Source organism: Microtus pennsylvanicus, chromosome 14, assembly GCF_037038515.1.
Source record: "Microtus pennsylvanicus isolate mMicPen1 chromosome 14, mMicPen1.hap1, whole genome shotgun sequence".
Classification (NCBI taxonomy): Eukaryota; Metazoa; Chordata; class Mammalia; order Rodentia; family Cricetidae; genus Microtus; species Microtus pennsylvanicus.
This window is the reverse complement of record NC_134592.1, coordinates 31,873,865-32,130,335: the sequence shown is the minus strand read 5'-3', so window position 1 is coordinate 32,130,335 and position 256,471 is coordinate 31,873,865. Positions and strand designations below refer to the sequence as shown.

The 256,471-nt window shown below is 43.7% G+C and overlaps 3 protein-coding genes across 26 annotated transcripts; 2 read left to right on the top strand and 1 right to left on the bottom strand.

Annotated features, from left to right (window-relative positions):
• The first annotated feature begins 4,302 nt into the window (after positions 1–4,302).
• On the top strand, positions 4,303–59,665 carry Psen1 (presenilin 1). 4 transcript variants are annotated; one of them, XM_075948817.1, is made up of 12 exons: positions 4,303–4,427; positions 13,562–13,633; positions 13,727–13,866; positions 31,165–31,415; positions 34,382–34,523; positions 41,527–41,594; positions 44,870–45,090; positions 48,958–49,056; positions 49,610–49,696; positions 52,609–52,782; positions 53,670–53,788; positions 55,311–59,665. In XM_075948817.1, the coding sequence occupies exons 3-12, from the start codon at positions 13,780–13,782 to the stop codon at positions 55,464–55,466; spliced, it is 1,404 nt and encodes a 467-aa protein (XP_075804932.1). In that variant the 5' UTR covers positions 4,303–4,427; positions 13,562–13,633; positions 13,727–13,779; the 3' UTR covers positions 55,467–59,665. The 4 variants fall into 4 exon arrangements, with proteins under 4 accessions (XP_075804932.1, XP_075804933.1, XP_075804934.1 ...); XM_075948818.1 differs by lacking the exon at positions 4,303–4,427 and adding an exon at positions 4,650–4,771 and having other exon boundaries at positions 55,311–55,889; XM_075948819.1 differs by lacking the exon at positions 4,303–4,427 and adding an exon at positions 4,686–4,815 and having other exon boundaries at positions 55,311–55,889.
• A 29,254-nt stretch (positions 59,666–88,919) lies between these two features.
• Positions 88,920–127,712, top strand: Papln (papilin, proteoglycan like sulfated glycoprotein). Of its 5 annotated transcripts, XM_075948567.1 has the most exons (29): positions 88,920–89,005; positions 91,334–91,393; positions 95,738–95,853; positions 97,226–97,286; positions 97,528–97,630; positions 100,287–100,417; positions 101,037–101,160; positions 101,541–101,621; positions 101,706–101,878; positions 101,973–102,096; positions 102,409–102,535; positions 102,880–102,945; positions 103,395–103,602; positions 104,273–104,455; positions 104,612–104,753; positions 106,888–106,968; positions 107,105–107,366; positions 108,269–108,389; positions 108,666–108,807; positions 109,884–110,355; positions 110,971–111,108; positions 111,335–111,459; positions 111,689–111,836; positions 112,309–112,446; positions 113,603–113,730; positions 113,831–113,939; positions 115,920–116,086; positions 116,973–117,079; positions 119,408–119,485. In XM_075948567.1, exons 2-28 carry the CDS (start codon positions 91,340–91,342, stop codon positions 117,044–117,046), a joined length of 3,798 nt encoding a protein of 1,265 aa, XP_075804682.1. In that variant the 5' UTR covers positions 88,920–89,005; positions 91,334–91,339; the 3' UTR covers positions 117,047–117,079; positions 119,408–119,485. The 5 variants fall into 5 exon arrangements, with proteins under 5 accessions (XP_075804682.1, XP_075804683.1, XP_075804680.1 ...); XM_075948568.1 differs by lacking the exons at positions 116,973–117,079; positions 119,408–119,485 and adding an exon at positions 127,466–127,712; XM_075948565.1 differs by lacking the exon at positions 116,973–117,079 and having other exon boundaries at positions 119,408–121,454.
• On the bottom strand, positions 121,481–244,581 carry Numb (NUMB endocytic adaptor protein). Of its 17 annotated transcripts, none has more exons than XM_075948579.1 (14): positions 244,484–244,564; positions 228,567–228,657; positions 218,216–218,352; positions 194,301–194,385; positions 172,612–172,752; positions 154,349–154,423; positions 147,550–147,585; positions 134,178–134,252; positions 131,492–131,632; positions 131,172–131,376; positions 128,689–128,979; positions 126,809–126,958; positions 124,282–124,428; positions 121,481–123,485 (listed from the first exon to the last, which is right to left on the bottom strand). In XM_075948579.1, exons 5-14 carry the CDS (start codon positions 172,735–172,737, stop codon positions 122,770–122,772), a joined length of 1,962 nt encoding a protein of 653 aa, XP_075804694.1. In that variant the 5' UTR covers positions 172,738–172,752; positions 194,301–194,385; positions 218,216–218,352; positions 228,567–228,657; positions 244,484–244,564; the 3' UTR covers positions 121,481–122,769. The 17 variants fall into 17 exon arrangements, with proteins under 17 accessions (XP_075804694.1, XP_075804696.1, XP_075804695.1 ...); XM_075948581.1 differs by lacking the exon at positions 228,567–228,657 and adding an exon at positions 225,666–225,702 and having other exon boundaries at positions 244,484–244,502; XM_075948580.1 differs by lacking the exon at positions 244,484–244,564 and adding an exon at positions 244,307–244,477.
• Between the last annotated feature and the right edge of the window lie 11,890 nt (positions 244,582–256,471).

Here is a 256,471-nt window from a genome sequence, read left to right as displayed (position 1 = left end):
AATCCTAGCAGATCTCTGTGAGTTCAAGGTCAGCCTTGTCTACAACAGCTAGTTCCATAGCTACAATGAAACCCTGTCCTGAAAAACCAAAATGAATAAATAAAATAAAGATAAGAAAAATAAGTCTTAAGCCAAAACAAGTATTGTGTGTGTGTCTCTACCATGAAGAAAATAAATTAGCAAATGCATATAAATAGGCCTCCAATGTTTGTGAGACTTGTTTTCACCAAACTTTTGGTATCAATATCTGTGATTTCAGAATGGCTATGGATTTTTCTGGTTATACTTCAGCTTTTTATTTACCACATACAATTTTAATATCTTTATATTTCAGAATGTGCCTTTTTTTCCCCAATTTTTTGTGCTTTTATCTTTGAGACAGGGTCTCACCTTGGCTAGCCTGGAGCTCACTGTGTAGATGTCTGGCCCTACTTGTTTTTAATTTGACTTTTGAGACAGTGTTTCTCTGGGTTGCCGTGGAACGCACTTTCTCTGTAGACCAGACTAGCCTTGAACCCTGGTGCTGTGATTGAAGGCACGCACCACCGCCTAGCTCCCTCTTTGTGTCTGTTCGGTTGGTTGGTTGGTTGGTTTTCGATCTTGAGTTTCTCTGTATAGTCTGACTGATAAGGCTTGCCCTAGCGATCTGCTTGCCTCTGCTCTGCCTTCCAAATGCTGGGATTAAAGTCATGCACCACTGCCTAAGTGTGTCTTGAAGCAACCAAATTAGGAATAGTTGTAAATATCCATAGAAAAAAATAATTATAAAAACGAGTGAAAAAAATGCTACATACTTAGTTGGATCGACGACCTTTATATTCTCATACAGAATGGGAGTTAAATTGTGTAGTAGCCAAACTTTTTTAGTAAAGCAGAGTTTATGTTGATCATGGTGACCTTAAACTCACAGATCCTCTTGCCTCTGCTGGGATTAAAGGCCTACCTCACCACACACAAACCCACTCCATTTTAAGTGTGTACTTTTTGTTTTCCGAGACAGGATTTCTCTGTGTAATAGCTGTCTTCAAACTCTAGACCAGGCTGACCTTGAACTTCTCTACTTGAGTGCTGGGATTAAACAGGCCCCACCACTGCCTAACTTAAGTGTGTACTTTTTAAATTGGGATTGATTTTATTGAAGTCCTTTCTTCTTCCACAACCCCTTCTCTCTGTCTCTCCCTGTCGTTATCTAGATTTGGTCTAGGCCCATTTGTGTAATCCATGTTGTCCTCAATTTACCAAGGAACCAAGTCAAACAATATTCCATTCCTGTTTGATAACAAAAGGAGAACTGGAGTCCAACAGCTGAGGGTTTCGTTTCCGCCTTTAGTGTTCTAGTGTTGATAGATCCGCATTCAGTTACAGAGATTGAAGTAATTAGTGAGAAAAAATACTAAACTTTCTTTCAGATGAGTTTATTTCTAGGCAAGAATCTAAGTATGGACAAACTTGATCGAAAGGCAATTCACTATTTCTATAGGAACTATGGTAGTGCTATTGTATGTGAGTAAAAGCAAATGATCATATGCAACTGTTAATTGTTTGTGTACCTTGGATTCATTGGTAATATTCCTAGCCTTCTCGTTGACGAGGCCCTGATTAAGAGGCACTTTCAGGTTCAGGCTTCTCTCTTCACTAGGTAGTCACTATTTGATTGTCTCACCGCATTTTGTTGTTCATACCACTGTTCTGTTGCCACGTTCTGAATTTCTGAATACTGGGGAAAAGAAATGCCCTATTGCAGAGAGACTCTGGGCACTTTTTTTTTTTCTTCGAGACAGCGTTTCTCTGTGGCTTTGGAGTCTGTCTTGGAACTAGCTCTGTAGACCAGGCTGGTCTCGAACTCACAGAGATCTGCTTGCCTCTGCCTCCTGAGTGCTGGGATTAAAGGCGTGCGCCACCATCTCCTGGCTCTTTTTTTTTTTAATTTATGTATTTATTATGTATACAATATTCTGTCTGTGTGTATGCCTAAAGACCAGAAGAGGGCACCAGACCTCATTACAGATGGTTGTGAGCCACCATGTGGTTGCTGGGAATTGAATTCAGGACCTTTGGAAGAGCAGGCAATGCTCTTAACCACTGAGCCATCTCTCCAGCCCTCTTGAGTACTCTTGGTGCTGATAATTCTTAGGTTAGCTTTCAGTGTTTCTAGACTCAATGTTATGGTTCAGTGAAAAATATTGAATGACTTCTTGCCTACTTACCCACAAGTCCACCACATGCAGCAAATAGCCCTCAACCCTATCAAAGACTTGTTAGAAAAAGTATTGGACATTGTTTCTTGAATTTCTAGTTATCTAGTTCATGAATGTAGCAAACTTAAGTCCTGCCTGTTGTAAGAACTCCATGTGAGTTACCTAGAAGACCTCTTTTCTGGCCATCCCTACAGTTTCTTGAGCCTTGTTCAAGTAATTTTCTTTCTTGGTAATAATTTTGTTAAGACAGGCTCACCTTGAAGTCTTCAATACTGCATCAGTTCCCAAGGCATGTTCCACCACAAACCAGCTCATTTCATTGTCTTCTCTTAGTTTCAAGAGCAAAACACAAAAGAATTAACTTAGGTTCCATCTCCTTTTCATTAGTAATTCTAAGAAATTATTTACTATGTACCTTCCAGATGTCCCATTCATCCTGTTTGAAGTGTGTGTAATTCTCAGTATTTCCACTGATGCTTTGTGGCAGCATGATTGGGATATGATAGCTTATCTTGACTCTCTAAACATTTGCAGTCCACCTGGTACTCACAGGTGTCAATGTTTAATCACCTTTGTGCTCCCCTAATGTCTGTCTTTGCACCATCTCTTGGGTAATGAATCATGGGTGTTCATATTCCTAGAAAAAGGAATATAGAAAACAGGAAAAGGATCTGTAGTCCAGTTTGTGTGTCTTCTCCACCTGCCCAACCCCCAGACAAGGTTTCTCTTTTCTCTGTAGACCTGGTCTCTCAAACTCACCTGCCTCTGCCCTCCTGGGATTGGCAGTGTGTACCACCACACTGGGCTTTGCACATAACTCATGCGAGTTTTATAACATGGGTGAACTATAATTTTTCTTTATTTTTATATACCCATTCTCCATGAACAAAATGATATGTTGAGGTTGGCTCTACCAAAGGTTGCAGTTAGGATAATGAACGCGTTTTAGCCTGTCTTTGTTTAGCGCTTGTATTGTGCTTGCTGTGTGGTCTCCACTATTTTCTGTATTCCTCCCATATAAATGTGCTTTATTGGGGGAAAGACTAAGGGTAAGAAATTTATAGTATGTCTCCTCCCAGCTGCCATTTTGCTGGTGTGAAAGATAAATATGAAAATTTTACGCATGAAAATATTACATGAAATCTGTATTGAAGCAGGGTTGGGAGTGTTGGGAGAAAATAGAGATGGTTGCTCTGGTATTAGAACGAGGCATCTGGGAAATAAAATAATTAGACCCTGTGTAGCCCAGTTTGCCCTGTGATTTGTTAAGAAGCCAGTTTGACATCAGCTTACTGACCTGCCCTCAACTCCTGAGTTGGATGACAGACATAACTTAACAATCGTCTTTACAATTACATAAAATCAAAGCAGGAAACATTTTCTGCTCTCCAGATGCTTGCATCTTGGAAGACCTTTTCAGAGTTGGAGCCTAGAATGTTAGGGTAGTTTCTCAGATTCTTTTTACCCACCAATCGCTTTAGTTTATTGAGAGCACGAACAATTATATCCATTTTGAGCAACTGTACAAATAATGTGAAGAAATGGGAAGTGTTCGGTTTTAAATGTTCTCACAAAACGGAGGATGATGTGCAAACGCGTACGGTGTATACAGAATAGGTTTTCTTTTTTTTTTTGTTGGGGGGGGTGATTTTCTAGACTGGGAATCTCTGTAGTTTTTAGTGCCTGTCCTGGAACTAGCTCTTGTAGCAGTTTGTCCTGGAACTCACGGAGATCCGTCTGCCTCTGCCTCCCGAGTGCTGGGATTAAAGGCCCGGGCTACCACTGCCCGGCACAGAATAGGTTTTCAAGGCCGTATTTGTGTACAGGGTGTGTTTGTTACCGGCAAGGAACACACGAATCTCAGAATCCAACCAAAAAACAAGGGGAAAATGCCTTCGCTTTTAGCATGGGAGAACACTAGATCAGTCTTAAGCCCTACAGCTGCCTCAGATCGCCCAGCATCTTAGACCCACAGCATCCTAGCTTCAAATGAGCCAAGACAGCTGCAGCCCCAGCCCTCACTATCTGCGCGCGCCACCGGAAGTCCCGTTCACTGTTGGTGCTCGTAGCCAACGTCGTGGGGGCCGGAAATGACGACACTGACGGCCTTTAGGGCGGGGCCTAGGACGACCTGCTCTGCGGGCCGAGAGTTCTCGTCGGAAACAAAACAGCAGTAGCGGAGACCGAAACCTCCGGTGCGAGCCGGCCGCCTGGGCGCGGAGAGAAAAGGTGAGTTTCCGGGTTGTGCCTGACGGACGGTGTCTGCCAGCTGCGATTGCTCGTTCTTTCTGAGGGCCCGGGCCTTAGCCTCTGCGGGCCGCGGAGCGGGCGTCCTCGAGGATGAGGGGCGGGGTCCAGCCGGGCGGAGACCGAGGAACCCCGCACTGGAAACGAGGTCGGCTAGTTTGTTGGGGCCCGGCCAGGCTAAGAGTGACCCCCTCCGAGCGTTGGTCCGGAAGTGCTGGCTTTCCCGGCGTCCCGGAGCAGGTGGCTGCCGTCGGGGGTGGCCGGCTGTACGGGAGTGGAGCAGGAGGTAGAGGAAGCGCCCTAGGCTGGGTCGACTTGAGCAACTGGTGAGACTCCCCGTCTCGTGTCTCCAGTGCGTCCTAGTCCAGAAGTGAGTGGCACCCAGGGCTAACTTCTCTGTGTCTCCATTGCCAGACAGAGAGTCGTATCGCCGGCGCTTGTTCCTTCATCGGAACTGCTAAGGTGCATGTGCATGCCCGACTCTTGTAGGCGTCTTTAGTGCTTCCTTTTCTTCCTTTTCACGTTTTCTGATGTGACACTGCGGTGGACAGAGATCTGTCTGGTAGTGAGACTGGAGTGCATAAGAGAATTTAGGTGACTTTTATGTAATTAGGAGAGATGAGAGTTACAGTAACGGGAATGTATACGGGAGAAACGTTAGCAGGACAAGCGATCGGCTCAGCCAAAGTATGAGATTGAGTTCAAGAATGAGAAATGAGGAAGTTAGGAAGTGGTTTGAAAATACCACTTTTGAAGTGTCAGCGGGTGAAGATGGCCTGAGGTTAGAACTGTAGGCATGGGACACTTAGGTAGATTTGCTGCTTGATGTTTGAGTAGCTAACTGGGTGCCAGGTGGAAGGAGGGTAAGGAGGCAGCTGAGGATGAGTGTAGAGCCACAATAGTGCAGTGTCACAGAAGCCAGAAGGCAGGGAGGCTTGAGGTTGAGAAAGCTTTGTCAGCGACTTGGAATGAAAGGGTGTTGTAGAAGTATCTGAAAATCGGAGTCGCTTTGTGCCGTTGAAAGAGGAAGGTGAACCATAGATAGTAGTTTCAAGTGTGCCAACAGACATGTTTGTAAGGGTTACAGGAAACAGGTGAAATTCGTTTTAATGATTTGATAACCAGTATAGCTAGCAGTTTTATTTTAGCATGTAATCATTGTAAAGATGAACTTGTCTTCTCTGCTAGATCTTAACTGAAAATAAAAAAAAAATATATCTGATTTCTAAAGTATCCCGGGCACATGTCACAATGTTTTGTTGTGTAAACCGAGTTCCTCTTTGATGCTGGAAGAATTCTTGTTTGGTTTTCATAATACCTTGCCCAGTTTCTGGTTTAAGTTGAGTAAAAGCAGAAGAATTCAGGCAATGATAAATATCAGAAGCTTACAAGCTAATTAGATGTAAATAATCATCTTTAATGAAAAATTAATTGTATTCTATCCATTTCCACAGAAGGTTGAGACAATGACTCACAATAATCATAACTTCATTACAGAGTTATTACAATTTAAAAGAATAGAAAATAAAAATATTAAAATAACATTGGGAGAAAGAGTCTTTCTTGTTGCCAGGTATGGTGGCATGCGTTTGGAGTCCCAGTTAGTTGGAAGGCTGAGCAAGAAAATCAAGGCCAGCCTTGATGAGAGAGAGACAGTGAGTGAATGAGATGAGATTAGTCCTATGTGATCTGAACCTATTAGAGTCTGTAGTCTATTTCTAGGCTGTGTAGGTAGATAGGACATATAGTACAGTGTGTGTGAGAAAACTGTGTAGACTCTCATTGTGTGGATGTGTGTATGTGTGCACACGTGTACGTTATATGCAAAGCTAGAGTCTTTGTCTATATATGTGGGTGCATGCATCCATGCTTGCAAGTGCAGAGGCCAGAGAAGGACATTGGATGTTTTCTCTATTAGCACCTTATTTTAAAAAAAAGTTATATTTTATTATGTTTTTGTATGCAGGGTTGGGGGATGGTGGTGATGGTGGTGGCATGGTGTATGTGCAGAAGTTTGAAATGAGTTCTCCTTCCATCTTTAAGTTGGTACTGGTACAAGTCTCTAGGCTTGTGGGGCAAGTACCTTTACTTCCTGAGCCATCTCCATAGCCCCTTATTTTTTTTTTTAACTTAATTGTTTTGTTTTGTTTTTTTGAACAAGGGTCATTCTATATAGCTCTCGGTGTCCTGGAACTCACTATCTAGACCAGGCTGGCCTCAAGCTCACAAGTTCTAGATCTGCTGGAACTAAAGTAATGCTTCCCCACGTCCAGCTTTAGTTTTTGAAAACTTAATTATGTGTGTGTATCCATAATGGGGACCCTAGTGCTGTGATACAAAGGAATCATTCTTGTTTACATTATGTGGGTTCTGAGCATGGAATTAAGGTTTTCAGATATATGCAGCAAGTGCTCATCAGCCCTGTACCTTATTTCTACGCCAGGGTTCCTTTACTGCACCTGAAGGTATTTCAGCTAGAGGGCTGGCCATCAATCTCCTGGGATCCTCGTCTCTACCCCCAGTGCTGGGATTACAGGCATAATAGCTTTGCCTGGCTTTTCTGTGGTACTAGCAATTTGAGCCCCAGTCCTCTTATTTTCACAGTAAGTGCTTTTACCCACTGAGCCATCTGCCCAGATTCTATATACTGTCTGATACACTTTGAGACTGTTGGTTTGTTTCACTGTAGACCTAGATTTGACTTCTGTGATTCCAAGGCTCTTGGAAGTACTATCAAGCATATATTTGTATCACATTGCCTTTACAAAATCCAGAAAACATCTATATTCTAATATGTTTAATCCTGAAGGTTTGACTAAGAAATCCTCAGCTGATTTTAGCTCGTCTTCATTGCATCTTCTGAGCCAGCCAACATTACCACTTTGAAAACAAGCGGCAGCAGGATGTGTCCATAGCAGCCCTCCTTCAGAGCTAACAGCCTAGAGCACATAGATCTCACTCAAGGCTCTGCTTCAAGGTAGAAGTGTGGGGCAGCTGTTTTGATTTGAGCATCATCTTATGGGGCCTAGGTGGGGAGGGCAAGGAGTACCAATCCATGCTAGTGTCTCAAGGCAATGTCGAATGTGTAAAAGGGCAGGGCCAACTGCACAGGCGTAGCTCACATATCTGCCAGTGTCAGTCAACTAAGATCATATTGACAAAGGCACATAGGATTTCACCTAAAGGCTTAGAAGGTAGGTAATGAACTTCACCCATCATGAGGCCAAAGAGACATTGGTTCCAGGACCACTAGATTCCAAAACTTAAGGATGCTCCAGTTCAGTCCTTATATAAAACGGTATAGTATTTGGGGCGAGAATATAGTCATGTACAGAGACCTACACTGGATCCCTAGCACTGAAGAAAAAAAATCTGAACAAAAATACATTTGTTACTTATAATCTATACACATAAATCCTCTTGTATACTTTAAATCATTTCCCCATAGAATATCTAATAACACATAATTGTTACACTGTGTTGGTTAAGGAAGAGCAAAGAAAACTACATGCCACATAGTTTCAGTCTTTAGTTGGTTGAATCCGAGAATCCTGAACCAGAAGACATGAAGGCTAACCATTCTTCTCTTGGGGATACTGGGGGAAGAGAGAATATTTACTGAATAATAATTTTATCTACCACAGATGGTTCACAGAGGTGGAGTGGGATGGGAAGAGGGAAAAACACACACTCAATAAGAGGCATCACCACCCTTGCTCTTTTTAGTTCTGTCACTTTCAGATCTCTTGGAGGGCGGGGGAAATGATTTGCTCTCTGTACCTTAAAAATTAAGAGTCTGTCTTGGCTAATCCTAAATTAAGGGATTTTTATTTCAGTTATAGGATACAGCTTAGAGTTTGGTTACATGTATTATTGAATGTGAGCCTTCAGAAACTCAAGTAGAACCAGGTTTGATAGTAAACATTTATAATCCTAGCACGTGGGAGTTGGAAGCAGGAGGACCTCAAGGTCAAGCATTTTGAGCAAGACCCTGTTTAAATAAATATGTAAATGACAGGGTATGCCTTAATCCCAGCACCCAGGAGTTTGAGGTCAGCCTGATCCACATAGCTGAGTACAGGCCAGGCGGCAGGCTACGTAGTGAAACCCTGTCCCAGACAACCAACCAAGGGGAGAGCCCAGGTGTGGCTCAGTGGTGGACACTTATTTGCTTCCCACCAGCCAAAATAAACAAATCAAAACTGGAGTCAGCGTTTGGGCTGCCTATCAAGGAGCAGCTGTCAAAATGACAAGTAGAAGATAGAGTGGGGAAAGTGTGTGTAGGGGGGGCGGGGGGAACAGCCAAAGTGCCCGTTTGTGCAGCCTGTTGGTCAGTTGTGAGACCCTGGCCCCCCTAACTTTTGTGAGAAAGCTTTAATTTTTTTTAACAGCCAGCCTTGGGCTCACGGGACATCCATCAGTCTCAAAAAGGAAGTAGATATGTGGTAATAACAACAAAAAGATTGCTCTTGATAATTCTTGTCCCCTTGGGGTCAGATATCACTTTATGAGGTTAAAAAGGCCACCTCATCTTGAATATGCCATCCACCTCAAATATTCATCATATGGGGCTGGAGAGATGGCTCAGTGGTTAAGAGCATTGCCTGCTCTTGCAAAAAAGGTCCTGAGTTCAATTCCCGGCAACCACATGGTGGCTCACAACCATCTGGAATGAGGTCTGGTGCCCTCTTCTGGCCTGTAGACATACACACAGACAGAATATTGTATACATAATAAATAAATAAATATTTTAAAAATAAATAAATAAATAAAGTCTTTAAAATCTATAGCTCAGAACCCACTCACGTTCTGCTCCTTGTGCATTTTCTTGTAGCCTACTTGGGTCTCTCTTTAGAGTATATATATACATTGCTAAATAAGCTTTTGCTTAGATTATGTATATGTATGTAGACTAAACCCTCCCTCCCCGTTAAGAAATAAGACCCTCACTTTAGGCCATGGCAAGATGTATGCAGATACTGCACCTTTGTTTCCCAGCCACCCAGACCTAAATAATCACACAGAAACTATATTAATTACAACACTCTTTGGCCTATGGCTCAGGTGTATTTTTTGCTAGCTCTTACATCTTAGATTAACCCATTTCTATTAATCTTTGTATCACCACGAGGCTGTGGCTGGAACAGTAATGTTCCAGCATTTTTCTCCTTGGGCAGCTATATGGCATTTCCCTGACTCCTGAACTTCTGATTCACCTGCCTGCATTCTTCTAAGTATTGGAATTAGAAATGTTCAAACCCATATCTGGCTTATGTGTATGGAGACTGAACCCAGGAATTGGTTTGTGCTAGGCAAGTACTCTAGGAACACACTACCTCTCTAGCCCTGTGGCTGCTTCCTTGAGTGGGATTTTCTCTTAGGAACCTATCCTGAAACTTGAAACATTGCTCCTGAGATGTGTTTGAAGTTTTAGTTTATAGAAGTTTCTAGTTGTATAGAAACTTTATTTTTTTCCTCATATGTGGTATGTGGATGTTTGCATATTTTGTTGTATGCCCGAGACTGATTTCTGGACCTTTTCTAGATCACTTTCCACCTTATTCTCTGAGACATAGTCTCGATCAAACCCAGAGCTCACTGATATAGCTAGTTTGGCTAGGGAGCTTGCTTTGGGAATGTCCAGTCTTTGCCTCCTGTGTGCTGGGAGTAGAGCTGAGCTGCCAGACTCACCCACCCAGTACTGAAGTGGGTCTTGCCATCCCACAGCGAGCACTCCCACCCTGAACCATCTCCCCAGACCCTGCATAGACGTTTCTGCGGAGCATGTCTGAGCTCCGAATTTATTTATAGTTCTGGGACTCTTTTCCCCTTTGTATATCTGCCTCGTTTTCCCTAGTACTAGGGATGGGCCCCAGGGTCTGCACATACTAGGAAGCAGATCTGCGTCCCACTTGTTAGTGTCTTTGTCTGATAGAAATTGTAGTTGCTCGTCAGAACAATGATCGCTTTTTCCTTTGTCTGACTGCCTGAGTTGTGCTAGGAACAAGCCCAAAGCAGAGGGTAAAGTATTTGCTAGATCAGAATTGATGTGAAGGTCTAGTAAAGAAAATATACTGTGGACAGAACTATGGGGGGACGGTCCATGAACGGGAACGGGATCCTTTTATAGTAGTCAAAAGACTGATTACCTGGTCTTACCTCCTGAGCCATTCATACTCCAAATTTACTCGAAAATGTACTAAAAAGCCCTTGCAGGCTGGCCATGTCAGGTAAGGCACTCTGATAATTAGGTCAGCAGCACAGGCTCCATAGGTAGGATCTGATTGGTAGTGAGGGGTTTTGCTCTTTTACTTTTGGCCCTTTGATCTCGGCGCTTTGATCCCACAGTGTCTGATAGAAAGGAAGTAGATGGCAGTGAAGAGCTTCAGTGTGTCTGTTCTCAGCAGTGTCCAGAGTGGAAAGCACCAAGATCTACATCCCTTCTCCTCCCTTGCAATGCAGGTCCCTTCCCTGCTACTGGCTTTTAGTGTTCACATCTCTCAGCTGAGAAGGTTATCAGATTTGCAAGTACCTTCTGCCATGCTGCCTGAACCGTGGGGTCATTGACCTTTTCCATCACTCTCTTCAGCTGTTCCTGATCAAAATCAACTCGGTTTTGGCCTACCCCTTTCTTTGTAGCAGCAGTGTGTGTCTATTCCCCTGCCGTGGCATGGCCTGCTTCTCTGCTTTTGGGCTCCTTCTGAAGACAGTTCTATCAGGGATGCTCTTCTTATGCCCTGTGATCTTCAGAGCTTCGGGGGAGGCCTGTGATTTCTCTAGGTGACCAGAAGAGCCCTGGGCTCTGGATTGGTGGTGTTACTCATTTGATCCTTAACCTTGCACAGGCAGATCCCTTTGCTGTAGACTGAGGTGCTTGTTGTGTGGGACATGTAAATGCAGAGTCTTGGGCCCAATTTTTGTCTTTTGTTTTTGTCTTTTTGGGAAGGGCAGGCAAGGAAGGTTTTTTGAAAGGGAGAGAAAGAGCTCCCTGGAATAGGAGTGGAGGGTGGAGGATTAAAGAGAGAACTGTCCCTTCATGAGAATTTTTATTATTTTCAGAAATTTTTGTAGATTCATGTGTATAAGTGTTTTGCCTGTGTATAAATATGTGCATATCTGTGTGCCTGGTGCCTGTGGAGGTCAATAGAAGACATCAGCTATCCGGAAACAGGAGTGATGAATGGTTTTGAGCCACTGTATGGGAGCAGGGAAAGAAACCTCGGTCCTCTGCAAGAGCAGCAGCATGTGCTCCTTAACCACCGCGCCAAATCTGTGCCCTCAGGGAACTTTTCTACCCCATTTATTTATTTTTATTTTATGCGCATTGGTGTTTTACCTGCATGTATGTCTGTGTGAAGGCGTCAGGCCCCTGGAACTAGAATTACAGACAGTTGTGAGCCACCATGTGGGTGCTGGGAATTGAACTTGGGTCCTCTGGAAGAACAGCCAGGGCTTTTAACCACTGAGCCGTCTCTCCAGACCCCCATGGGGACTTTTAAAGAATCAAATGGAATATGATTATGAAAAGAACTTTGAAAATAGCATTGGGAATATGCGGAAGTAGTGGCTATGTTATTATTGATGGTTCTTACAAGATATGTCTGCGAGAGCTCCAGTATGGCGTCTTCTAATGGTTAAACAGACTGTGTAAATATTAAAGAAACAAGTAAAAAGGGCAGTCCTTTATAAAAATAAATGCTAGGACTGTCTGTGGAAAATACTTTAAATATCTCAGGTTTCACTTTTTACTAAAAGCAGTTGCTGATGTTAGGGATCTTGTTTACTTGTGAGCAGTAGTATTATTGCCAGTGGTAAAAATGAGTTTCACAAGCCTTGAGGTGGTGGTGCATGCCTTTAATCCCATCACTCTGGGGCAGAGGCTGGCGGAGGGCAGCCTGGTCTGCAGATCGAATTTCAAGACAGCCAGAGCTATATAGTGAGACCTCATCTCAAAAAACCAAAAATAAAAATGAGTTTAATATAACCTAGTCTGAATTGCTGTAAAGCCTTAGGCAAGGACAGTGTACTATATGTGGGTTTGGATGACTTTGTTTATCAGATGAGATCTTGGTTGAAATAGTTGACTTCTTCATGGTACATTCCCCCCCCCTTTTTTTTTAGAGACAGGGTCTCATTATACAGGCTAGGCTGGCATCAAACTCTGAGAGATTTGCTTCCTGAGTGCTGGAATTAAAGCACTCAGTATTACCACACCCAGCTATTTGATTTGATCGTAAATGAGTGGATAAAGTGAATAACTAATTAGATGTTTTTACTTTTTGTTTAAATTTTGCATGGAAGAAAGGAGACAGATAAACATAAAAGAGATCCTGCAGTGACTAGAAATTTGCCATGAGAAGGCTGGGGTGTGGGTTGGTAGAAGGCTTGTCTAACATGAGTGAGACCTTGGGTTCCATTCCCAGGAGCCCCCCTCTCTTAGAAAAGCTATTTGTTGGGAATAGAGAGACGGGTCAGTGTTTAAAGGGTGCATTCTGCTCTTGGAGAGGACCCAGGTTTGTTTCCCAGCTCTTAACCCAGGGTCTCGAAGCACTGTGCCACTGAAGTCAGCGCCCATCCCCTCTTCTGCTTGTATAAATGGCTGCCATGTCGGGTGAAATGAGACGGCTAGAGAAGGGTTGTGAAGTGAGAGAGCTAGGCATCTGTGGTATGAAGATGGAAGAATTAGTTTAGAGTTGTCAGTACAGAAAAGGAAATTTGAACCCGTGGTGATGCACACCTTTAATCCCAGCACCCAAGAAGCCTCAGAGGTAGGCAGATCTCTGAGTTCAAGGCCAGCCTGGTCTACAGACCATGATCCAGGACAGCCAGTCAGTGTTAAACAGAGAAACCCTGCCCCCCCCACACCAAAAGACAAAACTAACAATAAGAAAAAAGAAATTCGAGACCATCTCTTAAAATCACGTGACTTCTTGGTTTGAAGTTAAAAAGTATCTCAGTGCTTGAGGTCTCATTGCCATACCTCTCCCTAACACAGTAAATCTGTCAGCCAAAAGTCACACATAGCAAGTTAACACATTTCTTCTGACTTGCAAATGTTTGAGTGGATTTGACTAATTATGAGTAACGTGGTAAAATCCTATTTCATACTAATCCAGGAGTCAACACGTGACAGAAGCCCTTCAAGGTCCTTAAGCAGCTCGGCCTGGAAGAGAACACATGAGAGAAAGGTTTGTTTTTACAGAATATAATTCATGAGCGTGTTTACAAACAAGTGAGTAATCTTAACAGCTTGAAGTTCTGCCTTGTTTTTCCCTTTTCAGAATCCCAAGAGGCTCTGTTTTCCTTGAAAGGGTATTTCTCTACAGTCGCTCCAATGACAGACATACCTGCACCCTTGTCCTACTTCCAGAATGCACAGATGTCTGAGGACAGCCACTCCAACAACACCGTCCGTAGCCAGGTACAGTGTGGGCTTCTGAAGCTTCCCACCACCCTCATCACGCGCCTCTGGAAGGTGCTGAGCCTGGGCAGCTTTGTTCTACTTTGGACATTTTTATTTACTGAATACTAAGCTGGGGCTAAAGTATCATAGCCTTGGTGAATGGGGCCCCAAAACTACTTTTGTTTTACTTTCTTGTGCTGGGAACTTATCCTAGTGTACTGAGCTGCTCCCCCAGCCCATAAGGCTGTTACCGCATGAGTGTTGATGCAGGTCCTACTGGCCTCATCACCTCAGCTGAGACTTTCTTCAGCTTCCTGAGGTATGAGGACCTCATGGTCCACATTATTTGTCATGATCTTACTCTTCTACAGGAAGAAGGGATACGTTTTATTAAGTTTTCTAGTTTCTGGGCCAGTTTCTGGAAGTGTTCAGTAAGTATTTAGTGACAGTGATTATACAAGGTAAGGCATCAAAGGTCTGAGTTCAGGATAGGACAGGGTACATGGTGCAGTACACACCCTCTTCACAGACTACGTGCACACACAGAAATCTGTCTGTTGTGACCCTGTTAGTAAGCCATTGCTGACCAAGTACAGACTCCATAGTAGGCCTGTGAAGTGACTAGGGAGTAGTGGAGCTTCCTGAGATATAACTAGGGTGGAGGAAACCTTGACAAGGGCAGTCTAAGTTCTGTAAGGCTGGCTTTGGGGGGTTGTGTATACTTGCTACTAAAATTTGTCATTAAAGGCAAGTCACAAATGAGTATGAGGCACCTGGAGAGGTGGCTTAGGGGTTCAGAGCAATTCCTGCTCTTTCAGAGGATCCTGCATCTACATGGGTGGCTCACAACTGCCTGTTAACTCCAGCTCCAGAGGATCTGATGCCCTCTTCTGGTCTCTGAGAGTACCTGTGTGTGTGCGCGTGCACGTCTATACATGCGCACACGCACATACACTAATAGGCTCAAGATTTTCTTTGTGTTCTTTGTAATCCTGTTAGCTAATCACTGCTGACCGAGTGCAGACTTCGCAATAGGCCTGAAGATTTAGGATTCCTGACTTTCTCATCAGTAAAGTTAGATGATTTGCTGACTAGTCTAAGTTATTGTATAACTTAAAATGTTTTGATAGCACAAGGAGTTTGGGTAGCCCAACACTAGAGAGTAGGACTTCAAGTTTTAAAACTCTTACTACAGTCCTGAACAAATAGGTTCAGGATTGAACTGGTTATTCTTCCCACAGTATACTGAATTGAAGTCATTTTGGAAAAGACAAATCTTTACAGTCTGCTAGCTGACGTTCTTGTCTAAGTTTAAGCACCATTATCTGTTGTTAGGTAACATAATTGGACATAACATGTAAAAAACATTCCTTGTTCCAGATGTCTTAGCATAACCTCTTTTATTTAATTGTTTTTATTTTATGTGCATTTGTGTTTTACCATGGATGTCGGCTCCCCTGGAACTGGAGTTACACAGTTGTGAACTGCCGTGTGGGTGTTGAAAGAGCAGTCAGTGCTCTTAGCCACTGAGCCTTCTCTCCAGCCCTAGCGTAACCTCTGTGACAGAGGCAATGATGGGCTGTAGGAGTCCCAAAATATGTTTTCATCTTGTGGACTGCTATGTATAATCTTATTTATAGTGAAGGGACTTTATGTTGGATAAGAGTCACTATTTTTTAAAGTCTAAATATTTATAAAAATTTTATTGTATAATGTTCTAAGCATCTAGAGTAGTGGTTTTCAACCTTCCTAATGCTGTAACCATTTAATATAGTGGGAACCCCCAACCATAAAATTATTGTTGTTGCTGCTTCATAACTGTAATTTTGCTACTGTTATGAATCATAATGTAAATATTTAATATATAGGATATCTGATGTACAACCCCAAAGGAGTTGTAACCCACAGGTTAAGAAGCACTAATCTAAAGCATAGCAAATAAGTAACCAACTGATCAAAAGCATAGCAAATAAGTAACCAACTATATTAAAGTTAGAGGCTGTATTATTTGGCATGTACTTCTTATTTGTAAAGGCGGTTGAGATTTTTCTGTTCTATGTCTGTTGACCGAGGTTTCTGTCCCTCCTGGTCCTGCAGCCGTTTAGTTCCAAAGAAACACACAGAAGTCTGCATTAGTCATAAACTGGTTGGCCTATTAGCTCAGGCTTCTTGTTAACTAATTCTTACATCTTAAATTAGCCCATAATTCTTGTCTGTGTTAGCCCTGTGGTTTGGTGCCTTTTATCAGTGAGGCATTCTCATCTTGCTTCCTCTGCAACTGGGTCACAACTGCAGACTGACTCTTTCCTCTTCCCAGAATTCTCCTGTTCTCGTTGCCCCACTTTGGCCAATCAGCGTTTTATTAAAATACAAGTGACAAATCTTTACAAAGTACAAGACCATTGTCCCACAGCATATGTCTCTTGAAAACAACAAAAATGCATTTCTATCATGTGGCAGTTCAAACCCAGATATTTGTACATGCTATGCAAGTACTCTACATACACCCCAGCCCCTGTTTCTATTTATTGATCCTAAATTCAATGAAACCATAACCAAATAAAATAGATCTCTACATTTAATTTGGAAAGAGACACTAGTTTTGTGGGAAAACAAACAATATAAAAAAAAATGAAGTACCTCTTCCCCATCCCACCCTCTTTTCTTAGGAGTTACTCTTCTAAATTTGGCTCTTTTAACATGTTTACTATAAATATGCAACAAAAAGACTTTTGCAATTGTACATGAATCAGCCCAATCTTCTTTGTTCTCTTTTGTGGATATATAAAAACTTGGTTTACAAATGTTTGGTAGTTCCCAGTTTCTCAGCATACCGAGCAGATCTGTTGCCTGTGGGGGAGGCGTGAGAGGTCTCAGAGATAGAGACCAGATTGAATCTCTGTCCAGTGTTGCTCAGCTATGAGACAGTGAGTGGAGACCTGAGAGTCAGTTCTGTTCTAGCGCAGTAGTGCACTCAGAGTGTACGGCTTTTCAGGAGAGTTCTGGGTGGTTTGTTTCACAGGTGAGCCTTAATGGAAGGGCTAAATGGGGGGGTGTCCAGATAGGAATCCAAGTAGGTTGGGGTTTCTTCCTCTGTAGGGTTTCTTACCCTTTTTTTGTCCTTACAAAGTTTTTGATGGGGGGCTGGAGAGATGGCTCAGAGGTTAAGAGCATTGCCTGCTCTTCCAAAGGTCCTGGGTTCAATTCCCGGCAACCACATGGTGGCTCACAACCATCTGGAATGAGGTCTGGTGCCCTCTTCTGGCCTGCAGACATACACACAGACAGAATATTGTATACATAATAAATAAATATTTATAAAAAAAGTTTTTCACCCACACACTGAGACAATGGGAATGTTCTATCGGGAATTCACCAAGGCCAGCTGGCCTGGGTCTGAAAAAGCATGGGATAAAACCGGACTTGCTGAACATAGCGGACAATGAGGAATACTGAGAACTCAAGAACAATGGCAGTGGGTTTTTGATCCTACTGCACTTACTGCCTTTGGGGGAGCCTAGGCAGTTTGGATGCTCACCTTACTAAACCTGGATGGAGGTGGGCAGTCCTTGGACTTCCCACAGGTCAAGGAACCCTGATTGCTCTTCGAGCTGATGAGGGAGAGGGACTTGATCGGAGGAGGGGGAGGGAAATGGGAGGCGGTGGTGGGGAGGAGGCAGAAATCCTTAATAAATAAATAAATTAAAAAAATAAAACATAAAAAAACAAACAAAAGCCATAAAAAAAAGTTTTTGATGTGTTATGGAAATAGATGCATGATGGGAACAGCCAATTTTGCGAGGCTAAATGAATGGAAATTCATTCTAAAAAAGCAAAGTCTGGGTTGGCTATGCTGGTCCCAACCAATTTGAACAGTGATATGGTAAGATAAAACACAACTCTGTGGTTGCATTAGTCTCTAAACCACCAGCAGTTTGTCTGTCCTTTTTTCCTATGCCTGTATAGCCTATCTCAGATCTGCCATTTTTAGTAGAATAACTAGCGTGACCTGTCTGTATAGTGGAACAACTAGCATGACCTGTCAGAGGAGTCCAGTGGAGATTTCATGGTTTCCCCATTACACACACATACACACACCCTACTTTACTGCCTTCTGTCAGCTTACCCATACTGCCCCAGTGTGGACATGACTTTCATGTTTGTTGATGCCATTGATTGGCTCTGTGTGTATGGACTGGAGACTAAAAGATGGTGTAATTAAATAATGGTTCATCTATTTCTGAAAAATGCAAGGTTTAAAAAGCAATAAATAACCATAGCACTTTGTGTTCTAAATTACTATTTAAATTAGGTATTCAAGAAGCTCTAACTAATAAGAGCCCTGGGTATTTGGCTGTAGTTGGAGAAACAGTAGTAATTACCTTGTTGTTCTCTGCAGTACAGTCCTGTGATGCAGTCAAGGCTGGCTTCAGCCTTCCCAGTTTTCCTAAATGCAGGGATAATAGATATTCATCACCACACCCGACTCTTCTTTTGTACTCTTTTTTGAAATATTTTAATATTAGTATTTTTTGTTTGTAATAAATGTACCACTCTTGTCAATGATGGCAGTAGTGGAAGAGGCTGGGAGAATGTGTGAAAACTCTACCCAATGTCCTCCATTCTTGTTTCTGTTTTGTTCAGAGACAGGGTTTCTCTGTGTAGTCCTCGCTGTCCTGGAATTCCCTTTGTAGACCTGGTTGGTCTCCAACTCATAGAAATCCACCTGTCTCTGCCTCCTGAGTGCTGAGATTAAAGACATGTGCCACCATTGCCTGGCTCTGCCCAATATTCTTTTTGTTTTGTTTTGTTTTGTTTTTCGAGACAGGGTTTCTCTGGCAATATTCTTATGAACTAAAACTGCTAAATGTATATTGAAAGGAAGACATGGACTATCACCACACATGAAGTAAGCCTTTGAAGTTTTTATTGTTTAGAAATACAGAAGTATTTGTGATAGAAATGAGATTTGTTTCCATAGTTAGGAAGAATCAAAGTAGGTAACGTGTGGGAGAAAAGATGAATCAAGATTATCTGTTTTTCACTTAGGGCTTTATTATTTTATATTTCTGACACTGTTTAACTTTTTCCAGTAGTGATACACACCTTTAATCCCAGCACCTGGGAGGCAGAGGTAGGCAGATCTCTGAGTTTGAGGCCAGTCTGGTCACAAAGCGAGTTTGAGTTCCAGGATGGCCAGAACTGTAACTCAGAGAAACCCTATCTCATACCTCCACCCCCAGCCACTGCTCCCCCCCCCCAAAAAAAATGCCCTTAAAGAAAAGTTTATTGCTTGCTCTTTTTTTGTTTGTTTTAAAGACAAGATCTCTAGTAACCACGGCTGTCCTGGAACCTGTCATGTAGCCCAGGCTAGCCTTTAATTTACCATCTTCTTGCCTTAGCCTCCCATGTGTTCAGATATAGGCATATGGCACCATGCCTAGTGAAAACCTTTCTTTTCTTTTCTTTTATTTAATTTCTCTTAAAATAGCGCTGTGTCTATGTCTAATCATTTTAGTAGGTACAAGATGTTTAATTTTGGAAACCCCTAAGTATTTTTAGTATTATTTCTTCATTTTAACAGCTTTGAAAGCTGCTTTTTGTTTTGTTTGTTTTTGTTTTCCTGATATAGGGTCTCTTTATGTAGCCTTAGCTATACTGGAACTCAAAGCATATTTTAAAATTCCTTTAAAAAGATGCTTATATTTTATTATATTTATTTTAAAAGAGAATCAGTCTCTCTTAATTTAGACTGGTTTCACAGTTCTGCCTTAGTTTCCCAAGTGTTGTGATTATAGGTGAGTGTTATTATGACCATTTTGATGGAGCCTGGCTGTTATCACCCAGACTAGCTTCAACCTGGAAGTATAAGCATCTACCACTGTACCCGACTGGCAGTCTTTAAGAATGGCTTTCTCATGATATAATTGGCATACGATAAACTATACATAGTATTCCATGTGCTGACTTTAACATGTATAAATACTCTTAAAATTCCACCATGGTCAAGATAATGAACAGATCTCATCAATCCCAAGTTGCCCCAAGCTCTTTTTGTGTTTCTCAAGCCCTTCTGTGCCCCAGCAACCACCAATCAGATTTTGTCACTGCACTCTAGTTTTGCTCTTCTAGAAGTTCATATAAATAGAATCATGCTGGCATGGAGAGATGGCTCAGCCTTTAAAGACTAGGCTCATAATCAGAAATAAATAGAATCATGCAGACCTTTTTGTCTGGCTTCTTCCATTAGCATAATTCAAAATTAATGGGTATTATGTCAGTAGTCTCCTTTCTATTCCTGAGTTGGATCTAATTGTATGCTTGTGCATAGTTCTTTGATCATTTGCTCATTTCAGTATTTGGGAGGTTTTCAGCCTGATGACATACTGCAAATAAGGTACTGAGATATTCAGTTAAAAAACTTTAAATGGACGTGTATTTATTAAATGTCTAAGGGCAGAGCATAACCCAGTATTTCGGGGTATATTTAGCTTCTTGAGAAGCTACAGTTTTCCAAATTGATTACCATCAGTGTATGAGAGTCTCATCCAGTTCATCCCATTCTTGTCAGCACTCACGGTCAGTCCCAAGCTTTGCAGCACTTTTAAAGGCATATTGTAGTACCCTTGTCTGGCGAGCAGTGGTGCTGGGTGTTCTCATGTTGTCACACTGGTACCACTTTCTCTGGTAAAGTCTCAGTTTGTTGCCTATTTTTAAATTGTTTGTTGGGGTGGTTGGTTTTTGATTTTTGAGTAAGTTGCTTTCTTGCTACTGAGTTGTGAAAGTTCTTTAAATTCTGGATAATGTAAGTTATAGTATATACATCTTGAAAGTATTTTTCCTAATCTTTGGCTTTTCTTTTTATTACTGGTGTTTTTTGAGCAGCAGTTTTGAATATTGATGAAGCACTTTTTGTCTTTTTTTTTGGTGTAGATATGGTTTGTGTGTATATGTGTGTGTTATTATCTAAGAATTCTTTCCCAAGTTTTTGAAAGTTTTTGTCCACATTATTTTCTTTATAGTTTTATGTTTTACATTTATCTGTTATTGGGCATTATGGCACACACTTGTAGCCCCAGCTACTTATTTGGGAAGCAGAGGCAGGAGCATCATTTGAGGCAAGCCTAGACAACCCAGCCTCAAAGACAAATCTCATTTTGATCTGTGATGTAGTTTAAGTTGGTTTTGTATATGGTCGCACAGTATGGGTCAGAGTTCATTTTTCTGCATGTGAGCATGTCAGCACTGTTATGAAGAAGACTGTTGTTTGCAGTAAAGTGTCTTTGTATCCTGGCACACGTCTGTTCTGTCCCATGGGTCACTTTGTCTTTGTACCAGTAGCACATTGCCACAATTACTGTAAGTGTATATTAAGTTCTGATATCACTACCTAATTGGTTGTTATTTTGATTTTGGGTTGTTTTTTTAAAATATCAGTTGAGTATGACATTGCACACCGTTAATCCCAGCATGAAGGAGACAGAGGCAAGCAGACCTCTGAGTTTGAGGCCAGCCGCTCTACTTAAGCCACTGTGTATATAAGTCCTTAGTGTTTTTTTTCTATCAGTTTTACAAAGTTTTCTTTTAAAAGACAAACTGGCAATTTGAATTGCATTGAATCCATTCATATGTTTTGTAGAGGATTTGTGGAATTGATATCTTTATAATACCAGTTTTCCATTGCCTGAGTAGTATATTTCTATATTTATTTAGGTCTTTTAATTAAAATTTTCAGTTGTGGTAGCACAAAGTTTAAAGTTTGCCCTCTTAACCAGTCTTTTAGCTCATGGTTTAATATAAACCACATTCACATTGTGCTCTAGAATGTTCTCATCTTGCAAAGCCAACATCTCCATTGAACTGTCTTCTCCACCTCCACAGTGATAGTTACAATTTCTGTTTCTCCATGTGACGACTTTAACGGTTATCTTCTTGTGGCTTGCTTACTTCACTTACATAGTTTCTCAAGACTCGTCTGTATTCTAGAATGTGACAGGACTTTCTTGTTTGTTGCGTATTTTTTCCTTCCTGTTCCTTCTTCTCTGTCCTTTCCACCATAGCCAGGACTACAGGTGTACCCCCACCTTGTCTGGTTAGGACTTCTTTAAGGCCAAGTAATACTCTGTTACATGCTGGCATGTTTAAAATTTTGGGGGAGGGGTGTCCTGTGAGACTTCTGTCTCCTGGTTGTAGAGGATAATGTGCTTCTTTGAATATGGGTGTATATGTCTTTGAGATCCTGTTTTCAGCTTAGTAATTGAGTATATGTTATATATGCCTGAAATGGAATAGCTAGGTCTTTTGCTATTTTTAATTAATTTGAGCAGGATCTTGCTATGCCTCAAACTTATTGTCCTCCTGCCCTAATGTCCTGAGTGCTGGGCATACGGGCTGTGCCACCGTGGCTAACCCCACCCCCTCAGGAATCCACCTGTTACTTTCCTTATTGGTTGTGCCTTTTATGTTCCAGATAATAGAGTACAAGGGTCAGTTTCTTCACATCACCACTGCTGTTACTTCCTGCTCGTTTTTCTGAAGCTGGTTTTTCTTGCCTAGCTTTGCTCTAACTAGGCAGGCACTCTAGATTGAGCTACACCCAGCTCCGTTTTGTGTTTTGTTTTGTTTTGTTTTGTTGATGATGGCTATCCTAATGGTGTGAGATAAGCTTTGATATGTTTTGCAAATGAAATTTACTGGTAGTTTCTTTTGTTTGTAGATTACCTGTTCACTCTACTACATGTTCCTTTGGTGCATTTTTTCTTTTGTAGTTATTTTATATTTTTTATTCACATTTTTTTTTAAAAAAGTCCATATTTCTTCCTGCACAGCTACATGTCAAAAAAAACCCACTATAACAGTTTGAAATACATGTAGGAAAACAGATATTTGGCATAAAGCTTATTTAAATTCTCCTTAAAAAAACATTATTCAGAGTTTCAAGAAATTTAATAAAATTTTTAGTGATTATTTCTGAAATATACAAAATTTAAATATTATAAAAAGGTTAAACCAAAATATGAAAACTTTTTGCTTTTTTTCCTCCTTTAGTAAAAATTCAGACTATGTCATATTGAGAAAGTTCAAAAGGTTATAGTGGCTGTCATCTGATTCGCCCTCGGAGTTGCTGTCCCTTCTCGTGGGGACAGGGCCTCTCTCAGTAACATGTCTTTGATAGGCTTCTTGGGATTCTCCTCGAGGTCCGTCTTGATTGTTCCCGACTCAGACAATTTCCAGTCCAGCTCCTTGCTTGTACAGGTGTAAGATCACCCAGAAGCCGTCTTCAGCTCTGGTAACTTCTTGAACATAATCCTTTCCTGAGATCTCTAAAACTTCTCCAAATTTGTTCCTCAGCTGATGTGCTTTCCACTCGGCCAGCTCAATAGCACGTTCGTCCTCCTCATTGAATTCATCCTTCTCCTCAGCTCCTCCAGAGTCATCTCTTCATATGCTTTCACCCTGACTGCTGGAGGAGTGCCTGCTCCTCTTTCTGCTTCTCCTTTTCCAGTTCCTTCAGGCTCTCCTTCGGGAGCAGGATGCCCTTTCTGCACAGGATGTCATTCCACTCGGTGTCTGCATTGGGGTCCTGCTTGCCTCCACTCACTCAGACCAATCCTTTGGTGCATTTTTTATGGTTGGTGTAGTTATTGGTTTTACTTCTATTCTTTAATTTCTCTTCGCAGCATTTTGTAATTTCAAGTGTGTACAAGATATTTGGAGCAGGAGTCCTACACTACCCTCGATTCTGTAGTTCACTGGAAGGTCTCATAGACCTCAGGAAAACTATTGTGTTCACTGTTACAGTTGATGAGTGTGAAAGAATACAGATTAGCATTGGCGATAGAAGAAGGCACATCAGGCAGGCCAGAAGACACTTGCATGAGATTCCAGTGGATTTGTGCAGACAGTGCTTCAGTTCTAGCTACAGCACATGGCAAAATACGTGGACTATTTTCAATTAGGGCAACACACTTGGGCCTCAGTGTCCAGGGTTTTTATTGGTTATGGTCCATACAAACACGGCTGCTTTGGTTCTCCTCCCCCTTTAGAGTCAGACTGACACTGTTCTTGATAGAGATCACAGTCTAGGTTGCTGGAAGGCCTCTCATAAACAGTCCTAATAGGATATTCCAAGGGCTTACAGATATCTTCTAGGATCTGGGTGAGCCAGAATATTCTTGGCAGGTGCAGAGTTTAGAAAATCCTGGTGCACTAAGTTGGTAGCCTTACTGTTCAACAGACGCTTAAATCTTTCCTTCCACCTGGCTTGGCTTTCTGGTGTCATACTGCCCCAAAGTAATCACATCCGAGGTTTCTTAACCCTCTGTGTAGTCTTTGCAGAATGGTCTCAGAGTTCAGGAGAACAGGGTCTGTCTGTCTGGTTTCCCTGCTTTTTTCCTGGCTCCCAGCATCCTGTTTGGACATGGCTGATAGTCACTCTTTCCCCTATTGTAACAAATGTAGCAATTAACACTTAGAAACTGAAACAGATTTATTTAACAGGAAAAATGGTGAAAGACACGAATACAGTTTTATTTCTTTAAACTTTCTTTGTTTTGTAGTTTGGGTTTTTTTGGTTTGTATGGTTGGTTGGGTTTTTTTCAGAGAGAGAGAGAGGGGGGGGGGGAGAGAGAGAGAGAGAGTGTGTGTGTGTGTGTGTGTGTGTGTGTGTGTGTGTGTGTGTGTGTGTGTGACCTTGGACTCAACTTCATAGTCGAGACTGATCTGGAACTCAGATCTGTAGTTGGACTTTCTTTGGACTGCCAGCCATCTTCCAAATAAAGACATGGAGACTTATTATTAATTATGAATGCTCAGCCTTAGTTTAGCTCTTTAACTTAGTTTAAACTGTTTCTATTCATCTACATTTTGTCTTTCTACCTTTTTTGTTTCATTCTGTATATTCTACTTTTCTGCTTCCTCTGCTGTGTCTGGCTAGCTGGCCCCGTCATCTCTTTTGCTTTCTCTCCAGAGCCTAAATTTTCCCCCTTCTTACTCTCCTTGTTTGGAAGTTTCACCTATGCCTTCTCCTTTGCTATTCACTGTTCAGTTTTTTATTTGTCCAATCAGGTGCCTTAGAAAGGTAAGGCAAAATGACCATACATCTTTACATATTTAAACAAATGCAACACATGTTTCCGTAATTAAACAAGTATTCTGCAACATTTTCCCTTTTTTGTCCAAATAAAAAGAATTTAATTTTAACATAGTAAGACTATATGCAATAAACAATTATCAAGTAAGAATTATATTTACAATATCCAGTCCATTTGTATTTGGCAAATTCAGAGAAAATACTCTGTTTTCTATCCTAGCTTGGTAAGTCCAAAGTTTTATACCTAAACCACTTTCTATCATAACTTGTATTACCAACCTAAAAATATCTTCTTAAACCTTAACACATTTTTTTAGATAAACGACTTAAGATTTTATGTCTATCAACCTTTGTAAATTTTGCATCTCTTTTTGTAAACTTTTTTTCTGAATTTGGTAATGAAGAAAATGGTATAACTATCTAGTCTTTAACCCTATCAGAGACACAAGAAGGATAAAATATTACCTGAGTAAACAGGAAGTGCAGAACAAACAACTTCCAAAACTGTAGGAATGATAGAGACATCTGGTTGCCTTTTACAGTCAACCAAGGTTCTTCTGCAATATTGGGACATCCATCTTTGGCCTACAGGCCTAGAATATCTGACAGACTTTTGTGTGAAGCAGGAGTTTTGTAGGACTGTCTCACTTGTCTTTGCAAAGTTTGGCAGCTACTTTATTTTATGTCCTGCTTGTCCAGTTTTTACAGTATACTGTCAGCAGTTGAAGAAGGGCAGTTTCTTGCTCAAATGGCTAGCTTTAACACAGTGAAAGCAAATTTCATATAGAGGTTCTTCAATGCCCATCATCCTTTTTTGAAGTAGATTGATGCTGCCAGCAGCAGATGTCTTGCTGTCATGAAAAGCATTAGATTATTAAATATCCTAAATGCCGTATTCTGTAGGTCTCTGAAGGTTTTGAAGATTACTCATCTATCTAAAATAAATCTGTTTTAACTCTGAAAACATATCTAATGTGACTATAAGTTTGATTGTTATAGGGGACTTTTAACTTGCATTTTTTAAAAAATAAACAGTTTGTTAATAATAGCTTTCAAGGACTAGAACTTTATGTTACATTTTTAAACGAGCTGCATGGGTACAATAGCTTAGACAAGAGTAGAAACATATAACAAAAATAACCTTAAATTTGTATCAATATACAAGAATCCATAAAAATATAAAATATTTGAGATGAATAATTGTCTTTTTGTCCTATATTTTATATCCCCACTAAATGATGGCAGACATCCATAAGCCATCAAAAGACTGAAAACCACCCACCCTACCTCTTGGGAATGTGGGTGTTGTGTTCTCTGGACTGCTTCCTATTTTTTTCTGGGGGTGATGGCATTTCCAGGCGACCCTGAGAAAATTGAGGTAATGGTCAAGTCCTAAGAAAATTAGCTGTAAAATTTGTTGTCCAGTGTTTATGTAGTGGGACAGTACAAGGCTTATCTGAAGCCCTGGCTAGGATAGTCTGTGAGGCTGGGCCATCTCAGGCAGCAGCCTGGAAGTTGTTGTGACTGCAGAACTCTGAGGAAACTGCAACAGAAGCACTCTGAAAGGCTGGATCACCTGGGCCACCCATTTTCAGTGGTGTCTGGTTTCCTTGCTCTGAAAACACAAACTTTCAAAGCTAGCATACATACCTGCACTAACATGAATATGGAATGTGTGTTGTATACAAGCCATCCAAAGATGATTTTGTATTTACATCTTTGAGCAAGTAAAAGTTATCTGTCAACTTTATAAGTTTATTTGGACTCTATATGAACCCTCTATCCATGCCATATGAAAGGATGGCATGTAGTAATAAGTCATGAGGACTCTAACTAACAAGATCTATCCTGTCTCATCCAGTCTCAGAGCTGTCCCCACGTCAAGGGATCAGCATATATGTCACCTGTCTTGTAGTCTTTCTAGGTTTATTTCTTTATGTCTGTAGTCAAGATTTTCAGGAGGTTTCCCCTAGTCAAATATGGTCTCTATTAATTTTGAAGGAATTCACAGCCTTTCATTTCCTATGTGAACAAAAGCATAACTTATTCCCCAACACAATACATTTTCTGAATTCCACTTAAGAGTTAAGGCATCCCTAAAGTATCTCGGCTGGTTTAATTCAGCAGTCCTTTTACAATCTCACATCCCTCAGCAGCTGTTGTTTGCTCACCAGCATTATAGAAACTCAAAGCCAGCAAAGCACTGTACAGGATCTAGACTCCTGTGCATTTCCCATCTTTTCATGGCTTATTCTTTTTATATTACTTTACCATTTTAAAAGACTTATTTATTTTTTTTAAACTACTTACTTTTTTTTCCTATTTCTACCCCCATTTTATTTCTTAGGCACCTGTGCATATTGTGTAATATGTTTAAAAACTTTTTCGGTCTGGACCTGTTTTACTGTGCACTTGTAGCATTCTCTGACCTCATGAGCCAGACCTTAAGCTGCTGGGAAGCAGCTAGACCCTCCACTGTGTGGCTCTGCTTCTCCTCAGGTCCATAAGAGCCGAGCCATAAACCTGCAGACCTGGCCTGGCCGAGAGCTGTCTGTAACTGGGAGCTATGTTTAACTGAGAGCTGTATTCAACCACCCAGCTCTAGGAAGTTGGTGTCCTCTCTGTGACAGGTGTTTTTTACTTAGCTTGCCATTTTACATAGTGTGGTGACTGTTCAAGTGCTGTGCTGCATAGCAGCTCCTCTTAAAGGAGCCATGTTCTTTTTTTTTTTTTTTTTTTTTTGTTCTTTCTCAGGCCCTATGTGTAAATTCAGGCCCCAGCTTGGGGGTGCCTGTGATCCGCCTGCCTCTCCCTCCCAAGTGCTGGGATTAAAGACATATACCACCACTGACTGGCAAGAGACCTTAATCTTAAAAAAAGAAAATGAGTAACTGGTTGTACACTTTTTCATATTTCTTACTTTAACACCATCTTACCTTCACAATATGTTTTACCTTTCTAAGAGTTGATAATACAAAGACTAGGGTGTTAAGCAAAAGAGTGAATGTGTGTGTGTGTGTGTGTGTGAGAGAGAGAGAGACAGAGAGACAGAGAGACAGAGAGAACAAATATTCACTGCTAAGTTAAACCACACTCTCTAGACCGTTTTCAGCTCAAAACAGGGCAGGGTTGGGTCATGCTCCTCATCAACCAGAATATCGAGTGTAGGAGTGAGTGCTTGATCTCCTCTGTCATAGCAACTTTAATTAAACTGTTCATACAGACTGGTAATATAATTGTGCTGCCAAGAAAGTCACACCTGTTTCAGTTCATGTTATTAGAATTGTATTGCTAAACACAGACGTCACAGTTTTGGCTGATGACTTGATCACTTCCTTCTCTGGGAAAATAAAGCCTAGTTTATCTCTGTTGCTATTTTCTAAATTTATTATTCTGTGTGTGTGTGTGTGCATGTGCTTTAGTCTTTATCACTTTGTATTGCTCACAGGATAAAGTCTCAAGTCTCTGATAGGGCAAATAAAGTTTCCTTTAGAACCTGTCCTAAAAGTCAACAGAAACTTTTCAAAGAGCGGAGTCTCTGGAACCAGGACCCTTTTAGGGATACTGGGTTTGGAACCAAGGTCTTGCTCATGATGAGTAAATATAAATGAGCTACATTCCCTTTTCAAAATTTTATTTTGAGACTGGGACTTAACCACACTGCCTTCAGACTTTTATTTCTCCTGCCTCAGCTTCCTGAGTAATTAGATTGTAGGTGTGCCCCATCACACCCAGCTCAGAGTCTAGAGCAAACTGATTTCAGTGTTGCCACAGCAGAGGACCTGGGATGCAATAGGATTCTCCTGACTATTGTGAAATGGTATCTTAGTTACTTTTCTGTTTCTTTGGCAAAACACCATGTCCATGACAGATTATAGAAGGAAGGGTTTATTTGGGTCTGTGCTTCCAGAGGCCTAGAGTCCATCAGCGTCATGGCAGGGAAGCATGGCAGCAGACAAGCTTGGTAGCTGAACTGGAAGCAGAGAGAGCGTGCACTAGGAATGGTGAGACTTTTAAACCTACCCCTAATGACTTATTTCTAGTAAGGCCACACCTCCTAAGCACTACACACCTTAGCACTATCAGTTGGGGACCAAGTATTCAAACATCTGAGCCTGTGGGGGACATTTTCATTCAAACCACCACAAATGGGTATGCTCAAGTGAAATCAAAGAGAACCTTAGCCTAAGAGGTATTCCAGGATCCCATGTTATCTCTATTGGCAGATTAGGAGAACTTTTTTTTCTGGAGGCTGGAGGCTCTGGATTGAGGCCCTTCTACACTTGCTAGCTGTGCCTGTTTCCTTGTCTATGGAGTGATGGCAATAAAGTGACTGAAAATTAAAGGATATGTAATGTCATAGTCCTTCCTTCAATGGAATAATTTTTTTAAAGATTTATTTATTTATTATATATACAACATTCCTTTCATGTATGCTTGCATGCCAGAAGAGGGCACCAGATCTCATTATAGATGGCTGTGAGCCACCATGTGGTTGTTGGGAATTGAACTCAGGACCTCTGGAAGAGCAATCAGTGATCTTAATGTCTGAGCCATCTCTCCAGCCCCTCAATGGAATAATTTTATGCTGTTACTAAATGTGGGCTGTATTATTACTCTATTGTGTGTGTAAGTGTGCATGGCATGCATGTGGATGTCAGAGGATACTGATGTAGAGGCAGGCAGTTCTCTCCTTCCACCTTTCCGTGAGTTCCAGGGATGAAACAGGTTGTTTCATTGGGTGGCAGGTCCCTTTACTTGCTGAGCCATCTTGACCATGGGATGTGTTTTTTAATGAATGATTGTAATCCTCCACAGTAATGTTTATGCTCTGTAGTCAGAACTGATGTTTGAGGGTAGCTTGTTTTCAAATCATCATCCTGAGAGAATTTATCTTAATCAATCTTCATTTACCAGCAGTGACTATATCAACAGTGGAAGTTGGCTCTTTCCTTCCACCATGTGGTTTCAGGGAATTGAATTTAGATTGTCAGGTTTGATCACAAGTGCCTTTGCACACTAAACCATCTCACCCACTCTGGTACTGCTCTTTTTATTCGTTTCACCACTGACAAAATTTAAGTTTTAACAAATGAACAGTAAATACCAGAATAAAAATAAAACTTGGGAAAAATAGGAAAATAGCTGGGCGGTGGTGGCTCACGCCTTTAATTCCAGCACTTGGGAGGAAAAGGCAGGTGGATCTCTGTGATTTCGAGGCCAGCCTGGTCTACAGAGCTAGTGCCAGGACAGGCTCCAAAGCTGTCTCAAAAAAAAAAAAAAGAAAAGAAAAGAAAGAAAAAAATAAAGCCAAGGGTCATGGATAAGGGCACAAGCCCCCAAGCCTGATGACCCAAGTTTGTACCTGTACACACACACACACACACACACACACACACACAGAGTAAAGAGGACACTTGCTGAGCATGTATGAGGTATGAGACCTTGGGTTCAGTCCTCGGCATCACAGCCAAAAGAAAGAGGGCTTGATAACCCTAAGCATAGAATAGATATGAACCTAACAAGACAACCCCTGGTTTAATTAAGCAAAGTGAGGTCTTACAACGATTGTAAACTCAGCGTCCATCATCTAGTGTTCATGTTCACTCCCTACTGTATTAGGCACAACGAAGGTTGGGAAGGTGAGGACATGGAATATCAGGATTATGTAAGGCCATTTGCTGTCCAGGAGATTGCTTGCTTGTTTGTTTTGTTTTTGAGTCAGGGTTCCTCTGTGTAATGCTGGATTACCAGAACTCACCATGTAGAATAGGCTGGCATGAGTTGTTACGTGTAAGGATTAAAGGCATGTGCCACCATGCCTGGCTGGGAGAATTTATTTCAACTAAGTATTTTTAAATGATTGTAGTTTTACATGGCATTATGAGAAAGGATACAGAGAGATATCTTGAACATTACTACATATATTAGTAGTCTTACTAATAATGAATTCCAGCACTCAGGAGGTGTAGGCAGGCAGATCTCTGAGTTTGAGGCTAGCCTGGTCTATAGAGGGAGTTCCAGGACAGCCAGGGCCATACAGAGAAACCTTCGAAAGGACAGTATATACGGTAGTCTATAAGTTGGCTCTTTCTTGCTTTGTATTTTTCCAAACTTAAGTATTGATTGGCTCATTACTATTAATCCCAGGTATCATTCTTATAGAATGCCTTGGTTGTGCTGAGCTCAGTCTGATTTACTGAATGGTTTTCTTGTGCTTTTAGAGTGACGGTCAAGAACGGCAGCAGCACCATGACAGGCGGAGACTTGACAACCCTGAGCCGGTATCTAACGGTCGACCCCAGAGTACCTCACGGCAGGTGGTGGAACAAGATGAGGAAGAAGATGAAGAGCTGACATTGAAATATGGAGCCAAGCATGTCATCATGCTCTTTGTTCCCGTGACCCTCTGCATGGTGGTAGTCGTGGCTACCATCAAATCCGTCAGCTTCTATACTCGGAAAGATGGGCAGCTGTATGTATTAGTGTTTCATTCTCAAGGCCAGTGGGACTTTTTCCATGTCAGAGCCTGTTGTTATCCCCTTGAGACCTCTGTACTCACAGAGCATGGTAGAGCCATCTTTTCTGATTGCCAGAGCCAGTAGGGATGACGGTGGTTGATTACTTGATACTTTCAGTGACAGAAAGAATGATGGAGAATTATTCCCAGGATGCAGTCATGGGTGGAGCTGAGTTTATGTGACACTGAACAGGGTGGCCGTCGTCTTTCCTGTCTCAGGACCATTGGGCCATCATTCTTACTCTCGGACTGCTGGAGCTTCTTTGTTGTTGCTGTTCTATTTTGAACCGAATTCTTACTTTTCAGCCAGGCAGGTGGCATGGTTGGAATGGGCCTGCGACCCTAGTACTTGGGAAATGGCTCATGGGAGTTTAGAGGTTTAGGAACCCTGGGTGTGGAGGTTCAGCACGTGGCGGTTGAGATACAGCATGGTGGCTAGCATATGCCTGTAATCTTAGCACTGGGGGTGGAGAAGGGGTAATCAGGAACTCACAGCCAGTTTCTGCTTTGTGCATATTCCAGGCCAACTATTGTCCTCTTGGCTTGCCTGTTAAATCTTTAACTAAAACTGCCTTCATCTTCTGCTAGAACTAGATCCTTTACTAGTGTTTCTCACTGTGTCTCAGGCTGGTCTGGAATTCATTGTGTAGTCTAGGCTAGCCTCAAGTATTTGATCCTCCTGCTTCAGCCTCCTGAGTGCCAGGATTACAAGTGTGTACTACCATACCCAGCTTTATGACCCTGTTACAGAAACTCAAGTTTCTCTCAGAGTAGTGCAGGGTAGGCAGCCCAGCACTGGTCTGTTGGTCTTTTATTCATGAAGCACCTGGGCTCCTTTCTTCCACTTCTGTCCTCTAGGTTCCTCCAGGGTCCAGACTTAGAACCTCAGCCTTCATTCAGACAGCAGGAGGAAGTTGGGAAGGAGATGTAGTCATCACTTAGCAAGGGCACTCCTTCCTTAGAACACATATTCAAAGTTCTTTGGCCATCATTTAGTCTCATGATCACATCTGCTATAAGGGACAGAAGAAAAGTCATTGGGCCAAGAGCCTTGGCACCAGAAATAAAGGAATTTTTATGTAAGTGAAAAACAAGAAGACAGCTTCTATTGTAATCACTCTATAGATAAAAGACAGTGGTTCAAACCTTGTTTCCCCCCTCTAATAATTGTCATTTTGCCTAGGTAGTTTATATGGGAGATCCTGGCTATTTAACAGATTCTTTTTTTTATTTATTTATGTATTTATTCATTTATGTACATTATCTTCACAGAGCACTTATTTATATGATTAAAGTTCTGAAGAGTTTTGGAGTCCAAGTAATAGAGACCCTCATATTTACTATACAGAGAGCACTTAATTATTTTACTTGCTTTTTTACCAAAAATTAACATATAGTTGATATTTTGATACATTATATCTCAACATGTGAATTCTTACAAGAATTCACATGTTGAGATATAATGTATTTAACAGATTCTAATGACCCATGGAGAAAACATTGGGTGAGATTATTATTCCAGTACACAGCGTCCACTAGATGGAGCCAGTGCCTGGCTCGTGTGCGAGTGAGATTATTATTCCAGTACACAGCATCCACCAGATGGAGCCAGTGCCTGGCTCGTGTGTGAGTGCATCTCTACAGAGGCTAGCTGTTTCCTTCTACCTGAAGCAGTTCTTTTAGAGGATAGCTATTTTTTTTTTTTACTTTTATCTGCATTTATTTCATGTTGAATTTATTCACGTGCCATAAGTTTTTGTTTCTTCAGTTTCTTCTGGGATATCTTTTTCTTCTGTGCAACCTCCTCTTCTGGCTTTGGAACAATCTGTTCCTTTTCAGTGAGGATCATCTCGATGTGGCAAGGGGAGCTCATGTATGGGTTAATCCGGCCATGAGCTCTGTAAGTTCGTAGGCGCATTTTAGGTGCTTTGTTCACCTGGATGTGCTCAATGACCAGAGAGTCCACATCTAAACCCTTCAGTTCAGCATTGGTCTCTGCATTTTTCAGCATGTGCAGCAAAAATTCTGCACTCTTTTTTGGCCACCGACCCTGTGTCCAGCCCCACTGTTTGGCCTGGGCGCACCTACCGACTCCACCATTGTACCGTCGGAATGGCACACACTGCTTCTTCAAAGTGACATCTTTCAGATACTTGGTGGCTTTTCGGATATGCATACCCTTGATGGCCTGGGCCGTTTCACGGGTGTTCTTAAAGTGAACCCGAAGGTTTGATCCTCTCGATTTGCATGATTTTGTGGGGTTTTCTGGGTCAAGAGAGTAGCGAACCATCTTCACGGGTAACCTCTGGCCGCTTACAGGAAGAGCGAGGATAGCTATTTTCTTAGGTTAAAAATTCTTAGCTAGAGGTTTAGAGAGATGACTCATCAATTAAGAGGTTGTACTACTCTTGTGGGCATCTTGAGTTTGATTCATAACACCCCTACCAGGGACCTTATAACTGCCTTTAATTGCATCTCCAAGTGATTGGATGCCTCTGCCCTTCATGAACATCTGCACACACATGCGTGCGTGCACATACTCACACAAAACTTAAAATAATAGTGTATATGTGTGTGTGTGTGTGTGTATTCTTAAAAAACTGTTGGTTAGCACCAGAGTGATACAGACCTATAATCCCCACAGTTGAAAAGCGGAGGCAGGAAGATCACATATTCAAGTACAGCCTGGGCTACATGGTGAATTTCAGGCTAGCATGGAGTTATTTACTAGATTCTGTCTCAAAAAACTAACCAAACCAAAAAAATTTTTTAATTGTCTGATTAACTGTGAAAGGTACATTCTACAGCACTCAGTTAATCAAAGGCCTCACAATTAAATACAGTTTTAAAGGGAGTATATGGTTTGAGATATCCATTAACGCTTTCGTATTGTTTTTTTTTCTCTCCTTCCCTCCCTCTAGAATCTATACCCCATTCACAGAAGACACTGAAACTGTAGGCCAAAGAGCCCTGCACTCGATTCTAAATGCTGCCATCATGATTAGTGTCATCGTCGTTATGACCATCCTCCTGGTGGTTCTTTATAAATACCGGTGCTACAAGGTGAGGATGACACAGCTTGGCTTTCTGTCTTGATCTTTCCAAACTTTGTTAGTATGTAGGAAGGAGAGAGGGTGCGTGTGCGTGTGTGTGTGTGTGTGTGTGTGCGCGTGTACGTGTGTGTGTGTGTGTGTGTGTGTGTGTGTGTGTGTGTGTGTGTGTGATAGAGGCCGGGAGGGAGGGTATGTGTGTGTGGTGAAGCTATGCTTGCCAGTGTACATGCACAATGGAGAGGACAACTTGGTGAAATAGGTTTTCTCCATCTTTCCGTGGGTTCTAGTTATCCAATACTCAAGTGGTAAACACTTGCATTCACCTCTTGAGCCGCTTCACGACCTTCTCGTCTTATTATATACTTGACTAGTAAAGAAAAACGTGCCTTATATCTGGATCTAAGTTTTAGCTATTTTTCTTTCCTTTCATTCTGGAGCATGTTTAAAGTACCAAGACATGACTGGGAAACAGATGTTTCCATGTAAGATCACGTAGCACAACAGTGGTGGCGCACGCCTTAAATCCCAGCATGCTGGAGGCAGAGGCTGGCGGATCTCTGTGAGTTCGAGGCCAACCTGGTCTACAATAGTGAGTTCCAGGACAGCCAGGGCTACACAGAGAAACTCTGTCTTGAAAAAACAAAAACAAACAAAACAACACAAAACAAAAAAAAATAAGTAAAACAAAACAAAGATCATGTCGCTTCATTATTTTAATTTATATTGTGCCTGTGGCATTCCAAAGGGATGTGCCCTAAGACTTTTGTGTATATCCTTATTGACAAATAGCACTATAGGATTTAAGTGTCTCATAAAGCCACCTTCAGATGCTGCTGTTAAACTCAGCAGTGACTGGCTAGCTCACTTGAGAACTCTCAGCACCATTTGTGTGCTCTCTTGCCCTGGCTACAGGGAGAAGGTGCAGTAATGATGAGGCCGGCCTCAAACCGCTCCTCCTCCTTCTCTCTCACTAAGTGACAGCTTCCTGAATTTCAGTCATCTAGAGCATACTTCAGACTCATATCCCAGAGAAATAACAAGTCACTGCAAGTCGTAGACGCTTAAGATCATTCTCAAATAATAGGAATACTATTAACTCTCTAGATATTACAGTCTAATTTCCTCTGTGTATTTTTTCTGTGTATTCTTAAACATAGTTAAAATGTATGGTCAGTGTGTGTCATAAAGACTTAGAAAATATTTTTATAGCTATATAATATTTAGCTTGGTAAGTATAATTTTTATCTTCCGAGCTCTCTGATTTCGGACATTGTTTCTGTTCACTACTGTAAAGGTAATGTCTTTATGAATAGACTTTTTCTAGTTACTTCCTTAGGGTAAAATCCTAAACTTAAAATTTTAATCATCTAGATTTTTGGTTTTTTTGTTATTGTTGTTTATATTTTTTCTGAGACAGGGTTTCTCTGTGTAGCCCTGGCTGTCCTTGAACTTCCTCTGTAGACCAGGCTGGCCTCAAACTCAGAGATCCTCCTGCCTCTGCCTCCTGAGTGCTGGGATTAAAGGTGTGTGCCACAACTGGCTTTCTACAAGTTTTTAACTCTTAGTGTGCCAAATTTGTTTTTAGACTTATTTATTTTGTTTTATGTGTATGAGTACTTTTTATGTACGTACATATATATGCCTGGTGTCTTCCGAGGTCAGAAGAGGGTGTTGAATCCCCAAGAACTAGTTAGATGTTTTTGAGCCACCATGTGGGTACTGGGAGTTGAACTCTGATCCTCTGGAAAAGCAGGCGCTTTAACCTGTTGAGCCGTAGCTCCAGAACCATTGTTGTTTTGTTTGTAAGATTGATTTTGCATTTATGTGTGTGTGCATGTTTGTCCTCCACATATGTGCAGGCCAGAAGAGAGCCTGGGGTCTCCCGGAGTTAGAGGACTGATGAGCTGCCTGACATGAGCGTGGAAACCAGATCACGTCCTCTGGAAGAACACTGAGAACTCATAGCCACTCAGCTAGCACGCTAGCCCATGACATTATTTTTCAAAAAGATTTACAATTTGTATTGATCACCAATAGCAAGTGGAATATCTGTATTTTAACCTTCACAAGCGAAAATTTCGCCCCTTTTGGTAAAATACCCTTAGTTAAGCCAAATGTGGTGACACATACATTCATCAGAGACAGATAGGTATTTGTGAGTTTGAGGCCAGCCTGTTCTATTACTAGTTAGGGCTACATGGTACAGCCCTGTACCATGTACAAAATAAAACGCGTGCACACACACACATTTTTATAGGGTGAAACTCAGTTGACTGCTAGTCAAAATCAAATTATTTTCTATACCCATGGCTCTAAGCTCATAATCTAACCTTGCTAGATGAACCTTCTAGCGCGTGGTGGTCTGACATTTTGTGGAGGCCACTGAAGAGGAAACGTGCGTGATGGTGAGAGGTCGTCAAACATTCAGAAACAGAAGCAAATGCCTAAGCCCTCCCTTCCTTGAATGTTGTGTTCTTCAGGGTTCTCTGTGCCCATCCCACTGCGGCTGTGTATGTGTGTCTGCATGCAGTGTTTACCTGCCAGCCCCTTTCTTGGCTTAGTGGGCACATTCTGAAGCTTTCTGATTATAGGCTACCCTTTTTCTTTGATTCCTTTTCAGACTTAATTAGGGGTGGGATTCTGCCTTCTCCCAAGTTTATTCCCTCCCACTCCTAGATTTCTTGCTTTTCTTTTTCAAAATCACCTGTGTGCCTGGATAGAGAGGTGTGGATTCAGCATTGTATTTCCTGAAGTCCCCCCCCCCAGTAATTTTGGAATGTTATTTCATTTCTGTGAATTTTAACATTTTCATATATAGAAAAGAAACCACCATCTGTAAGCTACCTCTACTTCCCTCTAATTTTTTTCTATGCAGTGATGACAATATAGCAAACTCTGTTCACATCTGCCTTGTTGCATATGGAGGCCCCGCTGTTCTCTCAGCTTTACAGTTGAGGTATGGAGGCAGGGTCGCAGTTGCTGTGAGTCAGAAGGGGGTGACTCGGTTTGGGAATTTTAGTCCAGAATTTGGCCTTGATTGACTCATAGCCATTATGTAAAAATCCTCTCAAATCGTGTCCTCAATTCCTACAAACTGCTTTCTCTTTCTGTGCCTCATGGAAACTGTTTACACATGCTTGACAGTATTTCCCTGCTTGGGAAGTTATGTTCCCACGTATGTTCTCTGCATTAAAGGCTAAAAATTATAATAAACATGTAAAACTTTCAGTGGGGTTGGAAAGATGGCTCAGTGATTAAGAGCTATTCCAGACGGCCCAGATTTAATTCCTACTACCCACATGGTGGCTCACAACCATCCATAACTTAGTTCCAGGGGATCAGATGTCCTCTTCTGGCTTCTTCAGGGACCAGGTGTACACATGGTGCATAGTCATACATACAGGCAAAACACTAAGACACATAAAATAAAAGTAAGTAATAAAATCTTAAAAAAAAAACTTGAGTGCCATGTGTGGTGGTGTATGTCTAGTCCCAGCTCTCAGGAGGCAGAGGCAGGCGTGTCTCTGTGAGTTCGAGGCCAGCCTGGGCTACAAGAGCTAGTTCCAGGATAGGCTCCAAAGTTACAGAGAAACCCTGTCTTGAAAAAACAAACAAAAAAATTCAGGTATTTTGTCTGTTTGTGTGCGTGAGTGCTTGCGTGCGTGTGTGCGTGTGCGTGCGTGTGCATGCATGCATAGTATGGGCTAGTCTAATCTATATAATTTAGGCCAGACTGTTTCTTACTGAAACCCTGTCTCAAAAAACAGCAAAAACCGGAGGCTGGAGAGAGATGACTCAGCGGTTAAGGGCACTAACCACTCTTCCAGAGGACCTAAGTTCAAATCCTAGCACCTCACAACTGCTTGTAACTCCGGTTGAAGGGAATTTAACATCCTCTTCTGACCTCTACCACTACCAGACTCACAGGATGCACAGATATACATGTAGGCAAAACACCCATAAACATAAATGAGAGTTGTGTTCACATACGCTTCCTGGGAGATAGTCCCATGACCTCATGAATGGCTTCCCAGAGGTGACTTTTCGTTTCTCTAGACTTTTCTTTTTGGTTCCTCTAACCAGACACTGAGACTCTTTCCCTGGTGTCAGGATGGAAAGATGGGAAGTCAGAGAGAAGTAGAGCAGCTATCTCATTCCCTGGTGACCAGTGAAGATTCCCCAGGGCCCCAACTGCCTCTTTCTCCCACTCAGGGCTGGTGGGTGGCTGGACTTAAATAGAACTGAAAACGGGCAAGGGACTTCCAGAGTGCCGTTGTCTTTCTAGTGCCAGCTCTGGTGGACTCTGTGTGGGAGTGGGTGGAACCCAAGTGGCACTACTTGGATGTCCCCAGCTGCCCGCCCCTTCTCTCAGTGTCCAGCTAGCTGAGACACATGGAATGTGCTTATTCTGCCATGACTAGACCTGATCTTAACATATTTGGGTCAGTTCTTTACATCTGTTAATTATGCTAAATTTGAAAATTTATTTCCATTTCCACTTGTTCATTTGTGTTGTTTCATTGTTAATATTGCAGTCTTAAGAAGCATAGCCAGTTCTTTAGAAGAATGTTGTTTACTTTGACTTCTTGTGTGAAGTAGAAGGAGCTTGAGCCAGGCATTCAGAAGCTTGCTGGGACCTGTTTAAAAATAAACCCTGAGGAGTTCTCCTGTCAGTAGTTTGGTTCTACGGTGTCTCCAAGAAGCCAAACAAGCAAAAACAAAACAATAACAGCAGAAAACAACCTTACAGGGGTAGACACAGAAAGGCAGTTGACTATGACACATGACTTGTGGCAGATGACCTGTAGCTTTAAAGCCATGAGATTGCTAGCCTGCATAGCTCAGGTTTAGAGAAAGTGTTCACAGCTGGGAACAGAGCAGAGCTCCCAACTTTCAGAGCTTTTACCAGTGGCGCTAAGCTTGGAGACTTAAAGAGAATAGAAAGCTGTCTTGCCCCTTGATTGTCTCAAGTGGAGGGTGCTCTTTAGTAATCAGAAAGTCATGAGAGAGGTGAGGGACATAGAAAAGGAACAGATAGCCTGTCAGAAGTTAGGAGGGAACATTGGTAGCTAGCTGATAAACAGGTAGGGGTGTGTCGATGTGTTTCCTCATTAGTGGAAACATAAATGCATGCTAAAAAAAAAAATCAGATTAACGTATTTGGCACATTGATGTGATTAGTCCTTTTTGTAACTATTAGCCAGTGTTTATTAATGATCAGGTAATTAGGAAAACTTAGTAGACTTTTAATTAAATTTAAGTAACTTTTGGGGGGGGTGGAGGAATTTTGAGACAGGGTTTCTCTGTAGCTTTGGAGCCTGTCATGGAACACCATCTGTAGACCAGGCTGACCTTGAACTCACAGAGATCCACCTGCCTCTGCCTCCCAAGTGCTGGGATTAAAGGCATGGGCCACCACCATGTGGCAAATTTAAGTAATTTTTAAAATTAGTTTCTGTGAAAGAACTGAAAATCCAGAAAGAAAAAGATGTATGCTAGGACATTCATGATAATAAAAATAATAATTGGATGGGGAGATTATTAAATATATATAAGTATTTATAAAACAGATTCCATATGTAGGGAAAGTCTAGATTGTAAATTCATACATGCGAGTGGAATATTTAAAAATCATGTTTCAAAAAATAATTTGCTGTGCTATATGAATATGTTTCTAATAAAGATGAAGTATAGCTGGCAGTTGTGGCAGACCCTGTAATGCCCGGATTGAGGCAGAAGGATTATGAGTTTGTGGCTAATCTACCCACCCCTCAAACCAGATTGTTTTCTAAGGCATAAATAAAAGCTGTGTAGAGCTTACATTGTGTTAGAAGACCTGCATACATGCTGACATACATGCAGTGAAAACCATGTGAGGAGAAAATGTTAGGGTTTTTTTCCAGTATTTTTATGTTTTCTAAATTTTGTGAGTACTTGTTGCTTTTGTTGTTGTTGTTGCTTTATTTTTAATTCCTGCAACACTAGAAATTGAACCCAGGACTCTTCTGCACATTATGAAAGCGCTCTACCATGAGATGTAACCCAGCATACCTTGCTATGTTATGTCAAACAAAATTTAAAGGCTTTTAAGAATGTATATAAACAGGAATTTATGAATTGGTTTATTGGTGTTTTACATGTTTTGCATGTCTGTGTAAGTATCTGCACGTGAGTGTAGCTGTCCATGGAAGCCAGAAGTTTCAGATCTAAAAAGCTGTCCAGTTTGGGGCACGGTCCTGGAAACCTAGCTCAGGGTCTCAGGAAGAGCACTGTATGTTCTTAAACCAATGAGCCATCTTTCTAGCCACTTTATTCTTTTTTTTTTAAGATTTATTTATTTTTTTTATTACATTGGGGTTTTGCCTGCTGCTATATCTGTGTGAGGATGCCAGATCCCCTGGAGCTGGAGTCACAGACAGTTGTAAACTGTATGTGGGTACTGGAATTGAACCTGGGCCCTTTGGAAGAGCAGTCAGTACTCTTAACCACTGAGCCATCTCTCCAGCAAAAAAAAACAAACAAACACTTTTTTGCTCGTCTTTTTTTTTCTTTCCAATTATGGGCCAGAATAAATAATAGAAATTATTATTTATGTGTTTTGGCAAGTAAATGCCAAGTGATGTCTTTTGTTTCTTTTATAAAAGAACTAAAAAAAGAAAATATGTTAACTGTTTGTGTGCATGTGTGTATATATGTATCTTTATGACATTTCTGTTTTACACTCTGATTAGCACCCACGATTTCTGAATAACTAACTATTCACTGATCCCAAAGCCACATTTATTCTGCCATTTAAAAGTAAACATGGGCATGGATTAGAACTTGGTAATATAACAGTTGCCAGCATGTGCCAGGTCGCAGGTTTTATCCCAAGCAGCACAAGGAAAAACAACAACAACAACAAACCAAAAACAAAACAAGAACAACAAACAAAACAGAGTGGTAGCATGTACCAGTTCCTTGCTTAGGAGTTATGGAGTCTGTTGGTTATATTTGCGCTCTCTCTCTTCTAGGTCATCCACGCCTGGCTTATTGTTTCATCTCTGTTGCTGCTGTTCTTTTTTTCATTCATTTACTTGGGGTAAGTAATACAGTTTCCTGGCCTCTTTATTTACTGTGGCATCCATCACTACCCTTAGAAGTCCATTTTCTCCTTCCACTTTGGGTTCTGTGGATCAAGCTCAGGGAGTCAGGCTTGCCTTTACTCACTGATCTGGTGTAGGAGGTCCTTCTATTTATGTGTTGCTTTCATTGGTTGAATAAAGGAACTGCCTTGGTCTTTTGATTGGGCAGCACTTAGGTGGAGTAGACAGAACTGAATGCTGGGAAGAAGGTAGAGAGAGCCGCCATGGAGCTGCCAGGTCAGACATGCTGAATCTTTCCTGGTAAGCTATGACCTCGTGGTGACATACAGATTCTTAGAAATGGGTTGAATCAAGATGTGAGAATTAGCCAGTAAGAGGCTAGAGCTAAGGGGCCAGGCAGTGTTTAAATGAATACAGTTTCTGTGTGATTATTTCTGGTGTAAACTAGCCGGTGGGACAAGACCAAAAGCAGGCCCTCTCTCCTCACTACACTGAGCCATCTTGCTGGCCAAATAGAGAGGTGGGGACCTCGTGCCACAGTATACATGTGGGCAACTTGGAGGTGTCAGTTGTCCCCCATCCTCTTCCAACTTCTTCAGGCACCAACCAGGTCCACATACCAGTACACATACATATATTCAGACAAAACACTCATACACATAAAAATTAAAAAAAGTTAAAGAACAAAACGCTGTCAGAACTGAGTGTAACAGACTGTCATTTGTATCTAATAAGAATATGTGTAATCCCAGCACTCAGGAGGCAGAGGCAGGTGGATCTCTGTGAGTTCAAGGCCAGCCTGGTCTACAAGAGCTAGTTCCAGGACAGGAACCAAAAAGCTACGGAGAAACCCTGTCTCGAAAGTCAAAAAAAAAAAAAAAAAGAATATGTGTATTTGGGGGGCTGGGGAAGTAGCTCAGTTGGTAGAAAGCCATGGATTCCTTTTTACACCACCACATAAGCCTGGTGTGCAAGCAGCAGGATCAGTAGTTCTAGGTCATCCTCTGTTACCGATTGAGGGCAAGCCCATCTTCAGCCCTGCGTGAAAATAAAGTGTGCATTAGGTAGACTCTGGAAGGATAACATAAAACTAATACAGCAGTGTTTCTCCTAGAGAACAGAACTATGGGACAGGGGAGGGAGTTCTCTTGTCCATCCTGTATTAACTTACGCATATCTCCCTAAGAGTTGAGATTAGTTTGATTTTCCTATTTTTGAAATGATTAGTATAATACACATTGCGACCTCATTCAGAAATATCAACATTTTACTTTATTTTAGAATTTCAAAATAGGAGAAAAATCATCTTCTGCATCATCCCCTTGGCCCACAGTTTGTGCTTAAATATATTTTTTCTCTCTAGCTACTTAGGACATCTCCTGTAGTTGCAGTCTCTTTAGATGATAGATTTTATTCTCCAGAAGTTAAAATGGTAATTTTCTTCATCTGAAAAAGTTAAGCAGGGTCTGGGGAGTTGGTTCATGTGGCACTGTGTGCTGGTCAAGTATCAGAACCTGGGTTTGGATACCCAGAACCCACATAGAAGCCGGGTAGAGTGGCAAGCTCCTATAACCCCAGCAGTAGGAGACAGAAATGGACAGATCCCAGGGACTTGCAGGCCAGTCAAGCTAGCCAAACAGCAGCAGCAAATTGAGTGAGAGATGGTGTCTCAAAAAATAAGGTGGATGTCAAGTTCATGCCTCTGCATATGCCCTTGTAGGCGAGTTTACCCACATACACCACACAGAGTGCTAAGCATTCTTTTCCTTAAAGGGCTAGGAGGATAAATCAGTGGTGGGGCCCATGCTTAGTATGCATGAGGCCTTACATTTTTTCCTAGCACTGCACAGATACTCTATTATATTTTTTTATTAATTTTTCTTTATTTACATACCAGTTTCCCCTCCCTCCTCTTCTTCTGTTCCCTCCCCCCACCTCCCTTCTACCATCTACCCATCCACTCCTTCTCTGACCCCATTCAGAAAGGGACAGGCCTCTCAAGGGAGTCAACAAAGCATGATACATCAAGTTGAGGCAGGACCACGCTCCTTCCCCTGCATCAAATTGGGTGAGGCAACCCAGCATAAGGAATGGCTTCCCAAAAGTCAGTTCAAAAAGTGGGACAGGTCCAGACCCCACTGTTGGGAGCCCCACAAACAGATCAAGTCACACAACTGTCACACGCATGCAGAGGGCCTAGGTTGCTCCCGTGTTGGCAAGCTCCCGCGAGCTCACACCACCTCACACAGACACTCTAAATAAAAGGCATTGTATAAGAATAAAGGTAACCTAAGTGGTGACACACGCCTTTAATCCTAGCCCTTGAGAGGCAGAGACAGTCTGGGAGTTTGAGGCCACCCTGGTCTACAAAGTGAGTTCCAGGACAGCCAGAGCTACACAGTGCAATCCTGTCTCAAAAAACCAGGATGAATGAATGAGTGAGTGAGTAAAGGGAAGTCCAGTCATCCTTCTAGAGATTAATAGATGAATCTCCAGCTCTGTTCTCTTTTCCTTTGCTGGGATTAAAGGCATGTGCCACCCCCACCTGGTTTCAGGCTGTGTTATTGGACACTTTTCTCATTAGTGGGATTGGGGTTTGTTTCTTTGTTTCTGTAGCAACAGTGTGTCAAACTATATTCTTTGCATATGTATTTGTATAAAATTTATGTTTTGTAATGGATACCATAAGTTTCATTATGAAAATATTTATGTTTCTGCTATAAATCTGATTGGTCCTTTTTTCTAGTTTAAGATACTTTAGGATTTCATAAAATACGGTATTATAGGCAATATGATTTAATTCTTTTAGTTTTTGCTCTTATTTTTACAGGTGTGACCTGTATTAATGAAATTCATTCATTAATGTGAATAATGTAATACCTGTTAAAATAAGTTCTGCTTGAGGAAAGTGTGATTTTAAAAATATGTTACATAAATAACAGTACAGGGGCTGGAGAGATGACTCAGAGGTTAAGAGCACTAACTGCTCTTCCAGAGATCCTGAGTTCAATTCCCAGCAACCACATGGTGGCTCACAACCATCTGTAATGAGATCTGGTGCCCTCTTCTGGCCTGCAGGCATACATGCAACCAGAATACTGTATATATAATAAATAAATAAATAAATCTTTAAAAAAATAACAGTACAGCATGGGCCATAGTAAAAGCATAAAAATGGAATCTGAGAGTTAATGTTTCAGAATCTTACTTCTAAACTATGTAACATGAGAATTACACAGAAGTCACCTTAAATCCTTGTTTATTTTTCCAGGGAAGTCTTTAAGACCTACAATGTTGCTGTGGACTACATTACAGTTGCTCTGCTCATCTGGAATTTCGGTGTGGTGGGAATGATTGCCATTCACTGGAAAGGCCCACTTCGACTGCAGCAAGCGTATCTCATTATGATCAGTGCCCTGATGGCCCTGGTATTTATCAAGTACCTCCCTGAGTGGACCGCATGGCTCATCTTGGCTGTGATTTCAGTATATGGTAAAACTCAAGACTGACACTTTGTTCATCACAGAAATCCTTGCTGGTGTGTTTTCCTTCCTCTTCTAGTTCTCTTGATTTAAGGAAAATCTTAATGGCTATTTCCCGTAGCTCTTTAGTGTTCTTTCCTTTTAAAGTGCTGAGGATTTTATCTGGAACTAGTTGGTGCTAGGCACGTGCTGTGCCATGAGCCCCATCTCCAGCCCTGAGAGTAAGGACTTGCAGTTTTAAGTCTGTGTGTGGCGAATTGATGGGAGGAACCATAGTTCTCTGGTCAGAAGATTTAGAGTCAGTTCTTTCTCTTAGCATATGTTAGGTCCTGGCTTTAGTCCCCCAGACAACAGTAAGCAAAAAAGCAAAATATGATCAGTAGTTTTATTGAGCTTTGATTTCCTTGTAAGTTGGGAACAAGTGTGCAGGAATGTAAGAGTTCAGTGAATTGAATATATACTGAGAAGAGCTAGCAGCCGCCCGACACATGTAGAATGTTGAGTTTATTCTTTAAGAATTAGTTGATAATTTCTTATATAAAGGCCTGTGTTGTGGCGTGAGTATAGAGGTCAGAGAACAACCTCTGGAGTCAGTGTTCCCCTTCTTCAGGCAGGTCCAGGTACCTCAGCTGACCCATCTCTCTGCCCCCAACTCATTTTTTTTTTTTGACACTTTTTTTTAATGTCTGCGAGTGTTTGCCTGTGTATCTATGCTTGACACACAGGCCTTGTGCCTGCAGAGGCTAGAAGAGGACGTCGTATACTCTAGAACTGAATTTACATCCGGTTGTGAGCTGCCTTGTGGGTCCTGAGAATTGAACCCAGGTCTTCTAGAAGAGCAGCCAGTGCTCTTAACCTCTTAGCCACCTTTATCCCTTCCTCAATTAAGTTTTTTTGAAAATAACTTCTTTATTTTTATTTCATATGCATTGGTATTTTGCCTGCATATATGTCTGAGTTGAGGGTGTTGGGTCTCCTAGAACTATGTTACAAACAGTTGTGAGCTGCCATATGGGTGCTGGGAATTGAACTTAGGTCCCCTGGAGGAGCAGTTAGTGCTCTTAACCACTCAGCCATCTCTCCAGCCCTCTTCAGTTCATTTGTAAGGTCAAAATCATACAGCAACTTCAGTGGAATCACCTTTTTAAAGATGACATTTTTACTGATGTGTGCACAGCTGTGATCTCGGCACTTGATCGGTAGAGGTAGGAGGACCAGCGGTTTCAAGGTTATCCATAGCTAATACAATAAGTTTCAGACCAACCTGGGCCCTTTAAAACCTTTCTAAAAAAAAAAAAAAATTCTGGGAATGAGGTTTACATTTGTAAAACAAGCTCAGTGCCTGCTTGTTTATTGTATTTGAAGTTAAATCTACAGAAAGACCTGTGGGTACAGCACATAACTTGAGGGGTCCCAACCTGGCGCAGATTGACTACATCAACCTGGATCTGGTTTAGGGAGTCTAATGCCAGGCAGTTCATCGTTGACTTTATTTAAAACACAGTACAATTTGGGGAAAGGTTTCCAGGCAACAATCAGTTCAATTCCAGGTGCACAATAAAGCTTAAGGTGTACCAACAAAGACCATGTGACCGTGAGGGTGGGTTCTATAGCTAAAAGGCCTAGACTCTAGTGTGATCTTTGACCATAGCATAGAGGTCAGCAGGCCATAAAGTTCTTGCAACATCTCCCCTCAGAATGGGTAATGGTTTAGGAAGGGAAAAGTCTGGAATAATCATTCTGGGGAATTAGGGTGAGGTCTGTCTCCAGATAAAGGTCACCAGGTCATTAACAGAATCCATTCACAGCTTTCTGGATGGAATCTAGATATTTGATTTGTATCTCCTCCAGTAAGGAGACACCCCTGTGTGATTAACATTCCTGCTTCTCTGTGAGCACAAGGACCTCTGCCTCCAGTAATAACTGGCATAAAAGTTGTCAATAAGAACCTAGTATTTTACATCCAGGCATGGTGGCATGGGAGGCAGAGGCAGGCAGATCTCTGAATTTGAGACCAGCCTGGTCTACAGAGGGAGTTCCAGCACAGCCAGGACTGTTACACAGAGAAGCCCTGTCATGAAAAATAAACTAAAACAAACAAAAACCTCTATCAATTCAATAATAAAAGCAAACCTTGGGACTGGGGAAATAGGTCAGGAGTTAAGGGTGCATACCACTCCTGTAGAGGACCAGAACTCAGTTCACGGCACCACATACATACACATAATTTAAATTTAAAAAATTGTAAACATGCTTTTGGACAATTAAAGATTCTAATTCTTTAACAACTGCTGTGACATGGGTCCTGAAAAAGTCACAATAATACTCTAGTCATGAGTAACAGGGGGACTAGCTTTATTCTGCAGCTCTTGCCCCACATGAAAGCCAAAAAGAGATCCCTTCTCAGAGACTTCTCAGTGCTCACCATTCTAAAAAGCATGGAAGTATGTGGTGACCTGTAGCCGGAATCTGCCGTTCCCTCTTGAACTGATGGAGAAAAGCCTTTGGGAATAGAGCAGCTAGTCGGGGTTAGAGAATTCCTTTACTCTGTGCCCACTCTCATGGAAACTCATCTTAGTGATGCTTTGTAAATCTACCATCTGTCTAGTTACAGTGGTAAAATATTTGCCTAATCTCATGTGACTTGACCTAAAATCTGAATTCTAAGCCTGTCTTATTCTCTCCACGACCCTCAGCCCCCTGCTCATAGCACAGGTGAGACCTTCTCAGAGCTTTGGGTCTTTGTGCCCAGTGTTAGATAGTGACTCTCAACTCCATTTCTTACAAAGCATCAAGATGTTTTGTCAGAAGTGTTCTGAAAACTTTTAAGTAAATTAATTTACATTCATTTCAGTTGCCCTAAAAATAACTGAATCTATTCATTTCAAAATTCTATAAGGGAAACATGTCATAAAACCAGAATAGTTGCAGGATGTGGCCCCTTTAACCCAGCTGAAGATCCACTTTCCTCACCTGGACTGATTGGAGTGGAGGTGCCGAGAGGAGAGCGCTGTGCTGTGTTCTTGCTCTGCAGACACATGGCCACTGCAGGCCTCTCAGTGGCCTAACGTCACCTGTCAGGCCTTCCTTTGCAATTTTAGTGTGCCTGTTTGGTATTTTTAAATGTTTGAGGTTATTTTCTGAATTTCTAGAACAGAAAATACAAGAAAAATTATAGTCTATGGAAGAAAATGGTGTCACATCAGACACAGTTTAGGCATATTGCCTCCTCTCTGAGTCAGTTTTTAGCTCCACATATGTTCTGAGACCTAAATATTTGTGAAGTACTTTATTTGACTGGAAACTGAAAAAATATTAAACTTTGTCATACAAAGAAGCTATTATTTTATTTAAATGTGTTGCCCTCTTGTTGCAAGTTCCTTAGTTAAGTGTGCTTGTTCTGAGATGCTGGGGACCAAGTTCAGGCTCACGTGCTGGACAAGTGCGCCCCCACAGCACACCCCCATTCCGCACTGTCTTTAAAGAAAGGATGCTCTCCTCCAAACATCGGTCTGTAATTTGTAGGTGGAATTATTTGAAAATGACTCCCTTCCACTCTGCTGTCACAGATTGAGAACTACTCTAGAACAGTTCTCTCTTGCTCCTTCCAGCCAAGAGTCGTGTCTAGACCCCACTAATCATACACTGGAGACTGGGCACACGGCAGGAAGGCCCAAGTGTAATTTGCACAGCTCTTCTGTTTCATTTTGCTTAGGTTGCTCTTTTTCTTACGTAACTTCAAGCATTTCCATGTTCTCCCCGCACTCCTTTGTCAAATGCATTAAGCCTGCCCCTCAGTTAAGTCCTCCCCAGCATGTGCTCATTTACACAGTTCAATATGTTTTATTGGGTGTCTTTTTTATTTTTCTCTTTCTAGATTTGGTGGCTGTTTTATGCCCCAAAGGTCCACTTCGTATGCTGGTTGAAACAGCTCAGGAAAGAAATGAAACTCTCTTTCCAGCTCTTATCTATTCCTGTAAGTATGCCGGAGTGATACTGTGTTAGTGCATTCAGTTTTAAGGTGCCCTCTGAGGTCAGAAGACAGAAGAGAGCATTGGATTCCTGGAACTGGATTTACGGATGGCTCTGAGCCATTGTGTGGGTACTGGGAATCAAACATGGGTCCTCTGCAAGAGCAGCCAGTGCATTCATGGCTCTAACCAGTTCTCAGTCTGTCCGTCCTTCCTTCCTTCCTTCCTTCCTTCCTTCCTTCCTTCCTTCCTTCCTTCCTTCCTTCCTCCCTTTCTCCTTTTCTGTTTTTGTTTTTTTGTTTTGTTTCTGTGTTTGTTTGTTTTTTCAAGACAGGGTTTCTGTGTAGCCTTGGAGCCTATTCTGGATCTCGCTCTGTAGACTAGGTTATATTTGTTCCTTCACCTGCAGTCTGTACCGTGTTTTAACCCTCAGTTCCTTCTGTGTTTAACATTTGAGTGACATCACAGACCAGTGGCTGCAGAAGCAACAGCCTTTTGCTTGCTAGCGCAGTGTCCTGGGCTGTAAGAACTCACCAGAAACTTTGTCTTTCTCGACAGCAACAATGGTGTGGCTGGTGAACATGGCCGAAGGAGACCCAGAAGCCCAAAGAAGGGTACCCAAAAACCCCAAGTATAACACACAAAGTAGGTGACACTCATTGCTAACTGTCCTGGTTTTACAGGCTCATTGTCATTTGTAGATAAATAGTTGTGGTTATGAAGCAGTGATTTAAACCTTCCCTTTGGTCATACTCTCCTTGCTGGAGCTCAGGACAGAGCACTGGCGTGCCATTTGAGAAGCCCTGGGCGTAGAGGATGTGTGACAATGACAGACGTCACAGAATCTCCTAGGAAAACTGGCCACCCCGGTAAATGCACATGGAACTATTTTTATTTATTTATTTATTTATTTATTAAGCATACAATGTAATGTTGGCATGGAAGGCACCAGGTCTCATTACAGACAATTGTGAGCCACCATATGGTTGCAGGGAGTTGAGCTCAGGACCTCTAGAAGAGCAGCCAGTGCTCTTAACCTCTGAGCCATCTCTCCAGCCCCTACATAGAACTATTTAAGGAGCTGAGATACTTGCCAAGCCACCAGTCCACACTGGACTGAGATGCTGCCATTAATGTGTATATTTTAAAAACAAAGCTCTCTCTTTCTCGCCCACCCTCCAAATAGATAAAAATGAGAACCTTAATCAAGTCAGAACATCTGTAATCTCAGCCTGGAGGTAGAGACAAGAGGATTGTCAGTTCAGCCTTTGACTATAGTGTGAGCCTGTCAGCAAAAGGGGGATGGGGTCAGGGACACTTCTCCAGCATGCCCAGGGTAACGGAATGTCTGTTGAGAGGTGTGGTGATGCTCACATTAAGACGGTTAAGTACCTCAGTGGATGGATAATGGTGATGACCAAGGACTGGATTCTACAGAAGACAGTAAGGAAAATCAATTAGAAGCTGTGTCAGAAAGAATTGAAGAACAGGGACTGGAGAGATGGCTCAGCAGTTAAGAGCACTGACTGCTCTTCCAGAGGACACAGGTTCAATTCCCAGCACCCAAATGGCAACTCACAACTGTCTGTAACTCCAAAATCTGACACCCTCACACAGACATACAGGCAGGTAAAACACCAATGCAAATAAAATAAAAATAAATAAATATTTTTTAAAAGAATTGAATAGTGTGGTGTAAAAGTAAAGCAGAAAGAAAATTTCTTAAAAAGACAAAGGAAAGGCTATCCTTTGGAAGTTGAGGAAAAAAGGAAAAATAGTTAAAAGAAAAACAGTGGGCCTTGGTAGCATTGCTGTTTGGTTACAGACGCAAAAGAGTGCATTTTGGTGGCTGTGAGAGGAGACGGTGCTGGGAGCTCAGCTGAGGCTCGAAGCTGTTGGACCTCATTTTCTCTGGGACACAGCAGCACAAGGTGACGTTTGAGTAGTAATAAATCAAAGGCAGGAGAGGAAGTATTGGAAATGGTTGTTAGAAGCCTAATTTTAAAATACATATGTAGATATATTTAATTTTATGTGTTTGACTATTTTGCCTGCATGTATGTATGTACACATGCATGGTTGGGACCTGCAGAGGTCAGCAGAGGGCGCCAGACCCCATGGACTTACGGACGGTTGTGAGCCACCATGTGAGTGCCGAGAGCCAAACCCATCTCTCCAGCCCCAAGTCTGGGTGCCATACTGAGCTAAAGAAAAAAAGACTGTATGTTTTAGGGTTTCTATTACTGTGAAGAAACCCCATGACCAAAGAAACTTGGGAGGAAAGGGTTTATCCAGCTTCCATTTCCACAGCACTGTTTATCACTGAAGGAAGTCAGGGCAGGAACCTGGAGCCAGGAGCTGATGCAGAGGCCGTGGAGGGGAGCTGCACGGCTGGCTGAGCCTGCTTCATTTCAGAACCCAGGACCACCTGCCCAGAGACGGCACCACACAATGGGCCAGGCCCTCCTGAATCAATCACTAATTAAGAAGATGCCCAACAGGCTTGCCCACAGCCCGATCTTATGGAGGCATTTCTTCAGTTGAGTTTCCCTCCTCTCTGATGACTCTGGCTGTGGCAGGTTGACATGGACCCATCCAGCATACTGTATATTATGAGTATGACTGTATTTTTGGTATATTGAGATTTTATTCTTTCAGCAAATGCTGCCTTAATACTGGGTGTATGCCCAGTGCTGTCTTAAGTTCTGAGGGTAGAATCCTGGACAGTACCTTCCCTGGTGGTGTTCACTGTGGTGATATTTTGTTCATATTTTAATAAATGAAGCTTGCCTGAAAATCAGAGTGCAGAAGTTAGTTACTAGAAGCCAGGGAGTGGTGGCACACACCTTTAATCCCAGGATTTGGGAGACAGAGGCAGAGGGATCCTGTGAGTTCAAGGCCACCCTGGGTTATACAAGATTGAGTCTGTCTAAAATGAAACAGAGATCACACAAAGATCATCCCAGCATTTGGGATCACGTGCCTTTAATCCCAGCACTAGGGAGGTGGAGACAGGAGTGATATGGCTGGACAGAGAGAGGAATTTCAGGTGGGAGGAAACAGGAGCTCAGTACTCCCCTGCAGTCTGAGGAGACAGTTGGAGGACAGGATCACCCCTTTGGTCTGAGCATCGGTAGAGGTAAAAGAGCTCTCTAGTGGCTGCCTCTCTGCTTCTCTGATCTTAAACATTAACCCCTATATCTGACTCACGGCTTTTATTCTTAAGACCAACTAGAGTTTGTGCTACAGTTCACAGGAGTGCAGGTTCTTTACCATTTCCTGCTCCACGACCTTTGACCTCTCCTTGTGGTCATGACAGTTGCAGTGCTGGGCCTTATATCCAGACTACATGCAGGGAAGATGGAAACCATTCCTTCCTTCCTTAAAAAGAGGAAAGAAAGGGGAAATGCCAACACTCATAGACAGTGCCAAGTCACAGTTCCTCATCTGTAGAGTTTTAATTGGCTGCGCTTTCCTGAACCAGGATTCTGCACTCTAGAGTATGAAAGAAATGGCTCTAAGTATTAGAACTCTAATTGCTGCCTTCTCTCTTAAAGGAGCAGAAAGGGAGACACAGGACACTAGTCCTGGGACCGATGATGGTGGCTTCAGTGAGGAATGGGAAGCCCAAAGGGACAGTCACCTGGGGCCTCACCGCTCCACTCCTGAGTCAAGAGCTGCTGTCCAGGAACTTTCCAGCAGTGTCCTGACTAGTGAAGACCCGGAGGAAAGTACGTGTGCCACCTCTGTCTGCAGCCTTGGGTTACTTTGAGTGACTGTATTATCCGTCTCTTGAGTGCATTGAATTGTTCAGGGGAAAGAGCTTATTCTATATTTGCCACGCAAGCATGAGGACCTGAGTTCGATCTCCAACACCACATTTTAAGAAAAAAGAAAAAAAAAAAAGATCAGCACAGCTTTAGTGATCCCAGCATTGGGGAGGGAGAGACGGGAGGATCTGCAGTCTCAGGGCCAGCGGCAGACCCTGTCTCCAAACTACGATGCAGAACAACTGAAGAAGACACCAGGTGTCAGCCTTTGGCCTCTAAACCTGTCAGGTGCATACGAGGTCCTGTCGGGATTCCACGGTGCAAGTTCTGGCTGTGAGCTAGGCTTTATGTAAAAGTCAGGAGTTATTAATTCAGTTTCTGTGGTTGTTAAGATGGGACAGCAGATCGGTTGGGACTCCTAAAATTCCTGATGTAAAAAAAAGGAAGATAAAAAAATCTTTCTGAAGCCTGAACTGTGAATATTGTTTACTGATACTGAGGTACTATGTGTTTTGATTGATTCGTTTGGCTTTGGTTTTTGAGATGAAGTCTCACCGTGTGAGGCAGACCTCAAACTCCTGGTCTTAAGCTGTCCTCCTATTCAGCCTCCTAAGTGGCTCAGAGTGTAGATGCATGTCACCACGCCTGGCTTGGGGTCATAAATTTGAATTATGAAATCATAGCAGTTAGGTGTGGTGGCACGCACTTGTAGTCCTAGGGCTCGAGCGGCAGAGGCAATAGGTTCACAAGTTCAAGGCCAACCGGGGCTATATAACAACACCATCTGGGGAAAAAAGCATAGGAAAGAATGACAAACTTTCTTACATCTTTAACCTTTCTTTTTTTAGGGGGAGTAAAGCTTGGATTGGGAGATTTCATTTTCTACAGTGTTCTGGTTGGTAAAGCCTCAGCCACGGCCAGCGGAGACTGGAACACAACCATAGCCTGCTTTGTGGCCATACTAATCGTAAGTATGCCCTGGCAAAGATAGGTCAGACGCTGAGTTCCCTGTAACTTTAGGATAAATTTCTTTTAAGTGTGTTCATGCACATGTACTGTGGAAAATGTTTAACAGAACAGCTTTTGGGGAGCTGGATCTTTCCTTCCCCTGGGGCAGGGCCACTGCAGTTTTTGCCCCCCCTCCCCCCGTCTGCCCTCCTGTCTCCACTTCCCATCCCCCGTAGGAGTGCTGGGACCACAGGGAGTGCCCACTACATCCTGCTCTTCACGTGTGCTCTGGGGTCCACCTCGGCTTGTCCGGCTTACGTGGCAGTGCTTTTACCTGCTGAGCCATCGCCCTGGCCCTAACAATTTTCTTTGGATTCCAGATAGGCTGAGAATTCCAATCCCTTGAGAAGCTTTTAAAAATGGATAATTAGACCCTACCTGAGTAGTTCTTCACTCTGGACACACATTAAAACCGCCTGCTGTTTCCAGCCTAGCTGTGTCTTGTCTGCGGAGAAGTGTATTGCTGAGTCTCGTGAGCTGCAGCATCGTGCACTTGCTTTTGGTATCCGTCCTGTGCTCATCTTTGTCCCATCCAGAGATAGAATAACTACCTTGTTTTGAGTAGTTCTTAAAAATTCTCCAGGAAATTATACCTCTTAGACGCTTTGTTGAAGCCTGGCAGAGTAGGTGGGAGTCAGCTGGGACTCCCAGTCCGTGCGCTAAGCCAGTGCTCAGTGCTCTTACACTGACGCTCATCCGCCAGGACTGCTTTGGGACAGCAGGTGTGGAGCGAGAGAGGCTGGCCCAGTACAGGATCCCATCTTGTTTATAGTGCCTGTGGCTTTCAGAATTTAGAAAGCTAGGTGTGTTGGTGTACACCTTTAACCCTGGTATTCTGGAAGCAAAGTCAGGTAGCTCTCTGCCTGGTTAAATTCTAGGCCATATAATAAGAGTTTATCTTCTTGATTTTGTTTTTTTCGAGACAAGATTTTTCTGTAGCTTTGGAGCCTGTCCTGGAGCTTGATTTGAGGCCAGCCTAGGTTGTATGTGATGGTCTTTTTTTTTAAAAAAAATCTATTTAATTCAGGCATTGTGCACACTTAGGTCCTGGAATTTAGGAGGCTGAGGCTTGAAAATTAAGAATTTGAGTCCAATCTGGGCTGTGTATATAAGTAAACAAAAAAGCAGCAACTGTATTTTCAGGGAGGGTCACTCTCAGCATGCACAAGGCCCTGGGCATCACCAGTACAGATTTTCTCCCCTCTCATCCCCTCCCATGTCCTCTTTCCTCCCTTTCTCTTGAACCAGCTTTCACTGTGGTGCCCAGGCTGGGCTCAGGTAATCCAGCCTCGGCCTCCGGCGTAGCTGGTGTGTACCATAAGGTTCTGTTCCAGAAGCTATGTTTTTCTTTGCTGTCTCCAGATTTCATGAGAGTTTTGTTGTAGAAGTTAGGACTGGAGAGAGTATTCACTGCGTGTGGTACTGAACAGTTGTGTGTGGCATGCTGTCAGTCCTGAGTGTGCATCCGTCCATCCCCACAGGGCCTGTGCCTTACCTTACTACTGCTCGCCATCTTCAAGAAGGCGCTGCCAGCTCTCCCCATCTCCATCACCTTTGGGCTGGTTTTCTACTTTGCCACGGATTATCTCGTGCAGCCCTTTATGGACCAGCTTGCATTCCATCAATTTTATATCTAGCATATCTACAGTTAGAATCCATGGATGTTTCTTCTTTGATTATTAAATACCTGAGGAGGACATACGTGACTCTCCCTTGTCCTCATTAACGAAGTCAAGACTCTAGCTGGACTTGTGCAGCTTCCTTCCAAGTTCCCTGGCCACCTACATTGTTGGACTCTGGAAGGAGGTGTCTACAGAAAACGGCTTCCAGCATTCATCATTGCAGTGGGCAGATATCCCTCAGTGCAAATACTACCAGATTTGAGGGACAAGGACAAGCAAATGTGCTGGACCAAGAAGTTGTGTTCTGCCTGTGTATGACCCTTGAGCACGGAGATTTTTTTGCCAGCACTGGGAACCCTCAAGAGGCTGAAGTGGTGTGAACCAAGCAGAACTTCCATCTTCTCCACCATGTTGGAAATAAAACCTGTATTAGCTGAATCCTGCACTGTCCAGAGGTTCTGTGAGGAGGGAACACTGGGCCTGGGCCTCACTTGTAGGCTCTTTGGCTGCCCACTTGTAAGTTTAAATAAGGGCCGCCCCCCCCCCCAAACTCCCTTTCCTGTCACATCTGTGGTGTTGACCGTTTTGGTTCTCAAGCACTGACTCATTATCACCTGTGGTTGCCGCTTCTCCCCAAGGCCAGTCTGGACGAATTTGGGGTTGCTTTATTCTGAGTCATAATCTCAGGTTCCAAAGTTTATAATTTCTGGAAGTTATGGAATTATTGCTCGATAGTACCCTGTCTTCCTCAAGTAAGTTCTGGATTTTCCACAGCCTCCTCATTGTTAGACATACTTGCGAGCTTACTTCACCCCTGATGCTTCTGTCTCTGTCCCTCCCTTGTCCCCACAGCAGTTCTGTTTGACAGGGCAGCTCTGGGAGGCAGCAAATGACCCTGATAACCCCGGGTCCTGACCTCACGTGATGCAGCCAGTGCTGCAGCCTGGCCGTCATCTGACCCCTCGGAGGCAGACAGGATCAAAGCGCAGGCTGGCTGGTGAAGCGCTCCGGCCTAGTGTTTCTTCTGTCACGGCAACCCTCTGCCAGGGTCAGAGTTCAAACTAGGACTGGGGTAGAACTCAGTGGTAGAATATTTGTCTAGCAAGACCCGGTTCAGTCCCCAGCATTGGAAAAGAAAATAAAACTACAGAATTTGAATTAATGTCCAATGCCGGTAGTTTCTCAGTTCATGAACCAATTGTGTCTAACAAGGCAAGAGTTTGGCAAAAAGCTGGTTCTTGATTAGCTGTGGAAAACCTGGAGTCGCCAAGGGCAGGGGCCTCCCACAGCCGTGGGGCAGTGTGCTCACTACACAGGCAGGTGTGAAGGCCAAGGCTGTGCTACGGAGGTCACAGGTGAGCTCAGGTGCTGTGGGTCAGTTTGGCAGCATGCACAGACTGAGCAGGATCCCCATGGGTGTGTGGCAGCGGCCTCAGCCAGGAGATCGGCTGGGCAATGTGAAAAACTTGGAAACGGGTCAAGAAGTGCTTGCTAGCTCTCTCCCAGACTAGCCTGTGAGCCAGTTTGGGCTTCTCTTTATTCTTTTGGGTCACAGTAGTGTGTGAGTGTGTGTGTGTGTGTGTGTGTGTACACGTGCGTGTGGGAGGGGGCACAATTGATCATACCTGGCGTTTGGGGCATGCTAGCAAGTGCTCCACTAATGGGCTTACTCAGCCTGGGGTAATTCTAGTAAGAATTCAACTTTAGGAGTCAGGCCTAATCCCTCACTGGTAAGGCCAGCGAGCCTAGCCTCATCGAGGTCCAGGCCAGTGAAAGGCCCTGTGTCAAAAAGCAAGGTGATGGCTCCGGAGGACAGAACCCCACAAACGTGCACACATAAGAGCTGAGGGTGTAGCTTTTTGGTAGAGCACAGGGCACTCAGCACCCTCGGGGCCCTGGGTTCAGGCTCATCTTAGCCAATGAGAAGAAAACTAGGAGCCACACAAGAGAAGAGAGGGACTTGGGTAGAAGGTACTGTTTTATTAATGTGCGCACATGCCCCAGCCCATACATGGAGGTCAGAGATCAGCCCTGTGCTATCTCAGCTCTCTCTACATTCACATGGGTGCTGAGGCTCAGACTCGGGCCATCTCACTGCCCCCTTTGCCCGGACAGCAGAATGGAAGTTACAGCCTTTTGATTCAAGGTGCTTTTGTGGCTCTAGTGTTTCGTTGTCTTTCATGGACAAGAGGGTCCGTCCAGGCTGTGTTTGTGTGTGGGTATTTAAGCCTAGGAGAGGAGTGGCTGCAAGCCGCACCTGGGATAAAGTCACTGAATCCAACCTACTTAGTGGAAAACTGGTGGGGAGAAAAGCAGTAGCTTTGGGGCTCAGGTCTGATGCCTACAGGATACAGCATTTTGGGGCAGAATGCCAGCTGCAGTTGGCCGGAAAAGAAGGACTCTTTCCTGTTTTTGAATCTGCTGTGCTAGAGGGGTTCTGGGACCACAGCTTTTATTCTCAATGACTACATTTCTCCAAGAGGAAAAAAAGAGAAAAAAATGGGGCAAAGGACAAAGCCAAAAGCAATCTGTGAACTTCACCACAGAGGAGTAGTTTCGTTTTTAAACACTGGAGAGTTTAGTGTCCTTTTGCGATAGGCGCCCAAGTGTTTGCTGCTTGTCCTGTCTGTGGTTTTAAGCCAATGTGTGTGTGCGTGATGGGGTCTGTGTGAGCACAGGTTGGACTCAAATTTATGATCCTTCTGCTTTCACCTTACAAGTACTGGGATCACACAGACATGAGCTGTCATGCTGAGTCATGTATGTATATAATAGATACATTACATTTATTTACTGTGTGTGTAGGCATGGAGCAGGTGCTCATGAAGTCAAAGGATAAACAACGGCAGTTGCTTCTCTGCTCCCATCACGCGGGTTCCAGGACTTGAACTCGGATCCTCAGGTTGGGAGGCCTATGCTTTTTACCCACTGAGCCATCTTGCTGGCCCTGTGTGTGCTCTTGATCCTGTTTGTTAAACTGCCAAACAAGGTCTTCCATGGTCAGACCTGTAAGGGAAGTAAGTCTCCGTCTCCAACCCCAGAGCGAGGCTTTGCATTGCTGACCACTTGTGACCTCACCCTGGAAGAAAAGCTGAGATGCAGGCGTTGTTCAGTATCCTGTGTGCTTGGCGTGGTACAGGAGTCGAAGGCTGCAGAGATGAGCCAGAGCCTTGTTTGTCCTCTTCCCTCCCTGCCTTCGTCCCTCCACTTCCCCTGTCCCTTCTGAAAGACAAACCCCGGCTATCCTCAGAGTCATTGCGTAGCTGAGGGTGTTCCTAAACTTCAGCCCTTCTGCTTCTTGCTCTGAAGAGCTGGGTTACCCACACGCACCACTGTGCCCAGTTTACTCTGTGCGGGGGATTAAACTGGGCCGTGTGCGTGATAGGCAGGCACTCTATAGGAGTTACATCCCCAGATCCCACACACGTCTTGACGTCTCTTAACTACTTTTGACCACTGAGGCTTACAAAAGGGATGCTATCAATAAGGTGATGTCGTTCTTTGAGCGAGCCCCCTTGGATCCTTGATGCTCAGTTTGAGGATAGCTCAGGAGCTGGATATCTGCTTCCACCCTCAGGATGGAAATAGGTGTCATATCTTGCTAAGTTAGAGTTCAGAAGCAATCCTGGCGTCTTCTCGTGTCTTTAGATTATCCAAGCACAGGCAGTTTTAAAAAAGGAAAAAGGCACCGGTTTTTGTTCTTCCCAGCCCTCGTGGATAGTGCCCGCTAGATACCCGCAGGCTGCCACATCTCAGGGTCCTCTGCACCTCATCAGTCTACACATCTGATAAGAAACCATAATTTGCATATTGCAAAGCCCATCTTGGTGCTGAAATGAACCCTTTCTTGAATGTCAAAGCCATTTCCAGGAGTGTGGGGTAGCAATGTGCCTCTCGGGATGCAGGGCCCCTCTGACCCTGCCAGGTAGTGCTAACCCTTGCCTGCACAGCAGGAAGGGCTTCCCTGAATGCACTTCTATTCAAATGCATACTTGTGGAAGGCAAGTGCCAGGGTGAGCTTTTCCAGAGTGTTCTTTACTCTCACATGGTCACTGCCTGGCTTCCCCTACTATGGGTAATAATTTGTACATAACAGACTGTGAATATAACTTTTTAAATAAATACTTTCAAACTCTTGGAAAGATATAATTTTGACAATGATTGCAGATTTTCTTCCTGTATTTGTCAAATGAATAAAGAACGCATGAGCCAGTGGTGCTGGTTTTCTTCAAGGAACACTGGGATGCGGAAGCCTGTGCGCTGGTTCATAGATGCCAAGGCACCTTGGAGCTTACTGTTCTTTATGTGTATCAAGGCACTATGGGTTGTAGCAGAGCCAAACCCTTAAAGGTGCAACATCCATCTGTTTCTAACTGATGTTCATGGTTCTGTATTACGGATCTATAGTTCAGCAGCCACAGATAGTAATTTGAAAAGCAAAACATTGCATTTGTATCAAACGCACAGAGTACTCAACATCTCCTAAATGAAACCACAAATAACTCAAAGCTGGGCATGATGCATGCCTGTACACTCAGCACTTAGAAAGCTGAGCCAAGAGGATTGCTGTGGGTTCAAGGCCAGCCTGGGCTAACACAAGACAGCGTCTCAAAACAAAACAAACAAAAACACCTGGCAGTGGTGGCGCACACCTTTAATCCCAGCACTTGGGAGGCAGAAACAGGCAGATCTCTGTGAGTTCGAGACCGTCTTGATCTTCAGAGTGAGTTCCAGGACAGCCAGAGCTGCACAAAGAAACCTTGTCTCAAAAAGCCAAAATAAAAAAAAAAAAAAACCTAGAGATGATCCAGAGTTGTACAGGTGGATCTCTGAGTTCCAGGCCAGCCTGGTCTACATGGTGAGTTCCAGGCCAGCCAAGGCTATGTGGCGAGACTGTTGAGCAGGGGGAGGGATTGCTGCATAGCCTCACTAGTGGAGAAATGCACTCTTGCTTTCATTAGGTGCCCCCTCTCTCTCTGTCCTGAAGTCAGAGACATCTCCATTTCTGAGCTGTGAAGAAAGACATGACAGGGTTTGTGCAGTGGCTCAGCAGGTGGAGGTGCAAGCCTGAGGACTCGAATGTGATTGCTGGAACCCACTTCACAGAGAGAATGGACTCCCGCAGCCACACAAAGAATCATACACCATTAGCTCGGGTAGGGGAGGCCACAGCGTGCCATTGTCCTCAGAAGGAGCAGCTCAGAGGTAGAGCCAGGTGTGGGAGTGCACACTGTAATCCCAACACTTAGGAGACAGAGGCAGAAGAGCCAATATAAATCCAAGGCCAGTCAGACTGGTAGGTAGCTAGAACCTGCCTCAAAAAACAAAGGGGGAATGGCTAGTCATGCCCCAGCCCAAACATCCGGAATCCAAATGCTCACACCTTAGTTAGGGTTTCTGCTGCTGTGAAGAGACACCATGACAGGCAAATCTTAGGAAACATTTAACAGGTGACTTACAGCTTGAGGTTTAGTCCATTGCCATCCTGGCGGGACATGGCAGCATGCAGGCAGACATGGTGCTGGAGGAACCCAGAGTTTCACATCTTGATATACAGGCAACGGGAAGTGTGGCTTGAGCATAGGAGACCTCAATACCCACCCCCACAGAGACACTCTTCCTCCAGCAAAGCCACACCTCACACCTGCTAGTGCCACTACCTTTGGGGACCATTTCAAGACATGGAGGCATCATTTGTTTTCGTGAATGCTAAAGGCTCATGGCTTGTCTGCCTCAGCTGGGAGCAGTTTCTGGATGTTAGGAGCCCTGCATGGGTGCTGGGAGCATGTGAACCGTGCATGGGGAGCAAAGCGGAGAGCAAGCCTGCATTCCTCTCTTCGACAGGTAAGGACCACTGTTGTGTCAGCCGCATCTTAGGGGCCGGGGACAACTCAGGGTCTAGCTAAAAAGGCCATCGCAATGGTTCAACAGCTTAAAGCAGTGACCTGAGTGTCACTGCCAGATCACACAGCAGAGGGAGAAAACCGTCTTTAAAGATTTCCTCTGACCTCTGCACACGCACTGTGGTGCACAGCAACCGTACTCAACAATAGTACAAATTTAGATATGAAAGAAGCAACGACTGGGGCTGGAGAGAAGGCTCTGCCTAAGAGCACTGCTGCTCTTGCAGAGGGCCTGGGTTTAGTACCCTGGACGCTCACAATCATCTATAACTCGAATTTCCGGGAATCTGACTCCTGAGCTTGGACATCAGGTATGTACATGATACACAGACATACATGCAGGCAAAACATATATATATATCTTAGTATTTTTAAGTGCACACATACATATATGGAGAGTGAGCAAAAGAGCTATTGTTTTTGTTGTTGTTTTAGAAAGGGTCTTAGTATGTAGCCCTGGCTGATTTGAAACTCACTATGTAGACCAGACTCATCTGCCTTCATCTGCCTCTTGGGTGCTGGGATTAAAAGCATGTGCCACCAGGCCCAACACGTATGTGTGTGTGTGTGTGTGTACACATTATTTACTTATTTAGGGAACTGGCAAGGAACAGCATAATGTTGGCTTACGTAAATTAAGCAGAAATCCAGGAGGGAAGGATCCATAAAAGATGAGATTTAAAATTTGTTTTACCAGGTATTGCAGGCTTTTAATCCCAGGAGAGGCAAAGACAGGCAGGTTTCTGTGAGTTTTGAGCCAACTTGATCTACATAGTTCCAGGCAGTTACATAGTGAGACCCTGTCAAAAACAAATAATTTTATATTTATACACACATGTGTGCGTTTGTGGTGTGTGTGTACTTGTACAGGTGAGTGCTGGTGCCCTCAAAAGCCAAAGACATCAGATGCCCTGGAGCTGGAACTATAGGCTGTGAACCATCCAACCTGGGTGCTGGGACGCGAACTCACACCCTCTGGAAGAACAGTATGTGCTCTCGGTCACTGTGCCGTCTCATCTCTCCCGCTCTGGTCTTTGGCTTTTGAGACATGGCCTCACCATGTAGCCCAGGCTGTCCTCAAACTCACAGGCAGTGGGATAACAGACACGGACACCCTTGCCTGGCATTTTTTGGAGTTTAGGGTTAGTGAGATGGTAAAGGAACCTGTCACTAAACTGAGTTTGATGGCCAGGACCTACATGGTAGAGGAGAGAGCAGATTGTCCTCTGACCTCCACATGCGTGCAGTGAGCTCCTTCATCCTCTACTCCCCACAGGATAATTTGACACTGCACTAAAGAGCTCGCTCAGTGATTACGAGCACTCACGAGTTTGATTCCCAGCACCCACATGGCAGCTCACAACCATCTGTGGCTCCAGTCCTAGGGAATCCGATGCCCTCCTTTGGCCTCTGTGGGCACCAGGCATGCAGTGGTACACAGACATGTGTGCAGGCAGAATACTCATGCGCATAAAAAGTAAAAAAAAAAAAGCAGCAGAAAATTCTTTAGGAACAGACTACAGGCCAGGCATGGGGGTGCACACCTTTAATCCCAGCATTTATGGGACAGAGGCAGAAATATCTCCGAGTTTAAAGCTAACCTGGTCCACAGAGAGTCCCAGGCCATCTAGGGCTACACAGAGACAGGCTACCCTGTCTTTTAAAAAGTAAAAATCTAAGCCGGGTGGTGGTGGTGCACGCCTTTAATCCCAGCACTCGGGAGGCAGAGGCAGACGGGTATCTGTGAGTTCGAGGCCAGCCTGGTCTACAAGAGCTAGTTCCAGGACAGGAACCAAAAGCTACAGAGAAACCCTGTCTCGAAAAAAATAAAAAAAAAAAAAGGTAAAAATCTAAAGGGTTTACTATGAGCAGAGATTCAATGAAAATGGCTATGTCTGTGGCATAGAATACCTTAACATAATATGAACTATTGCAGACAACAGAATTCTAAAGAATCTGCTGTGGGACAATGGTTTTACCCTGTAAAGATTTGTTTTTTGTACTTGTTTAATAAAATGCTGATTGGCCTGTAGCCAGGCAGGAAGTAGAGGTGGGGCAATGAGAACAGGAGAATTCTGGGAAGAGGAAAGAGTCAGTTGGCAGTCGTCACCCAGACACAGAGGAAGCAAGATGAGAAGAATGGTACCAAGCCACATGGCTGACATAAACAAGAATAATGGGTTAATGGAAGATGTAAGAATTAGTTAATAGGGGCTGGAGAGATGGCTCAGAGGTTAAGAGCACTGGCTGCTCTCCCAGAGTTCCTGAGTTCAATTCCCAGCAACCACATGGTGGCTCACAGCCATCTATAATGAGATCTGGTGTCCTCATCTGGTGCGTGGGCATACATGCAGATAGAACACTGTAAACAAAATAAATAAATCTTTAAAAAATTAGTAAAAATAATAATAATATAATGCATGACTTTGACAAAAACCAAACTATTAAAATGATTTACAATTAAAAAAAATAGTAAGAAGTCTGAACTAATAGGCCAATCAGTTTATAATTAATGTAGACCTCTGTGTGTTTCTTTGGGACTGAACGGCTGCAGGACCTGGTGGGACAGAAGCCAGTATCCCTGCCTGTCACATGGGAGCCCAGAGTTCAATTCCCCAAGAGGGAGCCAGGGACCTGGTGGGACAGAAAGCTCTGTCAACAAGAATCTACACAGCTTTGGGACATTCATCTCATCATGCTCTGTTAACATAAGGGAAAGATCTAAGGGCTGGGGAGATGGCTTTGCAGTTAACACTTGCTGTTCAAGCATAAAGACATGAGTTCAAATCCCAGAACCCACATAAAACTCCAGGTATGGCCACATGCTCCTGGAACTCCAGCAACAAGGAGAGGTGCAAAGAGACAGACAAGTGTGCTGGTCACCAGCCTAGGCCCTGTTCAGTGAAAGATCCTACTTCAAAGGAACACGGTCGAGCATGGTAGAGCAGAGCACCTGACTCCCCCCCCCCACATGCCTAGTACTGGCCAGCGAGCTCCGGGTCCTCTCTCACGCATGCCCAGTACACTAAGATGGCTGGCCAGCGAGCTCCTGGGTCCTCTCTCACGCATGCCCAGTACACTAAGATGGCTGGCCAGTGTGCTCCTGGGTTCTCTATCACACATGCCCAGTATACTAGGACAGCTAGCCAGTGAGCTCCTGAGTCCCCAGTCTTAAGCCTCCAGCATTGGGACTACCTGCCCCACCGGGCTCTTTATATGGGTGTTGGAATCAAAACTCCTGTCCTAAATCTTGTGCCAAAACACTTTTCCCACCAAGCCATCCCCAGCTTTAGAGAACACGGGGAGGGGAAGTTGTATAACAATCCCAAGGTTATCTCAAGGTCAAAAAGACTGAATTTAGACCGTCAATTTTGTAAAAGTCTGCCCAGTAGTGTCGAAAGGGTTCAGCACTTGGAAGACAGAGGTACCAGATAGGTTTTCCAGGCCAGCCTGGTCTCCATAGTGAATTTTAGTCTAACCAGGGTGACACAGTAAGACCTTATATCAAAAAGGGCAAAATAAATTTAAAAATGCATAGATATGAAAATAAAATAAAATCTCTGTCACAACTCAGTTTTCCAAAGTAGTCAAAAACCTAAAGAAAGCTGGGCAATGGTGGTGCACGCCTTTAATCCCAACATTTGGGAAGCAGAGATCTCTCTGAGTTTAAGGCAGACTGGTCTACAGAGTGAGTTCCAGGACAACCAAGACTACACAGAAAAACCCTGTCTTGAAAACAAAAACAAACAGAAAAGCGAAACAAAAAAAAAGGAAAAAAAGAAGAAAAAAACAGAAAGAAAAAGTACAAACACAAGAAATTATGTCGCTAGAACAGAATCAACCCCAGGAAAACTACAGTCAAGAACATTTTTTATTTATTTATTTGTTATGTATACAATGTTCTGTCTGTGTGTATGTCTGCAGGCCAGAAGACGGCCCCAGACCTCATTCCAGATGGTTGTGAGCCACCATATGGTTGCTGGGAATTGAACTCAGGACCTTTGGAAGAGCAGGCAATGCTCTTAACCACTGAGCCATCTCTCCAGCCCCCAGCCAAGAACATTTATTCCACTTTCAGGATAAATAGAAATCAGAAATTGGATGTTTGTGCCCTTGCTGTCGAAGTACCAACTGAGGATGGACTGGAGACAGGAGGCAGATGCTACTCCCTGTGCAAGGAGTTCCTGGAGCGCCACTGGGGCAATACCACTGGACTTTGCCTGTGCTATGGGTATCCCAGGAACTGGTGTGGAGCCAAGGAGGCAGGATGCTGATGGTGCCCTGCTGGCCCTGGCTGCGGCTGCTGTGTGAAACTGATCCAATCTTTGCTCCTTGCATCAGATGCCATCATGGAGTCTTCTGTCACTTGTTGGGGGCAGAGCTGCTGGTGTCAGAAGCCAGGCATAGGTCTAGAGGCCATCTGTGATGTTCTGCTTCTGGAGGCCTGGCCTGTATCGACTGCTTGCTGTGAAGCCACACTGCGGGAGCTCCCTGCCCCATGCACCTGATGGAACGCTTCCTGCTGAGTTCCCAGCCAACTGAGATCCGCAGACTCTGGATGGACTCATCACTATGCTCCCTGGTCACGTGGGTCTGGGAAGACACACCGCAGAGGTGCACAGCTGTTGTCAAGTACAAGACAGCTCCAGACTCCTTCCGGCTGCCATGCTCATGGCAGGCATGGGTGGGGACAGGGAGCAGCCACTGCCAGGAGGGTCCTGCTGGAGATGGGCTCTGGATGATTGCTCTGATCTTCTTGGGGACCCAGTGTTGGTACTGACATCTGGGGACAGTGTAGATGGTGTTTCAGTGTCTGCAGTGAGCACCAAATCTTAAAGGAGAATCAAGGACAGAAGGACCCAGAGGAGGTGGAGCGGGTAAAAGCGCTTTAAGGAGCCAGATCTGCCCTGTGTTCCTCATGTATGAGGAGGACAGTCACAACCCTGGCAAAAGTCTCATGGAGCAATAGGCCACCCCCCAGTTCCTGCCCTCAAGCATCTTCCTGGAGCCAGCAAAAAAGAGCCACAGAGAGTGATCTCAGTACAGCCCACTGGTAGAGCCCTTCTCTGGCATGGGTGAGGTCCTAGGTTGGGCCTGGTGGCACACACCTGTAGTCCCAGTACTTGGGAGGCTGAGGCAGCAGGATTGCCATGTGAGACCAGCCAGGCTGCATAGCAATACCCCCGTCTCAAGAAACCAAAAGGGCAACGAGGGGAAGACATAACAGTCATGGTAGGAGCCATTTTCTGTTACACTGGCTGGCAGACACAATTGCCCCCAGTGCAGATCCATTTACACGCTTCCATAGACCTTGGAGACAGCATTTCAAGATGGGGAGGTTGTTGAGTGGCTAATGCTGTCCTGCAAGTGTGAGAATTGGAGCTTGGAGCCCCCAGGACCTGGGTAAAGCCAGATGTGACGGGGTCATCCGTGGCGAGATGAGAGGTGAAGGCAGGACAATTCTGGGGAGCTCAAGGGCCCAGTCTGTAGAGTAGTGAGCAAGAGACCCTGCCTCAGAGAACAAGGTTATAGGCAAGCACTAACACCTGATGTTTCCCTCTGACCTCCACATGAGCACAATGGCACATACATGCACTTACACATATGAATACATGTACATACATACAAACCATACACACAAACAGCACACACATGGCCTACACACACATATCTTATACACGCTATATACCTTAAACACACACCATACACACACACACCACACGCACATATGATATAGACATCATGAATAGATACCATACACACACAGCACACACACAAACATACCATATATATATACACATCACATACAGATACCCTATATACACACATTACACACATACATAAAACAAGTTAACCGTGTCTGCATGAGACTGCAACAGCAGAATGGCCCTAAGGAGGGAGCAGGAACGAGGGAGGCAGCGAATCGCACACGATCTGCTGACCTCGGTCATGAGACACAGCAACACTCAAACTTCTGGGAGATGAATTCGCAAAAGGAGAAACGTAATTGCTACTTTAAATAGAGGCCATAGCGTCCAAAACCCAGAATTAGAGAAATTAAATGGAGCCTGTAGGACGGGGAAAGCTGCAGCCCCAATGGTGGTTGAAAAAGTAAAAAGTGGCATCAGAACTAAAAATCAAAGCTTCTCAAAATGTTTACAAAGAACAGCTCCAGAGAGCCGTGTGGCCGTGGTGCAGCCGTAGCGGACAGTTCTGCTCCCCCGAGAGCCGTGTGGTCCTGCAGCAGCAGCGGACAGGTCTGAGTTTGGATAATGTGGTAAAGCTCAATGAACTTAGGAATAATTCCCTTTCAATCGCAGCCAACTTGACCACACACAAAATTCCTTTTATAAAATTATTTTTCATCTGGGTGTGGTGACACATGCCTGCGATCCCAGCTTTAGGAGGCTGAGGTAGGTAGCCAAGGCCAACTTTGGCTATGAAAGTCAACAAGACCCTGTCTCAAAAACCTAACACCAATAAAAGATTCGTCCTTCACAAGTTTTTACACCTACTGCTGCTCTTGAGGGTGTGGGTCACCCCTATATCCATGAACTCCTTTATCCATGAAGACCCTGGACCGTAGCTGGGAGCTAAGGCAGGAAGATGAGTTGAACTCAGAAATTCAGGACCAGCCATTCTGGGGGAAAAAGACATAAGACAAAATGAATTTTCTTTTTTTTTTAAATAAGCCTAGGTTTATTCTTTTTTATTTATTTATTTATTATGTATACAACATTCTCCTCGATGTATGCCCGCACGCCAGAGGAGGGTGCCAGATCTCATTACAGATGGTTGTGAGCCACCATGTGGTTGCTGGGAATTGAACTCAGAACCTCTGGAAGAGCAGCCAGTGCTCTTAACCTCTGAGCCATCTCTCCAGCCCCCGACAAAATGAATTTTCAACTGCAATAAAATACACATTTTAGGACAACTTTTGAGTTTTTTAGAAGCATGAATTCAGCTGGAGTTGTGGTGGTTCACGCCTTTAATTCCAGCACTCAGGAAGCAGAGGCAGAAGGATCTCTGCGAGTTTGAGGTCAGCCTGCTCTACACAGTGAGTTCGGAGAGCTACACAATGAAACCCTGTCTCAAAAAACAAACAGAAACGTTAATTTGTAATCTTTCAGGTGTTCACACTTCAGCTAGCACAGGCTGAACCGTGAGGAAAACAATCTCTCCTTGCGCCCTGCTCCTTAACAGCAGATTCGTCCCTCTTAACGCGCCCTGCACCTTAGCAGCAGATTCGTCCCTTTCTTACTAGCCAAGTTAGTTGGGCCAAACAGCAAACGCTTTAAGGATGACGTCTAAGGAATTCTCTGCAGTGTTCAGCCTTTCCTGGCCTGCGTGGCAGACGGAGCAGGTTTGATCTTGATGCCTAGTGTTATTTCAGCGTTGCTCTGAGTTCAGGGTTCTGACCTGTGTGCTCAGGGAGCTTGGCTTTCATAACCACCTGTCCCGCTCTTCACTGTGGAGACCGGCAGTCTTTTAATTAACTGTTCCTCACCCTAACCAATCGTTAGCCAGACAGACCTAAGCTTACCGTCCCAAAAGGGATGACTCTGCTTGCTGTTGGCTGCCATGAAGCTGCTGTGATTGGCAAAGCCACTAATTAGAAGATTAGAAGGCCTGCTTTTTTCTTATCTTGATTGGAATAGTCTAGGGGAAAAACTCCGAAGCAGGCTTTGAAATTAGCAATAGTTCATTCCGCACACGCGTGTGTGCGTACGTGCGTGCGTGTGTGTGTGTGTGTGTGTGTGTGTGTGTGTAAAATCTGGAATGCTGGTATTAAAGACATGTGCCATCCCCTGAAGTCTCTCCCCCTTGCCTACAGTTCGGCACCTGAGAGGCAGAGGCCGGAGGATCACCACAAGCTCCAGCCCAGCCAAGGCTACGTACGGAACGGCCTGGCCAGCCAGGGGTTACACAGAGAGACGCTGACTCAAAAACAAAAACATAACAAACAAACAAAAAACCCACAAAATTTAGAACCCCCAGCTTGGTATGGTGGCATACCTCTGTAGCCCTAGCTATGGGAAGCTGAGGCAGGAGGATTACACTGACCTATGTGGTGGTTTCCATACCACCTCAGAAGAGCGGCCTGCATTCGTAACTGCTCTGCAGCCCCACAAGAAAATAAATTTCAAGTGGAAATGGTGGAGCTCTATTCATTCCACTTTTAAATTCCTGAGGGTGTGTGTGAGTACGTGCATGCACATGTGTGTGTGCACGTGAGTGTGCGCTGTGTGTGAGTGTGTGCACGCGTGCGCATGTGTGCTGTGTGTGTGTGGTGTTATGTATGTGGTGTGAGTGTGTGTGGTGTGTATGTATATGAGCATGTATGGTGTGTGTGAGTGCGTGCACGTGTGTGGTGTGTATGAGTATGTGGTATGTGTATATGTGTGTGTGGTGTGTGTGTCTGTGTGTGTGGTGTGTGTATGTGTGAGTGTGGTGTGTGTGAGTGTGTGTGCATGTGTATGTGTGGTGTGTGTGTGCGCGTGTGTGTTTGTGTGTGAGTGTGTGTGCATGTGTATGTGTGAGTGTGTGTGTGTGTGTGCGCGTGTGTGTGGTGGAAACAAGACTCATCCCTTGGGCCTTGTGCATGCTAAGCCCCTGCCCTGAGTTATGACCTCAACCCCAGATCTACCTAAACTAGTTAATCTTTTAAAAGTTCTTTTTAAGGAGCAAGGGAGGTGGTAACTCAGTCGTCAAGGGCACTGGCTCCTCTTCCAGAGGACCTGAGTTCCATTTCCAGCACCCACATCTACTTCGGGGGATACAATGCCCCCTTCTGGCTTGCATGGGCACCAGGCCCACAGATGGCCCATAGACATACTTGCAGACAAAACACCATACACAATTTTACAGTTCTTTAAAATACTTTGTTGTTGGTGGTGATGGTGGTGGTGGTGGTGGTGGTGTGTGTGTGTGTGTGTGTGTGTGTGTGAGAGAGAGAGAGAGAGAGAGAGAGAGAGAGAGAGAGAGATAGGGAGAACCTGGCACAGCAGAAGTGGGTCTTCCCCTTCCCAAAATGATCCCAGGGATCAATCTCCGGTCATTGATCTTGGTCACATGCTCTTACCCATTGCTGCCCCGACTGTCCTCTAAGCCAAACTGCCACTGATTGAGGAATTCAGCTGTGCCAGCTTGCACATGGTCATGCCAGCTGGACTTGTTGCCTGTCTATACCCCTTACAGAGCAGAGGAGGGTCACGGACCCTCACCTGGGCATCCAGCCACTTCCTACTACTATTGTGAGCAATTCTGCCCTAACTGTGCCGAGCTCTGGGAGGGGCTTGAGTATACAGACCAGAGATGGTTAGGGGAGGGGCTCCATCTCTGTGGTTGTGGGAGAATCATCATACAAGCTGGGTAAAGACTTTCCAGTTTGGCCTGTGGGGGTGGGAGGGGCATGCACACTCTGGTGACCTCCCCTGTGCTCTGTAAGTAAACTCGCTGGTCATTCAGTGAACTTAGGTGGACTCATACCTCCGTCTGTCTGAGGATGAGTCATAGGAAGAGGGGTAGATGTTGCCTATGCCCCCTCCCTCCGGGGAAGGAATTTTAGCAATGCCCCCCTGAGACGCATTGCTGTGCCCTCTCTTTGCGACACAGGCATAGGCTGACCTTGAACTCTCTGGGTAGGCAGGGAAGTGTTTGAACTCCTGACCCTCCTGTTTCACCTCCCAAGTGTTGGCATTGCGCAGACGTGCCATTACGCTTGGCTTGTACTAGATTTGATCACCATACCTGACAGCCATAGCTGTCCTGGAACTAGCTCTGTAGACCATGCTGGCTTCCAATTCACAGAGATTCGCCTGCCTCTGCTCCTGAGTGCTGGGATTAAAGGCATGCGCCACCGCGTAGCCTAGGAAGAAAGCCTTTGTTTGACTCCTAGTTCAGTTTATCACAGTGGGAGAAAGGTGGAACAATCATGGCAGCAGGAGTGTGTGACATCGTCCCACTTCTCCGCGGACCTGAAAGCAAAATGAAGTTTAGAACCAGAGTCTATAACCTTCAAGGGCCGGCCCTGTGCAGTGACCTGTTTTTTTCAGCTGGGCTTCCGCAGCCTCTCAAAACAGCACCGGCAAAAGGCACAAGGTTTCAAACCCCGAGCCTGTGGGGACTGCATTAGTCCACGGTCTTGTTGCTGTGACAAATACTTGACACTGCCCCAGCTCTCAAGCATCAGGGAGCAGAGACCGCGTCCAGCCGGCCCATGGGAGGGAGAGGCTGCATAGTGAGACTCTGTCTCAAAACAAAATATCGGAGAGCAAGGAAAGCCTCTACTCAGCGTCTTTCTTCTTCCTTTTGCGACCCCAGGGAATGGTGCCGCCCACACATGGATCCTCTCACTTCGGTTAGTTTACTCTGAAAATTCCTCACATCCACACCCAGAGATTTGTTTCCCCGGTGACACTAAATCCCATCGAGTTGATAGTCAAATTAACCATCACAGACACATCGCAAACCATCACAAACCCAGCTGGGCTCCCAAAAGGCTCTCTGCCCTCTCATAATGCGTTTATTCTGTCTCTGAGAGTCCTCATAGTCTTAACAGTGTAAAACTTGTTCCTCCTTAGGTCTAAAGCCCCTACAGAGACACAATACATGTTCTTAGCTATGAACCTCTATGAAGTAGAAGTGAAAGTTGCAGCCTTCCAGGCTGGAGAGATGGCTCAGCGGTTAAGAGCACTGACTCACTGTTCTTTCAGAGGTCCTGAGTTCAATTCCTGGCAACCACATGGTGGCTCACAACCATCTGTAATGAGATCTGGTGCCCTCTTCTGGCCAGCAGGCATACGTGCAGACAGAATACTTCCAATATAATGGAAACACCCCACTCCAAAGTCAAGGAGCAGGGGGACAGCACGGAAAAGGCACACCAAACCCAGTGTGGCCAACACCAAGCGCTGTAGCTCCATGTCCAGCCTTTAGGACACACAGTAACATCATCTGGACCCTAATGGCTTAGGTGGTCCCCTTCCCCTACCGCACACATTTCTCTTGGGCTCCAAGGACACTGGAGAGGAAATGAAGAAAAGACAGACTCGCGATTGTGATGGAAAAGCCACACAGCTAAAGTGGGGTCATCACAAACAGCTGAACAGGGAGGCAGAGAGGCAGGGCCATTGCAGGGTTTCTGGTACACTGCAGAATCCAGGAGGAACAGTCAGTCTCTGCAGAGGGCAATCTTCAGGCCATAAACATCCAAGAATAGAAAGCTGTGGTGGACAGTTTGTGTATGCACTGTGACTATTCGTACTCTGAGAAAGACTTTGCCATCTGTGTCAAGAGCACACACTTCCTCTCAGCACCCGCTCCACTCCCCGCAGATAGCTCTCCTCAGTGCTTACAGATCACCTCAGCAAACTTCTGGTATTTTCAGCAGCCTAGATTCCATTGTTACTTATACTATATGGCATTTTGACTAAGAGCCCATTATTTGAATGCTTAGTCACGAGGGAGTGGAACTATTTGAGAAGGATTAGGGGTGTGACATGGAAGTTGTGTTTGAGGTTTCAGAAACCCATGTCAGGCTCAGAGAGCTCTGCTTACAGATCAGAGTGAAGCTCTCTGCACCTGCTTGCTCTGTCTCTCCCTGGCAAGTTCATTCCATCATTGGCAGGAGAGCCTACTTCTTCAGATCCTGGTGCATAGTGAAGACCAGCTGAGACATCCAGCCTCATGGATTGAACACCACTGGATTTTTGGACCTCCCGTTGGTAGACAGCATTGCTGGGCGAGCTGGACCACAGTCTGGAAGCCAATCCACGTCACAGCTCATGAATTGCCCTGTCAGGCTCTCTTGGGGGAATCCAATCCAGCTACACACTATCTGCCCTCCCAGGTCTTCCTCGAAATTCTGGGTGCAGGCATCCATGACTCCATATTGCTTCCATTTTGTATGCCTACAAAGCCACACCGCTGGGACCAATGAGATGGCTCAGTTTGTAAAGATCCCTGATGCCAAGTCTGATGACCTGATGTAACGAGTCTTTCTCTGTCCAGCTCCCAAATAACTGCTCGGAGACTTACTAATTATGAAAACAATCTTAGGCTTGCCCCACTAGCTCTTATAACGTAAACTAACTCATTTATATTCATCGACATTTTGCCTCATGACTTTTTACCTTCCTTTTTAAAAAAAATATGTATTTATTATGGATACAATATTCTGTTTACATATATGCCTGCAGGCCAGAAGAGGGCACCAGACCTCATTACAGATGGTTGTGAGCCACCATGTGGTTGCTGGGGATTGAACTCGGGTCCTTTAGAAGAGCAGGCAGTGCTCTTAACCGCTGAGCCATCTCTCCAGCCCCTGCTTTTTACCTTTCTTTCATTCTGTATGTCTGAGCCCATGTTTCGTTGGTGTCTCTCTGTGCCTCAGTTATCTCCTCCTACTTCTCTCTGTGTCCGGAAGTTCCGCCTATACCCCCTGCCCAGCTATTGGCCAGTCAGCTTTTTATCACCCCAGCCACAGCAATACATCTTCCCACAGTGTTCAAATATCCCACCTTTCCTCTATAACTACAGAAAAACAAACACTGACATCTGTGGGAGAAAAAAAATTGTCTAGACTCGTGACTTCAGTCCCCCATGGCAGGGAAGACGAGGACTGGCAGAGTCATTTATGGCAGTAGGAGCGTGTGGTGGGATTCTGCTCTTCCAGAGGACCCTGGTTCAATTCCCGGCACTCACATGGCAGCTCACAACTGTCTGTGACTCCAATTCCAGGGGATCAGACATACATGCAGATGAGACACCAATTCTCATAAAATAAAAAATATAATCTTAAAAAATGGTTTCTAGGGCTGGAGAGATGGCTCAGCAGTTAAGAGCATTGCCTGCTCTTCCAAAGGTCCTGAGTTCAATTCCCAGCAACCACATGGTGGCTCACAACCATCTGTAATGAGGTCTGGTGCCCTCTTCTGGCCTGCAGGCATACACACAGACAGAATACTGTATACATAATAAATAAAAACATGTTAAAATAAATAAATTTTTAAAATGGGTTCTAATGACCTACATGACACTCGCAAATAGTGCCACTACATGATCCTGGCTGGACATAGTGGCTCACACCTGTAATTTTGTCACTTGGGAAGCTGAGACAGGAGAATTGCTATAAGCTAAAGTCCTCCCTTAGCTGCACAGAGAGTCCCGGGTTAGCACAGGATATAAAGCAAGACTGTTTCCAAATAAAAACAATATAGCATATAAACTTAAGCCCCGCCCCCACCGGTGAGGCTGTCATAACTGTACCACAGTGACAGCTATGTGGTAATGTCTCAGATCCCTGAGGAGAGATTCTTGGAACTTCATCCTGCTCCCTGGTTTTCAAATATATCGTTAGGAACTGTAACTTACTAGGTTACGCTTGGTTTTTCTGTTTACTGAGCAGAACTGCCCGCATGTGTTGCTAAACAGCTTTAACTCCTGTGAGCTGGATAGAGGCCAGTGTGGGATTGCTCGCGCTTTCTGAAGCCCCCTTCCCCCTCCTAGTCTGAGGGAATCAGGAATGCAGGGTATTTGCTTTCAGTTTTTCTTTCATATCTGCTCTGGGGTACGTCTGGGCCGCAACTTCGTATTTTGCAAGTGTGGGGTCTCTTTCTCCGAGGTTACTTCTGATGGCATCCAGAAGCAAATTCCTCTTTTGCGTCTCAACTTCCTGGCAGGGCTCCAGCATCCTGGAGCGAGGAGGGCCCCTTGCCCTGGCCCCTGGGACGGCAGACAAGCCTGGCCAAATCTCCCCACTGGGAGCTTGGCCAAGGCAGATGTTTCCGCAGCCCCTCCCCTGGCTTGCCCTACCCCACAGGCCTGCATCTCCAATGCGTTTTTCTCACTGTCCAGGCCCCTTCCTCCAATGATTGCTTTGCCGAGGCTTTTGCCTCTGGCTGGCGAGGGACCTGATTCTCGCCTTTATTTCTCTGAGGTTTGACGTTTCTGGGTCTTTCCCACCCCCGCCTGGTTATTCTCAAATCAAACCCACGGATGAAGATGTTCCCCTCACTCTGAGGCCTAGGAGCCCTGTAGGGAACCACGAGAGGGCAAATTCACACAGAATGAGCGGGTGGGGTGGGGTGGGGTGATGGCATCCAGCCATCCAGCCACCTATTCCTGGGAGTCTCCGTCCCAAGGCGTGGGACACCCAGCCTAGGCTCCTATGAGTTGTTGAGTAACTGAATCAGTGAAGCAATGGGTAGAAGGAATCTGCCAAAGGGGAGTTCCACTCCAAGTGATGTAAAGATGAGTTTTGAGTAAGAACAAACATTCCCCCCTTGTTTACAAGGCTGTGCTATGGAGTGGCAGGCCTTCGTGTTTACGTGTGACCCTTTGTTTACAAACTAGTCAGAACATTTCTCCCCCAGGAGACCGCCCTGACATTTTTTTTTTTTTTTTTTTTGGTTTTTTCGAGACAGGGTTTCTCTGTGGTTTTGGAGCCTGTCCTGGAACTAGCTCTTGTAGACCAGGCTGGCCTCAAACTCACAGAGATCCGCCTGCCTCTGCCTCCCGAGTGCTTCAGAGAGTCCCTGGGTCACCTGCTGGTTGGCTCTGTGGTTCTCCTCAGAGTATTGTGGAGTCCTGTGTCTCTGTTCTCTCGTGAAAACTGCCCTGGCGAGAATTCCTGAAGTTCTAGGAAACAGTCCAAAGTGGCTTCTTGGGAATGTCGCTGGACTTTTTATTTCATAACGTATGCTTTGTGTTGTTATTTGTGAAATACACACACCACAAGCCTTACCATCTTAACCAGTGTGCGTGGTCATGTATGTGTGCATGTGGGTGTGTGTAGTGTTGTGTATGTGTGCGTTGTGTGCTATGTTTGTGTGTGGTATCATGTAGGTGTGGTATGTGTGTATGTGTGTGTGCTGTGTGGTGATGTGTGTGTAGTATATGTATGTGTGGTGTGTAAGTAGTATGTGTGTGTGTGTGATATGATGTGTGTGTTTGCTGTGTGTGTGTAGTATTGTGTATGCTGTGTGGTATGGTGGTATGTATAGTGTATTTGCGTGTGATATGATGTGTGTGCAGTCCGTGTGTGTAGTATGTGTGTCTGTGCTGTGTATGTGTGCTGTGTGTGTTACTGGGGACTGAACTCAGCACCTCAAGCAGGAGAGACAAGCGCCTGCTTTGTGCTTTTTATTTGAAGCAGGGTTTCCCTAAGGTATTCAGTGTCTCAGGGTTGCTAGCTCTGTGCTAAAATATCATGACCAAAGGGAACTTGGGGAGGAAAGGGTTTATTTTGTCGTATACCGTGTAGTCCACCATCCAGGGAGGTTAGGGCAGGAATCTGGAGGTAGGAACTCAGATCACCAAGCTTGGAGACTTGTCAGTGGCCTTGAAATTTTGTTTGTGTTTTGAGACAGAGTTTCACTATGTAGCCACAGCTGGCCTGGAACTTGTTGTGTAAACCAGATTGGCCTCAAACTCACAGAGATTCACTTGCCTCTGCTGCTGAATGCTGGGATTAAAAGTGTGTGCCACCATGCCGGTTGCCTTGAACTTTGTATCCTATGCCTCAGACTCTGAGCAGCTGAAATTCCAAGCCTGCATCTCTCTGTGTATGTATGTATGTGTGTGTGTGTGTGTGTGTGCATATGTATGTGTGCATCTGTATGTGTGTGTATGTATATATGCGTATGTGTGTGCATATGTATGTGTGTGTGCATCTGTATGTGTGTGTATGTGTGTGTGTCTGCATGTGTGTATATGTGTGTATTATGTATGTATGTATGTATGTATGTATGTATGTATGTATCTATTGTGTGTGTGCCTGTGATGTAGAGGCTTCAGGCCGAGCTTGGGGGTCTTCCTCCATCTAACCCACTCGACTTTACTAACTGAGCAGTCTCCCAACCAACTGCAAAGGCCGTCAGCTATGGCTAAGAAGTCAGCCAGCTTATTCCAGATCTCCCCCACACCCAGCACAGAAGCCCTGTCTGGTTCGAGTCCCTGCCCAGCATCTCCATGGGTGCTGGTGACCTGAACTGCCCCTCCTTGACCATTTCTAAGTTTGGGATTCGGAGGTGTTCTGGAGACTTCTCCTCCTGATCAAACAGCCCTGACCCCTTCCCCTGCCTTTCCCAGCCCCCGTGCTGCTTTCTGACTACTCAAAGTAGAGGAGACCTTTTACAAGGACAAGTCTCTTTGTCGCGGTGACTGGTTTGTTCCACTTAGCTATGTCCTCAAGGTTCATCTACACACCACATACACAGCACAAAACACACCACACACACCATATACACCACACACACCATATACACCACACACACAGTACATCAAACACACGCGCGCACACACACACCACACACACACAGTACATCACACACCACACACACACCACACACCACACACACACACAGCACACACACAGCACATTACACACCACACACACACACACAGCACATTGCACACCACACACACACACACACACCACAAACTCACAACCCCCGTCACCCCCTCCTCCCGCGGCATCGTTATATGTCAGTCACCATCTGGAAGCAGATATTTCGAGAAGCCGGACTTCATGTGTTTAGTGTCTTTCTGTGTCCCTAAGGCCACACACCCCAGCATAAGAAGCCCCCACCAGCTATCCCTCAGCTTCGAGTTCTAGTCCATTCCAAGGACAGACACGGGTGAATGATCAAGGCTTGTGCACTTTGGAGGCTGGTGCTGGGGGGGATCCTCATGGCCTGGGCCCCTCCCTCCCTGAGATGAGGCTATTATTGTTTCCATTCTTTGGGGCTGCGATTCTTAAGAATTTTCTAGTTCACTATGATTGATTTTAACATTGATTCCTTTTTTGAATGAGGCAAACGCCGTTTGGGAAAGTTACCTTGCCTCACATGTCACAGCAGCCAGTGGTGACCTCAGACTGTGGCTAGACAGGCTTGACTGCAGGGTCTTGCCCCCGCCTCTGGCCCATGCTGGGGCCAATGCAGCACCAGCCAAGATGACTGTAACTCTCGAATGTGGCTCATCTGAATCCTGTTAGATTTGCAGCTGTGCAGTATTGAATTTGTGCAAATAATTAGAAAATTCAAAACACTTCCAGAACAGAAAACTTGGATTTAAAATTTTTTCTTTTCTGTTTTCTTTCACACTCCCTCCTTTAAAAAAAAAACAAAACGGGCTGGAGAGATGGCTCAGAGGGTAAGGGCACTGGCTGCTCTTCCAGAGGTCCTGAGTTTGACTCCCAGCAACCACATGGTGGTTCACAACCATCTGTAATGTAATGAGACCTCGTGCCTTCCTTGCCAGCAGTACATTGTATGCTTAATAAATAAATCTTAAAAACAAAACAAAAATCAAATCAATCAAGCAAACATAAAAACCCAGGTTCCTTTGTTGCTCAGCTGGCCTTGAACTTCTTTATTCTCGAGAATGGCTTTGAACTTCTGATTCTCCTGCCTCTCTCTCCTGAGTTCTGGAATGACTGGCATATGCTGACCATGCACACTTACTGTGGTTGGAACTCAGGGCTTCATGTATGCTGGGCAAGCACTTCACTAACTGAGCTACACCCTCAGTTCAGAAAATAGAAAAGGGGGCTGGAGAGATGGCTCAGTGGTTAAGAGAACTGCCTGCTCTTCCAAAGGTCCTGAGTTCAATTCCCAGCAACCACATGGTGGCTCCAAACCAACTGTAATGAGATCTGGCGCCCTCTTCTGGCGTGTGGGTGTAAAAAAAAAAGAAAATAGAAAAGGCTTTAGAAAATTTACCAGTAAAACCAGACCTGACTTACTGGAGGCTCATGGATGAATGTGTTTTGCTGCTGGTGTGTGTGTGTGCTGTATCTGTATGGTGTGTGTGTATGTATGTATGTGTGTGTGTGTGGTATATCTATATGGTGTATGTGTATATGTATGTGTATGTGTGTGTGGTGTGTATTTGGTGTGTGTGTATGGTGTGTCTGTCTGTATGGTGTGTGTATGTGTGTATGTATGTATGTGTGTGTGGTGTGTGTGTATGGTGTGTGTATATGTATGTATACAGGTGTGGGGGTGTTTGTGTGTGGGGGTGTTTGTCATGTGTGTGTGTGTGTGTATTATGGTCTTTTGTTTGCTTGAGATTGAGGAGGGCTTCCATTCTGCTAGGGATGTTACATAGTATGTAGTTTAATGACATCTGAAATCTGAAAACTTCTCAACCCTGGAATGCTTTTTGGCCCCAAGAGTTTCAGTTAAGAGATTGGGACAAAGACACAGTAGTGACCCTTTCTCAAGGGGACACCTTCCAAGGTCCCCAACAGCTGTCTGAAATTAGAGCTAGTACCAAATGCTGTGTACTGTGATTGTCCTTATGAATTCATACCCATGACGAAGTTTAGCTGATAAGTTAGGAATAGAAAAAAAACTAACAGGGCCAGAGATATGTTTCAGAGGTTAAAGGGGTTTGCTGCCAAGAGCAGTCACCTTGAATCAGATCCCTGGGACTCGCACTGTGGAAGAGAACTGATCCCATAAGCTGCCTGCCATCCGACCGTCTTGGAGTGTGCACAATGACCCACCTACTCCCATGATAAATAAGTAAATGTAATCTTGAAAGATTAACTATGATAATAAAATAGAATAATTGTATCCATCTCACTAAAAGGGCGATTGTAGTTAAAGATCAATATTTAGACTTACAAACTTTTTCTAGAATTTTCTGTGTGAAAGTTTCAGATATTCATATGACAGTTGGCTGCCGGGATCTGAAACCATGGAGAGAAAGTGTGGGTGAGGGCGCCTAGGGCGCACGTGAGCTCCCCCAGGGACAGAGAAGCTGTGCAAATGGAGACCTGAGACCCAGTGTTTCTCGCTAAGGGTAAGCCACGCTGCGCCACGCAGGAGCAGCCCATTACCCATCTGTGTGTCTTTATTAGGCACTTGGCACATTTTTATTAATTTTAATAGTTTTCAGCTTTGCATGTTTTGCAAGTCATTGTTTTAAGAAACGCTTGAGCTACGAGAATAATATACTTGCTTACTAAGTCCTTTAATCCAAAGACTGAACGTTTAAAGATGGAAACCAGGGCTGTGATACGGTCCATTTGGTAGAATGCTTATGTGCCATTCACAATGCCCTGTTTGGGTTCCAGGATGGCATAGCACTGGCCATGGTAGAATACGAGTCACCCAGCACGCAGGAAGTGGAGTCAGGAGGATCAAGAAGCCTAAAGTTGCACTGAAGAGCTGACTAAGAGGTTAAGAGTGTATACTGCTCTTCCAGAGGACCTGAGTTCAGACTCCAGCTCCCATGTTGGGCAGCTCACAACTGTCTGTAACTCCAGTTTCAAAGGATCAAACACCTTTTTCTGGCCTCTGTAGGCGCCTGCACTTACATACTTGGTTGTATTCATTCACCACCTACACACACACACACACACACACACACACACACGTTCTTTTCTTTTTTAAAATGTTTTTGATTATTTATTTATTGTATTGGTGGTTTGCTTGCATGTATGCCTGTGTGAGTGTTGGATTCCCTGGAACTGGAGTCATAGACAGCTGTGAGCTGTCATATGGATGCTGGGAACTGAACCCAGGACCTCTGGAAGAGCAGCCAGTGCTCTTAACCTGAGCCATCTCCACAGCCCATAAATAATTTCAAAAATAATAAAAACAAAGCTTTTTTTTTAAAAAGGAAGTTTAGCTGTTACACAGAGAAACCCTGTCTTGATAAAGCAAAACAAACAAATAAATGAATGAAGTTAAAAGTCTTCCCTGGTTAACAGCAGTTCAAGGCCACCCTGGAATACAGGAGACCCTGTCAAACAGCCAGGCGGTGGTGGTGCACTCCTTTAGTCTCTGCATTCTGAAGGCAGAGGCAGAGGCAGAGGCAGGTGGATCTCTGAGTTCGAGGCCAGCCTGTTCTACAGAGTGAGTTCCAGGACAGCCAGGCTACACAGAGAAACCCTGTCTTGAAGGGAAAAAAAAAGAAGAAGAAGAAGAAACAGGAGCGAGAGCAATGACTCCATGTTAGGAGCACTTGCGGCTTTTGGAAAGAGAACTTGGGTTTGGTTCCTGGCACCCACATTCACAACTGTTGGTACTGCCAGTTCCAGCGGTTTCTGAGCCTTCTGGCTCTGTGGGCCAGGCAGGAACATGGCACATACACATATGTGCAAGTGCAACATGTATAACAATGGAAAAACAACAAATCTTCAGACAAACAGGAAGACAGTCGGGGGAAGTCAGCGGTAGAGTGGTTATCTAGAGAGCTCAGATCCTAACGTTTGACCCCCAGCGCTGCAGATAAATACATACAGTAGGGGCCAGAATAACAGGTCCCAATGATTCTAAAGTGTAAAAAAACAATTTAGAAAGAAGAGCAAAGTTGGGCTGTAACTGTGACTCAGTGTAGGTGACCTGTCTAGAATCTGGGCTCCATCCCCAGAACTGAGACAGGAAGGAAAGAAGGAAGGAAGGAGAGAGGGAGGAAGAGAGGGAGAAAGGGAGGGAGGGAGGAAGGAAGAAGGGAGGGAGAGAGAGAGGAAAGGAAGGAAGGAGGGAGGGAGGGAGAGAGAAAAGAGTGAGAAAGCACAGAGACACTCAAGTTACATTTGGGACTCTAGCACAACTAGGAGGCTGTGAAACTCTGAGGTCCTAAATACACACACACACACACACACACATTGATTTTGTTTGGTTTTTTGAGACAGGGTTTCTCTGTAGCTTTAGAACCTCTCCTGGAACTAGCTCTTATAGACCAGGCTGGCCTCTAACTCACAGAGATCCGCCTGCCTCTGCCTCCCAAGTGCTGGGATTAAAGACGTGTGCCATCACCTCCCGGCTTCTATAAATATTTTAAATGGAAGTCATGTTTCCCATCTGAACCTCCTGAACACGATGGCTTAGTCTCAGTGCCGGGCTTCTGCTTCCTCTATCGTGACCCTGTGCCCGGAGGGAGCTGATCTTGGCCAGTCCTGCCCAGCATGGGGAGAGCACAACGTATCTACAGTCTGCAGAAATGATCACGATATGAAGAATTAAAATTACATTTATTTGTGTATTTATGTTGTGTGTATGCATGCAGGTGTGTGCGCGTGTATGTTTGCACACGTGTGGCAATCTGAGGATGGCTTGAGGAGTTGGGTCTCTCCTTCGTTCACCACCTGAGTTTCAGGGATTGAACTCAGGTAAGCGCCTTTTACCACGGAGCCATCTCAGCAGTCTGAGCGAGCTGTCTGGAAGCCAGTTCTCCCTTCCTCTTCCTTCTCCATGTGAGGGTAAAGGGAGCAGTTGTTGGTGAAGCCTTAGCTCTGGACATCCCACCAGGCTGTTTGTTACCTGTCTGAAAAAAGCTCAAGAGGGGAGTGAGGAGAAAGGAGATTGAATCAACTCACACACTGGGAAAAGACCCCATAACAGAGGGTTCAGGTTTAAACAGAAGAGGAACTGGGTTGGGGCAGCAGTGTGCATACTGAGCCTCAGTCACGGAGGGGTCTGCTGACCATGATCTCAGCTCAGCAAGGTTCTTCTCATGGAGTGTCCTAAGAAATTCCAGCATACAGCTTGCTGTCATTGTCAGCTGGCCCACTCTGAGGCTCCACTGTTCCCGTCTAAGGTAACTGTAGGCTTAGGACAAGGGCTGGAGACCCTTGGGCACTTTTGGGGGTGGGCAGTCTAGAACAAATCTGACGGGAAGGGACCAGTGATGGCTCTGGCTGCCAGGTACTCGCTGCCTGGCCTGATAGCCTGAGTTCGACCCTGGCACCTGTCGGAACACGTTCAAGAGCGGAGCCGCGCGAGCGGAATTCTGAGTGCTCGTGAGAAAACCCCAAGAAACCAAGACAAGAATCTTGTGATCTCAGTTTCTTCAAAATATGAAATTGAGCCAGGTGGTGGTGGTGCGCACCTTTATTCCCAGTACCTGGCGGGGGGGGGGGGGGGGGGGCAGAGGCAGTTTGAAAAATACCAAACAACAAAAACCCACGGAATTCTTCTTGGAATGCGCCTTCGAGCCCCTCCCAGGTGTAGCGGACAGGAGGGCGGTTGGGTCAGGTTACTCATTACAGCTGGCTACTGCTCCCCTTTACGGGCCTCGGTGGAGAAACAGGTTTTTGCCACGTGCAGCGTGTCCTTGTTATGATATACAGCTTGAATTCACGAGTGCTTGCCCAGGTGACGGCCCTTAACGCTCAGGGTATTAACTGTCCTACGCACTCAGTAAAGGTGGCTTTTTCACGAGACTTCAGCTCCTCTCGTTTCTGGCTTCGTTCTCCCAGGTCTAACCTCCTCCAGAGCGGTAATGAGGGATCCGAATCCTGAAGGTTGTCCTCTGACCTCCACAGACATGCCCTAACACCCGGGTGAGTGTGTGCACACATACAATGAATGGATTTTTTTTTTAAAGAGTTGGTAGTGAAAATGTCTCGCTTACACTCATCTGTGGGCTTTGGCCTTAACGGAATGGAAAGAGCTACCCTGGGCATCACTGGTGTTGAGACAAACACTCTGTAAATGATTTACACATTCACTGCTTAAGTAAGCAAGAAATTGACAGAAAGGAGACAGACACAAAGCAAAGGCAGAGGGGCCAGGCTTTTGTCCTGCCTGTGGATGCAGCTAGGTCAGTGTTTAGCATTTTCTAAGTGTCACTGAAGGAGACTTGTCTTGCCCACATCAACACACAGGGCATCTCGCCCTGCCTACCTGCCTCTCCTGGCTGAGCTCCTGCTGCCACTCCAGGCTACCTTGCCCAGACACAGGGGTCCTGGTATCGCCAGGGAGAGGCCCGATGTTGGTGCGTAGCGATTTAAACCGGTGAGGTGGGCTTTATACTTTCTCCTGAACTCGTTTCTTCTTTGGTATGCATAGACACGCGTGTCTAAGTGACTCTTTGTGCAAATGTGTGTGGAAGTTGGAAGTTGACACCAGGACCTCCTCCTCAGCTGCTCACCACCTCCTCTCTTGAGATGGGCTCTCTCACCGAACTGGAGCTCTATGTTTTGGCTAGACCGGCTGTCCAGTGAGCCCCTGGAATCCTCCAGTCTCTGTCCTCCGGGGCTGGACTTTCAGGCCCAGGTTTTGAGTGTGGGTCCTGGGAATTTGAAATCAGATTCTCATGCGTAAGCACTTAACCCCCTGGAGCCCTCTCCCCAGTCCCTTCTGCAATCTTTCTAAACAGCTGTATATGTGCGCGCGCAATTAACCGCGGGGTTAAGCACTCTGAGCTCCGTGTGTCTTAGCGAGCCAGCAGATCAGTTCTTGTCTACAGCAGGGATTGATTAGAAAGGCCGGGCCTGCGCCTTGATTCTGCTCTGAACTGGTTCTGCCTTCTTAATCCCAGAGGACTCTACGCAGCAGAGGTGAGAACCAAGAATCCAGATCCTGGTGTGGAGTGGCTGTTAGGACTCAGGCCTTATGCTGGCCTGCCCTGTCACCTGATAGGATGTACCCAGGCTGTACCCAGGCCAGCTCAGGGTCCTGGTTTGTGCGCAAGTGCAAAAGTCCCTTTAAGAGACAAGTTCCGCCCACTCCTGGTCTCTGGCTCTCTCTCTCCCTCAATTAACTCCACACCCAAACTATGTCTGCACGGTGTAGTCACCCGCTGCGGTTTCGGGCCAACCTCTATGGGACACTGCAAAGGTCCCTCTCCTGCAAAGCATTTGGCGCCATGTCTCACATCATTTTGTTGGTACAGCCTACCAAGAACTAGAAGGCAGGACTCGCGATGAATCTGTGAGTGAATGCAAGAAAGGTGACTGTAAAACGTATGAAGAACGTCTGAAGATATCCCAGCAGCCCCTCCGCCACACACGGTTTCACTCCGTCGCTAGGTTTTTTTTTTTTTTTTTTTTTTTTTTTGACGACCTGGAGGGTCTCGGCTGTCTTTGTTTAGTTAGTCGACACACAGACTGGATCAAAGAGATCTTGAATGCTCCTTCTCCACAGGCCCAACAAGCTGGGAAGTAATTGAGTCTGAAGCATTAGGGGCTGGGGGTGGGCTTGGAACAGGTGCATACAGCGTGCTGTAGTGAAGATTTTGTATGATAGTAATCCTGTTTCCATTTTGTTACGCTAGAGCCAAGATTGAATGTATGACATGGAACATGAATGATACTTTCATTTGGAAACCACCATTATTGCCCCTTTACTCTTTTTCTTTTTTTTTTTTTTTTTTTTTTGGTTTTTCGAGACAGGGTTTCTCTGTGGTTTTGGAGCCTGTCCTGGAATTAGCTCTTGTAGACCAGGCTGGTCTTGAACTCACAGAGATCCGCCTACCTCTGCCTCCCAAGTGCTGGGATTAAAGGCATGCGCCACCACCGCCCGCCCGGTTTACTTAAACATTTTTATGATAATTCAGAGAGTGCTCTTTGCCATTTAAGGTTGGTTCCGGTCCTTGAAACTGTTGATGTCTGCTTTACAGCAGGGAGTGCCCTAACCCCTTGTGGGGGGTGGGGGGAATGACAAGCTTAGTTATGTCCTCTGGGAAAGTCTTAGTGAAAAACACTAAGGAATGGTCTGTAGGGGTGTGCTGATTGGTTTTATGTTAACTTGACACAAGCTAGAGTCATCAGGAGGGAGCCTGGATTGAGAAAATATCTCCATAAGATTAGGCTCTGGGGAAGCCTATAGTTCGTTCTCTCTCTCTCTCTCTCTCTCTCTCTCTCTTTCTCTCTCTTTCTCTCTCTTTTTCTTCTTCCTCCTCTGCTGCTTTCTCCTCCTCCTCCTCCTCTTCCTCCTCTTCTGTATTTTTGAGACAGGGTTTCTCTGTGTAACCCTAGCTGTCCTGGAATTCCCTCTGTAGACCAGACTGGCCTCAAACTCGCAGAGATCTGCCTGCCTTGCCTCCCAAGTGCTGGGATTAAAGGCATGCGCCACCACTGCCCAGCCATTTTCTTTTTATTTCTTTTGTTTTCTGAGACAGTGTTACTCCATGTAGCTCTGACTGTTCTGGAACTCTCTCTGTAGACCAGGCTGGCCTAGAACTCAGAGATCCACCTGCCTCTGCCTCCTGAGTGTTGGGATTAAAGGCGTGTGCCACTATGATTAATGGGGGAGGCAGCTCATTCTGTGTGGTGCCATCCTTGGACTGGTGGTGGTCCCGGGTTCTATAGAAAGAAGGCTGATAGTTCTTGTGTATTTAAAAATGTTGCTCAATAAAACAATTCTTGCAACTGAAAAAAAAAAAGAAAGAAAGCAGGCTGAGCAAGCCAGTAAGCAGCACCCCTCCATGGCCTCTGCACAAGTGCCTGCCTCTAGGCTCCTGCCCTTTTTGAGTTCCTGTCCTAACTTCCTTGTTTGAAGAGTGATGTGGAATCGTAAGTCAAATAAACTCTAAAAATAAATCCAGATGTCACCTGGAGTGTAGTCAGTTGGTAGAATGCTGGCTGGTCCAACCTACGGGCTCTGTAACCCTGGCACTCGGCATCACCGTCAGCTGAGAATGCTGGCTGGTCCAACCTACGGGGTCTGTAACCCTGGCACTCGGCATCACCGTCAGCTGAGAATGCTGGCTGGTCCAACCTACGGGGTCTGTAACCCTGGCACTCGGCATCACCGTCAGCTGAGAATGCTGGCTGGTCCAACCTACGGGGTCTGTAACCCTGGCACTCGGCATCACCGTCAGCTGAGAATGCTGGCTGGTCCAACCTACGGGGTCTGTAACCCTGGCACTCGGCATCACCGTCAGCTGAGAATGCTGGCTGGTCCAACCTACGGGGTCTGTAACCCTGGCACTCGGCATCACCGTCAGCTGAGAATGCTGGCTGGTCCAACCTACGGGGTCTGTAACCCTGGCACTCGGCATCACCGTCAGCTGAGAATGCTGGCTGGTCCAACCTAAGGGGTCTGTAACCCTGGCACTCGGCATCACCGTCAGCTGCACGTTGGGGCCAGCCTGGACCCCAATGAGATCCTGCCTTAAAACAAAGCCAAAGAATCCAAGTTCAGTCATCTGAAAAGTGGCTAGAAAAACAAACCGCAGGCAGGTTGCTCCTCGGCTGCCCAGTTCTCAGTAGCAGGGGAAAGCATTCCCTCCCATGTCCACAAGGACTTTTGACCAAGTTCAGAAAGGTCCCTGGTGGAGTGGGGGTAGTTGGAAAGAAGAAACAGGTCTCTTTCCTCGGGAGGTCTGAGGTCACTGCCTTGGATGCCATGCTTTGTTTTTGCCTAGGAATCTGGGTAGCTCCTGGGACCCTGGAATCAGGCCCCTGCCCTCCTGCTGCCCTCGGGCAGGCGGGAAGAGCTTCAGGCTTTATTCAGTCTAGTCTGAACACAGGCCCAGCCCTGAGGAAGGTGGAGGTCCCTGTTGCAAACTGTCCTATCTGAGCCCAGTGGAGAAGTGGCCATGTCAGGGTCGGCAAGGGGAGGTCCAGGGCCAGGACATTTTTCTAGGGATGCGTAAACTCTTTTCAACTTTCAGAATGGGAAAGGTACGTCTTGATTTGGGGGGGGGGGGGGAGTAGGAAACACAGGAAGGAAATTAAGTTCATCACAGGCAGATGTGGTAAGAGCCTCTATGTAGATGCCCTAGTATCCAGGGTAGTGGCCACCATGGACATGCAGGTCTTCCCCAGCCTCAACTCGCAGCTAATTCCCGGTTACAGAATTTTACTCTGAGTCTTTATTACAACTGCAGCAGCAGCCGGGCGGTGGCGCACGCCTTTGATCCCAGCACTCAGGAGGCAGAGGCAGGCGGATCTCTGAATTGAAGGCCAGCCTAGTCTACAAAGTGAGTTCCAGGACAGCCAGGGCTACACAGAGAAACCCTGTCTCAAAAAAACCAAACCAAATAAATGATAGATAGATAGATAGATAGATAGATAGATAAATTGTAGCAGCTGGGATCAACGATGGAGCAGGCAGGGAAGCCTCAAAAGATGCTGGGTAAAGAGGTGTTTTGTTTCATTTTTATTTTTCATGACACGGAACTCACTCTGTAGACCAGGCTCGAACTCACAGAGATCCACCTGCCTCTGCCTCCCGAGTGCTGAGATTAAAGGCCACCACACATGGCATAGAGAGATTTAAGAGAGGAGTAGAAGCTGGATAAGTTTGGGGTGTGGGGGTGGGTATAAATTCAAAGTGATAGGGAAGTTCTCTCTCTCTCTCTCTCTCTCTCTCTCTCTCTCTCTCTCTCTCTCTCTCTCTCTCTCTCTGTGAGTGTGTGTGTGTGTGTGTATAAATTGATTGCAGCCAAACAATAGAATTCAGAAGGTGGCTGGATGGAAGTCAGTATGGGGTAGCGTAGTGAGGAGGAGTGTGTGTATGTGTATGTAAACTGGTCATAACCAAAGTATAGAATTCAGAAGGTGGCTGGACACCGAGGTCTGTCAGCGTAAGGTAGTAGTAGCAAGGAGGTGTTTTGGCAAAGATCTGGAGGGCTTGGGCATGGGGAAGTGGGACTGAAAAGGTGGCTGGCACAGACCCAAGACCCATAGCCCACAGAGTTGAGAATAAGTAAAGCCTTGGCAGGAGCCCAAGAGAGGAAACGCGGGGCAATCTTGGGCATCCGGGGCCTCTCCGTGGGGGCACTGTGCTCCTTCAGGGATTGGAGGTGGGTGTCAGCAGACTGGGTGGGGGAAGATGGGGCGGGGAGGAAACCAGCCAGCAGAGGGGAGAGAAAGTCCAACCTTCCCTGGCTTTCGTTGGTTGTGGAGAGGTTGACCTAGGCTGGGCGCTGACGGGGCGGCTCCCGGGCTTTGCAAGTCAGGTAGGAACGCAAGCGGGCTTTTTGGGCAGGGCACGCTCGGGGCATCTGTAGGCATCTGCCCCTCCTGGCTTGGGAAGGTCGCCGGTGACATGGAAGTGAGAGGCCCAAGGGAGACCCCGTCTCCAGCCGTGCGATGGCCGAGGTGGCCACGGGGTAGGGTCTCAGCTCCGCATCGGGCTGGGTGGTCAGGTCCTCCCCGCCCCCTGCTCATCTCCAGGGACAGCATTACCTTCCCCGCCACCCCACTCCCCCTCCAGGGCACAGTCCAGGTGCAGCCTACAGACCAGAGCACCCCCTGGGGACATGCGGTGGAGAGCCGGGCCACAGCCAGCACCTGCCAGGCCCCCAGGGTCCCCAAGGGAACCGCCCCCTCAGCTTCTCTGGGGGCACACCCCGGGGCGGAGACACAAGGTTTGGGGAGTCGAACTGCCAGACTCAGGGATGGCTTTGGTTTGAGAGAAGGAAAATGGTTAAGCTTCTGGACTTTGGAATCAGGGTCAGGGTCGCAGGCCTGGGCAGCGCCTGTAGTGAGTGGAACCCCTTAATCCTTTCTTCAGTCTCTGTTCAAGTTCACCCACCTCCTGGCCCACTAGCCCTCTGTGCCCACATGCCCTCCTGGGTGCTCTTGATCCCCCAGAAGGTGGAGCCAAACCCAGGAATTTCTGCTGATAAGAATGACCGAGTGACTTGCTGTCTGTGCCAAATTAAATGGGGTTTTTCTTCCATCCATGCACTAGGGTAAGCTTTCCTGAATGTGGCTTTTGTATGCTCTACTTCATCCCTATAAAATGACCGCAAGTCATTTTATTCTAAAAGAATTCAGAACATCAGTAGAACTACAGATTTTAATATTAAACACACCTGCCAGCACTTGTTTAATGTTCTGTACTGAACTGCATGCTGCTTACGTATCTCTGATAGAGACATGTGCGCACACGTAAGCACGCCCCGCACTGCACACACACCTAGTGCACACACGCTCATACCACTACAGCGAATGCATAGTGCACACCCTGCACACAACTCTGGGTTTGCCGGTGCACACAGTTGTTTTGCAGACTGTGAAGAAAGATTTCTTGTGAAGACAAGAGTTGGCTCAGATTTAAACCAGGAAACTCTGAAACTCTGTGTGTGTGTGTGTGTGTGTGGGGAGAGAGAGAGAGAGAGAGAGAGAGAGAGAGAGAGAGAGAGAGAAAGGGAGGGAGGGAGGGAGAGCAAGAAAGAGAACATTGATGCTGGGCATCCAAATCGGGGTCTCAGCGTAGCTAAGCATGAACTGTACCCCAAGACCTATACTTAAATTTTAAAAGCAGTTGAATTTGGAGCAGGCCTTTTTGCCTAGACTGACCTTGAACTCCTGGACTTTGGTGGTATTCTTGCCTCAGCCTCCCAGTAGCTGTGACCAAAAGGTACCCCCCCCCACACACACGGCACCCACCCTTCACCACACCCGGATAAGCAATTGAATTTTTTTTTTTTTTTGGTTGGTTGGTTCTGTTGGAGATAAGATTTCTCTGTGTGGCCCTAGCTATCCTGAAACTAGGCTCTGCAGAGTACCCAGTGCTGCAATTGAATTTTTAAACTATCCTCACACTGAGGATTTTCCTATATATTTCAATATATCTTCTGGCGAGGCTGGGAAGATGACCCTGTCAGTGAAAAGCTTGCTGTGCAAGCATGTGGCCCCGAATCCAGATCGCTACAACTCAGGTAAAGTTGCTGTTGCAGCACGCTCTGGAACCCCAGCCCCGTGGGGAGGGTTGGGGAGGCGGATCCCTCCACCTCATTGGCCAGTCGGCTTAGCTGAAAAAGCTGAGCAGCAAGTTCAAAGAGAGACACTGTCTCAAAAAAATACCGGGGCGAGCAGCTGAGGAAGATATCCACGATCAACCTCCAACCTCCCCGGTCCCATGCCTGCACACGCTCACACATACACATTCACACCCTTATTTTGGGTGATGAAAATTGACAGCAAATCGATTATTGTTAGCTGTCTTTAAGTGGGATGAAATGGCCTCTTAATTTCTTACTGAGTTTAACAGCCTGATTACTTTGATTCCCAACTCGCTCAGTTCAACAACACAGCTGTATTTTTAACCATTCTTTCCCCTCTGAAATCCCCAAACAAGTTGCTCCTGTGCTTCTGCCTGCTGCCGACCAAGCCGTCTCTCCCTTGTGCGTGAGTTGCGTGACGTGTTGTCTAGTGAGCTCCAAGGTCCCGGCAGACCGGGTCTCCGTGAGGAGGAACATCCCACCCACATAGCAGAAGCCACTACTTTCGGCAGCTGTTGCGGCCCGTCTGGCTCTAACCCGTGGCTTCTCCTGCAGGCGGAGATGTTGCTGTTGATTCTCACGTTCCTGCTGCTGGCCTCCGCTCCAGGGTCTTGGGTGAGTGTAACCCCGTAGGGCTCTGGGAGCCTGCTTTGGGAGCGGTGGGGGAGGGGCAGGAGATGGGCAGTGCCGGAAGATGTGGAAGAGCTGAGCCTGCAGCGCTCCAGAGCCTTCGCAAACCAGGGCACCTCGGCGGTCTGCCTGGGACGTTTAGCTTTCTAACGGGGCAGTCCGCCTGAAGGAGGCGGCTGGGAAGTTCCGTCTCTCTCTCTCTCTGGGGTTCAGTCTGCAGCTACTAGGTTCATGTGTCTATTGCACATTTGAAATGTGGCTAGCATAACTCAGGAGCTTCTGATGTTGACCTGAGCGTAATTTAAACTACAGGTAAATGTGGCTATTAGGTTAGTGCAAACCTGGAGGGTGGATTCTGGAAGCTGTTTCATGAGGGAGCTTAGGGGATGGGACTCCCTGGAGTCCTAAGGTGAGGCAGGGAGGAGGTCAGAGGGCTTGCAGAGCTGGGTGCTGAGCAGAACAGAGAGGGCAGAGGCAGCCAGGTCCCATTCTCTGAAAAGCCGTGCATAAGGGAGACCATAGCCCTGCTCATCCCTAAGAAGGCCCAGATGAGAGATGAGAGATGAAAGACTGAAAGGATTGGCTGACTGTCTGGGAAGGAAGGGGGTCGTGCGCTCCCCCCCCCCCCGCGGCCCCGTCCCGTGCTAATATGAGTGGAAAGTAAGGAAGGTAGGCAGGGGTTGGTGTCAGTGGTAGGCACTGGGCACCCCCCCCCCCCAAAGCTCATACTCCGACACATAGGCATGCCAGGCAGTTGCCGCCAACTGAAGCCCCCTTCCTTATTTCCGTTTTCATGTGCCACCTGTGCCTACAGCCCTTGCTCCCTGGAGTCTGCTCTCTGAGGTTCTTCATGGCACGCTGGTGACTTAGCTGCCTGCAGGTGAAGGCCCAGAGGGAGGGGTCTCCATGACTGCATCGGCACCCCAGGGTGAAATCCCAGAGCCCCAGAACCACTCCCTAATAGCTTGCTTGACTCCGGCTCATCCTCCAAGTCACAGACAGACCACCCAAACCCCATGTCCACACCACACACAGGCTGTCGCACAGATGAGCCCATGGTTACAAAGTACCCTGGATCCTATAAGGTCCCTTCTTCCATGGAGGAACCCTGAGTGGCCTCTGCCTCTTCCTCCTCCTCCAGCAGGAAAGGCCCAGAAGGAGCTGGGGTCTTTCCCTGTCCTCTGTGTGGCAGAGAGGTATGTAAGGCTCAGCTCCCCGCATGGTGGCGGGATCCACCAGGAGGTCCTGATCACCCCGGGGTCCCTGTCAGGCCTGCCTAGTCAGTCTGCTTACCCACCGATCAGATGGATAGTTAAAGGCGTGGCTGGGAGTCCCCTCACCCCTGGCCTGTTGTCTCTGGTGCACAGCAGGCCCCAGAGTCTTCTGGGACAGGTAGGAAAGGGGGCTCCTGAGCCGGGAGCTGGAGGACGAAGGGTGGGGTGCTGAGAGCAGCCGCCTGAGACAGGCGGGAACAGGCCCAGAGCAGGGTTGGGCCACACTGGCTCCTGGCTTCATACCTCCGCACAGCTGGGGGTTTAGATAATTATGGAGAACAAAACGTGCTCACGGCTCAAGGCCTGATGGGTGTGGAAATTGTGCAGGGAGCACGGTTCAGTATCGCACAGACTAGGCTTCACCCACGCACCGGCGGGAGGCTTCTACCTGCAGGTGCTGGTCACAGGAAGCAAGGAATGTCTGTAAAAGGCACTGGCAGGACTGTGGCATCTCTAGGGCCCCAAGTTCAGACCATTCCCCTCCCTGTCAGACATTCTAGGATGACTTCGTGGCCAGAGCATCCCCTATGGCTGTGGACACATGAGTTGTCCCTACCTTGCCTTCCAGAACAGCCGGATTTCTGGGGGCTGCTGCTCCAAGGGGCCTAGACAAGCATCCAGACAGACGCTGAGCAAGATCAACACTAGCCAGGCAAATGAGGGCAGCCAGTCTACAAGGGCCACATCCTGGTACTTAGCACACGGTAGAGCTGGGCAGTGGTGGTGCACACCTTTAATCTCAGCCCTCGGGAGGCAGAGGCAGGTGATCTCTATGAATTTGAGGCCAGCCTGGTCTACAAGAGCTAGTTCCAGGACAGGTACCAAAGCTACAGAGAAACCCTGTCTTGAAAACAAAAAACAAACAAAACAAACAAGCACATGGCAACACAGCATTGAGGCTCACAGGGGCCACAGCATGGAATGTTACCCCAACACCGACCACACAATAAGGAGCTCTCCCCTTCAAAACAGAAACTCAAGCCGAATAAAACCAGTTTACATGTTGTTGCCAGAATACCTGAGCATTTTGGTTCACTGGTTTGGAAAGCCTGGAGGTTCTGTTCTGGCTGGAACTGGAGGAGTGGATGATTTACAATGAGAAGCAAGACCTTTGGTCTGGCTGGCCTGCGCTTCGCTCTGTGTGTGGTTAGCGAGTTCAGTGCGGTTTGCTCTGCTTTTGAATTGTGGGCTATAAAAATAAGAGTAATGAGATATTTGATGTTAGGCTTGAGCAAACATCCCTGCTCACCTCAGACTGGCTAACCAGAAGGCCCCACGTTGGGAAAGGGCTTGTGTTTCTATGTTCACACTTGGCCTCTTTCTGAACAATGGGAGTTCTATTTTCTAAGACGACATATAGTGAAACCTCAAAATAAACCCGCGTTTCAGCACACGGGACATGCTTACGGCGCCTCTCTGCACCCTTGTCTAGCTCCTTAGGACCCAGTATCTCAGGTAGGGACACAGTCCTAGGATGAAGCACGGAGTGTTTCGGCTTGGTCCTCAGCGTGGCTTTCCTTGGGAGGATTAGATGAGAGAATGTGTGTATCACCTGTCCATGGCATGCTGGCTGCAGGTGTCACATCCATAATGAATTTCCATTGTGTAATCTCATCAAGGCAGATTAGGTCTAACTCTCTCCCTCTCGCATAAACACTCAGGGGTCAGAAGTTCAGGGCTGTTTCATTTCACGAAATCCTCACTTTGTTTGAAACCTTCATTCCGAAGAAATTGGCCAGTCTAAAGGGCTGTTCTTACCCTAGCCATTACAGCAGCTTTTCCAGCAGAAAGGCTTGCTAGAGGACCAGGAAGACATGCCCATTTGCCCTGTCTCTTCTCGGAGTACTAGAGACTGCTGCCCAGCACTTGTGTTTGTGGGCCGTAGATGAGACCTTAGGATCTTAGGGCTGGGGTTGGTAAGCTACGGGAAACAAGAGTATTGAGCATGAGGTTTTTTTTTTTTGTTGTTGTTGTTTTTTGGAGACAGGGTTTCTCTGTGGTTTTGGAGCCTGTCCTGGAACTAGCTCTTGTAGACCAGGTTGGTCTCTAACTCACAGAGATCCGCCTGCCTCTGCCTCCCAATTGCTGGGATTAAAGGCATGCGCCACCACTGCCCGGCTGAGTATTGAGCATTGTGCAAGAAGGCAAGTTTTCAGGTTCTCTTATAAGGGCTGGGGGAAATAATAATGGGGTACCCTTGGGAGTCTCTGCCACAGATTACCCCAAATACTGTAATTCCCCCCTACCTAGCCCACACTAGGTTCTAGAACTATAGAAGTTTCTGGAAGTGAGCTCACATTCAGAGCAGAAGTGGTACAACAGACTTGGGGTGGCTCTTCTCCAGGGGAGTCGACTGACGATCCATCCTGTCTTGGTTACACTCTCTGAACAGACAGAGAGGCCCACCTGCCTGAGGACCTGCTGTGATCTTTCCCGTCCCATATGGGTCTCTCTTGAAAAGGATGGGTCTGCTGATCCACAGGCTCCATTTAAGGGACACCAACCCAAGCTCTGCCCTTGCCAAGCATAGCATTGTCAGGGGAGACAGCCTCTGCCCGGCCACGCCCCCAGGCCACGCTCTCCCGGCCGTGCCTGGTAGACACCAAGAATGCCTGGTTGTCTTGCTAGATGAGTAGACCACAGCTGAGTAGCGAGCGCCCAAAACAAGACATCGAGGTACCCTCGTCCTAGGTTCCTTCCCTCTTTTCTTCAGGGTCCTTTCTTCCACATTAGAAATGACCCACAAATGCTTGCACTGGCTGCAGGGCCCCTCCCCCAGGGCCCCTCCCCCAGGGCCCCCGGAACTGCAGGCTCTTCCCAGCTGACTGAGCCCAGTCACACCTAGGCTGGCTCTTCCATTCCTTCAGACAGCATCTTAAGTTTGCAATGAACATTTTGGAGTACCCGGTGGCGCTTCTGTGTCCTGAACAGGCAGTACTGGAGGCCCCCAGGTGCTTTGAACCGGTCGGGGAGCATCTATCTCTGCAGGGTTCTGGGTCCCAAGTGTGTGTGCCTGCGGGGGGTGATGGTGAGGCACAGCCCGTGTTTTTCACAGGCTCGGAATGTGAGGCAGCAGAGTGATACCTGGGGCGTCTGGGGCGAGTGGAGCCCCTGCAGCCGGACCTGTGGAGGAGGCATCAGCTTCCGGGAGCGCCCCTGTTACTCCCAGAGGTAGGGAGGGGACGTGTACAACCTGCCTGCCCCTTAAAGGAGGGCAAGTGAGGAATGGCAGGCTGCTGGGTGGGGAGCCTGACGTCAGGGCCGTGGTGTGACAGATTCATTGTGGAAGAGTGATGATGTGTATAGGAAAACCGATATTTCCTGTGTAGTCACCTCGGATTCCAACACTCAGCCTAGACTGAGAGGAGCTGGGCCGCGTCTCCTTCCTCCCTGTGGCGCCTGGCTCATAGGGGTGGGGCTGGGTGGGGCTTCATTTGTAGAGTTGACTGCTGTGGCTTTCGAATCCTCTGGGAGTAACCAGAGACTTAGACTCAGCTAGAATTTAGATTAGATGAATTAATTCATTCTTACCGATGGCCGATACAGCTTGCCATGTGGAAGGGGGGTTACCGTGAGAGGTTTTAAGGCGGACATCAGAAAGGTGCGCGTTCCAGCTGTCCATGGAACCCACAGCTGGGCAGGAACAGCGTTTTTTTACTCCCCTCAGCTGTTCCCCGCTATAGAGTAACAAAAAGCCCATTTCATCCCCTTTTCATAGCCGCAAGCAGGTTTTACAGAACCAAAGGCAGCTGGCAATATCTCACAGCCCATTATCCTATTCTTAGCTCACCTGCAGGCCACGGATGCCTGGATCCATATTAAGTCTCTTTAGCCTTTAAGGGACCTGTGTAAATGATTAGTCCGGTCTGCGCACTCTACTGACTGGGTTAGAGCTGCTCCGTTCTAGGCAGGCAAAAACTCAGGTTAGGGCTGGCTGTCCACGTCCCCATCAGTGACCATCAGCCCACAGTTCCTAGTTGCGGTGATTTCTTTGCCCTTGGCTGCTTTGTCAAGTGCAGAGGACCCTCCCCGGGCAAGTGATTTTAGAATTTACTAGGAGAATTTAAATGGGCTTTGCAGGAAGGTGGTCGGGTTCGAAGGAAAGATAGTGAGGCGCCTCCTACTGGTGGTTTTGTGAACTGTTTCCTGAGAATCTGTCAAGTGTAGTGGGTAACAGTAATCTTAGCTCTAGGAAGGTGGAGGCAGGATGAACAAGGTCATCCTTTGCAACAGAGTCAACCTGGCACTTTGTCTCAGAAAATAAACAAAAATAACCAAAACTCCAAATATCCTGGAATATTATTATTAAGTCGCAGACTGAACCCGCAAGTAGTGGTGTAGTATGTGCGGGTCAAGGGCCTTGTGGCCAGGAGTCAGATCAAGGGTAGGAACAGTCAGTTTAAGAACAGTACAAACATCGTTCCACCCCACCCCTCCTCAGCTTGCCTCGGGTTTTGATCCAGCCTTGCCCATCTGGGGACCCCGCAGAGGGCCCAGGGATGGGTGGGGACATTGGGGTCTTCCTGGTGCTCTTGCCCTATAGGAGAGATGGAGGCTCCAGCTGCGTGGGCCCGGCGCGCAGCCACCGCACCTGCCACACCGAGGTAAAGCCTGCGTGGGCCCTGCTCCCCACGGCCCCGCCCAACTCCCCATGGTCCTGCCTCCAAGCCTCATCCTATCCTGTTCTGGGAACCCGCCAGGCACCGAGGGGGAGAGCTGGTAGCTCCTCCTGGGACGGTGAATGGGATAGAGGCGCAGGACCCCAGGGCTCCAGGACATGGAGGGTGGATAGGGCAGGATGGCAGCTTCCCTGGTGCCCACGTTGGCACCCACGTTCTCATGCAGAGCTGCCCAGACGGCATGCGGGACTTCCGGGCTGAGCAATGCGCAGAGTTCGACGGCACGGACTTCGAGGGCCGGCGCTACCGGTGGCTGCCCTACTATGCTGGTAAGTGTGCTACCCTGCTCTTCTGGCTCCACCCCTGCCTCCCGAGCAGCACACCGAAAGTTATAGCCTCTCAAAGACTCCTTGCCACTTGGACAGTGACCTGTCCCGCGTTAACCCAGTAATGAGCGTGGTGTGAGTTCTTTCGGGCCTTTTCTCTCCTCCATATGCGTTTTCAGAATTGAAGCTTTGGTGTGTCTGTCTCCGGCCTAGCTTTGTTCAGTTATGAAGCTTCCCCCCTGTTCCCACAGAGGTGTGGAGTGAGGGGCCGCATGGAGGCATGGCGCTGCTTGGGGCCATGACTGCCAAAGTCAGGAAAGAACTTGGTACCCATCTACCCAGACCCCATGTAGTCTGGGGAAATGCTGGGTGGGGTTCAGGAAAATAACACCGCTGTGTATGAATCTGAATCATTTTAGAATAGCCAAAAGATGTCTTAGTGTACCTGCACAAAATAAAGGCAATGCAGATATCAAAGAATATTTACCACTTTAATGTTAAACTTACAGAACCAAAGTTCCAGCGTAGTACAGGTAGGGAGGAAAAAAGGGGCGAGCCGCCTCTCCGCGCACCATTTATTGGCAGGCATTCGCCTGAGGCAAACCCCGCCCTCTAAAGGGGGCTGACTTAACCCTTCATCTTAGGAGCTAGGGTTTCACTCCATGGCAGAATGGGTTTCTAGTGTGTGCAAGGGCCTAGCACAACCAAATTTCAAGTGTGGTGGCACACACCTGCGTCAGGAGTTTAAGGCTAGCTTGGGCTACCTGTTGAATTCCAGGAGTTTGAAGCCAACTTGGTCTACTTGGTGATGCCTTGCCTAAAAATAAACTAAACATAAAAAAAAAAAATCAAGCCTCAGGAAAAGTCATTGTTTTTTCTGCAAATGATCCCTAGAGACTCTGCACACTGATGTCCAGTTTGATTCCCATCACCCATGTCAGGCAGCATATAACCATCTATAATTCCAGTTCCAGGGAATCTGATACCTTCTCCTAGCCTCCTACCCCCACCTGCGACACCCACACTCACACTCACACACACTCACACTCACACTCACACTCACACACACTCACACACACTCACACACACTCACACACACTCTCACACACACACACTCACACACACACACACTCACACACACACACACACTCACACACACTCGTGCACAGTGATGATGATGATATGAGGGGTGGAAAGATGGGTCAGTTGTTCAGAGTACTTGTTCTTGACCTACCAAGGACCCGAGTTTGGTTCCCAGCACAGATGTCAGGTTACAATCACCTGTAACTCCAGTCCTGAGGGATCCCATGCCCACTTCTGGCCTCCGTGGCACCTGCATTCATATGTACATGAATGCACACATGTAAACAAATAGTTCATCTTTATTTTTTTTAAGATTTATTTACTTATGTATACAGTATTCTGCCTACATCTATCCCTATACGCCAGTAGAGGGCACCAGATCTCATTACAGATGGTTGTGAACCACCATGTGGTTTCTGGGAATTGAACTCAGGACCTCTAGAAGAGCAGTCAGTGATCTTAACCTCTGAGCCACCTCTCCAGCCCCTAATCTTTATTTTTTAATCTTAAAAGATTATAGGGTTGGCTGTCTTGTAGACAGGATGATGATCTTGTTAGCACTTTGGGGCTCTCTGAGGTCATTGAGACATACAGGGAGTTTAAGGCCATATTGGTTTGGGATTTATTTTGGAAGGGGAAGCAGAGTCTCCCTATGTAGTTCTGTCTGTCCTGGAACTCACTATACAGATCAAGCTGGCTTCCAACTCAGAGATCGCTTGCTGGGACTAAAGGTGTGCACCACTGTGCACATTCCTTAAGGCTATCCTTGTGTAGAGACTTCACCTCAAAGCAACAAAATTGCCAGGTGGTGGTGCATGCCTTTAATCCCAGAACTCAGGAGGCAGAGGTAGGCGGATCTCTGAGTTAGAGGCCAGCCTGGTCTACAGAGTGAGTTCTTGGACAGCCAGGGATGTTCCACAGAGAAACTCTGTCTCGAAAAAAGCAAAACAAAATAAAGCAATAATATAAAGAATGGAGCTTTGTAGAGGTTGCTGCTCGACTTGATTGATCTCCAAGATGCAAATAGGTTTGCGAGAATATTCCTTCTCCCTGGGAGAGGGGTGGGATTCTCTGCTGTTTGGGGGGTTGCTGTAAACCCCTCTCCTGGCAAGAGTGTACTTTTGGCTGCTGCCCACACCTCCCTAGGGGATTCTTACAAGGCCATGTGCTAGGAGCTCGGCTTCCCCTCTTGTCCACCCAGCCCTCAACAGATATTTGGGTGTTACTTACTTTGTGGTTGCTGTGCTAAACACCCTGAGGGGTAGCTCGCAGAAGGAGTTCATTTGGGCTTATGACTCCAGACTGAGGGGTAGCTCGCAGAAGGAGTTCATTTGGGCTTATGACTCCAGACAGCAAGTCCATAATAACTGGGGCTGGAGTGGGAATCTGGCTGAGAACTCAAACCGGAAGTGGGCAAGGCTCTGAGCTTTTGAAGCCTACCCCCAACAACGCTCTTCCTGGAAGGCTCCCCTAAACAACGCTACTAGCTAGGGACCAGGTGTTCAACTATGTGAGCCAATGGGAAGCCACACTTCTGGGTCAGGATGATGTCAGCCTTCTCCTCTCGCCTACCTAGCCCCAAACAAGTGTGAACTGAACTGCATTCCCAAGGGGGAGAACTTCTACTACAAGCACAGGGAGGCCGTGGTGGACGGGACACCCTGCGAGCCCGGCAAGCGGGACGTCTGTGTGGACGGCATCTGCCGAGTGAGTTATGCCCCTGCCCGGCCTCCAAACTGGCTGGGGATTGTTATGCCCGGTGTCTTCCAGCCCCAGCAGGACCAAGTGGCTGTCAGAAGCTTTGGTGGCTTCTTGAGCCACTAGCTCCCAGAATGCAATGCGGTCATTACAGCTGTCCCCTGACCACCTCAACTTTGCCCCAGAGAACACTAACCTCATGAGAGAAACTCTAGATGGCTAAAGGCTGTCCTCAACCAAACCCAACCGAATGTGAAGGGACAGCTGCAGGCCATTTCTCTCTCCGTCTCTTGCTTTCTCCTCTGAGTCAGCTTCAGGCTCATGCTCTTCCCATGAACCTGCCACAAGATGGCAGCTCCAAGCCTCTCACATAGCAGCCTGTCAGCTACCAGGGCCCCAGCTCCCTGGCCTGCTAGCCTGCGCTCACCTGAGCCGTTCTCTGAGGAAGGAGGGAAACAACCCTCTGGGCGTGCCCAAACCCACATTTATGGAGTTTCATCCAAACCGGGAGAGACGTGACCTCCAGAGGAAGATTGGGAGTGATTAGCAGGAGTCGGGATAGGCCTGAGCTGTCCGTCCATGTCTCTCCTCTCTCATCTTGCCCTCATTCCCCTTTCCCTCCCTGAAGGTTGTTGGCTGCGATCACAAATTAGACTCGACCAAGCAGGAGGACAAGTGTCTGCAGTGTGGAGGTGATGGCTCCACCTGCTACCCGGTCACAGGAACCTTTGACGCCGATGACCTCAGCAGAGGTGGGATCACACAGGGGGCTCTGAAGGGGTCTGTGGCCTGCCTTGGCTCGCCTGTCACCTTCTCTGACCAAGGCTTGAGGCCAAGGGATCTCAGGGCGCTCAGCGGGTCTGACTCAGGTCATGTGACTGCAAGGCAGCGCCTGTGCCCCTCCCTCACCTTGGCTGTACCTCTCTAATCTCACACTGCTGATACTGGATGCCCACTCTCAGCCCTCCCCACCTTGTCCTTGCCCCCATGCTGCCTCTGTTTCCCCTTAATGACGTCAGGTGTCTAGAGTCTCACCCACCCCCACCCCGCCACAACCTGTGTAAAGCGCTGTCCCCAAGAAGTCCCACCAGGAACAAACCAGCACCCCTCACCTGACTCTTGTCCCGATCAGGCTACAACCAAATCTTCATCATTCCTGCTGGGGCCACCAGTATTCGCATCGAGGAAGCTGCGGCCAGCAGAAATTTCCTGGGTGAGAGATGGTTTGGAACGGGGCAGTCTGGGGCTCAGAGGTGACTGGCTGTCCCATGTCCCCTGACAAGCGGGGTCTCCACAGCCGTGAAGAGCGTCCATGGAGAGTACTACCTCAACGGGCACTGGACCATTGAGGCAGCCCAGGCTCTGCCAGTGGCCAGCACAGTCCTGGAGTACGAAAGGGGCGTGGAGGGGGACCTGGCCCCTGAGCGGCTCCGGGCAAGGGGCCCCACCTCAGAGCCCCTGATCATCGAGGTGAGTGAGGTGCAGAGGGAGGTGACCCTGCCCAGGGGAGCTGCCCTGGCTACCGAGGGCCCGGCCCGGGGACTTGAGCGAAGTCTCTCTGCAGCTCCTCAGCCAGGAACCCAACCCCGGCGTGCACTATGAGTACTACCTGCCTTTGAGTGACCTCAGCCAAGGCTTCAGCTGGAGCCACGGTTCCTGGAGCGATTGCAGCGCTGAGTGCGGAGGAGGTAAATACGAGGGCCTGGGGGAGGGGACAGTTAGGTTAGCCGTCCCCATGAAGGGCTGCAACCTTTGCCAGGATAAAGGAACTCCCCTAGGAGGGAACTGCCCGCTGCCGACCAAGGTCTCTCACTTGCCCCTAAGGCGCTCTGAACCTCCTTGTACTCCTCTGTAAGTTGGTTATGATGGTGGTACCTGCCACAGAAGGACGCGTGGGACTTACCCAGGGCTAGCTATGGGTCTAGTCCCGAAGGGTGCCTGACTGGAGACTACTGGTCTACCTGCACCTCTGTGTGGCTCTGCCCCCCCCCCCCCCACAGGTCACCAGTCTCGCCTGGTGTTCTGTACCGTTGACAACGAGGCCTACCCGGACCACATGTGCCAACACCAGCCACGGCCAGCCCACCGACGTTCCTGTAATCCTCATCCTTGTCCAAAGACCAAGCGGTGAGGCCTTGTCAGCCCCTTCCACCTATGGTGGAGCCCAAGAACCTGGGTGGGAGGGAGGGGCGCTCCTAAACTGTTTTAGGCATAGGGTCGAAGAGTGGGTAGGGGGCGCTCTTCACACCAGGCGACAGCTGTCCCTGAGCATGAGGCCCAAGAGCGTTCTCTCCATTCCTGGGTCTCCTCACAGAAGCAGAATGCGTAGGCTGGGAGCAGCAGGACTGGGGACAGTGCCAGAGGGTCCCTGTCTGAGGCAGCAGGGGCCTCACACAGATGGCTAGGGGTGAGGCAGAAATTTGGCCAAAGGGCCAGTAGACTTTGGCAAACGCCTTTGTTCGTGCACGAAGGATCTCTTTCCTGCACCGGCCGGGAGCATGGCGCCATTCTGGGGCCCAGCATGTGTGTAGGAACAGGTAATCCGTGGGTCAGGGGGTTCCTGGAGGGCTGGTGTTGGTACCCTCACTCTCCTGGCCTGGTGAGACGGTGGTGGGCTTGGCTTTGCATGGTGTGTTTGGGGCTTCCCTTTCCTTTGGCCCTTGTACCCCCAGCCAGGCAGGGCTTCTCCACATACAAGGAGCAGAGCCGTTCTGGAGATGCCCCCACACAGGACGGCAAGGGATGGAATCTGACTGGGATGCCAGGACCCAGTGAGGAGGAGAAAAGGAAGAGTTGGGGCACAGATACGAAAGCCGAGGGGCAGCAGCCAGGCTGTCTGTTAGACCCTTTAGGGGATGCCTAGGAGGGCCTGGCTGGTGGTTTCTCCACAGAGTTCTTGGGAGGGGTGTGGTGGGCCCCCAGTGCGCTTCATGCTGGGGAGCTGCACGCTCCTGCCCCAGGCTTACCTGTTTCCATTTCCTGTCAGCTGGAAGGTAGGACCGTGGACACCCTGCTCAGTCTCCTGTGGGGGTGGATTCCAGTCTCGCCCTGTCTACTGCATCTCCTCAGATGGGGCTGGAGGCCAGGAAGCTGCGGAGGAGATCCAGTGTGCTGGTCTACCTGGGAAGCCTCCTGCCACACAGGCTTGTAACCTGCAGCGCTGTGCAACCTGGAGCGTGGAGCCCTGGGGAGAGGTGAGGCCTTGCCGAGGACTAGGAGCTGTGTCTTGGGCCTGGGTAGCAGCAGGCCTGGGCTGAAAGGCTTGTTGTCCATGTGGGAGGAAGCTTACATAGGTCCTCAGAGGCGAAGGGACCTTGCTGGTCATCTTGGAAGATGTAGCCAAAGCTGGGATGAGACGCAACTTGGAGACTCTGGTCCAGGGTTCTCCTCTCTTTAGCATCCCAGGGCTGGGTGGGAAAGGGTTTGTCTTGACTGGAAGACAGAGCTGGATGTGTTTGGGGGCGAGGGAAGCATTGCCTCATGTACCCAAATATGGGGCATGGAGGCTGTGGAGACAGCTCAGCTGTTAACACTTTCTGCTCTTCTAGAAGGACCTGACTTTGATCCCAGCACCCTGTGTTAGGTTTTTCACAACTGCTTCTAACTCCAGCTCCAGGGGATCCGACTCCCTCTCTGGTCTCACAGGCACCCACACACAAGGGGCACACACACAGGGAGACACACGTATATACACATAAATAAAAATAAAATGATACTCCCAGCCTGTGTGACTTCAGAGCAGTGACTCAGCCTCTCTGGGCTTTTGAATGAGAGAAAGACAGCAGAGCTCCATCTGCCTTCTAAGCCAGGCTGGTAGGGCTCCAGCTGCCCGGGAACCTTCCTGCTGATAGCCTGTCCCTACAGTGTTCTGTTACCTGTGGAACTGGCATCAGGAAGAGGAGTGTCACCTGCCGGGACGCCAAGGAGTCTCTGGTCCACGCCTCAGCATGCTCCTTGAAGGACCAGCCACCCCCCACCGAGCCCTGTGTGCAAGAGGCCTGTCCTGTCCTCCGTGGCCAGGCCTGGCACGTGGGCGTGTGGAGTCTAGTAAGTGTGTGCCTCTCCTGATGCCTGCTGTCCGGCCCTGATTCCTGGGGCCCTGGAAGGTTCCACACAGATGCCTGTGCAGAGCACGGCCCCCCACTTCTTCAAGAGTGTTCATGGGCTTCAGGGTCTCTCTCTGCTCTCACCCTGGGTCCTCAGTGCTCGAAAAGCTGTGGTTTGGGAACTCGGAGGCGACGCGTCACCTGCGCCATTGGGCCGCCCGGTCACTGTAGGGACCTGCAGTCGTCCAAGCCTGCAGAGGTGGAGCCCTGCAACAGACAGCCCTGCCATCTTCCTCCGGGTGAGGGCAAGGCAGGGAGGGTGCATCCCCTTCCCCGCTGGCTGCCTGTTTAGTGCGCACCTCCTCTCTGGGGCTTTTCCCTGGCTGTTTTCCCACATCTCTGGCCACTTCTGCCTTTGCAGCTGCCAAATCCATCTACAGAACCCCATGAGCCTCAGTTTACCCGGCATGTGGTTATATGTGCCACCTTAGCATTAGTTTTATTGTCCTGCATGGTCCAATATGGCTTCTCATACTTGCTAGCTCTTAGCTTCCCACGGGCCTTCTCTATACTCTGCCCTGGTGTACCCCATTGCTGCATGGCTGAATGAAAAGAGAAGGCATGCTCTCTCCTCCACCCCTTCACTCCGTTTCCTCTGGGGAAGATAGCTTCTCAGGCATGGAGACTGAGAGGGGAGGGCTTGGTGTGGGGGGGGGGGGGAGAGGAGTAGGGGGGATCATGGCTGAGGGAGGGAGGGAGGGAGGGCGGGAGGGCAGGCAGCCTCTACTGAGAAAAGTAGGTTTGTCTCTGAAGTGGGGACTCTTGAGATAAGGGCACAGGACTCTGATGTAGCTGTGTGGCAGGGTCTCGAGGGAGCAGCAGGCTTGGCTCAGAGCGCCAGCCAGCGTGGTGATTCCAGTGTGGCCCTGGGAACGTGTGGCTCCCCTCTCCTGGACAAGGGCAGAAAGGGTGACTGTCCAGTCTGTGGCTGTCATGGGGCGCCGTGTCTGAGCATAAGGGAGCCCTTGAGGAGGAGGGCTGGGGGTGGCACTGGGCTTTTCATGATTCTGAAGGTAGGGAGAGGCAAATTTGGCCAACACTGGGGGGGTGGGCAGTGTGAAGTACAGAAGAGATTCAAGAACCCCAGGAGGCAGAAGGCATGAGTTAAAAAGGGCAGTGTATGCCTTTAATCCCAGCACTCGGGAGGCAGAGGCAGGCGGATCTCTGTGAGTTCGAGACCAGCCTGGGCTACCGAGCTAGTTCCAGGACAGGCTCCAAAGTCACAGAGAAACCCTGTCTCGAAAATAAAAAACAAAACAAAACAAAAAAAAAGGGCAGTGTATGATGCCCTGGGCACTGGAAAAAAGGGACAGAGTGATGTTTTATTATCATTATTGGTTATTGAGACAGGGTGTAATGCAGCCTAGGCTGGCCTCAAATTCATTGTGTAGCTAAGGATGACTTTGAACTCCTGATCAGTCTGTCTCCATCTCCCAAGTGTTGGGGTACAGGTGTGCACCACCGCACTAGACCTAGACATAGCTTTTAAAAATTAATTTAAAAAAATTCTATTTAAATTTTAATTTTATGCATATGGTAATGTTGCTTCCATGTTCAGCCATGCGCCTTGTGCACACATGGAACCTACAGAGGCCAGCAGGCACTGGATCCTCTGGAACTGGAGTTACATGTGGTTATGAACCACCATTTGGGTGCTGGGACTCGAACCCACGTCCTCTGGAAGAGCAGCTAATGCTCTTAACTGCTCAGCGATCTTTTTAGCCTCCCCACAGTTATATCTTAATCTAAGGCCGACTCTCACTATGTCGCCTTGTTGTTCTGGAACTCCCAGAGATCCCGTTTTGTGGGTGCTGGGACTCTGCCCTCACCCCTACATTCTCAGTCACCTGTGTTAGTTATCCCAGCAAACTGCCTATTGCGGAAGAGCAGGAAAGCCCCACCCCACCAAGAAGCGCTGTTTTGGGGGTACCCTGCCAGTTTGTTTTCCTCTTCATAAAAACCCCAATTTCTCTGACATTTTACGATTAGAAAAGACTATCAACTACTAAAAATCATGAAAATCCATTTTTTTTCTCTTTTGGGGGGCGCTGGGGCTCAAACCCTGGGCCTGGCTTATGCTGGGCAAGTGTCCTACCAGCTCACCTGCCGTGGCCCCCAAGTCATCTGGTCTAACAGGACAGCAAAGCTGGACAAGATGAAAAAAATTCAGACACGCAGAAAAGCTGAAAGAAGTCTTTGAGCCAGACGTGTTGCTACCTGCCTGGAATCCCTGCACCTGAGAGGCTGAGGCAGGGGGATTTTTGTGACTTCTCAGGCCGATACAGTTACAAAGTCTCTGGGGTTGGGACTTTTATCTCTGGTGTTGCTTTTCTCTGGTTCTGCCCTTCACACCCATTACTTGGTCCGCTACAGAGGTCCCTAGCATACAGGACTCACAGACCCGCCCCTCAGACCCCAGGATGCCTTTAGGCCCTCAAGTGTCCCCAGTCTCAGGTGAGAAGCTGGGTCCTGCCCCCGGGTGGCCTGGCAGTGGTCTAGAGGGAGTGGGGACCTAGGAAGGTGGTGGACTTGGGATGAGGGCAGGAGCAATGTGGGTGACCCACAGTGCTCTTTTCCCCCTTCTGATTAGATGCGAGAGACCAGCGATGGACTGCCCAGGAGCGACCCAGGGCCCAGAGTAACCCCAGGGAAGGCTCAGACCCCCACCAGTCAGCTGCAGGCCGTGTCCCCTCTCTGCAGCACCCTCCACACCGCTCACCCCTGAGGCCAAGCTCAGGTCCCCGTGACTGCAGACACAGCCCCCATGGATGCTGTCCTGATGGCCACACACCATCTCTTGGGCCGCAGTGGCAAGGCTGTCCCCTGGCTGGGGCCTTGTGTCTTCAGAGCAGGTGGGTTAGGGCAGTTATTCTTCCTCAGCAGACGAGAGAATCGCGGGGGGGGGGGGGACTGGGCAACGCTAGGCAGGGCCAACATGCCTGCTCAGGGCAGGTTTGCCCGGCTAGAAATTCCTGAAGTACCCTGACTGTGCCATTCTGGGTGGATGTGTGGGTTCTCTTCCTCTTGATGGGCTTCTAATGTGGCCAGCGTGTGGAGAAATAGCCCGAGGCCTGGAGTAGACCTGGAAGGTGAGTCCAGCTCTCGGGTCCATGCCAAGCTCAGTATGAAGCTGGCCACATCTCAAGTCTTCTACCAACACACTCCTTCAGTCCTGGAGGGAGGGGCTGAGTCACCCCATCCTGCCAAATGCCTGCTCCATTCTTCCGAGACCTCCCCTGTGCAGGCCCCCTGAGGGACTGCGCTGCACAGGTCTGGGATTTGAGGCCGGTGTCTTCCAGCTGTTTGCTGGGTGACTTGAGGCCAGTGACTTCATGGCTCTTGGCTTCCTCTTCTGAGAGTCAGGAGCAATGGCTGCTGCTGGAGGAGGTTGTGAGGGAGACTTCTCCCCCCTCCTCTTGCTTCAGAAACTCTAATTGACGGAAGATCAATTTTTTTTTTAATCTTTTCGGGAACTTCTGGGAACCCGACATTTGTACGAGCTTAGATGCATTCCGCTTTCTGGTTTTGGGATAGGAGGTGCACCATGCACCCTGGCAGCTGTTGGGTGGCAGTGGGACTGAGCAGAGCTTGGGGCACGGAGAACGGTATCGCTCTGCATAGGAACAGGCTCTCCCCAGACAGCTTCCTAAGTAAGTGGCCTCAGAGTCCCTTCCGCCCTGGGAGTTTAGGCCCCAGGATCCACGGAAGAGCTGGGCTGGGCTGGGCAGTGAGCGGGCTGTGTACTACTCTCTAGGTATGGATGCTGCCCGGATGGGGTGTCTGCAGCTGAGGGGCCCCAGCAGGCCGGCTGCACCAGGTCTCACGGCAGTGACAATACTGGGAACAGGCCAGGGTCCAGGGCAGTGGCTTCCAAGGTAAGTGGTTCCGGGGGCAGGAACACAGCTCAGGGCTACTGGGATCTTTGCAGCTTCAGCCTTGGGAAAGGGAGAACCCTACAGACCTGGTAACCTAGCTGTCCTTTCAAAGAGTGGGGCTTCAGGGGTGGCCTCTAATCTCCCCTGGGTGGGGCTCTCTACCTCTGACTCAGCTGTGTCTCTTTCCTTTTCCTGCCATACTTCCTCTGGACAGCCTAAGCCCCTGCTGAAAACAAGATTTATTCCTAATTTCCCTACCTCTGGCTTCCTCTTCAGGTCCCTGAGATCCACCACCAACCCCAGGCCCACGAGGGTGAACCCAGTGATTGTCGTGGCTCCCAGTTTGGCTGTTGCTATGACAATGTGGCTTCTGCAGCTGGTCCCCTGGGGGAAGGCTGTGTGGGTCAACCCAACTATGGTGAGAGGGTACCCCCTTCTCATCCTTACTGATGGGTAGACTCTGGAGTCTCACTGGGTCCTCATCCCCCACCCACAGCCAAAGACTTCATTGACTCATAGTTTCCCAATACCCGAGCATGCACAAGATAACCAGGGCAGAGGATTTTGGTGGGTCGTTCCTCTATCTATGATGTTTGTACTGGCCGGGGAGGGTTATATGTGGAGCGCCCAGTTGGTGGAGTGTTTGCCTAACATGAGCAAAACCCTGGGTACAATCTCCAGTGCCGCATAAGCCAGAGATGGTGGCGGAGGTCTGTAGTCCCAGTACTTGAGAGGTAGAGGCAGGACAGTTCACACCTTGTTCAAGGTTAGCCTGTGATAAATAAGATTCTGTCTCAAAAAAAAATGGAGATCACAAATAAAAACAAGTCCATCCTATGTCAGGGGCCAGGAAGGGCAAGGTGGGCAGTGCTGTGAGGCTTGCCCACGCCTGAGTTGGGGTGTGCCAGGAGTAGAAGCTGAGTTGTAGAGAGAAGGTGGGGGCTGGAGTAGGGGATTGATGGGTGGAGCTTCCAGGGTCTGTCATGGGAATACACACCTACAGTCTATAACAGGCTTGGAGGCCCAGGGCTCAGCAGAAGGCAGAAGGGTGGGTATCGGGACAGGCAGCCACAGCCACTTGGAACAACGAGAGACGGAGCAGGCTATCCACACTGGCCAGCAGGGCTGAGAGGGCAAGCAGGCTAGGGCTGGTACGTGGTCCTGGGGATGAGGGAGGGCGGATCTCCTGCTGGGCATACTCACAGTCCCTCAGGGAAGGTCACGGTGAAGTCCCAACTCTAGCCGGCCTGTGTGTGCATACCCAGAGGCCCAGGCTGGAAGGGAGGCGAGAGAGCTTGCTCAAGGTTGTTTCTTCCTGGGGACTCTAGTTGGGTACAGGTGAAGGTGTAAGCAAGTCCTGGGCTCCTAGGGGCGGCCAGAGGTCCTGGCAGGAGTGGAGCTGTACGCCATGAACCAGGACAGCTATAAGACTGAGGGGAGAGGGCGGTGTGACCACTGGCCACCTGGGTGACGTGTACCATCCTCAACCCACAGCCTACCCAGTGAGGTGTCTGCTGCCCAGTGCTCTTGGATCGTGTGGAGACTGGGCTGTCCGCTGGTACTTCGTGCCATCAGTGGGCCGGTGTAACCGCTTTTGGTATGGCGGCTGCCATGGCAATGCCAATAACTTTGCTTCGGAGCAGGAGTGCATGAATAGCTGCCGGGAGCACCCTGGGCCCCGCCATCCTGAAGCAGGCGCCTCTGGGCATCGTGTCCACATGAACGGTGGCCAGCGTGGTCCTGGAGGCCAGCAGGAACCTGATTGGCACAGGACAAGAGCCACAGTCCCGAGACTGCCCTCACCTTCTGGAAGCCCTTGGCGGAGAGAAGAGGAGCCAGGGCCTGGGGAGGCGCACCACCCCCCAGCCTATGGAAACCGACCTGGAGATCAGGACCTCCGGCTCAGAGTTCCTGGACTGGGTCGAGATGCTGGACCACCAGTGCCGCCCACACGCAGCTCCTACAGGTGAGGCCTGCTTCCCAGGTAAGGGCAATGGGTACCCAGGCCGGGGTTGAGCCCTAGACAGACAGCCCAGCCAGGTGGGTTTTGTTACCATCCCGCTACAGACAGGGATGCTGAGGTATCCGCTTGCAGATTCTCTCTATGCTTTAGCTACTGTACCCTGAGGTCTCTGTCTAGGTAGAAAAGCTGGCTAGAGCCTCAGTTTCTTGACCTGTGAAATGGCGGTAATATTTCATTCCTGGAATATATCATATTTTTTGATATGGGCTCTGGTATTTATCCCTCTTGTTCCATCATATTAACACAGGGTTTGGGGAATAAAGACTTAAGAAACCAAAGCACGTGCTGCTGGGCCCGAGTCTCTTGGTTGGCTCCCCACATGAGCTGACACGTGTGACCCTCCTCAGCCTCCCCCTACCCCCTCCTCAGCCTCCCCCTACCCCTTTGGGCTGCCTGCCTTGTTCTGCTGCACAGCTGCCCAAGGGGCAATGCCTGGGGGTGTGGCGGGGTTGGGAAGACAGAGTTGCCCATGGGACTCTAGCCCTGCAAATACCTACAGAAGACAGTTCCCTGGTGACCTGCTTCCAGGAGGCAGATCCATACCTCTCACCTCTCCAGGATCAGCTTGGCAGGCTCGGAGCCCTCCCTGGTCCAGGCATCTGTCGGGCAGGCGGTACAGCTCTTTTGCCCTGGCCACACCTCCCCGGAGTTGCAGACAGGGTGGCAGAAAGATGGCCAGACCCTCTTCTCTGATAGGTGGGTGTAACACCACAGTCCCCTCTTTGTGGAAGAAGGTGGGGAGCAGCAGCTACCTTCCATCTCCTGTGTGTGTGGTGTCCTCTCTTGGGGAGGCCCCTCTGGCATTCCCTGGGAGGCTCGGGGCTCCAAGGGCTGTGGGGCTGTTTGGTCTTCTTTGGTACCATGGGTGGCAGAGGACACAGAGCCCTCAGGAGCCCAGATATGTCTCTTCTCCCTCCATCAGGTACCAGTTCCAGCCAGATGGCTCCCTCATCATCAGCCCCTTGAGGCCAGAGGATGCTGGCACCTATAGCTGTGGCAGCCACAGACCAGGCCATGACCCCCAGAAAATCCAGCTTCGAGTAACAGGTCTCTGTCCTACCCCCTCTCCACCTCCCAGGGTCTCACAAGTCAGAGTGGGGCTGAGGGAGGGAGGCCTGACCCACCAGAGAAAGGCCCGGGTTCTTCCTTGGTCGCATCCTCCTGGGGCAGGGACAACACCCTCTTTTCTCCACTGGGCTTTGCTGGTCTCAGGGTCCTCTTTCATCCCCACCTCCCCAAAGCTCATACTTGCTTCTTTTGGCCTCACACATGACAGGGGGCGACACGCCAGTGTTGTCCGAGGCCCAGCCAAGGCAGTTCCCTCAGACCAGGCACCCAGACCCTGGCCATGGTCCTCGGGACTCTGGAGCAGAAGCTGGAGGCCCAGGGGTTTTCTCTTCCCCACACCTCAGGCCTGCCAGCAGGTAACAGCCAGCATGACCTAATGCTCTCTGAATAGGTCACAACACGTTCAGAGCCATCAGGGTCCATGGTCTCTATAGGCGATAAAGGAAAGTGTCTGCTGGGTGTGTTTTCACCAGCCAGTGCCCAGGGCTCAGAGAGGTGATAACTGGAAAAGCCTGGTGCCTTGAGCTGGCTTGGAGGGGTGGCTCCATCTCTGGGGATCTGGGGGCAGAGGGAGCATCTCCGGCAGATATGCAGGGCAGGAGAAGGTAGGCAGAGGGACACTGGGTGCGTTTAGTCAGCCACGGTAGCTGCCAGCCAAGCCTTTACTCTCCAGTCCTTAATAACAGAGTTGGTGTCCTAAACAGGACTAACGGATAATTTTAGGGATCCAACCCTGACCAGAAAGGGAGAAAGGGGCTCATGCAGAGGACTCTTATGGGGAGAAGTAGCAGCCAGGGCCCCTTAAGCTGAGTACAATTTATTTTCTAGGCTGCGTCTGGATCGGACTCAGCCTGGGGTGGTGGATGCCAGTCCTGGCCAGCGGATTCGGCTGACCTGCCGTGCTGAAGGCTTCCCAGCCCCCACCATCGAGTGGCAAAGAGATGGGCAGTTGGTCTCTTCTCCCAGGTTCATTCAGCCCCTCCCCTGCCCCCACCGTCCTGTCTCCAGCAACACATCTTATGGGGGCCAGAGCGGGACTCCAGGCTCTGGAGAAAGGGGGTTTGGAGCACAAGGCCTCTAGGCATTTCCAAAGTATGGCTGGCAGAACTGAGAGACCAGCCAAGGGGGGAGATGGATTCTGAACGCCCCAGATGGTCCCCATTGCTGGCATTTACTGACTTTGCATTGAGGCCTGTTCACTGTTGTGTAGCTGCAGGGGCCACGCTGAAGCGTGTGCTTCTTGTCAGCAGTTCACACACATGAGCTCAATGCCACGCAGCTCACCGTAGGGTCAGGGTTTGAGTCCACTTTGCATATGGCAAAAACTAGAAATCTAAGCCTTTAACTCCAGCACCTGGAGTGGGGGAGGTAGGTGGACTTCTATGAGTTAAGGGGGGGTCTGGTCTACAGAATTCTAGGACAGCCAGGGCCACACAGTGAGACTCTGTCTCAAAGTACAAACTAGAAATCTAATCTGAACTTATGTTGCACATCCATGTGCGCTTCTGTATATAGGCCAGAAGTCAACCTAAGATATCATTCTTAGGAACCGTCCACCTTGTTTCTTTGAGACAGGGTCTTCATTGGCCTGGAGCTTGACAAGCTGGTTGGCCAGCAAGCCCAGGAGTCCTCTCTGTTTCCCCAGTGCTGGGATTACAAGCATGCCCCACCACGCCTGCCTGTCTCCCCACCCCCTAAATGTGGATTCTGGGGGTTGAATTCGGTCTTCGTGTCTGCAAAGGCAGGCACTATACAAACTGCGACCTCCCTAGTCCCCTTCTTGTTTTTAACATTGGCATCACACGGTAGCTCAGGCGGCCTAATAGTCTCTATGTATACCAGGTTGGCATCAAACTCACGGCAATCCTTCTGCTTCCAGCTCCTGAGTGCTGGGATTACAGGCATGAGCCACCACACCTGGCCTCAAATACTTTTTAAGTCAGAAAACATAAAAAGCTTTGTTAGACTGAGTTTAAAAGCCAAGTCTTGTCAAGTGAGAGTGTTGGCCGCGGGCTGTGTGAGGGGCTGAGGCCTGCAGCTCTTTGGCCCACATTTTTGAACAGCAGGGGCCCTGCTCAGCCCCTCCGTGGGTCAAAGCCAACGGGCTCTGTTTGGTCCCCAGGCACCAGCTGCAGCCTGATGGCTCTCTTGTCATCAGCCGGGTGACTGTGGACGATGGTGGCTTCTACACTTGTGTTGCCTTTAATGGGCAGGACCGTGACCAGCGCTGGGTTCAGCTTCGAGTTCTGGGTAAAAAAAAAATAGTGCTGAGTGGGGGTGGACAATGGGCGGTCCAGTGGAGTGGGGGAGGGGTCTGTGTTAGCCACTGACAATGTCTTCTTGTGTGTAGGGGAGCTGACCATCACAGGCCTGCCTCCTTCGGTGACAGTGCCAGAGGGTGACACAGCCAGGCTTCTGTGTGTGGTGGCTGGAGAGAGTGTGAACATCAGGTGGTCCAGGTAAAGTGCTATTTTAGCCATACATGTTCCCATTGTCTCGTTCTGTCAGAAATGTCATTGTCACTACTATACCATCGTCCTCTGAGGCTGAAGCACCCTCATCCCACATCACGAAGCCCTAGAGGGCAGTTTCTACCAGCTGGGTGACACAATTTCCTTTTTTTGGGGGGGGGGTTTGAGACAGGGTTTCTCTCTGTAGCTCTGGCTGTCCTGGAACTTGCTCTGAAGACCACACTGGCCTTGAACTCACAGAGATCCGCCTGCTTCTGCCTCTAGAGGGCTGGGATTAAGGGTATATGCCACCATACCCAGCAACTACAGTTTCTTAATTTTAGCATCACTGAAATATTGGGCCAGTCAAGCTTGCTGTTTTAGGCCTGTTCATGGTAGATATTTAGCAGCATTTAGAACATCCACCTGCTAGGGCCAGTCACATCCTCCCTGCCCAGGTTAAAGTATTTCTAGACATGGCTCTGTCTCCTCCATGTTGAGAACCACAGGGATGCATGCAGCTTTGGAGACTTTTGGTGTCTTTCTTTTTTTCAAAGTTTACTTATGAGTGTTTTGCTTTCATGTATGTTTTATAAAACATGCGTTCCTGGTGCTGTGGAGGTCAGAAAGATGGATAGCTGTGAGTCACCATGTGGCTGCTGGAAACCGAACCGTGGTCCTCTGCAAGAGCATGTTCTTAGCTGCTGAGCCATCTCTCCACTGCAACTTCAGAGCCCGATTCCAGATCAGCTAGTGTATTTGAGTTCAGCAACTATCTTTTGTCTCTACGTCTTTAGAACATGTCAGAACCTATGTTAGTGTCTGGAGATCTGGGGGTCAGTGGAGATTTGGGGACCTCAGGGCACTATGAGCTGAGAGGTGGCCTTGGCCAGGTTTTCCCCCAAGTGCTGGTTATACACTGAAGAAAGTGAGGCTTTGGATCTGGGAGAGTCAAGGACAAGGCCAGGGAGGGTAAGAAGAGGGAAGGATGCTCTTGGGAGAAGCAACAAGAGGTCAAAGGCAAGTATTTCCTGAGGGGTGCCCTGCTGGCGAGGGATGGCAACAATGGAGTCCAGCTGCCACTTAGGTGTGGCTCTGATGCCAGGGGCTTCAGTGTTCAGTGTCTTCCTTCATAGCATGGTTGTACGGCTTGCTGTCTGTCCTGATAACTGCTCCAGAGAGGCCACCCAATCACCTCCCACCCCTCCTGGTCACATGATCTTCTTAAAACACTCCCTTCCCATGGCTTCCCTACTGTCCTCAGAGCTCTTACCTGGGACGCCTTTAGAGACACGCTCTTCCAGAAGAGAGGCCATTCTGTGCTGATACACTCTGGGTCTGGACTTTCCGGCTTCAGGTCTCACAGGCACCCCAGATCCAAATCGTCTCACTGGTCATTCTTTCCATCTGGGAAGGCACCAGTGAGCTAGAGAAGGCTGGCCCTAGAGCCACCGTCTCCGCCGCCCACATCTGCCCTCACCTGCATCTACTTCGGTGCTGTTATCTTCTCCACGTACACGAAGCACCAACTACCCCTGCTTTCTCTTCCAGGCCCCCGAGACCGTCCCTGCTCCTCTCGAGGCCTTCTAGCCACTCCCCCTGCCTCCTCTTAATCTGGCTGTGGCTTGTCTTCAAGGTCCCAAATCCCTAGTTTCCCCTTCTGTTGGCGGGCTCAACTGGCCCCTTTTTTGTGGAAAGCTCCCTTGAAGGTACATGTACCTCCTGACCACAGGGCCTGGCATTTGTCAGTGACAAACTGGAATGGATTCCTCTGTGGATCCAAGGCAAACTGGTAACTCCGTGCTCAGCTGTGTCACTTGGCTTTGGTAATGTCCTCCTACTAATTTAGTGTGCCTGTCCTCACTTCCCTGAGGGGAGAGAAGGCTGGCTCTGGAATAGCCTTGGCTACTATCTCCCTTATCTCCCAGGCCTCCCAGGGCCTGTCTCTGGAAGCCCTGGACGGCTCTCCCAGTGTCCTCTTCCCTCCAGGAATGGAATCCCAGTGCAGGCAGATGGCCACCGTGTACACCAGTCTCCAGATGGCACGCTGTTGATCCACAACCTGCGGCCCAGGGACGAGGGCTCTTACACATGCAGTGCCTACCGTGGGAGCCAGGCTGTGAGCCGCAGCACCGAGGTGAAGGTGGCCCTGCCAGGTAAGAGAGGCTTGTCCCTGGGTTTTGCTGTCCTGAAGGCCAGCTGAGCACTGCGGGTCACAGGCTCAGCGATCTCGTTCTCACCTGCGCTCATTTTCTAGCTTCTGGTATTGTAACTGGGGGCAGGTATTCGGTGTCACCGCAGAGTCCCACTTTGCTGGGGCTACTTCACTACCTAAGGCTGAGGTACAGATGTGGAGAAGGGTTCAGGATGGCACTGCAAATGCCTCAGAACCCTGCCATTCAGACGTGCCAGTCTAATGCTTTAAGACGGATGGACCCCTAAAATCTGTCCATTCTAATCAGGGTGGCAGACGGCACTGTGGGACTGGGGCTCAGTGCAGTTCTTGCCTAACATGCAAGGCCTTCGGCTCCATCCCTAGCAGTAAATACACACGTAAATAAAAGGCCTTATTCTTAAAAGGCACAGATGATTCTTTGACCAATGTTTGGTATAGTTTCCTTTCCAAATCACTATAGTCAAAATTTTTATATAAAAAATGGCTCTAGGATGGAAGAGTGCCTTTGATCATCTAGGCGTGTAACAAGAGGGCAGGGTCACCCTCATCCTTTATTCATGAGACAGGTACCCAGTGAGTTTCAGGGATGTTCCCACCATCCACACAGTAGATGTGTGGACAGCTGAGAACCAAACCCAGGGTTTTTTTTTTTGTTTTTTGTTTTTTTGACTCCTGGTTTTATTTCTTTCTTTCCTTTTGTAGTCCAGGCTGGCCTTGAATTTGCTAGGTAGCCAAGACTACTTTACTCTCCCAGGTGCATCTTAGAACTGGCATCTTAAAACTGTCTAAAGCTCCCACTCATGGGAGCTCTGTGTTGAAATGACAGGGCTGGAGCGGGAAGGGGCCACTCACTCTGCTCTCTGTAGGTCTTAGTGTGTCAGGGAGGGTCAGAGCAGCAGGTCAGAACCTCTCATCCAGCAGCCAACTCTCACAGACCTGAGGCAGATCCCGGAGAATGGTGCCTGGCACGGAGGTAACGGGGCACTGACTGCCTGGTCTGCATGAACACTCACGACAAGCAGAGTTCCAGTGCCAATATGGGAGGGCTGGGGTCAGTGCTGGCTGTCATTCTGGCTGTGAGGCTGAGCATGGGAACTGGCCAGAGCTTGAAGGTGTATGTTGAAATGTTGCTTTGCAAGACTGACTCTCACTCTGGGACCCCAGGACCCAGCCCAGTTCTCTGCAACCTGGGGAACTCAGATAGCTGGTGTGCCTATGTGAACAACAGCACCGTGGTGAGAACATCATATTCCACCTCTGATGGTCCTAGAGAATCCATCCCATCTATACACTAGCCAAACGAGCAACACCGAGAATGTAGACTCCTATGGTGGGCGATCGTTATGAGGACTGAGGAATCCTAGCACGCGGCTTACATAGCAGGATTACCAGTTTGAGTGCAGTGTGAGCAACATCCCTGTGTTAAAACAAAAGCCCAACAAAACCCACCTCAAAAGCAGCCCAAGGGGATCCGGACATTCACATTTGTGACCAGCTGTAGATGTGTCTACTGTGAGGGAGGCCAGATGATAATGGAAGTTTGACAATGGAGGCTAGTGGGGTTTTAGTGACGTGAAGCCACTACGCTGAACTTCCTGACCCCACTCATGGCTACAGCGAGGCCTCCTTTCTCTTGTCCTCTGCTGGATATTGCAGCCTTTACTTATTTTAGAAGCATCTCTCCAGAATTCCTACCTGTCTGGATGCCTTCCATTGACCAGCCTGCATATAGATGCTCTCGTTAGCTGGTTTTCTGATAGTCACAGAGTGACTATCTCATGCTGCCCAAGTCACGGCTTGGCGGCACTGGAGTTAGTGTTAGCATGGGGTGGGCTTAGGCTTCTAGCACATTAGAGTAAAACCAGAATTGTTTTGCCTATGAGGGCTGAATGAAGAGCAGGAAATACTGTGAATTGGAAGGCAGTCTGGCACCCGTTCTGTCCCTGCCTCATTTTTTGAGGAAGGCTCTGCTGTGGGGTCAAGACAGCAGTAAGCACTCAATTTCTGCCATGGTTATCGCATGTTCTGGGTGCTGTCGTGAGTGGCTTCTGTATGTTATAGACAAGCACTTTACACTCTACTACCAAACTATACTGCTAGGCCTCTTTTTGGTATTTTTAGTTTGAGATAGGGTCTCCCTGAGTTGCCTCGGCTGGCCTTGAAGCCGTGGTCTGCCTCAACCTCCCAAGTAGAGACTGCAGGCCTGTGCCACCAGGCCCAGCTGTTTTAAGTCCTTAGAACACCCCTCTGAGGCAGACACTATTTCCTCTCCACTTCACAGAAAAGGAAGCAGAGGCCCCTAGAGCTCAAGAAATGTGCCCAAGAGAACTCGGTAGGGAAGGGACAGTCTGCTGTGATAGGTCAGAGCTGCAATGGCTGGGAGTTGTGATGAAAGCAAACTCGGTAGGGAAGGGACAGTCTGCTGTGATAGGTCAGAGCTGCAACTGCTGGGAGTTGGAATCAAAGTTCCAGATTTTGAAAAATAAGTGTGCACACGCGGGTTTGCTACCATGCTCCGGTTATGTTGGTAAGAAGGCCAAACCTTTCTAAGGCCACTCAGCTTGTCTGGTTTTTCATGGGGTCTTCTGAAGGAGCAGGGAAATGAAGACACTCAGCCCTGTATGGCTGGCTGTGGGGACAGCGGGGACAGCGCAGCACAGATCCTGCGGAGAGCATAACTAGGACACAGCAGTAGAATAGATCTGAGTGACAAACTCCGAGGAAGGGTGAGGTGGCACACGGGCTGTGCTATCGGCCACGGCTAACAGGGCTTTGAAGAGTCATTGCGTTCTCTGGTGGAAAGCAGGAAAGATGGAGCTAGGAGATGGGTGAGCTGGGGAGGCTGGAGGACTCAGCAGCACCAGGGAAAACGAAAGCTCTCGCTGACTTCCAGCTTTCCTAGGTCTGACCCTATCTATCTATCTATCTATCTATCTATCTATCTATCTATCTATCTATCTTTCCTTCCTTCCTTCCTTCCTTCCTTCCTTCCTTCCTTCCTTCCTTCCTTCCTTCCTTCCTTCCTTCCTTCCTTCCTTCCAATCCGGGCCAACAGAGCTGTCACGTGGCTCTTTGGCTTTGGACAGTGAGGGCAGATCTGTCTGATGATCCAGGCAGTAAGGGGGAGTCTGGGAAAGGCTGTGCACTGGGCTGAGACCGCAGACAGGCAACACAGGAGGACCACTAGTGAGGCCAGCAAGGAGCCGAAGCCATAATCCCTTCTTGCTGATCAAGTATGTGTGGAGCAGGTGAGAAGCTGTGGCAGGGGAGCTGCCTCAGCCCTTTCTCTCTTGTTCCGCAGCACCAGTCGCTCAGTCCAGGGACCTGGGCAGGGAGTGCATCGACCAGCCGGAGCTGGCCAACTGTGCCTTGATCCTGCAGGCCCAGCTCTGTGGCAATGAATATTACTCCAGCTTCTGCTGTGCCAGCTGTTCTCGCTTCCAGCCAAATGCTCAGCCTGACTGGCAGCAGGGATGAAGGCTAGGCTGTGGCGCCAGTTCCGGATAGTTTGCTGGGGAGAAGGGATGGTAAGACATGGCTTGCAAAGGAGTCACCCCTCAGATACTGGCCCTCTCAGGAAGCCAGGGGTAAGCCCCAGCAGCTGCCAGTGGCAGCCTCCCCCTGTAGTGCTCAGCAGAGTCTGTGTATGACGTCAGGCTGCTGAGAAGAAGACTCCACCTGTACAGAACTCCTTTACACCTTCTCTTTAGAGTTCCTGCTGCGGTAAGGATCCTTTATCGGAAATGCTCGGGACCAAAGTGTTGTAAACTTTTAAATATTTGCAGACTTTACTAGTTGAGCATCCCTAATCTAAAAATCTGAACTGCTCGGAAGTCGGAAACACCCAAATGCCATGTCAGCCTGCGGAAACGTCTAGAAGTATGCTTGATTTTGAGTGAGGGATGCTCAATTTGTACAGAGGATCCACTCACCACACTACAGAACAAGCTAGGTAGGAAGCACGTGACAGTAGCAGTAGTGGTAACTGCTCAGTATTCTATGCTAGAACCCAAATTCCCTGGGTCAGACGGTGAGCTGTCTTCCTGGGTAGTGGCACAGCTGGCTTCAATACTATCACTGTATGGAGTTCACAGTGATATTTGGGAAAGTTCTCAGCAAGGTGGAATACAATCATACGGCCTCACTTTAGGGATGTGGGGTGAAAAAGCCAGATAGATTGTAATCTGAGTGTGAAGATGTTGGGAAAGAACTAGGCTGCAGAGCGTGCCCTGAGGGGGCACACAGTTCACTGGCCTGCTCTGGGCAGCAAAGAGCAGCCATGCTTCCTTCAGTGGGAATCTGTGGAGCAGAGTGTTGCTAGAGCAGTGAGAACTATGCTGCAAACAGCAGCCGGGGGCTGGTGAGATGGCTCAGTGTTAAAACATTCACTGCCAGGCCTGATGACCTGAGTATGACCTGGAACCCACACTGGGAATGGTGGTGCATACCTATAATCCCAATGCCTGGGAGGCTGAAGCAGGAATGCCCCAGTGTGAGCCAGCCTGGGCCACAGAGTGAAACCCTGTCTCTAAAAAACCCCAAACCCACAAAACCCAGCATTAACAGGATCGAGGGTGCAATGTCACGACCGGGGAAGTGGTTTTTATCTGGGATGCAGGAAGGGATCCTTTATCTTTTAGAACCTCTGATTTCTTAACGCTCAAGGAAGAGGTCTGCACTTAGTGAGCTTCCAAGGCTTTCCCACTTTAACTCCTAGACTCTCCTAGAAGACTATTTAGTATCAAAGCTCTGACATCTGCTGGAAAACAAGGCTGCATGTAGAAGCGGTATCTCAGGTCATCTTGCTTAGAAAGGAGAGAGCTGTCTGCAGGTACAAGCAGGAAGCTTGAGCAGCAACAGTAAGTGCTCTAGGTCCTTACCCTGCTAACCAGAGTGTAACAAACCAGCACAAACACTCCTCAAGATTTGAAGCACAGCTTGGTCCCTCCCACTAAAATTTTGATTTAATTGGGCTGGTGAGTAGTCTGGTAGTATAGGTATTTGTGTGCATGCGCATTCACGGTGGGAGATCTCAGACATGCTGAGTTCACATTCCACTAAGCAGTACCTCAGGGAATTCCAATGTACAGCCAAAGCTGAGAAGCAGTGCTGTCAGGCAGTGGTGGTGCACTGAGAGGCAGAGGTAGGTGGATCTGTGAGTTCGAAGCCAGCCAGGACTATGTAGTGAGACCCTTGCACCCCATGACTAAAAGTCCCAGTTTCTGTTGCAGACCTACTCTGAGCATCACAGCCGCTGATGCGCCCACGACAGCTAAGGACTATACTAGTCCCAAACTAGAAACTGGCAGTAGAGAGGAATAAAAACAACTAGAGGTTCACTTGCAAATAAGAACAGCCCTTCATGGGCAAAAGCTTCTACCACGAACATTTATTTTGTTAAAGCAGATTATAAATTCTCATCAGTACAAATATATATATGTATATATAACTTACATTTGATTGTAAGGCCAACGTTCAAAAGTAAAAATGAGATGGGGTCTCACGTTGTTACCCGAGGTCAAGTAGCTGCAACTGGCATGGGATGTTCTGTTCATGGCGGGGAGGACGGGGAAACGGACACACAGAGCAGATAAATCCAGAATCCTCATCCCTATAAAACTTATGGGAACAAAACTTTAAGTACAAAACCCATTAAGACCCATACTACAAACCAACACAATAGCCTGCATTCCCTTTCTGGATATGATTATGTCACTGTCACCTTAATGATAAAGGATTAACATAAGGAAACTGCAATAATACATAAAAGATAATACATTCTCTAGAGTATAGATTGATTCCATTAAAATAATGACAGAGTTTCACCATAGGTTTAAAACAAGAACAACACTGCTTTCGTTTTATTTAAAACTACAACCTAGTGGCTGTACTGGTCATAAGTATGATTGTTGTTGCATGTGCTAGTTACAATGAGTGATCACAGACAAGCCAGGGCTCCTGCCCACAGTTCCCGACCCTCCCTCTTTACTTCAATAGGCATCAACGATAAATCAATCTTATGTACAATTTCTTACAACTAACCCGTTCACTTTTGGCAAGATTACTTACAACTCATACAACTTTTTAATATTGAGAACTATTTAAAATATTCTAGGTGCATAAAAATAAAGATTTTGGCTTTTTTGATATATATATATTTATAATATTTATTCTGTTATTCAAAATGGAAGCTCAGCTTTATCCCCAGGACACAGCTGCCGCTGAGCCCTCCTGTGAACAGGGCAGCATGAGCTGCCTCGCTTCCCAGCTTGTACAAGCCACACTGTTCTCCATCAAGCTCTCTAAGTCAGGCCAGTACTGGGAGGAATGGGCAACTGGCCTGAAAAATAAAGGGAGATTGTTTTGCTCACTGTTATGTTTTATATTCCAGTAAGTGTGCTTTGAATACAGATTCCTCTTCAGATACTTCTGCCTCTCTGTTGCCAGAGATTTGTAAGGGTTTGAGAGCGGTCAAAAGGCAACGTCTCCTTGACTTCTCTAGCCTAGCTGCAGAGTGGTCCTCTCCGGACACCACCCCTCACTGTACTCTGAGCTTCGACTCGCTCCTTGGGACCTTTGGGATTAGCAAAAAGTGTACTGATCAGGAAAGCAAAGTCCTCTTTGCTCCTCTAAGTACAGAAAAAGACACGTCGCAGAAACTGTCTAAAGTTCGATTTCAAACGTCTTCTGTAAGTCGCTGGAGAAAGGGTTGGTAGGGGAGGGATTAGTGCGCTGCTTGGACTTGCTTTCTAATGCAGCCCACTGGGCTTCAAAAGGATCCACTGGGCAGGTGCCTGCAGGGACCTCTGCATGCCTGCTTCCTGAGGCCAGCCTGCCATCGTCTACACCATTGAAAGCTGCAGAACCATTGAGGTGCTGAGCAGAAGGCTTAAAGAAGGGGCTGGCGGCAGCACTACTTGTCTCATACTGAGGGAATGTCTGCTGTCTGGCCAGGCTTGGTGACTGATGGGGATGACTGGCCTGAGGATGACCTGCAGTGCCAAACACATTGGCTACCATCTGGGAAGGGGTGATGCCCACTACAGGCACATTAGAGGCTGCATAGGGCATCCCATTGGCCACAGGGTAGGACTGGGCAGGGACAAAGGCTGGCTGCAGGGGTGGGACCACACCCACTGGGACAGGCTGAGAGCTGAGGAATGTATTTCCTTGGAAAGGTGGTGCTGGCGGGGCAATGGCAGTAGGTGGAGGAGGCTGAAGAACTGGCTGCAGAGGGGCAGTTGGGGCCTGTGGCTGCTGGACCCGGACGCTCTTTGATACTTCTTCTAACCAACGGTCAGCCTCAGAGGGAGTACGTCTATGACCAGCCTGGAAGAGACCTGGAGAGGCAGCACCAGAAGACTGACCCCACTCAGTCCCTAGAACCAACAAGAGAGGGAGGAAGAATTAGAGGCCATTCTTGATAACCTCGGTTATGTAAAATGATCCTAAAGTGTGGACCATGCCCCCATGATGGGACATAGGCTCTTCAGCTATGGCTCAAACCCCTGACCCAAGGCAGCTGACAGGTGTGAAAAGTCTATCAAGTTGCCATGGTGCAGCCACAGTAGAGAAACTGGCTTATTCTCTGGGGGAGGAGGGCGTGTGTGTCAAAGAACTGGACCCATGGTGCCCACCTGCATCCCCAGAACAAGAGTTTGAGGCTGTGGACCAAGAGGTTAGGGCTACATAGCAAGACTGTCTCAAAACCCCCAAAACATGGATAATTAAAAAGAAACACTAAAAGTCAGGACTGGTAGTGCACACCTTTAATCCCTGCACTCAGGAGGGAGAAGCAGGTAGGTCTTGAGTTGGAGGCCAGTCTGGTCTACAGAGTGAGTTCCAGCCGGAGTTATATAGTGAGATCCTGCCTCAAAACACTCCAGAAAAGTTAGTGTAAAAAAAAGTGTTCTTCATGGCACTTTTGGTAGCGACCTTTAACTATAGGCAGCTGTGTGTCTGCAGGGAACGGTGGCTCACTAACGCTCTGTAGTAGCCGGGTTCTACAGTCCTGAGAGCCTCCCAGCTTATCCTCTTGCCCCAGCTTTCGAGCCTGTTCTCACAGCCACTTCTGTCTGGGAGGGAATATATATTTTTTTTAAGTCCTCACTCGGGTAACTGGCTGATTTTAGAACCTGCTCCCAGAATCCACTTCAATATCTGTGGCCACCTTACCCGGACGTATGGCTGCAATTTCCTTGTTAGCAGCATCAGGGGCATGGGCCCAAGGGTTCGTTTCACGCACAGGCATTGCTACGGGTGCTAGAGCAGTATTGGCTGGCTTAGCAGCAAGCACATGGAAGGCTGAGTCAGTACCATTAGCTATAATGGGAGCAGACAACATTGATGGAGTTAATTCATGCAGGGTGTCCAAGCTACTCCAATACTGGGGGGACAGACAAGGCAGCGCAGCTGGTGTTGTGATGATCATGCTTTCCTATGGTGGATACACATACCTTCTGACACAGAGACTGTATCAAATGACTGTGCTATGAAAATATGTATATGAGAAAGGAAATGAAGCCTAACTAATACAAATTAAGTTGAACATGATTGTTCAAGAACTAGCCTTTGAATTAAGTAGATAAAGCACATTTCGTTCTTCTACACTTTTCCAAGAGATCAAATCAGGCCATCAACAATAGCAAGTTGAGTTTAGTAATTTCTTGGTATATTCTGGGAATCAAGCTAACAATATTTTATATACATTACCAAATTTAATTCTTTCAAAAACCCATAACTCTGGGATTGGGAAATAAGTTCCCAGATGTTCTACAGATGCCTAAAACCAGATGGTAGCAAACCCTATATAATACTGGGTTTTTACCCATACCTTTACACCCAGGATAAAGTTTCATCTATAAGCTAGACACACTGAGGGGTTAATAACAATTATTGTAAGAACATATTGTAAAAACTTAAAATATATGAATTCTTTCTTTTTGGAATTTTCTATTTAATACTTTGAGATACAGTTAACCACAGGCAATTGAAACTTCAGAAACAGAGACCATGCATACATACTCTAGTATGTCTACAAGTGAGAAATCAAATGGTATGTGTTTTCATTTACTTTTTAATACAGTTGTCATTTACTACAAAATTAATTTTATACCTTTAAGACTCCCCACTCATGTAATATTTATAACATCCCAAAGTGCTGATTTTCTGCCTTCATTTCCTTTTACCCAAAGCTCTTAACCCTTGTTCTTTGATTCCTTTATCAGGATCTAGTCTGTGTTCCAGTTCTCCATCATCTTTAGCATGGAGCAGACAAATGCCTTCCCCTGCCCTATGATAAACTCTGTCTTCCCCTTCTTTAGGAGTGGACAACCACACTGAGGGTCACAGTATTGCTTACCTGGGGCTGAAAACAACAAACCACCTTAGCCACAAACTGGACGCCCTCTAAAGACAAAGGGCTGTGTTCTGTCCAGGTTTTATGCCCAGTGCCCTGAAAGCAGTCAGGGCAAGTGGGACGTAACTAGTCCAGGAAGATTTGACATAATCCTAACTGTATAGTCTGGACATGTCTCTTAGCCTCTTGGCCTCATTTTTCTTTTCTTGTTTTTTTGAGACAAGGTTTCTTTGTGCCCTGGCTGTCCTAGAACTCACTTTGTAGACCAGGCTGGCCTTGAACACACACCTGCCTCTGCCTCCCTAGTGCTGGGATTAAAGGTGTGCGCCACCACCACCCAGTCATTTTTCTTATTTGTAATGCCTTCCTCAAAGAGCTATTTGAGGCTCTTTGATAACGAGTGAGGGTTTTCCACTGTGGCAGGCACTGTGTAGTGCTCAATAGATCAAGTTTGTTTTTTCTAATACTACAAATGTCTGTCAGCTGGATAGAAAGCACATATGGCATTTGCTTCGAAGGAGACAGAGCTCCAGACTTAGACCAAAGCCGAGGGGGTATGGCGGCTTCTTCCAGGGGTAACAGCACTGTCTTGCAGGGCAGCCCTTTCTCTGCACTCTCCAGAGGTGGACTAAGCCATCGCTGGCGTTTACTTAGAAGTCACTGACTTAAGTGACATAAATTCTCTGTTGACCCATGAGTGAGGACTTTATTTAGCATCTGGGAGTGTGGGGCTCCAATCCTGGAGTATAACTCTGCTGTCAAAAGGGCAATTTTAGGATACTCGTTACAGACCATAAAATGAACCAGTGAGGTGCAGAAAGGCTTCGTCTACTTTATGAGCCTCTCAGTAGAGAAGAGGTGAGTCCAGGTCTCCTCAACTTTGACACCACTGACATTTTGGAATGAGTAATTCTTTGCTGTGGGTCCCGTCCTGCACACTGAAGGATGTTTGGCAAGATTTCTGAGGCTGTAATTAACATCCCCTTCCAAAATGTCTCCATACAAGGAAGCGGAATTTTCTGAGAGGGCAGAACTGTCCCTGGTGGGGAATCACTATGCTAGAAGGCAGAGTCTGACCAATCCTGAGAGTGGATGATAGCTGGCTGGCTGCTCTGACCCTAAGTCAAGAGGAAAATAAAGCGGTGGACTGAGGTTTCAGAAACTCTTACTAGCAGACAAAAGACAGACATATATGTGCCAAATGATGAAAGCGGACATTAGGAGACAGAAGGGGTGGGCAGGGAGATAAGGATAACGGCAAGCTCAGGATGCTAACTTTCAGTTCACAAGCAGCATGCTAACAGGATTGTTTAAAGAGAACAACTGAGGTCAGAGGTTACCAACCTTGTAAGACAGGAGACTGTGGTGCCACCAGTGTCACTGGCTTGGTCATTGGGGCGGAGGAAAAGGGGTCTTCAGAGGGTGTGCTGAAGGCACTGGTGATCTGTGAGCACAGGGAACTGATGCTCTCTGCCTCTCCTTCTACCTCTGGCACTGCAAGGCAAGCAGAATGTTCTAGACAGGAAATGGAATCTGACACTGTGGTGTAGGCAGCCATTTTTCACTTTATCTCCTTCGCTTGCAGAAGGACAAGTGTCAACTGTCAGGCTACACCATCAGCTTCAGTAAATTAATTGATGAATACTTCAATTTTAAGATAGCAAAGCAGAAAATGTCAGTAACTTATGCACTAAGATAGAGTGTCTTTCTCTGCAAATCCCTAAATTTATTTCTTATGACATTGTGGGGAATTTGATGGGGTTATTTATTTATTTTTTTACTTTAATGTGAGGGTGCATGTAATAGGTGGATCTTTCTGGAATATTTCTGCAATCTATTTTTCTTTCAGCAAGTTCCTAGAAGCTATGACCCAATCAGGTTCTAGAGCCATTAAGCAATTTATCCAAAAAAAAAAAAAAAAAAAGACAGGTTAAGGCGGGATACAAAAGCTTTGCCCTGAATCAATTAGAACATGTCACCACTCTCATTTTCTTTATAAAGTTTCTAGTACATGAACTGTGATATCAAAGACAAGTGAGCTGAGGACGCTAAAGACTCTCCTTAATACTAAGTCTGGACAGCCAAGCAGGAAGATTGCTTTCGCCTAGAGTTTGGGTCCAAGAAAGTTTGAGATCCTGTGTGTGTGGGGAAAAAGACTCTGAGAACACTTACTTCCTCGTCCCTGAGCAAATAAACCATGTGTACTGAACCTTTGTGTATCTGTGAAAAGACAAAGCCCTTTGCGCCTCATCTGCCCCAGAGGGAGACTGACCAGGTACTTGAAGCCTCTGGAGCTTGTGTCAGGGGGTGCTGGGAGCCCAAACTACTTCCTGTGGTCACCCACCTCCAACTGTCCTTTGAGCCTAGTTTCATCTGCACCCAGATCTTACCTCGGTACTCTCTAGTTTGTCAGTAGAAGGGCCAACTGAGCCACAGCTTCCTCATGTTCAGTCATAGAGATAGCATGACATGTTTCAGAGGGAAGCAGAATAGGGCCAAAATCTAACGTTTTAGCTCTAGATCATATGATAAGGACAGAGCTTATGGGCTGGCTCAGCTGAACAGAACACACAGAGGTGATGAACAATGTGAACAACCTCCTGCTTCTGTTCAACAGTGGGCCTTAGATTTGTATAAGAGAAAGTCAACATCCCAGAAACACAAGGAACACTGACCCATTTCTTCTGTTGCTTTGACAGTGGTACTATTAACTTGCAAATGTTTTAAAAGCCTCTTTAATTCTCCTGGGTCCTGGGCAGCACAGTAAGAATGGGAATTTGGAACCCTTGATGTTTGGAAATAGGCTGGCAGAGAGGGAGTACATCTACACCAGGACAAACCATGAATCTGTGGCTCAAGCTAGAAATTCCATTGTGCTTCTGTCAACTACTTACGGAAGAGAAGATATTATTCATGGGCCCTAGTTTGTTTTTTTTTTTAAGATTTATTTATTATGTATACAGTGTTCTGGCACCAGATCTCATTACATATGGGTATGAGCCACCATGTGGTTGCTGGGAATTGAACTCAGGACCTCCGGAAGAGCAGTCAGTGGTTAGTGCTCTTAACCTCTGAGCTATCTCTCCAGCCCCCATGGGCCCTAGTTTGGTACCATAGGAAATGACACACAACACAACTAACAGCTTCAGAGAGACAGGAGCCTAACTCGGAGGGATCTGTGCTGTCACTGAAGGTGGCGGTGCTTCAGAGCTGGAGCATATTACCTGCATTTTTGATTGGGAAATCAGTCTTCCTCTGCATAGTGGAAGGCAACTCATTGATGCGGAGGGACAGTTGGCGTTTAAAGGGTGACATCTTCTGGCTAAGAGCGGGAAATCCCCGGAAGGAGCCTTGGCGAGCAAGCTGTTCAATTGGTGCATGCCGGCGTGGAATGGCATGAGGATTGTTCATCTCCAGAGAAGCAGTGGTATCCGAAGTGGGAGAGGTGGGAGAGGATGGGGATGGTGCAGTGTTGCCAGAGGCCACTGATGGACCAACAACTGCCTTATCTGTCTCTGCTCAATAAAACCAAAGAACAAGACCATAGGCCTCAGTAGTGACTTTTTTTAAAAAATATTTATTTATTTAATATTCTGTCTGTGTGTATGTCTGCAGGCCAGAAGAGGGCACCAGACCTCATTACAGATGGTTGTGAGCCACCACGTGGTTGCGGGAATTGAACTCAGGACCTTTGGAAGAGCAGGCAATGCTCTTAACCACTGAGCCATCTCTCCAGCCCCCTCAGTAGGGACTTTCAAATATTCTGAGTTCACAGAGCTAGGGGCACAGAAGCCCTCTTGTTCTTTAACTCGCCCACCTCCCTGTCTTACAGAGACAGGCTAGAAAACGGTTCAGACCTCCTATATTCCAACAAATGAAGGTTTAGTAATACCTGCATGTCTTACCCTCTATTAAGACAACCAGACAGGGGCTGGAGAGATGGCTCGATGGTTAAGAGCATTGCCTGTTCTTCCAAAGGTCCTGAATTCAATTCCCAGCAACCACATGGTGGCTCACAACCATCTGTAAAGAGGTCTGGCGCCCTCTTCTGGCCTTCAGGCATACACACAGAGAATATTGTATACATAAAAAAAAAAAAAAAAAAAAAAAAAAAAAAAAAAAGGACAACCAGACCGGGCTGGAGAGATGGCTCGATGGTTAAGAGCACTGGCTGGCTGTTCTTCCAGAGGGCCCAGGTTCAATTCCCAGCACTCACATGGCAGCTCACAGGGGTTCCGGACACTCTCTTCTGAACTACCATATATCTTTCACGTACAAATGTTAAAAACAAAAGAATGATGGGTCATCTAGATGATAAAGCCCTATAGCTAAAATCACATGCTCTGGCATAGGACAAAGAAGTCAAGTTAGACTTGTGCTGGAGGAAACTGTAACACAGTGTTACTCAGCAGTGGACCCTGCAAGCTGCAACTGTGGTTGGCTAGGCAGGATGTGCCCACTGGTGCAATAGATGAGGTCTATTGTACGAGTAACCAACTACTTTCTAATTGGATTTGGGGCCCACTTTGAAGGAAGGGGTTCATGTTTGGTACTGTAAATCTAGTAAAACAACCAATGGATGAGAGGCTAAGGAGATGACTCAGCAAGACAAGTGCTTTTTGTACAAATCTGACAACTGGAGCTTGGATTTCCCAGGATCCAATGCTGCCTGGGCATTTACACTCAGTGTAAGAGTCCAGCACTCAAGAGGAGACAAAGACAGTGAACTCTGGGCTGAACTGAGACCTGTTCTTAATGAATAAGGTAGATGGGAATGGAAAGATGGCTCAGCAGGTAAGAGCACTGGCTATTCTTCTAGAGGTCCTGAGTTCAATTCCTAGCACCCACAGGGTGGCTCACAACCATCTATGATGAGATCGTGTGCCCTCTTCTGTTAAGCAGGGACACATGCAGGCAGAACACTGTGCACATAATAAATACATCTTAAAAAAAAAATAAAGTAGTGCTACTGAAGAAGACTCAGTGCTAGCTCTGGGGTTCTACACACTCTCCAACACATTAGAGAAGTAAAGCATCAGGTAAGACCAGCACTCTCGCTGCCAGCATCGTAGCCAGTGCTCCCTCCTCCAAGTTGGTCTTTGATGGCATTTGTGTCTCATAGAGATAGACACATTGGAATTAAATCTGTTTCAGGATAGGCAAGGGGTATTTTTCGGCAGCTTCTTTAACTGCTCTTCACCTTCCCCAGAGGAGCTTACTATAATGGAAAGAATATGGTTTTTAAGCCACTCTAAATAAAGCACTTGTAAAAGACTTTTAGTTTTGTCCTTAAGGTCTTCACATGTTGGTAAGAGATCTTTCTGAGTGTATGGTGCGGGTGGAGGATAAAGAATGATAAAAATAGAACCCACATTAGAAATGATCTATCACTGGGCTATATCTGTAATCCCAAGGGTTCTTTTTGTCTGTAGGAAACTTGTCTCTGATAGCTTCAAATATAAATCTGTTGGGGAAAAAAATTGCATTAAATAAACATATCCCCCCCCCCCAAAAAAAAAGCCAGGTGGTTGTGGCGCACACCTTTAATCCCAGCATTCGGGAGGCAGAGGCAGATGGATCTCTGTGAGTTCGAGGTCAGGCTGGTCTACAAGAGCTACTTCCAGGACAGGCTCCAAATCTACAGAGAAATCCTGTCTCGAAAAACCAAAACAAACAAACAAACACACCACAGTAGAACACACTGTACCTTTCTTGGCATCTTGCAGCTGTTTCATGATCTCCTCTCTTTCGGCTTGTTCAGTGGCAGTTGTGACTCGGAATGATCCTTCTCTTGTAAAAGTGGTTCTACTGGCATCAAAGGTGGCAGTGACTCCACATTCCTTCTCCCGTTTCTGTTTTCGCTCTAAACAGGCTGCAAAAGCACAGCCTACGGCATGGCTCAGTCTCTCCCCCTGAAGAGAGCAGGTTTTGAAAGCTCATCACCAACAACTACATACACTTACAGCTGTTGCAAATTCCAGTTTAAAATTAACCCTCATGAGGGCAGATACCATATGTTGGACTTACCGTGTCCTTGACAGCCATGAAGCAGTGACAGATCCAGCGCCGAGTGGTGCCATCTCGGCATATATAAGAAAAGGCTCTGTCGAAGTTCCTATCTGGGGCACAGAAAGAAACTTTCTCTATCGTCTGGTCAACTATGAGGTCCTAGAAAATGGAAGCACAGAGCAAGAGAAGGCTTGTGAGCGATTTGGTCTTCTTAAAAGTATCACAGGATGTTCAATTCTGCAATGCAGAATCCCTACACAGGTTGCAACTGGGCTATGGAATAGCTGTATCTAGTAGTTGGAGCAGTGAGTTTGACTATGAAACATCACTTGCTCAGATGATTCCCTTACTTCATCTCCATATTCTAAAGTACGCATGTGTCAGTTGGTCCTAGCTTGGAGCTCTTTCACAGTAACTGCCAAGCCCAATTTGACAGTATGCACACTAAATCAATGTCTTAAAATCCTCTTGGTTTATCTGAAAACACAGCAAAAACACGATAGTGAGGTCACACTACCTTTGTTATGCAAATTAGACTGATAACATACAGTGTTCTATATTCTCCCTTTTTTCCAACCAACTTTAGCTCCATCCAACAGATGTTTTTCACTTCAAGTACTGTATTTTTTAGATGTATAATTTTCTCTTCCATCCCTAGGATTTTTGCTTCTTTTTAATAATTTCTGAGATTTTCTGGTTGTTTATTCAATAGTAACATCTTTTCTTTCACACCCCTCACTGCAGCTGTAATGCCTGCTTTTCAAGTTTTGTCTGTTGCTTCTAACTCCCAGGTTATTTTGGGTGCTCTCTCTGCATGAATGAATCATATTTGCTGTTTCTTTGTATGCTAGAAATTCATGTGTCACCACAACATAGTATCTTGCTTAAAGAAAGGTTAGGGACCTGAAGTTCAAACTTCTGTATTTGCATTCATTTGTGCAGATCATGGCATGTCCTTGTCACAAGCACTAATTCCGACAACTGGTGAAATATAAAGGTGGGAAAATGGATCCAAAGGTGATAAGCCACCAATTACAGTATGCATGGTGGCTCAGGCCTACAATCCCAGTACTTAGGAGGCTAGGCCAAGAGACCTGATGCAAATTCAAGGCCAAACTAGGCTGGTGCATAGTAAATTCCAGAGGAGACTGGGCTAGGGTTCTCTATGGGATACACAGAGACCCTGTCTCTACAGACCACCCAACCTATCCACTAGCTACTATCATCAGTCAATGTGGAAAGATCAAAACTCATAAGTACACGTGCTACGAGTAGCCACTAAGGGGCAGTATCAATTTCCAATAATAGTGAAAAAAAACCACACACACAAGTTTGATAGATTTGGAAGGCCAAGGCAAAGGGACTGCTAGATCAAAGGCAGCCAAGTCAGAACATGTCATCCAAAACATGAATTAAAATGATTCAAATTTTAAAGGATACTTATAACATTGTTTTTAAAAATGTGTTAAAATTTAAGCCTATTAGTATTTTGAACTTAAAAAGAAGGGCAAAGGTCTGAAATGCAGCTGTATTAAGTCACATAAAAATGATCAGACATTGCTGGTGGTGGGGCACGCCTTTAATTCCAGGACTCAGGAGGCAAAGGCAGGTGGATCTCTGTGAATTTGAGGCCAATCTAGTATAGAGAGAGAGTTCCAGGACAGTCAGGGCTCTTACACAGAGAAACTTTGTCTTGAAAAACATAACAAAAAAATAGGATAAATTGTTTATCAAACCTGTTCTTTGTTTGCCCAACTTTATTCACTTCTAAATTAAGTTCTGGTTAAAAATGTTTCCTGACATTAGGTCTCAAGAAAATTCAGTAATGATTAAGTGTCCTTACATAACTTAAGTATTTAGAGTCACTTTCTATTAAATACAAAATGATACCTAGGATATTGTTTGAATCCTAAATAAATTCTCACCTCTAATGGTTAAAATTGCACTTCAGTTGAGCCCTGAGTCGGCTGATTCACTTATCACTCTCTATAATATGTTTTCTTAAAGGAAAAGGGCAAATTTAAGATGTGGCCTAAAAAATTACAGTAAAAACACATCACCTATATATTATTGATCTAAAAAAAGTAAACACAGAACAAAGATAGAACTCATATCTGATTGATTGAAAGTGTCACCCCAGCCCCTGGCATTCATCCTTGGGGTGCCAGTGGAGCAGGAAGCTCCATCTCAAGCCCCTCCCCCTGGGAGTTGCCTTGGTCTGAACTCCATCTCCAGAAAAGTCTGCCAAGTGCTGACCCCTCCCCAGGGAGGGTCAGGATCACTCCCATAGGTCTCTGGGTTTCGCACGGTCCCTCCCCCTTCTTCCCCTTGCCATGCTCCCTGCCACCCAGGGTGCTGCATTAAACATGGGCATCGATTTCGTCTAATTTGGTCTGATTGGAATTATTTGTGTGAGAGGCTCATCTTAAGATTATTTTAACAATCTCTTAGCATTAAACTTTAATGCTTGGTATGTGAAATATGCTATATCATGTAAAACAAAATGTTGTGAGTTTTTTTTTCATAAAGTAAATGAGTTACTAAGTTAGTTTCCTGGACATGGAAGCAGTCTCTCAAAAGACTGTACTCTGGACACGTGGTAGGATATTACAGAGCTACTACAACAACTTAATGCCATTTTATCACTAGAGATTAAAAAAAAAACCCACAAGAGCAGTAACATTTGAACTCACAAAACCTTTACCTTGGTTTTTTCATCCACAACCCTGAGTCCGTCCGCCGATACCCATAGAACGGCCTTCACTGCTTTCTTTCCCGTCTTTGAAAAGATAAGGGGGGGGGGACACATACATACATAATGTTAAAGGAAAAACAAAATACTGATTTCTGTCTTCCAAGAGTCACAAGGGGAGAGTAAGTCCAAGTGCAGGAAGGATGCCCAAAGCCAGATACTCAACCAAACTGCAGAAACATTCAGGAAAAAACAAGCCAAAGCTACTACTTCAGAAACATAACACAAAGGCATAAGATAAACGAAGTAAGGGAAAAGGGCAGATAGAATTAAAACGAAGATAAAGGGCAAAGGATTTACAACTAGATTCCTCACCCACTTAAAATAAACAATTGAGAAACTAAGACTCAGATAAATATTAAATACATAAGGAGTTACACCACAAGAACGTCTACAGGTATAGTGTGGGGGGCCACAGATAAATCAGAATCATTATGTTGACCATTTACTATTTTCTCTGATAATCTGTGTGACCCTTGGTCACCTGAAATTTTCATGTTAAAAATGACAAGAAACCTTCATTACTCTATGAACAATCTTTAAAAACCATTATTTATTCCCTTAAGAGTAATACCCCTTCAGTTTGGGTTTTTAAAATATTTATTTATGTATATGTATGTTTTGATTGCATGTATATCTATCTGTACAGCAGAAGAGGGCATCAGACCCATGGGACTACAGTTATAGGTGGTTGTGAACAGCCATGTGGGTGCTGAGAATTGAACTCAGGACCTCTGGAAGAGCAGTCAGTTCTCTTAACTGCTGAGCCATCACTCCAGCCCTGATTTAATTTAGTTTTTAATTTGACATTAAATGCATGAAAATATTCTTTATTTTAATTTTTTTTTTTTTTTTTTGGTTTTTCGAGATAGGATTTCTCTGTGGCTTTGGAGCCTGTCCTGGAACTAGCTCTGTAGACCAGGCTGGTCTCGAACTCACAGAGATCCGCCTGCCTCTGCCTCCCGAGTGCTGGGATTAAAGGCGTGCGCCACCATCGCCCGGCCTACATGAAAATATTCTGAAGGCAAAGGAAGTTTTAAAAATTACAGAGAAGATAAGGGTTATTTGGTGCTGTTGTCTGGTTGGTTGGTTTTTTGAGACAGGGTTTCTCTGTGTATCCCTGGCTGTCCTAAAACTCTCTCTGTAGACCAGGCTGGCCTCAAACTCAGAGATTTGCCTGCTTCTGCCTTTGCCTTCTAAGTGCTGGGATTAAAGGCAAGTGCCACTCCCCCCAACCCCCTGTTTTGTTTTTTGTTTTGTTCTTTCTTTTAGCTGGCTGGAAAAGATATTTCTGTTGGGTTGTCACCCAAATAAGAATCACTGAGACCAAGTTAGTAATTTATTCCTCTGTGAGACAATGAAATAGTACTTAAGGTCCTTTCTTAACTTGTCTACAGATATAAGCAAATTAAAACAAAAGCTGAGGGTGGGTATCAGACTGAAACAGAAGTAAAGACCAAAGGGTATCTGGTGCCAAATTTGGAGCAGCAGCTTCTAGAAGGGACAAGGAATAAGAGAACTGCCATTCTCCTTCCCATGTCCCCAAGCCCAGGAATCCTGGCTGTGGAAAGCACACTCTTAGTTAACAAGCTGCTAGGACCCGCTCCAGGCTCATCATCTCCACTGCCACCACCGCAAGCCAGATGAATGTCTGAAGCGTTTTAGCTACCTTACATACAGGAAGACCTCACAGACCTCTGAAAAGTGATACTCCAAGAAAACATAATAAAATAGTAAGTGCTAGAGATGAGTGGAAAACAAGGTACAATGATCAGAAAAAGACAGTCAAATCTATTTGTGGGACTCGGGAAGGCTATGCCAAGAAGACAGAACTGAGTCCTGAGAAAATTTTTCTCGATGCCCTAAAATAAGGCTAGGGAAGCAGAGAAATGCTACGACAAGCCAGGCAGAAGACAGTAGTCCAAGCCGGGAGGTGGTGGCGCACGCCTTTAATCCCAGCACTTGGGAGGCAGAGGCAGGAGAATCTCTGTGAGTTCGAGGCCAACTTAGTCTACAAGTTCCAGGATAGACAACAAAGTGGCACAGAGAAACCCTGTCTTGAAAAACAAACAAAAAACCAAACCAAACAAACAAGACAGTAGTCCAAGACATCATGGTAAATGGTACAAAAGTCTGGCACTCTGAAAATATTTTAGTATAGGTTGAAAGTAGGCTAGGCAAGAAGCAATGGTAGACAATCAGGAGGGAAGGCCGTATCATGCAAGACCTGTGTGCCTTCTAGGGAACTGGATCTTAATTCTGTGGGCAATGAAAGCTACTAAAAAAAATAAACACAATGAAGTCGATTTCCATTTCTATTCTTTTTTTTTTTTTTAAAAAAAACCTTTATTTAACTTCTTTTATGTTCATTAGCATCAAATCCCCTGGAACTGGAGTTATAGACAGTTGTAAGCTGCCATGTGGATGTTGGGAATTGAACCCAGGTCCTCTGGAAGAGCAGTTAACACTCTTAGCCACTGAGCCATCTCTCCAGTCCCTCCATTTCTATTCTTATGTATCTGTTGCGGGAGGTCCTCCCGCTCTTCCAACCTATAGCTGCTGAGATACCAGCCCATTGGGGCGTGGTCTCTCTCCCTTTAAAAAAGCGGCCACTTCCCTCTTCTCTCTCTCTTCACTTCCTGCTGGCGACTAGACTCCTTTCCTGGTTGCGTAGAGGGCTGTTGCCTGGGACAGTGATCTGTAAGTTTTTTCCCCTTTAAATAAATACCACCCTATTAATCATAATCCCAAATTGGTGTGGCATTGTTTGTGACTTACGCCTTCATGTATCAACCTGACTGTGTGTGTGCATGTGTGCACAGTCAAGAGAACAACCTGCAGTTCTTCCCTTTTATGATGTGGCCCTGGAGAGGGAACTCAGGTCACCAGGCTTGGCAGCAAGGGCCTTTACACACCGAGCCATCTCACTGGTGTTAGGTTTGCATTTTCTAAAAATGAATTCTTATGTTTAATTATGCCTGTGTCTGTGCCTGTGAGTGCAATATCTGTGGATGTCAGAAGGTGGTGTTGTATCCTGGAGTTGCAGTTATAGGTAGGTATGAGCTGCCTTTTGTGGCTACTGAGCAGTAAACTTGGTTCCTCTGGAAGAATAGCAAAAGCTCTTAACTGCTGAGTCATCTCTCCAGTCCCTAGATTTGCATTTTGAAACAAGCCTTTGCAGCAGTATACATGAGCTCAGAAAGAGATCAACAAACAAGATTCCAGGTGGGGGGAAATCAGGGTTGATCTATCTTGGCTAAGAGAGAAAGGGGGCTTTACAGAGTATAGGGAGAGGATGGGTTCCTGTCTTGTGTCGGAGTGAAAGATAACTCTGGCTAAGATAGATAAAAGATGCGAAATTCATTTTAGAGGAGATTTTAGGAAGTCCGGGGTGTCTGTCAAGCATCTAACTAGGTGGGGATCAGCAGACAACTGAATAAACAGAAACGAGGCTAAAAAGAGATTTTTTTGGGGGGGGGGGGAAGGTTTCTCTACACAGTCCTAGCTGTCCTCTGACAGAGATCCTCCTGTCTTTGCCTCCCAAGTGCTTGGATTTAAGGAGTATGCTACCACACTTGGCAAAACTGGGCAGTGGTTGTTGTAATGAGAGGAGCGGACCGCGTCCTACCACCCAAGAGGAGCGCAGGCCCTTTGTTCCGTCCAGCCCAGCTAGCTTAGCCCCTGAAATAATTACACGGAAACTGTATTCATTTAAACACTGCCTGGCCCATTATATCTAGCTTCTTCTTGGCTAATTCTTACATATTCGTTTAACCCATCTCCATTAATGTGTATTACCACGTGACGGTGGCTTACCGGAATGAGTCTAACCAGCATCTGTCTCGCAAAGGAGAGCCATGGCGTCTGCCACACTGCCTTCTTCCTCCCAGCATTCTGTTCTGTCTACTCCGCCCACCTAATTTTCTGTCCTATCAAAAGGCAGTCTCTTTATTTAACCAATGAAAGTAACACATAGACAGAAGACCCTTCCTACACCAGGTGTTAATGCATGCCTTTAATTAAAGTGTGACTTCCAGGCCAGCCTGGTCTATAAGAACTGGTTCCAGGACAAGCCCCAAAGTTGTAGAGAATCCCTGCCTCGAAAAACCAAACCAAACAAACAAAAACAAAAAAACAAACAAAACAAAACAAAAAAAACCCAAAAAGAGTTTGCTGTGGGATAATGCTCAACGCTGATGGGCCAGCAGCTAGGCAGGGGGTGACGAGACCAGTAGAATTCTGGGAAGAGGAAAGGCAGAGAGAGTCAGTCACCAACCAGACACAGAGGAAGCAAGATGAAAATGCTGCACTGAGAAAAGACACCAAGCCACATGGCTAAACGTAGACAAGAATCATGGGTTAATTTAAATTGTAAGAGCTAGTTAATAATAAGCCTGAGCTAATAGGCCAAACAATTTATAATTAATACATGCCTCTGTGTATTCTTTGGGACTGATTGGCTGTGGGACCAGGTGGGCCAGAAACTTCTGTCTACAAAAGTCATTTTATTTTATGTACATGGGTATTTTATCTGTGTGCATCTGTACACCAGGAGAGGGCACTGGATCCCATGGGACAACAGTTACAGATGGAAGTGAGCTGTGATGTGGGTGTTGGAAATTGAACTCAGGATGTCTGGAAACACAGCCAGTGCTCTTAACTGCTGAGCTCTCTCTCCATCACCAAGAGATAATTAAAAGATTTATTTACTGTGAATAGAGTATTCTGCCTGCAGGCCAGAAGAGGGTACCACATCTTATCATAGATGGTTGTGAGCCACCATGTGGTTGCTGGGAATTGAACTCAGGACCTCTGGAAGAGCAGCCAGTCCTCTTAACCACTGAGTCATCTCTCCAGCCCCAAGAGATAATCCTCTTTTTTTTTTTTTGTTTTGTTTTTTGAGATAGAGTTTCTCTGTATTACAGCTCTAGCTGTCCTAGAACTAGCTCTTGTACACCAGTTGGTCTTGAACTCACAGAGATCCACCAGCCTCTGCCTCCTGAGTGCTGGGATTAAAGGCATGTGCCACCACTGCCTGGGTGAGGTAATTCTTAAAATAGAATTCTAAACTGGGAGACAATAGAAAACAATTAAAGGAATATAGCCAGTGGGACAGAACAATGCACGAGGACTATCATTAGACCTGAAGGAGCAGGGCTCAAAAGTAATGGACAGCTGTGTCAGAAGAGATAAAACGATCAAGTAGATAGATCTACTGAGAGCCAGGCAGTGGTGGCGCACACCTTTAATCCCAGCACTCGGGAGGCAGAGGCAGGCGGATCTCTGTGAGTTTGAGAGTTTGAGGCCAGCCTGGTCTATAAGAGCTAGCTCTAGGACAGGTTCCAAAGCTACAAAGAAACCCTGTCTCAAAAAAAAAAAAAGGAAGAAGAAGAAGAAGAGGAGGAGGAGGAGGAGGAGGAGGAGGAGGAGGAGGAGGAGGAGGAGGAGGAGGAGGAGCCCACCGGATTGTGCATAAAGACACAGCAGAGTAACAGAGTCATGACAGCACATTTATGTGTTACTATGGCTAGGCTGTAGCCATCTGGTTGCTTGATCAAACACTAATCTAAAAGTTAGTGTGGCTAGGCATGCCTGCAATCCCAGTACTCAGGAGGCTAAGGAGAGATCATCATGCGCTTGAGCCAGATGGATACCACAATGAATTCCAGGTCAGCTGGTGTACAAGAAATGCCTATCTTTTTTTTTTTCTTTTTAATCTTTCTTGAGACAGGATTTATGCAACAGCCCCTGGAACTCACTAGAAGACCGGGCTGGCCTCAAATTCAGAGATCTGCCTGATTGTGCCTCTGAGTGCTGGTATTAAAAGCATGCACCGACAGGCCTGGCCGAAGACTTTATCTTAAAAGAACAAACAAGGACAAGAGAGATGGCTTAGTGTTTAAGAGCACTTGACTTTTCAGAACTGAAATTCAGATCCCGCCCCTCAGGTCAAGTGGCTCACAGCCACCTGTAACTCCAGTTTCAGCAAACCCAGGACACAACACCCTTTTCTGGCCTCAGAGGGCACACAACAAACAAGCAGTGACTGACTTTAGGTAAGGGAGATTATCTTTTAACATTTGGGTAAGTTCTGTTCAACCAGATGAGAAAGAAAATGTCTACCTTGAGTCTGTAACACAGGAATGTTGTTTGAGTTTCCAGCCTGCTATCCTCAAACTTCAGACATGCCACATGCATAAACTCATGAGCCAGCTCCTCAAATAATCTATCACATGTCCATGCATGTGTCCAAAAGTACATATGCACCCACGTTCACCTTATCAAAGTAGGCTTCCCTGGAGGACCCGACTGATAGTGAAGTGGAAGTTAGATGAGCTGAGAAATACATAAACAGTAAGAAGAGTCTATGAATACTAAACATACTCTTTAATTAAAAACGCTTAATTAGCTGAGCATGGTGGCACACTCTTTGATCCCAGCACTTGAGAGGCAGAGGCAGGCAAATCTCCATCCCAGCCTGGTCAGTATCTCTGTCTCAAACCAACAACAGGTTTTACTCTAATGTTGGCTGGTGCTGCATGCTTGTAATCTCAGCACTAAGAAGTTAAGGCTGGAGGCATATACAGCAAGACTAGGTTTAAAAAAAGCATTTCCAGGGCTGGAGACCATGGCCCAGAGGTTAAGAACGCTGACTGCTCTTCCAGAGGTCCTGAGTTCAATTCCCAGCAACCACATGGTGGCTCACAACCATCTACAATGAGATCTGGCACCCTTTTCTAGCCTGCAGGCATACATGGAGGCAGAACACTGTGTATATAATAAATAAGATCTTTAAAAAAAAGCATTTCCATAAAAAGGAGAGTTACATATATGGCAAAGAGGCAGGCAGAGGACCAAAGAACATCTAGAAGACTGTGAAAAACTTGCATGCATTTGCAAGTTACTCTAGAAACATAAAACAAGCCTGAATTCAGTGCTATTATTCACAAGCTAAGCAGGAGACAGAACTTCTGTTTCTTCATATGTAACATGTGTGTGTTAAAAGGATCAGAGATTATACACGGTAACTAGAATTTTATAAAGGTAAAAAGGGAATATAGTAGCCATTTAACATTATATTACTGCATCCTAGAGAGGACTGTAAGATGGGAGGAGACAAGTCTCACTCTCAGTCTCAATCTGAGGATTCCTGGAGGCAGGATCACCCATTTTTGGTCTGAGGCAGAGGCAAGAATCAGTGGCTGGCTGCTTTGCTTTTCTGACCTTTAGGTCTCTGGGGTTTTATTATTCATGCTACATGATACTGCTAGTTTTTTTTTTTAAAGTTGTGCTTTCAGATTTGCTAAGTGAAGGACATTAATTCTTCCCTTTTTATATTCAAAGAATTTGCTAAAGATTTGCTGTGGGGAATAGAGAAGGCAGCCAACCAATGACATAAAAGACTGCTAAATGGTACAGAAAGTCCTTAGTATGTTCATTTGCAGATTTATCACTTATCATGTTATACTGCTATATAAACTGCAGTCTTCAGCATTTGCAGCAACAGGTAGGTTAAGGCTAGCCAACTGAATGATTGGGAAAAATAAGCCATTTTAGAATTGGTTTCTTTGTTAGATTCTTTACAATATTCGGAAATGTTCTGAAATTTACTCTTGGCTCAATTTTATGGTTATAGAAACATTTATTTTTCATTTATGCCTTCATAAAAAAATTTATATTATAATAATGGATTGTATTGCATATAATCTAATAGACTCTGGGAGAGGCACAGTATGCAACTGTGTGCCTAGTAGTGAACCCATCAGGATCCAATGGATAGTGCCAAACCCGTGGTCACAGAAACGGCCCTTATGGGACACAAAACAAGACAGAGTTGTGATTATGGGAAAGAGGTCTGTAAAGGAAGAAGTGGGGAGGGAGGTTGGCAGCAATGGGAAGAAAGTGAGGGAGGCTGAGGAAAGAGTAACCAGAATGCATTATACACATGTATGAAGTTGCCAAAGAACAAAATGTATTGATTAAAAAAAACCCAGCTAATTCAGAAGAAACATGAAATGTAGGACTTACTTGTGGTGGAAATACCCTCTCTAAAAGGTGCATACCTTAGACACTAATAAAACCGAGGTGGTGATGAGGTGTGTGAGAAATTACGGATGAGGTTGTTACTGTTGTTACAACACTCTGGCTTGGTCATCACTTCAAGGTTACAGGTGGAATTCCTACTGGCTAATCCTGATGTCAAGAAGAGTTTCACACTAAAGATTACTGTTTTTCAAAGAAAGAAAATGGACCTAACATAGACAGAATTTCAGTAACTTAGAATTTAGTGACATCTGGACAGAGGATCAAGCCGACCTATGACTAGTGGAAAGCTTTAAGTTGCCACTTTCTAAGTATCCACCCTGGGATTAAGAAATTAGTATCTACTTTAAATTTCTTTTATTATGAGTAAATCTTTTAAATTTTAATTTCTTTCTCTCTCTCTTTAATTTTGAGACAAGGTTTTTCTATATAGTCTAGGCCAGCCTCAAACTCTGTTACTCTAAACCCACACGTCTAGTAACCAGGCTCCGGCAGTGAGTCAATGACAGAGACTAAAGCTACTACAATAAGAGAACCACACAGTTTTAGTTTTTGTCAGTCTACTTTGGAGACAGGGTCTTGCTACCCTTGAACTCTGTATGTAGCAACTGGCCTTGAACTTGTGATTCTCCTGTCCTAACCTCCTGCCACAGGAGTGCCACCATGTATGCCTGGTGAATGGTATGCTGGGACTGACCTTCTGCATGCTAGTCAAGCACTGTGTCAGCTGAGCTACATTCCTATCCCTTCAGAGTGATTAAGCAGAAATAACTTTTTAAAATAAATTGAAAACCAATGAACTAACAGGCTGGTGACAGTCTTTGTAGATTAGAGGAGCCTTACATTGTTTCCTTTTTACATATAGATGCTAAGCGAAGCTGGAAGAAACGAGATACATTTATAGGAATGAGTGTTTAAGTCAGAGATTGGCACTTTCTCTGGGAAGGGTCAACTAGCAAATACTTTGGGCACTACCAGTCATATAATCTGCCTGGCAACCTCTCAACTGTCATTGTAGCACAGAAGAAGTCACAGACAACATGTGAACAAATGGGCACGGTCTTCTTCCAATAAAACTTGCTTTCCAAAGACAAATAGAGTGGGCTATGTTCTGAAGATATTTCTAGAATGTAGTCATTTTTTTGAAAGATTCATTATTCTGCACCTCCCATATTCATATCTTATCCAATATTTTAGACTGATTCACATCTTAGGTTCTGTCTATGACTCCCAGGATCACTAATGAGGTAAGAACACACACTACCATAAGAAGAACTGAGCAGAGACAAGATGGTTTGGGTAGCATATGACAGCTAAGAATGAAGAGAATAAACAGTCATTCTCCCAGAAGTCACAGTAAGGAAATGTCATGCAGGCCAGCACAGCTATGACAGTCCTGGAAGCACCACTCACACTCACAGATAACTCAGTCACCAGTTACAATGACACACTAGCCAGGTAATCATGAAGTGGTATGCCTTGAAAAACAAAAAAGAGCAGGGCGGTGGTGGCACACACCTTTGATCCCAGCACCCAGGAGGCAGAGGCAGGGGGATCTCTGTGAGTTTGAGGCCAGCCTGATCTACAAAGTGAGTTCCAGGACAGGCTCCAAAGCTACACAAAGAAACCATGTCTACAAAACTAAACTAAATAAAAATAAATAAATAAATAAGGAAGGAAGGGAGGGAGGGAGGGAGGGAGGGAGGGAGGGAGGGAGGGAGGGAGGGAGGAGGGAGGGAGGGAACTTTTCTCCCACAGGATCGTGGATTCAGGTGTTGTTTAAAATTTTATTTAAAATTCGAGGAAAAAGAACTGTGTCCATAACTCAGTATTTGAATTTTGGAGAAGAATGACATGCTGAACAAATATGCATATTCTTCAAAGCAATAAAGGGATGGAAACACAACTTCCCCTCAGATTTGAGGTTAGCTCTATGTGTAATGGTTGCTTCATTAAATTTTCCCATTCTTTTCCAACTTAATTAGTCCAAACTCTCAGCCGAGGTGTTATCGTCAGAAAACCTTCATTATACTTTCTTACACTTAAATTTCCATTCTGTTCTAGCAGCATTTGTTACTGTTGAACAATTTGGTGGTATTTCATTAACACTGAGTGATTATTGTATTACAGAATGAGCTTGAGAATATGGATTTCACTTATCCATCCACTAAACTCAAATACTGTAGAGTAGAAACTAAAGAGCACACAGTCCTCTAGGTACCAAAAATCCGTGTCCTCGGAGAGCTTATGTTACAGTGACAGGGACACATACAAGTCAGAAGGTGTATGCAACGACAAGTGGGACAAACAGGGAATGTGTATAGACAGTGGGGTGGGGTTTTAAGACAGGTGGGAATAAATGCCTCATTCAGATGATGTGTGTCTGGATGACATGTGTTCCATATTATAATAAGCTATAGTAAATACAAAGGCCCTGACACAGGAGCATTCCTGGTATCTTTTAAGGAATTAATAAAGAGGGTAGGATGTGATGAGAGGAACAAGAACAGGAGTATCTCTACAATAACCTACAAGGTCCTCATGATTCTTTGGTAAAGACACTCTTCTGAGGTAGGCATTAACCACAAAGCTTCTAAATGCCAGGGCAGAATTAAACAGCAATGGCTCCAGAATCTGTCTTTGATACTATGCTACACAATTTATATGAAAGAAATATCAGTATAAAGTTCACAATGCCTGGCATAACACAGCATTGGGTGACATCATCTAGGTAGAGTTGCATGTACAGAGATATCCACAACTAAGAAGTATTTAGATAGAGGTATAAGGAAAGCTAGGAATATATTGTTCTTTATATTCTAGATGAAAAATGTTTCAAGGAGAGCCAGACTGTCAAATGCTGGTAACAGTCTAGGATCAGGGTGACAGCCTTGCTGCAATGACATCAAAGACTTGAAAGGAGCAGCTTTAGTGGAAGCCAGAGGCCAAGGCAGTGGTGGTTATTAAACAGGATCAACAAAAGATAGGATGGCAGAAATGAAGACACCAAGAAGCTTTTCTAAAAATGTGTTTTATTTTTAGGACAATCCACTGAAGAAAGAAAACTATTGAGGGAAGAGGGGATTGGAGTAAGAGCTGAAATAATAAGAACCTAATGGAAGTTGGGCATGAAGGGGCATGCCTGTCAATCCCAGCACCCAGGAAGGAGGCAGAAGCAAGATGATTATGAGAGGCCAGCTTTCCCTACCTAGAGAAGTCCTATTTCAAAACCAAAACCAAGCAAAAGGGAAGGAATGAGCACACATGGGCACAGATGACAGGCGGGCAAGTGGACCTCACACTAAGCTGGAAGCCAGAGCTTCACTTGTGCCAGGCAAGTGCTCTACTAATCAGTATAAGCTTCAGTCCTTCTGGTTCAAGTTTATCTGCCCAGTAGGAAGCAAGTAGAAAAAAAGAATAGGGTAAGACATTCTGAGGGCTGGAGAGATGGCGCATTAGTGAAGAGCACTCGCTGCTCTCCCAGAGGACCTGGGTTCAGTTCCCAGCTCCAAGTGATTCACACTCTAACACAGACACACATGGAGACAAGCGATTCACACTCTAACACAGACACACATGGAGACAAGCGATTCACACTCTAACACAGACACATATGGAGACAAGCGATTCACACTCTAACACAGACACACATGGAGACAAGCGATTCACACTCTAACACAGACACACATGGAGACAAGCGATTCACACTCTAACACAGACACACATGGAGACAAGTGATTCACACTCTAACACAGACACACATGGAGATAAGCGATTCACACTCTAACACAGACACACATGGAGACAAGCGATTCACACTCTAACACAGACACACATGGAGACAAGCGATTCACACTCTAACACAGACACACATGGAGACAAGCGATTCACACTCTAACACAGACACACATGGAGACAAGCGATTCACACTCTAACACAGACACACATGGAGACAAGCGATTCACACTCTAACACAGACACACATGGAGACAAGTGATTCACACTCTAACACAGACACACATGGAGACAAAACAGTAATGCACACAAAATTAAATAAAAAATTCTGAAAGGGTTTTGTTGTTCTTTGTTTTTTTGAGACAGGGTCTTACTACATAGCTCTAGCTGTCTTAGAATTCAGTGGCCTCAAACTCACAGAGATCCACCTGCCTCTGCCTCCCAAGCACTGGGAAATTCTGAAAGTTAAAGGAGAAAAAAAGAAGTATAAAAGTTATCTAAAACAAGAGAGTAATTGTGCTATGAAAATCAAGACATCTTACTCATCACTGACTAGGGAAAGATTGCACATTCCATAACACGTTTTATATACTGACTTGAGCAACACTAAGATGCTATGAATACGCAGTATGCATGTGAGGATTCGCTTCTGAAAATTAATAATTTACCACCTTAAATCTAGAAAAAGTCAGTAGTCAGTGACCAAGACTTAGGTTTTTTTAAACCTCTCTTAGTTTTTTTAAACTGGTTGTGAGCTACCCAAAGTGGGTACTGGGAACTGGACTCGGGTCCTCTATAAGAGCAGCAATTGCTTTTAACGGCCATCCCTCTAGCCTCTTTTATTTCATTCTAGTATTGGAGACAGACACCTGGGCCTTACGCATGCTCATTCTGGGCAAGCACTCCCGCTGAGGTACATTCCTCGCCCTGGTCCTTCTGAAGATCTGAGCAGTGAACAAGGATCACTAGAGAAGTCTGAGAGCATAGCACCCATGCAGCAGATCTTGGCAGACTATTAATTATGACAGCTTTTCCTAGATCAGCAATACAGGTCAAAGATCACAGTAGGATCTTCAAAGTAAGTTTATGTACTTTCATGTATTCCCCTGAAATTTAACTTAGATTTTTAAAAAAGTAATAGTATTGCATGTAAAATTCGGGGTACTTCCAGTTTTTACCTGATTCTAATATTTCTTTCTATTTCTGTCAGTCTTGGGCCCTAAATAAAAGCTACCTGTTAAAAATATAGCTAATACACTAACAAAACAGTTTTGAAAGATCAAATAGAGTTTATCTAATAGGTGCTGAAGAGATCATTAAAAAAAGAAACTTACTTGATTCATTTATTGGGTTTCCCTAAAAATGAGATTTAGTATTACAAGAAAAACAGGTAAAACCATAGACAGCAACTAATTCTTTAATTTTTAGATACAGTCAAATCTATTTCTGTTTGTGGAGAAATCAAGGTTTTATTTTGTTGGCATGTCAGTGCTATACTGGGGTGTAACTCCTTATAGAATAAGCATAATCATGGCATCAAACTTACTTTTCCAAAGAAGCCTTTGAAGAACTTCCTTTCCTGGAGGAACAGGGGGACAAGTCGAGTGCTATTATTGTATAGGCTAATAAATGTCCCGGGGTTTCACATCAATTAAGCACATACAGAAATAGATGGGAAAGTGGGAGAAGGGGAGGGATGAGGGCTTTAAAGAGTTATCAATACCAGGAGGGAGGGTGACAGGGAAAAGGAAAGGTGCATGAAGTGCAGGGCAACACACGGTCCGACCTAAGAATCCCTGGAGAGGGAGGATTCAGAGCCTGTATCCATGCAGGACCACTACTTCATTTAGGATCTCTATTTTCCAACAGAGAGTATCCAAATTTGGCAGCAGATAAAAAGATTAGGACATACCAGGTGGGCATGATTTTGTACTTAAAATTCATAATAGTAACAAATAGAAGCTTAGTTCTACATACATTTTTCTACTTAAAATCAATGCTAGTCAAATGTGGTGGCATGTGCCTATCTAACATCTAAGCTCTTTAGGAGGCAGAGGCAAGGCTGCCCAAGCCCAGGAATTCAGTGTCAGCCTTGACATCATCAGCCTGCCTCTTAAAGAAATAAAAAGTAAAGCTGGGCAGTGGTGGCGCACGCCTTTAATCCCAGCACTTGGGAGGCAGAGGCACGGGCGGATCTCTGTGAGCTTGAGACCAGCCTGGTCTACAAGAGCTAGTTCCATGACAGGCTCCAAAGCTACAGAGAAATCCTGTCTCAAAAACCAAAGGGGACAGGGGTGGGGGTGGGGGGAGAAAAAAAAAGGAAAAATAAAACAGGAGCCTGTGAAGACGCTCCAGGTTAGCCTGGCCTTTGTAGTGAGATTCCAGATTAAAAGCAAACCACTACCTTGTTGGAATAGCATGTTTCCCATGCTGTTAGGCTCTGGAACTGCAAACCTTAACAAAACACAAAAATGGCAATCCATAAAGCTAAATCATGAGCATACCTCAGCAGCTCTTGCTATACCCTTTCTAACTCAGGGAGTTTAGTTCTGAGTGGTCCACATCCATTAGTGTAAGTGTATATATGTGTATGCTCATCGATTCTACAACATACTGAAACAGCAGGATCTATTCCAGTTCAGAATAAATCATTATGAGTGATTGAAGCTAATGCTTATACTGGGGCATAGAAAAAATATTGGAAAATCAAATTATGCTCATGGGCCACAAACAGAATTTAAGAAACAGGGTTTTATTTAACTGTTCTTTTTGAAGCAAAGAATCTTGCATTGATATAATCATACAATACTAACTATCAGGATAAGGAAATCATAACAATCTATGATCCCATCATCAATTTGTTGTTTTGGATTGTTGAAACAGGGTCTTACTATATAGTCTGGTACTCACAGTCTAGGCTGGCCTGAAACTCACAAAGATAGATCTGCCTCTGCCTTCTGAGTGCTGGGAGTAAAGGGATTCACCACCACACCTAGCCCTACCATCAGTTTTTAAGCTCCATTTACATAGTTGATTATTAAGGAAATCTGAAGAATATATGCAAAGTAGATAGCTTCAAACTCCCCAGCCCAGCTCTCTACTCCCTTCCTAGGGCTGAGCTGTACTTTTGTCCTCTATTTTTGTAGCTGCAAAAATGTCTAGTCAAAGATAACATGTGATGCTGAAATCTGAGTCTCCTAGCTTTTAAACTCATTTAGTGTTTTTAAACACTAAAATGATTTCCCCTGAAATTTGAAAGTCACAACAAATATCTCCACAAGATCTAAACAAAGCTGGAAAAATAACCAGCATGTTCCAGGTAGCTGTCACAGCAAGACTAAAATGATTTCTGCTGCCAATTTTGGTGGACCTCGTTTTGTTAGACGATGAGTAACACTCAGCTTTAAAGGACGCAGCCAAAGTTAAAGATTCAACATTCTCGCGCAGGGCAGGGAGGGGACAGGGCATGACAGTTAATATTTAATTCAGCTCCTAGAAAAGCTCTTGTTAAAGATGAGATTTTTTTCTTTTTCTTATAAAAGATCCCAGATGTTAATGAAAAAAAGGTGACATGCAAAATGCATAAAAGACAGATAATAGATTGGAGAATATTAACATTCTTTAAAAAAAAGATATGATTCTTTTACCTGCTAAAATAAGAACATATATTAAAACAAAGATATCAAATAGTGAATAAAAACCCAACATACTAGGAACTAGTTATATAATGAAACAAATCTAAAATCAAACGCAGAGATAGAGAGACATTTAGAAGCAATGGAATGAAATAGCATTCTACAATGAAAGGCATTTTGGATCCCAGTGAAGCAAGGCAAAGTCTAATACAATAATTACAGAGCTCACTGCTAACTGCATTATTTACTACCCTGTAACATAACTAAGCAATAGCCATTTCTGAAATTTATTCTATGCAATCTAAGCCTTGTAGTAGTTAATTAGTGAATTATGTCACAAAATAAAAGAGTTAAAATAATTGTTATTTCATGTATATGAGGGTAAGAGATGGTCTGAGGTACATATTTTAAAAACTATCTTGATACTATTTTCTTCACCGGAGAATGTCAACTTTGCTGATGACCTCCAACACAATTTAAAGTAATTCTAAATTACAAGGGACCACTTGGGGAAGGTCCCCATACAACTATACTTTAAATCATTTTCAATTCCCCACAAGATTAAAGCCACTAGAAATAGAACTTTTTGGTTTATAGGCTGTTCACACGACAGGCTTAATGCCTGTTTGCTGTTTAACTGGCGGTATGTGAGCTACATAACTCCTCACATTTTCAAGTTCTGACATTCAGTTTGAACAGACTGCAAAGGTATTTCATTTCTTTAACCCTCTGCACCTTTATACACCCCTACAACTTGTTTCCACTTATCTAAAAGTCTTTCAGGAAGCTTTATGATCTTTACACTAACAAACACACACTAGCAACACAGCATTTGGTACAATGTAAGAATTGGGCACAGCAGGCTGTAGATCCTAGATGGATATCCGTTAAAAGAATGCTGCCAAGAAAGAAAGGTACCTAATATCTCTACTTAGTGAAAATACGAGAAGACAAATAAGCAAAACAAAACAAACCACCACGGAGCTATGTGGACTCACTCACAAGACAATACCCTGAAGACTTCCTATTTACTGTAGGTTCTCAGTATAGCACTAGACAGTTTATCTACAGAACAGTGATGTTTTATTTTATTTTATTTTTTTTTAATTTATTTATTTATTATGTATACAATATTCTGTCTGTGTGTATGCCTGCAGGCCAGAAGAGGGCACCAGACCTCATTACAGATGGTTGTGAGCCACCATGTGGTTGCTGGGAATTGAACTCAGGACCTTTGGAAGAGCAGGCAATGCTCTTAACCTCTGAGCCATCTCTCCAGCCCCAGTGATGTTTTATTGAGCATAATAAATAGAAGTTTACCCATTACCCAAAAATCCAGTTTGATTTTTTTAACACATTTGCCAATGTAAGTTTATATAACTGTCCTAAGTTTCCTAGATAAGCCAGAGGATGATGCAGGTGTATTTCTTCATTGTTTCATTATTACTTTGTTGAGACACTAATTCACCTAGACCCATTGGTGAGTGAGCTTCAGAGACCTTTGTCTTCACACTCCCAGCTCAGGGATTACAACCTTGTGAGTTGTAATCGCTGTCTGGCTCTGTATAACTACAATTTTTAAAATGCAAATTTAGGTTCTATTTATGATAAATATAAAACACATTAAATGTTTTTCAAACAGTCGTGGACCTCGAACAATAATCTTGTTTTAAAAGTAAAAGGTGAAATAAAAAAAAATCTACTCAACAAATTAGCTTTAAACTAGGTGGTGAGCAGAGTGGAGAGGCTGTACCCATCCATCCTTCCAGTTTGTGGGAAGTAGAGGCCAGAGGAGGAAGAGTTGGAGGCCCTACCTCAAAAATGCCAAAAATTCCCAAAAGCAACAGCAATAAAAACTACTCATTTAAATACCGGCTACATCTAGATTTGGGAGAGATCTTGTTTTATTTAATAGACACTTTTAAAAAATTAATCTTAAGTGTGTGGGTGTTCTGCCTGTGTACCACATATATGCCTGGGTCTCCTGGAGATGTAAGATTTCCCTGGAATTACAGATGGTCGTGAACTACAATGTGGGTACTCAAAATCGAACCTAGGTCTTCTGGAAGATCAGACAGTGCTCTTAACCACTGAGGAATCTTTCTAGCCCCTATTTGTAAATCTTGGAGTTCATTTGTACTTTATACAATACACATGTTTCTAAAAAATTTTTTAAGTTAAGATTCAGATGAGTGACATACCCAGGAGGCAGAGGATGGTAATGTGCTGGAGCTGAAACTGTCTCAAAACCCAAAGATTAAAAACAAAATTAGATAGCAATGCTAAAGATGTGGCTCGGCAGCCTGTGATGCTCTGGGTTTGATATTCAAAAGGACTGAATTAAAAATTTTCTTTTAAAATATTTATTTATTTTATGTGCATTAGTGATTTGCCTGCATGTATGTATGTCTGTATAAGAATGCCAGATCCCTCTACGCGCTCAAGCGCCAGGGCCGTACTCTTTATGGCTTCGGCAGCTAAGTGCTACCACCGGCTTCAGACCTTCGGTCTCTTGCACCAACACCTCAACCCAAAGGCCCTTTTAAGCCCCCCCCCCCCAAAAAAGAATGCCAGATCCCCAGAAACTGGAGTTACAGACAGCTGTGAGCTGCTATGTGGGTGCTGGGAATTGAATATATATCTGTGTAAGGATATCAGATTCACTGGAACTGGAGTTGTAGACAGTTGTGAACTGCTGTGTGGGTGCTGGGAATTGAACCCAGGTCCTTTGGAAGAGCAGTCAGTGCTCTTAACTGCTGAGCCACCTCTCCAGCCCCAAATTAAAAGATTTTTCTAAAAATTAAAATATCTTCTAATTCCACAGTGGTTTTGTAACCCTAAGTAATATACATTTTAAGACATTAATAACTATAGTTTGTTTCAGGATAATCTAATTGGCATCCTAGGATTTTAAATTAAGATTTATTTTTATTTTTAATTATGTGTGTTTCTGAGTGTGGGTTTGTGCACATGTGTGTGGTAATCACAGAAACCAGAAGATGGCATTAGATCCCCAGGAGTTGGAGTTATAGCCACCTCAAGAGGGTACTGAGAACTGAATCTGAATCCTCTACAAGAGCAGCAAGCCCCTTTAACTGCTAAATCACCTCTCTTGTCTCCGCCCCTCCCCATTTCCTGGTGTGTCTGTTGTTTCCCATCATTATTATACACTGATATAAAATATTCTTTAGGCTGGGAATAGGGGCTCATGCCTGTAGTTCTAGCATAGAGAGGCAAGCCAGGATCAGAAGCTAGAGGCTAGCTTGAGGTACATACTGAGCTATACAAAGAAACTATCTCAGGAAAGAAACAAACAAAAACAGTCTTTAAGAAGTTAAATAATTATTTTTAAAACATCCTTACCTAAACTCATCTAATTTATCATTCTAGAGGAATGGAGAGTATTTTGTAAGAAAAAAAAACCTGTTATTTCTCTGTTAAGCTAGTTTTGATAAAAATGGAAAGCTAAATTATCTGAGTCTGTATTTAATCAGGGAATAGTTATATAAGAGAGCAAGTCTGTCAAACTAGTTTCATGGACCACAGAGCATACGAGTAAGCCCTCTTAACATTGATGAAATCGAGGAAACCTGATGGGTTTCTATCACTTTCACTTAAGAATTTAACTGTCCAAAATCTGAGATAAAAGGGTTTTTTCTACATATGGAAGAATGTATGTGTACCATTTGTACACAGAGTTTATGTTTTGTCTTCTACAATTAGTTAATTTTTTACTTTTCTTTTTACAACAGATTCAGGCATTTACTCCAAAGTAAAATCTACCCCTCTTTGATATATTTTTAAATTTTATAAATACGATACTGAGGGAATACACAAGCGGTAACATAAACTGTACCAATAAAGCAGAAAAGTTTTGGTTATTAAGCAAACTGAGAAAAAAAAAGCACTTATTAGTAGCCAAACTTATACTAGCAAACCCAAAGTAACATAAACTGAATGCTGTTTGGGGATAGGCCATGCAGAGGTGATGCTTAGAGCTTTCATAGCAAAGTGGGGAATGGCTACATACTGGAGAGAAGGAAGGCTGTGAAGGGGGCTTAAAGAGTTATGGGACGGTACTTAGACATTGAAAATAGAAAATTAACACTTCAATATGATCCTGTATCAACTGTAAATACTTTCTCTCCCTTCTTAAATACACAAGTATGAATGCAGGATGTATTCTATGGTGTAACAGGCAAAGACAACGCTGTCTCTTGAAAAGGAGTTATACATTTCAAGTTTATGCAAAAGGAAGAGAAAGCAGGTTGTTTCTGTCAGAGGAACACAGGAAGAAGATGTAGGAGTCAAGATAATGAGAAGTCCCGCATCAGGCATTGCTCAGGCATCTTCTACTTTTGTCCCTGGAAAGTTCTTTCTTATAGATTTAAAATTAACAGTGTTATCGTTCAGGTATCACAATTAAGTGTTAACTGTAGCATTTCTGGGCTGGCTTTAGAATATTATTTTCTATCAGATTTCATACTGCTTGTTTTTTATGGGTCATAACAAGTGAAAAGCATAATTTGGATAATGTAGGAGTTGGTCTTTATAATCTGTACTTTTGAACACAGAACATGAGATGTTCTCTTTTTCAGTAAGCCCACATCTTTTGCCTTGAGAGAACACACTGTTCTGACTGCTTGCTGGGTGGTAAAATTCAATGAGCACAATCTCATAAGAAAATATTGATAACATATAGATACATACAGCTTTCAATCTTTTTACAGCATCTTCACAGATGTGCATTCCTCTTGACTCATCAACTTCTACGTGGCCAAGGTACTGCGGAGAGAAAGGAAAAAAGTTAGTTCTATTGATGTTTATTGAGAAACTATTTAGTAGACAGCGGATGATAGAAAATTGAACTCCTGCATCACGAAACTCATAGCTATTGAAGAAAAGTAAAGGCAATCTTATTTTATAGGAATTATCAGGGGAATAAATGAAAAAGTATATGATAGTCACTAAGTATATTCAGTCATCTGAATCTACGGGGTTAAGAGCATAATAACCTAAGTGAGATACAGCTCCTCTATCTCCACACATAAAATCAATCTTAAGACAAAATATGTACACCTAGCATGAAAAAGTACAAACATGACCAGCAAGACGGTTAGTAAGCAATAAGGTGCTTACTAACAAACTTGACAACCTGAGTTCAGTTCCTAGAACCCATACAGAGGAAGGAGAGAACCAATTCTCACCAATTGTTCTGATCTCTACACATGCATCATGGCATACATGCACACACACATACACGTGCATACACAGATGTGTGAAGTTTGAGGAGGCTTAAATTATAAACTGATTGGCCTAGTAGCTCAGGCTTCTTATTAACTCTTATAACTTATATTATAAACTTGTCTGTGTTAGCCACCTGGCTTGCTACCTTTTTCCATGAGGCAGTCACATCTTGCTTGCTCTGTGTCTGGCTTCCTCTGTGTCTGGGTGATGACTACAGACTGACCCTTTCTCTTCCCAGAATTCTCCTGTTCTCACTGTCCTGCCTCTACTTCCGACCTGGTTGCCTCACCTATACCTCCTATCTGGTTACTGGCCAATCATTATTTATTTAAAATGTCTGCAGTTGTCACCCAGATGCAGAGGACGCAGGATGTGACTGCTTTGCCGAAAAACGTACCAAGCCACGTGACTAACACAGACAAGAATTATGGGCTAATGTAAGTTATAAGGGTTAATAAGAAGCCTGAGCTAATAGGTCAACCAGTTTATGATTAATGTAGACCTCTGTGTGTTTATTTGGGACTAAATGGCTGTGGGACCTGGTGGGACAGAACACTTAGTATACACACCCTAAGCCTCCCACTAGATGAAACCATAAAATCTGGATACAGTGCATTGGAGCAGCTACTGAGGTTCTGAAAAGAAAGTACTGTTCACTAGAGGCATACTAATTTCCAAGTTTACCTTTCCCATTTCCTTCATTGGAACCTCCAGTTTAGAAAAATACAGTTAGAGCAGTAAGAACAGGCACGAAGGAACTCTGGTAAAATGACTCTAGCTCTGACATGAGGACCAGGAAGGGAAACTCCTAAATTCAGAGAAAGCCAAGGAGCTGCAGGAAACCTACTGGTAATGTGGAGCAGAGGTAGCAAAGCTGAAAACACCTTAAATTCAGAGTATCCTCTCCACTTAGTCAGAGAAAGAGGGCGCTATAGGAGAGATCCAAGCAAAAACTACTAAGGAGGACAAATGCTTGGGAAACTGAACTTCTGGGCTAAACCTGAACTACACAGGTAAGGATCTCTCCTGTAACTGGTATATCAGGACGTTCAGAGCTGAACCAACAGAAACACCATGTCCCAGTTCTCATACTCACCACCAATGGGTGGTGTACACACCACAGATTTATACAGGCTTTGAAAACTAGACAGATACAATTCTCATATCTAACTAAAAAAAATCCAAATTCCTCCAACATGAAATTTTCTGAGTACAGACATGAGATATAGATATGATATAGATAGTAGCAAAGTCCACACATGGCCTCAGGTTAGGTAAGACACAGTCAAAATCAGGTAATGCTAAAAATACTACATATAATTACGTTTAGGATATATGTGTATATCCTAAAGACAAATAAGAAACAAATATTTACATTTAGACTTGAGCCCTGTCTCTAGGATATCTTACTATGGATATATGCAAACAGTCCAAAGTTTTAAAAAAAAGATCTGAAAAACACTTCTACTCCTATGCAGTTTTAGATATAGGACACAAAACAAACACAGTTACTTATAAACAAGTCACCTATATAGCATAGGCTGGCCTCAAACTTGTTATGTAGTCAAGGCTGATTTTTAATTTATAATCCTGGGATTACAGGTATGTGCTATTATACCCATTTTATACAGTGTTGAGAGTGAACCTGGGGCTTCATACATGCTGGAGAAGTGATCTACCAACTAAGCTACAGTCCTTAGGTTCCCTTCCTCAAAAAGACTCAAACAAATCCCAGGGTCTTACAATGCAATATTTAGCTGGTATACAGCAAAATCCTGAGTTTAATTCATTTCTGTGGAAAACTAATCCATGTTACAAACACACATATTTTAAAAAGTTTTATAAAAACATTCAAAGAGGCACTAGTGCACTCAGAGACTATTTGCAATTACACCAGACAGTAATCTTGGAACTTACTTTTTATAAAAAAAAATATTTATTTATTTATTATGTATACAATATTCTGTCTGTGTGTATGTCTGCAGGCCGGAAGAGGGCACCAGACCCCATTACAGATGATTGTGAGCCACCATGTGGTTGCTGGGAATTGAACTCAGGACCTTTGGAAGAGCAGTCAGTGCTCTTAACCGCTGAGCCATCTCTCCAGCCCCGGAACTTACTTTTATAGAATCATTTATTTTCATAGGATCCCATAAAAAGAATGTCGCCTCCATGACAGCTGAAAGTGATTCTAGAAGACGACGTCCCTTCTCCCAGAAAAGTTTGAGCTCAGGGTTAGGGACATCATTTAGGGGTTGATTATGATTGTTTCAGGGTTGGGGGTTGGGAGGGAATTATGTAGGCTCAGGGATCTCTTTGAAAAAAAAAAAGAAGGAAATTGGATGGGATAATAGATTAGTGTGAGCTTACTCACACTAATAATAATAGTGAATAATAAGAGTGAATACTTATGAGCTATTATTTATAAGCAACTTACGTTGGTATAGATTCTTGGATATTGATACATGCTTAAATTATATTGAGTATGTTCCTATTTTGGTTTATAATATTTTTATACCTAGGCAAAGTTATTTTATCATATTTTATGCATGCATGATTTTACCTCTGCTTAAGACATTTTGTATATTGATACAATTTTAGAATATATTTATCATATTGCAATATATATTTCTACCTCTGATCAAGATACTTATACACTGTTTATGTTTTGAGGTTACTGTCCTCACTTGTTGTACACTAAATATGAAGTCTTAGTCTTTAAGTTATATAGATATTAAAAATTATAGGTCAAGAGTCATCCATATTTGTCATACTTATAGTTAGATTAATCAGGTTCTTTAGATATACAGAGATTGTATTCTGCATAGATAAGTAATCTTCAACTACTTCAGAGAGCTGAAGAATATGGCATTTAAATAACTTAGGGTTCTGTTGACGTGAGACATGATTGCTCCTGGAGCACTGATCTATTCCCGAGAAAATGTTGAGCACCAAAGACACTCCACTTGGAGCTAGTTTTCTTCTTGGCAAAACTGGCCTTTGGGCAAGGAACTATCCATGCATTGACCACTGAAAAATGCACAATGTCCAGACAGGACGAGCAGAGTACAAGAAAAAAGACTGTCAAATCTTGCCAAGACGGGGGAAAAAAGTTTGAAAATTTTCCTACCTCTGAAAATGGTCTGTCAGTCACTCTAGGCCTTAGCCAAAGGTGGTTGCTTCTACATTGCAAATGAGACTTTGGGTGATTGCCCAGGTAGCCAGTTGTCTCTGTCAATTGTTGCACATTTTGAAAGCTGCTTGATTGTACTTCCTGCTTACTCAAGTAATATTATTTCCCTTCTTGGGTCTTTGATGGGGTTGAAGACTAGATAGTTGTAGTTACTTTCCTCTCATGACTTGGCCAAGTTATTTATAATATGAGATTTAAACTCTTTAGGAGAGGATAATTATTGAAGCATCATATGTTTCTTGCTTTTTATTGTTTATGCTGGTGTAATTCTAATTTTTATATCTGATGTTTGTTCTTATTGTATATAATTTTGTATTAGGCTTAGAACTCTTATTTAAACAAAAGGGGGAGGTGCTGTAGAAAATCCTACAGCCAGTAGCTTTAAGTTACCTGCCCACTTGGGCATGGCTTCTTATACTATAAATGCCAATGTAAAGTGTGTTCCCTCGCTCTTCCAGCTGCTAGAATCAGTTCCTGTTCTCTGTTCGTGCAGGACCGTGATCTGTGTGTCTACCCCTAAATAAATAACCCTTTATTATACTCAATGCTGAGCTAGTGTAGAATTACTTTTTAGCATCCATCTTCAAATTGTCTTGAAATAACTGCAAAATGGAAGGTCTCAACAACAACAAAAAAAATAGAATATATATATATCAAATTTAAACTTTGAACTTAGAAAACCACATTGTATTAACTCAGTAGGAGAATGGAGAGGATAGCCAGCATTATTCTTAGTGATGAGAAACCAAAAGCCCTGACCCTGATAAAAAAATGTAGTTAAGTCTTTTGTCTTCATCTGAATTAGAGGAGCACACTGCTAAGTCAGGTGGTAGTCACAGGTCTGGCTTTATTAGAAAACTGTTATCTTCTTTCCTAAAATGTCTATACCATGCCAGATCCTCATCTGCAATGAGTCTTTCAAGACTTCTACATTTTGGCCAGCAACTCATAGTGTCTGTTTCTCTAGAAGGCCATTCTAGCAAACATATAGTGAACTATTTTGCAGTATTTTATTTGTTTTGCGGACAGGGCAGCCTTGGGTTGCCTTGAACTTGCCAAGATGTCCTCAAACTCAAGACACTCACCTGCCCAATTCCTGAGTGTTGGCATTAAAAGCACGTGCCACCACCCCAGGCTCTTTTGCAGCCTGAGTTACCATACCCTGAGTGACTAACAGTATTAAGCATGCTATGTTTATGCTTCGCTACACTGCATCTGATCAATACTGTCTGTATTTTCTAGCCTTCTTTTTCTTTTCTCTTTCTTTCTTTCTTTCTTTCTTTCTTTCTTTCTTTCTTTCTTTCTTTCTTTCTTTCTTTCTTTCTTTCTTTCTTTTGAGACAGGATTTTACTTTAGAGTCCCGCTTGGTTTTGACTCCCAGATCCTACTGCCTGTGCCTCTCAAGTGCTAGAAACGATAGGCATGGACCACCATGCTTAGCTTTCCTATCAGGTTTAGAGAATTCTTTTGAATTTCAAGTTCAAGTCTCTTGTAGACATGATATCCAAATATGTAAAGATTTTACAATTGGGGCTTGTTTTTTCTTTTTTCTTTTTTTTTTTGAGACAGGGTTTCTCCGTAGCTTTTGGTTCCTGTCCTGGAACTAGCTCTTGTAGACCAGGCTGGCCTCGAACTCACAGAGATCCGCCTGCCTCTGCCTCCCGATTGCTGGGATTAAAGGCGTGCGCCACCACCGCCCGGCAACCACTGCAACTCTTATAAAGGAATATTTATTTTTTCCAAGACAGGGTTTCTCTGTGTAGCTTTGGAGCCTGTCCTGAAACTCATTCCATAGATTAGGCTGGCCAAGAACTCACAGAGATCCACCTGCCTCTGCCTCCAGAATGCTGGGATTAAAGGCGTGTGCCACCACCACCCCGCCGGTATTTTTTTTAAAAGGAATATTAAGGAAGTGACAACAGCTTTCTACAGTCACATCACTGAGCATTCCCAAAATTGTCTTTTTCTTCTTTTTGCTTTAAAATTGTGGCAACCTTAATAGGTATGATGATGTATCTCATAGTTAGAATTTTTTTGTTTGTTTTTGGGCAGGGTTTTGCTATATAGTCCAGGCTAGCTTTGGCCTCACTATGCAGCTCTGGCTGTCCAAATTGTGGTAATAATCCCATCTCGGTCTCTTGTGTGCTTGGATTCAAAGTGCATGACCATGCTTAGTTCACTGGTTTTGATTTGCATAATAGCCTTAATGTCTAATAAATGTTAATTATTCTCATTTCTTTATATAAATAATTCACTTGTGTACCTTCTTTGGAGAAGTTTCAGTATTTCCCTCTTGTGTACTTTAGTTGGGTTTCATATCTGTAAAGAATTCCTTACATATATCTTAGACATCAAATGTTCATAAGATGAATGATTTCACAATGTTTTCTTCTATTCTGGAATTCACTCTTTTAAAATCCTTTGACGCTCAGAAATTTATTTATTTTTATTATAGATAGACATGACTCTCTAGCTTACGCTGATCAGGTGGGTCCAGTTTCTGATCCTCTTGCCTCTGCTCCCAAGTACTAAATGTGCAGGCATACACCACCAGACCTGGATCCTCTTTGTGATTTTTTGTTTTGTTTTGAGACAGGGTTTCTCTATATTACAGCTCTGGCTTCTGGCTGTCCTGGAACTAGCTCTTGTAGACCAGGCTGGCCTTGAACTTAGAAAGATTGGCCTGCCTCTGCCTCCTGAGTGCTGGTATTAAAAGTGTGCGCCACCACCGCCTGGCTTGTGAATTCAGTTAAACTGTACTTTGGACGTCCACATACTTTTAGATTCCATTTTACAATTTTCATGCTTAGTTTTCATGTTTGTTTACCAAGTGGTAAAACAGGTTTTTAATCCCAGTACTTGGGAGGCAGAGGCAGGTGATCTCTGTGAGTTCAAGGCCACCCTGGTCTACAAAGCGGGCTCCAAGACAACCAAGACTGTTGCACAGAGAAACCCTGTCTCAAAAAAACCAAACCCAAGAAATAAAAAACCCCCCAAAAATACCAAAGTCTAATTAAGTCTATAGTTTTTTTTTGCTTCTGTGATATCTGTGATACTAGGCTGTATAAGTATTTTATTAATTCCATCAATCTATAAGACTGTCCTTGTTTTCTATTTACGCCAATATGTTTATATACAATAGAAATAATTCTTGTAGGGTTTGGGAACACTGGTCCATAAGACCATCTCTACCCAGTCCTTTACAGAAGTTATCACTTTTAAAATCAGCTTTCTTGTTGGGCAGCGATGGAGCACGCCTTTAATCCCAGCTCTTGGGAGGCAGAGGCAGGTGGGTCTCTGTGAGTTCAAGGCCAGCCTGGTCTACAGAGTGAGTTCCTGGACAGCTGAGGCTAAACAGAGAAACCCTGTCTTGAGATCTCCCCTCCAAACCCTCAGAAATCAAAGCAAAAATCCAAAACAAAGAAACAGTGTTTTCATTTTACTCATGGTAAAAAGGCCTATTCAACCTTTATTTTCTACTTTAGCCAAATTTAATAATGTGTATATACATATAAATATATAAAACATTCATAGTTCACTAAATTTTCAAAATCATAGGCATAAGTTATAAAATGCTTACATAATTTCATTGGGCCTGTCTCTCCACATTCTTACCTCTAATATAAATGTATCTAATATATATATCATACTTGTGCTGGTGTATGTATACATATGTATGTACATACACATTTTTATCTTTATTAAGGCTAACATCTATTACTGCCTGTAAGTTATTCAACATGTTTCCATTTTACAGACCAAAATGGGAGCTTTTATGAGAGTTACAGATTCTATAAATATAGATTTTCTAATTATTTTCATTCTAACATGTAACTCATGTAACTCAATCAATTCAAATGGCCACATGTCAACAATAACAAAGAAAGAAAACTTGATAGAAAGCAAAAACCGTATCATATTTCTGTTGACTATTAGTGATGTTATCTGTTTAGAAATGTGAAAATGGAAATCAGTACTGAGTCTCAGGAGACTGTGAGAAGAACGTGTCCATTGAAGTAAACGTCATTTCAAAGGCCTCTTTTCTTCTCTGAGACACTATCTCCCTGAAAAACTGCAGCTGACTTATGTTTTAATGGCTAAAATATTTGACACTGGAACTTCTTTTGTTGATGTCTTTTCCAGACTCTCTGAGTAAGGGACACATAAAAATGTGCACTAGAAAATTACTATGTGGAATTACATTCTTCACGAATTAAATCATTTTTCCCCTTTTTGAAAAAAATTAAAAATTAGAACCCATGCCCCCACTCTGGTAATGTTCTCCATGAGAAATATGGAGGCTGATGTGAGAGACCACACAGAGTACTTCCCAACAGTAGAAAAAGAAAAATAGGGATGGAGAGGTGGCTCAGCGTTTCAGAGCCCTGGCTGCTCTTCTAGAGGTCCTGAGTTCAATTCCCGGCACCCACATGGTGGCTCACAATCGTCTACAACGGGATCTTATGCCCTCTTCTGATGGTGGAAGGTCATTGGCTAATAAAGGAACTGCCTTGGCCCATTTTATTGGTTAGGACATAGGAAGGTGGAGTAAACAGAACAGAATGCCAGGAGGAAGAGGAAGTGAGCTCAGACTCCACAGCTCTCCTCTCGGGAGCAGACGCTTCAGAGAGACGCCATGCTCCCTGCTCCCAGGAAGACACACGCAATGAAGCAAGCCGCCAGGTCAGACATGCTGAATCTTTCCCGGTAAGACTGGTGCTACAGTTTATTAGAGATGGGTTGATTGGGATATCAGAATTAGCCAGTAAGGGCTAGAGCTAATGGGCCAAGCAGTGATTAAAAGAATACAGTGTCCGTGTAATTATTTCGGAGCATAAGCTAGCCGAGCAGGCGGCTGGGGTGCTGGGCACGCAGCCCCGCCGCCCCTTATTACTACACTCTTCCAGCATGCAGGTGTACATGCAGAAAGGATTCATACATAAAATTAAATAAAGTTAAAAAAAAAGTAAAATAATGATCACTCATTTGCAACAAACTATGAAGAATTTCATCATGCATATATAGATTATATTACTTATACAGCACATATAGTATGCAAATATATAAGAAACAGAATCAACATTTCATGTGTCTTTAACCCAAGTATAGTAATAAATGAAATTAAAATATTCCCACCTTTAAAATTTGGAGTTTAGCCGGGCGATGGTGGCGCACGCCTTTAATCCCAGCACTCGGGAGGCAGAGGCAGGCGGATCTCTGTGAGTTCGAGACCAGCCTGGTCTACAAGAGCTAGTTCCAGGACAGGCTCCAAAACCACAGAGAAACCCTGTCTTGAAAAACCAAAAAAAAAAATAATAATAATAATAAAATTTGGAGTTTAATTCCATCTGAGTAAGTCATGACACATAACTGTGGCCGGTTCAATACCGGAAAGAATTTACAATATCCAAATGTTTCCATTTACAAAGTGTCAATAAAGTTAAAGGAGTAGAGTCAACGTTGTATTAACTAGTAAACTGATAGCGCCAAGAACAGAACTCAGGTCTTTGGCTTCCTAGGTCTTTTCCAACTACCTAACACTCTCTGTTAAATAAAATAATGTGTAACTCCTGTTGAAAAAACGCCTCATAGTTTACTGCTCTTACATGCACTTACTTAATGCTATTCTTCAAAGCAAAGTAGCCAACCAGACAGAGCAGTCACCCATTTTGGTAACCCGACTTATGGCTCAGGGAGGATTTAAGCTCAGCATTTCCCTTCACTATCGGCTTGCCTTACTGCTCCTAATTAAACTATAGGACTATTGCTAATGAAGATAAGATACAGAGAAGTTAATAGACAATACATAGACTGTAAATGAATAAGGGAGAGGAGAATTGAAAGAGTAACATTTTGCAGCTCTTTTTTTGTTGATGTCATTTTTTGAGACGGGTTTCTCTTCTTAAAGAAACAACTTATTGCCCTGGAACTGTCTATAGACTAGGTTGGCCTCACCTAGAACTCCTAACTCTGGCTTCAAATTCAGAGATCCACCTGCCTATGCCTCCTGAGTGCTGGGATTAAAGGTGTGCACCACCTCTACCCAGCCCCCCCTTTTTTAGTTATTTAATTAAAAAAATTTAGTTTTCATGCCAACCCCAGTTCTCCCATCCTTCCCTTCTCCCTCTTCCTACCTACCTCCTCCTATCCTTCATCCACTCCTCAGACAGGGAAAGGCCTTCCTTGGGGAGTCAACAAAGTCTGGCATACCAAATTGAGGCAAGACCAAGCCCCTCCCCCGTATCAAGGCTGAGCAAAGTGTCCCACCATAGGGAATGGGCTCCAAAAACCCAGTTTATGCACCTGGAATAAGTCCTGGTGCCACTGCCGGGGCCTCCCCCCAACAGATAAGGCCACATAACTTTCACCCGTGCAGATTCCCCAAGTGTCAATCCACAGTTGGTGAGCTCACACTAGCTTGGGTCAGCTGTTTCTGTGGTTTTCCCCATCATGTTCTTGACACCCCCTCTTGTACATATGATCCCTCCTCTCTCTCTTCAGCTAAATTCCAGGAGCTCAGCCCACTGCTTGGCTGTGGGTCACTGCATCTGCTTCCATCAGTTACTGGATGCAGGTGCTATGGTGACAATTAGGGTGGTCACTGATTTGATTAACCTGGCAACAACCTAGAAGTCTATCAACCAAAGAATGGATAAAGAAAATGTGGTACATTTACACAATGAAATATTATTTAGTAGTAAAAAACAATAACATCTTGAAATTTGCAGGCAAATGGATGGAACTAGAAAAAAACATCCTGAGTGAGGTAACACAGATCTAGAAAGACAAACACAGTATGCACTCACTCATAAATGGATATTAGATATAAAGCAAAGAATAACCAGGCTACAACCCACAAACTCCAGAGAAGCTAGGTAAAAGGAGAGACCCTAAGAGGTACACACATAGAGGGACTGCCTCAGGAAGGGAAAATAGTTAAGATCTCCTGGGTAAACTGGGAAGGGGGTAAAAGGGAGGGGATGGAGGATGGGAACATGAAGGATCAAGAAGACTGAGTTGGGGGAGGGACAGAGGGGAGAGCAAGGAAAGAGATATCTTGCCAGAAGGAGCCATTATGGGCTAGAGAAATTATCAGGAACCCACAAGGATAACCCCAGTTGAGACTCCTAGCAATAGTAGAGAGGGCATCTAAACGGGCCTTCTCCTGTAATCAGTTTAGTGACTATCCTCAAATTTTCTTTTTAAAAGTACACTTGTGTGTGTGTGTGTGTGTGTGGTGTTGTGTATGTACATGGTGCAAGAACATATATATTCAAGTATATATGACTTCTATAGTCAGAGGACGACCTGAAGAGTCAGTTCTTTCCTTATACCATGTAGATCCTGGAGATCAAACTCAGGCTTGGTGGCAAGTGCCTTAAGTCACTAGTCAGTCAGTTGCCTTTTTTGTACCTCTTAATGAATTAATAAACCCAGGCAATGATCATCAATGCTGATATATCCCCAAAGGATAATAAACTATTCAATAGTCCACACTACCAGTGAAGTATTGTGTGTGTTTGTGGGAGGCAAGGGATAGATAAAAGCTAAATTTGATAAATCAGCAATTCAAAAGAGCTTGTTAAAAAAAATGAGTTTTTGGCATTTTCCCTTCCTAAGGAAATGGAGACTGGAATTCAGAAACTGCAAGAGACATGGGCTCTGCCGAACACCCACCTGGAGAGTACACCCTGAGAATGGAAGAGGATCAGAGGTAGACAGAGCCCTGCCAGAGGGATGCCTCACTTTTGTTTGCTTATCTGTTTGGTTTTTATTGATTTTATGAGGCAGGATCTCAGTCCAGGCTATCACTAAGGATGACCTTCAATTTCTAACCCTCTTGCCTCTCTCTAACTTGAATGTGCTGGAATCATAAGTTTGGGCCAAACGTGCCTGGCCAGGCTTACTTTATTAAAATCTGGCAAAAACATTATAAGAGACATTTTTTAAAATTATTTTTTATTGAAAACTGCACTGAACGCTAAATGTCCACCTTTACAATAAAAAAATACAGTACCAGTAACTCACACTAAAACAAAACATACTCCTGATAGACATTATTTTTCTGTTTGGAACAACTTTAAAGTTTTTCTTTTGTCACAAAACCAGAAATGTACCTATATAAAGGCTCAAAATAGGCCATCTTTAAAAACAAAAAGGTAACGATTCACAAGAGACTATGAATAGAATATGTAACTAGCAGGTACAAATCTAATAGGATTTGTTAAAATCAGTCACATCGATAGCATATCTGAAGTGTTTTCATATAAAATATCATGTGAAGGCCGGGCGGTGGTGGCGCACGCCTTTAATCCCAGTACTCGGGAGGCAGAGGCAGACGGATCTCTGGGAGTTCGAGGCCAGCCTGGTCTACAAGAGCTAGTTCCGGGACGGTCACCAGAGCTACAGAGAAACCCTGTCTCGAAAAACAAAAACAAAAAAAAAAATATATATATCATGTGAAGAAAAGAAAGTGGGTCTGTTCAGACAATCTGACAAGTTATCTGACAAGTTACCATAGAAAGTGTTTCCTGAGACATAAGAAAATGCAACATTATTCTTCTTGAACCCTTCTTGCTCAAGACTTTCCACTCAAAAACAAAACAAAACAAAACAAAAACCGAGGATCTGAAACTGAGAAAAATATTTGACTACAAATAGTTTGTGAAACTTAATACTTTTTTTTGTTCTTCTTGTTTTGTTTTTGTATTATTGAAAGGTTTCACTGAACTTACAAATGAACTTACAAACAGCCTTGCCTGCTCAGAGTTGAGAGAACTTCTGGACAGAAGCTTTTACTTCTTCAATCCTGTGCGTGTAGATGTCTACATAGGCACACAATGTCCTCCCCTTCTTGTCTTAACTAATCTTCCTACCAGCAAAGGAGGCAACCAGTCCCTGCAAACCAAAGAAACTAGTCTTGATGAGGATTTCTGCTCAGTTTTTTTTTTTTTATTAATATTAGGGGCTCTTGATGCAACATTCTAGAGCAAGTTGCTCAGGACCTGCTCTACACAAGGGACTGAAGAAGGAAAGTTCTATTTATTCTTTGATGCATTGCCAATTCACACAATCACTCTCAGAGCCTTGAACTTCTTCAGGTTTTCCCTGGTGAGGGTAGTGTGGTACATCATGACACCCACAGCCTCATTCAACACCTTCTTGTGAATTTCCTGAGTGGACTGTGTATCGCAGAAGGCCACAGTGGCCAGGTCCTTCAGGATGGGCATTTTCACAGTACAGTCTCTGCCATCCAGTGGTGCCACTAAAGGGGGTGGGTGCAGGGAGCCGTTCATGACCTGGGGGTAGATACCTTCACAAGTTCTCTCTAATTGCTATCACTTGACTCTGTGCTTATCCACACCCCTTTCTTTCTTTGTTTTTGTTTTTCGAGACAGGGTTTCTCTGTAGCTTTGGAGCCTGTCCTACTCACTCTGTAGACCAGGCTAGCCTCGAACTCACAGAGATCCACCTGCCTCTGCCTCCCAAGTGCTGGGATTAAAGGTGTGCACCACCACCGCGTGGCTAGCTCTAAGTTTTTGTACAGTCAGCCAGGGCTGTAGTGTGAAAAACTGTCTTTAAAAAACAAAAAACACAAAGCAGGAGGAGCCATCTGTACTTCCGAAAAATAAAAAAAACAAAATGAAAATTTAAAGAGATCCCATTTGCAACACCCCAACTGAGTTTATATTCTCCCATTCACAAATGCAATCCTTTTAGCAATCTCCTCCAAAAGAATATATGCTAAATCTAACCCTTTTTTTGGTTTTTATTTATTTATTTTTTTATTTTACCTTTTTTAAAAATTTATTTATTTATTAAAGATTTCTGCCTCCTCCCCGCCACCGCCTCCCATTTCCCTCCCCCTCCCCCGATCAAGTCCCCCTCTCTCATCAGCTTGAAGAGCAATCAGGGTTCCCTGACCTGTGGGAAGTCCAAGGACCACCCACCTCCATCCCGGTCTAGTAAGGTGAGCATCCAAACTGCCTAGGCTCCCCCAAAGCCAGTACGTGCAGCAGGATCAAAAACCCATTGCCATTGTTCTTGAATTCTCAGTAGTCCTCATTGTCCGCTACGTTCAGCAAGTCCGGTTTTATCCCATGCTTTTTCAGACCCAGGCCAGGTGGCCTTAGTGGGTTCCCGATAGAACATCCCCATTGTCTCCATGTGTGGGTGCACCCCTCGCGGTCCTGAGTTCTTTGCTCGTGCTCTCTCTCCTTCTGCTCCTGATTTGGACCTTGAGATTTCAGTCCGGTGCTCCAATGTGGGTCTCTGTCTCTGTCTCCTTTCATCGCCTGATGAAGGTTAATATTCAGGAGGATGTCTATATGTTTGTCTTTGGATTCACCTTCTTATTTAGCTTCTCTAGGATCTCGAATTATAGGCTCAATGTCCTTTATTTATGGCTAGAAACCAAATATGAGTGAGTACATCTCATGTTCCTCTTTTTGGGTCTGGCTTACCTCACTCAGGATAGTGTTTTCTATTTCCATCCAAAAATCTAATCTTTTAACTACTCAGATTAGCAATCTTAATTGTGTGGGAAGCACACTTGTAACCACAGCACTTCTGAGACAGAGACAGGAAGATTAGGAGTTGGAGGTCACCCTCAGCTACACAGTAGATCCAAGGCCAGCATGGACTGGCTGAGACACTGTCTCAAAATAAAAATCTTCAACCATCCTTTCTTTTTTTGGTTTTTCGAGACAGGGTTTCTCTGTAGCTTTGGTGCCTGTCCCCATCCTTTCTTTCTATAATTTTTTATGGTTTATTTAGCTTTTATTTTATGTGCATTGGTATGAAGGTGTCAAATCCCCTGGAACTGGATTTTCAGACAGTTGTGAGCTGCCATGTGGATGCTGGGAATTGAACCTGGGTCCTCGGGAAGAGCAGTCAGTGCTCTTAACCACTGAGCCATCTCTCCAGCCCCAAATGTGTAGCCCAGGCTGGCCTCGAACTCTTGATCCTCCTGCCTCTGCCTCCTTCAGCAAATCCTACCGGCGTGTGCCACCACAACCGGCCAACCATCCTTTCTTTTTCCTCTTTGTGATACATCACAAATCTAACCCATCAATAAATGCTATCAGCTTTTCCTATAAAATATACACACGTCTTAGTAATAGCTGAGTGGTTAAGGTGAATGTCTTTAAAATATTTCCAAAAACTGACCCCTTTCTTCAATCCCGGACATATCCTAGTTATCTATCACCCTGACATAACTAAGTTGTCTATTTTCACATGAACTTCTGCAGTGGCCTCGTAACTGCTCTCTGCTTTTAATATTGTAATTCTAGAGTCAACTGTCAGCACAGGAGCCAAAGTGAGCCTTCAAGAGTGGAAGTCCCATGATGCAACTTCTCTGCTCAACAATTTTTAATAGTTTCTTATTTTGTCTAAATAAAAGTCAAAATCCTTAAAATCGCGTTAGGTGTGCTGGTAATAACACACTCAGGAGAGTGGGACAGGATTATGGATTTGAGGCTATCCTGAGCTGTGCTGCAAGACTGACTCTGTATCCCAACTCCCACTCCCTAAAAGCTCTAGGCAAACAGCTTTTCAGTGTAGTGGTTAGAGGCTGTAATGAGGGCACCGGCAGGAACAAGAACTGGGAAAAATTACTTCTAGATTGTAGACAAGGGCCCAAGAATGAACAGCTAACACACCTAATATCAGACACTTTATAATACAGAAAAAGTTTACTCAGGGTTATCTTTTATTAGATTATTTTTGTTTGTGTGTTGTTGTTTATTTTTTGTTTCATTTTGTTTTTTTCGAGACAGGATTTCTTTGTGTAACAGCCTTTACCATCCTGGAACTTGCTCTGTAGACCAGACTGGCTTCAAACTCACAGAGTTCCTCCTGCCTCTGCCTCCCAAGTGCTGGGATTAAAGGTGTGTGCAACCACCACCGGACCTTTAATTAGATTCTAATTCCATTTTAAGTAAACATACATGTAGTAACTGTTGACAAATGTAACTGCCATGTCAATCAAGGGAAGACTATACATGCTAGATAAAATTTTACCAACATTTATTTCTTCTTTATACACATAATTAAGTACAAGTATGGAACTTTATAAACTAATTCAGAATTTATAAAGAGTATTGTATTTGTATCAAGGAATGTGGCCAGTAGGAATGATATTATTTGCAAGCACTAAACTCACAATCTACTTTTTACTTACCCACCTTCATGGCTACCGTCTCCTCTGGTTCACACAATGACTTTCTCTGTGCCTCTTACTATGCCAGGCATCTCCTGCTGAAGAGCCACTCTACTTACTGCTCCCTCTGTTTAACTTTGTTTCCTTAGATACCTGCAATACTTATTTTCTCAATTTCTTTGGGAGTTTTCTCAAGTGGCATCCTCCCTGCCCCTGCAAATGAGGACTTCCTAACCATATTTTAAACTGTATCTACCCTCATTCATTCCCTTCAATACACAATTCCTTTCCAGTATATCATATATTTTAAGTTTGTTCACTCTCCAATATACACTACCATGAAAACAATGTGCAGGAATTTTGTCTGTGCTGTTTGTTCATTGAATACCCAGTATCTAGAACACTACTTGTTCTAGGTGGCAGGCAGCAGACATTCAACAATTACCTGTCAAACATACCAATGAACCAATGGTTCCAAAGAGAAGAAACTGTGGTAAATTCCTTAAATTTACAGGCTCACTGTTAGGACTCAGGCATTATGCTGGCTTGCCCTGTCATCTGACAGGACGTACCCAGGCAGTACCTTGGCCAGCCCAGGGCCCTAGAGTGTGTGAGCAGGTGCAAAGGTCCCTTTAAGAGACAAGGTAACCCACTCTTGCTCCCTCTCTCCTGATGTTCCTCTGAAGGGGCAGGCAGGACTTGTCCCGCCTCTTTTCTCTCTTTTTGTCCCTCTCTCTTTTTCTCTCCTCCTCCCCTCTGTCCCTTTCTTCTCCCAGTAAAATTCCTCACTTAAGCTCTGCCTGCATGGCGTATTCCATCAACTCCACGGTTTGGTCCTCACCACCAGGCACCATTTTATAACACTCAAAATAACTTTAGAATAAATGCAAGCCATAGATTTAATTAATATCTATAGGAGAGTAAACATTAGTGACCTATTAATATGTAAAGAAAATGAAATTAAAACAGCTGATATAAATTTGAAAGTAAAAGAAAGTGGTTTCATTTTTTATGATGAAATAGAAAGATAAATCCTCTAGCAGTAATGGAACAAGAAAGTATAATGGAAAAAGAAATTCTAAGTACAGGAAATCAAGAGTAGAACTAAAAGTAATCTAATGGCAAATGCTGGGTGAAAAAGTTCACATATGAAGACAGAGGAATGCAAGGCTAAATCATGGAAAAAGTGAATAAATTGAAACTGGATAGAAAAATTACATTAGCTAAAGAAATCACAACATTATTACTGGAAGAAAGAAGCAAAAACATTGAGCCCTCAATGGGAGTGGGAAGGAGCCCTTACCGGGAGTGGGGAAAAAATGAAGCTTTTGCTTCTTTTGATTTTCTTTTCTTTTTTAAGTAGTGTTTTAACTACTTCCCTTGTCTCTTTAGCTGTTAAATATATCTCACTGAAAATAATTTAATTCTTGCTAACTGAAAACTGATGTTTCAGGACTTCTATTTTCATTAGAAGTGATCTTATCTGGCCACAAATGATAGTGCAGGCTTCTAGGTAATCTCATTTACTTGGGAGGCTGAGGCAGGAGAACCACAAATTCAAGCCCTACCAGAGCTACAGGGTAAACTCAGCTGCAGCCTGGACAACTTAGTGAGACTATCCAAATAAGAGGGCTAGGGATGTAGCTCAGTATTAGAGTACTTGCCTAGCATATGCAGCACCCTACGTTCAGTTCCCGGCACTCCCCAACCTACACATTAGTGTCCTTATTTTTATTTATTTATTTATTTATTTATTTATTTATTTATTTATTTATTTATTTATTTATTTAATGTTCTGTCTATGTGTATGTCTGCAGGCCGGAAGAGGGCACCAGACCTCATTACAGATGGTTGTGAGCCACCATGTGGTTGCCGGGAATTGAACTCAGGACCTTTGGAAGAGCAGGCAATGCTCTTAACCACTGAGCCATTTCTCCAGCCCCTAGTGTCCTTATTTGTACTAATTCTAGATTTATATAGCAAAAATTATTATTATTAATTAATTTTTTTTTTTTTTGCTTTTTCAAAACAGGGTTTTTCCATGTAGTCCTAGCTGTCTTGGAACTTACTCTGCAGACCAGGCTGATCTCAAACTCAGAGATCTGCCTGCCTCTGCCTTGTGAGTACTGCAATTAAAAGTATGCACTACTGCTACCCAGCCAGAAACACTTATTTAAATAATTTAAATTTAAAAAGAAAAATCACTAACTGCAATATATTTTCTCATATAATTCTATCACTGTAGCAGAATCTGGGGAATTTAATTTTTGGAAGACTCTTTCAATTGCCCTGATTCATAGGAGTTCACATCCTATGGGCTGTCACAGAGACGCTTTCCCCCCACAAAGAATCACAGACATTTGTTTTTACCTTAACTGGGAAGCTACACTTTCCAGTTCGGACTCCTTCTTCATCTGTCTGCCACTGATGTGGACGACTGGCCTCTGGGACATAAACATCTTTCTTTCTCCTAAAACTCTGCCGTAGTTTGTTCATGTTAGCTTTTACAACCTGCAGACACAGTAAAGAAGTGCCAAACAGTTATCGTCATCTTCTTACATACACTTCGGATCACCATCTGAGTACAAACTCACCCCAAACCCTAAAGTCCCACGTGAAAGTATGGCTTAAAGGAAAAGAAACCATCAGTACACTTCCTTCTAGAGAGACGGTGAGTTTAAACAGAATGATCATTTTAAAGACCCCTCCAATCACAACTGCCCCCCAACAAAGGTGACCTAGAGCGTCTGATGCCTTCCACCTTTCAAATGCTGGGACTACCAGCGTGTGAGTTATGTGGTGCTAAGGACTGAAGCTAAGATTCTGCTCATGCGAGGCACACATTTTGCCAGCTGAGTTACAGACCCAAGTTCCCACTCTCTTTCTGTGGCCTAATTTACTGAGTTTGTCCTAACATTCATTCTCATATTCTATCCTAACTACTTCAATTGTAGCTATATTACTGGGAGACAAGAGAAAGACACTCATATTCCTGATTTGAAGAATATTAGACAATAGCCAGGATAGCTCACACTGCTTGAATGAACAGAAAATGTCTCTTCATCTTGTGTGCAGGTCAAGGGATTGAAAATACAGCCCTGTACACAGCAGGCAAGCACTCTGTCTCTGAACCCTTTCTTAGCCACTTTCACCTTTTCCTGTTTTATTCTGTGTACTTCTCATATCCCCTTATGGGGATGGAACCCACAGGCAAAAGCTACCTCTTCAAGCCCTGCCTTTTCTTTGTGATAGCTTTTGTTTACATTATTATTTCCACTGGAATATAAGCTCTGCAAGGGCAGGATTCTATCATGTTCCCTGTTTACTCCCTGGCTTCCTGGAGCTGGTGGGGAGAGTAGTTGTTCACATATACCTAGTGAATGAATGAATGCTGTTCAACAAATACTCATGATTAATAGATGATGTATATCTGAGTTTCTGGTCAATGCCTAGCTTATGTAACGGGCATTCTGGCACAAGAGAAAGAACCTTGTGCCAGGCAGTGGTGGCGCACGCCTTTAATCCCAGCACTCGGGAGGCAGAGCCAGGCAGATCTTTGGGAGTTCGAGGCCAACTCTGGTCTACTAGAGCTAGTTCTGGGGCAGGCACCAAAAGCTACAGAGAAACCAACCCTGTCTCGAAAAACAAACAAACAAAAAAAAAAAAAGAGAAAGAACCTTGTAAGCTTTACAATGAGACAGACCTGAGTTTGAATGCTATGCTACCATAGATGGTGATGGGACTGGGGCAAGAAAATTAAACTTCCTAATCTTTATACTGCTCTATATCTTTATGGTAATAACTGTTACCCTGCAGGGTCACTGTGAAGTCCAGAAATAATGTTAAGTAAAATGGCTAAATGTTTTAGGAGGGGACTTGTTATGTTTCTGGGGCTGGATTTGAACTCTTGATTCTCTCCTAAGCCTCTTGGGTAGCTAAGGCTATATAGGTCTAAATGTGGCCAGCATCCAACTTTACTATTCTGAGAGAGTTTTGTTTAACTTATTGCACAAGGCCATCACCGAGACTCTGCTTCAAATCCAGGCCCATTTCACTCTAATCTGTTCTATTACCGTCAGCTTTCTAACACATCAATCTGCCATGAACGACTCTACTTTAAAATCCACCAACTGCCTCACATCGCCTTCAAGACAAAGTCCAAATGCTCAGCATGGCAAACACAGTCTTCGTCTTATGTCTTCTCTTACCAGCCCCATTTGCATGCTAAGTTCCAGTTACACTAAGCTAGTTAAGGGCCCTCTACAGTCAGACCTTTTTCGGTGCCTCTGTCTGCATGGAAAGAAAAAACTTCAGTTTGAGTGTTAGCTCAAGAGAAGCTAGCATTTAACAAAAATTCATTATTTTTCTGACAAGCCCTTACCCTGGCCTTAGCTAGCTCCTTCTACTTTCATATGACTGTATTAAAGCTTTTTGCTGACTTTTGTTACTGTACCCATTAGACTCTGGAGCAACTTCTATTTCCCTAACAGCAGGCTGTGTCTTACTTGTTTAAAGTAGCCGTGCATTCTAATGTGATGCCTGTCATGTGTGGCATACTATAAATCTGAAAGAGAGAGGGGGGGGGAGGGGAAGGGGGGGAGGGAGAGAGAGAGAGAGGGAGGGAGAGGGAGAGAGAGAGAGAGGGAGGGAGAGGGGGACAGGGAGAGGGGGAGGGAGAGGGGGACAGGGAGAGGGGGAGGGGGAGAGGGGATGGGAGAGGGGATGGGGAGGGGGAGGGGAGAGGGAGGGGGCGCTCTCACAGCAGGGACTACTGAGTAGGTAGGATGACAATACACAATGAGCAGAGAATAATCAGTGTTGGGAAAGACTACAGATGTCAGAGTCCAGCTTCCCACGACAAAGGAGGATGACTATCACTCTCTAAACTGGGGCACTAGCATGGTTTACTTTCCAGGCAGAGCCATCCTGTTGTAGTGTTCTGGTGGCTGAAGAACAGAATGAAAATGTCCAAAAAAAAAAAAAGGGGGTATAAATACCACTTTCAGTATGGATGGTAGACCATCACCATTTCTGCCATGATTCTTGAGTTATGTTTTATGTAAGCCTAGAATTTGCAGTAGAAAAGTCCAGGAGTCACTGCTTGCTTAGAAGCGATCATTAAGAAGTCTGAATATTGGACACAACACTTAGGAAAGGCTTCAAGTGCCCATCACGACTTCAGAGAAGATCCGTCTTATCTGATTTCATGTAAAAATTTAAGAATAAAGTTTCATAGCTAGGGCTATTTGGAAAGGTAGTAACAAAACAGGTCTTTTGTTTGTTTTTCGAGACAGGGCTTCTCTGTAGCTTTGGAGCCTGTCCTGGAACTTACTCTGTAGACCTGCCTGCCTCTACCTGGGAGTAAAGGCATACACCACCATCACCCAGCAATAAAACAGTTCTAATATAAATTTACAAAGCAGAAAATATGTAATTATGATATCTTGCTTGCTATTTTTTTCTTGGTTTAGTTTTTGTAAGACAGGGTTTTTCTGTGCAGCCTTGGCTGTCCTGGAACTTGCTCAGTAGACCAGACTGGCTTCGAACTCACAAAGATCCTGCCTCTGCCTCTTGTGTGCTGAGGTTAAAGTGTGGACCACCACTGCTCAACTGCTAGCTCAATTGCTCACTCAGTCGCTCATTAATTATAGTGTTACCCCTACAGGTCAGAAAAGGGCACCAGGTCTCATTATAGATGGTCGCGAGCCACCATATGGTTGTTGGGAATTGAACTCAGGAACTCTGAAAAATGAGTCAAGGCTTTTAACCTCTGAGCCATCTCTCCAACCTGCTTGCTATTTCTTAGTGAACAAATACCATTGTCCTGAGGCCATCTAACCTAGCTGAACATAGGTGACAGACACATTTTTAAGTATAAGAATTGAGAATTATTTTTGACTATAGGCTAATTTTATTTATTTATTTGTTTGTTTATTTATTTTGGTTTTTCGAGACAGGGTTTCTCCGTAGCTTTTGGTTCCTGTCCTGGAACTAGCTCTTGTAGACCAGGCTGGCCTCGAACTCACAGAGATCCGCCTGCCTCTGCCTCCCGAGTGCTGGGATTAAAGGCGTGCACCACCACCGCCTGGCTAGGCTAATTCTGAGTGTTTATTATTATAAGGAGCCACCTAAAGGCATGAAAGTAATCTTGTTAGTTTCTGTAACCACCAGCGTTAACAGTTGGGCTAGATCATCACACAATAAACTTTTGGGGTTTTTTTGGATGTTTGTTTGTTGTTTTTAATTTTATTCATTCATTCATTCATTTATTTTATATGCAGCATTCTGCCTCCATGTATGCCCACACGCCAGGAAAGGGCATCAGATCTCATTACAGATGGTTGTGAGCCACCATGGGGTTGCTGGGAATTGAACTCAGGACCTCTGGAAGATCAGCCAGTGCTCTTAACCACTGAGCCATCTCTCTGGCCCCTGTTTGTTTGTTTTTTAGAGACAGGGTTTCTCTGTGTAGCCCCAGCTATCCTAAACCTCGCTCTGTAGATCAGGTTGGCCTCAGACTCATAGAGATCCGCCTGCCTCTCCCTCTTGAGTACTAGGATTAAAGGTGTGCACCATCACTGCATGGCATACTTTCAGTTTTTATTGACTCGCATCATTGAGATGAAAAAGGTCTTTAGGAATGAGAGGTAAGAAGGGATGATTTTTTTTTTTTTGGTTTTTCGAGACAGGGTTTCTCTGTGGTTTTGGAGCCTGTCCTGGAACTAGCTCTGAAATCTATTATTTCCTATAAGCAGTCTTGGTCTGAGTTAAGTTTTAAGGAACCAAATTAGTGACAGATGTTGGGGTAGAGGAATAAAAAGTATTTCAAGTAGAAACAACTACACCAAGAAAAGTACAGATGTGGAAAATCTAATGTTAGGTGGCAGCACAAAGTAAGAGGAGTGGCAGAGATTAGGCCAGAGAATCTTAAAGGAACAAGGGTTTATGGGAAACCAGAAGCTATTTAAAGGGTTTAAGCCATGACTGGCATGGCCAGACTTACAATTTGGTTTAATTACTCTAATAATAATATGGAAAAACAAATCCAAAAGGGAAAAACCTACAGACAAGTTATGATGAGAACTTAAATTAGGGAACTGGTGGTGCCCTTGGTGGAGACAAGGGAACTGAAAGAAGTATAAAAATGCAGCAGTGAGAATTGAGTCAGGCTGATGCGACTGAGCTCTGGAATATGTGGGGGGGGGGGGGGGCAAAATGATAAACCTGTTAAACCAGTGGTTCTCAAAACTGCGCCACCCTCTTGAGGATTGAATATTAGGTATCTTGCATATCAGATATTTACATTATGATTCATAACAGTAAAAAAATTAGAGCTGGCAATGAAAATAATTTTAAGGTATGTGGGGATGGGTCACTATAACATGAGAAACTGTATTAAAGGGTCACAGCATTAGGCATTAGGGAGGCTGAGAACCACTATGTTAAACCCTTAATTAGCTTTACTGTTTGATTCCAGAAATCCTTGTGAACTAAGTTATCTAGACAAAGAGATCCTACATCAGGTCAGACAGCTTTCACAACAGGATAATAGAGAAGAGACCTCTTTCTTTTTGTGTCCAACATTCTAAACATGTGTCACATACTCTGTTTAACCCCAACCAGTTCAGGACCTTGAAGGACTTGTATAAACCAAAGCAAGGTACAGTGGCTTGCCTGTAATTCCAGGGCTTGGACCGAAAGTGAAACAAACAAGATATATGTCTAGATCCCATTCCTGGGGGTATTTTAAAAAATGATCATTTAATCTTTTTCTTTCAACGCAGTGGAGGTGGGAGGTAAAGCCATGATACACATGTAGAGGTCAGAAGACAATTTGCAGGAGTTGGCTCATTCTTCTTCCATGAAGTAAACTCAGGGAGTGAACTCAGATCAACAGGGTAGTGGTAAGCACCTTACACGATGGGCAATCTCACCACCCCTACAATATAATTTCTGAATCTGGTAGGAGGATTACAACAAGGCCAATGTGGACCACATAGTAAAACCTTGTCTCAGAAGATCTCTGGGGTGTACTGGCTGGGCAAACTCAGTGAGCTCCAGGATCTGTGAGAAACTTTAACTCAAAAACATGACTCTTCTCTCACATGTCTATACACATGGTCACACAGCCGCACAAACAAGTACACACACAAACATCACACACATACAAACAGAACAAAACCGAAAAGAACTCAACGAATCAATAGCTTAAAAAAAAGCAAAACAAAAACTATACTCTTTTTGGACAGGGTTTCTCTGTTGTAGCCTTGGCTGTCAAGGAACTGCTCTGTAGATCAGGGTGGCCTTGAACTCACAGAGATTCACCTGCCTCTGTCTCCTGAATACTGGGACTAAAGGTGTGTGCCACTACTGCCTGGCTAAATATTCTTTCTTAACTTCCCCTAACAATTAATAATGTGTCAAAGTGGTGCTCTCTCTTGATGCAATACATTAAATTCATTTTTTGACCAACAGGAGTCTCTTGGTAAGGAAAGTTGTCCACAGGAACTGTTTTAGGTCTCAGGAAACTACATAGAAAAAGACAGGCAGAATAGTTGGGCATGGTTTCGCACACCTTTAATCCCAGTGCTCAGGAGGCAGAGGCTGGCAGATCTCTGAGTCTGAGGCCAGCCTGGTCTACAGAGTTCCTGGTAAGACAGGGTTACACACAGAAATCTTGTCTTGAAAAAAACAAAAAACGTAAGAAGAACAAAGAGGGGATTAGACATACCTAGGGTCATATAAAGTTTCAAATTATAAAACATAAATTTGGGCTAGGGGTGTAGCGTGGCGGTAAAGTACTTATCTAGCACTACAAAGCCATGGGTTTGACCCCAGCACAAGTAAACAAATGACATTTCAGCAAAGATTTGAGAGAGGCAAAACGTTAGGCATGGCAGTGGGCAAAAAAGTAAATAAAGTAGTGTTCTAAGTTAGCAAGCTTGCGTAGGGTGTCTGTGGGCTTGTCCTCCTGAGACACACATCCACTGGCGCACTGTTGTCAGAAATAAACCATGGCTTTGTTCTCATTTGAAAACTTCACGGTAAGAATCCCAACACTTCTGCACAAAGTCCTTTGAAAAATAAGGTAGATTGTGAATCTTATTTCCATACTGCTGTTTACGCTAGGAGGTCCATCCTCAGCTTTATACTTCCTAAAGTTGAGATAACGCCTTTGTACAGCTTGAGGGTGAGTTGAAATTACTACAGAAGCTCAACAGCTAACACAAAAACCAAACTTTGGGATAATAATATTGAACACAGCCAAGAATGAAATCTGAACGCGCTCTTCTGTTGTTCCATTTTTACCTTATTCAGTCACACAACTGTTCCAAACAGGAAATCACATAAACATCAGCTAGAAGGCAACTGCATTTTTATATTTTTCATGGTGGATAGTTGTACACTTGACAACAATTTCTGAACATTCCTAAGTTGATGCCTATGCGGCAAATGCACCATGCATGATATAAGTACACATATTCACATCCAAAGACAGGAATAAAGTAAAAAAGAGAAATAATAAACACTACTAGCCATTGTATAAACAATATTACAAAAGACATTTCATGTTCAAGTTTATAGACTGGCAAGATGAAAATGTCTCAAAACATCAGACATCCATGTTTAGGAAGAGATGAACTGAAAAGCAGTCCCAAAGAACTCTCTATAAAACATAAGCAGTGACAACACTCCAAGGAAAAGAAAATTTTAAAAATGAATATTCTACTGTAAAAAAGACTCAACAAGTAAATAAAGCTTTACTGACTTGCTATGCTCACCAACTAAGCTAAAACATTCTACAGTCAGTTTGTCATAGCACACCACTAGCCATGGCCTCAGAAAAACAAAACTTCTCTAACAGAAACATATGTCTCATATACACAAGCAACAAATCAGAAACAGAGTTGGGAAAACAAAACTAAACTAAAGAGGTGAGGAGTTAATGCACTAAAGGTAGAACCTAACTATGGAAACTACCCAAGACAGTGAGATAGATAGGAGTCTAACTAACTATGGAACACTACCCAGGACGGTGAGATAGATAGGAGTCTAACTAACTATGGAACACTACCCAGGACGGTGAGATAGATAGATAGGAGTCTAACTAACTATGGAACACTACCCAGGACGGTGAGAAAGATAGATAGGAGTCTAACTAACTATGGAACACTACCCAGGACGGTGAGATAGATAGATAGGAGTCTAACTAACTATGGAACACTACCCAGGACGGTGAGATAGATAGGAGTCTAACTAACTATGGAACACTACCCAGGACGGTGAGATAGATAGATAGGAGTCTAACTAACTATGGAACACTACCCAGGACGGTGAGAAAGATAGATAGGAGTCTAACTAACTATGGAATACTACCCAGGACGGTGAGATAGATAGGAGTCTAACTAACTATGGAACACTACCCAGGACGGTGAGATAGATAGATAGGAGTCTAACTAACTATGGAACACTACCCAGGACGGTGAGATAGATAGATAGGAGTCTAACTAACTATGGAACACTACCCAGGACGGTGAGATAGATAGATAGGAGTCTAACTAACTATGGAACACTACCCAGGACGGTGAGATAGATAGGAGTCTAACCTAACTATGGAATACTACCCAGGACGGTGAGATAGATAGGAGTCTAACTAACTATGGAATACTACCCAGGACGGTGAGATAGGAGTCCCCCGGGGTTAAAGTGTCCTACACATTGAGACCCTGACTCAAAACAGAAACAAAATATTCCAGCAATGGCAGAACTTCAATGTACAGATTATGAAATTGGCTGTGAATCTATAGTTATTCTGGTATTTTTTTTTTAAAAAGGCGCTCACGAGGCCCCATGCCTGAGGAGCTATATATAGGAAGTTAATGGTTGCTGAGAGAGGGTGTCATATTCCTCAGTCATGTGGATACTAGTAAGTTTCCCTTACTCAAATAAATAGTGCTACCATCCAGTCTTATCCAGGCAACCCTAATTAAATGAAGAGGGCCACAAAAAACAAACGAAGACATAAAGTAGGAGGATGCCTTATTTGGAACAACAACAGGGTTGGTGGCAGGGAGGAGGGAAAAAGAGGATGATGGATAGAGCGGAGGGAGCTATGATCAAAGAACATCACATATGTATGGGATAATGAAATGTAATGAAAGCTATTACAGGAACCCTGGTATTATATAAGACTACTTTTCCAGGGCTGGAGAGATGGCTCAGTGGTTAAGAGCATTGCCTGCTCTTCCAAAGGTCCTGAGTTCAATTCCCAGCAAACACATGGTGGCTCACAACCATCTGTAAAGAGGTCTGACGCCCTCCTCTGGCATGTGGGCATACGTGGAGGCAGAATGTTGTATACATAATAAATAAATATTTTAAAAAAGACTACTTTTCTACCTTGAAAATTCACACTGGAGTGGATTACTGAGGGATACTATAAAAGCCTCAAGTTTCAAAAGTAGTACTTAAGTGTTCAAGACCTAAATGTTACAGATGCCAAACAAAGCACTAGTTCTAACAGGAAAAAAAAAAAAGCCCTCACCTGAAAAAAGGAATGAGGAGCCATCTACCTAATATGAACTGAGAGCCACTACATGTTGCACAGATAGCGTTAGTACTGTCATGTTTGGATGTGAGTGCTTTCCCCCAATAGTGACACTACCAAGGGGTGATTTAATTATGAGGGCACTAACTTTATCGATGGATTAATTTAATGATGAGCTCACAACTGAATGACCCATTAGGAGGTAAGGCATAGTGGGAGGAAAGAGGACACTGGGACATGCTTTTGCAAAGTACCCTTGTCCCTGGACTATTCATCTCTCTGGTCTGCCATCACAGGTCATCAACTTTGCCCTCCTTGCCACAGGCTCACAACAATGAGGCCAGGGCCAGGACCATGGGAAGAAACCTCTGAAACCATGAGCCAAAATGAATTCTTCATCCTTTGAGAATTCTGTCACAATAATAAAGTAACATAGTATCCTCATTTGGTGGAATTTCTATGTTAAAAAGATCAGCAAGTCAAATATACATTTTAAAAACAGCATTAACAGAGGTATGTGTTTTATTAATTAAAAATGGATAACAAGTACAGAAAAGATAAATGCTATTAATAACCAGAAAAATACAAACTAAAGTATTGTATATCACTTTACACAGCTAATGAGTTTGATAAATATTAACTATCTAGAAAATAACACATGGAGCAGAGGAAAAGGCATTCTCATTTGCTCATAAGAGCATCAGTTAGTTCAACTATTTTGGAAATTAATAGGGAGACATCTAGGAAAGTCTAAGATGTATATAGCCTTATAACCAGAAACCCCACTTCTAAGAATATACCGTAGATGCTGGACAATGGCACACACCTTTAATTCTAGCACTCGGGAGGCAGACACCGGTGGATCTCTTTGTTTCTCGAGGCCAGCCTGGTCTACAAGAGCTAGTTCCAGGACAGCCAGGGCTGCTACAAAGAGAAATCCTATATCGAAGTCCCACCCCTCCCAAGAAAAAAAAGAATATAACCTAGAGAAATTCTTACACATGTGCACAAGGAATGTTAATAGTGTCTGCTTAAGATTATACATTGTTTCTAATAGCAAACTAACAACATATTATGACAAACACACCTAACAGCAGATCTCACTATGAGATACAGAGGACCACACAGCTCAAGGTCATGAGTGCAACTGCAGAATGAATCATCTAATCTACTTAATACTCCTACTCTTTTTCTGTTATTCTTATTCCAACAACCATGGATGAATACACCTATTCCAAAGAATTCTAAGATAAAGTATAAGAAAACATATGTGCTGACTATTCAACTGTCCCAGAAGAAAACATTACTTAAACCTAAGATAAAATGCCAAATTCAACCAACAAATACTATTTTACATCGTTGGAGTTTTTACTTTTTCATTGATTTTTTATATCAATAATGAAATGATTTTTTAAACAGCACAAATTTTAAGACACTAAAATAGCATTACTTGGAGACTGTGTTGTATTCAGTATTTCTTTTTTCCTAAAAAAAATATTTATTTATTTATTTATTATGTATGCAATATTCTGTCTGTATGCCTGAAGGCCAGAAGAGGGCGCCAGACCTCCTTACAGAGGGTTGTGAGCCACCATGTGGTTGCTGGGAATTGAACTCAAGACCTTTGGAAGAGCAGGCAATGCTCTTAACCACTGAGCCATCTCTCCAGCCCCCTATTCAGTATTTCTTATGACTGTTTCTAAGTTAAGGAATCTTCTCATTTGATGTAGGTGAGTACAAAAATGTAAGGAATCTGAACTTGTATTCATGCTGACAGAAACATAAACTTGTACAGCATCTACAGAAATCAATATGGAGGTTCCTCAAAAACCTAAAAACAACTGCCATATGACCCAGCTATACCTTTCTTGGGTATATACCTGAAGGACTCTTACATCAACACACCACAGAGATACCTGCATCCACAGATAATGCTGCACTACTCATCACAGCCAGGAAACAGAACCAGATGCTGGAAAGATGAACCAATAAAGAAAGTGTGGTACATGGTACATAAACACAATGAAATTTTATGCAGCCATAAAGAAAAATAAGATCATGAGATTTTACAAGATTAACTCAAAAAAATCAGTAGCCCATGTACAGATGATAAATAGGCCAATAAAGAAATCAGAGAAACATTACTCTTCACAATAGCCACAAATAGCATAAAATATCTCAGTAACTCTAACCAAACAAGTGGAAGACTTGTATGACAAGAACTTTAAATCTTTGAAGAAAGAAATTGAAGACACCAGAAAGTGGAAAGATCTCCCATGCTCTTGGATAGGTAGAATTAACATAGTAAAAATGGCAATCTTATCAAAAGCAATCTACAGATTCAATGCAATGCCCAGCAAAATCCCTGCAAAATTCTTTATAGACCTGAAAAGAACGGTATTCAACTTCATATGGAAAAGCAAAAAAAAACCCAGGATAGCCAAAGCAATCCTGTACAATAAAAGAATTTCTGGAGGCATCACAATCCCTGACTTTAAACTCTACTACAGAGCTACAGTACTGAAAACAGCCTGGCATTGGCATAAAAACAAATAGGAGAACCAATGGAACTGAATCGGAGACCCAGATATTAATCCACACACTTTTTATTACCTGATTTTTGACAAAGAAGCAAAAAATATCAAATGGAAAAAAGAAAGTATATTTAACAAATGGTGCTGGCATAACTGGTTATCAACATGTAGAAGAATGAAAATAGATCCATATCTATCACCATGCACAAAACTCAAGTCCAAATGGATCAAAGACCTCAACATAAACCCAGCCACACTGAACCTCAAAGAAGAGAAAGTGGGAAATACACTTGAACACATTAGCACAGAAGACTACTTCCTAAATATAACCCCAGGGGCACTAGAGAAACAATTAATAAATGGGACCTACAGAAACTGAAAAGCTTCTATAAAGCAAAAGACACGGTCAACAAGACAAAACAACAGCCTACAGAATGGGAAAAGATCTTTACCAACCCCACATCAGACAAAGGTCTGATCTCCAAAATATACAAAGAACTCAAGAAATTGGTCATCAACAGAACAAATAATCCAATAAAAAAAATGGAGTACAGAGAACTCTCAACAGAGGAATCTAAAATGGCTGAAAGACACTTAAGGAAATGCTCAACATCCTTAGTCATCAGAGAAATGCAAATCAAAATAACTTTGAGATTCCATCTTATACCAGTAAGAATGGCCAAGATCAAAAACACTGATGACGACTTATGCTGGAGAGGTTGTGGGATAAAGGGAACACTCCTGCATTGCTGGTGGGAATGCAAGCTGGTACAGCCCCTTTGGATATCAGTGTGGCAATTTCTCAGAAAATTAGGAAACAACTTTCCTCAAGACCCAGTAATACCACTTTTGGGTATATATCCAAAGGATGCTCAATCGTGCCACAAGGACATGTGCTCAACTATGTTCATAGCAGCATTGTTTGTCATAGCCAGAACCTGGAAACAACCTAAATACCCCTCGACTAAAGAATGGATAAGGAAAATGTGGTACATTTACACAATGGAGTACTACACAGAGGAAAAAAATAACAAATTCTTGAAATTTGCAGGCAAATGGATGGAGCTAGAAAACATCATTTTGAGTGAGGTAACCCAGACCCACAAAAACAATTAGCATATGTACTCACTCATAGGTGGTTTTTAAACATAAAGCAAAGAAAACCAGCTACAAATCACAACTCCAGAGAACCTAGACAATAATGAGGACCCTAAGCGAGACATACATAGAGCTAATCTACATGGGAAGTAGAAAAAGACAAGATCTCCTGAGTAAATTGAGAGCATAGGGACCTTGGGAGAAGGTTGAAGAAGAGAAGTAGGGAGGGGAGCAGAGAAAAATAAATGTAGAGCTCAATAAAAATCAATATTCATGATATTTACAAGAAAAAGGATACAACTAGAAAACCTTACATCAAGGGAAAAAGCCAGACTTAAAAAGAGAAATGACAATTTCTTTCTTGTATATGTAGATCCTAGGGGTGAAATTTTGTGTGTGTGTGTGGGGGGGGTCATAAAACCAGAAAAGGAATCATGAAAGGGGAGAAGTTCTAACGGGAAGTGAGGAATAGAGTAATGGAACACATGGAACAGGAAAGCAGAAGGGGGCACTGACGACAGGGAGGGAACTAGCTGGAGGAGAGGAGGAGACAAGGAGGGGAATGGATGAGAACTAAGTATAACGACATATATATATATGAGGACACCATTATCAAATCCACAATACTTGTATATTGTACCTAAAAATTTACATTAAAAGCAAGGAATCTTATTATACTTATCAAGGCCCAAGGACTATAGACAGGTCTTTCTGCTATAAATTATGACTCCTAAGAATTTTGGACTATAATAGATATTAGTGAAACTGATAAAACTGGATTAATAAGAAACTGCTAACATACCTAATTCTATCACTGGATCAATGCTTCAGACAGTGAGTCCAGCAAACAGCAACAAGATACAGTTTTATCAGAAATAGGTAAATTAACACACATAATTACTTATAGAACTAACAAAATTCATTTTAAAACTTAATAGTTTTCTGTTAGAAGTTAATTTACAGGCAGATTCAGGGAAGCTAGAAAAAACAAAGGGTTTGGTTTTCTGAGATCAGGTCTTTACTTAGCCCAAGCTGGCTTTGAACTTTGTGTAGTTGAGGATGATCTCAAACTTGGATCCTCCTGTTTCCGATTTCCCAAGCACTGGATAGAGGGTGAGTGGCAACACAACCAGCTTGATTTTCTTTCTTCCCTCCTGTCTTTCTTTTCCCCCGAGTCCCACTTTTCAAAGGAAATATTAATTTAGCTCTCATATAAATTTAGCTTTTGGTAATTTTGAGTTTGCTTATTTCAGTTTAGCTCTTAAAAAATAGGCTGCATGTTGGGATATCATGAAAACTGTATTACATTCACAGCATTTTCAAAGAAAACAAATATAGGAAGCAATTATTCTAATTTCAGATTAAAACTGAAAATTAGTTTGCTCCATTAGCTGCTGGACAAGATATTTTAAAACAAATTAAGTCTTGGCTGTCCTGTAGTGGCATTTGAGAATAAACAATGACACCGTTTGAATGTCCCAGTTCTCTGCCCTTCTACTCCTCAGTCCTAGTTACTGTCTGGATCACATTCTCAGGCATCATCCACAATACATATCTCCCTCCTGTTCATCAGTCTCAGCAGTCACTTAAGGTTATCTACAAATCTGAATGTGTTGTGCTCTTTCATTCCAAAGGATTCTTGACTTTCAAATTAACCCCTGCTTTAAACAGTGGCCTATGATCTGATTTTCATTTTAGGTATTTTTCTTATGTGTTTTCACTTTTCCATTTATCTTGTCCACAAAATTCTTTGCTTAAATACAGGATTTCACTATTTACTCCTTAAAGATAATCATGGCCAGACACAATGGCACAAGCCTACAATCCCAGTACCCAGGAGGCAAAGACAGGCAGATCTCTGTGAGTTCAAGACCAGCCTGGTTTACAAAGTGAATTCCAGGCCAACCCAAGCAGGGCTACACAGTGAAAGCCTGTCTCAAAAAAACCAAAAGCACAAGACAAGAAGTTGAACCTGGAGATATTTAAGAAAAAAAAAATTAAGGTCAAGGGGTGTAGTGTGGCTCATCTGATAGTGAGAGAGGAGGGGAACCCATCTCCTTCTAGGGATCCAAACTGGTATTAAGCATTGTTGAAGCACTACTAAAATCAGTTTTAGTGCTAGGATTGTCTTTCAACAGCCAGTTGAACTATCCTGAAGTCAGCACTGGCTCTTTTGAATAGTCACTGACACTCTGACAACTAAAACCGCTTGCTCTGGCTTCTGCAGGTACAGACCCAGCCATGACTGGCTCCAACATTTGACATAGGTTTTCTGCTATCACAGCCTCACTTGAACCCTAGGCAGTTCTGGAACCATTTCCACCTGCTTCCTTAATGTTGCAACCATACAGCCAACGAAAGCCTCTCAAGTAGTCTTTCTTTGCCTACTTTAGTAGTGCAGCCTGAGCTGGTAACCTGAAGAAAAGCACAGCAGACAGGAAGTGGGTGGCACAAGAACAGAATTAGCAGAAGTACAAAGCCAGGATAGCTGGGCAGTCAGCAGGTCAAGCTGTGAAAGTGGCAGAGTGGCCAGGTGCACTGACAGCTGCAAAGGGGGTGGGGCCTCAAGACTAGCAGCTGACAGTGATGGAGGTGGTCAAAGATGGACAGTCATTGCCTCCTTGGCAGCGAGATCAGTGACCAATGGCCATAGCAAGAAGAGGCAGCGGACAGGAGCGGAATGGATAGGGCAAGATGTGGATAGAAAGCTACAGCTGAAGAAAGTTAAAAGACCAGAAAGAGCCAGAGAAGTGAAACTGTAGGCTCTGCTCTCCAGAAGGGCTAAAAAACTGTCAGATTCTGAAATCCCAGTACACAAGCCTGCCTGGAAGTTGTTATCCAGAGCCTAGACAGGAACTCTAACACCTGCAGACCTAAGAGCCCCCCTTCACCAGCACCTGCACAAGAGCCAGCAACCCTGGAGAGTGTTAACACTGCCCTAGTCTGCCTGCTGCCACCACTTGCTACTCTCAAACACCAAGAGATGCAAAAGCTGCCAAAGGCAGTACTTGGAGAGCTCCTCCTGACCTACCGTAGATTTCTGGTACCAGCAAAGCACTTTTTACCATGCATCAGGCCCTGCCTTCAATTCCTAGCACTTCAAAAAAAAAAAAAAAACTCCAAAAACCAATCAAACATAATTCTTCTCGTAATTACAAACCAATGTTTGTTGTTGTTGGTTTTTGTTTTGTTTTTCAAGACAGAATTTCACTGTTTAGCTCTAGTTGTCCTGGAACTCGATTTGTAGACCAGGCTGGCCTCGAACAGCCTCTGCCTCCCAAGTGCTGGGATTAAAGGCGTGTGCCACCTCTCCATAAAACCATGTTTGTTTGTTTGTTTGTTTTGAGACAGGGTTTCTCTGTAGCTTTGGAACCAGCTCTTGTAGACCAGGCTGGCCTCGAACTCACAAAGATCTGCCTGCCTCTGCCTCCTGAGTGCTGGGATTAAAGGCGTGCACCACCACCACTCGACTAATAAATAAATCTTTTTTTTTCCTTTTCAAAACCATGTTTTAAAACATTATCGCCATCAGTGTGTATGCACATGTGCCGTATGTGTGACTGCTGGTGCACAAGTGCAGTCACACGGTCAATTCCACTGTGGTCCCAGGGATCACACTCAGGTTAGCAAGCTTGCATAGAGAATGCTTTTACCTGCTGAGATATGTTGCCAAGCCCCAATTTTATTTCATTTTTTTTAATTGGGAAAATAATCAGTGAAGTGAATTTATGATTCATAAACACTTAAGTCATGTTAACACTTTATAGGTTAAAAAATACATATGTATATGGGCAAAGCTAGACACTGTAGTATTAGCACACCTGTAAGGCTGAGGTAGGAGGATCATGAGTTCAAAGCCAGCCTAGGCTAAACAGGGAGCCCTAACAAAAACAAAACACAACAAAAAGATACGACCATCACCCATAAGCCCACAACACACATTCACATATGATTTCATTAGGAACATTCTTTTTCTTTTTTCATTAGGAACATTCTTAAGAATCTACCTTTACTTAAAAAAATAAAATTTAATTTTGTTCTGATACAGTAAAAACTGATTTAGCAAGAAACATCTTGGTGAGAAAGGGCAGAGTTCCTGAGAATGATAACCTACTTCTTACACTGACTCTTCCCGAAGCATCTGTCAGTGTAGGAAGAGAAAAGGTGCTGAAATCTGGAGAAGCAGACTTGAATAAAAATACGCTTGGTTCCAAGAATGAGAAGTGAGAAGAGGGGGGAAAGAAGGAGAGGAAACGTGGCAGGCAGGAGGGGAAGTGAAAAGTGAGCAGGGGAGAGAAAGAAAGATAGGGACAAGAAGGAGAGGGCAGGACAGGAAATGTTTGTAAGTTGGGAAGTATTTTACCCCTCTCTGTTATTCTTCCCTTTCTTATATCCCTGTTCCCTAATCTAAGCTATCAATAAACACTTCTAAAACATAACTCACACCTGTACAACTGCTCTGTCTCCACTGCCAGAACCATCACAGCCCCATACAACTTATCTGGGCTACCGTAAAGTGCAAACTAGGATTTATTTCGATTGTTCCTCTCTGATCAACCATGTACATGGTAGCCAAAGCTTTATATTTACTGACTGACTGATTGTAGAAGTCTGTATTATCTTTCCAATATGAGAGTCCAAGGATTGAATTCAAGTCATTAAATTTGGTGGCAGGTGCTCTTACCTGCCGAGCCATCTCAAGCCCCAGAATAATCTTTTAAAAATAGATTATGACACTATGTAACCATCCTGCTGGCTTTCTATGTGTATTTTCAAATCAAGTTCAAACTCAGCATTTAGTGACTCAGATGCTCAAAACAGCATCCAGACATAAATGCTCAGTAAATGTTCACATACTAAGGTATTGCCTCTGCCTGACTCTTAGCTTGAAATGGCACTCTCCATACGTAACTCATTAGGAATCTTTTCTTTCCTGAAGCTTATTTCCATATGGGGCATGTTGTTTCTTTCTCCTGAAATATTTTCCTTCTAGACTCTTTAAGGGCTTATTTCTTCCTCATACTTCAAGTTTCACCTTCGATGTTGTCTCATTGATGAGGTCTTCTTTTTTTACTTTCTAAATACTTTTCTCTATAATTCATTTTTAAAAAGATTTATCTATTTTAAATTTTTTAATTTTTTAAAAATGTGAGTGTCTTGCTTGCACGTATGTACATATATATCTGGCTACCAGAGAAGACAGAAGAAGGCATCAGACCCTCCTGGAACTGGAGTTACAGATTGTTGTGAACATTCATCTGGGTATTAAAAACTGAACCCAGGTCCTCTGCAAGAGCAGCAAGTAAATTTAAGTACTGAGTCACCTCTCCTGCCCTCCATAATTCTTTTAAAAACAAAAACACAAACAGGATGTACCTCTGACTGTCCTGAAACTTGCTATGTAGACCAGGCTGGCCTCACAAGAGATCCACCCACTTCTGTTTCCCAAGTGCTGGGACTAAAGGCATGGCCCTCCACACTCAACCCCTATACAACTCTTCATTTCTTTCACAGTAAATTAGAATTATTTACTTGTTTCATTGATTTAACTCTTGAATATCTGCAAATGCTTCAGCATTCAATAAGTTCCCTAACTTGCTTAAAAGTATCTTTTGCACAAAATAACCATAATAAAAGAATATTTAAATTTTCTCACCAAGAAGCTGAATAATTGGTCACTAACATACTGTTACAGTTTGTACTCTGATTCATCAGACTTACATGCTTCCCTTAATTGCTAATGTCCAACAAAAAAATACTGTGTTAGGTAATGAAAGAAGAGTCAGGATAAAAAAATTAAATTATATCCTCAGGCAGGGGATATGTTTATCTAGATGGGTAAAACAGTTTGATCTCAGTACCAAGAAACAACCAAAGTGTGCCTGCATGTATGTTTACACATATATTTTCTCCTTTAAAGGTTTTCAATGATTTAAGTGTTAATGTGACAAGAAAGCAGATATTTCAAGTAGGATGAGGTAGTGGTCGGAGTTAGGAGCAATGTAGCCTTCATTTGTAGGCAGTCAGTCAGGTTACAGAGCCAAGAGAAACAGGAATCTATGTCTTGGTGAAACTAGTAGTCACCTCCAAGAACACTGAGGTTTTACAACGAACAACGTTATTGATGAGCTAAGGAACTAAAATCTAAAAAGCCCTGACGCATCAACACTGGCTAACCACCGGCCTCTGTTCTTTCTACTCGCTGGTTCTTCATCCCCCATGTGGAACTTACGGTGGGCTTTCCCGAGCCTGTATATGCCTGCTTGTGCGATCAGAATTCCCCACTTACATATAAATTCACTATCCAGATTCATCCTGGTTTAATACCTAATTTGCATACAGATAGGACCAAATTGGCCCATTCCCAGGACACATCCACTGCTTTAGAAACATAATTTGGAAACTCATTAGAGAGCTGTCTCTTCTCAATACACTTTGCTGCCTGCCCTCCTTCCTCATTCTTCTTGATTGTGAGACAGAAAACTTGGCTGACTCAAGAAACCAGCAACATTAGATACCATCAACTGCAAGATGTGCCATAATTTTATATTCCACTAGAGAAAAATGCTGCTGAAAGTATTAATGAATGTCCATTAATTATGAAAACTCATCAAAAATAAAGGAGTGATGCTTCCTAGTTCCAGAGATGCTAATGTCTTTGAGGAAGGAGTGAAAAAAGGTGGACTGGGAGAAAAAGTGAACAGGAGAAAAGGGGAATTACCATTCTATCAACAACACTAAGTTTTCCAGAAACCACAGTAAGTATAAAGATATGGATCACTGTTGACTCATTTAAGCTTCGTCAGCATGAGGAGGAAGTAGCAACTGCTGTTTCCATTTGCCTGCTCACCCTGATTCATCCCTTTAGCTTTAGACTGTCTAGACCACCATGTTTTAGATGTATCTCTTCTTGACTGTAGTATATCATTGAAACTTGTTTTGTAATTCAAATTGAGTACGATAGAAAGATATACATATGTACACACACACTTTTTAAAACTTAAAACCACATGTGGACTTATAGACTACAGACCACAGCTCATGATAGAAAGATAAAGACAATTAGAAATTTTACACTTGAAAATATATATAATTAATAATAAAAATTAATAATAAAAAAACTCACAGGCTAGTACCAGCACTACAAAAAAAAAAGGAGGGGAAAGAATAGTTGATAAGTATCTATCTTAAAGAATCATAAGTAAAAAAAAAAAAACCTCATTAAAAATGAGATGAAAGCCGGGGGGGGGGGGGTGGCGCACGCCTTTAATCCCAGCACTTGGGAGGCAGAGGCAGGCGGATCTCTGTGAGTTCGAGACCAGCCTGGTCTACAAGAGCTAGTTCCAGGACAGGCTCCAAAACCACAGAGAAACCCTGTCTCGAAAAAAAAAAAAAAAGAGAGATGAAAATAGCATTCCTAGTAACACCTAAAATTATTCAGTCAATTTTCTCATTATAAAAGAATGTAATCAGCAAAATTGTATTTTTTTTCTTTTTAAATCTTAAGAGATGGTGGTAGCACAGTCTTTAATCCCAGCACTTGGGAGGCAGAGGCAGACAGATCTTTGTGAGTTTGAGGCCAGCCTGGACTACAAAGTGAGTTCCAGGACAGCTAGGATTATTATACAGAAAAACTGTCTCAGGGGGTAAATATATATATATATGTATGTATGTATGTATGTATGTATGTATGTATTGGAGAGCTGACAATTGGAACAGGAACTACTAGATAAAAACCTATGAGAGGGTGGACAGATGGCTCAGCAGTTAAGAGTAATTAAGGACACTAGCTGCTCTCCCAGAGAACCCAGGTTCAGTCCCCGGCACCACACGGTGACTCACACTATCCATAAGTCCAGTTCCTGGGGATCTGATGCTTCGGATTTCCAAGTGCTCCTGCACACATACTGTGACCACACATACACCCAAGTACATAAATATATAAACAGGATAAAATAAGAAAATATTTTTTAAAATCATGGGAGGGGATAGATATGACCAAAATACATTGTTGATATTCCATGAGAATTCTTCTATACACACATGCAAACAAACCTAAGACTTTAAATGGGAACAAAGTTTTCTAAACAGTGTTATGCATAAACTCAGGGTTCTACCATGCCTTCCCTGCCATTATGGCTTCAGACTCACTGAGGATGTGAATCAGAACAACCTCTTGGGTTGTTTAGTCGGGTGTTGTCATCACTGTGACATAAAAGTAACCGATACAATACTAGGATCCTTGTAGGTGTCAGACCAGCAATCACCCAACATGGTTTTACAACAGATGTGAATTTCATCAAATTAGTGATTTTTCTCTAGGTCTAATTTATTCAAGTTTAATTTGGTTTAAGTATATTGTAGCCTAAACCTTGCTATTTCCCATTTGATAATTTATTAGCTGCTAAAAGATGAAAATACCTAGTTGACATTTATTAAATGTTGACTATGTGCCAGGCATACAGTAAGACAAGTGAAGACAGGTATAAAAGTGTCTTACATGAATTAAATTATCTACTCGCAGCAATCCCACCAGGTGGGCAGCAGCACAATCAGTGTTGTAGAGAAAGGGAAACTCACGCATGAGTTAAATAACTTTCCCAATGTCACACATGTGAGCACAGAAGCTTGAGAACCTCTACCCGTGCTATCTGTCTTCAAAACCCAAGCCCTCAGCTACTATGCTATATTGTATTTCACAATACTTAAAGAAAAATTAAAAATTTAGGAAGGACAAAAACCTCACCATTAAAAATTATCCAAAGGTGTTAGGGAACACTTAAACAGTATTAATGCCAATATAACTCATCATAGGTTGGTACATCACAGCTATTTCAAAGTATCTTAGCCTTGATTAGTAGTTTTGAAGTTGGACAGACCTGGCTCTGAATCTTGGCTGTGCCTTTTACAAGCTGTGTGACTTTGGACAAATTTCGTAACTTCACCAAGTGTCAGTTTCCTCATCTGCAAAATGAGAATAATAAATGTCTTATACAATTGTTCTTAGTGACACAGACACAAAAATAAAAAGAGCTTTTCAATTTTTGTCAGAAAACAGCTCTGCAGTCATGAGAGAATGAAGATCATCACTCCAAGTCACTGAGCAGTTTCAAGATCCACACGCTGATAGAAACACAACAAAGAACTCCACAAACACAAGCCAAAAGCCTAGAGATAAGTCATTCAAATTTCTGCTCTGTGTTTCTGCAGCATTAGGCGATTTAGGGCCTTGCAGTCACCTACTGAGTATTCTGAGATATATACCCAACCCCATCACTGGATCCTGGCCAAAAAAAAAAAAAAAAAAAAAGCAGAAAAGGGAAGATCAAGGGATCAAGGGGCACAAAAGAGGAAGGTATATGTCAAAAACGATCAATTCCTGACACTGTCAGGAAGGAATTTTAATGGAAGAAAAACAGAAAGGATAGAAAATGGACTCCAAGTTGTGGAATACAATGGAAATCTATTCAGAATGACAAGGATCTCCATGAGTAGTCCCAAAGTCTTACCCATTTTTTTTTTCCTTTTTTTTCACATTAACTAAGGCAAAAAAAATTTCTTTTTCTTGTAGCAAACAGAAACTCTGTTATGTGTTAAATTTTAAAAAGTTATTGATAATTTGATTTTCTGTTCTGTGTATTTCTTTCAGTGTCTCCCTAAATGTATAGCCAGTAAAGGACAAATATAGAGTTATAGTTAAGAATTGGGATTAGACTTTCACACATGAAACACTGTGAAAAGGAAATCTGTTTTGCAAAATTCAGTTTAGATTTATTTATTTTATTCTATGTGTATGAGTGTTTTACCTGTATGTGTGTGGTGCGGGATAATTGTCTGTATTCTGTCAATCATGTTTTAAATAAATGCTGATTGGCCAGGCAGGAAGTATAGGTGGGAAAACCAGACAGGAAGTAGAGGTGGAGCAAAGAGAACAGAAGTATTCTGGGAAACAGGAAGCTCCTCTGCCATTCCTGTCCAGACCACAGAAGAAGCAGGATGTGACCTGCCCCACTGCAAAAGGTACAGAGCCATGTGGCTAACATAGATTAGGATAATGGGTTAATAATATACATTATAAGAGCAAATAAGTAGTCTGAACTAATGGGCCTATCAGTTTTATAACTTATGGAGATCTCTGTATGATTTTCTCTGGGACTAAATGGCTGGAGGACCAGGCAAGATGGAAACCCTTACAAGCCAGCCCTCATACTACATGTGTGTATGTGTACCACCTGTGTGCCTGGTGCTTGTGGTCAAAAAACAGCATCAAACCGGGCAGTGGTGGTGCATGCCTTTAATCCCAGCACTTTAATCCCAGGCAGAGGCAGGTGGATCTCTGTGAATTCAAGGCCAGCCTGATCTACAAGAGCTAGTTCCTAGACAGTTCCAAAGCTACAGAGAAACCCTATCTTAGAAAAACAAAACAAAACCAAAACAAAGAAACCAAAAAAAAAAAAAAACAAAAGAGAGATGGACAGACAGACAGTGAGCACATCAAATCTCCTGGAACTGGAGTTATGGATAGTTGAGAGCCAAACTCGGATCCTCTGCAAGAGCAAGCAGTGCTCTTACCACCAAGCCATCTCTCCAGCCCCAGGAAATCTGCTCTGTTCTTAAATATATTTTATCAACTATTAGTGTGTGTGTGTGTGTGTGTGTGTGTGTGTGTTTATATGAGATGTGTGAGCATGTGCCATACTATGTGTGGAAGTCAAGGGACAACTTTATAAAATCAGTTCTCTCCTTCCACCTTTATGTGGGTTCTAGTGATTGAACTTGGGTCACCAGGTCTTAACCATCTTGCCAGCACCAAAATTAAAATCTATACAGACCAACAGTATATCGACAGCCTCTAGTTTATGAGAACTACTATGCATGCAAATTAAGCTATAAAATGGTTTCAAGACTAAGAACAATTCAGATCAAATAGTTATGAAACATCTACTATGTATAATATAACTACAATATTTAGTCTCAGGAGTACAGAAAAAAAGTGATATCATCTCAAATATCCAAGTTCTCACAATTCAGAAAATACCTAAAAATAAAAACCTATATGAAAATTATTAAAATGCAATTGCTACCTGCTTTAAAAGGAATTTGAGAGAAAAATGAAGAAAGGTTTCTTGAAACATAAAACATTGAAAAATGGAACTCAAACAACTCTAACTTTGAACATAAAAATAAATAAAAATGTTATCCTTTTGTCAACAAGATGCATAAAGACTGTTGGTTACTATTAACTATGAGGGAAGTGAAAAATAAAAATGTACTAAATAAATCTAAAAGAATATTTTCGAAAAGGAGATAGATAGCAATAATTTGAAAGACTAACAGAAAATTCATTTGAAATAACAGAGTATTCATTCACTTTTACTACTTTAGAAACTACTAAAAAAATTCTTTAGAGCTAGGCCTCCACTGTCCATATTTATCTTGGCATTCTGGTCTTTATACTCCCATGAGAACGGCCCATTAAGCTCTGCTTACAACATTGTAGGTGGAGTTCTACCTACACACAATAGAAAAGCCTACAAATCATGTGGTGAGGTTTATCATAGGAGCCCACTCCTCGATACCAATTTCTGTGTTAGTTTATTCTCTCATTGCTCTGACAAAAGACCCAACAAAAGCAAATTAAGGAAAGTTTATTCTGGATCACAGATTGAGGGCATATACATCATGGGAGGGAAGCTAATGTGGCTATGCACGGTCAGGAGAAGAGAAGGATGAGTGTGGGCACTCCGCTTGCAGAAGTGTGTTTTCTGTTAGCCTTTCCTGTTTCTCAGTATAAAATTTTAAGGTTGTTAAGAGACTCATAGAAGATGGGTCTTCCCTCCTCAGTTAAATCACTCTGGCAACCCTCTCATAGACATATCCAGAAATGTGACATCTAAGGGACTTTCAATCCAGTCAAATTGATAGTCAAGATCCTATGGTTTTAAGTTTTTAAAATCAACTTCTGAAAAAACTAAAAACATAATCTTAAAACAAATCTGAATTTGAATTCCAATGTCAACAGTAGCAAACATTAGACAGGTTATTTAGAATTTCAACTCTTTAAAAAGAAAGATTAAAAAGTTGTGCTAGGCATGGTGGTACATGACTTTAATTCCAATATTTAGAGCTAAAACAGTAGAAAGCCTGCAATTTACTTTCACTTGGTTTAAAAAAAAATTAATTCCAGGATTCAGGAGGCAGATATAGGCAGATCTCTGTTAACATGAAGCCAGCTTGGCCTACACAGTGAATTCCAGATCAGCCAAAGCTAAATAGTGAGACTCTATCTCAATCTCCTTCCCCCACAAAAAGATAAAGTTGTAATGTTTAAGTAAGAAAATAAATGTATGGTATTTGGTACAGAATATGTGCCGAACTAAAGAATTTGTTCCCTTACATCCTCCGCCCTCCTCAGGGTGAAGCTCTATTATGGTGGTCTCACACAGTCCATTTCCTTCACCCATTTGGTTTCCTCTGCCTGGATGCATGTAACACACTCAAATTCTCATTCCTGTTCAAGTTTATACTTAAATGCTGCCTCTTCTCCATCTCCCACAACTAATTTTATTTCATGTGTTATTTAACGTTTCTGTTCTAAGTACTGTCTCAACTGCCTGCTTGAAAAGAACGTATCTCATTCATTTCCATTCTTTCTACTAACACAAACCACAGTTTTGCACATGGTAATCTTTCAAATATTTGACAAATACTATTCTAGATTTCTCATTACAAGTGCATATCATGTTGAATCCTTTCTGGCATCTTACGAATAAAAAGATAAACTGTCACTACTGTCTGCTAAGAACCTCTGGCCTTCAGCAGGTGTTAACATCTGTATCTTGTTTCCTGGGCTGCCCTCATGCTCACAGCTGGCCTAGGTTCAGGGTCACTCTCATGTGTCACCACACCTTGGCTTAAAAATTTTAAAATAAATTCATAGAAGTAGTTGTGGAAAACGAAAGTAATCCAAATCCAATTTCTTTGTAAGAAAGCATATTAATTAAATAGGAAATGTTTAAGAAATCCTCAAAATACCTGTTTTACAAATATTTGGGGCAAATTAATATAGAACACGAGGTTCTTGAACAACAAACAAGAAAGTCAGGTCCTTCTGTTCTTATATTACTAATCTGTAATTTTTCTACATGATTGGTCATTCCTACAACACTTTCTCTTTAAATAATGAGAACTATTTTTTGTCTTTTTAAGAATAAATGACAGTGGGGTAAGGTGGTACACTCATATAATCCTAGCACTTCAGAGGAGGAAAAAGAATCAGGGGTTCAAGGTACATCAGATACACTGGGAATTCAGAATCAGTCGTGGCTACATGAAACTTTGTCTAAAAAAATACAAAATCAACCAACCAATCATTCTCCACATTAATTTCAAATTTCTTTACAATTCATAAATAAAAGAGATGTTAATTTAGGAGTTTTAAGATAAACTTTTGGTTTTATATAATCTCAAAAGAGAAGAAAACTTGTAAGACTCTATTATATTTTGCCCTCCTTACTTTATCACCATGTCTCACACCTTATTTCTTTCTTTCCCCTGAAGTCAGGTATCCCTGGCGGGCCTACAACTCCCAAAGATCTATCTATATCTGCCTCCTGAGTGCTGGGATTAATCTCACACTTTAAAAACAAACAAAAATGTGAAAATGAGCTGCAGATACCATGCCACTTAGCCCTAAGCATTGCCCTATACTTTCTTAGGAATGAGGATATTTGTTTAGATAACCACAATACAGCTAAACAAATGAGCATTACAACAACGTGACACTTTCTGTAAAATTATTTGCCTTAGAGTTATTTCCCCAGTTCAAAATATATTCAGGACCATGAATTATAGCTGCTAGGCCTCTTCGGCATGCAACCTTCTAATGTAGCTCTTCAGACTTGCTGCACCTTTTGTCCAAGAGTCTCAACTGAACGGAACAGTTATTTTTACAGAGCAACACTTCATTTATGTTCATCTTCATTTATTTCAGGTTAAGAGAAACTAACAGATGGAAAATCATGGAGTTACTTTATATCCTGGTCCACAGGCTGAGACAGACAGACACTGAGCCTGGCGTGGGCTTTTGAAACCTCCAGGCCCACTTCCAGTGACACACCTCCAACAGGGCCACATCTCCTAGCCCTTCCCAAATAGTTCTACTAACTGGTGACTAAGCATTCAAATATATGAGCCTACGAGGGCCATTTTCATCAAACTACAAGGGGGAAATGTTACATTGACCAAATAAGAATACTATTAATTTTTCAGAAACCTGAAACATCTTTAAAATGATATACTTTTTTTTTTATCTTGGTATGGAACATTTTATTTCTCCATGAAACATTCAGAGGTTAGGTCGTGGGAAATAAACTTTAATCCGAGAATTGTACATTTTCTTTCCACATATTCTGCTTTGAAATAGGAAATGATATACTTTTTGAAAGCTACACTAATTAAAAACTCTTCTGAGAGCCTGAGAATTCTTAATATGTTATCTTTTGGGCAATACTTGGTACATTACAAATTTCTATTTTTCTTAACAAAAATAACGAATGGGCAAATTACTGCCTGCTTTCCCTTACTATATTCCTGTTATGTAAAGCATCTACTGGCTCTTGGTGACAGAGGTGGCTGGCTCTCCATCAATATTTCTTGTACTACTGTACAGATGTGTACAGGGGCCACATGTTATTTTAGGCTAAAAAGATATTGTTGCTTCCTGAGCTGATTATAAAAAAGCATGTAGAAATAATTGGAGATATTTAGGCCTCCTTGAGGAAAATTAAGCTTGGTTCATGTATTCTTACAAAGCAAAAAGCTACCTTCTTACAAGGTTATGTTAGACCATTAGAGCACCCATAATTAGCATTTTTATTTTATAGTTTGTGTGTATATAAAATCCATGATTATATCTTCCCCCCGTTTTCCCACCTGATGTTTGTCTGTTACATATTACATTGTAGACTGTCTTCATGTAGTGTGGAAAGCCATCCTGTGTCCGATCATTAATACTGCAAATGTCTTCCAACATTGAAAAATTCTAAAGGCCAGACGATGTGGAAATTTCTGTGAAATACTGTTTTTTGGACACGGCATATATGATACACTCACAAATACCACCTTTTGAACATGACATAAATGATACACTTACAAATGCACAGAAGCTGTGGTTACCTGAATAAAACCTGCACAAAGATCATAATTCTAGCATGGATGGGAGAGGCTACCAGATGAGGAGCTAATGGAAGCTGATGGCTGCTGAGGGAGTGAGAATCCTTCTTGGGGTATACACATATACACCCATACACATATGGGTAGCACTTGTTGGATTTAACAGATTATTTAAAAAATAATAGGACAAGAAATTGGGAAGGACATGTGTTATGGGGGATCTGGGAGGAGTTAGAAAGAAAAAAAATAAATGTGTATGACCTTGTTTCACTGTATACATGTATGAAATTTGAAGAATAAATTTAAAAACTTAAAAAATGAAAAACATTTATTAAAGGTGCATGCTTTTAATCCCAGCACTTGGGAGCAGAGGCAGGTATATCTCTGTGATTTCGAAGCCAGGCTGGTCTACAGAGCTAGTTCCAGAACAGCTAGAACTGATACACAGAGAAATCCTGTCTTGAAAAACAAAAACAAAAGAACATCATGGAGTTAGAATTAACATTAAACTTAGTTTGGTTCTAAAGTAACTGTTTAGGCTGAAGACATTTAAGCCCCAGCACTGCAGAGCAGCCACATTTTCTTTGATCTACTATAGTACCAAATTTATAACCTTATCAGTAAAAGATACCTAACATAACTCTACAGAATAAGTAAGTAAGTCTGTCTTGGGACAGAAGAGACTAAAGAAAAAATAGAGTCAAATTAATGATCAGATTAGAGCTAGAAAACTGTTAAGAAAAATCCTTACTATGGCTTACAAAGTTTAGCATGATTTAGCCTTTACCTACAGGACCAACCATCCCAGTCTTCTTTGAAACTATAAACCTGCCATCTTTCTCATCTCAAAGTCTTCAATGGTTCTCACAGGCACTGCTTTCCCTGAAGTGATCTGTATATCCTTCAGAGCTCCGCTCAGACATCACTTCTTTAACCACCTCCACACTGTAACCAAACCAGCTACCGCTAGAAGTTTATAATACCTGAGCCTCTCCTTTACTGTTTATTACAATTTTAAATTAAAAAGTGAGTATTCAATAACTGTTTTTCCTACAAGAATGTAAGTTGTATGAGGGCAGGATTCTCATACATCAAATTAATGAATCAACATATGTTTTAAACTATTAATTTGTTATTTTATAAGTTATTATTCTTAATAAGCTGAGATATGTATTTCCAGTTATAGCTCCAGTTCTGTAGTACCCCTTTTATCCAACCAATTCTGGTACAAAAACTGTTTTTAAAACAAAGAAGCTAGAGAGATAGTTCAACAATTAAAGAGTGCATACCACTCTTGTAGAGAACCTGAGTTCAGGCCACAGCACCCACATCAGGGAGTTCACAACCACCTATTACTCCAGTCCTGGGGGTCTCACACTGTTTTCTGGCCTCTGCAGGCAGCCACCCCTCCACACACAAATAATTAAAAATAAAACAAACCTTTAAAACAAATAAGGAGACAAAGCAATTGGGATTACGGAGCATATTAGAGAAAAACAAAAAGTAGAGGTAAGCCATTTCTGAAGGACCAACAGCGGGTCAGAGCTTTTGTAATTCTAAGGCAGCTGCAGAGACAGAAATTAGAGTCCAGAGCTACTGAAACAGGCAGAATTTGAGGGGCTGTATTTGTTAGGGTTTCTATTACTTCAATGAAAAAGGGTGACCAAAAAGCAAGTTGGGAAGTAAAGGGATTATTCAGCTTACACTTTCAAAGCACTGTTCGTTATTGAATGAAGTCAGGACAGGAACTCAAAATGAGCAGGATACTGGAGGCAGGAGCTGATGCAGAGGCCATGGAAGGGTGCTGTTTACTGGCTTGCTCAGCCTGCTTTCTTAAAGAACCCAAAGACGGAACCACCCACAATGGGCTGGGCTCTCCCCCATCAATCACTAATTGAGAAAATGCCTTACAGCCAGATCTTATGAAGTCATTTTCTCAAAATGTTCCCTCCTTTCAGATAACTCTAGTTTGTGTGTCAAGTTGACATTAAGACTAGCTAGCACAGGGCTGAAAGTCCAGAGAAAATGCAATCACAGAAAAATAACACTAGATATCCAGTATTATTTCTGTTCTCCGAATAATTTATTTAGTGAATCCTAATCCGTGGGTAAGGCAAGGTCAAGAATTAAGCAAACGGCCTGTTTTAAAGTATAAAAATAAATAAATAGAACCTTCAGATTAACTAAGAAAGAAAAAATTAAGAGTTCAAGATCTGTCAAAAAGAAAGATCCTGGCAAACACCCCAGGATTCCATTTGATACCCCTGAAGAGCAACACTTGAAGTAAGGGAAACTGGATTTAAACCAGCCCTTGAGAAGCCTAAAACAAAGGCTCGAGCCACCTCAAACCCACAGATGAAGGTCACTGGCTTCTACTTTTAACTACCATTAGAAGAAAATTAAATCCTCTCTAGTGAGCCATATTATCAAGAGCATCTATCATTTTTCATATACAACTTTTGACATTCATTTTAAAAATGACTAGGAAAGGTAACAGAGAGGACCAAATGATTAAAAATCAAAAGAAAAAGCAGACAATAGAAAAACAAACAAAATGAAACAAAAAAACCAAAAGGATATAAACATTGTAATTACCAAATACAGACTTGAAAATAACTATGATTAGCATGTTTAGGAAATAGGTGACAAAAATTGCCAGAGAATTGCAATCTATTAAAACAAACAAACAAAAAAACCTAGAATTCTAGAACTAAAAAATACATACTATATAATTAGCAATATAGCAGATGCCTTTAGCAGTAGATTGGACATTAAGCACACTAGAAAATAGATCTGTACAAAACAAAAAGGTTGGGAAGTACAGAAAACAGCATGAATGGCTAAGGATGCAGCTCAGTTGGTAGAATGCTTGCCTAGCAATGCAGGAAGCCCTGGGTTCAGTCTCCAACACTGCAGAGAACAGGTACAGTGGCACAAGCCTCTAAGTCCAGCACCAGAGAGGTGGAGGCAGGAAGATCAGAAATACAGATCACTCTTGACTACACAGTGAGTGGAGGCCAGCCTGGGGTATATAAGAACTTGGGGGAGGGCTGACAGAGCTACCAGTTTTAGTTCCTGTCTCTCCTGGTTCCTGTTCTTGTGGAGGAACTGTCTGTTCTGTTAACTATTATCCTTGTTTTTTATCCTGACGAGGAACAGTGCCCCTGTTAATATTAAAACCAGGCTTTGCTTGTTAAAAAAAAAAAAAAGGAAGAACTTGGATTTGTTTGCTTGTTTGTTTGTTTGTTTAAAAAAGAAAACAGCAGGATAGACAGATGGAACTCAAGGAATGATTAACACAGAGATATCTAGAATGTAGAAGAAAATGAGCAAGTAAAGCTGAAACAACATTAGAAGGGGTAGTACAGGCTTTACAAACTTGACAAAGGACAAGTATCAGTGATGGACTTTAAGTGTTTTAACATAAAGCAAACACACAGCAGCATTATTTAAAAAAACACAGCTTCTTTAGCTACAGCAATAGACTAGGAATACAATAGAATGATATACTTGAAAGGTTGAAAGAAAATCATTTCGAGCCAGGAATTCTATGTCTGATGGACAGATTCTTCAAAAATTAAGTCAAGTATGTGTGTGGGAGGCACACCTAAGTCCCACCACTCTGGAGGCAGAGGCAGGTGGAGCTGAGTTCAAGACCAGCCTGCTCTGAGTTACAGGACAGTCAGGACTGCTACACAAGGAAACCCTATCTTGAAAAATGAAGAAAACAAAACAACAAAACAAAAAATAATTAAGGCAAAATAAAAAAGCTGTCTATTAAGAAAACTTCAGACGGAAGCATGGTAACAGGAAAGAAAAAAGCACTGCAAAGAAGAAGCACAGATAAAATTAAATAACCATGGGTTATTCCAAATAACAATGATATCTCAACAAGAAAGACTATATGGGAATAATAATTGGAATTAAAGAGCTATAAGGCACAGGAAAAAAAATCAGTAAATCATGTGCAAAACCGAGACATATATTTACTTTGCTTAAATGTAGGCCACTGATCCCCAAAAAGAACCAACTGTGCTCCCCTTACAAGCATCTGTTTGCTATAGTCTGGATCTTAAATGACTCTCAAAGGTCTATGTGTTAAAAGCTTGCTACGTATTTTTAATTTAATAGTTTGGAACCCAGGGTCTAGTACATGCTAGGCAATGCTCTACAGCAGAAGTCATGGGACTTTTAGAGGTGAGACCTAATGAGGAATCTTCTGATCACTGAAGCAAATCCTTTATGTGGATGCGGACACAAGCTCCTTCCTCTTCCTCTTTAATTTACTTCCCAGTCAGAAAACAGGTGGTGGCACCATGCACAACCACCATGCTACGACTGCCCCGTATAACAGCTAATACTGACTGTCAACATAACTATCTAGTATCAAAGAAACAAGCCTGTGTGCACGGCTATAAGGGGTTCCCTAGCTCAGCTTAACTGGATAGAGGAGGGCAGAGCCACAGGAGACAGCTGCCTGAGCATGAGCATTCATTGCTTTCTGCTTCCTGACCAGATACTGTGCGGCCAGATGCCACAAGCTCCTTCTGCCAGGACTTCCCCACTATGATGGAAGTGTCCTCAAACTGTGAACCAAAGTAAACCTGGTTTCCTTTAAGCTGCTTTTGTTGGGTATTTTTTACCATAATAACAGTAGTAATTAGAAAGATAGCATACAGAAAAGTGGAATCAGAAATGGGGTCACTGCAGCACTAAATCTGATCATGTGGCTCTTAGGCCTTTGGAAGTGGTCTGTAGAAAGAGTTTGGAACTATTGGCTGAAAGCCCTTTAATACCTTAAGTAGAGCTTAACAGGCCATTTGAGTAGGAGCTTGGGAAGATAAGAATGCTCAGAAAAATAAAAAAACAAAAAAAGAATGCATAGAAAAATAGACAGTAGCAACCAGGCTCAGGAACTCTCAGAAGAGAAGAACTGAACTGACCCACTCATGTGACACTGCATTTTGTTCATGTTCTGAGAACTTGAATACTTGAATTTAAAAGTACTGAACTAATTTCCTTGGCAGAGGATATTTTATGACAGCACAGTATTTAGGCTATGGCATGGTTACTGCTCACTGCTCTTATTCAGAACTACAATGAGAACAAGAGAGAGAGACAGAGAGACAGGGAGAGAGACAGAGACAGAGAGAGAGACAGAGAGAGAGAGAGAGAGAGAGAGAGAGAGAGAGAGAGAGAGAGAGAGAGAGAGAGAAAAAGAGAGAGATTTGGGCTGGCTAGTTTTATGTCAATTAGACTCATATGAGGGGAAGAACCCTCAATTAAGAAATGACCCCTGTAAGATAGGGCGGTAGGCAAGCTTACAGGGCATTTTCTTAATTAGCGATTGATGTTGGAGGATTCACCCCATTGTGGATGGTACCACCTCTGGGATGGCACCTTATAAGAAAACAGGCCGAGCAAGCCATGAGGAGCAAGCCAGTAAGCAGCAGCCTTCCATGGCTCCTGCTTCAGCTCCTGTAGCCAGGTTCCTGCCCTAAAGAACTGTTACCTGGAAGTATAAATGAAATAAACCCTTTCTTCCCCAAGTTGTTATTTTTGGTCCTCATTATTCATCACAGCAATAGAAACCTTAACTAAGACACAAAGCATCTGTAATTGTTAAATAGAAGCAACACTCTCTTCACATGGACCACAGGAAAGCTGTCCTGAAGGCAAAAGCTCCAACTTATAAAAATGCAAATTTATCTGAATGCAGAGGCTGAATGCTGACTCAGAATTTTGCAAAGGGGCTTCCCTGCTTGAAAACCATCCAGGAAAGTGATTTTGCAGATTCTCAACCACTAAAGCTTGTAGAGATTGTGAGAACTATGGTCTGAAGAGGCCAACCTACATCTTAAGCTGGCAGGAGACCTGGGCAGCACTGCCCACCTGGTACTCATTTTGAAGGCATGAAAAATTCAAGAGAGAAGAGTCTTGTTTCCAGGTTTCAGAGAGTTACTTAGGCTCTCTGAAATGTGTGGCAGGACCAGAGTTCCAACAAGGAAGCTCAGAGAAGCCATTGTGTGAAGCTACAAAAAATGAAGCCTAAACCAGGCATTGTGATACACACCTTTAATCTCAGCACTCAGGAGGAAGAGGCAAGTGACCCTCTGTGAATTCAAGGCCAGACTGGTCTACAGAGTGAGTCCCAGGACAGCCTGGGCTATGTAGGGAGACAGTCTCAAAAAAAACCAAACCAAACCAAACCAACCAACCAAAGAAAAGTAAAGCCTAAATTGCACCGAAGATCCCAGCATATTGGAGATGCCAAAATAATGTCAGACATGGAACAGAACTGACTCAAAAGAGAGCCTCTCTGTGCTACAGGCAGCAGAGTTGGAGGAGTGGACCTATACAAAGCCCTTTGAGACCCAGACAATTACATCACAAGCTCCAGATGCCAGACATGGAACTACATGATCAGGTGTTTTCCCTCCTGGGTTTGGGTCTTGCTTTGATCTCATCTTTCTTTCCTATGCTCTCATTTCCTTCCTTTGGAAATGGGGATGTTTATTTGGTATCATTGTGCATTAGAAGTACGTAATTTGCGTTTTGTTTGTTCAAGAGTTCACAATCTCTTAAGAGACTACCCGAATCTTATAAAAGATTATGCATATTTTTAAATGGTGTTGGAATTATTGAAGAATATGAAATCTTTTAAAGTTAGAAAATGTACTTTTGTAATGAGAGATGGCCATAAGCCTATGGAGACAATCGGGGAAGGCTATAGCTAACAGTGATACATTTTGAGTTCACAAGGGTTGGAATTATAATAATTAATGATTCTCTGATTCTCTAAAATCACCAAGGAGACAAGACTCTAGAGACACTACTAATGTATTATCTTATTAAGTTAATGGAAGTAGAAAGATCCATACTAAATGTGGGTGATACTATTTCATGGTTTAGGGTTCGAGAATGCACAAAAAAAGAGAAAGTTGTTTATAGTAGCCAACAACTAATATAGAAACTAACAACTGGTCAAAGTGTAGAGAGTAAGTGATGTTCTAATAAGTATCTATATTACTTCCTCCCAGGAAAAGAAAAGCAGAAAGAATGCTAAGTGCCAGACCAAGGAAGAAGTAGTATGAAGTTCTGTCTTCTGGATATGACATAACCAAGATGCTCATGAATTAACAATAGCTGTGGCTACTGAAGTAAGACATGCACTAGATGGGTCTTTTAACATTCCATTGTGGATGGGGTGGGAGGGCTGTTTTAAATCTTCAGTGATGCAGGCACTAGTAACTGATCCATAGTCCAATAAGAACATTCTACCCTCAAGCTCAGGCAAGCAACTTTTACTAAAACTCAGTGAGTCAGCAAACAAAAATAAAAATATGATAGTAGGAGGAAAACTTGTTGGGAAGGAGCTGAATGAGAGTAGAAAGGAGTTGAGCAAGGATAACAGAGTAATGAAAATGTCCAAAATATATTGCATACATGTGTGTGTACATATGTATATAGCACGTACACATGCATACACACACATGTAAATGTCTGTGAAAACCAAAGTTAAATGCTAGAGGCTATTGTTAATGTTTTTACTTCCCTAAACAAGTTTGTTTGACCTATCTACATGAGATGTGCTTGATCGCATGTGGGTAGGTGTAAGTGGACAAGATGTATGCTTGCCTCTGATTGGACCTGATGGGAAATGCATTGAATTGTGGGTTTTACCTTTTTAAGTCCCTGCAAAATGGGACTACAATGACGCGGCCATTTTCTGGAAATTCAGAGATGGACCTAGCCAAAGCCCATTCCTCTGGCCAGTATTAATTAAAGCTTGCTTCAAATTTGGCTCAAAATTGTGTAGTGGTCTTATTCGCATCTAGTGGGATTAATATTAATCCTCTGAGTGATTATTTAGAAATGGCTGCGGGATGGGGCAGGACACAGAAACCTTCATTTACAAGTAGTGGTTATTACTGATAACATTTAGAGCAGGGCTACAGTGAAAAATAGTAAGTGCAGCAAAAAGAAATACAAAATATAATTTGTAGAGGAAAAGAGCACTAGAAGCTTAATGATGAGGCCAGGGCAACTTTGGAAGAAAGGCTGCAGTTATCCAGAAGTTAGTGCTATTACGGAAAGCTTTGCTCTGCAGGAGAAAAAAGGAAAGGGTGTCTCTCCAGGCATGGCTCCACCCATCAAAATTTCCAACTAAAGAAAGGAAATCAAAGTAACTGAGCAAAAGTGCTGATGGTGATGTGATCCCAAGGGAGCAGGGTTCATCCCAAATGGACAGTGGAACTTGACATTGCTCTTCAAGTGATGCTGGCTTTAGAGGCAAGAAGGACGATGCTAAGAGTGAATGAACTATGGATTCTTCCATGCAATTCCAGAGCATTCATCACTCTGCTTTCTGACTTTGGATATAATATACCAGCTGGCTTGTAATGTCTGCAGCTATGACTTTCCAATCATGATGGACTGCACCCTCAAACTTATAAGCTAAAATAAACCATTTTTCTTTAAGTTACTTTTGTCAGTTTATTCTTGTTAGCAAGAAAAAACATGACTAATAAATCTTACCATAAGCCAAAGCAACAGGGCCAGCAGATCACAGCCTTAAACATCCACAACTATGAACTAACACAGTTTCTCTTTGGAAGATTATCTTAGGACTGCTGCTACAGTAACAGAAAGCTTACTGGCACAATGATAACTTACGGAGACATTTTTGGTCTTCATGGCCAGGTTCATTCTACTACTAACTGTGGGAAGACCAGAGACATGCTGCTAAAGATCCGATAAGACAAGCCTCACAGCAAAGATTTATTTGGCCTAAAATGTTGACGGTGCCAAGAACAAAAAAATCCCTGAAATAAGATGGAACAGAAGAGTGATGTGGGATGTCCTTCTGTATATGTGTTGCTTTTATTGGTTGATGAATAAAGCTGTTTTAGCAAATTCCAAGGAGAGAGAGAGAGAGAGAGAGAGAGAGAGAGAGAGAGAGAGAGAGAAGGCGGAGTCAGAGGAGACCCCATGCAGCTGCCAAAGGAGAAACACACCTGCCAGAACCTTACCAGTAGGTCACAAGCATCATGGTGATACACAGATTAATAGAAATGGGTTAATTTAAGATAAAAGAGTTAGCTAGAAATACTCCTTAGTCATTGGCCAAACAGTGTTGTAATTAATATAGCTTCTGTGTGATTATTTGGGTGGCCAGGAAACAAATGTGTAATCTCTGTCCACAAAATGGCACCCATATGTTTGGGGCTAACCTTCACAACCAGCCTCACACTTTGGGTCTGGGTGCTTTGTATGCCTACTCGGGGTTAGAAGGAAAGTAGCTGAGAGCATGTCTGTCACTCAGCACCCCTACCTTGGAAAGCAGCTGGATCAGGTCTGCCTGTCTCTGCCTCCCAAGTAATGGATTAAAGATGTGCACCACCATTGCACTTAGGGTAGAGTTTTTAATTAAAGGGATATTAATGGCAACTGCTCAAACAAAGATCCCACCCCTTGAAGCCTTCCCCAATTACTCCAATACAGTATGATGCTCCCTCCACTGTTCCCCATCTCTCTCTTCAGATAATTTTGTCACAGGAATCATTTTCCTATTATATGTCTTCTTTACAAGACTGAGAGCCTTAAGGACAAAACTGGACCTTAAGTAGTCTTGTACTTTTAAAAAAATAAATTTATTTATAAAAATGTATAAATATAGAAATACATTTACTTATGTATTTATTTGGGGGTAGGGTGGGCAATGCCATGGCATGCACAGAAGTCAGTTGTCTCCTTCCACACGTGGACCCAGGGATCAAATCATAGTCAGTCAGTGTCTCAGTCAGGGCTTCTATTGCCGTGAAGAGACATAATGACCACAGCAACTCTTATAGAAAAAAACAATTCATTGTGGCTGTGATGTAGGTGGGTCTTCTTTCTATGTGTTGCTTTCATTGGTTAATTAATAAAGAAACTGCTTGGCCTGATAGGTCAGAACAAAGGTGGGTGGAGTAGACAGAACAGAATGCTGGGAAGAAGGGCAGTGAGTCAGACTCCATGCCTCTCCTCTCTGAGACAGAAGCAGGTAAGAATCTTCCTGGTAAGCCACCACCTCATGGTGCTACACAGATTACTAAATATGGGTTAAAGCAAGATGTGAGAATTAGCCAATAAAAGGCTGAAACGAATGGGCCAGGCAGTGTTTAAATGAATATAGTTTCCGTGTAATTATTTCGGGTGTAAAGTTAGCTGGGTGGCGGGACGCAGCTCGCAGCTCCTTCTACATGGCTGGCTTACAGTTTCAGAGGGTTGGTTCATTATCATCATGGTGGGACATAGTGGCATGCAGGCAGATATAGACCTGGAGAAGGAGCTGAGAGTTCTACATCTTGATCCATAGGCAGTAGAAGCAATTCTGCGACACATTGGGCATAGCTTGAACATGGGTAACCTTAAAACTGTCCTCCATAGTGACATACTTCCTCCAACAAACCTGTACCTACTCCAACAAAGTCATACCTAAAAGTGCCACTCCCTACCGGGGTCATTTTCTTTCAAACCTCCACAGTCAGGCTTGGTGGTAAGCACCTCTGCTCACTGGGGGTTCTTGCTGGCCCAGTGTTTGTAGTCTTGATATAATTGTCTCTAGTACTCTGTGATTACTGAATATATACATTCAGACTCTGCTGATTAGACACACTGCTTTGGACAACTTTACAAACAAAAGAAAACCTCATTTTTCTTTTCTGCAACAAGGGAGATAATAAAACAGTAACCCATTTCATAGCATTATATAAAGAATTAAGCCACCCATATAAATGTACCTGGCCTGACTTAGTGCATAAATAGCACTAACGTGAGCTGTACGTTGTCCTCTGACCTCCACCCATTTACCAAGGGTACATGTCTATGTCTGTCTCTCTGTCTCTGTCTCTCTTCTCATACACACACAAATAAATGTGAATTTAAAAGACACTGAGTTATCCATGGGAACACAAAGATGTTCAGCATACTATTCTGTATAACTTTGTATATATGTGAAAGGTTTCATAACAAATTGCAGTTAATATTACTTTCCTGGCTTGGCACTCCTACTATACATATGTAATATATAACGTCTATGGAAGAACAGGGTAATGAACACTTCACTGCTTTCTTGCTACAACTCTTGTGAATCTAAAACCATTTCAAAATAAAGGTTAAAACAAAAAAATTCTGATAAATCTTACCTTGCCTTCCTTTATTTTCCATTAACTAAACTATAAAACTGGACAAAGAATTAATTCTATGTAATACTGGAGCATCTAACAGTATCATAGTGCTGTATTCAAACACAGGAAAGTTATATAATGGTAACTTACATCAATAAGACAATCAACCAACCACTATACAACTCTCTATAAGTTTTTTGTACCACTGAATTTTTTTTTTTTTTTTTTTTTTTTTTTTTTTTTGGTTTTTCGAGACAGGGTTTCTCTGTGGTTTTGGAGCCTGTCCTGGAACTAGCTCTTGTAGACCAGGTTGGTCTCGAACTCACAGAGATTCACCTGCCTCTGCCTCCCGAGTGCTGGGATTAAAGGCGTGCGCCACCACCGCCCGGCACCACTGAATTTTTTTAAACCAAGTTTTTTAAAAAGATTTATTTATTTACTATGTATGCAGTGTTCTGTCTGCATTTATCAATGCAACCAGAAGAGGGCACCATATCTCATTATAGACGGTTTTGAGCCACCATGTAGTTGCTGGGAATCACACTCAGCTGGAAGAGATGGCTCAGAGGTTAAGACCACTGAATTTTTTTTTAATTCATTAGAAATTCACCAAGTAAGATTGTTCAATTCTATAAAGGAAGCAGAAGCAAGAAAAACTTGGTGTGTGCAGTTAAGTTGATACTAGTTTTTCAAATTTAAACTGGACACTTATTCCTCAAATAAGTCACAAATTGTTAAAATAAGAAAGAAAACTCCAAACAGACTATAAAATTACTGGCATATTCTGGGAAAAGAAGAAAACAAAGGCCAAGCTATAAATCTTATAGTTTGTCTTATTGTACACTTTTATCTCTGCTTTTGATTATAATTGTGTATTTGTTATTTTGACAGCACAAAATAAAATCCAAAATCTATTTCTTTTCATTCTATTTAGGCATTTCAATACTTTTGACTGTTAACTTCATTAGATAGAGAAACACCTAAAATATTTAGCAAAGCATACTTCAAAGTATGTCTGTGAGGACATTTCTAGAGATGATTGGCAGACAGAGCAGCAACCAAGAAGAAAAAAAAACTGCCCTCAATATAGGTGGCACTTCTAACAGGCTGAGGGGGCGGGGTGGCAAGACAGAACAAAAGGTGGAAGGAAGGAAGGCCGTGTGTGCAAACTGCATTTTTCCTGAGTGAATGGTCTGCTGCTGCTGCTGCTGCTGCCAACTGCCTGAATATCAGACTCCAATTCTTTAGCCTTTCAATACAGACTCAACCAGTACCTGAAGGGGACTTCCAGGCCTTCAGCCTCAGACTTGGGCTGTCTCACTGACTCCCTTGTTCTTACTTCCTACGTCTTGGACTGAGAAGATACCTGGATTCTGTCTTTCTAAGCATGTGCACAGCCACTTCTGAACTGACTAGACAAACTTCAACTGTGTAAGACAATCTAATAACATTCTTTTATAAATCATATATGTATGATTGTATATACTTCAATTTTATTCCTCATCAAAGTCCTAATAACTTTAGACAAGAAGAACTCAAATTTTTATTGAACACTCATCTTTTTCATCTATTATATATTTCCCCTTTGGTTTTTAAAAATAAACCTTTTATCTTTTTAATTTTTAAAATTTTTTTGCTATTATAATTACATCACTTCTCCCTTCTCTTTCTTTCCTCCAACTCCTCCCATGCAATTCCTTGGCTCACTCTCAAATGTATGGCTTCTTTGTTGTTGTCTACATATACATACGTTAGTGCATTTGTGTGTGTGTGCACATGCGTGTGCCTATGTATGTATTCCTAAGTACAACCTGTTCAGTATGTATACTCTTATATGATCTCAGGACCCTGGGTATTAGAAAACCAATTGAGGGCTCTTCCCTGAGAGAGACAATTTATTGTTCCCAGTCTCAGTGCCCCCACTTACCTGTGACTCTTTGTCAGATCTGAGGCCCCAAGCTTTCCTGTTTTTGTTTGTTTGTTTTTTAAGAGGGAGGTTGTTTGTTTGTCTGTTTGGTTTTTCAAGACAAGGTTTCAGTATGTAGCCTTGGCTGTCCTGGAACTCAAGAGACCGGCCTGCCTCTGACTCTGAGGTGTGCACCACCATGCCCAGCTTAAGCTTTTCTTAAGATTGATTTATTTTATTTTATGTGTATGAGTATCGTGCAGGCATGTATGTATTGCACCATGCAATACGTCTGGTGCCAAAGACGGTCAGAAGAAAGCATCAGATCCTATGGAACTGGAATTATAAATGGCTATAAGTCACTATGTGGGTGTTGGGAAATGAACCTGGGTCCTCTGCAAGAACAACAAGTGTTCTTAACTACTGTGTCATCTCTTCAATCTCAACTCTTTCTTTGGTTTTTGAGATGAGGGTCATACTTTATAGCCAGGCAGGGTGACCTTAAACCCTCAATCTTCCTGTCTCCGTCTCTGTAGTGTTGGGATTATAAATATGTACAACACTTGGAGCATGCCTAAATACAAAAACACATACATATTTTGAGACAAAGTCTTGCTATGTAGCCTTGGCTGGTCTAGATTTTACTATACATACAGAATGGCTCAAACTTGCAGCAATCTACCTGCCTCTGCCTCCCAAGTCCTGAAGATTATTACAGTGCATGCCACCATATCTGAATAGCTAAGGTTCAGTACTGGGGATCAAATCTGGGGCTGCACGAACTAAATTATTTATCTGGGTCTGTTAGATGGTTCAGTGGGAAAAGGTGCATATTGCCAAACCTGACAATCTGAGTTCAATGCCAAGGTTACCCAGGGCAGAAGGAGAGACCTTACTCCTAAAAATTGTCCTCTGACTTCCACATGTGTGCTGTGGCACTTCTGCACCCCTGCCAAACACACATACACACACACACACACACACACACACACACTAAATAATCTTAAAGATACAAACAATGGGGCTGGAGAGATGGCTCAGGGGTTAAGAGCACTGACTGCTCTTCCAGAGGTCCTGAGTTCAATTCCCAGCAGCCACATGGTGGCTCACAACCATCTGTAATGAGATCTGGTGCCCTCTTCTGGAGAGCAGGCATACATGCAGGCAGAACACTGTGTATATAATAAATAAATAAACGAATAAATATTTTTAAAAAGTACAAACAGTGACAAATCATATCTCTGAAAGATGACAAGAAAAGCTGACTCCCTATAAAATGCTCTTACAATGTGATGCTGATAGTTTTGCCTTCAAGGGGTAGGGTTGTGTCACTTCCCAATTCTCCTAACCTACATTGACTTTTTTAACTTCTGAAAAAGCAGAATGAAGTAATACTATGTGACTTCCAAGCTAAGTAAAGTAAATCATGTGCCTTCATCCTCCTCTCTCAGAATGTTCTTTCTTGAGTCTAGGAACCATGCTGTGAGAAAGCCAAACAGTCACAAGGAGAAGTGTAGTATAGGTGTTCTGGCTAACAGCCCAAGCTCAGGACTTGGCCAAGTCAGCATTCAGCACCAGACACAGGAGCGAACAAGCATTCAAATGATTCCAGTTCTTAGCCATTGAGTCATATCCCTAGCTACCTCACCTCATACCACATTAATGAGGACTAGCAAACCCATCAAGAATCTTAATCAAATTGCAGACATATATAAGCAAAACAAACATGCCTGCCAGGTATGGTGACGCACACCTTTTATCTCAGCACTCAAGAGGCATAAGCAGGTGAAATGCCGTGAGTTAAAGGCCAGCATGGACTACACAATGAATTGTAGGCCAGCCAGGGCTACAGAGTAAGACCCTATCTCAAAACAAAATAGACACACAATCTTACCAAAAGCAATCTACAGATTCAATGCAATGCCCAGCAAAATCCCAGCAAACTTCTTCAAAGACCTCGAAAGAACGGTACTCAACTTCATATAGAAAAACAAAAAAACCCAGGATAGCCAAAACAATCTTGTACAATAAAAGAACTTCTGGAGGCATCACAATCCCTGAGTTCAAACTCTATTACAGAGCTACAGTACTGAAAACAGCCTGGTACTGACATAAGAACAGACAGGAGGACCAATGGAACTGAATAGAAGACCTGGATATCAATCTATACATCTTTGAACACCTGATCTTTGATAAAGAAGCAAAAAATATTAAATGAAAAAAAGAAAGCATATTTAACAAGTGGTGCTGGCATAACTGGATGTCAACATGTTGGAGAATGAAAACAGACCCGTATCTATCACCATGCACAAAACTCAAGTCCAAATGGATCAAAGACCTCAACATAAAGCCAGACACACTGAACCTTATAGAAGAGAAAGTGGGAAGTACACTTGAATGCATTGGCACAGGGAACCATTTCCTAAATATAACCCAGCAGCACAGACACTGAGAGAAACAATTAATAAATGAGACCTCCTGAAACTGAGAAGCTTCTGTAAAGCAAAGGACACGGTCAACAAGACAAAACGGCAGCCTACAGATTGGGAAAAGATCTTCACCAACCCCACATTGGGTAGATGACTGATCTCCAAAATATACAAAGAACTCAAGAAACTTGACATCAAAAGAACAAATAATTCAATAAAAATGGGGTTCAGAACTAAACATGAACTCTCCTCAGACGAATCTCAAGTGGCTGAAAGACACTTAAGGAAATGCTCAACATCCTTAGTCATCAGAGAAATGCAAATCAAAATAACTTTGAGATTCCATCTTATACCAGTAAGAATGGCCAAGATCAAAATCACTGATGACAACTTATGCTGGAGAGGTTGTGGGGAAAAGGGAACACTTCTGCATTGCTGGTGGGAATGTAAGCTGGTACAACCCCTTTGGAGGTCAGTGTGGCAATTTCTCAGAAAATTAGGAAACAACCTTCCTCAAGACCCAGTAATACCACTTTTGGATATATATTCAAAGGATGCTCAATTGTGCCACAAGGACATGCGCTCAACTATGTTCATAGCAGCATTGTTTGTCATAGCCAGAACCTGGAAACAACCTAAATGCCCCTAGACCAAAGAATGGATAAAGAAAATGTGGTACATTTACACAGTGGAGTATTACACAGCAGAAAAAAATAACGACAGTTTCAATTTTTCAGGAAAATGGATGGAGCTAGAAAACATCATTTTGAGTGAGGTAACCCAGACACAGAAAGACAATTATCACATAGGTGGTTTTTAAACATAAAGCAAAGAAAGCCAACCTACAAACCATAATCCCAGAGAATTTAGATAACAATGCGGACACTAAGAGAGACTTATATAGATCTAATCTACATGGGAAGTAGAAAAAGACAAGATCTCCTGAGTAAATTGGGAGCATGGGGTCCTAGAGGGAGGATTGAAGAGGGGAGGGAGAGGCATGGAGGGGAGCAGAGAAAAATGTAGAGCTCAATAAATATCAATAGAAAAAAAATAAAAATAAAAATTGTGTTGGCTGAGCTGTGGTTGCTAAGATACTGCATGAGTGAGACCTTGGCAGTTCAGGGTGGAGGACCAAGGCAGGTGACAGAATATGCTATGCAGAGAGAGCTTGAGTGTGGAGTTTATTGAGAAGAGAGACGGGCCTGGGTAGTAGTGGTGCACGTCTTTAATCCCAGCACTCAGGAGGCAGAGGCAGGTGGATCTCTGAGTTCGAGGCCAACCTGGTGTACAAGAACTAGTTTTAGAACAGGCTCCAAAGCTACAAAAAAACCTTGTCTCGAAAAAACAAACAAACAAACAAAAAATAGATAATTGATGATAGATTGATGCTTTAAAAAATACTAAATCTACAATAATTTGTAAGAAAATCCATAACTGTCATATAAGTTCATAAATACATTTGAAAATGCTAAAAACACAAAACTGCCCTAAGTTTTACCACTAATATCTTCACAAATATTTTATAACACAAAAAGTATATTACCCACTATTTAAGAGTTGGATGCTTTGTTTTTACCAAGAAAAAAAGGTTAAAAATGTAAAGACAGGGGACTGGAGAGACAGCTCAGCGGTTAAGAGCACTGGCTGCTCTTCCAAAGGTCCTGAGTTCAATTCCCAGCAACCACATGGTGGCTCACAACCATCTGTAATGAGATTTGGTGCCCTCTTCTGGCGTGCAGGCATAATGGAGGCAGAATGTTGTATACATAATAAGTAAATCTTAAAAAAAAATTCTCTTAAAAAAATGTAAAGACAGTTAACTAGTTAATCTAACAAAAAATAGGAAGAGTGCTAGAGAGACAGCTCAGTCTTTCAGAGCCTTGGCTGCTCTTCTAGACCCAGGTATGATTCCCAGCACCCACATGGTAGTTCAAAATAATCTGTAACTCCAGTTTCAGGAGATGGACTGCACTCTTCTGGTCTCATCAGGCACCAGGCATGCACATGGTACACAGACATACACATAAAATGGAATTTAGAAAAAACAGGTAGGAAGGACTTTTCCAGCAGTTAATAACCCATGTTTCCATTTCCCACTGTCTTCCACCTACCTGTATGAAGAAGATTTCTGAGGACTGTGGCCCACCAATATTCCAGTCTGTGGCTATGTATCAAGATTTTGGTTGCCAAAGTGGCTGTACTGGCAATCTCCCCTGGAAAATGTTCCTTGGGCTCCAAAATCTGAAAACTGCAAGGAAAGAAAATTCTAAATATAGATACCTCTTTTTAATTTCAATCCCTTATAATCTACCTCCATAAACTGAAAAGGCAGCTGGCAAGATGGCCCAGCGGAAAAAGTGCAAGCCTTTTCCACTGAGTTTAATCCCTGAACCCACAGTAGAATCAGAGAATCAATTCTCCAGTTTCCCATTGTCTTCCACATGCACACTGTGGTACGCACCCCTATCATGTACACACATGCACACACCAATATGCAATAAATAAAAATGTACAGGCTGAAAGAAAATAACAGCCTCTTAAGGCACACAGAGACAAGTTTCACTAAGAATGGGAGTCAGATCATGTTAAAATAGAGAGGGAATACTCTTTTGTTTTGTTTTTTTTTTTAGGGCTGTCTCCTTATGAACCCAGGCCAGTCTAAACCTTGTGATCCAAGTACTAGGATTACAGGTGTGCCTATCTTACCTGGCCCCATCTCTACTTTCTTACGAGCAACTACTGATCCTAATTAAGACATGGGTTTTCTGTGCCTGATTCTTTATACCACAAATCTCATGTGATGGAAACTGAGGAGATAGGATTACAATTTGGAGGGTCTGGGTCTAGACTCAGTTGTTATTCTACTCTGCTTTAAGAGCTCTGATACACCCCTCGGTGCAGTTCTTTCTTTAAAAGAGAAGATTAAATCAGCAATTCCTAAAATCCAGAAATTCACCTAAACAGGAGCCAAGTATGACAAGACAATATGTATCAAGTTTCAACTGTGCTTAATATGAGTTGCCGTTACTAGTTTCCCAGGTTAAATTCTCCTTTCATTATAGTATGAGAGACAACATAGTAGTAGTTGTTTTTTTAAATGTCGTGACAGAGTCAAAGCAGCTGTAAGAGTCCACTGCTGGGACTACAGGCATTAGATCAGATACCACACCCAAGTGGGGGACAGCCAGTCTGGACTTCACAGTACGCTCCAAGCCAGCCAGAGCTACAGAGGGAGAACCTGTCTCAATATATCAAGTGATCCATGCCTATAATTCCAGCACAATGGAGATGGAGGCAGGAGAATCAGTTCAAAGTCATCCTCAACTCCACAGTGAATTCAAAGGCAGTCTAGGCTATATATATAAGATCTTGTCTCAAAACAAAACAACAAAAAAGTTATGAATTCTATCTTAAGAGTTTCTATTGCTGTGATAAATACCATGACCAAAGAGCAATTTAGGGAAGGGTTTATTTCAGCTTTCAGCTTTAGCCCATGTGGGGAAGTCAGGGCAGCAACTGAAGCAGTGGTTATGAAGGAACACTACACACTGGCTTGCCTCCCTGGCTTATTCACCACTGGCCTAGGGGTGGCACCACCTGTAGTAGGCTAGACCCTCCCACATCAATCATTAATCAAGAAAACACACTGTGAACAAGCTTGCCCACAGGCCAATCTAGTGGGGATATTTTCTCAATTGAGGTTCTTTCTTCTCAAACAACTCTGGCTTGTTTCAAGTTAACAGAACACTAGCCGGTATAAAATCTGAAAGTAAACATTCTTAGGGCTTTTACCCAACAGTAATTTTTAGTATGTAGTCTAATTAGCCACATTCATCACACTGGAATTAAAATATGCCTGTGTTAAGAAGCAACACAAATTTATCATAAATGATATAATGGTGTTGTTTCAGAATAAAAAGGTTGGCAGCAGCTAACATTTATTGGGTACTAGTTGACAGTTTCTCCTAGACAATTTCTATGAGTTAAGTCCTTTATCCTGACGGCTCATAAAATGAGGTATTAATACATTAGTTCATTTTGCAACTAGGAAAACTGAGGTACAGTGAGTTTAGGAACTTCCAAGATCACAAAACTACTAAACAGTGGGGCTGAGACTGTTAATATTTTTATTTTTTTCGAGATGCTTATTCTTTTTCTAATGATAGTGGGTTGATGGGAAGGAGTTGGGGAAGGGAAATTGTAATCAACATATTGTATGAAAAATTTATTTTCAATAAAAAATAGTTGTTTGATCTTAAAAAAATAAATAATAAAACAGATCAGGATACCTGACTGTAAAGCCCTTTATTTCTTTAAACTAATTTTATTTATATAACTCAGATTTTTTTCCAAAACTGGAAACATTTGCTGCAAATAATTTTGTTAGCAGAACATAGAGCTTTTTATTATGTGGGCTAAAGATAAATCCATAGTGCTCTCAAAGACCTTCTAATGTGGCACGGCAACACTGAACTGACACAGTTAACCAGGGGATGAATATTTATTTATTCAGCATGCACATGCACAAAAAGCCCTGGGTTCAGTCCCCAGTACTACAAAATACTATTACTGATAATGATGTGGGGTATTTGTAATTTTCTTCCTCTCCTCTTTTGGGGTACTGAGAACTGAATCTGGGGCCTACCACTGAGCTGAATCCCAGCTCTCTTTCATTACCTTGAGTTTACAAGTACACAGAAAGGGCTCATGTGTCCTGAAAGGAGAGAAACAAAGCAGAGCTAACAGCTGAGTAGCACTAACAATTTGTTTTGCACAGCCACCTACTCTCAGATAAGTTATAAAAGGAGAACAACAGCGGAACTTCATTCCACTACCAAAACAACTTCAAGTGTAATTTGCAATTAGTTTTAGACAACAATGTGTTTCAGTTTGTTTCTTCATTTGGCCTAATTCTTCAACAGACTAATGTTTTTGATACTTTACTTTCAATTTTAATGGCTGCATTATAAAATAGACTAAATATAGTAATAAAACACTAGAGAAGTCAGGCGATAGTGGTGCACACCTTTAATCCCAGCATTAGAGAGGCAGTCAGGAGAATCTCCGTGAGTTCGAGGCCAGCCTGGTCTAAAAGAGCAAGTTCCAAGATAGATTCCAGAAATACAGAGAAACCCTGTCTTGAAAAGAAAAAAAAAAAAAAAACACCACAAAGAAATGATAATAGGCACGACAATTGCTTTTCAGAAATGTAAGAAACCACAGTGCTAGTTAGAATACCTGACATGTATTTAACCAAACTTAACACCAAAAGTAGACATTTACAATTCTGAGATAAATTTCACATTCTTCCATGACAACATTTCCCTTCTGTTTCTGTAACAGCAAAATATGTGAAGCCTCTTTATTGTCATTTCAAAAACAAAAAACAAAACAAAACCCGCTAACCTCCACAAACACCTGCACATACCTATGTGTACACTCATGAACCCATAAACACATGTAAATAAAAAATAAGACAAAGGCTCTTTAGCTAAGATTGCATAGACTTCACAATTTTCTTTCCTAAAAAGAAAAAAAAAATCATCATAAATTTCCTAAGTCCAGGAACCTGACTTGTTTTCAAAAAGAAAACAGAGCCAGTCAAACTCTGTAGCGGGTCTGGAGAAATGCATGAGATCTGAAGCATCTAGACCCTAAGCATACACATAAAAAGCCAGCCAGGGCTGTGTCAGGTATCTGTAGTAGGAGACGGGCCCATTGGCCAACATTTCTAGTCAGTCGCTCTAATTCAGCAAAAGATCCTGTCTGGAAAAAAGAAAAAAAAGAAGGAAGATTCCTCACACCGATCTCTGGCCTCCATACACATGTACCTACACACACACACGTGCACACATACATATACTAAAATAGTTTGTGTAGAAAGAACAAAGTAGACATCAGATGATCCCCTCAACTCAGAACATAAAGAACTTCAGTATGTACACGTCCAGAAAGAACGTGTACACACAAATGTAGAGGGTATGGTTAGGGTCTTCAAAATGAAAAGTGCATTCAGATCTTAACAAAAGGAAGGGAGATTATGACATCAGAGCACTTGTCACTACTTGTGAAAGCAAAGGGGGAGGGAGGAAGGAGAGAGAACACAAAGATTATATGCAATTAAAAGACAAATATTTGATTTAGAGACTAGAAATGGATAAAATAACTGGTACCACAGAAATACCAATCAAAATACCCACTTCAAGAGACTTTAATTAAGACAAATACAAAAAATAAGAACAAACAAACATCTCCATCTACCACATCTTATCTAAACTTAACCAGGAATAAAGAAGTAAGAGCCCGGGCTGGAGAGATGGCTCAGAGGTTAAGAGCACTGCCTGCTCTTCTAAAGGTCCTGAGTTCAATTCCCAGCAATCACATGGTGGCTTACAACCATCTGTAATGAGGTCCGGTGCCCTCTTCTGGCCTTCAGGCATACACAAAGAATATTGTATACATAATAAATAAATAAATATTAAAAAAAAAAGAAGTAAGAGCCCTATTATTTAGAAATCAGTAAAAAGCAAACTAACTTAGCATAAGTACAAAGGTTTTTTGCTGTGGGACAATGCTCTTGTACACTGTAAAGATTTGTCACTTTTATTAGTTTAATAAAATACTGATTGGCCAGTAGCCAGGCAGGAAGTTTAGGTGGGACAACCAGACTAAGAATTCTGGGAAGAAGAAAGGCAAGTGATGCAGTCACCAGCCAGATAGAGAGAAAGCAAGATGAATGCCTTACTGAGAAAAGGCACTATACCATGTGGCTAATCATAGACAAGAATTATGGGTTAATTTAGTTTGTAAGGCCAAACAGTTTATAATTAATATAAGCATCTGTTTGTTTTGTTGGGACTGAACGGCTACAAGACTGGGTGGGAAAGAAACTTCTGTCTAGTTTTTATATTGAAAAATCGATACCAGAGGCTGGGATGTTTCACATTTGATAAGAGTGCTTGCCTAAGTAACTCTAGGTTCAATCTCCAGCACCACATAAACACCTAGTAAATACCTGGTATGTAGGTGAGGTGGTAAATGGCTCCTGTAATCTCAGCTTTTACAAGGTGAAGATAGTAGGGGATTTGGTGGTGGTAGATACTTTGAATCCCAGCACTCAGGAGGCAGAGGCAGGTGGTTTGAGTTCAAGAATAGTCAGGGACGGGTGGTGGTGGCGCACACCTTTAATCCCAACACTCAGGAGGCAGGCGGATCTCTGTGAGTTCGAGACCAGCCTGGTCTACAAAAGCTAGTTCCAGGACAGGCTCCAAAGCTACAGAGAAACCCTGTCTTGAAAAAAACCAAAAAAAAAAAAAATTGTCAAGGCACTGAGCTCCCAAAGTGGGAGGAATGAGAATATGAGCAAAGAAGTCAAGACCATGATGGGTACACCCACTGAAACAGTCTACCTGAGCTAATGGGAGCTCACCAACACCAATCAGACTGGGAAGGAATAAGCACAGGACCAAACAAGTTCCTCTGAATGCAGCTGACAGTTGCATGGCTTGGGCAGATTGAGGGGTCACTGGCAACGGCACCAGGATTTTTCCCTACTGCTTGTACTGGCTTTTTGGGAACCTATTCTCTTTGGATGAATACCTTGTTCAGCCTAGATACAGTAAGGAGGGCTTGGACCTTCCCCAAAGCAAAGTGCCTTACCCTCTCTGAGGAGTGGATGGGGGTGAGGTAGAAAAGTATGTGGAGAGAATGGGGAGGAGAGAGTGGGAACTTGGATTGTTATGTTTAATGAAAAAAGATAGTTTGTTTTCCTTAAAAGAAAACAAAACAAAAGAATGCCCAGGGCTACACAGAGAAACCTTCTTGGAAAAAATAGATTGCAAAATCAGAAGTTCAAGGTCATTCTTGACTACAGTAGGTTAGAGGTTACCCTGGAATATGTGAGACCTTGCTTCAAAAATTCAAATAGGGGCTGGCATGATGGCTCAGCAAGTAAAGGTGTTTGTTGCCAAGCTGACAATCTGAATTTGATTCCCACAACCCAAATGGTGGAAGGAAAGAAGTAACTCTTGCAAACTGTCCTTGACCTCCACAAGTGCACCCAACACTAGGAAGGAGAACAACCCAAGCTAATACTGAGAACCTGTCTCAAAAAGAGAATTAGGCAAGCATAAGGACCAGAGTTTGGTCCCCAGAAGCCAAGTAAAACTAAAACAAAAACCAAAAAAACCAACAAACAAAAACCTGGACATGGGGCCCCATGCTTGTATTCCCAGTGCTGGAGGGGAGTCATCAGGAAGATCACTAGAGTTCCCCAGACAGCTGGCCTACTCTGCTTGGAGAGTGCCCGAGGAATGCCAAATACACACAAACATATACAGACCTGAAAACAATGCTATCTTGCCCCTCACAGCCTCAAAGAATGGTGTGACTCTGGTATTTACCCTACCTACTTAGGGCATATCTCAGAAACTCATTTCATCAAATAAACAGAGATACTTAAGAACTAAATCCAAATACAGGCCTAGCTGAAACTCCACTAGGCCCAAGAACTGAAAGTTTCTAGGTGCGGGAGCAATGTTGCAGCTTAGGTACAAATTTCCTGGGATGCTGTCCTCTAACAACTTATGCAGCAAAAGAGTGCCAACTCAAAGCATTCTCTCTCCAAAGAATACCAGGACATCTATCTTCAACTGGTAAAATCACCTGTGAAATCTTTAAAAAGAAATTATTTAGGTTGCAACAAGCATTAAGGAGAGGAATTATGGGGGAAAAAATCAGTGCATTCCACATGCACAATGAATAATAACTTACAATTTGCTTTAACTCCATGAGTAAAGAAGAAATCAGTCAAAAACATTTATAATTCAACATAGTGTGTGCCTGCAATCCCAGCATTTCAGACTGAAAGCCAAGGTGAGAAGGTCACAAGTCTGAGGACAGCCTGCTACTACACAGACAATGCCTACTGGGAAAAAAAAAGTTTTTAATTCATTGTAGAAGAAAAATTCTCGTCCATATGTACCTGAAAACTGTGGCTGTTGTTTCAATTTACTCTTTTGGTGTTTTGGAGGGGCCCACCACACAGCTCCCAGACGAATACACACGGAGAGACTTATTTATAAATGCCCGGCCTTAGCTTGCCTTGTTTCTTGCCAGCTTTATTAACTTAAATTATCCCATCTACCTTCTGCCTCTGGGCTTTTTCCTTTTCTTACTTCTGTAATCCGACTTTCACTCTTACTCCGTGGTTAGCTGGCTGGCCGGCCTCTTCTTTTCTAGCTCCTTGATCTCTCTTGCTTCCCCATCCTTCTTTTTCCCCTTGTATTTATTCTCTCTTCCTGCCAGCCCCACCTACCCTTTCTCTTGCCTCAGTATTGGCTGTTCAGCTCTTTATTAGATCAATCAGGTGTTTTAGGCAAGCAAAGCAACACAGCTTCACAGAGTTAAACAAATGCAGCATAAAAGAATGCAACACATCTTTGCATCATTAAAAGAAATGCTCCACAGCATAAACAAATGTAACACATCTTAAAATAATATTCCACAACAGAAGATGTAACAAAAAATGTGTGATAGCAACCAAATAGGAAAAAAATTCACCTTTAGGAGAATGAATTGAAGTTGACAATACATCGCTCTGAAAAAATGAATTGCAGTAACATATATCAATATAAATTGGAAAACCAGTTTTTGAGATAGTCTCATGTAGCCAAGGCTGGCCTCAAATTTATTATGTCACCAAAGAAGACTTTGAACTCCTGATCCTCCTGCCTCTCCCTTTTGAGTGCTGGCATTATAGGTCTGTACTATTATGGTTTATGTAGTGTTAGGGATTGAACCTAAGGTTTCAAGCATGCTAGGCAAGCATTCTTCCAATAGAGCTACACTTTCAGGCCAATGTAGCTGAATCTTAAAAACACAATACTGACTAAAAGAAAGTAAACAAAAATCTTTGAGTAGATATAATATTGTTTCATGATATAATTTTTTAAAATATTTATTTTACATACAATAGTCTGTCTGTGTGTATGTCTGCATCAGACCTCATTACAGATGGTTGTGAGCCACCATGTGGTTGCTGGGAATTGAACTTAGGACCTTTGGAAGAGCAGGCAATGCTCTTAACCATTAAGCCATCTCTCCAGCCCCCTCCATGATATAATTTTAATATCAGCAAAACTAGAGGCTAGAGAGGTGGCTCGGTGTTTACAAGCATGAACTGCGAAGAGAGCCCACATCCAGTACCCAACACCAACATCTGAGGGTACACAACCATCTGTAACTCCAGCTCCAAGGAGTCTTCTGGCCTCCACAGTCACCTGCACTCAAGTGCACAGGCATACATATAGACACAGACATACATACACTTAAACATAAATCTTTTAAGACAATAAAATTAAATAATATGGTTCTGAAATAAAAGAAAGGGGTTGATAACAAAAATCAAAGCACAATTCTGAATAGTTTAACCTCTAGTGGTTAAGACGAATGGAAATCAAGAGAAATATAGAAAAATGGCACTGTTGTTTCTTAGGCTGGGCAACACACAGGCTCATAGACAGTTTGGAGTTTTATTACATGCTTCATTACTTCTATAAGCAGTGCCATGTTTTTGCGAACATAGAAAACATTTTATAACAAGAAGGAAAAAGAGGAATGGAGGGGAAGGAGAAAAATGGATAGGCACCTATTAATGCAGGAGGACCTCTTATTTCTTTCTAAAAAAGTACCCTGAACTGCCCTGTAACTATAGAAATACAGTTTAGTATATGTTTCTCCTACAAAGGGCACAAAGTCAAAATACTATATAAGCAGAAAATCCATCCATCATCAATTTTCTGAAGTTTTGCTTATTTATTCATTTATTTAGTTTGGTTTTTTGAGACAGGGTTTCTCCACGTACCTGACTGTCCTGGAACTTGCTCAATGGACCAGGTTGGCCTCCAACTCAGAGATCCTCCTGCCTCTGCCTCCTGATTGTTGGAATAGAAGGCATGTGCCACCACCACCTGGATAATGTTTTATTTTTACATGTATTGTGCATGCCCCTGTGTGGGTACATGCATGTCGAGTACAGGCAGCCACAGAGGCCAGAGGCATGGAATGCCCTTGGAGCTGGAGTTACTTGTAGCTATGAGCTACTTGACACGGTGCAGGGAATTGAACTTGGATCCTCTGCAAGAGCAGTATATGCTCTTAACTGCTGAGTCATCTCTCCAGTCCCCTATCCTAAAGATTAATATAAGGTACAATGGCATGCACCTGTGGTCCCCAGGTGCTACAGAGGCTGCAGCAGGAGCCCTGAAAATCATGAGCTTGGGAAGTATGATGAGATACTGCAAAACAACGATCTAATGCCTAATATCGTTTAAGAACAAAAATGGAAAGCAATCTCCACCTCAATAACTTTAATATGTAAGTACTCAGGTATGGCCAACCAGTGTTTGTATTATTAAGGAAATAAATGCTTGTACTTATATATTATCAAATTGCCATGAATATGATAACCAAAATTAAAGAGTGAGACAAATGAGTTGAATGGGACAATCAGAACAAGGCCACTGAGAGTAAGATTTCTTAAGAAGCAAACAAGTCTTGTAAAGCCCAGAACAAAACAAAGTACAGTTTGTCCTCAGGTTACACAGTAGTTGCATTCTTAGAAAATGCAGCGTTATTAAAAACCATGTTTATAAAATTCTCTTTGTGTTTAAACATAAAACAAAATTGAGAACATGATCAAGTGAGTATAAACAGGTTGCTCACCTACAGGAAGGTCTGCAGGCATGTTTTAAAGAGATCAACATAGCTGCATCATACCTTCTGTGAGGTTTCTGGTTCCTTCCTGCTCACTGAACACCAAAGCTGGACCCTAATACCAAAGCTGTAACAATCATTACAGCAGCAAAACTCATACCCTCCAAGGTCTATACCAGCAACACTGTCCCCATTATGAACTAGGCCCATGCCAGACATATAATCCCACCACTTGGGTAATACAGGCAAAAAGATAACAAGTCAAGGCCAGCCTGGGCTACACTGAGAGACCCTGTCAAAACAACAACTATAACAAAAATAAAACAAAAACTAAAGGTCTTGGGAAAACTGAGGTCTCATTGTGGCCTCTAGGCTATGCTTGTTTTCATGATACCATGAACCTAAATATGATAACAAAAATCTTACCTGCTGGATGGTGGTGGCCCACACCTTTAATCCCAGCACTTGGGAGGCAGAGACAGGCAGATCTCTGAGTTTGAGGCCAATCTGGTATACAGAATGAGTTCTAGCATAGCTAAGACCCTGTCTCAAAAACAAAACAAAACAAACAAACAAACAAAAACCACAAAAAAAAAAGAGAAAGAAAGCAGGTTGGGAAAATGGCTCAGTTAGTAAAATGCATGCCGCACTAACATGAGGACCTGATTTCAATGCCTAAGACCTACATAAAAAGCCACGCAAGTTTATAATCTGAGAGCTAGGGAGGTGGCCAGCAGCCTAACATACCTGGTAAACTCCAGATCCTAGTGAGACATCCTGCCCCAAAATACAAGATGGATCAATCTTCCGGAACAGACATCCAAAGTTGATCTCTGACCTTTGTGTATACAACACACACACAGAAAAAAAAGAAAAAATACATCTTATATTGAAAAAGAAGGAAACATTTAAAATGCTGAAAAATAAAGAAAATTTTAGGAATAACCCAGACAAAAGTATCTAATTACCTTTAATAGCTGAGATACTCTGAATCAGAATTCTAATGAATCTTTTAGAGAACCAAATAATTCCTAAAATCTACCATAAATTCTTTTTAAAATCTTAGCAGTTTAAGGGGAAACTGACAAGACACTGGCCTGGGAAGCAGCGCTGCGGCAGAGCACCTGCCCCAGCCCGCATCCATCACACACCCTGAAAAGGTGTCACTGAGGGTGGCAAGGTGGCTCTGGGGGCAAATATACTTGCTGCCAAGCTGCCATCCTGAGTTTGATCCCTGGGACTCAAATGGTGGAGACAACTGACCCCCAATTGTCCTCTGACTTCTACATGTGAAGCATGGCGAGAAAGGGACTGTTTAAAGAGCCTTGTCTGCTGGGGTCCATTGTAGGAGCATAGCCCCAAATAATTATCTATTATTTAACCATGCAAAACTGCTGAAGAAAGTGCGGAGAAGAGGGAGGAGGAGAAAAGGAGGATGGAGAGAGTGAAGACAAAAAGAATCTTCTAAGACCTCAGTTTAATCAAAGTACCTGTACTCTTTTATACACACACACACACACAACCTACTTTAAAAAAATTTTATGTACCCCCAAAGCTACAGAGAAACATTGTCTCAAAAAAAACAACAACAATAAAAATTATGAACATGGGTGCTTTGTCTGCATGTATGCCTGTGCACCTCATGAGTGCCTGGTGCCCAAGGAGACCTAAGAAGTTGTTAGGTCTCCTGGAGTTAAAGAAGAGCAGCCAGTGTTCTAGACTGCTAGGTCATGTCTCTAGCTCCCACAGTGCCTCTGCTCTTGTGCAGTCACTCACCCTCTGACAAACATTTATTTGAAGTTCATTTTTTCTATGAACGAATATATGATATAGGGTAGCATACTGAATTGTTTTTATTTCTCACTAGCAGATCAACTTCACGTTCTAAAAAGTATTATGCTGTTTCTGACTTGATACAAACACCCTCATGGTTCCAAGAACTTATATGCACACAGCAACTTACAGCATAAAACAAAAATAAAGCCAAGGGCCCATTCTGGGTTTGATGTAATAGGAAAAGAGAAATCCTATGTCTTATTATTTCAGCTGAAGAAATAAGCAAGTAGGATAATTTATCAGAAAGCTCAATCATAGACACCTCTTTAAAGGGGATAAAAATACATTCTGCCTTTCCTAAATCACAATACTAGATAATAGTTTAAAAAATTCATCTCTCCTCATTTGAATATACAAAACTCAAAAAGGAACTCTATATAACACAGCCTTAAGTATTCATTTTGTCATTTAAGTTACCAAAGTCCCCAATAGTCAACAGCAAATGCTTAAGTCCAAAATTCAATATGAATTATCCCCGTGGCATGAAACTTTGAAAAGTCATTTACTTGAAATAACTGTGTTCATTTTAAATTATAAATTAGCCTTGCTCTTACAGATCAAGTTAGTAAGTCTAGATTCATATGCAGCAATAAAATATACTTGTTAAGATATTTAGGACTTTGGGAAATGGCTCAGTCACAATAAAGTGTTTGTTGTGCATGTAAGAAGACCTGGGTCTAAATCCCTAGCACCCATGTAAAAAGCAGAGCATGACAGTACATACCAACAATTCTAGCACTGAGGAGGTAAAACAGGAGGGCCCCTGGGGTATGCTGGCCAGCCAGTGTAGCAGAATTAAGATGCTCCATATTCATGAGACCCTGTCTCAAAAATGGAGTAAGGGATGGGACTGGAGAGATAGCTCAGTGGTTAAGAGTACTAGCAGCTCTTCCAGAGGATCCAGGTTCAATTCCCAGCACCCAGTACTCACAACTATCAGTAACTTCAGTTTCAGGAAATTCAACACCTTCGTCTGTCCTCCACCAGCACCAGGCATGCATGTGGTACACAGACATACACAAAATACCCATATGCACAAAAAAAAATTAAAAATGTTTAAATACAGTAGAGAGTAGATAATGAGATACCTAGAATGTACTTCTGGCCTTCGTACATATGCAAACACACACAAACATGTACGCCCCCTTTCTATAATGGTCCCCTGAGCCTCAGGCACAGGAGTTGTGTTGCAGATATGAAAGTTGGGACTGGACTATACAACTCTGCATTTTGATTGGTTTTGTTTTTCTGTAACGCTCTCCATTTATTGCAAGGAGAAATGTCCTTGATGAGGTGTGAAGACTTCGCTTGTCTGTGGATATAGGGACAAATATTTACACTGTAATTACAGATTAGACTGATTTAGTTTTAAAAAAAGTGGCTGTTTCCATCACTAAAAGGAAATACTTAAAAGTTAATGATCTTATTTTCTTATTTTATATTTTTGGAGCTGAAGATTGAACCCAGGTTAAGCTCAGGCTCTATCACTGAATGATCGACAATGCTGAATTCATCAAATATACAAAAAATTCAAAAATCAGTTACTTTCTCCCCATTATGGTAGCAAATATTTTAAATAATATTCATTCAGGGCTGGAGAGATTCCCAGTATTCACATGGCAGCTCACAACTGCCTGCAGCTCCAGTCTCAGGAGACTTGACATCCTCTTCAGTCCTCCACAGGCACTGCATGCACATGGTGCAAAATCCAATGTGCAAACAAAACACCCATACATGTAAAAAATAACAATAATCTTTAAAAAATCATATGGGAAACACTAAATCTCCCATTTAGCAGTGAGAACATAGTTCAGTGACAGAACACTTGCCTAAAATGTACAAGGCCCTGGATTTGATCCCCAGCACTACAAAAAAACCTGTATCTATTATATAACATATATACACACGTAAATATGTATGTGTACTTTTAATAATATATGATAAATATATTCTTAACTCTAATTCAAGAAGAGAGTTCTACAAACAAAGGTTTCCTTCAAAATGCCAAGTAAATCTCACATGTTGAAAGATATTTATTTTTTTTCTTTTCTCGATAGTACTAGAGATCAACTCTTGTGCCTCACAAATACTAGGTCAGTACTCTACCACTGATGAGCTATCTCCTCAGTCCATATTTTACTTAAAAAAAAAAAAACAAAGAAAAAGTTTGCTATTCGTGCCTGTATAGGACGTGTGGGAGCACAAAGGTCAGAGAACAACTTTATGAAGTCAGCTCTCTTTCCACCTTTACATGAGTTCCTGAGATCAAACTAGACAGACTGTCAGGCTTCCAGGGCAAGTGCCATTCTCCACTGTGTCATTTACCAGACCCATTGCTCATATGTTTAGCCCAAGGAAGCCAGAGAGCACATCTGTCCCTGGAACTAGAATTATAGGCAGTTATGAACTGCCTACAGTGGCTGCTGCAGACAGAACTCTGGAAGAACATCAAGCACTTTTTAAAGATTTTTATTTTAATTTATGTGTGTGTCTGCATGATGTGTACATGTGCATGCAGGTCACCACAGAGGCCAGAGGACAATGGACATCCTGGAACTGAGTTAACAGTTGTAAATGCCTAATGTGGGTGCTGGAACCAAACCTGAGCCCTGGGCAACAGCAGCAAGTAATGCTAACCATTGAGTCATCTCTCCAGCCCTGAGTAGCAAACACTCTTTGTAGCAAAGAGTAGCAAAATCTCTTTGGCTCCACTATATTAATTTTTGTGCAGACATGTGTTTTTATTTCTATTGGGTATGTATCTAGTAGTGGTATAGTTGGATTATATGGTAAGGGTTTTGGTTTTGTGTGTGTGTTGGTTGCTCCCTTCTGGAAATATTTATGTGGGCTCCAGGGATAGAACTCAGGTGTCAGGTTTGTGTGGCAAGTGCTTTATCCATTGAGTGGTTTCACAGGTCTAACCCTGTGGAGTTTTAGAAAGCAGTTGCATCATTCACATTCCCACAGGCAATGAGAATAGAAATTTCAATTTCTTTCTTTTGTTTTCTTTTCCTTTTGGTGTTTTTTGTACTTATTTTTGTTTGTTTGTTTTGTTTTTACATTCCAACTGCAGTCCGCCCCCCCCCCCCCCCGAACCCCGGCAATTCACTCCTCAGTTTCTCTTCAGAAAAGTGCAGGCCTCCCATGGGTATTAACCAGCCATGGTATATCAAATTGCAGTGAGACTAGGCACTGCCTCTCCTATTAACCCTAGAAAGGCAACTTGGTGGGAGAAAAGGGTCCCAAAAGTAGGCAACGGACAACCCCTGCTCCCACACGAAACCAAGCTACATGTCTGTAAGATATGTGCAGAGGGCCTTAAGACAGACTCTCATGCTGCCCAGGCTGCCCTTCAACTCTACTATATTGCAGAGGCTGACCGTGAATTCCTTATCCTCCTCCCTCCACCTCCCAAGTCTGGGGACTGCAATTATGCCCCATCACAGACAGTCCGCTGAAGGGCCCAGGTTCTGCACATCCTCACCTGTGTTTGTTACTGTTCTGTCCTCCCTGCCATGTTGGGGATTAAGCCCAGGGCCTCATCCATGCAAGACTACCACTGAATAGTAGTATTTATTTTTTGTTTTACTCTACACTGTAGGTCACACTACACTGCCCAGGCTGAAGTTATTTCCCAGCCTCCCTAGAACTTCGATTACAAGCAGGTGTGTGCCACTATGTGTAAGACCACTCTTACAAATGCTAAGTAGATAGACAGTCTAATATATGCCAAGCAGATTGCATTTCTCTGATGGCTAATAATGTTAATAATTTTTAATGTGTTTATTGGTCTTTTGTATCTTTGAAGAAATGTGTCTATTTGGATTCTATCAATGGATTGATTATCTTTTAAAAGTGAATTGTCTTTTCATTGTTATGAGTTATAAAACCACAGAGAAACCCTGTCTCGAAAAACCAAAAAAAAAAATTAAAATTTCTTTATATGTTATGGATATAAGTCTCTTACCAGACACAATTTGCAAATCTTTTCTACCATCTATAGAGAATTTTCTATACATTTGCTATATTACATATTCTCATAACACATCTCTATATATATTTTCATATTTTCTACCATTTATGACCTATTTTGAGGTAATTTTTGTGTATAGGTAGGACAGGGTCCCAGTGCAACTTTTTATGTATGTTTATCTAATTGCCCCAGACCCTGGAATGCTGAGACAGGAAAAGTGCTACAGAGTTCAAGGGCAGCCTGGACTAAACATTAAGTACCAGACCAGCAGGGCCACAGAGCAAAACTCTATTTAAAACAAGCAAATAAATAAAACCATTTACTTATGAAATCATGCAATAAAAGCAATGACATTAATAAAGTCATTAATATAATGTTGAGCTTTTTTTCTGAAAAGAGAGCTAATATTTCCTTCCCATTGTTATCAAAAACTTATTTATTTGGAAGAAGATCTGGTTATAAGTTAGAGTCAGTCTCTAACTACACAATAAAATACTGGCCTAATTTGCCTTGAATTTTATAGTCCAAGTCAACAAAAGTGCCAAAACCACAAGACAACAGTTAAGTGCTTTAAAATGTAAGTTTTCTTTTTTAAAGATTTCATTTTTAGTTGTGTACATGTGTTTGTCATCTATGAATGTTTATATATGAGTGCAGCATCCATAGAGGCCAAAAGAAAGCTGGATCCCCTAGAGCTAGAGTTACAGGAGGTAATGAGCTGCCTGACATAGGGACCGAACTCTGGTCCTCCACAAAAGCAGTGTGTGTTCTTAACTACTATCCATCTCCAGCTTCATATGTAAAATGCTAAAGTCCACTTTTTCCTAACTGCCAAATAGTATATAATTACATTATCTGGGATACTAGCCCACCTTACAAAGAGAAGTCTGCAAGTCTAAAGTTGTTTTGATTATAACAACTTACCAATATCATGTATTCAATGCTTACTTACCACAAACAAGGCAATTACAAAATGCCTCTCCTTTATTTATCAACAAAAATTTAGTAATAAGTATAGAACAGATACTCTGTTCTATCAATTTTATAGACAGAAAAAAAACTGAGTTTGGGAGTTAATAAACTACCCAATCCATAAATTAATAAGATAAAGAGCATTTGTTTATACAGTTATAAAACTTGGATTTTGCCCATTTTATCGTGTTTCATCTAAACACAAGTCACATCTTTTCAAGTTTTACTATATGGCAGACACAGATAAGCCTCCATAATAACCAGGCTAATCTGTGGCTCTGTAAAATTCCAGATTTGATTTTTTGTTTTAAGAAGGGAACAGGGGGATTTATCTTAATTAAGGAATACCAAAAACTACAATGTGTTCTGGATGAATTCATTGCTCACTGGCTCATATGTTAAACTGTTGGTAGCCAGATGGTGGCACTGTTTTTGGAGATTGTTCCACTTTTAGGAGGTCCAGCCTAGCTGGATGATATATGTTCCTAGGGGTAGGTTTAGCCTCATTTCCAGGCCAAGTTCTCTCTCTATTCCTGGTCTGCCTAGATGCAACAAGTCATGCCAAAAGCACCCATCACCATGGACAGAGCCCTAGCAGCCATGCTTTCCCTGACAAGATGGACTGCATTCCCACTAAACCATGACTCAAAAATGAATCTCTCCTACCTTAGTTTTCCAGAGTGACAAAGGTTAACTAACACAGAAATTGGTACCAGGAATGGGGCTGTTGCTGTAATAAGCCTGACTGTGCGGTTCATGGGTCTTTGAAACTAACTTGTGGAAAGAATGTGGAAAAGAGTTCAAATCAGCGAGCCAAGAAGTCTTGAAATGCTGTCAACAGAGCTTAACAGGTTCTATTGTATGGAAAAACAGAATGTCATTGGATATGCAGACAATAGAGACTCATGAAATTTTGAGGGAGAAAAAGATAAAAGGAATTGAGCTACAGGTCCAATTCACTTTACATTCTGGAAAAAATCTGGCTATATTCTATATCCTGATTAATTTGAGTGAGATTGAATTCAAAATGTATTAATCGTTTGGCAGAGAAAATTTCAGCACAGCATAGCATATAGGCTGTGGCATGTTTATTGCTGGTTGCCTTCAACTAGGTTTTCAGTGAAACTAAGCCAAAATGGAGCAGAAAGACATGAAAAAGTATTTAGTCTGACAAGGAGAAAAGCACAAGAACATTTATGGCTGCATACGAGGTGAATATGGACAAATGTCCATTATCAGTTATTAAACTGATCATACTGAGGAAAAAGAATTCTTTTCAGTACGCTTTGCAAGAGCCCACCCACAGGAAGCTCTGAGGTATAACAGTGGAAACTCCTTTGGAAAATCTTCAGTTAAGAAGAGTGCCTGGAAAGGGGGAGGGAGTGTTTGAACAGAGTGCAAGAGCAGTGTTGCCCTGATCCAACAGGGCCACTTAGGACTCATCCACCCAGGTACTCGGAAACTACTACAACTATGACATGTGGAAACCAAGCTACACGCTGAGCTGGCAACAGAATCTGGCACCATCCAGGTGGTGCTGATTTTGGAGGCATGCTTGTACTAAGGTTCCAGGAGGGAGGGGCACAATGAGGCCAGGCAATATGTAAATAGAGAAGGCTCTCTCTTCCAGGCCCTGAAAAGGTGATATGTGACACTTTGAGGGTGAAGCCTAAATTGCAATGGAAACCTAGTATTTAGGAGTTACAAGGAAAGCTACAGGTGTTGTGGGTATCTGTACTGTGTGAAGATGCACTGCTATGACTGGTATAATAAATAGCTGAATGGAGCCGGGCGGTGGTGGCGCACGCCTGTAATCCCAGCACTTGGGAGGCAGAGACTGGCGGATCTCTGTGAGTTCGAGACCAGCCTGGTCTACCAAGGGAGTTCCAGGACAGGCTCCAAAGCCACAGAGAAACCCTGTCTCAGAAAACCAAAAAAATAAATAAATAAATAGCTGAATGGCCAATAGCTAGCAGGAGGTATAGTAGAACTTCTGGGAAAAGAAAGCTCTGGGAAGAAGAAAGGAGATGCCAGGAGACAGAGAGGAAACAGGAGGTGCCAGATGGAAGAGAGGTTAACACAACGTGGCAAAATGTAAATTAATACAAATGGGTTAATTTAAGTTATAAGAACTAGTTAGGAACAAGAGTAAGCTATAGGATATGTTTTCATAATTAATTATAATTAGTCTCTGTCATTATTTGGGAGATGACTGCCCAAAGGAAAATCTGACTACATACAGGTACTGAGAAGAGCCAGCTCTAGAGAAAGGCCACATGTACTACAGGTGACAGAACTAAGGGCAGAGCTCCAATCCAATGGAGTACACAATTCCAAACCCAGAAGCCAGATATAAAGTTACAGGATTTGTAGTTTGCCCTGATGAGTTTTAGTCTTACTTCAGTCAATTTCTTCATGCTAACTTCATTCCTCCACTGTGCAATGGAAGTATGCAACCTATTTTTATTCTGTAGGTGCTCACAGTTAAGAGTTTGCCTTAAGTATCAGAAGGGACTGTAGGGGGTGTGGGAAGTCCTTCTGTATATGTGTTACTTTTATTAAATAAAGAAGCTGCTTTGGCCTGTGATAGAATAGAGCTAGGCAGGAAAACTAAATAGAAAGCTAGGAAAAAGAAGGTGGAGTCAAGGGGACACCATGTGGCCACCACAGGAGACAGATGCACCAGAATCTTGCCGGTAAGCCACAGCCACATGGTAATACATAGATTAAAAGAAATGAGTTACTTTAAGATATAAGAGCTAGCTAGAAAGCTGTATAAACTATTGGCCAAACAGTATTGCAAATAATACAGTTTCTGTGTAGTTATTTCGAGTCTGAGAGGCCGGAAACAAACGAGCAGCCTCTGACAACAGATGAATGGATTATGGATATTTGTCTTTGTTTAGAGTGTTGGTTACAATTTGTTATGGATAATGATCAGGAAAAAAGTTAAACAAAGGAGATTAGACTCAGAGTTCTTACTTTAAAAAGTGATGTGGGACAATGGTCTTGTACCCTATAAAGATTTGTCACTTGTGTTGGTTTAATAAAATGCTGATTGGCCAGTGGTGTGGGAGGTCCTTCTGTCTATGTGTTGCTTTTATTGGCTAATGAATAAAGAAACTGCTTTGAGCCTATGGTAGGGAAGAACAAAACTAGGTGGGAAAAGCTAGGCTGTATGCTGGGAGAAAGAAGGGCAGAGTCAGAGAGACACTGGAACTTTACCCAGTAAATCACTGCCATGTGGCAATACAAGATTAATGGAAATGGGTTAAATTAAGATGTAAGAGTTAGCCAATAAGAAGTTAGAGCTAATGGGCCAAGTAGTGATTTAAATAATATGGTTTCTGTGTGATTATTTCGAGGCCAAGCAGCCAGGACCAACAAGCAGCCTCCCTCCTTACAACAAACCAGTAGCCAGTCAGGAAATATAGGTGAGACGACCAGAATAGGAGAATTCTGGGAAGAGAAAGGCTCAGTCTGCTGTCATCACCCAAACACAGAGGGCGCAAGATGAGAATGCTTCACTGATAAAAGGTACCAAGTAACGTGGCTAACACAGACAAGAATTATGGGTTAAAGATATAAGAGTTAATAAGAAGCCTGAGCTAATAGGCCAACCAGTTTATAATTAAATATAAGCCTCTGTGTGTTTCTTTGGAACTGAATGGCTGTGGTACCAGGCAGGACAGACACCTCTGTCAAAATATGGGCTTTGGACTTTAGTAACTGTTGATACTATCACAATTATGTAGACTCTTAAGGTTGAACTAAATGTACTTCATATTATAAGATAGTACCTGAGTCTATAAGGAACAAGGATTAAAAAAAAACGTTGCAGTTTGGATGTAAAATGTCCCTGAGGCTCTATGCTTCAACACTTGGCATCCAAGCAATGCTATTTGGGGTACATTGTAGAACCTTTAGGAAGTGGGGCCTTGTTGAGGGAAATGGGTCACTAGGCAGTAGGTCTTGAGGACTATACAGGTTAACCCCAGTTCCAGTCCAAGCTCTCTGCTTCACAATCTGACAAGATATAACAAGTTACAACACAGGTTCCTTCTGCTATAGAAGGAGCCCCAGCCACCATGCCATCCCTGCCATGATGAACTATATCTCCCTTTAAGCTATAAACTACAAATGAACCCCTCCTCCCTTCAGTTCCTTCTTTCTGGGAATTTGTCACAGTGGTGAGGAAAGTTAAGTAATATAGTCTTTTTTTTTAGGGGGGGGGGGGGTTCCTGACAGCAAGTTTCCTGGCTCTTGCTTTGTAGACCAGGTTGGCCTCTGCCTGCCTCTGCCTCCCAAGTGCTGGGCATAAAGGTGTGCAACAGTATCTCCAGACTTTAACACATTCTTATACTAAAGAGCAATAATGCTGGTGGTGGGGGTGCTAGAGAGGTGACTCCACATTGAAGAGCACTTGTTCTTCCAGAAATCCTAAGTTCAATTCCCAGCACCCACACAGTGGCTCAGACCATCTGTAATTCCAGTTCCAAGGGATCTGATGTCCTCTTCTGACCTCTGAGGGTACCAGACATACACAGTGCCCATATTATATAAACAAAACACTCATACATATAAAAAATGAAAATATTAGTAGTAAAGCCGGGTGGTAGTAGTGCATGCCTTTAATCCCAGCACTCAGAGAGGCAGAGGCAGGTGGATCTCTGTGAGTTCAAGTTCAGCCTGGTCTACAGAGAGAGTTCCAGGACAGGCTCCAAAGCTACAGAGAAACCCTATCTTGAAAAACAAAAAGAATAAATAAATAACGTTTAAAAAATTTAAGATGCCCAGGAATCATCCTAAGTACTTTTAGGGCTAGAACTAAAACTCAGTGTTTAACGTTTGCCTTGCACATACAAAGCCATGAGTTTAACTTCCAGCACCTTAAAAAATAATTAACAAAAATAAGGAAAAGAAATAAAAGCATAAGGTAGCAACAAACAAGTGAAGAGAGGTGTAGGGTACAGCTCAATAGTAGAATATTTGCTTAGTGTATGTGAGGCCCTGGTTTTGATCTCCAGTACTTCAAAAACAAAACAGAAACAATGAAATGTCTTGTCCAGTAAGAAACTTGTTGCCATGTCTGCACACAAATACACAATTTAAAAATATAACAAAAAATGTAAAGAGACTAAGCTTTTGGTGGAGAGAAAGGGGAAGTCATTGAATATTAATGGCTAACACAAAAGTTCCTTGGCTAATCCTGAGATTTCTTATAAATCCACATGGCTGAGGTAAGGCTGTATCAGTGCTGCCTAGCATACTCAAGGCTCTGGGTTACATCACCAGCACTAAGAGATAAGGGAAGCAATAAATCTAGACGGCCCTTCCCAGGGTCTCATTGTCCAGGCCTCCAAACCTTAGTCTATTTACTTGCACCCTAGCATTATTTCCCGAGTGGAAGAAAACAAAAGAGTTCCGGGAAGCAGCAGAAACCAGAGAGCACTAAGAATGAGTCCATGCAGAAAGCTGCAAATAGGATCGCCCCCCCTTTACATATGTCACCCCAGGAAAACTGCCAACGCTTGCTCCTCTCGCCACACTTCCTGCAGATCCTCCAGACTCTTCCTTGAGCATGCCAGGATTCTCATTCTCCCTTAATTTCAGCTCTCCTTTTCCATCAAGATTTCAAAGTGCACAGTTTATACAAACTATATACAAAATCCCTCTCCCCTGGGTCTTACTTCTGAATATATATCCTAAAACCTTAATCACTAAAACCTAGTGATTAAATTCAAAATATGCTACAAAATCAAAATTTCTAACAATAAACTTTAAAAAGCTTCTCAAGTACTTTATTGACTAAATACTTTTCAAAAAGTTGGTAAATTTACTACAGAATCTTTTCTGATAGAGGGAGCTTGTGCTTTTACAAACTTGATTCTCAGGCACCAACATTTACAAGGATTTGTGGCATGAGCAGCTGAGACAAGGAGGCAGAAAAGGTGGAACAGAAGCTATTATAACGGAGGGAGAGACCTACCTGAAATAGAAAATCAAATAATTAACTACTACTAATTAAAACTACATTTAAAAATCACTTGTCTAAATAAGCCTTGATAAGCGAAAGTGAGTCTCTTTCTTTGGGATTTAGAATCTATCATTTATTCAATAAATGTATTCAATGAATTTCACTGTAAAATGAGTTGAACAATCAAAGCTATTCCTAGATAAGTATGACTAAATTATGGGTGAATAATACATTAACTGATTAAAGTCCAGTTATTAAAGCAAGTAATCTAAGTGCTCAACGTCCAACATTAAAAGAACTTTTGCATTTTTTCCACACTTAAGACTTTAATTTTCCCATCAGTTAGTATAGCTCTACACAAACATACAAAGACTTAAAGAACAATCACACTAGTGGTAGGAATACTGCATTTAAGTCAATGTAAAAAACTGAATATTTTTGGAAGTTTGTCCACACCACCCCAACCCCCAAATAGTAAATTTATTTTGTGAAGAGACTATTTTTGAAATCAAACATAAAATGGTTGTTTTCTGGCCTTCTATTTAGAATTTTTTTGTAATTTTAGTTTGGAACCATCTGAAATAGAATTTAAAAGGGGGGGGGGGGAACTAAAAAAATATTGATGCAAAGCTGCAGCAATATTTCTTCACAATTTCATAAAACATTAATGAAAGGTTACATAATCCCCTGGATTAAAGATTTTTAAAGGGAACTGCAAGGATCACCTTTTTCAGTTTTCAAACTGCCTTCTTTATTCTTATAGCCATCAAAACAGAACTAAAGCAATTCCATCTAGTTTGAAAATAAGTCATCTAGCTTTCAATTTTGCTTTGTTTTTGTTGTTATTATTGTTGTTGTTTGAGAAAATGGCTCGCCAGGTGAGGTGGTACATGCCTTCAATCTCAGTACTCAGGAGGCAGAGGCAGGTGAGTTCTTGAATTCCAGGTTAGCCTGGTCTACAGAGCCAGTTCCAGAACAGGCAGGGCTACACAGAGAAACCCTGTTTCAAAAAACAAACAAAAAAGAAAAGAAAGAGAGAAGGGTTTGCTATGTGACCCAGGCCAGCCTTCCACTAACATCAATTCCCCTGCTTCATCCTCCCAAGTGTCTGAATTATAATTGTGCACCATCATGCCTGGCAGCTGTCTGGTTTTCTAGAGGAAAAACTAACCCAAGAGTAGCACAAAACACTCACACTTATTACAGCTTTAAATGCTTACTGCAAATTACATTTAGGTTCCTCAAGCAAGTTAGGCTTACAAAGTACAATGAACCTAGTTCACTCGGGGAAATTAAAACCCACCAAGACAAAAGCTCCTTTACAGCAAACAAGTACCGCAGTGGTTAAGCTTCTACCCAATCCGTGCTCCTTCTCTTTCCCCACCCCACCTCCACCTTGGTTTTTGAAGACTGATCTCATTCTCAGGCCCAATCTGGCCACTATCTTCTAGCAATCCTCCTGTCTCAGAGGTGCTGAGATTAGTCTCTAAAAATAAGCTATCTTTTCATTTTCTCTCTTGAAATGTTTATTTTGTGTTTGTTTATCATACATGAAATATCCTAATTCGATTTAGAGTTAGTTGCTTGATGTTAGTATGTGTCTGTACATGTGTCTTTTACAGTACAACGGTTAAAGAAAGAAACACTGGTAAATATGATGCCATCTGAGAAACAGCAGTCTCTGTGCCTTGACTTCCTCTTAAGTACTCATGCCAAAGGCTCTCAACATCCAAGAGTTCCACAGAATCAGAAGCACAATACAATATACAAGATCAAACTGACTATCACCACTGGAGAACTACCACAAAACAAAACAAAGATAAATAACTTAGTCCCTTATTGTTGAAGGGTTGCTTCTACCACACTGCATAATGCCAATCAGTTTGTCAAACTTCTCTGAAGTTTGTAAGAAATGTAAGAAATATATTTTACATTGTGACCTAAAACATATGGGTACAAGAAGCTTCCCTAAAGAATATTTTTCTTCACCAAATGCAAGACTAGTGTATCCTGTCTTACTTTCAATGCTAGTGGTACAGTAATGGTACAATAAATTACTAAGTAATCATAATCCAATTTTAAAAAGAAACTAAAAAAATATTCTGGGATTGGAGCAGTAGCACTCAGTGACAGAGCCCATGCCTATTAAGTGTGAGGTAGAGTATCATTCACAGTACTGGGGGGATACCCGTTGTAATAAGATATTCTCTCAATCCCCCCCCCTCATAATTTGCTTCTATTATCCCTTCAGCAAGACGGGCAGATACCCGGTATTTTAAGGTTACTGATTACTACTGTTTTTCATTAAAGCAAGGTGTTCTCAGAGTATGATCCCTTGAAGAACATAAAGCATCTCTTTAGATAACTACAAATTCTTGGACCCCACCCTAGGTCTACTGAATCAGAAGCCTAAGGTGGAGCAAACTAAACAGTACTAAGCCAGAATGCAACTGCGTTTAAAATCTCAGATCTTTCTGTGTAACAATCCAATCCTGAGTTCTGCACCAGTCACTATTCCAAAAGTTCTACAAATACCTAAACTGTTTTGAAATGCCTATGATCCCAGCACTCAGGAGACAGAGGCAGAGTCTGAGTTCAAGGCTCCCATGGACTAAATAAAAAACAGCCATGGCTGCAGAATGAGACCCCTATCTCAAAAATGAATGAATGAATAAATAAATAAACAAATACGATTTAAACCCCATGAAAACTGTTAGTATTGCCAGGTGAATGATGGCCCAAAGAATTTTTATTTTCAGTTTAGCAGGGCATGCCTATCCAGTTCCCTGAATAGCCTCTTTCTGATCAAGTCACAGGTTCATTCCTTTAGCTCAGCTACTCCTCCCCTTTTCCTCTCAAATTCCCCATTCTGTTGATGTCCTTATTTTCCAGTATTTTCACTGTCATTCTAAAAGTAACTTCTAAAAGCCCTCGCCTCCAAGACACTTTAACCTTGCTTTTAAGGGCAGCGTGGCTGGTCCTGCTTGGCATATTAGTAGAATTAATTTCTCCTCTTTTCGGAAGCCCTCTCTAGCACCATTATTAATCAGCTGTCCTGGCCAGCTTCCACAAGACCACTCACCCACGGCCGGGCAAGTTTCCCCAGATCTAACTAACTCCCTTCCTCCAGGGAAATTACTCTTCCCCTCTTACCTCCATCCCCTTTTGCTTAGGAGAACTTCCACTTTCCCGCTGAACCCTTACCCTAGTCTCAGATCCCAACTCCTAACGCTCGAAGCCTTCACTCTGAGGGGCTTCAGTCCCTACTCCAGTCCCAGATCCGCTGTGGGGGGCAGGGCGCGGCGGTCCCACCCCGAGCAGTTAGTTCAAGGTCTCCACCCCGCAGACCCTTCCTCCTCCGACCGCTGCTGCCCTTCTCGGGGATGGGGGGGGAGGGTCGCACCCCACTCGGTGCCTTTCCTCCGCTCCGTGTCACCCCGGACCCCGGCCTCCCTGGGTCTCCCCACCTCCCACCTCTCTCCGACAGGGGCCACTCCCAGTTCTCTCGGTCCCCACGACTCCCAGCACACCGAGAAGCCCCGGGAGCCCCTCGTCTCTCCGGCCCCAGGGCCGCTCGCTCCGGGTCGCCCCCGCTCGCACACCCCAGGCGCTCGGTCTCTTCGGGAAGCCGCGCACACGCCGGCCTCCCGTCACTGACCTACGGACCGAGCCGCTGGTTTGCCCAGGGGACCTCCCGGCCTGGCCCGCCGGGGTCCCGCACCAACCTACCTTCCCGACGGTCAACTCCGTCGGCAGGAAACCGGTCGCTCTCCCGCGGCGCCGCGCCCGGCCCCGACGCGACCCGGCCCGCAGCCCCGGCCCGCGGCCTCCGCCTTCGGAACGCAAAGCTAGAGTTTCCGGCCCGCCACCGCCTCCGCACCTCAGGCCCGCCTCGTCCGCACTCACCTGCCGCTGGCCCTGCACAACTCCAGCGCCTCACACTCTACCTCCGCCGCCAGTAGCCACTAAGCGCCACCACCTCCCCCATGACAACAGGCCCGCCCCATACCACGCTTCCAACTTATCCATTGGATGGAGGGGCGGCGGCTCTCTGCTACGATTGGTTGGTAATTCCTGCCCGTCATCGTGTCTGTACCGCCCCTTTTCCTGGACGGGGTCTTCGCCCCCGCCCGGACCTGGACCGGCCTAGATCAAGCTTTAGTTGTAATTGGTTGATGATTGGGCAGTTCGGAGTTATGATAGGCTACTGCCAGTGTCTGTTAGCTTAACTGACAAGGGGTGTGATGGCCGCGGTTGGTTCAAGCCCTGTGCACAGTTTGGTTGCGCAGTAGAAAGCGAAGAAGGGGCAGACGCTCACGTCCGAGGTTACCGGGAAGGGTTAACTCTTTGTTGTGGGGCTGGCGCTGTAAACTCTTCCTTCTCCTGTTCTCTTCCTACAAGGGGAAGCACCTCTGCCAGCTTACGGTGGTAGCGTTTGCAAAACACCGACTTCAGAGGTTGTGTTTAAGAACGGTCTAATTCCTCAGCAGAAAGGTATCTCATAGATGAAAAATTGACTCGTGTTTTCTTGAAGTTTCCTTGAAGTTCTTTCCGGTAGTCTCCAAGCTTCAGGTTAGGGCAAAGCGCGGCCCTTTCTGAAGCAGCAGTCCGCTTCCATTGCGATTATAAATACCGTCCAGAAAGCGAACTGTCTGTCATAGTGAGAGTTCTTCAGCTTCCAGACCCACTCTCCTGGGTCTGCCAAGTGACCAAACAAACGATCAGCAAGTTTTGAATAAACGTGCAGCGACTTACCCTTATGGTGCTTTGGAAACGAGAATTTCGCCCTCCACCCCTTCCTTACAGTATTTGACTTTTAAGTTCAGCAATTCTTAAATAGCATTACTAGCTGTCTGGCAGATACTAACGTCCGCCCCCCCCCCCCAAATCTCTCTCTCTCTCTCTCTCTCTCTCTCTCTCTCTCTCTCTCTCTCTCTCTCTCTCTCTCTCTCTCTCCCTCCCTCCCTCCCTCCCTTCCTTCTGTCCCTTAGTTCCTTCCTCCTACCGCCTTCTCTCGCTGTCCTATTCCTAAGGCTGATATTAACGTTTACCCCCTCCCTCCTTCCTCCTCTTGCTCCTTTCCCTCCCTCTCTACCTCTCCTATTCCTAGCAGTCTAAATTAGAACCATTGAATGAATCGCAGAGTTTTTTAATTCCCCTCACTTGGTACAATACATGAGAATAAATGATTGCATTTCTTATTCATCTGAGTACAAATCCCAGTAGGCATTTTTGAGAAATCTGGTGTTGCTATAAAAACTCTCTGCTCCTAGAAATACATTCATCATTAGCTTTCTCTGCTTTTCTTTTTCATTCCTACCGCTTTTCCGGCTCCTAAATAAGAAAATGCTGGCCTGATTACTCTTTCAGTTTCTAAGTCAAATTTAAATATACCTTCTCTACAACTTCACCTGGAATATGCAAACCTGTGGTGATAAATTTAAGGAGGCCTGTACTCTCAGACACAAGGCCTCATGTTGAAGGCCTTCCTGTGGAACCAGGAGTGGACTTTGGAAATTTTGTACTTTGCCCCTGCCTTTTTGCTGTAACTCATTGTCCCATATCTCCTCTATTTATTAACCTTCTACCCTTTGCAGAGCAAGCTAACCAGAATCTAAAACTGTACAGCTTGTTATTGGGGTTGGGGAAGCTGCTATTTTCTAACCTGTATCTTTAGTTGAATTTAAATCAACTGCACATTTCTGTCATCAAACTAAGCGGAAATTATTCTTCCAGTAACTATGCATAGCAATAAGGTGGGTTTTTTTTTCCCTAGTTATCTTCCGGAACCTTCTTCCCCTTTCTCTCATCCTCACCTTCCAATTTAGAAATAACCTCCCATTCAATTCAGTGACTCATAGAGAATCCATAAAAGGAAAGTGGAAAAGCCAAAATAACTTCAGAGATGTCTGCATCATCTCCCCGAAGGAAAGACCATGCACTGACCACGATAAGATAGAAGGCAAGACTTAGGGCCTGATAAGACATCTTATAACACATGAAGTAACGTGTGCAAATAGCAAGCTGCCCGGCGAGAGTGCAACAGCCACACAGCCTTTTACACAGCCTTTTCGCGTGTCGCTAGCAGCCTCCTTCTGTCTAGCCTTGGCGGTGTGCCGCACTACCAATTTTAGAGCAAGTTAGAAGGCAATTAATGTCCTAGCAGATAGGAAACAATAACGTCATAGGAGGGCCTGGCCATTATTATGGTGCTTTGGGTAATAATGGCTCTTGCACAGCCATGGTGACTAGGTGCCATACAGAACATAGAATTAGGCCAGTCTCATTAAGGGGACTCGCCATCTGAGTTTAGGAACTCCAATTGCTGTCACAAAAGTTGGTGAATAATCGCCACAGAGGTCAGTCACTCATTATTTCAACCACTAAGAACAAGGTTTTCCTGAGTGCTTTTGGCCATTGCTACACTTCTTCTTCTGTCGTTCCCCTCTGTAAAACAGGAGAACATTTAAAATAAATGCAGATGAACAGCAAGAGGGAAAACTTTAAATAAAGAAGGTCATAAAATACAAGCTTTTCAGGGTGTGGTGGCCCACACTTGTAATCCCAATACTTGGAGACAGAAGTAGATTGATCTCTATGAGTTCGAAGCTAGCCTGGTCTATACAAGTTCCAGGACAGGCAGGACAGAGAAACCCTGCCTTGAAAAACAAAAACTAGCAAACGAAAAGACATATACTTTGAAATAACAGAAAGGTATTGTGTTATCAAAACTATGCAGTACCAGGGAGAGTCTTGTTTGATTGAACCCTGCGTTTCGATTTTATGCACACAAGGTACCATCATTACCCCACCAGGGCTCCTTTTCCTCCCAGAGCTGTGCACCTCCCACCCCGCAGCCCCCACGGCCTTAGGAAGCTCCAGCCCTGGAGCTGGCTGGCAGCAACTTTGCGGTGTGTGGCTGCCAGTGTAGGCAGTGCAGGTGCCGTCTGTCCGGAACTCTTGATTCAGACCATGATGGCAGGTGTAGTAGAGGCAAACATACCTTTCATAAACACTGACTGAGTGGAAAATGGAGGGTTTGGTGTGGCACCCCAATATCTGAGGAGTACTTCCGTGTGCCCCAGGGCCTTCACGGACACTGGTGCTGTTTCCTTCTGCCTTCTTTCTACAATGTCATGTTCCCAGGGGGGACAACATCCAAGTCAGGGTTTTTTTGTTTGTTTGTGTTTTTTGTTTTTTTATTTGTTTGTTTTTATTTGGTTTTTTGGTCTGAAGGAGCAAAATCCCACCTGGGATAGCTCTATTTCTTGCCTGTGGAATTCTTCAACTCTCCCACCCCCACTTCTAGACACAAATCCAGCTCCAAATGGGTTAGAGAAGTAAATCACTCTGAAAGCCGACAAGGGCCAGAGCTACCTGCCACGAGCAGTTGGAGGCAAGCCAAGATGACCTGCTAAGAGGTGGTTTCCTGGGGTAGAGGCTAACAGGGAGGAAGGGATAGAAAGACAAGAGGGAGTTGGGGAAGAGAAAGAGGGAGGAAAGAAGGAAAGAAAGGGAAGAGAGCCGGCCTGAGAGGAGAAGGTAAGGAAAGCTAGGATACTTACCAGAAGTCCATGGGTACTGAGCCAGCTTGGGGGCCTGCCCCTCCCAGTGCTGTCTGTGGACTTTATACAGGCTTGCATAAGAGCGCAAATAAAATACAGTGTCTGCCACCAACTAAAGGAGGCTGCAGCCTATGGCACGCCTGTTCCGTCACCTCTGGGAAACCCTCCCTGAGTTCAAAGCCTGCTGCTCCGGCAGCTGATCATTCAGGCAACCCAAGAACATGTCTTCTTTACCAAAGTGAACTGTGGCTGAACGCAGGGAGGAGAAGATTGTACCATCCCATGCTGAAGAACTTCTAGTACGAGGAAGGGCCAAGCTGTTTTCCGGGCTGGAGCCAGGTGCTGTAGTTCAAAGTTCAAGGCTGTTTCCAGTGATGAGAAGGGGAAGGGGAGTCTATGGGAGGGGCTGTTCTCACGTGCCGAACACATTCGCTTTCTTGTTTCAGAGTGCCTGTGACTTTTAAATGCCATACCATGACTTATTAGTAAACATTCATTTTTGTCCTCAAGAAAAATGGCATGCCCCTTCTGCCAGAACTGCACGTGACAGGTAAAATAGTGTGCTTACTTATAAAATAAAGTGTTAGCTCATAGTGTGGCCATTGTGCTATTGAAAGGGGCCCCTAGTTACTATCATCAAATCTATGGGTGGATCAGCTATTCTTCAACAGCAGGGAGTGGACCGAGCAAAGCACTTAGCACCATTTCAACTTTTGTCCATCCCTGTTTTACATGCGTGCAAGAGAGTTTCCTGGAAACATGGCTACTTTCCAAAGATTTCTCCGAGCAGAATGCCTTCTAGGACTCTCAGGTCCCAGTCACATGGAACCTTACAAGAAAGTAAATTTTAACCTGACCTTTTCTTGCTTTGTTTTGTTTGAGACCTGGTCTCACCCTGTAGGTCTCACCCAGGCTATTCTCCAGCTTAACGGCAATACTCCTGCCTTAGCTCTTCAAGTACTGGGACTGAAGGTATGCACCGCCATACCAGGCTTGAAGTAATAGTGTCTTGACTCTAACACACACACCATATTCACTCGTGATTTTGGTTCTGCCGTTTACAAACCATAACTGTGACTTAGGGAAAATTGATTCGTCTCCCTAAGCTTCGGTTTCTCATTTCCAAAGAGAAATGTGTATCTGCTATCTTTTGCTGTGTACACTAATCACCCTACGATTTAGTAGCTTAAAATAACAATTATTATTTCAGTTTCTTTGACTACAAAGTCCTCCTTGTGCTGCTTTGCTATGTCCTCTGGCTCTGGATCGCTCCTAAAGTTGGGGTGATTCTGTGCCTCTTGCTTCTTGGCTCGCTTGCTTAGTCTCTGGCAGGGTTAAGTTCCTCACAGAATTTACCATGAAGCCTTAGTTCCTCAGGAGCTGTGGACAGCTGGCCTCCATCTTTAGGACATCTCTGAGCCTTGCCTCGGAGAATTTATGGATCATGATGTAACAGGGCAGCTTACTTCATCAGAGTAAGCAGGAAGGCCAGAGAGAAAATGCCAGCAAGACAGAGGTTAACAGTCCTTTGTACCCCGATCAAAGAAGTGATGGCCCATCACTTTTATCACATCCTTTAGTTAATAGTATGCTGCTAAGCCCCGCCTACATTTAAGAGGAGGAGCTCACACGGTATATAGACACGTCAGGAGGGCCATTATCAGAACTAGCCTACTTAATAATAATAAGTCTTAACTGTACGGCTCATTTAAAAATGAGATGAGAGAATATATGCAACTCAGGACCAATGTATATAAGGCAATGTGCGATGCAACACATATGCAACTATTATTTCTATTAATGTCATTACTGAGTGTGTATAGTGACTGGTTTTTCTCTCCTGGCTTCTAGAAGGAAACCTTTTATGAGAAATAAATGAGATAATATAACATCATCCAATCCTGACACATGGTAACTATTTAATAGCCATTAGTAATTGTTTAACATTATTAGTGTGTGATACTTATTTTCTTCAAGCTATTGGAAGGACATGCTGTCAACGCTGGTGACTTTTATAGTTTGGTCTAATTCCCATACGTTGTATTCCATTTTTCAGTGAACAGTCTACACTTGCCAGGGCCCAATTCTGGGTTTAGCCTTCATAAACTATGACCAACAAAATTATAACCTGGTCTAATTTCCTGTGTGTGCCTTCTAGAAAGGAGGGTCCCTTCAGAGCCTGCAAGACAGGCTAATCATGAGAGCTCCTCCAGTTCACAGAAGCAGGTGCATCTGGCTCCATCCAGATTCTGGTGAAGGGGGAGTGTCCCAGGAAGAACAAGCAGCGGCTTAAGCTAGTTACTGTGGATTCTGTTGAGTCATCCTCAGCTGAGGACCAGAGGAAGAAGGGTAAGGGCACTTCCACACTGGGTTGGAGGTATCCAGAACCGTGAGATGAAACTGGGCAATGAACGGCGATTTTACAGGTAGGAAATTGTAAGAAGAGTTCAGTTTGCAACATGATCACTGGAAGATCAGCGTGGATCTGGCAGAGCTGGGTTGAAGCTGGCGTCCTTAAAACGGAGGAAGATACTGGGGCTTGGCCTGTAGCCAGAGAAAGGAGGAACTATAATTAAGGAAACCCCATTATTTTGGCTTTGAGTCATTTCTCAAGGCTCACCCATGACTATTAGACAAGAAGACTTGTGGAGGGGAGGAGGATAAAATTACTGAAGTATAAATGGTTCTTAAACTAAAACTTCTGTTCAAGCCCCAGCCTGAGCTACTTAGCAAAAACTACCTAATAAATAAATAAATAAAAATAAAGGCAGAGCCAGTAAGACAACTCAGCAGGTGAAAGCACTTGCCGCGCAAGCCTGGACCTTAGTTCAGAACTCGCATAAGGGTGGAAGGACAGAACTGGCTCCTGAACCTTGGCCTCTGACCTTCACATACACGATGGCGTGTGCTTGCACAGGTACATGAATAAATTAAAATTAAAAAAAAACTCTGTAGATAGACAAAAGTCCAAGTCTTTGCAACTCGTTCCCTCTCATCTTTTCAGGCCAGAATAGCTATTAACCGCCACCACCCCGTCTCCTATCCCCCCCCCCCCCCCCGCCATTCATATTACACGTGTTCTACTCTACTGTGTTATGCTAGCCTCACAAATAAACCCTTTAGGAATCTCCAGACTGGAGCTGGCTCCACATCCGGACTCATCTCTAGCAGCATCTGCAGCAGTATTTCGCCTCAGAGCCCTATAAACAGTCCCAGATAATAGTGGTTCAAAATCGAGTCACCCGAGGGCCTAGAGATAGCGCTGAGTCAGGAGCTGGCTTGTGGAGCACACACAAGCGAATACCCTAGGTGTGGTGGTGTAATCTCAGCACTCTGGAGGTGGAAAAGAGGGGATCAGAAGTTCAAATTCATCTCTATCTGCATATCAAGTTCAAGGCCAGCCTGTTCTACACACGACCCTGTTTTTATTTACTATTGTTTTGTTTGTGGGAGATCTTTGGGTTTTTTTTTTCAGTTGTTTGTTGTTTTGTTTTTGTTTTTTCCTTCTTTTTTCGTATTTATTTACTTATTTATTTGTGCTTTTTTGAAACAGGCTTTCTCTGTGTAACAGTCCTGGCTGTCCTGGAACTTGCTTGGTAGACCAGGCTGACCTCTAACTCACAGAGACCTGCCTGCCTCTGTCTCCCAAGTGCTGGGATTACAGGCATGCACCACCGCCACCAGGCAAGACCTTTGTTTTTTAAAAGCCACGGATTTTTCTGAGCACCACTAACCCTGACTGCTTCTCCTCCCGACACATTTCCACCATTACTACCTTTGTTCACAGAAAGAGTCAAAGCAGAAGTTGCTAGAAGTGGGAAGGTATGGACCAATGTCAAGTTCCTCTTCCGGTGACTCTTATCTTTTCTTCCAGTTCTGTGTTTCCTTTGTTTGAGACCGAAGAGATTAGTGAGTTTCAATACCTCTTAATATTTTGAGAAGACCCCTGTCTGCCCCTTAGCAGACTGGTTGGTTTTAGAAGGGAAAGAGGACCGGCTGCCCATGGGGATGCTGCGTCCGTTTACTCTGCCTTTTCCTACACTGCCAGGACAGAAGCTGCCTCTCAGTCTCGCCCTCAGGAAGTGGATCTAGAGGTTGGCTTTCTCTCTTTTCCTGTTAGTTTCCTGCACAGGGACATCAATGGCTTTTATCAGCAAGCGATAAAAAAGGATGTTGTCAGTCAAGTGGAGACAGACAAACCCATTTCCCATCACAGACACAGACCATCCTCATGGTTTAGGGAACTGGATCTGGTTTTAGAAATTACAAAAGAGGTTAGTTTACTTGTGTGCGTGTGGATATGCGAATGTGAGGTGTGTGTGTGTGTGCGCGCGCATGCGTGTGCACACACATGCACGCACACATGTGGATGGAGAACAGAGGTTGACAATGTCTATCAGCCATCTTTCATTTTTTTTTTTTAGCATTTCTTAGAACTATTTTATCCGTATGGGCATTTTGCCTGCATATTTGTATAGGCACCACATGCTCGTCTGGTGCCTGCAAAAGTCCGAAGAGGGAGCTGAAACAGGAGAGCTAGAGTTAATGGACAGGCGTGAGGCGGTCACGATGCGGCTGCTGGAACCTGAACCTGGGTCCTCTGAAAAGGCAGTAAGTGCTCTAAACCTCCAAGCCATTACTCTAGCTCCTCCATCTTAGTTTTTGAGATGAACCCTCCCCCAGTTTGGGCTAGACTGTCTGGCCAGCACGCTCCTGCTTTGTCTCCTAAGTGCTGGAATTATAAGCATGCACATCGCATGCCTGACTTTTTACACAGCTGCCGAGGCTCTGAACACAGGCTCTCATGTTTGCACAGCAAGTTTCTTGCCGGCTGAGCCATGGCCTCAACCCTCGGAAGCTGCTCTCCTTGTCTGTTTCCCTGGTGCTGACTTCGGTCTTCCTCCCGCAGTTCATATTCTACCCCCTCTGCCCCCCTCCATCAATGCCATCATTTTATCTTCCCCTGGGGTACAATTTCACACTTTCCCAAAGTAGCTTCCCATTGTGCAGGCAAGGAATTGGAGTGTGAGCACGAGGAGGCAGCTTGGGGTTTGTTAAACTTTTTATTTCCTGGAACTCTTACAAATCACATAGCTTTTCACCTAAAGTTGGATTCCATTTGCTCAGTCCCACTTAGTCAACAGATCACCTTCAAAGACACTGTTGCCAGTGAGGCCCCAACATCACCTCTCAGCCACCGCTTGATTTTGTGTTTCTGTGCTACACACCTCCTGTGTGGGTCAACTCACCCAGTTCCTGTCCATGCTCCAGTGTGTCACCTCCGTGACACCAAGGATCATGTCCTTTCTGCTCATGACCGCCTCCCTCGAGGTCCAGCCATCAGTAGATGACTAAGTATTTAGGAAATGGATGAGTGAGTCAGGAACTGTCTCCAGGAGTAGTCTTGCCACAGTCACTTATTTTGGAGTCTTATTTAAAAAAAAAAAAAACATGTGTTAATTATCCTATCACGATCAGGGCTGGTTATAGTAATTTGTAGGTAAAGGGACAGTGGTGGAGGCTGACTAAAGGAAGCTCCCCACTAACTAGTATGTGTGGGCCTTTCCACAACTCTGAATTGGGGATCCCACTGTCTGCTTCTACTGGACTTCTGTAGACAGAGCTGTTCCTTTGGGAAAATCTGTGCAGAGTTGCCCACTGCCCTCCCTATTGCCGACACGAGGAAGAGGCAGAACTCAATTTCTCCTAACTCAGCAAAACCTTTCTGGTCTGAAATTAAAGATCAGGCCTCTCTCTGCGGCTTTCCTTTTTCAGGCGCTGAAGAGATTTCCCCATCTAAGGTCTGGGCCGAGTCACTGCTCCTCCAGCAAAAACAAGTTAACTTTCTTAGGATGGGGGCTGCAAGTGAAGCCTCAGCCTACTAATCTCCTTCATCTTTTCAAGCCAAGGTTCACTGTCGGGGTCCCTCTTCTGGGAACGAGAGGGCAAGGCAAGAGAAAAACTGCAGCTCTGTTTCTCCCTTTCTCCCAAGCTCATGGTCTTTCTTTTGTCTTCTGCCCAGAAGAAGGAGGCTGGAGAGGAAGAAGGAAAAATAAGCCAGAGAACACAATTCTTTGATGCAAGAGGGATGGATGGCCTGGGCAGGGAGAGATAAATTGGAATGAATGGTAAGGAGACACGAAGAATCCCCGGAGAGTCTTCAACGTTTCTCACATCCAGGACAGCTGAGGCACAGCCTCGTTGCTAGGACACCAGCGAACCCCAAAATGCAATCAGTGGGAGGCGATGACAACTGAGATGCTGGCAAATCTGATGTGGGGCCCTGTGGGAGCATCATAAACTGCGTAAGACTGGGTAGGCAAGAGAGGCAGTGGGCGTTCAGTGTGAGACCCTGAATCAGGGTGCCTACACTATTTCCAGCTCAATAGCCAATTTGTGGGGAGGACCCCAGGCCAAAGATGAAGGGCAGTGATGTGGCTTAATCAGCTCCCTCGGGGATGGGCAATCTTTTCAGAATGCTCTGAAATCTCTAGATGAAAGGAAGGGCTAGGAAAAGCTATCATTACTTTGAGTTCTGATCATAGAGGAACCAGGGTGTTTTTGAGTTTCTGTATTGGAATCAGAGACCGAAGTATTTTCATCTCGGGTAGACTTGGCTTTTTTTCCTAATGCTATCAATTGACAACAGGATCAATAGCAAGGGTCCCTAACCAGATCAGTGAGAGAGCTGGCTTAATGGGTTAAGAACAGTTTGCAAAGCCTGGAATTAGGATCTCAGCCGTTCCAGGTTCAGTGAGAGACCCTGTCTCAAAATAATAAGGTGGGCACCTTAATTGGGTAGGACACCCAACGTCTTTCTCTGGCCTGGCCTCTCTGCATGAACACAGGTTGCATACCTACACATACATGTACATACATGGCACAAACACATGAACATAGACACACATGTCCTTACCTGTACACACACACACACACACACACAAACAAACACACACGAAGATATAAGCTGGGTGGTGGCACACACCTTTAATCCCAGCACTCGGGAGACAGAGACAGGCGGATCTCTGTGAGTTCGAGGCCAGCCTGGTCTACAGAGGTAGTTCCAGGACAGACTCCGAGGCTACAGAGAAACTCTGTCTCAAAACAAACAAACAAAACAAAACAACAACAACAAAAAAGAAAGAAGGAGAACCTTATCAAATGACTGTAGCAATTCAAACAAGTTTTCCAGGCAGACTGGTTTTCACCAGACCAAATTTACCTAGAGGGACAATATACAGGCTCCTCCCTCTCTCTTAGACTTTTACGCGTACACAAAGACTGCTTAAAAACTAGGACTTGGGCTAGATCTAGTGATATATGGGTCTCTGGAAGCTGAGGCAGGAGGATTACTCGAGTACAAAATTACATATTAGAGGCTAACCAGAGCCACATCAAAAGGTCCTATCTTGGGGGCTGGAGAGATGGCTCAGTGGTTAAAGAGCACTGACTGTTCTTCCAGAGGACCTGGGTTTAAATCCCAACACCCATATGGCAGCTCACAACTGTCTGTAACTCCAAGATCTGACAACTGCACACAGATATGCATGCAGGCAAAACACCTAAAATAATAAAAATAAATAAATGCACATAAAATAATAAGAAACATTTTTTAAATAAAACAGGTCCTATCTCACACAGACTAATCAACAACAACAAACCCACTTTGATTCACTGAAGGGTGCTTGGAGATTCTAGAATGTTTATGTCAAGTGTGGTTATGGTCAAATGGCCTAACTAAGTAAATGAACAAGAAGAAAAGATGGTATGTGTAAACCAGAGCCTTGTGTTCGGCAGATCCATGATTTTGGTATTTTCTCTCTTTGTTCATCCCTTTATACTTGACCAAGAATGCTCCATCACATTGCCTCTTCTCTCTCCTGTTCCCTGAAGCATCCAGACTATTGTTTCAAGGGACACCTTTGCTACAGAATTCTCCAGTGAAATCATTTTCCCTTCCTGATCTCTCCAACGCTAACAGGCTGACTAGATGTAAAACAGACCTTTAATCCAAGCCTGAGACAAGCTCATACTTGTTGGGATCCACCCAAGAAGCAGTGACTTCAGGTCATAGTCATCTTAGGGACAGGCACAATTTTTCAGCTCTTGCTTAAAATGGACAAAGGTCCAGCTGATGTAAACCGAAAAGATCTCAGGACTAGGCATGTGATATAAGCTCACAAGAGGGAGGAGCTGAGTCTAAGGATCATAAACACCGTGGACAAAATGAATGTGGAGAATGTGGATGTCAAGTCCAGGATTTCAGTGTTCCAAGTTCCAGTAGAGTTGGGCTTAGGATATACGTATGCAAGCATGCAGTGCATGCATA

What these genes read in the sequence shown, in the direction of transcription:
- Numb (XM_075948577.1), bottom strand. Translation starts at nt 172,737, where the DNA reads ATGAACAAACTACGGCAGAGTTTTAGGAGAAAGAAAGATGTTTATGTC. An exon ending in TTGTGGATGAAAAAACCAAG is followed by an intron (nt 131,633 to 134,177) that starts GTAAAGGTTTTG and finishes TCCATTTTCTAG; the next exon opens with GACCTCATAGTTGACCAGAC. An exon ending in TCATGGCTGTCAAGGACACG is followed by an intron (nt 131,377 to 131,491) that starts GTAAGTCCAACA and finishes TGCTCTCTTCAG; the next exon opens with GGGGAGAGACTGAGCCATGC.
- Psen1 (XM_075948817.1), top strand. Translation starts at nt 13,780, where the DNA reads ATGACAGACATACCTGCACCCTTGTCCTACTTCCAGAATGCACAGATG. An exon ending in TTTTCATTCATTTACTTGGG is followed by an intron (nt 41,595 to 44,869) that starts GTAAGTAATACA and finishes TTATTTTTCCAG; the next exon opens with GGAAGTCTTTAAGACCTACA. An exon ending in CCCCAAGTATAACACACAAA is followed by an intron (nt 49,697 to 52,608) that starts GTAGGTGACACT and finishes TCTCTCTTAAAG; the next exon opens with GAGCAGAAAGGGAGACACAG.
- Papln (XM_075948565.1), top strand. Translation starts at nt 91,340, where the DNA reads ATGTTGCTGTTGATTCTCACGTTCCTGCTGCTGGCCTCCGCTCCAGGG. An exon ending in ACCGCACCTGCCACACCGAG is followed by an intron (nt 97,287 to 97,527) that starts GTAAAGCCTGCG and finishes GTTCTCATGCAG; the next exon opens with AGCTGCCCAGACGGCATGCG. An exon ending in GGTGAAGGTGGCCCTGCCAG is followed by an intron (nt 116,087 to 119,407) that starts GTAAGAGAGGCT and finishes CTTGTTCCGCAG; the next exon opens with CACCAGTCGCTCAGTCCAGG.